The sequence below is a fragment of the Capra hircus genome, chromosome 8, assembly GCF_001704415.2.
Source record: "Capra hircus breed San Clemente chromosome 8, ASM170441v1, whole genome shotgun sequence".
Classification (NCBI taxonomy): Eukaryota; Metazoa; Chordata; class Mammalia; order Artiodactyla; family Bovidae; genus Capra; species Capra hircus.
Window position 1 is genome coordinate 108,293,318 of NC_030815.1, and position 288,358 is coordinate 108,581,675.

Genomic DNA, 288,358 nt, shown 5'->3' on the forward strand with positions numbered 1-288,358 from the left:
AGACGCTAGGCAAGGGGAGGGAAATGGGGTGCCCCAGTGGCACCTCACTCCCCAATGACACCCCACTCCAGCACTCTTGCCTGGAAAATCCCATGGACAGAGGAGCCTGGTGGGCTGCAGTCCATGGGGTCGTGAAGAGTCTGACACGACTGAGCGACTTCACTTTCACTCTTCACTTTCATGCCTTGGAGAAGGAAATGGCAACCCACTCCAGTGTTCTTGCCTGGAGAACCCCAGGGATGGGGAGCCTGACGGGCTGCTGTCTATGGGGTCGCACAGAGTCAGGCACGACTGAAGCGACTTAGCAGCAGCAGCAGCTGCAGGGCTGGAGGAGGGCAGGCGCTTAGCCTGGGGGAGTGGGAGCCTACCCCATTCATTGGAACGTTATTTTGAACAACAGAGTGACCTGGCCAGAAAAACACTTGGAAAGACGACTGAAAGAAAGGATAGAAGGAGGGACCAAATGGAGATCTTGAGACCAATGAGGAGGCTGTTGTAATAATTCTGCTAAAAGTTAACAAGGGAATTAACGTGCTCATAATGGACTTAAAACATCCAGATGTGAGAGAAAGACTCCAACTGTTTTAAGGGGAAAAATACTTAGTCAGTTATTACCATGTGGGGAACACTGTACTCTCTGTGAATCATCAACTCAGTGATTATTCTGATGTTTAAACAAGAAAAGTTTGTCTCATCAAAAGCAAATTTTATTAGCAAGCAAGTTCAAATGTAGGGCCTATGGCCATACCACTGTGGATGTTGAAACACAGGCTAGAAGGTAGGTCTGTCTAGGTCCAAAGTTGATGTGCCTTCCATGCCTCTGTTTGCCCATACTGCCTTCTGAAGGCATGTGCTTGGATGCCTTGCTCTGCTGGGTATGCGTGAAAAGTGTAAAGTTCCTGGAGGAGTGTGATGGGAAATAAAGTTACACAAATATACAAGGATTTGATCACGCAAAGCCTAGTGAGCCAGATGGAGTCAGACACTGTTGAGCAAAGGGGAATGCTCGAAGAATTGTGTGAAATTAAGAAACATGAGCATGGGAAAAAATGGATGCAGGGAGATAAATTGGAGGTTGCTGCATAGAGTCAGGCAAGAAAATATTGGAGCTTGAGTGAAGGTGAGGCCGTGGGGATGGAAGTCTACTTATTGATACGGATGGTATCGGCAATGTATCGTCAAGCAGTAAGAGCAGGTTTCCAAATAATATGAATCTCACTTTGTGTTTAGTAGATAAATAGATGTCTGTATTTTTACACGAGTCTTTTATCTTTCTCTCTCATTTCTCTCTCTCTCTCTCGTATCTCCCTGCACCTCTGTCTTTCCCTCTGAAATGTCTTGATGAGTCATCTCAGAGTGACAGGAGAGCTGGCAGTTTTTTCCACTCTTTTCTGTTACAGCTAATATATTTTTAAGTAATTACTGTGTCAGGAGCTGTGCTAAGAGCTTTATGGTCATTTGCTTATTTAATCCTTACAATAGTTTTATGAGATAGGTATTAATGTAATTATCACTATTACTTCTACTGCTACTATTATTATTATTATCCCCATCCTAATGTGAAATTGAGGCTCATGGAAAAGTAAGCAGGCTGCCTAGAGCATAGTTGCTGTATTGAGTGGATGAATAAATACAGCTCACGCATATTTTAGTAACAGGGCGAGAACCCCAACTAATACCTGCATGCCTGTGTGGATTAATCTTTTAACAACCATGTAATACTTTATATAATATCTTAGAATAGTTAATATCTATTGACTCCTTTTATTAAAGAAAAAATATATTTATTTATAAATTGATTCACATAGGCCATAAAATATTCTTTATAAATAATATGTTCAAATCTCACTTATTCATAGGAAACAATGACCATTTTATCACTTTTAAAACTTTTATTATAAAAGAAATCCATGCATATGGTAAAAACCTTAATAGTTTAAATGGTACAATAATGAAAAACACATCTCCCTGAAAAGTCAACTTCAATTCCACACCCCAAAGAAGACTACCGTGAACTGTTTGTTTGTGTGAATCTTTCCAGAAATGATGAAACCATTGGCAAAAGGGTAGATAAAGATGGTATGTGATTATTTTAATTTGCTTTCCATTAATTAGGAGAAATTTTGGTAATCTTTCTCTCACACATGTTTGCTGGCTATTTGTGTATATACATGAGTACATTTTTCTATAAATAGCTTTTTTATGTCTTTTCCAGAATCATATTGGGCAATGGTTATTTTTTCTTACTTATTGGTAAGAGTTCTTTATACATTTCAGGGATTAGCTGTTTTCCTGTGTGTTGCATATCAAATTCTCATTTTTCAAAATTTTGGTTATCATTATGAAGATTATACAGAAATGTTTAAGTAGGTATAGTTAATAACCGCTATTTTAGTAGTCTGCGGTTTTAGGTCAAATATAGTAAGCCCTTCTGACTTCAATTTTTTTTTTTTTTTTTTTTGCTACTCTCGGTCTTCACTTCTGCAAAGGCTTTCTCTAGCTGTGGTGTGTGGGCCTCTCGTTGTGGTGGCTTCTCTCGTAGCAGAGCACAAGCTCCGAAGCTCCAGCTCAGTGTTGTGGCACACGGGCCTCGTTGCTCTGTGACTTGTGGAATCTTCCTGGGTCAGGGATCAAACCCGTGTCCCCTGCACTGAGAGACAGATTTTTAACCACTGGACCATCAGGAAACTCCGAGATTTTTTTTTTAAATTGTATTTGCGTCCTTATATTTAGAGTTTCACACATCAGCTTAAATCTTTTATCAATCTGGAATTAATTTAAGTGTAAAAACTAAGATTGGAATTTAGTTTTTACCCCTTTGCTCATACCAAATGACTAGTCCATTGTGCAAGAAAACGTATTCAATAAAGCATTTTTCTCCCTCATATTTGAAAATCTATCATAATCCATTTGTTCAATGTACATTTGGTCCTACTGGAAGAATTTTTATGATGATCTATTAATGAGCTAATTTATACTTGCTACAGTAACACATAGTTTGAAATCCTGTATCTTGGTAATATACTTTTATATATGATGCCGCTAGGCCACTTTCTCTTTTCATTCAAAATGGTTCTGGCAGTGTCATTCTGCTTATTTTCCAGAGGAATTTTGAAGTCATATTTTCAATTTCCAAAGTGACACATTGCACTCATGTATTGGTTGGGATGGTTGAGATTACATTTGTTTGACATAAGGTTAAGGAAAGTGAAAAGTGAAAGTGAAAGTCACTCAGTTGTGTCCAACTATTTGCAATCCCATGGACTATATAGTCCATGAAATGCTCTAGGCCAAAACACTGGAGTGAGTAGCCTTTCCCTTCTCCAGGGAATCTTCCCAACCCAGGGATAGAACCCAGGTCTCCTGCATTGCAGGTAGATTCTTTACCAGCTGAGCCACCAGGAAAACCCAAGAACACTGGAGTGGGTAGCCTATCCCTTCTCCAGGGGATCTTCTCGACCCAGGAATCAAACCAGAATCTCCTGCATTGCAGGCAGACTCTTTAAGGAAGAATCCTTTATATCTATTTCATATTTTGTTAAGCATTAAAAGCATCAAGTATAGATAAAAGTTATTGTTCATCTGTTTGAGAATTAAGATAAATGCATCCTACGTTTTTTTCCTTTGATTTAAGATAATAAATAATATTAATTTAATATTTAATCTTGAATAGTCCTTTCCTTCCTAAAAGCAAAAAAAAATCTACTGGGTATAATCTATTAATCCATTAATCATGTAAAGTTGGATTCTATTTGCTAAGACTTTAGAGTTTTTATATCAATAACCAGAGATAGGATGTATCTGCATTTTTCTGTTTTATCCTAATTTTCTCGTTTTGGTATTGATACTGCCTTTTCCCAGTCACCTCCCCAACCTCTACCTCAACACACATGAACACACATACACTTTTTAATATTAGTTAATGTATAATTAATTTTTGATCCTGAAGCAAATGCCTTTCATTTTATTCATTAATTTTATTGTGTTCTGTTTTCAGAATCAATAATTTTGGTTTTTACTTATTAATTCCTTCCTTTTCCTTTCCTTTTATTTAATTTTTCATTTTCTAAACTTTTTAGCTGGATGATTAATTCATTTACATTCTTGCTTTTCTATATAGTAATGTGCAAGCAGCTATGAATTTTTCTGTGAGCATAATTATATCACATAAGGCCCAGTTTATGGCACTTTCATTATTGCTAGTTTCTAGATAGTCAGCAATTTTAGTGATACTTTTCTCTCTTTTTTAGGGGTCATTTAAAGAAGAAGGTAGGGTGGGTACTATTTCTAATTTTGTCTTTCCTCACAATCTTATTATGATTTTTCTGTGATTAGGGCATATGATCTTCCAGTTTCTACAGTGGATCAGCTATTGAAGCTTTAATAGTAAACAAATGCAAGACTGAGATATGTAAATGCTCCACGAACACTTGTAAGTAGTAAGTATCTCACATGAGTAAAAAAAACTTTTTAAGTATTTTACAAAATTTACATATTTACACAATAATAACAACACCCTCTGGCATCCTCTGGTAAAGAATTAATAATACTTGTCTCATAAGTCATGTCATTTAGGTAATATCTATCTTTTTTCTTCTAGTTGATATGACTTCCTTAAGCTGAGAGTTCAATTTAAAAAAAATCTACCAATGTTGTTTAAAATCTGTGTCCATGTGATCTCTATTAATGTATCATTAGAAAGTACCCTTCTTTGTCTTATTTATTTTGCTCTGATTTTAGTTTTATCTTTGTTTACAACTTTCTCCCTGATTTACTTTTGCTTTAACAATATGACTTCATTCAGTATTTTACAATCTTTTGAAGGCACTTACTTTAATTGCTTTTAACTCCATGTTGTCTTCTGAGTCAACATGAGGGACTCTGAATAATCTATAGATTTATGCAATTGCAATTAAATAATGTGTCTGATTTTCATTTTAATTCTATTACTTTACTTAAACTTTGTATTTTTATGTTGTTTTTGTTGCTGTTCAGTTGCTCAGTCGTGTCCAACTCTTTGCGAACCTGTGGACTGCAGCATGCCAGGCCTCCCTGTCCTTCACTATCTCCTGGAGCTCGCTCAAATTCATGTCCATCGAGTAAGTGAGGCCATCCAGCCGTCTTGGCCTCTGTAGTCGCCTTCTCCTTCTGCCTTCTATTTTCGCCAGCATCAGGGTGTTTTTCAATATGTCGGCTCTTTGCATCAGGTGGTCAAAGAATTGGAGCTTCAGTTTCAGCATCAGTCCTTCCAATGAAAATTCAGGACTGATTTCCTTTGGGATTGACTGGTTTGATCTCCTTGAAGTCCAGGGGATTCCCAAGAGTCTTCTCCAACACCACAGTTTGAAAGCATCAGTTCTTCAATGCTCATTCTTTATGATACAACTCTCACATCCATACATGACTACTGGAAAAACCATAGCTTTAACTATACAGACCTTTGTCAACAGAGTAATGTCTCTGCTTTTTAATACCCTATATAGGTCTGTCATAGCTTTTCTTCTAAGAAGCAAGAGTCTTTTAATTTCACGGCTTCAGTCACTGTCTGCAGTGATTTTGGAGGCCAAGAAAATAAAGTCTCTCACTGTTTCCATTGTTTACCTGTCTATACGCCATGAAGTGATGTAACCAGATGCCATGATCTTAGTTTTCTGAATGTTGAGTTTTAAGCCAGCTTTTTCACTCTCCTCTTTCACTTTGATCAAGAGGCTCTTTAGTTTCTCTTTGCTTTCTGTGCTTTAGATTTTATTCTTATGCCCTTTAGATTTTCTTTGTTCTGCTTTTGGACATATTCTTTTTTGATTCATTTTGCGGTTCTGCTTTCCTTCTGATAAGTGAGATGGCTCTTTAACCAAAACAACAACAACAAAACAAACACCTATTTATTGCATTTATAGTTACTAATAGTATGTCTAAATCTGTTTTCCTCAATTTAACACTATAAGTAATACTTATAGAATCTTCCCACTGCAATGAAAAATAAGAAAATATTATCACACTTGCTCATGTGGACACACACTCACTTCCTTCCACCTCCTATGTCCTTACTTTCAGTTTCTGTTAGTTTCATTTTTCATAATTATATATGTTTTTTTCATGGTTTATAGCTGTTACACTTTGCGTAACAATCCAATTATTCTCACCATTCCTTAGCTTTAGTTCTACTTAAAATGAAGTCAGTGTGTAAGAACTTTGCTTTCATAGTTCCTCCTTTTTATGCATTTCATTTTGCTTCATTTCTTGGTTGACTGGATTTTATGATCAGGTTTTTTTTTTTTTTTTCCAAGAAGGGCTTATGGGTGACATTTCGTCTGAGTTCTCCCATGTGTAAAAATGGCTTTCGCTTGCCTTAATGCTTGAACACTGATTTGGCATGGTGGAAGATCCTTGAGTCACACTTCCTTTCCTTGGATCAGTGTAGACATTGCTTGTCCACATTGCTCCACTGTCCGTTAGTGCTGAATGTTGCCTGGACAAGAACAGAAGGCCGTCTGCTCCTCATCCCCTTCCCTGGAGGGGATCATGAGTGTGTTAGGGGTCATTCTTTATCTCTGAAATTAAATAACCTACATGGTTATGTCTCAGAGTTGATATGATTTTGTCTATCTATTATATCAACCTTTCCAAGATTTGTGGTACCTTTTCACTGTGTATAAGGTATTTCTTTAATTCAGCATTTTTTATTACATTACAAGAAATATTTGTTTTTATTGGTCTAATTTGTTCTCTTTTTTTCGAACATTAATCATCCATATTTTTGCTCTCTTTTGTATTTCATAGCTATATTTTTCTTTCCAATCTCTTTTACTCTATTCTTTTGCATGTTATTTTACACTATTCCTCTAAACCTGTCCCCCCAAACTTTATTTTTGATATTCACTGAAGTCTTAACTCTACTTTCCCCCACTACTTCTCATGATGATTTAATTTCTATCATGGTTTGTTTATTTTCCTCTACTTATTTGGTCTGTCCTCTTCCCGGGGGTCATTCCTCTCCTAGTGCTTGAATTATCTGTTTCTGCAAGCATAAGTCTCTTGTGCTTCCCTGGAAACCCTGTATAGTCATGGTTTGCTAGGTAATGATTTAGACATATTTATCTTTATTCAAGTAATTAGACCATATGTAAAAGATCACAGAGATGATCCACCAGCAAACATATGTTCTAGGTTTGCAGGAGAAGGTATGCAGGAGATGAATTGAGAAAAGACGATGCAAAGGGTAGGGTTGCAGTGCCTTAGGGATAAGTCAGGCCAGAGTTTTCACTAGTTGATCTCTCAGATTCTAAAGTGAACTGAAGTGAAGTGAAGTCACTCAGTCGTGTCCGACTCTTTGCGACCCATGGACTGTAGCCCACCAAGCTCCTCCGTCCATGGGATTCTCCAGGCAAGAATACTGGAGTGGGTTGCCATTTCTTTCTCCAGGGGATCTTCCTGACCCAGGGATCGAACCCAGGTTTCCCACATTACAGGCAGACGCTTTAACCTCTGTACCACCAGGGAAGCCCCTAGAGTAAGGATTTTACAGCTTAACTCATCCAGTCATCAGGAGGAAAATCAGTTCCCCTCTTATATCATTTCACCATACCAGCCACCCCCTGTACCCCCTGCATTGAACAAACCATGCCTCTGCCAAGAGGATCTGCTGAGCCATTGCCTGGCTGTTTCCACTGTGATTTTAGAATAGTTGAAGTTTTCAAAGGATGCTTAACCACTACACAGGATTCTCTGCTGGCTCAGGGGTAAAGAACCTGCCTGTCAATGCAGGGGCAAGGGGTACAGTTGGATCCCTGGGTTAGAAAGTTCCCCTGGAAAAGAAAATGACAACCCACTCCAGTATTCTTGCCTGGGGAATCCCATGGACAGAAGAAGCTGGTGGGCTACAGTCCATGGGGTCGCAAGAGAGCTGGACCCGACTTAGCAACTAGACAACATCTGACACATCAGGCTTCCCCAGTGGCTCAGTGCTAAAGAAACTGCCTCCCATTCAGGAGACACAGGTTCGATCCCTGGGTCAGGAATGTCCCCTGGAGAAGGAACTGGCAACCCAATCTGGTTTTGCATGGGAAATCCTGTGGAGTGAGAAGCCTGGGAAGCTACAGTCCATGGGTGGCGAAAGAGTGGGACGTGACTTAGCAACTAAACAACATAACCACTACACAGCAATTAGAGTGGCCAATACACAGTCTGACAATGCCAATGCTGGTCGAAAGTGCAGAGCAACAGGAACTCTTGCTTGTTGCTGCTATGAGAGCAAACAGCAAAGCCACTCTGGAATACAGTTTGGCAGTTTCTTACAAAGCCAGATATAGTCTTACCATGCAATCCATCATTTGTGCCTGTAGGTTTTTCTTCTCAACTGATTCAAAGATTTATGTCCATCTAAAATCTTCGTGTGAGTGTTTATGCAGCCATATTATAATCAACAAAAACTGGGAACATTTCAAATGTTCTTTAATAGGTGAATAGATAAACAAATTATGATAGATCCATAAAATGGAATCATTAAAAGAAATTAGCAAATAAGTCATCAAAGACATGAATTAACTTTAAGCACATACTGCTAGCTAAAAAATCCAGTCTTAGAAGGCTATATACTGCATGATTTCAATTATATGCCTTCAGGAAAAGGTAAAGCTATAGAGACAATAAGATTAGTAAAGTTCCTAGGAGGAGCAAGGACGAGGGTGAAATGAATAGGTGAAGCATAAAGGATTGTTATAAAAAGTGAGTCTATTCCATACTATACTGTACTGGTGAATATATGACATTAGGTATTAGTCAAATCAATGGAACTTTATAGCACAAAGAGCAAAACATAATACATGCAAGTTTAAAAAAATAATTTAGGAGAAAGGAATGTACATGGTGGCTGTGACTTTGTGTATTACAAACGCACGAAACAGCCTCAGTGAAGGTGGTGGTGGGGAGGGAAATGCCAGTGGAGCTTGTAAGACAAACGACAAAGAAACTGCACAGAAACACTGTTCTCTGGTTGATAAAGTTGTTTCCCATGGGTATATGGGTCAACAATTCTGATAATGCCACACAATAAGGATAGAGTCTGGGCATACTGATTTACAAAGGCTCCATTTCAACCCTGCTCTTCGGAAAAGAAGCCACAGTTTTCACAGTTTCCATTTCCTCTTCCTGAGCACACAGTGAGACTTGGAGTAGGCTTGAAACCACATGACCATTCTGGGCCGGTTCGGTTCAGTTCAGTTCACTCTCGCGGTCGTGTCCGACTCTTTGCGACCCCACAGACTGCAGCAAGCCAGGTCTCCCTGCCCAACACCAACTCCCAGAGCCTGCTCAAATTCATGTCCATCAAGTCAGTGATGCCACCCAATCACCTCATCTTCTGTTGTCCCCTTCTCCTCCTGCCTTCAATCTTTCCCAGCATCAGGGTATTTTCTAAGGAGTATGTTCTTTATACCAGGTGGCCAAAATATTGGAGTTTCAGATTTAGCATCAGTCCTTCCAATGAATATTCAGGACTGATTTCTTTTAGGATGGACTGATTTGATCTCCTTGCAGTTCAAGGGACTCCCAAGAGCCTTCTTCAACACCACAGCTCAAAAGCAGCAATTCTTCGGCACTCAGATTTCTTTTTAGTCCACATGTCACACCCACACATGACCACTGGAAAAACCATAGCCTTGACTAGATGGACTTTTGTTAACAAAGTAATGTCTCTGCTTTTCAATGTGCTGTCTAGGTTGGTCATAACTTTTCTTCCAAGGGGCAAATGTCTTGTAATTTCATGGCTATAGTCATCATCTGCAGTGATTTTGGAGCCCCTCAAAATAAAATCTCTCACTGTTTCCATTTTTTCCCATCTATTTTCCCTGAAGCGATGGGACCAGATGTCATGACCTTAGTTTTCTGAATGTTCAGTTTTAAGCTAACTTTTTCACTCTCCTCTTTCACTTTAACCAAGAGGCTCCTTAGTTATTCTTCGCTTTCTGCTATTAGGGTAGTATCATCTGCACATCTGAGATTATTGGTTTTTCTCCTGGCAATCTTGATTCCAGGTTGTGCTTCATACAGCCCCGCATTTTGCATGATGTACTCTGTATATGTTAAATAATCAGTGTAACAATATACAGCCTTGTCTTACTCCTTTCCCAATTTGGAACCAGTGGCCACAGTACTGGAAAAGGTCAGTTTTATTTCCAATCCCAAAGAAAGGCAATCCCAAAGAATGTTCAAACTACCGCACAATTGCACTCATCTCACATGCTAGTAAAGTAATTCTCAAAATTCTCCAAGCCAGGCTTTAGCAATACACGAACCATGAAATTCCAGATGTTCAAGCTGGATTTAGAAAAGGCAGAGGAACCAGAGATCAAACTGCCAACATCCATTGGATCATCAAAAATCACGAGAGTTCCAGAAAAACATCTGCGTTTGCTTTATTGACTATGCCAAAGCCTTTAACTGTGTGGATCACAAAAATCTGTGGGAAATTCTTAAAGAGATGGGAATACCAGACCACCTTATCTGCCTCCTGAGAAACCTGTATGCAGGTCAAGAAGCAACAGTTACAACTAGACATGAAACAACAGCCTAAGTAAGCCATATAACATGGGCTAACAGGATGCATAGCCTATCCAGGCCTGGCTCCTAAAATCTTCAGTAAGAGCCTCCCTCTTTCCTTTCCCAGATAGCCCCAGACATCACAGCATTAAGAAATATTTACAAGGAGAAAGGAGTGTGATTGTCGAGTAACTACATCAAGAACTACCCAATCCAGATTGGATTACGATATGAGATACATAGAATTGTGTGTTATGACACTGAGATTTTGAAACTATTTCAAGTAGGGCAACCTGCCTAAGTGGTTATCCATCAAAGCATTATTCTATCAATATTAAAATATTTGTGCTCAGATTGGAGCTTTAGAAAGTTAGGGCAGGAGAAAGACAAATGCCTGATTTCAGACTGGACTTGAGAAGGGTTATATGTTAAGAAGGGCAATCTTTCTGAAAGACCTCCTGAAACCCATATTGCTGCTGCTGCTGCTGCTAAGTTGCTTCAGTTGTGTCTGACTCTGTGCAACCCCACCAGGCTCCTCTGTCCCTGGGATTCTCCAGGCAAGAACATTGGAGTGGGTTGCCATTTCCTTCTCCAACGCATGAAAGTGAAAAGTGAAAGTGAAGTCGCTCAGCCATGTCTGATTCTTAGCGACCCCATGGACTATAGCCCACCAGGCTCCTCCATCCATGAGATTCTCCATGCAAGAGTACTGGAGTGGGGTGCCATCGCCTTCTCAAACAACATGGGTTTCAACTATGTAGGTCCACTTAATATGTGAATTTTCCCATAAACATAGTGCTATACATAATCAGGCTTCCTTAGTGGCTCAGATGGTAAAGAATCCACCTGCAATGCTGGTTACTTGGGTTTGATCCCTGGGTCAGGAGGATCCCCTGGAGGAGAGCATGGCAACCCACTGTATTATTCTTGCCTGGAGAATCTCCATAAACAGAAGAGCCTGGCAGGCTACAGTCCATGGAGTCACAAAGAGTTGGACACTCAGATTGGTGGTGACTAAGCACAGCTCATATATAACCTAGGGTTGGTTGTATCTAGAGACATGGAACTGTGGATACAGAGGGCCAAAAATGAGACTTGAGCATCTGTTGATTTGGGGATTTTCCCAGCAGGTTCTGTAACCAATCCCCAGGGGATATTGAGGGAGGCTGCTAAAAGCTTTTCAGCACTGCCTAGAACAGAGAATTCTGCATTGTATGTTTAGACATATGATAAATCTCTTCAGTCGTGTCTAGGTCTTTGCTATCTCATGGACTGTAGCTCACCAGGCTCCTCTGTCCATGGGATTCTCCAGGCAAGAATACTGGGATGGGTTGCAATGCTCTCCTCCAGGGGATCTTTCCAACCTAGGGATCAAACCCGTATCTCTTACATGTCCTGCATTAGCAGGCAGGTTCTTTACCACTAGGGCCACCTATGAGGTGCACTTAATCCTAAAGATGAAATGCTATTAAGAAATTATACAACTAAAAAGAAAACTTTCTGAGGCATTGTTAAAAAAAAAAAAAGAAAACTTGACCATTTTACAGAAAACTGAGGTTTACAGAGATTAACCACAGAACTTGAGAGTGTACATTTAATTAATAGCAGAAGCAGGGCTCAAAATTCAAACTGTCTGATCCTCTCAGCTCAGAGATCTTTCTATATGATGTACTTTCTTTGAGTCTAAAAATATGTATCAGCCTCAGAGTTATCTGGTCAATCCACACCTGTGCTTATCTCAGGAATTAAACACTGAAATTCAAGAATAACCAACAAGCACCAAGGCTCTTCCGAGTGCCTGCTGCACTGCCTGGAAAGATATTTGAGATCATCAGAATGCAGTCTGGCTTTTCGGCTTGTGGCAGACAGTACCGCATGGTATTCAGGGCAGGAGATTTGTGTTGGTTGACTGGGCTTGAATATTACCTGTATCACGTATCAGCTGTGGGAACCTGGGCAACTACTTTGATATCCCTGAGCATCCATCTGTGATTATCTGTAGCAAAAAAAAAGTAAATTCTGTCTGGAAAATGCATGGAAAATTACCTGGCACAAATGAAATATTCAATACAGCTGCAATGCTTATAATGTAACCAGAAGTGGTTGGCAGAGTGTTATAGGAGATAGTTAAGCACTTGTTTTGGCTTACAAGGCCGTCTCCTCTGCTGTGTGAGCTGTGTCTGTTTGACTGTGACACCTGTGATCTTCTGGACACACACAATGCCAGCATCCACTCATCCTCACCCTGGTCACAGAGTAATAGATGGTTGCTGATACATAGTCTAAGCTGATTTCAGGACCCAGTTGCCTCCAACAAAGGTGGCAAAAAGTACATTTTGGCCTTGTGGTTAAGTGACCTTCTTGTTCTGCCCACCAAGCCTTTTTATCCATAAATGCAAGATATGACCCCACTTTATTCTAAATAAACCATTTGGGAAAAAAGGGCTGTTAAATATTACAAAATGCTAATGATATTTTTAACATTTTGATGTTGATGGTAAAAATGAGTTCATTACAGAAAATACTTACAAATATAAAGTAGAAAATAAAAATCACCTTTAATCCTACCAACCATAAATATTCCACTTTATTTTAAGATGTTTCTATTGTATTTTTAATGTACACACACATATATTTATGTTTAGGTACAATATGTCTATTATATATTTAGCATTATGGAGGGGAGTGAATCAGGGAATATTTGAAAAGCTGTTTACCTGTATTACTGCCCAACTCCATAGAAGAACCAACTAAAGGAAACATTTGCCAAATAGTAAATTATCCTTTGGAGAATAAGTCTTTAGCTTTAATGAACAAACACAAAAGGAAATTGTTTATATGTTGATGGCCCTTTTGGAATCCCTGAAGAAGTTTGGGAACACTGCCTTTTAAACAAGTGAAACCTTCTACTCCCCCTGCAGGCTTATTCCCACCATTCATTTATTTAGCAAATCTTTTTATGTCTAGATAACACAAAGTTATGTTTCCGTCCAGCCTGAATTAGTGGAGTCTGAATTAATGAGATTTGCCTGTGCTTAATTCAGTTGCTTCAAACATGTGTTCCCCCTGATAAAATCACCTCAGATGCTAGAACAAAACAGTAACAATTCAAATATGCAAGGGCAGAGCGCCAACTCTGAGTGTACCTTAAGAAATCAATGAGACACCATTAAGGCTTTAAATCTTGCCCTGCAGCCAGGAGGTGAATGGGCTGTGTTTCAGCTTGTCTAAGCAATTCCAGGGCACAGGCTTGCCATAGAAAGTACCCCTCAGGCTCAGGGTCTCTGAAGGTACAACTTGGGTTTTATTAGCAAAAGTCTTACAGAAAAAGGCGCTCAAGCAAGCTGCAGGGCAGGCCCCACCCACATCTGGGTGACACTTTGATTTGGTACAGATTGGGCATCAGACGGAGCGTCTTTAGCGGAGCGTCTTGTTCGAACCATCAGAGTTGGTGAGGAATCTAGACACCTACCACGGTGGCCAAATCTGGAGTGGATGTTAGGGATAGTCGGGGAGCCAAGCAGAAGGAAAGCAAATGAAGGTCGGGGAAAAAAAAGAGGAGTGGGTGGGAAGGAACAACCAGAGCAGATGCTTTTGCCTGCAAATAAGAATGAAAGTGTTAATCGTGTTAGGTAGTTAGAATAGGAAAAAGGGGTCCAAAGTAGCAGTGGCTAAAAGACAAAGAAAGGAAAAGAACAAAAATGGAACAAAGGATGTTCTGAGAACCTCGGCTGAAACAAACAGTCCTCCTGGCTAGCCCCGTTTACACAGGGAAGGCTCAAGGGCAAGGGAAAAAACATATAAAAAGAGGAGCCAAAATTGAGCCACCCACCTCTTTTGGGTTGGCCCACCCTCACGCCTCGAGAATGTATTTTCCTCTGCTTACCAAATAAAACTGAGCTGTAACAGAGCTATAACACTGGTCCGCCATTTCAAATTTTTGCTGAGGTGAGACAGAACTGAGGAAATTACACACTCCCCAGACAGTTGCACAGTTGTGTCTGATTCTTTGCAAACCTATGGACTGTAGCCTTTCAGGCACCTCTGTCCGTGGAATTTTCCGGTAAGAATACTGGAGTGCGTTGCCACTCCCTCCTCCAGACTAACCCAGAAATGGACTATTCCCTCATTTATACCTGATTTTAAGCTGCAAATGCTTCTCTTATTCTTAGGATCCATATTTGCATTATTTGTGAACATGCCCCACTTTCTAAAACTGAGAGTAAACCCTTTGAGGCAAATACTTAGTTGTTGTATCTCCAGAAAAATAACACAGCACCTGAGACACAACTAATGGTTAATGAGGTTCATTTAATGAACAACTGAAGGCATGAAACTAAGACACAGACCTGTCATGTCTCAGAACAGTCTTTTTTTTTTTAAGTCCAAAAAAGGCAAGAGAGATGAAATAGGTTTAGAATGTGGGTGACATAGCCAGATCTGAGTATCTGGATGTATCCTGATTTGATAGGGAGCAATTTGATCAGGCTTTGGGAAATAGTCCTGGGTCTGACTGAAGGGAGGGGAGTTGCTTTCTGTAAATAGGTGGTGTTAATTAAGTTCAATGAAGGTTACATAGCACTTTTTGCATTTTAAACTTCTGCAGTACCCTACACCATTGAGACCCTGAGAGCTGGAAGTCAACAGGATACAGGATGCTTGGGGCTGGTGCACTGGGATGACCCAGAGAGATGATATGGGGAGGGTGATGGGAGAGGGGTTCAGGGTTGGGAACTCATGTACACCTGTGGTGGACTCATGTCAATGTATGGCAAAACCAATACAGTATTGTAAAGTAAATAAGTAAAATTAAAAAAAAAAAAAAGAAATAAAAAAAGCATGGTGTTTACAGTGAAGTCAGTGTAGGATGGGGTCAGGAGAATGTATCCTGGGCACCAGGACCACTGGGAATTCCAGCCTTGGCTGCATCACTTACTTGCTGCAATCTTCAAGACAGTTTCTTTCCCCTTCTCACTGATTCCAGACAGACAGACATCCACTAACTAGAAACAAGCTCCAGACCACACTCAACCTCCTCACTTATTGCTCACACGGAAGTAGTGAGGGTTCTAACAGTTGTTTGGAAGAGTGAGTGACCTTTCTTCTTTGGGATCTGCCTGCTCACAAAACATGCACTGCAAAATTTGCCACCCCAAAATGTATCCTTGGTGTAAGCATTGTTTGGAGCTGGCTATTTTTAAGAAGCAGATGCCTTAAGCAATTTTTCTTTTCACCGCCCCCACCCCCTTAACTGCCTAAAAGAATTTAGATAGGGAACCTGTACCAGAAATAGAGCTATTACCAAAGACAACTTCTTGTTACATCAGAAAAGTTTCTCTCCATGTCAGGGCAAACATTTGTTTTCTGGACAGTTTTTCTTTCCATCTCTCTGTGAATAGTCTGTCTCTCATTTGATGCCCCAGACCCCTGTCTCATTTCCCTTAGCTCAGGATGGCATATAAGCCTCAATTGCCTGATTATCTAGGGTTTCATTTTCTTATGGGGTCCTTGAACATACATGAGTAAATTTGTTTTTCTCTCGTTAATCCATCCCATGTTGATTTAATTCTTAGACCAGCAGGAAGAGCCTAGCAGGGCAGAGAGAAACGTTTTTTTTTTTTTTTTTTCCCCCAACACTAACATCCCAAATGCTTGAGATGAAAGTTTTATCTTCAAGGGGAGAGACCTGTGACTGCTGAGTGCTGTATGTGATTGCATGGACATATCTGTAATACAGAGATCTATGTTATCAAGCACACCTAAACCACATCCTCCATCTCTCCATTATCAGTGTGACAGGTATTTTTTAGATTTTTAATGACTTAACCACTCTTAGACTCCTCTGGTTTAGAATGAAGATGACATTGGACCCCTAAAACAATATCCAGGAAAACGCTTGATCTCAGGGAGCCTCATTTCTCATTCACACAGTGGACATGCCAGCACAGGTTCTCTCCCAAGTGTGGTGAGGAATAAAGATGATGATTAGTAGAGAGGTGGATGGTTGGTTCAGGGTTGCCTGAGATGACCCCAAGGCTCAGTGACTCACTAGGAGAACTCATAGTATGCAGAAGTTGTTATACTCACTCACTAATTTATTACAGCAAAAGGTGGTGGATTAAGATCAGCAAAGGCAAGGGTGTGTAGGATGGAGTCCAAGAGAAGCAAATGCAAGCGTCCAGGTATCCGCTTCCTGTGAATTGCGTGGACACTTTAAATTGTCCCAGCAGTGACGTGTAACAGTGTGGGTGAAGTGCTGCCACTCAGGGAAGCTCACCTAAACCCTGGTGTCCAGGATTCTCCTGGGATCCGTTACATAGGTGTACAGTGTCCACGTGACTGACCTCAGCTACTCTGACTCCAGGTCCTCAGAACAAAAACAGACATTCACCCTAAATCACATTCATTAGCAAGAACTATACGGTCAAACTGGCAGCGTCGCTCAAGGCCCCAGGCATGTGAAAACACTGATCAGGCAGAATATTGCAAAGATTTCGAGTTCATCTCTCAGCAGTTAGCAAGAGCCAGTCCTGAGGACAGGTCTTGGAAATCTGCAAGGTTTGAGCAACCCAAGTAGCCAAGTTAATCCTTTCTTGCAGAAAGGTCAGTCATAAAGGACTATACTCATCCATAACATTAGGTTTATTAGTGTAAAGAACTGATAAGAAGGAGGTCTGTGTTTCACCCAGAATATTGCTACCCTAAAGAATACTGTGAAAACGTTCTTATGGGGGAAGGTCCACCCTTCCCTTTTGAGGTGGCTAAGAACAGAACCAAGTACACAGCAGTTGCTCAAGCATGCTGGATGAAAGCCAGAATGAATGATTTCAGTAATACAAACTTGGCTATGAGAGCTGGTGTGAATCCAGCTCTTCCAAAGTCCCAAAGTCAAAGACATCTTCTGAAACTGTTTCCTCTTCTGTCAAATGAGGATGGCTGTGCCTGTCTTTCTTTCAAAGTCTTTTGGAGAATTAGAGATTTGAACCCACAGCTCGATAGCAGGCACATGAGTAATAAAATGATCCTCCCTCCCTGAGATACAGACAGATGTCAACCCATCCTTGGGAGAATCATGGCTTACCCAAGACTTTATATCTTCTATGCAGAATTGGCATCAAAACAAACCAAGGTGGGGTTTAAATGAGATAATCAGCCCAGATCTTGGCTCTGGCAACTGTGAGAAATATGCCTTGATCAAAGCCCAAACATCCTCTAATACAACAGGGTTTCCTTTCCCTACACTCAGCATGAGATTTCCATCCAAGTTCCTTCTTATCAGATGTCTGAAATATACACATTACACCTTCAAAAATTTATTTTTTAATCAGCTTATTAGAGAGTTCCACATACAATAAAGCCATTATATGGCAGAATATCCCAGCTGCTGCGAAGGGTTCCTTGCAACATGACAGATTTAGGTCAGTGTCATTAACAAACATCCAGATTGATGTTGCCAGTTCGATGATCACAGAAGATGGCAAATTCCCTTCACAAGGGGAGAGAGGCAAAGAGGATTTGTCATACTAGACCATTTTGCCCATCCATTGGCCTGGCCAAGGCAGAGTCCTGAACCAGCTGCTTCTGGAGAAAGGATGTTAAATATCTACATGGTCTTTGAGCAGAAAACATCCAATGTTTTCACCTCTGTCCTGTTTAATAGACCAATTGTTTACACACCCCCCACCAACCCTCCAATCTCAATTCTGTCTTAAAACCTCATAACTCTGTGTGATGGTATTGAGAGCTGAGGCTTTGGGAAGGTGACCAAGTTTAGATGAGCTCATGAGATAAAAGCCTCATGGGACTGTGGGTCAGTTGCTCAGTCGTATCTGACTCTTTGCCACCCCATGGACTGCAGCCCACCAGGCTCCTCTGTCCATGGGGTTTTTCAGGCTAGAATACAGGAGTGGGTTGCCATTTCCTCCTCCAGGGGAGCTTCCTGACCCAGGGATTGAACCCATGTCTCCTGTATCTCCTGCATTGCAGGCAGAGCCCCACAGAGCCATCAGGGAAGCCGACAGTATCCTTTACAGGGATACTAGTCCTGTGACTAGTATCCGTGTAAAGAGAGGAGTCCAGCGCTTTCGCTTTCCTTTATGTGAAAAGACCCAACAAGAAGACAGCCACCAGTCAACCAAGAACAAGATTCCCACCAGGCACTGAGTCTCTGGCACCTCGATCTTGAACTTCTCAGCCTCCAGAACTGTGAGAAGTCACTGTGTGCTGTTCAACACGCCCACTTGATGCTGTGCTCTTATAGAAGCCCAAACCAACTAAGACACTTTGTGTCTGCTAATGATGCACTGTGTGACCCTGGCTAGGCACTTGTTTTACTTCTCTGGGCCTCTGTCTGTACCTGTCTGAAATAAAGGAGACAGCACATGGGTAATCTGTTTCTTTTATTCAGCAAATACTGAGCACAAACCTGGTACCAGGTGTTATCCTGTCACTTGGGATATAACAGAGACCAAGATAAATATACCCCTTATGCTAATACAGTGTCTTCTTAGCTGTTCTGCCTACTTATATATAATGGATATTGGGCTTCTCTGGTGGCTCAGTGGTAAAAAAAAAAAAAAAAAAAAAAAAACCTGCCTGCCAAAGCAGGAGACACAGAAGACTCAAGCTCAATCTCTGGGTCGGGAAGATCGCCTGGAGGAGGAAATGGCAACTCACTCCAGTATTCTTGTCTGGGAAGTCCCATGGACAGAGGAGCCTGGCAGGCTACAGTCCATGGGACTGCATAGAGTCAGACATGACTTAGTGACGAAGGAAAAATAACGATATAACTGAGACTAGTTTATTACATAGAGCTGTGAGATGTGTTACCTATTTTTCCTTTTTTCATTATATAATTCTGAGTTACTGTCTACCTGATTAGCAGAATGACCATTGCTCTCATTAATGGAATTTGCTCCAATAGTCTCTTGGATGCTGCTTTAATCCTGCACACATATGGCCCAGGAAAATGAGGCAGAGGCCTGGCCCTTGGACTCTACTGACCACCACCCAGCGTCTTTTATCTGGAGATGTTCAGAGGAATCCTGCATGCCTGGACAGAGTCACACGGAGGTCATTCAGGTACATCTCATGCCTCAGGGTCTTCACAAGGCAGACTGGATGCCCCTACATCCCAGCTGTCCATTCTCCAAGTAGTCTCAGTCAGCCGTCATATCAAAGGTCCTAGTCCCCACGGGGAAGGAAAGTGCAGGAGCATTCTCGGACAGTCCGAGTCACCATGTCATCCCCCCTATTCTCTCTTCTGATCAGGAACCTGTCTCTCTCCTCCTTCCCCAGCCTCATTCTTTGATGGACCCTATATCAGCCTGCTTGGGGTGCCACAACTCAATATACACACTAGGCGGTTTAAACCACGGACATCTATTTTCTCACAGTTCAGAAGGCTGAAAGTCCAAGGTTGAGGAACCAGCAGGTTCAGTTTCTTCTGTGGCCTCTCTCCTTGGCCTGCACAAGGCCACTTCTCCCTGTGTCTCCCACGGTCTTTCTTCTGTGTTCATATATCACTGGTATTTGTTTACGTGTCTACTTGTTTGCTTCTTATAGAGACACCAGTCACATTGGGTAGTCCCACCCTAACAGCCTCATTTTAACTTTATCACTTATTTCCAAATACATTCTCATCCTGAGGTGCTGAGGGTCAGAGCTTCACCATATGAGTTTGGGGAGACATGATTTTGCATAGAACTGCCAGCATCACTGCCAACTATTCCCAAAGACATCATCGGTAGCCTACAATGAGACAGGGCCCCATGCGCTCTGCAGAGTATCCGGTCTACTGACCTCCCCCAATGGCGTCTTCTGCAGGATAATCTCTGAAACCGGAGGAGCTGCTGGTCTTTCCCACGGGGTCAGAACTGTCTGGAAGGTCAAATGTTGCATTCTGTTGGTGCTCTCTGTGAATTTGCAAAAGGATAGTCACGGTTGGCGGTGACTTCTGTTCATTTGTGACAAGCCCGTATTCAAGAAAACAAGACACAGTTAATCTCTTAATCAGGATATTCTACTTCATTAATGATAAATTAATAATAATGGCTAATATTTATCTTGCATTTACTATATACCTGGTGCTTTATATGCATAATCTCCTTTAATCCTCCAATTTAAGGAAGTCATTGTAATGATCAGAAATGGAAATGTAACCGGTAATGCACTTTCAGAGGAAGAATCAGTTCAGTTCAGTTGCTCAGTCGTGCCTGACTCTTTGTGACCCCATGAATTGCAGCACGCCAGGCCTCCCTGTCCATCACCATCTCCCGGAGTTCAATCAGACTCACGTCCATTGAGTCAGTGATGTCATCCAGCCATCTCATCCTCTGTCATCCCTTTCTCCTCCTGCCCCCAATCCCTCCCAGCATCAGAGTCTTTTCCAATGAGTCCACTCTTAGCATGAGGTGGCCAAAGTACTGGAGTTTCAGCTTTAGCATCAGTCCTTCCAAAGAAATCCCAGGGCTGATCTCCTTCAGAATGGACTGGTTGGATCTCCTTGCAGTCCAAGGGACTCTCAAGAGTCTTCTCCAACACCACAGTTCAAAAGCATCAATTCTTCAGTGCTCAGCCTTCTTCACAGTCCAGCTTTCACATCCATACATGACCACTGGAAAAATCATAGCTTTGACTAGATGGACCTTAGTCGTCAAAGTAACGTCTCTGCTTTTGAATATACTATCTAGGTTGGTCATAACTTTTCTTCCAAGGAGTAAGCATCTTTTAATTTCATGGCTGCAGTCACCCTCTGCAGTGATTTTGGAGCCCCCAAAAATAAAGTCTGACACTGTTTCCACTGTTTCCCCATCTATTTCCAATGAAGTGATGGGACCGGATGCCATGATCTTCGTTTTCTGAATGTTGACCTTTAAGCCAACTTTTTCACTCTCCTCTTTCACTTTCATCAAGAGGCTTTTTAGCTCCTCTTCACTTTCTGCCATAAGGGTGGTGTCATCTGCATATCTGAGGTTATTGATGTTTCTCTTGGCAATCTTGATTCCAGTTTGTGTTTCTTACAGTCCAGCATTTCTCATGATATACTCTGCATATAAGTTAAATAAGCAGGGTGACGATATACAGGCTTGACGTACTCCTTTTGCTATTTGGAACCAGTCTGTGATTCCATGTCCAGTTCTAACTGTTGCTTCCTGACCTGCATACAGATTTCTCCAGAGGCAGGTTAGGTGGTCTGGTATTCCCATCTTTTTCAGAATTTTCCACAGTTACTTGTGATCCACACAGTCAAAGGCTTTGGCGTAGTCAAGAAAGCAGAAAAAGACGTTTTTCTGGAACTCTCTTGCTTTTTCCATGATCCAGCGGATGTTGTCAATTTGATCTCTGGTTCCTCTGCCTTTTTTAAAACCAGCTTGAACATCAGGAAGTTCACGGTTCACATATTGTTGAAGCCTGGCTTGAAGAACTTTGAGCCTTACTTTACTAGCATGTGAGATGAGTACAATTGTGCGGTAGTTTGAACATTCTTTGGCATTGCCTTTCTCTGGGATTGGAATGAAAACTGACCTTTTCCAGTCCTGTGGCCACTGCTGAGTTTTCTAAATTTGCTGTGGCTCAGATCATGAACTCCTTATTGCCAAATTCAGACTTCAGTTGAAGAAATTGGGGAAAACCACAAGACCATTCAGGTATGACCTAAATCAAATCCCTTATGATTCTACAGTGGAAGTGAGAAATAGATTTAAGGGCCTAGATCTGACAGATAGAGTGCCTGATGAACTATGGAATGAGGTTTGTGACATTGTACAGGAGACAGGGATCAAGACCATCCCCATGGAAAAGAAATGCATAAAAGCAAATGGCTGTCTGGGGAGGCCTTACAAATAGCTGTGAAAAGAAGAGGAGTGAAAAACAAAGGAGAACAGGAAAGATATACCCATTTGAATGCAGAATTCCAAAGAATAGCAAGGAGAGATAAGAAAGCCTTTCTCAGTGATCAATGCAGAGAAATAGAGGAAACGGTAGAATGGGAAAGACTAGAGATCTCTTCAAGAAAATTAGAGAGATACCAAGGGAACATTTCATGCAAAGATGGGCTCAATAAAGGACAGAAATGGTATGGACCTAACAGAAGCAGAAGATATTAAGAAGAGGTGGCAAGAATACACAGAAGAACTGTACAAAAAGGATCTTCATGACCCAGATAATCATGAAGATGTGATCACTCACTTAGAGCAAGACATCTGGGAATGTGAAGTCAAGTGGGCCTTGGGAAGAATCACTACGAACAAAGCTAATGGAGGTGATGGAATTCCAGTCGAGCTATTTCAAATCCTAAAAGATAATGCTGTGAAAGTGCTGCATTCTATATGCCAGCAAATTTGGAAAACTCATCAGTGGGCACAGGACTGGAAAAGGTCAGTTTTCATTCCAATCCCAAAGAAAGGGAATGCCAAATAATGCTCAAACTACCACACAATTGCACTCATCTCACATGCTAGTAAAGTAATGCTCAAAATTCTCCAAGCCAGACTTCAGCAATATGTGAACCATGAAGTTCCAGATATGTTCAAGCTGGTTTTAGAAAAGGCAGAGGAACCAGAGATCAAATTGTCAACATCTGCTGGATCATTGAAAAAGCAAGAGAGTTCCAGAAGAACATCTATTTCTGCTTTCTTGACTATGCCAAAGCCTTTGACTGTGTGGATCACAATAAACTGTGGAAAATTCTGAAAAAGATGGAAATACCAGACCACCTCACCTGCCTCTTGAGGAACCTATATGCAGGTCAGGAAGCAACAGTTAGTACTGGACATGGAACAACAGACAGGTTCCAAATAGGAAAAGGAGTACGTTAAGGCTATATATTGTCATCCTGCTTATTTACCTTATATGCAGAGTACATCATGAGAAACGCTGGGCTGGAAGAAGCACAAGCTGGAATCAAGATTGCCGGGAGAAATATCAATAACCTCAGATATGCAGATGACACCACCCTTATGGCAGAAAGTGAAGAGGAACTAAAAAGCCTCTCGATGAAAGTGAAAGAGGAGAGTGAAAAGTTGGCTTAATGCTCAACGTTCAGAAAACTAATATCATGGCATCTGGTCCCATCACTTCATGGGAAATAGATGGGGAAACAGTGGAAACAGTGTCAGACTTTATTTTTGGGGGCTCCAAAATCACTGCAGATGGTGATTGCAGCCATGAAATTAAAAGACACTTACTCCTTGGAAGAAAAGTTATGACCAACCTAGATAGCATATTAAAAATCAGAGACATTGCCAACAAAGGTCTGTCTAGTCAAGGCTATGGTTTTCCCAGTGGTCATGTATGGATGTCAGAGTTGGACTATAAAGAAAGCTAAGCGCTAAAAAATTGATGCTTTTGAACTCTAGTGTTAGAGAAACTCTTGGGGGTCCCTTGGACTGCAAGGCGATCCAACCAATCCATCCTAATGGAAATCAGTCCTGGGTGTTCATTGGAGGGATTGATGCTGAAGCTGAGACTACAGTACTTTGGCCACCTAATGCGGAGAGCTGACTCACTTGAAAAGACCGTGATGCTGGGAAAGACTGAGGGCAGGAGGAGAAGGGGACGACAGAGGATGAGATGGTTGAATGGCATCACCGACTCCATGGACATGAGTTCGAGTAAACTCCAGGAGTTGGTGATGGACAGGGAGGCCTGGCGTGCTGTGGCCCATGGGGTCACAAAGAGTTGGAAACAACTGAGCAACTGAACTGAACTGAACCTGGGTATTTTATCTCTATGTGTGTGTGTGCTAAGTCACTTAAGTCGTGCCCAACTCTTTGTGATCCCATGGACTGTAGCCTGCCAGGCTCCTCTGTCCGTGGGATTCTCCAGGCAAGAATACTGGAGTGGGTTGCCATTTCTTCCTCCAGTGGATCTTCCCGACCCAGGGATCGAACCTGCATGTCTTACATCTCCTGCATTGGCAGGAGGGTTCTTTACCAGTAGTACCACCTGAGAAGCCCATTTTATCTCCATAGTCTTTTTAAATCCTCATAATAGCCCTATTGGTGGGTGTGGATACCTTCCTGTAAGGATGATGAAACCAGCCTCGGAATGATGAACTAGCTTTCCACATAGCTAAGGCTTGGTGTGGGCCTGGGTTCACCCTCAAAGGAAGGGGACTCCAGAGTTTGGGCCCTTCCCCATGATTATGAAGAGGCAGGCAGGTCAGATGGATTTCTTTCATCATCAGTAGGCTGACCAGAACTTTTTATGAGGCAAGTTCTTTGAAGTGGGTCCGTTCCTGGGCAAGCACTTGGTTCAGACACAGCTGCTGCAGGCTATGGGGTGATGGTATTGGTAGGATGAAGAAAGCAAAAATGAATGAGAGAGAGCCCAGTCAAACAGCATCAGGTCAGCCATAATGACAGATGAGGAGTGCAGGCCCCGCGGCTGAGAGTCTTAGAACAGGCAAAGTCAGAAGGGGAGGCTGGGAAACAGATGATACATGAATTCAGGTACAAGAGCAAGACTCCATGCGTTTCGGGAAGGGGTGGTGATGTGTCCCCCTGCCTCTCCAGCACTCTCGAAGAATGTAGGCTCTCCTTTCTTCAGGGACAGGGGAAACGAGGCAGAAGAAAGAGACAGGAGCTCAAGACACTAGACCAGGAGCCCACGTACTGGGTTCCAAGCATAAAATGGGATAGCAGAAGGGCTGACTGGATCCAGTGCACTTGACCCCATGTTGTCATACTTGAAATCCTGCAGTGGCCGCCACTTGCTCTTAGGATGAAGTCCAGAATCCTCTTGTGAGTCGCAGGGCCCTTCGTCACATGACTACACATACTCTTATCTTCTGCCACTCCTCCTCCCCATCCCCAGTTCATTCCTCTTTCTCTCTCTCGCCCTCTCCCCTCTTCTCTCTCTCATCTGCAGCTGACCTGAACTATCTGCCTGAACTGTTTCTCCTCATGGAACACATTTCCTTTCCTCATTGTTCAACTATTACTTATCATTCTAGGCTCCCATTAAACATCAGATCTTCCAGTGCTTTCCGTGACTTTCTCCTTTCTCTGTCCAATCTAGGTTTAGGGGTTCATGCTGTTTATTGCCATTGCATCTTATACTTCCCACTCCTTAACGCATATCGCACTTCACAATTAATTGTCTATCTTTCTCTCTAAAGTGTAGACCCAAACTTTGAGATTTATCCATTGACTGAGTGTCAGAGTTCAACTCTGACACTTTGAGTTGAACTCTGACACTTTCCTTCTCTACTAAGAACAATATTCTGACTTTGAGACTGAACTTGTAGGGGGTTGTCAAGCAGCTGCAGCTGTAGGAAGAGGTGGCCCATGCGAGCTGGGAGCCAGACAGGTCCTGCTGGCCTCAGTTGCCATATCCACATTCAATGGAGCGGACTCATGGAGTCCTTGGCTTGGCAAATCCTTCTTAGCACCTAATTTCTACAACATTTGAAAGAAATTTAAAAAAAAGTCTGCCCTGTACTTTTCCACTAATTTAGACTGTTTGCTCCTCTGCCAGCCTTCTGTTCAACTGAACCTAGCAGAAAACTCCCTTCCCAGGTGCTTCCAATTTGCAGGTGTCCCTTGTGCTGTGGGTGGGATTTTAAGCAAAAGTTTGGTCCTTTTCAGGAGGCAGTAGCAGCCCTTAATGTACCAGCACAGAGCTCACTCTGCTGTTCCTGGCTGGGTTGCTAAGCAACATTCCTACTTGCCTGGAAATGGGGTGAGGCTGGACCAGGCTTTGTCAGAGAGGACACTGGGAACAGCCACCACTTCTCTTCATTACTTCTCTTACAAGCTCAGTCTTTCATTGTCTTTTTTTTTTCCTTGATTCCATTTCTGCCATTGAAAAATGATGTCTTCTTCGATTCTACCCTCCCCCTGTGTGTTTTGCCTGTGAACTTTTGGAAGCTAGAGATTTGTCTAACTCTTCCACTGAGCTCCGATGCTATAGGTGACAGCCGAGGAGCACCATGCTTAACATGGGGAAGCCAAGGGGCCTAATGGGGCCATGATTCCAAGCTGCAGTCTTGAGCCATGCCATACCCGAGGGAATCACAAGAGCCAGCTTTTACTGAGTGCTTAGCGTGTACCCAGAGAGTTTGAGACAGGCCCTTACCTGCACTAATTCACAGAAAGGGTGGAAATCTGGCAAAAGAAATGTCCTCATGGCAACTGGATGCGTTATTATTCTCCCCAAGGGACAGATGAAGAAATGCCAGAGAGGCTGAGCAACTTTCCGAGGTCCCAGAGTTTGTAGAACGAACCCAGAACTGAGCCTCTTTAGTCCCCAGACGCCACGCTGTAACTGTTCCATCTCACTGCTTAATTTTGCGCTGCTGCTGCTAAGCTGCTTCAGCCGTGTCCGACGCTGTGCGACCCTATAGACGGCCACCCTCCAGGCCTCCCCCCGCCCCCATCTCTGGGATTCTCCAAGCAAGAATACTGGAGTGGGTCACCATTTCCTTCTCCAACGCATGCAGCCATGCTAAGTTGCTTCAGTCATATCCGACTCTGCGACCCCATGGACAACAGCCCACCAGGCTCCTCTGTCCACAGGATTCTCTAGGCAAGAGTACTGGAATTGGTTGCCAATTCCTCCTCTAATTTTGTGCTAAGAGAGTAAATTATGAATCTAAACTTTAGTTACTTACTTTTTGGTGCCCTGATTTCCTCACCTGTATAATGCAAATAAAAACAGCTCTCCCTTAGGGATTCATGAGGCTTGAATTAGATACGTGTGAAGTACTAGGATATCACAGAGGAGCAGGAAACACCCATGCCTTCTTTCCTGTCCTGCAAATGTGGGCCGAGTTGCATTTCCTAAGACCTTACAAGGTTAGGTGAAAAAGGCATTTATTTATATTCCCCTTTCCATACACATTGCTTGAAAAATCATGCGTAGATGTGACTTTTGGGTAAACATTTAAAATTCTTTAATCACAACATAGTTTATTTATTCTGCTTTTCTGTCTTTGGATCACTGTAAGAGACAGAAAATTGGTTTGCATGTTATGCCCAAGAACGACAATTCTGGGACTTCTAGGATGGGGGGCTACAAATAGTTTGAGAAAGTGGAGTGACAGCAGGAAGCTGAACCAGGAACAAGGAAGATGTCGTTACAGAATCACACCATCTATAGAAGTCATTCTCCATCCTCCTCAATAATCCCAAAGGTCCCCTCCAGCTGGGGGGATGGGCCATGGGTGGATTTCAGGGGTCTTGGATGAGACTGATTCAGACCATGTTGAAATGTAGGAACTGACCCAGCTGGAGATCAAAGGCCTCTTTGTATCCCAGGTTTGGACTATGGTTTCCATCTCCTGCTCCCCCGCCTGCAGATTTCACCCCTCAGCCCTGCTCTTTCCCAGAGAAAAGCAATGCACAAATCTATTGCACTTTGCCCCAAAAGATGGTGGGCCTACCTGGAGCCAAAAGGCTTCCCTGAGGAGTTCATGCAGGAGGATGAGATGCATCTGGGCTCTGTGACAGATCCTGCTCTTTGGGATGGAAAATCTGCCCCAGACACACATTCCTCCTGGGTCCCCGCTAAAGCTCTGTGATTCCAGGAGTCAGTACATTTAAAGCTATCTGGGTGCCCTTGACTCTAGCTCACGGAGGAATTGAATGGTTCTGTAATCAAATAGTGGTGCCAGATGCCTCTTAAGGTCTGGATTATTCTTACAAATAACTTTGCAAGGCCATTTATTTTCACTTATTGGGGGAAACTGTAGCATAGTTAAGAGGCCTGTTTTTTGGAGACTGACACATCATCATTCCAACCCCAGCTTGCCATAGGCAAGTTTTTTCATCTTTCTAAGACTCCGTTTCATCATGTGTAACCTGAAGTGATCATTAGACCCACCTCACTGGGTTGCAATGAAGTTAAGTGAGTAACTTGCATCAAGTTCTTTCTGTAGTGTTTGACCTGTAAAATGAGCCCCATTGATATTACCTACTATTATTAAGAATATTACTTTGCATACATATCTATCTAAAGTATATTTTTATTTATGTTGCTTATTTAACGAACTTATAGGCTTCCTATATGCAGTCACTGTTCTAGGCCCTTAAACATGCATAATTCTTATAACAACCATGCTAGAGAGAACCTATTAAGAACTGCATTTTTGCAGAGGAAGAAACGGAAGCACACAGAGGTTGAATATCTCAGTGAAGCAGCATAGGTAGCTAAGTGCATGAGCTCTAATCATTTTCTCCTGTCTCCAGGCTGTACTCTTAGCTACAGCCCTATGTTGCCAGTGATTTTCTCATGTCAGGAATAATGTTGACTGTAACAGTTAAACCACTCACCTGGAAATTGGGGGATCTGAGTTCTAATCTGAGGTGTCTAATAATTCAGGAAAACCCAGCTCCTGGGTCTAGGTTTTAAGCATGGCATCCTTTTGCACACCAACAAAATGCTAGGTGATATTATTATTAATTTATAATCACATATCCTGCAATTAATACCATATAATTAATGATCCCTTGGCAGGGTTTATAATCACCCTCTAATTTGTAAGAACATGACAGTTCCCTCACTGGTGCAAGCCTGTGGCAGAATCAGACCAATCTTCCATCTCCGGTTAAGGCTGACACAGATCATTTGCCATCGTGGTGACATTAGTGGGAAAATGTAGACCTGCAGCTTGTGGACCCCTGCTTTCCCTTATCAAGCAGCCCTGCAGCTTTTATTTAAAAATTGTATCAAAGCCATTTTCTTCCTGGCACAAGGGGCTCCATGTAGAAGTTTCATTGCGACTATGACATCTTGAATGAGGACAAACTCCTTGTTCATTCCGGGGGGGAGTCAGTGCAGTTTTGGTGAACACCTACCGAACAAGGTTGGGAGCAGAGGTCAGATACTCAAATGAAAGAAAGTGAATTTGTGATTTGTGAAGCTCATGTGTCTATTCCAAGCTATTTGATGGAGACTTTTTTTTTTGTAACTGATTTAATATTTTAAATGTTTGTGTTCTTCCAAAATTAACATGTTGAAATCCTAACCCCCAGGGTGATGGTATTAGGAGGTGGGACGGGGGGGTTAGGTGATGAGGCTGGAGTCCTCATTAATGGGGTTTGTGCCCTCATAAGAGACCCAGACAGCTTTCTTGCCTTTACTGCCTTGTGAAGACAAGTGGGGGGGCCAGTGCTTTATGAACCAGGAAATGGATCCTCACCAGACACTTGAATCTACAGAGGTGTTGATCTTGGAAACCCCAGCCTCCAGAAATGTAAGAAATAAATGCTTGTTGTTTGAGCCACCCCATCCATGGTATTGCTGGAACAGACTGAATCGAGTAGGACAAACACTGTCCTTTCAATTTCATGTGCAACTGTACCAGGTTCAGGGAACTGGACTCTCTCTGCACTGAAGATGTAATACTTACCAGTGCACGCCTTCTCATCCTCTAGCCAAGCTCATGACTTTCTGGTTTAGAGACCTCATTCTTTAGTGCTTACACACAATGTATCTATTGAATAAATTTAGCATTTAGTATGGGCTTCCCTGGGGGCTCCACTGGTAAAGAATCCGCCTGCAATGCGGGAGACCTGGGCTTGATCCCTGGATTGGGAAGATCCTCTGGAGAAGGGGAAACGCTACCCCCTCCAGTATTCTGGCCTGGGGAATTCCATGGTCTATATAGTCCACGGTATATATGTCGGGTTTTATTAACGTGACCATAACTGTCATTTCCATTAAGGTGTTTACCTGTATGTTAGAAACCTCCTTTGCTGAGGGCAGGATTCAGCTGTATGAAGTAACTACATTGGCTTGATACGGGATCGTAGGCCAAACTATGCCTGAGACAGGGAGAAGGGAACTAAACCCGCGCCCAGTGGTCAAGGCTTTCAGGGTGACTTTGGGTACAACTCCTCACCACTGAAAGGTGAAGTTTTGAATTTCATAAAATACAGAGTTTAGACTAGATTAGAGGCACTTACTGAACGTTTGTCGTATTCTAGAATGTTCAAGAAAGATGATTAAGGGATCTGTGAAATATTAAAAAATGTATGTGAAGGTACATTTTTATTTGGAAAGAATCCAGAGCTTTCCCATTTCTCAAAAACATCTGTAATTCCCCTCAGAGTGACCATGATTTTGAGGTGATTTTCTCCCCATGGGATCAAAACGGTCCCATTCCATTCCCTGAATGTGTCTTGATCTTTGTGTTGTTGAAGGGAAAGAGGGTTCCAGACCCAAGTAGTCAGAGAATGTACTGCCTGCCTCGTGCAGAATGCTTACCATTAGATGCAACACTGAAGTGAGGAATGACCTTCCACTTGCCATTTCAGGCTCTGATCATGATTTAAAGAGACAGGGATGTTGAGAAAGGAGAGTTCATTCAGGTAACATCTTCCGTCTCGGTTCTTGGTTTGGTGCAGCTGGAGCCCCTGGTATTATCTTGTTCTCAGGCAGAGAGGGCGCTCTGCTCAGTCTGAACTTATTGTAACCAACCAAAGATTTGCACTGATCTTCAACTGGAAAAATGCTCATTAGAGACGATTTTGGTGATATAGAAGAGAGAGACTATTTGCATATGAAGTTCAGTTCCGATTATTACGGTTGATTCTTTTCAGTATCATGGGGCTGCTTCTTGTCTTGGCTAGGAGGTTGGACTGGATACTTTTTCACCTTGAGACAGTGAAAAGGGAACTATGATCATGATCAGTGTGCAAATTTTGCAGAATAACGCTGAGCATAACTTCATCTCTGAAGGATGAAATTTTACAGACCTTTAATGACCGCTTTACCCCAAAGAGTCCATGGTTCCATGTGTCCGTATGTCTCTGCACTTTCCCTGCTGAGCTGACCATCTTTAATCCTATTGTTTGCCTTTAAGCCTATTTTGAATGCTATTAATGGTGCTACATCAGCTTCCTCTTAGTTAATACCTGTCTAGGACACCTTTATGCATCTTTTTCTTTTCAAACTTCTCTGCCATTACTTTTACATTTGTACCTTGTAGTCTGACTACCTCTTTTTACTGATCAGTTTTGTCCAAGTACATTTATTGTGGTTATTTGTGTAGGATGTTTGGTTATTATGTTTATGTATCTAGCTATTAATATTTTAATGAATCTTTTCTTTCTCTTGTCTGCCTTCTTCTTTTTTTTTTAGTGACTAAACAACAACTAATTCAATACTTTATTCAAATAAAACATACTAAAATTATAGTAGAATGCAATGGGGAAGGAAAAGTTCTTTTTTTTTTTTAATTTGATTTTCACAAAACTTTTCAGGCACTTGTAAAACAAATGAGCAAAAAATGTCTTCTTTTTAATTTAAAAAAAAAGTCTCCCTATTAACTTGAACGTTCTACAGTCTTCATCTATTATTTTAGGGGTTCATCATTTCTCACGCTTTGACTCTATGACAGCTTCCCTCAATCACTTATCACCATCTAGTGGATCCATGTTATTCTTCTCACCTCTTTCCAAAAAGAATGGGGAATAGGAGAAAGTGTTTGTCATGGAGATGATTTTATCAACATAGACAACCCAACAAGTTACGCTACATTTAAAAAAATATTTGTGGCGATGGATAATCCCCAAGCCTCTTTCCTTCTATTATGTCAACTTGTTCTACTTCCTAATCTTTCTTCCACTTATGACATGTAGTCTCTGTGCAATTATGATTTCAATCAATGAAGGGAGCCTTGCTGTTAGTGCGACCTCTTATTGCCCTCCTCTTTGAAGGGGGCAGATATGCCAGGGTCCAGAATTTTCCAATGATTTTATCTGATAGCTAATTAATGGCCTTCTGTGGTTTCCATGGCAATGCCACGCTTTGCTGTCAGGCTTATCCAACGGGGCATTCTGTTCACTCTTTTGCCTTAGCATCAGCATATTAATCAGACACCATAGGTCCTTGGTTGTTGCATCAAACTGGTAAGATGCTAATTGAATTAAAATCTCACTTGAAGGCTTCAGGCTTGTCTTCCCCAATAGCTGGAGGGACCTTGTTAGCTCAAAGAGTTGGACCCAAGCAGAAGATGCCTGGAAATCCCCAGAACTTTGTATCCTTATATAAAAGTATTTTCCTTTCACCTTTGAACAAATATTTTGATGTCTGAATCTCTCTGTCCTTGAAAATTTATCTGATTTCCCTGCCCTTTCCAATCATTAGACATTGTTTATTCTCTTTGTAATATGATATGATGTACTTATTCAGTAATACTGTCAAGGTAAAGAGAAGAAAACTTTCCCACACACACACACACACACACACACACACACACACACACACACTCACGGTTGGTGAAGCCTGGGGAAGAGCCTTCTTGTTATTTGCCCGAGTCCTTTTCATTTTCAACACTCAGGATGAGCATGCCCATCTAAAGCCTGTGCCAGCCGCATGAACCGAGTTCATAACTTCAGGCTCTTCTCTGCGTGTCTGACCCCACAACAGCACTCATCATGGTGTACTGTAATTATTCATTTTTTATTGGTTCATATGTCTTTCTCATCAATGTATGAGGGGCACAAAAAGCATAACCCATTTCCTTACAGATCTCATTTTTCTGGCATGCCCCATTCATCTCCCAAGTGTTGAAGAGGGACTTCCCTGTGGTCCAGCGGTTACAGCTCCGTGTCCAGAGGGTGTGGGCTGTTGAGATGTTTGATGATTTACTGAACTGCTATGAAATCTTTTGCTTGATGAATAGCTGCTATGTGACTTTTGCATGAATAATTTCCAACCTAAATGAATATCGAATCTGCTCAAAATCTGAGGGCCAAACTACTATGATAGTGTGAAGCACACATTGCTAAATTGGTATCAAAATACATGCTAATTCATACTAAAAACTGGAACATTGAATCTGGAATTTCACTATGCGAAAAAATAAAAGGATATAACTTCCCCCCTCCGCACACATACTTAAACTAGATAGGTCTTATGTGTTGTGTGCACTGAAGCCTCCTCCTTTCATCTTAAACTATATAGGCGGGGTGGGGGTAAGTCTTTTCTTTGAGTCAAAGTGTTACAGACTCTGGTGAGCCCTGAGATAGTTTCTGTATTTTATCTATGAAAGCACTGACATGAGAAATGTACATTCTAGAACTGGAACCAGTGAATGGAAGGTACACAGATGCTAGTAAATATGTAGAAGAACCATCTAATAATTAGATCTGTTTAATAACATAAGCTGGCATGAGCACTACTGATCCCCTTCAGTAAAAGAGGACTCCAAGGAATGTGGAAGACAGAACTACATGGGTTTCCTATCCCAGGAATGGGCCAGTTAGCAGACAGGGGTGATGTCCCAAAGACAAGATTTGCACTGGGCTGACACCGAGACCAGAAGAGTCCTACTTTCTCTCCCAACCCTGATGTGTGTGGTCCTATTTCTCTGCCAATTTGGAAATGAAGACTCAGATGCTCAAAGCATCTCTAGCAAGTACTATCGTAGCAAGAAGATAAATGCAGAGTTCCTGAAGGCTAAGACACGCTTTCTGCCCCAATCCTCTACAGATGTGCTTTGAAATGAGTTCTCTTCCTTACAACTCTCCTTTCAATTTAAACCCCAAGTCCCAGACAAGGATTCTCAGTTTTCAGAGATGCCCAAGAAGTGGCAGTGTTAGTGCATTGTGTGTGTGTGTGTGTGTGTGTGTGTGTGTGTGTGTGTGTGTGTATTGAGTTAAAGGATCATGTTTTAGATACCCACTTGGGGAAGTTGGCCTGGCAGACCAATGCAATTTTTAAACCCACCCTACTTTATTTCAGGTATTGACTTTAAATCAAAGTAAAATACTGAGAGCGCTTCTAGGGTATCTGACACCATTTTTTTTTTTTTTTTGGAGACCATAGTTGAAATAAGTTTCTTCGTTAGAAGAAAAAAAGGGCTATCAAAACAACCTGAGACTGAAAGCTACTCCATCCCTTGGCAGCTCAGCTGGGGGAGTAAACACCACCGTGGCCAGCATGATGTTAGAAAGAGCACGGCCAACGGGGTCAGGAGGCAGGGTCACCTCGCTGTTTGGCCAGTAACCATATGTAGCCATGGGCTAGCCATTTCTCTCTGAGGCTAGTTCCCAAACGCAATCAAGGAGATCAACAGGCTGATCTCAAAGGTTTCTTGATGGTTTTAACACCCTGTGATTATGTGAATGCCTCTCCCCCAGGGTCCCAGGGTCCCAGGGTCCCCTATTGTCCAGCTTCAGTGAGTTTCAGTTTATTCAGTGTGAAGGAAGCTATCTGGGTGAGAGTGGAGATTCATGTGCAGCCGAGTCAAAAGAACCACAAGGAATTAAGCAGAAAGAGGGAAGAAATCATAACCGAAGAAATATCTTCTTTATCTATGTCCATTTCCTCCCACAAGGAAAAATGGCAGTGTCGGTTGTACATTACATATAGCTTTCTCTTTCGTGTTTAATCTTAGCACCTGCACAGCAGAGATCTTTACAATTCGTTGCATATGCTCTCTCCCATCCCGCCCCCCCTCAATACAGCACCTGAGGCCTAAGCAGCACCTCCCTCCGAGCTCCTCCCAAGACTGAGACCCTTCTTCACGACAGAGTATAGAAATAACAAACATGCCCCACGGTTTTATACAGTTGCTAGAACGTTTTTTCATTTCCAACAAATGAAGACTTTTCCTCCTTTCCTTTGAATAGTAATTACACTTTACAAATGTGTGTTTGTTTTGCTTTGCTTGGTTCTGTTCTGTTTGTACAACAAAAGGGAACGCCCGTGGCCCAGGTTAACAGAGCTTGGCTGTCATCTGATCCGACTGTTTGAGGATCTCGGTGTTGTAGAGGTCCAGGGCGTGGTTCACCCTGATGATCTCGCTGTTGGTCAGTTTCAGGCGGTGTTTGAGCATACAGGAGAACAAGTCCAGCTGGGGCTTCCCCGGGGCCACAGGGGGGGCCAGGCGATTGATTCGGTCCCGAATGTCCAACAGGAGGAGCATGACAGACGAAGAGGAGTAGAACTGGCCGCCCTGCGTGTAGGACTGGTTGACCTGCTGCACGGCGCTGCGCAGGAGGTCGGCGTTGAACCTCAGGCTGTACCCGAACACCTGCACATCCGAGATCTTGATGTAGAACTGCCTCTTGGAGGGGTCGGACAGGTCCACGGGGCCCTGGCCAGTCTCATTGCGCAGGAGGGTAGGGAGCCGAGTCCGACTGCGTAGGTAGATATGGACCGTCTCGAAAAACGTTTTCCACCGGTTGCCCAGCAGCAGAGTCCAGTTGTAACACTGGCTGTTCTGGAGGCGGATCTTCTCCCAGCGCGGGTAGCCGAACTCGCCAAAGGGCATGTTCCAGCCCTCCGAGTGGCTCCCGCTGAAGGGGTTGACGTAGACGAAGAACATGGGGTCCAGGCTGCTGTTGCGCATCTGGCAGATACGCATGGACATGCCGATCACCATGTGGATGAAGTCCATGCGGTTCTTGTTGCTCTTGAGAGTGAGGGACAGGCGCTTGCGCCACCGGGGGTCGAAGAAGGTGTCGAGGCGGATCTCGTTGCTGATGAAGGTGGTGTGGACGTAGAGGCGCGAGTCCATCTTCTGCAGCAGGTACTTGAGCTCTAGGTCCTGGAAGTCCAGGTCGGTCTCGAAGCTGATGAACTGCTCACTGCGCTCCGAGTCCACGTTCTGCGGTTCGCAGCGGCCTCGGTACAGCTTGTAGCCCTTGTTGCAGGAGCCGCAGAGCGAGATGTTGGCCAGGCTGCACATGGCGCAGCTGTTGTTCCCGCCGATGATGCAGGGGATGGGGCGCTGGCACAGCGTGGTGCTGCCGTGGCACACGCAGCTCCTCTGGCTCTCCAGGAAGGTGCCCCAGAACCCGTTCTCATTGCAGTAGAGAAGCGACTGAACCCTTGCAAGCCACTGCTGAATTGTCCTGGGGGACAGAGGGGAGATGGAGAATGTTAACCATCATGGGTGGGCTTGTGGTTCTCCAGCTGCTCATGCAAAGTGGGGCTGCCCAGAGGATGAAAAGACAGGGTAGGGCAGTTATCATAGGAAGGGCACTGAATGTCATTGCTGGGAACTACAGTGGAGCTCTGGGTGATGCCGCACACCAGCTACATGACCTTGTACTTCCCCTTCTAATGGTCAGTGTCCTCACGTGTAAAAAGGAAAGGGATGGAGTAAAAGTGTTCTTTGAGGTCCTCTCAGCTTTCTAAATCTATTATTCATTCATCTCAAAGGCATTTGATTCAGAACCTTAAAGTGTATAAACTTAAAAACCCTGCTGAATGACAACAGAGTGTAGAAAGTCAGCAGTAAAGACGAATTGAGGGGTTATTTCTTTTACCCTACACCTGATGTTTCAACCCTCTTCACAGATTCTTCCCATAACATCTGAAAACTTCAGCAAAAACGAATTCTATCTTATATTACTCCGGAGATATGGCAGCACTTCCATATTGATGATCTCACGTGATCCTAATATTGCAGTTTCAGAACATATAAGGAAGATGCTATTCTCCTCATTTTTCTCCAAAATTTCAGTTCAGTGAAATTTCCATCACAGTATGAATGTCTAGGTCCCCCTCTCCACAGCCCCTCAACACTTTTATAAACAAACCCGAGCCTGTCCCAGATTCCAGCCTCTGGAACATTCCAATGAAGACAGATACTCAATCAGATAAGAAGCAACAGAAAAATAAGTTTAAAAAAAAAAAAAGATGTAAGACAGTCAGCTTAGCGGCCTCTCATCTTTCCTCATTTCTGTACAAGTCCCCTCTTGGCCGTATTCCACACTAAGAATAATTCCTTACGTGTGTCTAGCACTTTTTACCCTCCCATTTCTCACTTGAGCTTCACAACAACACCCCCAAAATAGCTTGCGACTTGAGGTCAGTCTGAGATAGCTTTGAGTCCTGGCTCCTCCACTCCTGAGCCCGGGGAATGCTGGCGGTTTCCCTCACCTCCCTAATCACTCCTCCCACGCTGGGCTGTGGTAAGGATGGCATGAATTTTTATGTGAAATCTTAGTCCCTAACTCGGTAGGTATTAGGGGCGCCATAAAAGTTAGGCTCTTGTTATTCCTGCCAAGGGACTCTCAGCTCCATTTTCTAGATGTGGCAAGAGAAGCTTGGAGGCAAATAATACAGCAAGTGGGTAGAGAAACCTTCTGGCTCATAGCCAAGGCTTTCTTTTTTTTTTTTTTCAAAGAAGAGTCAAGGAAGCATTTCTTAAGGCTGCCAAGCACCGCAGTACTGTTGGTGGAGAGGATGCCAATGGTGGCAGTGGTTCCTGATCCCCAGCTTTTTATTTTAGGCCATGCTGTGTGGCATGCAGGATCTTAGCTCCCCAACCAGGGATCGACCCCATGCCCCTTGCACTGGGAACCTGGAGTCTTCTCCACTGGGCTGCCAGGGAGCCCCATTTTAGAAAACTGGAGACAGAAGCCCTTCTGCATTGTACTGCATCTCTGGTAGGACGTGGTAGCGATGCCCCTGTTCTCTCATTTCCTCTGCCCAGCCACAATCGCCAAGCCCAAGAACCAGGAGGCAAGCAGTGCAGCCTAATCCTGAAAGGCACGTGCGCTGGCCCAGGCCGAACTTAGTTCGAGGCTCCACTCCATAAGCGGGAACAAGTCACTTCATGTCTCTGAGACGCAGGGTCCATATGCAAAAGGAGAATAATAAACCCTATCTTAGGTGGTGAAGGGGAGGACTGAATGAGATGATGTCTGTAAAGCATTTAGCACAGAGCTGGGCATAGACCAATTATTAAAAAGGTAATAATAAGTATTCTTATCCCAGAGAATAAGCTCTTCCTTTGAAGCTACTGAGAAGCTTTCAGGATTTCCCTATCTCTCTGGGGTGGAGGGAAACCATTTGGTTACTGGGACATTTGGAAATGGATCCTGTTGAAACTTGGCTTCCCAGAATGCTGCTGTGCTTATCAGCTGAGAGAAAATGGAGGCATAATTAGAGCGCTCCTTGAAGGGCTCTGCCTTTAAGTCCGGGGAATGAGCCTGGCTTTGGCAATGAAACCTCCCTCAGGACATTCTGAACGCTGTATTGCAGCCCCTAGTCTTTTGGTCAGTTTCCCCTCCAGTCTCTTAAGGCATGAGAGAGGGGAGCCCTCCATTTCTGAGCATGGAGCCCAGAAATGGTTGCTGAATGAATGAGCGGACGACCACTGAATGAGTGAACAGACCAAAATTAATATTTTTTCTTATTTTTCCTTAAACAACAACAACAAAATCCGCTTCTGTCTCCCAAGCTGCAGTATTAGTTTTCAATCCCTTCCACCCACACAGCTCCAGGCCTCCGCGGTCTCTGCTTCGTGTGGACCAATCCTATTACAGGCTGGAGAACAGCAGAGGGCCCAGCCTTCAGAAAACGGAGCTGGAATGACAATGAGCCGCGCGGCTCCCACCTCCGGAGCCAGAGCATCAGCTGAATATGGGCTCTGAGTCATGGAGAGTGCTGCGAGCCACAGGGGCCCGCCACACGTCTCCGATTGCGTGGTTCCATCTGACCAGAGCGTCATTTCAAAACGCCCCTTTCAAAGGGCCCACACTTAGCCCCGTCACTCCCTCTCCAGGCGACAGGACAGTACCCCATTGAGAGCTCCTCTGCTCCCATCTGCAAGGCATTCTATAAGCCCGGAGAGCGCCCCCTTTCTCGTGTCTCATCATTGGGACCCTTTGTCAGGACTCCCCCCCCCCCCCACCTCCTTGAATCAATGCCTCCTTGTGGCCCGGCTCTCAGAACCCTGGGGGCGGGCGGGAGGGGGCAGATGGAGGCCCCCGGGGAGGCCGCCACCGGAGGAGGGGCGAAGGGCCGATTAGGATTCCAGCCCTGTCGAGCGGGAGGCACCGGGGACAGAGGCCCTCTGAGGCGCAGCCGAGAGCTGCCTGGCACCTGCATAATCGTGAGGTTGTGGGCCGGATCAAAGAAGGCATTAAGGGTCCAGAGGAGGACCGCGAAGGAGGCGGGCGACCGGGAGGGGGCGGGGAGCGCCCGGCGGGAGGAAGAGAGGAGGGAGGAGAGAGGTGGGGCCCGGGAGGCCTGGGTGCTGGAGGAGGTGCGGGAGCAGGGGCCGACCCAGAGTGAAGGAGGAGGGGGCGGGAGGGGGGGCAGAGGTGACGGAGTGAAGGCGGAGTGAACGTGGCAGCGGCTCCCTCGTGTCATGGACTGTAAGTCTGGCAGGCTCCTCTGTCCATGGGATTCTCCAGTCAAGAATACTGGAGTGGGTTGCCATTCCCTTCTCCAGGGGATCTTCCCCACCCAGCGATCGAACCTGGGCCTCCCGCATTGCAGGCAGATTCTTTACCCTCTGAGCCACCAGGGAAGCCCCGTAATTAGAGTGGGTGGAATGCGAATGAAGCAACTCAGCCAAGACTGTAACTCCCAGAATCAGGGAATGTAGACCATCTGCATGCAAACAATCCTTTCCTGAAGGGGGGCAGAGAGAGTGGTCAGACCAGGTAGAAATGTTACTGTTAAGTCCCAATTCCCGATGTCAGTGAACTTTCCTTAGATTCCAGTCCTTCATTTTGAAGAGATGAGCGAAACCAGAAAAAACAAGCCCATCCCAGTTTTTTGCACCCCTGTCCTTTTAGCACAAGCAGCTTCTCATAATGAGGACTCCACCACCATCAGAGCAATCTCCTGCACCTTCACCACCTCTAGCTACTGCTCTGGGGAGCGGTCACTGATCCTCAGAAACCCTGCCAGGCTGGATGGCAGGCACGCTTGAAGCCAGCGTGCTCAACCACCAAGCATTCACTGTGCACCAGGCTCCGTGCCGGAGTTCTCCCAGAGCACTGTGGATAACCATCGGCAGCACAGAGAGCCAAGCCCGGAGAAGCAGGCGGACTTGTCTGACATCACAAGCTTATGCCACATTCCAGACCAAGCTCTCTGATGCCAGCCAGCATGGGTGCACTTTCCGATGAACCACAGTATAAAATTACAGCCGGCCAGAAGAAGCAGGCAGGCCATAAGAAGAGACGTAAATGGAAATAATGGAAAAATACTGAAACTTTGAACGTGTGAAGGACCTATTAGCACATTCCTTGCTTCCCCTGGACCTGCCAGTCATCCCTCTCCTCCATTCACAGATAATTGGAGCTCACTGACAAGTGCTCAGGGACAGGCTGGGGACCAGGGGTAGGAGGGACCGTGATCTATAAATATCATTTCCCAGGCTGGCTGGTGACAGCCCACCTCAACCCTTGCAATGCAGGAGCAGTTTAATAGGCCAGCTCCGGGGGGTGGGGTGGGGGGGTCGGGTCTCACAGAGGGCTGACACAATTCCCACCACAAGGTAGTCCATGTGCGACAGTGAGCACCAAATTTTAAGGTGCTTTTCTCTGTCCCTGGAGATCCAAAGCATCTTCCCTTTTCAGCCAAAGCTGAACTTCAATACGTCCAATTCAGCAACTTTCTGCTGGATAGGACCCCAGCTCATTCTGATGGAGTGGGGGTTGGGGGCAGTGTTGATGAGAGGAAAGGAGGGCGGGCAGGAACTTGCATTTTCATTCCTAAAGCTGGAACCCCCTGGGGCCTGGTAGGCAGGCTCCCACAGAGGCGACACAGGAAGCAGCTTTGACCACAGAGGCAGAGAACCTTCGAGAAGAAGCAGCCCTGGAAATATACAGCCATCTCCCTCATGTTTAGACCTGAGCCTTGAGGTCTGGTGGGGTGGAGGGTTGAGTGCTTTTTCTATCATGGCAGCCAGCCTTTATCCTCACATTAGCCCCAGGAGATAGGACTGCCTCGTGATTTCCATCCCACCGAGAGGGCTCGGAGGACCAAAGCAGACTGCAATGTTCCCACGGTCACACAGCATAGACACAGAAGATCAGAGCTCAGGATGTCTCCATCCAAACCCAGTGTGTCCTCCACTCCCCACTGTACTGTTCCTACCCTCTCAAATCCAGGCCGGAGGAGGAGCTGGACAGTGGTCTACGGAGATGCCCCTGCTGCTCCCCTGCAGGCTCAGTCTTGGCCTCAGCCAGGGTTTGCCGAGGAACTGACAGGCCTCCCGGCGACACAGCTGGAGCTGCTCGGCATTTGGAGGGCAGAGGCTCTGCCACCCGGGGCTTCCCATCCGTGCTTTCAAAGGCGCAGGCCTCCCTCTCAGAGCCACCCAGGTGGGGAGCCCAGGCTGGAATTCCTAATTCTAGCAAACTTCCTGCTGATTTTAATTGGAGGTTTTGCCCAAGACAGGACTGTAGTGCCAGGCCAGTGGCATTTTAGGGACAATCATACAGATCAAGTGCCAAGGAGAAAGGGGAGAGCAGCTCTAGGCTCAAAGAGAAAACCAGAATCCAGAAGTCTCATTTGCCTACGGGAAGTGTTTGTTTAAAAAGGGAGAGGAGTTTTTTTTTAAAAAAAAAAAACCAAAAACAATGAAATTGGAATTCTGAATCATTATTTATGCCCTGTGCTTCTGCCTTGGTATTCCTGCGACGCTGTAATGGGTGTCTGAGTGACTCTGTGAGACTCTACAAACCGTGGACTTTATAGAGCAGAGGCTAGGAAGACAAACAGTTGTTCGGAGGGTTCTGATGAAGCACTGTTTGGGGGGTGTGCTGTGTATGACTGTGTGTGTGTTACAGTAACAGTGCTGAGAAAAGATGAATATGCCCATGCATGGAGCTCTGCTGAACGAAGCCTCGGTTTATGGACCTGCCCGTGAGAACTGGAACTGGCCATCAGAGCCACTCAGTGTCCATTCTCCCCACATTTGTACTTAGTTTTAATCATCCCCCTCTCTGAGCTCCTATCTCTGACTTAATAGTGTCTTCTTCTTCCTCTCAGTTTTTCACATGATGTCAGATCCTCCTGGAACAGTTCACAGCAGTGGGAAAAAGACTCGAAGAGAATCCTGGAGTCTCTCCCCACGATGCAGATGCTTTCTGGTTTGGTGTTGTGCCGTGAAGGCAATAGGCTTTTTTGGGGGGAGGGCAGAAGCTGAGGGCAGAAGGCAGGAGAGGAAGAGCAGCAACAGAAAAATCTGACAGTCTTTAAAATCGGATTGTCAGAAGTTTAGCTGGGGAGGATTACGAAACAGTTTTGGCAGTTACAGTTTTGTGTCTGGAAAGAGGTGACAGGCAACATTTTCAAATTTGGCATTCTGCTTTCGGGCATGGCTGTGCTGGAGGCAAGTGAAGGAAGGATCCAGAAGCCTCCTTAGGGCTGACAGAGAGGCTAGAGTAGCAGGAAGCTCCCAGGTGGAGAGTTGCAAGAGCGACTTACTCTTCCTGGACAGCGGGCAGGCAGAATGGCAGACACAAACCAAGAGGCACGAATGCCAGAAGTGGCCGGTCAGGGCTAACGGGCTGCATCCTGAAGTACGGCGAGCCGGACAGGGCGGGGGACTCAGCCGAGGAAATGCTGCGCCTGCTCTGCCACTCTTTTGCTGTGGATATCTGACCTTGGGATAAATCACTTCACCTCTTTGATTCTCAGTTTCTTTATCTGTCAAACGGGAAAGGTAATACCTACCTTACACTTAATCTTCAGAACGAGAAACAGACACAAAAAATTCCTGGGAGGTTTGCAGTGAAAGGGCACTGTGATTGACCATTAACCATTATTATTACTGAGGGCAAAGAATAACTGTGTTTCATAAATGTTCCAGGTAAAAATACTCCTCTCGGTTACTAGAACAGCCCAGTTGATTACAGCTTAATGTCCTAATCTCACTGGTCACTCACCTTCCACGGTTCTAATGAATGCTGTCCCCATGAAGCTTGAAGAAAGAGCTAGATGTGGCCCTGAAGTCAGAAAAGATGGGGTATGCAATCCCCACTCTGCTGCTTATTACTTAACCTTCAGCTAATCACTTGTCCTTCCTAAGCTTCAGTTTTCTCAACTACAGAATGGAAGAATAATACATTACTTGTGGGCTTGTCTTAAAGATCAGATAAGATAATGGATGCAAAGCTCCTGACATAGAGTAGGCGCACATTGTCTCTCAGGAAAACAAACTGTTGTGTTCCTCTTGAGCTCACAAAGAAAATGGTCCTTTTGAAATAAGTACAGATTTAAAAATCCAGGGAAAGAATTCAATAATTGTTGCTGGATCCATTGAATATTGATATTAAAACAGCAACCTCAAAATCTCTTCTTGACACAATCTCTTCTATACCCCAGTTTCATTAACAGACGGATTACAGGTCTAAATGTGAAAAGTCATACAATAATAGCATCACTAAAGCACCTTTTAGAAGAAAACAGAGAGGGATATCATGATGAGATTGGAGTAGGTAAAGATTTCTTAACACAGCTCACCATAAAGAGGGAAAAAACACATTGATTAATAGGGGTATATTAAGATTTAAACATATCCATCAAACGATACCATTCAAAGAGTGGAAAGACAAGCCTGAGTTAGAAAATATATTTGCATTACCTCTACCCAATCAAAGACAGTATTTATAGTGCATAAATAACTCCTACGCTGGCTGGATGCTGGGCTAGTCAAACGCAGTCCAGACTGCCTCAGTCTGCACTCCTTTCTGAGTCTCTTTAAACCAGAGGTGATGCAATTATCACGATTTACATTTTTCTTCTCAAAGTTCTCACTAAATCTGTTCAATAAATATGATATGTCTCCCCCACCCCAAAAAAATGGCCAAAAGGGGAAGTAGTCAACTGATATGATGCTATGAAAGGGCAGGTCATAAAAGAGGACATTCAAAAGGCAATAAGCACATGAAACTCCGTGTCATTAGTCATCAGGACCACGTCAACTAAAACTGCAACGGGATACTACTGTAGCAGGATGCTACCATCAAAATAGAAAGGACGAGAAACACTAAGTGTATGTTCATATCCACAAGGACGTGGGACAATGGAAAACTCTTCTGCACTATGCTACCTGCAAGAGAGATTACTGGCTCAGCAATGTTGGGAAAATTGGGAAGTACCTACTGAAGCATCTGTAAAGCTGAGGAAGCCCGTCCCTAGTAGACACCCAACACGAATGCACACGGAAGTTCACCCCAGGGCATGTGGAAGACAGCAGCACGTCCTTGGCGGGCCCCATCCTGGAGACTGCAACAGGAGAAAGGACGTCTAGAAACACAGTGGAGCGCCCTTGCGAGTGAGCGTGCCGAAGCCGCACAAAACAGCGCGGAGCCCTTGTGAGTGAAAGTGAGCCCTTGTGAGTGAAAGTGCCACAAAACAGCGCGGAGGAGACACAGCAGAGCGCCCTTGTGAGTGAGGGTGCCGAAACCGCACAAAACAGTGCGGAGGAATCTCACAGAAGAATGCAAGGTAAGAGGAAGCCAGATACCTAGGTGCACACTGTATAAGAGAGGAAAAACTGCGCTAGAGTGGGAGCAGCCATGAGAGGCGTGATTCCCCTGGAGAGAAGCCTGGCAGTACCTGATGGGAGCGAAGAGGATCCAGGGGCTTCTGCCCTGGGGATGACACCCTGCTCCTGGATCTGGGTGTGCTGGTTACATGCAGGAATTCATCTTGTGAAAATTCATCTTACTGCAACTTAACGGGATTTTCACTTGCTATATAACTCTAACACTTCCATAAAACATTTACCCCCCAAAAAAATCATCCTTTAAAACAACCAGAAAAACACTATTAAGGCAGCAATATGTTACATTTTTCTATCACTTTTAAACTTTCCAAAGCTCTTCCAATAGGTTCTCTGGTTTCAATCCGCACACCTTTTCTGTGTCATAGGTTGGGTTGAAAAGGGTATCAGGGATTTTAAAAAATATGAAAAACTGGGCTCAGAGAGGCAAGATGATGTCCTCAAGGTCACCAGTGAGTTGTCGCATTGCTAAGATTACAGCTTGCCCAGGTGTGAGTTTGTTGGACGGTGTGGAGGGCGGAGGTGGGGAGGAACACAGGGAAATGGTGCTGAAGGGGATAAAGAGCTACAGAAATGGTTAGAACTCAGTTCTATTTCTGACTCAATCCTCTGGATTTTATTCTGAACAGGAAGCTACCTCTGAGCCTCAGGGAAGGAAAAAAAAAGAAAAACTAAAACAACAAAAGGGTCTGAAGATGCTTATTTTCTTGCCTTACGTCAACGGAGTGAGTCAATTGCCCTACCTGCTACGAACGCACAAGGACACCCAGGGGCGGGCCTAGAGACATCCCTGGTAGCGCTGGGCTGAGCAAGCCTTGTGTATCTCTCACGCAGGAGTCAGCTGCCGGCACCCATCTCTTCCCCTCACCTCGAGCATGCACCCTTGGGGTGCTGTGGGGTTTGGCCTCACTGCCTTCTTTACCCCCATAAATAGAAAAGAAATGCAAAACATATTCTTAGTTAAAAGCTTCGCTTCCCCCATGGTTGGGAGGGTACTTCTAGGCTTCTGTGACTGACAACAGGCTGCCCTGAGCCAGCTTTGGGTTATCTGTGGGCTTGTACCTTTTCCTCAATAGGACAGTTGAATATACACTCAAAATGGGTCTTTGTCACGAATTTGCTACCCACTCCTAGGGTGCCTGCACCGGTATGGTACACACACCCATTGGCAGGTCAGGGACCATGAAAGAAAGTGAAAGTGAAAAGTGAGCGGGATCTCCTGCATTGCAGGCGGATTCTTCCCCAACTGAGCTATGAGGGAAGCCCCAGGGACCATGACAGTAGCAATTAACTATGGTGGGTGGAGCGGTCTGTGTGTTTAGCACACGGATTTTCAGAATTCCAGAGTGGAATGATGCCTAGACAAGCCTTGGTCCATGGGCACCTGAGAATGACCTACTTGAGGTCACAAGTAGTACCTGGACCCCCCGAAGCAGAGTATTTCCTAGGAGGAAGGAGGCACCCTGCATACAGCTCACCCTCTCCCAAGAGGACGCACAGCCTTCTCCCTAGCTGCCTGTGCACTGGGGGAAAGGAAATATTCACACTTTTCAAGCATTACTGGACACTGGCTTTGAACGGATAATCTTTCTAGGAGACACAGAACGTCACTGTGGCCTACTGATCAGCACAGGTGTTTATGTGGGGGTCAGGTTCTCTCAGAGAGTCTGGCAGTTATTTCCTGTAGCTATTCCCACAGTCTTCTGGAATCCTCCACAGCTGGCAGAACCCCCTTCCTTCCCATTTCTGGTATCCTTTTCAAATAATAAAAATTATACTGTGGAACATCCTCACCGTTTAACCAGCTTCCAAGAACACAAGACAAGAATGACAACATTTACCTAGGCTGAAACACAGTGTAAGGGGCATAAACCACAAGATAAATCCACTAAAACAACCGCTCTCTTGATTGATGGGGATTCTCAAGGGCCGGTTTGTATGAGAAGATATTTCTTCCCAAGGTCCGTGAATAGTGCACTGCCCTCTGTACCAAAATGTATCACAGTGGAAACAAATGAGCAAACGAAAAGCCCACAGTGTGCAGCAGGCAGCCTCGCACCCTCTGACACTCCTGCCACGGACGGGAGATCTCTGGTACCTCCCCTCGAATATGGACAGGTTCCACCACGCCTTTGATCGCTGAAATGGGGCAGAAGCGATTCACTTAGTTTACGGACTCAGCTCTCAAGAGACCAGTAGCTTCTACTTCTTGTCTCTTGGAAAATTCCCCTTGGAGCTCTGAGGCCACTTATAAGCAGTCTGACCACACTGCTGGAGAGAACACATGAACAGACCCTGAAGAGGGGAGCTGCCCAGCTGAGCCTGGCTTTCTGACCCTCTCTGCTAAGGCTCCGGATATGCAAGTAAAGCCTTCTTAGAACCTCCAGCCCAGCCCAGCTGCAAGCGGAATAGCACTGAGTGGTGGCAAGTAACTTCCTGTGCAACAGAAGAGCTGCCCAGCCAATTCTCGTGCAAATTTCCAACTCATAGATCAAGAGCATAATATAATGATTGGTGCTTTAAGGGCCTAAATTTGGGTCACTTTGTTAAACAGCAATAAGTATTCAAACTATTATACACCCTGAGCCCCCAGAGAGAACCCAGGATCTCTCTTCCCTGTTCCACTGCTACCCAAGTTATGTTACTGAATGAGGCAGAACTTTAAAAATGTCTTCTCCCTCCCCACGATCCCAGGCTCTAATCCCAAGATCTGTGGTTAGGGTAAGGTATCATTCCCAAAACCGTGTCCTGATATTTGGCACAGAGATTATCTAGATGACCTAATCTCATTAGAGATGTCCCTTTAGGAGCAGAGAGTTTTCTCTCCTGTTGGCAGAAAGGGAATTTGGAGAGATCTGAAGCATGAGAAGCACTTGACGCACCTTTGTTCCTGTGAAGGTGCAGCGGTCCATGTACCAGGACGGGAGAATAGCCTCTAGGAGCTAAGAGTGACCTCTGGACCAACGGCCAGCAAGGAAAAAGTAACCTCAGTCCTACAACCACAGAGAAGTGAGTTCTGCTAACAACCAGACTGAGCTTGGAAGAGGGTTCTGCTCACAACTTCAGCATCTTGACTTCTGCTTGTAAGACATCAGCTAAAGATCCAGGCACACCAGGCCTAGCCTTCTGACCCATGGGAGCTGCGAGATAATAAATGCCTGTTGCTTTCAGCCTCTAAATGTGTGGTGGTGTGTTACAGAGCAATACACAAGCAATATATTGCGTATATATGCAAGGAAGTCAAACCAGTCAATCCTGAGGGAAATCAATCCTGAATATTCATTAGAAGGACTGATGCTGAAACTGAAGCTTCAATACTTTGGCCACCTGATGAGAAGAGCTGACACATTAGAAAAGACCCTGATGCTGGGAAAGATTGAAGGCGGGAGGAGAAGGGGATGACAGGATGAGATGGTTGGATGGCATCAATGACTCAATGGACATGAGTTTGAACAAGCTCTGTGAAGCTGTGAAGGACAGGGAAGCCTGGCATGCTTCAAGTTCATGGGGTTGCAAAGAGTCGGACATGACCGAGTGACTGAATGACAGCTCTGTTTCATTTTACTCTTTAATAAAATGGCAGGAGTAGGTTAGATGACCTTTTAGGCTCCCTGACAGCCACGGCATAGTATGCTTTTGTAATTTTAGGCCATTTAGCCTTCCTGAGCTTCAGATTCCCAAGGTAAAGCACAGGTGCAGGCCCAGTCCTGCGCGGGTTTTACTTACCTGCTAGACCTCAAGATCTCTGTAAACAGAGCTGTCTTATTCACCCCTGTACCAGGACCCCTTGCACAATGCCTGGCACTTAGCAGATAATCACTAAGTATCTGCTGGATGAAGGAACGCATGGATAAATGCATGAAGATTCGGTGTAATTATTAATGCACATATTCTCCAACAAGAACAAAGGGCTATGCCTATAAAGGAGGGCAACAGAAGAAGGGGAATCATTTCATAACCCTGGCTGGTCGTTAATCGCTGTAAGCCTTAGTGTTCTCACCTGTGCCTGGGGAGTCTAATCCTTGTTCTAGCTCTACCCTCTCAAGTTAATATAAGGATCAGACAAGACCACTGCTGTCCTTTGCAAAACAAAATAATCTATATGTAAGGTATCTGTCTTGTACATAAGGTATTTGTCTTAGTGATAGTTTGCTTTTTAGAGTTAGGAATGCTTCTAAGCCAAATGGGGTAAATTTATTCCCTAATTATGCCAGAGACTGAGTCTCTTCCTGCTGTTATTTCGGCCACTGCTGGTTAGCAGTCCTGCCACCTCTCCGCAGGAGTTGTACCTGCTGGGAGACTGGGCCATTAGCATCTGTTTAAGCAGAAGGTGTTAGAAACTCAGCTCAAAGGAGTCTGGCTGAAGGCTGAGGCTCTCTCTTGTCAGGAACTCACAACCTGTAGTGGCACACCAAGTAATCTGGGTCACTGCCTCTCCACCTGGACTAACTCATCTTCTACAGCTGTGTGCAGAGGAACCCTAACCCTTTAAAACATTCAGAAAGAACGGTTCTGTGACCAGACAAGTTTTAGAAAACATGCACATGATCCCTTCTCTACTGATTTTTTTTTAATTTAACATTTCTTAAACTTATTCAACCAACACATTCCTCCCCTTCCCCCACTCCTTCACCCCTTTCCAATGTCCTATCGATGCCCTTAAGGGAACTAATTTTTGCATGGTTTCCACCAAGTGCACACATCGTGAGATGAGACCATACTTATGGTAGTGAAGAGAGGCTTCTAATCCAAGGTGAGTTTGGTCCCCAGACCGACAATATCAGTATCATCTTGGACCTGGGACCCATCCCCCACCTATGGAATCAGAGACCACTGGGGAAGGGTTCAGCCAGCTGTGTTCAAAAAGCCCTCCTGGTGATGGTGAGGACCACTGCCCTAGCCCACAGATCAGTGGTAAAGCTCATGTCAGCACAGGGAAGAAACCAAATCTTCTTTCATCCGGGAGAGAGATTCCATTGATTCTCTAGAGAACATTTCCTAAGTGCATTCCTGGTATTTTTCCCCAAAGGTTACTCATCATCTAAAAGGTAATATACAAATTCCACAGCTAGGTATTCAATCCCTCCACAATTTCACTTCAAAACACTGATCTAATCTTATTTAATAACAAATAGGGCAACCACACTAAGATCTAGTATTTGTTTACCATTTGCTATATGCTAAGAAAACGAAGATCATGGCATCTGGTCCCATCACTTCATGAGAAATAGATGGGATAACAGTGGAAATAGTGTCAGACTTTATTTTGGGGGGCTCCAAAATCACAGCAGATGGTGACTGCAGCCATGAAATTAAAAGACGCTTACTCCTTGGAAGAAAAGTTATGACCAACCTAGATAGCATATTCAAAAGCAGAGACATTACTTTGCTGACTAAGGTCCATCCAGTCAAGGCTATGGTTTTTCCTGTGGTCATGTATGGATGTGATAGTTGGACTGTGAAGAAAGCTGAGCACCGAAGAATTGATGCTTTTGAACTGTGGTGTTGGAGAAGACTCTTGAGAGTCCCTTGGACTGCAAGGAGATCCAACCAGTCCATTCTGAAGATCAGCCCTGGGATTTCTTTGGAAGGAATGATGCTAAAGCTGAAACTCCAGTACTTTGGCCACCTCATGTGAAATGTTTACTCATTGGAAAAGACTCTGATGCTGTGAGGGACTAGGGGCAGGAGGAGAAGGGGACGACAGAGGATAAGATAGATGGCTAGATGGCATCACTGACTCGATGGACATGAGTCTAAGTGAACTCTGGGAGTTGGTGATGGACAGGGAGGCCTGGTTTGCTGTGATTCATGGGGTTGCAAAGAGTCGGACACAACTGAGCGACTGAACTGAAGAACACTAGATATCCTAGAGATCCTTCAAGAAAATTAAAAATACCAAGGGAACATTTCATGCAAAGATGGGCTCAATAAAGGACAGAAATGGTATGGACCTAACAGAAGCAGAAGATATTAAGAAGAGGTGGCAAGCATACACAGAAAAACTGTCCATAAAAGATCTTCATGATCCAGATAATCACGATGGTGTGATCACTTACCTAGAGCCGGACATCCTGGAATGTGAAGTCAAGTGGGCCTTAGAAAGCATCACTATGAACAAAGATAGTGGAGGTGATGGAATTCCAGTTGAGCTATTTCAAATCCTAAAAGATGATGCTGTGAAAGTGCTGCACTCAATATGCCAGCACATTTGGAAAACTCAGCAGTGGCCACAGGACTGGAAAAGGTCAGTTTTCATTCCAATCCCAGAGAAAGGCAATGCCAAAGAATGCTCAAACTGTCACATAATTGCACTCATCTCACACGCTAGTAAAGTAGTGCTCAAAATTCTCCAAGTCAGGCTTTAACAGTTCATGAACTGTGAAATTCCAGATGTTCAAGCTGGTTTTAGAAAAGCAGACGAACCAGAGGTCAATTTGCCAAAATCTGTTGGATTATTGAAAAAGCAAGAGAGGTCCAGGAAAACATCTATTTCTGCTTTATTGACTATGCCAAAGCCTTTGAATGTGTGGATCACCACAAACTGTGGAAAATTCTCCAAGAGATGGGAATACCAGACCACCTGACCTGCCTCTTGAGAAATCTGTATGCAGGTCTGGAAACAACAGTTAGAACTGGACATGGAACAACAGACTGGTTCCAAATCAGGAAAGGAGTACATCAAGGCTGAATATTGTCACCCTGCTTATTTAACTTCTATGCAGAGTACATCATGAGAAATGCTGGGCTGGATGAAGCACAAGCTGGAATCAAGACTGCTGGGAGAAATATCAATAACCTCAGATATGCAGATGACCCACCCTTAAGGCAAAAAGTGAAGAAGAACTAAAGAGCTTCCTTATGAAAGTGAAAGAAGAGTGTGAAAAAGTTGGCTTAAAGCTCAACGTTCAGAAAACTAAGATCATGGCATCTGGTCTCATCACTTCATGGCAAATAGATGGGGAAACAGTAGAAACAGTGACAGACTTTATTTTTTTGGGCTCCAAAATCACTGCAGATGGTGATTGCAGCCCTGCAATTAAAAGATGCTTGCTCCTTGGAAGAAAGGTTATGACCAACCTAGACAGCATATTAAAAAGTAGAGACATTACTTTGTCAACAAAGGTCCATCTAATCAAAGCTATGGTTTTTCCAGTAGTCATGTATGAATGTGACATTTGGACCATAAAGAAAGTTGAATGCCGAAGAACTGATGCTTTTGAACTGTGTTGTTGCAGAAGACTCTTGAGAGTTCCTTGGACTACAAGGAAATCCAACCAGTCCATCCTAAAGGAAATCAGTCCTGACTATTCATTAGAAGGACTGATGCTGAAGCTGAAATTCCAATACTTTGGTCACCTGATGCAAAAACCTGACTCATTTGAAAAGACCCTGATGCTGGGAAAGATTGAGAGTGGGTGGTGAAGGGGATGACAGAGGACGAGATGGTCAGATGGCATCACCGACTCAATGGGCATGAGTTTGAGTAAACTCCTGGAGCTGGTGTTGGACAGGGAGGCGTGGCGTGCTGCAGTCCATGGAGTCGCAAAGAGTCGGACACGACTAAGTGAACTGAACTGAAGAATAAGGCATGTCTATCTTGGGTGATCCTCACAGTAACTGGGGAGAAAGTACTGTTAGTATCCTCATTTTACTGATGAGGACACTTCGGGCCAGAAGCGCTGAGCTTACAACTCACTGTGATTCTACACCAGACTGGCTGCTTCCAGATCCCATACACTCAATCTGGATTTATGTGCTTTCTCTGATTTCTCATTTCCCATGTCTGGGTGAAATCAGTGTCACATTCAATTCTTCCTAAGTACATGCTGTTTTCTTAAACAACCATCTTTCCACCCCAAGTTCAAAGCATCATCATCCTTCAACTCCCATCTCAAATGGTCCCTCACTTCAGGTCAGCCAATGCTGTGTCATTACCTGCCACCTTACCTGTCACTGGGGGGACACACTGGTGAACAAGAAAAGTGGAATCCCTGCCCTCCTTCCCTGGTGGCGCAGGGGATAAGAACCCACCTGCCACTGCAGGAGACACAGGTTTGATCCCTTGTCTGGGAAGATCCTACGTGCCTTGAGGCAACTAAGCCCGTGCAGGTCAACCACTGATCCTGGGCTCTGCAACTACTGAAGCCCGTGAGCCCTACAGCCTCTGCTCCACAGCAAGAGAGGCCTGGGCACCGCAAAGAAGAGCAGCCCCTGCTCACCGCAACTAGAGAGAAACCCATGCAACGGTGGAGACCCAGGCCAGCCAAAGATAAATACATAAAGAAAAGTAAATTAAAAAAATAAAGAATCCCCGCCCTCGCAGAGGTTGTGCTCAAGCAGGGGAAGTCTGGGATTAAACAGACACCTGCAAATGCGCCAAGTGGTGGGGAAACACTGCACGCAGCACGCAGCAAGGGCACACTGTTGACAGCGCAACTCTGTCCAGAGTGTCAGGACGAGCACCGCTGAGGGCTGGAGGTCTGATCTGACATTTAAAGGAGGAGCAGAATAACCTGGGCTAAGAGAAAAGGGGATTCTTAGAGTCTTCCTGACAGGAACACACCTCTCCCCCTTCTTTCCTTTACTGCTATTCAAATCCTGTGTTTACACAGGGGAAGCATAACAGAATCTGTTTTTATAGGATCTTGTGTGGATTCATGAGTAAATCATGTAAGGCATTTAAAGCTGTGCCTGGTACGTAATAAAGAGTGGTTCCATGTTAAAGATTACTATCATTATTTATTGTTATAGGGACGAGTTAGGAGGGATAAGAGCTCCCCTCTCGGGACAAGCTCCTGTAATTGACCTGCCTGTAACTGACTTGGCGCACGACTGACACTCTCCTTCCGGTCAGCCTAGGGTTGATGTTCCAGGCACACTGAATGCTCATGGCAGGTCAGTTACGCGCCTAGAAAGCCCACATGCTTCTGGTTCCTCCAAGGAACAAGCACTCTCACCGAGAGTTGGTTTTGTTTATTCCCAAGCTTGCTTATGCCAGTTGTGTTTGCTACTATGAGATCATGGAATTAAAAGTCAAATAAATCAATGAAATGTGAGCTGTCTTTTACTGTGGGAATGCATTTGGATTCTGTGGGAAAATTCTATAAAGACCAGTTGATGAGCGAACTGCCGTCAATTTAAATAAAGGAGAAGTACCTGAAAAAGATTGGGAGGGCTCATAAAAATCTACAAACATTGAGATTGTTTCTTAAGAGTCTTAAAACTACTGCTTCACTTTGAATAAACCAAAGTCGGAAATATTATACAAATGCTGGTGTGGTTTATGCAAGAAAGCCAGGAAAACGTCAAATGGAGTATACAAACTCTCTCAGAAAAGATTCTGGCACTATTTCAAAAGACAAGCCAAGAAATATATATATATCTTCAGTTAAAATAATTTATATTTATATATGTGCAGCATTATAGGAGTCCTTATTTTAACCTAACTTTCTATTAACTGAGAAATTATTAGTTTCTAAATTTGTCTGCTAAGGAGGCTTGTGCTTGACTTCTTACTATGTGCAAAAAGTGGCATATATGTTCTTTTATTGATTTTCTGCCGGTAAGTATTATTTTTATCTCTACCATATCAACGGGAAAAATGAAGCTCGGTCACCTTAATGCTGTACCAAAATTCCACCAGCAGTAAGTGGCAGTCCACACTTGGCCTGTCAGATTGCACCAAGTCTTAAGTATCTGAAATTCCACTGCCTCTCTACTACATTATTACATTTTGTTGCGCTCATGGCTTATTTTCTCTAATGGAAAGATCTGTTTCTTAGAAGCAGAAGTGGTGTCTTCATCAAAAATCTAGCATCTACTATGACTGTGCTTTTGATTATATTAACATCGTATCTGTGTATTTCTTTATGAAGAGTTTTCACATATATCATATAAATTGACTGAGACATCAACTCCACAGGGCAGCTTTTCTTATCATCTTGATCATACAGATGAGGAAACATAGGGCTCAGGTAGGTTCAGAGATTTTCTGAAGTCACATAATCTAATAACTGGGAGAGCAGGGACTGTCAGTCTAATAAACTGCCACTGACTTCAGCTCAATAAAAGACAAGAAGTCACATCTCTCTGCCCCCCGGCAGGAGTCTATGAGATTAAATCCAGAGGCAAGTAAGTATAGGTTCAGAGAGAAGAAGCAAAATCAGCGTGGATACTGAGGGTCCTATAACAGAGAGAACGATTATCTCGGTAGCTGGAATCTTTCCATGGACACCAATTAAACACCGCATGGAGGAGGAAGTTCGTTAAAAGCTAACATGGGCTCAGAAGCTATGGCCCCGGGACTGAAGCCTGAGGTGGATGCCCCCAAGAGATGTTCATCTCAACAATGTGTAATTACATTGTGCTTGGCGAGAGCCTGGACTGCTGGGTCAAGGCCACGTGAATCTGAGAAGTAAAAATAAATCAAGGACCAGGAGTCATTGTAAAATGCCAATAATTATATTGCCTGCCCTCAAGTTCAAGTTCGTGAATCTCCTCTGTCTTAGCGTACTGTAACCTCTACAAAAATCAGGACACCCTGTCCTGATCGCACTGCCCTAGTCAGTACTAGAAATTTCTCTCCATCTGACGGAAGTTAACAAACTCTGGGAAGTATTTATTTTTGTCTGCCCCCACCCCCCTTTTTTTTTTCTCTCACTAGGGTGCATTTCCCAAAGTAAGGGAGTTAACAACAGAGACTTGCAGAATTTGGATACAGGTCAATTAAAGACAACCTTCATTTGTAGTTGCCATTTTCCTGCCTGGACTGTCATGGTCTGAGGGCCTGAATTTTCATCATGCTCTGTTCACACATTCCCGGAATGATCTTGGACAAGTCACTTCACTCCCTTTGGCCTTAGTGACTTTCTTATGAATGATGAAGACAATCTAACCACATACAATGTAATGTGTGAAAAATCTGTATTTATATGGCGAGCTTGTGTGCTACATCACTTCAGTCATGCTCAACTCTTTGTGACCCCGTGGACTGTAGCCCGCCAGGCTCCTCTGCCCATGGGATTCTCCAGACGAGAATACTGGAGTGGGTTGCTGTTTCCTTCTCCAGGGAGTCTTCCCCACCCAGGGATCGAACCTGTGTCTCTTGGATTGGCAGGTGGATTCTTTATCATTAGTGCCACCTGGGAAGCCCATTCATATGGCAGTGGGATACACCTGAAAAATACTGTGTCGACATGTTTTTGGGACCCTGTTCCATGTAAAAAGTCGTTTGTGTATTCATTGAGCACAGTTTTTGAATAGCTCCTGTGTGTCAATTACTGTGCTAGGAAGGTATGCTGCTGCTGCTGCTGCTAAGTCGCATCAGTCGTGTCCGACTCTCTGCAACCCCATAGACAGCAGCCCACCAGGCTCCCCCATCCCTGGGATTCTCCAGGCAAGAACACTGGAGTGGGTTGCCATTTCCTTCTCAAAAGTACGCTGCTGAAGTGATTAACAACCTGGGTCCAGATGCATACGTGGAGCTGCTGGCCTTACAGGAGAGACAGGTGTGAATAAAAGGATAAAAAAAGGTATAGTGGTAAAGTGAGTTTGGGGCTTCATTTGGGATATCCGACTGCTAAGGAAGCATCTAAAGTAAGCCCCAACACAGCCTTTCAATGCAAAGAACACAGGCTTTTGAGCTGAGACCTGCAGGGTGCATAGCTACTACTGCAGGTCAGGAAGGAAGAAGGCACCTTCCAGGCAGAGGGAACCGCCTGTGTGAAGCCTCTGAGGTGGGAGAGGGTGCACAGCCAGGGCTTAGCTGAGTGAGCCAAGGAGGAGTGTGAAACACAGAGCAAGAGGCCGGCAGGGCCAGACCACGGCACACTTGCAGGTCATCTTCAGAGTCTGCTCGTAAGAGCAGGGATTGGTCACCACAGGTTCTAAGCAGGGATGTGGCAAGATCAAATTTTCCTAAGTAACAGTTCTGACTTCCTCCTGGAATAAAGACTGGACAGTGATCTGAGTAGATCTGGGGAGGCTCTGCCAAAAGGCTATTGTCATCGGAGGCAAAAGTAGATCTTGGTTTGAACTGTAGGCTTCTCATGAGACATGGCCAGTTAGGATCATCAGAAGGCAGTACGGCTCACAGATTCAATTACTGTTCTTCTATCAATATTTTGGAGTTGAACAGTTACTCTCTCATTCTGTGGGAGTGGTGTTTCTCCTAGGAGTTACGAAGGGCCTCAGAGAGCACCAGCTGCTTTCAAATTGTTTTAGCAAAAATAAAAAATCACCTTATTTTCCCAAATGAGTTTTAATGAGAATTCCCATAAAGAAAATGGATAAAGAGCTGTTCTGGGTAAAGGTGAGGTGTAAAGTGTTCTTTATTCAGGCTATCCCCATCCCTGCAAGGCTGGTTTTTTTTGCACTCAATGTTCTCAGCCTGGAATATATACTGGACTTATAGGCTCACACAGGGCCCGGGCCAGGATACGAACTCAGGTCTTCTGGTTCAAACAAGTGTCTTTTTCAAAAGCACATCCTGAGGCTAGATAATGATGCTAAGAAGACAAGGACCCCGTTGCAATGACCTTTAAGTGCCTCCCCGTGTCTGGCATAAGGCGGGAGATCGGGGAGTCGGTAAATGCTTACGGAGTTGCACAGAAACCAGCAGAATTCATTGCTCAAGTTGAGTTTATGCTTTTCTTTTTTCTCTCCCTTCCTCTTTTTTTTCCTCCCTCCCCCTCTCTTTTCCGTTCTCCCTCCCTCCCTCCTTTCTTCCCTCCTCTGGAATGAGAGGTGTTTTCCACCACACCACAGTTAGCAGTTCAGGCAGGGGATCATCTCCTCTCAGGATCAGACAGAACAGCACAGATGTTATACGAAAGGGCTCTGTCTGGGTTTGGATCCTGCCTCTTGTTATATAAACTTCATAGAGATTATGAAGCAGGTCAGTTAACATCTCTATGTCTTAACATTCTCCATTCATAAAATGGGATGACTCGACACTGCCAGTAGGCTGTCCTGATGATTAAATGAGGTGGAAGCGTGCAGGACAGCGGAAATGCCTGAAAGTGGTCAGAGTGAAAGTCGCTCAGCCGTGTCTGGCTCTTTGCGACGCCATGGACTATACAGTCCACGGAATTCTCCAGGGCAGAAAACTGGAGTGGGTGCCCTTTCCCTTCTCCACGGGATCTTCCCAACCCAGGGATCAAACCCAGGTCTCCCACATAGCAGGTGGATTCGTTACCAGCTGAGCCACAAGGCAAGCCCAGGAATACTGAAGTGGGTAGCCTATCCCTTCTCCAGGGGATCTTCGCGACCCAGGAATTGAATTGGAGTCTCCTGCATTGCAGATGGGTTCGTTACCAAGTGAGCTATCAGGGAAGCCCCCTGAAAGTGTTGCCTTCAGCCTAAACTCAGTCCCATTCTCTTCCTGATGAATTTAATTTCAAGTTCACCCCGCTTGTGGAGCCCCCTCTCACAGAGTACTCAGATTTTACAAAGTGCTGCTAGACACACCATCTCAGGTGAGCCAGATAAAGCCCTCAGAAGCAGCAGGAGGAAATGATTACATCTGTTTTACAGAGGAGAAAACCAAGGTTCAAAAAGTCTAGCTACAGTAGTGACCAAACTCAAAGCCCACTTCCCAGTCTGTTCCCCCTTTTAACTGCACAACATAAGGGTCTCCTGGTAGCGAGACAATCCACAGGGACCTCCGCGTGGGTCCTGCCTTTCTTAGACATGTCCAGCTGCAGTACTGTGGTCTGACTGTAGGCGAGGTCCTGCACAGGCGGAAAGAAATTCCCACACTGTCCCTGGGGCCCACCACATCACCTAATACACACTGGGAACCCTACAGGTATTTGGTGAGGGGCCGAGTTCCTTGGTGGCAGGTGCGGCCTGGAATTAGTCCTGTGGCCCTCAACTGGATTGGCAGTGATCCTGAGAGAGGGGCGTCTTGCTTATCTTAGAGCTCACCCAGGCTGAGTTCTCTGGAAACACTGGCTGCGTTGACCTGCCCTGAACCTGACCTCCTCTCTCTACTTAGAGATGGATCTGCCCTTTCTGCCTGGCCTCCAGAGCTGGTTCAGGGTTCCAGGACTGGGGCCATTTCCTGAATCTCTGTTCCTGGTCTACCACCACCCCCGTGACCTTGATGACCAACCCTGCCTTTAACACCATCATGCATTCACATCAAAGTGCCCCGAGCAGGCAGAGCCGTCTCTCCTGCTTCTGCTCACTGCCTGGAGCCTGCACCAGCCTCCTGACCACCAGCCCCACCCATGGGGTCAGCAAGGCCATTCCAATCCTGCCACTTATCTGCCCTGTGACCTCGGACAAGTCAATTCCATCTTTGCCTCATCAGTTTCCTCATCTATAAAACAAATCCAATTGCATCAGCTTCATAGAGATTGTGTGAGGATTAGATGAAAAACATATATATGCCATCATTATCATCAACACTCAGACTCACTGGCTGCTACTGTGGGCTAAGCAATTTATATGCAAAAATCAGTGCCTGGTAAAAACAGACCACCTGATACAAACAGCCAACTCATTGGAAAAGACCCTGATGCTGGGAAAGATTGAGGGCAGAAGGAAAAGGGGCTGACAGAGGATGAGATGGTTGGATGACATCACTGACTCAAAGGACATGAATTTGAGCAAACTCCGGGAGATAGTGAAGGACAAGGAAGCCTGGTGTGCTGCAGTCCATGGGGTTGCAAAGAGTCAGACAGAACTTAGTGCCTGAACAACATGTATTAAATTTTTTCCATGTGTTAGGCCCTGTTCTAAACATTTTATGTGGGTTCAAGCATTTAATCCTCAAGACAGCCCTAGGTATTGCACTGTTATTCACTTCATTTTGGAGATGAGAAAACTGAAGCTCAAAGGTGGTGCTAACTCCCCCAGGGTTACAAACTGAGAAGGGGATAAAGCTGGGATTCGAACCCAGGCAATCTGACACTAGTTTTTAGTGAGCTGTACTGCTTGTTATAATAGATGTTCAATAGGTGTCTGTTATTGTTTTGTGATTATTATTATTATTATCATTCATCTTATTTGCCCTATATACAGAAGAGCCACCTCTAGCCCCAACTGTACTCCATTTACCCTGCAGTACTTAATCTCCAAAAAGGATTCCCTCTGCACCCCACCCCCACCCCACATCTCCCAATATTCACACCCTTGAATCTCCGCTGGGCTTTTGGCCAAGAGAATATGGTAGAAGGGATATTCTCTGACTTCAAAAGCTAAGCTGTAAGAAGACTTAAAATTTCCTTTTAGTCTCAGGAGACTGCCACATTTCAAGAAGCCCAGGCCGCGTGAAGCAGGCACGGGGGAGGCCAGTATCCCCAGCCACCTCTGGGAGTGAGCCATCATGGACGTCCAGTCCAGTCAAGCCCCCTGGTGACCCCAGCCCCAGCCAATCTGAGGGAGCCCCAGCTGCACCCAGTCAGTCTACAGAATCCTGAGCGTTTATAGCAAGTGTTGCTTTGAACCAAGAAGTCCTGAGTGACTTGTTTGGCAGCAGCTGATAACCAGGATACTCCTGGCAACAATTGATAACCAAAATCCTTCCAGTCCAGTATCAAGGTTCCAACATGCCTTGAAACCAAGCTCCAGTTATCTAGATTTGACTTCCCACTAAGTTTTCAAGGCAAACACCTCTTTGAAGAACAATAAAATAACCTTTATTGCCCTTGGGTGTGTTATTACACTGTGTGTGCCTCGGTTCCCTTATCTGTAGAACAGAAATGGTAAGAGGAGCTAGTTCACAACACTGCAGTGAGGGCAACGGGAGCTAATTCACAGGAGATGCGCAGAACCGCGCCTGGCCGTTAGAATCCATCTACAGGTATCCCCTGCTTTTCGAAAGTTTGCTTTATGTCACTGCACTTTGTATTAATAATAAAGACCTACAAAATACCTAACCAAAAGAAACCCCAAGATTTTAGCTTTCTTGAAAAAAGGTAACTGCGTCCTTGCTTTATGCCATTTGAGCTTATGAAAGGTTTCATGGAAACACTCTACTTTCAGATAGAGGGGGGAACCTGTACTAAGTGACACCTCTCTATTAACTGAGACAGGCTTTTTGAATTTTAAAATTGTAATCCTCATACTTAACCTGAAGGCTAGTGGAACTACCCACTGTTCCAAATGAGCTGCAGGGAGTTGCTTATAGAGCCTCGTGGCTATGAAGGGGGTCAGGGTCTGGGCCCTGTCTATGCTCTTTCCCTCTCCCCACTCCACCCCCGCCTCAACACCATCACCCGCCCTTCCTGACACAAGGGAGAGCATCAGCTTGTGGACTCAGCGCCCCTAGAGCCCAGAACACTGACAACTCACAGCAGAGCAAGTGGCTCATTAGCCAATTCCAGCTTGATCAGCTCAGGTGGCCCAGGGTCCCCCGTGTCAGCACCTCTGCCTGACACAGCTGCATGGCGGGGAGGTGCCCTGCCTGCTCATGAAAGCCCCCGGTTCACATGGCAGGAAGCAAGGAGGCCCAGCTCTCCTAAGAGGGCGTCAGACGAGTCAGCACAGTGCACACGTGTGTGGCCCTGCTCTCCAATCTCCAGAGACCAAAATGCGCCATGTGAACGGAACTGAGCAACTTGCCAACATGGAACCCAGAGGTCCTCTCCAGATGTGTGCAGGAGGGAGGTTCTGGTTCAGGAGGAGAGATGGCAACATGGAGAGTTCTTTCTTTGCAGGTCCAACTGGTGGGAGGACACTTCTAGCTGTCTATGCCTGTGGTCTTGCAGAGAAGAACACGGTATACATATGGACATCCACACTCAGAGCAGAGAAGCCACCTGCTCAAGGTTACAGAGCTTGCTGAGGGTAGGGTGTGCTCTCATCCAGGCCCCCGATTCTGCCCCGCTTCCCTCCCCTCTAAGGCCTGCCCAGTCCTCTCTCCTCTGGACGCTCCCCGCCAACCCGAGCCTTCCCTGGACCCCGGTGCCTGCTGTGCTCTACACTCAGTGCTCTGGACACTCTGCTCGCCTTTGATCATGTGTCTTCCCCACATCTTGGGGCTTTCGGACTTACCACTTCATCCGCTAGACTGAAAACCAGCAAAACTGACACCTCCTACATTTGTTTAAAGTCTGGTAACGTTAAATGTCACTCTTTTGCCCCGAGGTGCAGCCAGTGTGGTCCACCTGGGGACGCACCATTCCATCATTTAGGGACCTGGTCAAAAGCCACGTCTTGCAGGGTCTAGGCTCAGTTATATCACCCCAAATCCATACATTCAAGTCCTCACCCCAGTATCTCTGAATGCGATTCTGGAGATAAGATTGTTAAAGAGGTAATTAAGTTAAAATGAAGTCACTGAGATGAGCCGTAAGCCAACAGGTCCGGTGTCCTGATAAGAAAGGAGGGTTAGGACACAGACACTCAGTGACAGAAAACCCGTGGAGACAGAGGGCGAAGATGCCAGCTACGAGCCAAGAAGAGAAGCCTTGGGAGAAGCCACCCGCACCCATCTCAGGCTTCTAGCCACCAGAACTGGGAGAAAGCACATTTCTGTTGTTTAAACCACTCCGTCCGTGGCACTTTGCTAGGTGTTCCTAGCAAGTTAATACCTGTGGGGAGCACTTCCTGATTGCCAACAGAACCCCTTCCTCACTCCCCCACTAAGAGAGCTCTTTCATGACACTGTTACGTTTCTGAGTCTCCCCAGTGCCTGAGGCAGCTCACAGATGCCGGGTGGGTCTAAACAGAATCCACGCCACACCTTCACTCATGGTGGCAGTTCGGGGCTCCGTGGCAGATAACAAGGGGCCCCTTTCCTAGTCCCTCCTTCTGCAGCATTTCATCAAGTAAGCCACTGCTGGCTGAAATCCCATTTGTTTCACAAAATCAGGATCGCAAGCTAGATGCAGAGCAAAGGGGTCTAAGTCGGGGGCAATGGGGAGGGCAGAGATGAGCCCGGACGGGAGTACAAGGAAACTGGAATCCAAAGAGTCGGCCGCGACTGAGCGTGCACGCACGCACACTGGCATAGAATCTGCTAAGTGAAGGTGACTGAGCCCCAGTCTTTTAAAGGGAGGATCATGGACCAAAGCTGAACGTGGAACCCCCAGATATGAAACAGATGAAAGCATCGTTGCTCTGGCAGGAGCAGGGTGGAGAGACCCCCAAGCCTGCCTTCTTGCTCTCCCGTGATGCCTGCATGAAAACCCTGGAGACACCAATACAGAAAAACCCCTGATGTAGCTCATAAGCGCCCTGGGAGAGCAGAGTCTAAGAGACTTGGATTTGAATTCTGAATTTGAATCCTCCCAAGAGAGTAGTAAACCCTAGGTGCTGGGAGGGCATGAGCCCTGTGAGTCTTGCTCACCCCCATCTTCTCCATCATCCACCAGAATACCTGGTATGTGGAGAGCAGGGCTGGTGAGGTGCTGAGGCCAGCAAGACAGGTGGGCATTTGAGGAGGCACTCCCTCCCACCGAGGACCCTGCCCCTGCATGACTGGCGACGGAGTGCTCCCTTAAAGTTCTCGGGGTAGGCGCCTCCTTTGCTTCACTCTACTCCAGGCCCTGATCACAGGCCTTCAATCAGTAAGTTGTTTGATTCATTCACTAACCTCGTTTCTTCACTACTAAGATGAGGATGCTAAAAACGGCTTTGCCAAGTAATCTTAAAGTTAGATAATACATTTAAGCAACCAGAATAATGTCACATAGCAGTCAGTGCTATTGCTAATTTCCTTCCTCAGTGAGACGGATCAGACAACACATATGCTGAACGTTCAGGGCATTTTCCGGAAAAGGTCAGAAACCCAGGGCCTCCAGAGCCAGTGGGGAGAAGCCTGAGAAACCGCGGTTCTGGACCCTGCAAGGCTGTGTGTTCCAAGAGCATCCTCTGCACTGCGCCCGCCTCTTTTCCAGCTCTGAGCCTGCAGGGGCGGCGGGTGGGCCAGCACTCACCTCTCTCTGGGCAGCTGGTGGCTGGGGTTGTGGCGGCAGCGGACACTGAGGCCGAAGAGCTTGCGGGCGGTGCGCCGGATCTTCTGCCTCTGGGCCTCCGTGGCGCTCTGCAGGAGCTTGTACCGGTTCTGCAGGTCCCAGTCGTTGCCCCAGTGCTGGTGGATGCTCCCGATGGTCAGGAAGTGGTTGCTAGGGAGACGCTTCATGAACGATTTAAACTCATCTAGCAAGAGACAAAGGCCAAGGAGACGGGCTGAGCGTGACATTCCCCATCGGAGGCTGCCTCAAATGCTCAGCCCTACCCACCAGTAAACAGGTCCACACTAAAGCCACTCCTTGGCGCACTCTAAACCTGGCACCAGCCTGCTCTGCTCCTGGCAGGTAGTGAAGAGGCCCCTGCACTTTCAACGATGTGTCTTTTACCAGTACTTCACTGCATCCCGTATCCTTACTTCAGACAAGGCTGCCCAAACTTCTATCATTTGAATGCCAGCTTTAATGGTATTCACATATCACTTATATCTTACTTAATATTTTCTTTGAAGTAATTAAACCACATTTTTACCCAGTTGACAAAGGAAATCACTATAACATGCATTTGGTAGGATGGGAGCTATAGAAATAGGCTGTAAAAATAAATAGGATGCAAACGATATGAACAAATTCCAGCCAAACACTGTGGCCTGCTGGACGACTGAAACCCATGCCTGGTCTCAACCTGAAATTTAGGGAAGTGGCAAGTGATGGTGTGGAAGGATATCAGCAGCCATCGAAACATTCTGTGATGTAATCTGGGACGGGGAACTGACACGGATCACCGCCCCTCTGAGCCCCGCTCTCACTGGAAGCTCTATGTGTGGATGGCCTCTCCTCAAGTCGCAGTTTGGGAAACTCCAGCTTAAGAGATGGGGACACACTCTTGGGTCTCCTGGGCTCCTGCCTCAGTTTGGGATGCTCAGCGTGTCAGCGTGAGCCACAGGTGACACCACCTTAGGAATGATCTGGGTCAGACTTCTTGTTCTACATTTGGAAACACTGAAGCCTCCAGTGGGAAAATGATTTTCTGAAGGCAGAATAGTCCAGGGGTAACAAGAGGAAGGATTAAGACATGAGCTGTTGTTTTCTGATCTAATACTTACCCTCACCCACCCCCACCCACCCCCAGTATTGGGAATCTTAATGAATTAAGGGGTTAAATATTTTGCAGGAAAAAAGCCTAACTAGTCAGAATATCTATCTGTCAATCATATCTATCTATATCTGAACCTTAATACTTTCACTTTATGTTATAAGCCCTACACAAAGGACTTTCCTGGCGGTCTAGTGGTTAGCACTCCATGCTTTAACACAGGGGACATGAGTTTGCTTGCTGGTAGGGTTACTGAGATCCCACCTGCTACATAGTCAAAAAAAGAAAAAAAAACCCAACCTACAAGGAAATTTCAGGTATATTAGGCATTCATTTAAAAAAAAGCCTTCAGAGCTTTCAGTAAGCACCAAGCTCAGTCTTCAACACTTAACACACATGACTGATTTTTATAGCAAACGTATGAGATGGATGCTTTAGTGCCCTTCTTTTACAGAAACTAGGACACAGAGGAGTTAATTAACTTGCCAAGGTCACACAGCCAGTAAATGGTAGAATCAGAACTCTGGATGGCTGCAAATCATGTACTGTTACTCAGCATATTTACTTACTCTCAACACATGAACAGGACCAGAGAATTGGGAGCCAAAACCAGGTCTTTTTAATAAATTTTATATTAAGGTTCTAAAACCAGGAGTCTGTGACTCCTAGAAGACCTCAGCACCTCATTACAGACAGTCAGACATGCAGGAGTTCAAGCTGATTCTTAAATTGATGGCTGCGTAACCATGACTGTTATACAATTGCTATTCAACGCCTCAGTTTTCCCATCTGTCAATAATAGCATCTAATCCAAATCTTCAGAGAGTGACATAGGACAGCATCTGCCTCGTTCTCAAAATCCAGAAAGTGCTGAGTGGACGGTTGTGTAAGACGGGAAGGATGACTGCACCGATAAATGTATTCAGCGAGCCGGCTGGAGACAGGGGACTGGCCCTGATGACTTTGGTGCTTTGACCAGTCCAGCTCTCCCCTCAATGCAGCTTACTTTGTAAAGGGCTCTGTTGACCTTGGGGATAACAGTCCTTTCAACAAACCAGAATCTGGGTCAGATAGGAACATCTAAACAAGCTTCTGGTCACCAGGGAAGAAGAGGCGTGGCAGTAAACTGGGAGACTGGGACTCACATAGCCACACAGCTGTTTATAAAATGGGCAGCTAAGAAGACCCTGCTAAATACAAACGGCACAGAGAGCCCTGCTCAGTCCTCTGTAATGGCCTATATGGGAAAAGAGTCTGAAAAAGAGAGGACATATGTACATGCATAACTGATTCACTTTGTATACCTGAAATTAATGCAACATTGTAAATCAACTATACTTCAATAAAAACATTTTTTTTTTAGTGAAAATGATTTAATTTCTTGACTAAAACTCCCAATAAAGGAGGTCTTGCTATTTAGTCGTTAGGTCGACCCCAGGGATTAGATCCCTCTAGGCTTCTCTGTTCGTGGCATTTTCCAGGCAAGTGTGCTGGAATGGGTAGCCATTTCCTCTTCCAGGCAATTTTCCTGACCCAGGGATCAAACCTGAGTCTCCTGCATGGGCAGGATGATTCTGTACCGCTGAGCCAGCAGGGACGCCCAAAGGAGGCACAGACCCCTGTTTACGTGTGTAAACTAGGTCCTATTTGACCACTAACACTCCAGCCATGAAGGAATCAATGGCTTTGACCTTTGACCAGGTATTAACCCCTCCAAATGACCTGGTCCTGAGTCATTAAGGTTATGGGTTGCAAAGGAAAGGAGGAAAATACACAGGTACAAGCCATATATACATGCAGATGGATGGGTTTGTCTTCATAGGCACAAACATTTCAAAATGGGTAAGTGCAGGATATCTGGGGGGAAATGTGCTTTTGTGGAGACAGACTGTGTCTGCAGCATCTCCGCTTTCTGCATTTCCTCCCCCTGCCTACCCGCCCACCCCCCCTACGTGGCTTCTCTTCCTTGGGAGAAAGGGTCCTATGCTAGGCATCCCTGCTACATGTGCACACAGCCGGCACCCACCTCTGCTGTTTAGCAATCAGTAGAATCTCTTTGCAAAAAGCATTTTATCAAATGCTTCTTTTATTTATTTATTTATTTATTTATTTTTGAGGCCAAATACTCTTCATAACACATTTCCTTCATGAAGCTCTCCTCTTTCAGAGATTCCCGGGATTTTAAATGGACAAATGGGTACATCGCAGCTCCACTGGGTGACCCCGTAAGAACAGATGCTTTCTACGCTCCCAGAGCTGGAGCGGGGCTCAGAGTTCATGGAAACCAGTGGTTTTCAAACCCAGTGCTCTATGGCTCAGCTTTTATCTGTGGTACACAGTGGCTTCAAGGTATGATTTTGTTTGATCAAAGGGTTTCTTGGAAAAAGATTTAAATAAATCCAAATATTAAAACAAAAACATGTCCTCTCATTTATCAGATGAGTGAACTGAGGCCTGGTGGGGTGGTTGGGTGGGAAAAGTAGAATTAATCAGTTACAGAAGCTGCTGTGAGCACTGGATTTGGAATCAGGGGTTCCATCTCCAATGCTGTCACTTACTGACTCTGTGGCCCTGGGGAGACACTGGCGCTTGGCACCCTCCCTCCTCTAGAACATGGTAATATCACTACATACTTCAGCACAGTTTATAACAGATTTAAGGAATATAAAGTTGTGTTAAAAATAGAAATGCTCTATACATATGTCCATTTATTTAACACATCTCTGAGAACATATTAAATGCCAGATATCCACTTGGCATCTCTATTGGAAGTCTCAAGGGTTCCCAAGGTTTTCACATCCAAAGCTCAGTACACAGTCTTCTTTCTAAACCTTCCGGGGTGCTCTAGCTCTGTGAAAGGTGCCCACGTCCATCAGACTGCGTAACGAGAAGCCTGAAAGTCCTTGGCGCTCACCTGAAGACCCTTCCTCCAGCTCTCGGAGCCAGCCTCCCATCGGGCCCTGCCAAGTTTTCCTCCTAAACGTCCTGGCACTGGCGTCTCTGCGCATCTCATTCTCACTTCTGTACCGTCCTCCTGTCCCACATCGCAGCCATGTCGCCCCCGGGTGCCTCCCGCCGGCCGACCTGCACTCCCCCTCTGAGCTCTGCGCACACTCAGATGCTGACCCTCTCCCTGGAAGGGGCCTCTCCTGACTCCCTGACCACACCACCCTCCAACAGCATGTGACCTGCTCACAGGAGCTCCTCAGTCCACATACACGAATGATTAACATGTCACCATTACCTGCATAGTGAGATGATCAATGCCTGGATGCCCCATGAACTAGAAGCTCCACGAGGCAGAAATCCAACTTTGCACCTCACCTACGTTATGGCCTGGGTGACTGTCCTCCCCTGAAATGCATTTCTCTCAACCACAAAGAGCAGGAAATGGCCAAATTACCTGAAAAGTGACTTCCAGCTATGATAGGCTGAATTCTTTGGCTATCTACCTCAACATCTACACATATATGTACCTATATACATACTCATATTTGCACATATGTGTGTGTTCATTTATTTTGAGAGGCATGTACACACACACAGAGAGACACACAGACTCAGGAATCAATACAACTAGCTCTGACTCCTCTCTCCAGAGGCTTCCTCTGTGCTCCGAGGCATTATTCTGTCTGTCGTCTGGGTACCACAGAAGCAATATATCACAGGACCACAAACTTGATTATGTTATTCATTATTCCACTCGGTGGAGATTTATTGAGTGCCTCTCCTTTGACAGCTACTCGAATGGCTCTGGACCCTCCCGAGTGAAAGGCTGGCGGGGAGGGCGGTCGCTGAGCGGGTTCCCCTTGGCCATCCTGATGCCCGTCAGATCCCAGGCACATGGGCCTCCGTGCAACAGTCCCGCGAGGCTCCCTACCTGAGTCCTCCAGGTCCTTGTAGGCGTCGGCCCACGACTTGGCCATGCTGGCCAGCGTGTGCTCCACGATCTGGATGTCGGTGACGGGGCAGTTGCACTGCGGGAACTCCTCGCCACACTGGCATCGGCACTGGCTGTTCTGACACACGTACTCCCCCTCGCCGTTGCACATGATGTAGCTCAGGGCCGACTGGACGAACTTCTCCTGCAGGTGCTGAGGGAAGATGATCTGAAGACCTGGAGGAGAGCAGCGAGAGGCAGGAGACGGAAGGTCACAGAGGAGGCGTTCCATTAAGAGTTTCGCACGCAGGAATCTGAAGCTGCTAGCTTTCCCCTTGTGAGCTGGGATCAGCCTAGCTCTGGGCCTGCCCAGATCTACGCAGGGCGGTGCTGGCGAGGCCTCCTGTTCCCTCACTTCGCCTTAAACTTCTCCGAGTGTGGTCCTGGCCACCTCTGCTCTCTCCATACGCTATTGCGTGATATTGGCACTGAAGCCAGAGCCAGACCCATTAATAGACCTTTTCCATTGTTGGAGAAAGCCCTTATTGAAAGCACAAGCTCACTGTTTATTTTTCCTTGTTTCCTTCATCTCTTTCCTGTTCCTTCCTTCTAATATTTATGAACCTTATTCATGAAGCACAAGTCCTGAGCTAAGAGCTAGGTCTATAAGAGATTTAAAAAAAGACACGATTTTTGCCCTTGGGGAGTTTACAATATAATCAGCAGGCACAGACAACACACCTCATCTCAACACAGCTTTGCGGACCCAGGGTAGAGCTGGCCGTACGAGGCAGCTGGACAGCTGAGGCAGCATTAGCCTTGCTGAAATAGCAGGGAAACCTTTGTAGAGGAAATGATACGTGGGCTGGTTGAAACGTGACTCATTATGTAAAAAGAGCTACGAAGCATATTCTAGAGAGAGGTATAGCAAGAACTAACATTTCATATGTCTGGGAGCTGCTGGGAGGGACAGGAACTCGGATGGGTGGGCAGGCAGTGCTGGAGGAGAGCAGGTTTCAGAAAAGGGCAGACGCCAGAGATCAAAGGTCTTTATCATGTGCTGAGGAGTTTGGACTTTATCCTGTGAATAATGGGATACTTTGGTAGTTTCCCCAGGTAAGAATGACATAAACAGAGTTACATAATTCAACAGTACCACTGTATCATTCACACATACACGCAATGGGATCAGGGGAGACTGGTGTCCGATTCATTTTCTCTCCTTTGCTTACAAATGAAGAAAGCAAAGCTCACTGAGAGGAAATGGGCCATTCATGGTTATAAGAGGAGTTCTCCTGATCACACTGCATGAAGTACCTGACTAAGCAGAGTCTTGATCCCGAGGACCAATGAAGGGAGAAGGGTTTATCTGGGCATGAGCACTACTCTCGTACCCATGAAATGTCAAAAGAGCAGGCCATCGTTTGGTGGCCCCTCAAAAAAGGACAACTCTGGGCTAAATTAAGTCATTCAGGCACTTTCACCTGGGACATTTCTCTCCCCCGCATTTGGAGCTGCTGACAGGTTTTGCCACTGATGCGTATTGGGGCAGTGGTTTTACTACCCACTGTGCTCTTCGGATTGAAATGCTCTCCTCATTCATGCTTCAGGGACACGCCTAACCCTACTCATCAGGGATCTGCCGAATAGACTCGACATTTCTCTCACTCTCGACTTCACTTTCTCTTGCTTATAAATTATTTTAAAAAAGTGAAACCCGTCATTTCAACCTATCATCACACAGCAGCTAAAAAAGGACTATTTTCAGAGGGGCCTTGTGAAAAAGAAGATGGTGTCTCCAGCATGCCTTCTGGCAGAAACCGCAGCACAGTAAAGAGCTGGGCATTGCTAGAGTCAGGCTTCTCCACTGACCGCCTCAGTCCTCTTAGGTTAGCTAGCCAACCTGTCAAAGGCTCCACTTTCTCTTCTCTAAAATGGAGACACTTTCAGTACCTCCACTGAGGGTGACCGAGAGAGCTAAGTGACATAATTCTTGAGAATTGTCTAGAACAGTCTCTGATACATAGCAAACAACAAGTGTGCTTTATTCTCATTCTTGATGATGATGATGCTGTCATTCCTCGGATTAAAGTTTTTTAAAGTGACCACAGAAACCTTAGGAGAGATGAAAGAACACTATAGCTGTATTTAATGAGAAGGAAAGACACCCAGAACGTAGTGTGGAGATATCTGGAGAGCTTCCACAAGAAGTGGGGTTTAGAATTCTGTGCTGTTGAACCAGCACTGATGGGAGGGCTATTTGGAATGGTAGACCCTTTGTCAATACGCACAGAAGGTGTTCTAACAGGCGGGGCTGGGCAGCCGGGGTGACAGTCCACCACAAGGCTAGGGGAGCTCCATCCCATGAGCAAAGGGTCCAAACGAGTTTGAGCCACTGCTCACAAGGGCTCCTGTACGGAGGCGTAAGATGGAAACACGGAAAGGCAGAGCGAACCGAATCAGCAGTAAAGTCCTAGACCAAGTCTTCAGTTCTTTCAGAGTAGGCACTATTGAGTCATTTTATCCGTATCACCATTTTTTGCTTCCAAAGCAAAATTTATTTTTAGCTGATCCCAATCCCCTATAGGCATGTGAGTCTATGGACTGGGGTTAAGTTTCTGTTGCTTAAAGAAACTCTATAGACTATACTCTCAGTCCTATTTTTCTAGCTTGCTCATCATTTTCTTTCTCTCTTTTGCAGGGGATAAAATATTCTATTCTTGGTGCTGGCCCAAAAGGAACTGGGGGAGAGCGTTTTTCGAAAATTGCGTCAAATCATTTTTCTGTCTGGCAAGGATACAAAAGGCAGTCTTACCTACCCCATTTAATGCAACGGAAAACAGATGAAGTTTGGGGCTGGGGGGTTTCTGGGAGCAGCTGAAACACAAAACTGGCTGCTCTTTAAAAATGGAAACCCAGAACCTGCCAAGCTGACTACGAGGCGGAATCTCCTGGGCAAATTTGAAAAGAGAATAATGAAGACATAGCAATTAAAAAGCACTTTTCTGCGAAATGTCATTACTATTTAAAGTTACATAACCATTTCTCCGGCAGCGGAGGTTCACATAGCAGTCACCACCGGAGTCGTCTCCCTGTGACCTATGTCCAACAAAGAGGCCCATTGCTGGGCGCCTCCTGCATGGGCGCCGGAGTCCTGCCTGCTTCAATGGGAGCTGTAAATAACGTGGAGGGGGATTTGGCCTGGGGATCCGCCGTGTGAAAGATATACAGCTGCCGGCTGGGGTGGCACCTCCTGTCCCCTCAATTCCCAAAGACACACACGAACAGGAAAACTGAGAAAACGAGAGAGAAAAAAAGGCCACCCTTAATGCCAAGCGTATAAATCTGGCCTCACAAAACCCAGGAAGGCAAGAGTTGAAAGTTCCATTTGCACACCAACTCACCCACACTAAACATATGGAATCTGTTCCCCCCAATCTCATTATACTTCCAAAAAAAAAAAATCTTGTTATTCTTTAAAATGGAACACTCAGCTGTTGCAGGGAGCGGGCAATGCCGACGTGGGGACCCTCGCGGCACCTGCAGGCCCTTTTCCGATTTCTGCCCCGCGCCCTCAGCCCCGCCTCCCGCCTCACCTTCAGCGCTCTCGCCTCAGCCTATGAACTGTGCGCGCAGGCTTTGTCTTCCCTCCGTCACACCAGACTCCTTGGCCGCCTCCTTCCCCTTCTCTGCTCTGTTTTTCAGGACGCATCGGGCGCCCCGCCCTTTCGCAGCCCCTCCTTGGCGCCGAGCTTGCTCTTTCCACCGTCTCTGCACTTGCCCTTCTCTGTGCCCAGAATATTCCTCTCCCGCATCTTGGCCTGGCTCCTGTGTCCTGCCATCCGATTGTGCCCAGGCCACCCACGCTAAGATGCCTCTTCTATTTTCTGCACAGAATTAGCTGCTGAATGAAATTATGGTATTCTTTTGTCTTCATTCCCTTTCCTTCTCCCCCATAAGACAGTGGGTTTCTGGGGGACAGAGGCCTGTCTGTCCATGACAGTCCCTCTGAGCTTAAGTTAAGGCCAAGCCCCAGGGAGGTTTCAGATATTCATTTGTTGAAGAACTGTCCTCTTTCTCATTTCACTTGGAAAGAGAGTTGCACCTGAGAACTCGGAGGCTGTTAGAGTTGAGGACATGTCCAGAGCTCCACACCATAGAGAAAGACTCAGGACTCTGGGAATTCCGGCTGGGTTCTGAAACACTAGCAGGACCTTCCGTGCCTCCAGTGGGAAGGGATGCAAATGGAGACAAATGCCTGCCTTGGGGTCCCTGGGGTGCACAGAGCAGTCTCTGGGAATGTCTTAGCCTCCATGAAGCTCAGTTTTCTTGCCTGTGAAGTTAAATTCCCAATGAACACCTTCCAGGGCTACTGTGAAGAGTGAATGAGGGGAGGCAAGGCATAAACGGCGCTCCAGCAGCATCTGATTGTCAAGGACTGACTATGTCCTCTGACCCCAGATTTCCTGTGTTGAAACCCTGACACCCGAAGCTAGGATTAGATAAGGTCAGGAAGGTGGGGCTTCCATGATGGGGTTTGTTGTTTTTATTCAGTTGCTAAATCACGTCCAACTCTTTGTGAGCCCATGGACTGCGGGACGCCAGGCTTCCCTGTCCTTCACTATCTCCCCGAGCTTGGTCAAACTCATGTCCATGAGTCGGTGATGCCATCCAACCATCTCATCCTCTGTCGTCCCCTTTTCCTCCCACGCTCAGTCTTTCCCAGCATCGGGGTCTTTTCCACTGAATCAGCTCTTCGCACCAGGTGGCCAAAGTACTGGAGCTTTACCTTCAGCATCAGAACTTCCAGTGAATGTTCAGAACTGATTTCCTTTAGGATGGACTGGTTGGATCTCCATGTGGTACAAGGGACTCTCAAGAGTCTTTGCTCTTATAGGACGAGGTAGAGACAGGAAGTTACTCTCTCTTTCTCTCTCTCTCCCTGCTCTTCCCCTCCTTCTGTCTGTGAGCACATAGTGAGAAAGCAGCTAAGAGCCAAGAATGTTTCTTCACCAGACACTGAATCTGCTGGCACCTTGACCTTAGACTTTCCAGCCTCTAGAATGGCAGGAGATAGTGTCTCTTGTTCAGACCACCCAATCTATGGTATTTTGTTACGGCAGCCTGAGCAGACCCAGACACCGATTGATAGAATCAAGTGCTCAATAAATGTTAGATTCTTCCATTTGCACCCTACTGGAACATAACCCATTATCTGGACCAAACTTGAGCCCTTCTTGGAAAAACCCTTCTTATATAGCCCCATTTGGGCTAGTAGGAAAATGCCAAGTGGGCAGTTTGTCTTAATAGCACTATCGTATTTATTGTAGGTCTTTATTATTACAATTTCGCTGTTTGCACTTCAATGACCCTTCCTTCCTTCCTCCCCTCTCCCTGCCATCTGCCCTTCTCTCCGTTTCTCCTCTCTTCTTTCCACACATATTGCTTAAGCCCTACTGTGTGGTAGGCACTGTGCTGTGGATACCAGCGCAAATAAGGCAAACCTTTCTTGCCCTCAGTGACCTCACATTTTAGGAGGGAGACAGACCTTGTAAACACGCTGCTTGGATGCAATGAGCCCAGGGCTCTACCAGAAGCACAGGGGTGCTTGGAGAATGCACGGGAAGAATACCTAGCCCAGCGTCAAGCAGGGGTAGTCAAAGGCACTCTCCCAGAGAAGTGGCATTTAGGCTGAGACCCAGTGGATTCACAGGGGTCAAGGGATGGGAGATCCACAGGAAGAGTGGTCTAGAAAGTGGGAACACCATGTGCAAAAGGCGTTAGGCAATATCACTCCTTCCAACTGAGAACTGGTTTAGCCATCGCCTTTCTATCTGATTAAGGTTCCTCTTTTCTTCAGTTGTCCGATTTTCCCAAATTCTTTAGAGAAGAAAGCAATGACTCTGATGCCTCAGAAGAGACCAGAACTCGGAAGGGAAGAATGACACGGGGCAGAGATCTGTCAGCTTATTCGAGGAACAGCACTCCATACAACAACAGCAGTCAAGGATCCTTGCCATCACCGGCTGGGAGTCAATCTGAGGTTCAGAAAAAGAAGAGAAGGCCCTCCGCGTTGCTGCATTTCAGCCGCTGTCGGGCCGCTAGAGTAATAGTCTGTTCAGGGTAATCTTCCACTGGATCCCTGGGGATCTTCGGTTGTCAACACTGCTGTGTGACGCCGGCACCTAGATCAGGGGCAGTGCTCAGCGAGCTGGGGAACGTTTCACGTCTGGAATAGCGGACCCTATCAACAAAAACCGAGGTGCTCCTGAGATCTGGAGATTTTCGGCCCACCTTCATCTCTGACTCTCTTTTGTTGACAGTAACTCTGAGCCTCTTGCTCCTTCTTTAACAAGAAGTACCTGAAGAGCTGCTCGAGGAGACTTTCTTCCTTTCTAAAGACACAGAGGGGCTACCTGGATATTCAAAACGAAAGCTCAGAATCCAAGAGACAAACGCTGTAGCTGATGACTCAAACAGAGAGAGCAGCATGATGTCTGGTTAAGCAGTGTTTAATAGATATATTTCAAATATTAAATAAGTCAGGCATCTGTTACAGAGATGAAGGAAAATAAGCCTGGACACAGTAGTTACAGGTGATTTTGTGATGTGGGCAGAGTCCTGAAACACAAGCCTGGTCTTAACAGATAAGGAAGGGCAACCCCAGTGCTCCATGGAGAGGGCACACTTTGAGCAGAGATGGGTCAGTGTGGGCATACCTTGGGTCCATCTAAGTTTTGTTCAAGGCAAGGGCTTTATGTCTTCCTGTTTTTTCCTCAGCTTTGTTGTATTTTATTCTATATTCTAATTGCCTAATATAGTAATATGTTTGATGAATTTGCTCTTTTTTGACCTATTTCATTAAATATTAAATGCATGTTCTCTTACGGGGCTAAGAGAGGGAAAAATACAGGTTCTATTTTGGTTGAGATTAAACATTTTTCTATCTTGTTCTTGCATCAGAATGTGGCCCCCCTGTAGATATCTCAGAGCCCTATAGGAGTCCCAGCTGTTGTCTTGTACCTGCTAAGTTCTGCTTGTCAAATTCTGTCCATTTCTGAAAAGCACGAGGTGAGGAGAACAACAACAAGGACTCTACCTTTTGCAAAAAGTCAGCTTGACCCCCTTCCTGTGAAAGCCCAGGGATTTCAGACTGGCAGATAAAGGACTTTATGGCTTCGGCAGCCATTCTGAACCCCAGTGTAATGAAGGCATGCAGGTCAATTACCCATCTGTTTGTGTTTCTATTGCTGTGAATTACAGTATCCATCGCTGACAGCTCATTGGAGTGGAATGGAAATAAGACGATAATTCACCGGGTGAAACTGTGCAGAAAGGGCGAAAAGGCTATGATCTCATTCAGAAGTTCAGCCTTGTCTCCATGACCGGTCATCTGTGCTCTGGGAAATGAAGAAAGGCAGCTACCTGGGGGGACAGTGGGCGGGTCTGGCTCCCCCTTCTGGATGGAGTGCCCTTTTGTTTTCTCAGGTATCCTTATCTATCCTGCAGGATCTTAAGGAGGAGACTTGGAACCCTTGGAGGAAAAATACAGATAAGCAAAATTTTGCACAATAAAACGAAAACCTTTTTTAACTGTCAGAATTTTTGAGGGATGAAACAGCTTGCCTTAGTAGATAGAGGGCTTCTCGTCACTGGAAATACAGAAGCAGAATCTGAAAGCTGACATTGTAGAGATGCTCCAAAAACCCATTCATGCATTTTCAGAGCCCCTCCCTGGAGTGTCCTCCTTTGGAAAAAATTATACACCCCCACCTCTGAGTGGCTCAGATGGTAAGGAGGCTGCCCACAAAGCAGGAGACCCGGGTTTGATCCTGGGGTTGGGAAGATCCCCTGGAGAAGGGAATGGCAACCCACTCCAGTATTGCCTGGAGAATTCCACGGACAGAGGAGACTGCCTGGCTACAGTTCATGGGGTCCCAAAGAGTCGGACACAACTGAGCGACTTTCACATTCACCCTCTGAACTCAGATAGGTTCCCATGGCATGTTTTAGCTAATGAAATGTATAAGTGATATGTGTGACTTCCAAAATGAAGCTACAAGAACCAACATACGGGCCAGTTTCTCTTGGCCCATCACCACCACAGCAGCCAGGTTCCATCTAGAGGCCACCACTGCTCTCCATACAAGGGCCTTCATTCTGTGAAGCAGAATCACACCTGACTTGTGACTACGATGCAGAATCAGTAAAAAAATGAATACTCACATTTGCCAACCACTGGGATTCAAGGATTGTTTGTTAGCACAACATAACTTAGCATATACTGACAGATACAGGAATTGGCAAACTGGGGCCAGGAGCCTATTTTCACAAATTAACTTTATTGGAACACAACCACACAGACTGAAGTATCATTTACAGCTGCTTTCACATCACAATGGAGGAGCAGGATAAGTTGCATTAGAGACTGTGTGTGACCCACAAAGCCTAGAATATTTGCCACCTGGCTCTTTACAGAAGACGTCTGCCAGCCCCGTACTAGTTGATCATTGTGATTTTTTGAACCTTGATATTCTATGAATCTGTTCTGCTGGTCTTATTTCAATTATTAAGCAAAGATCGACTCAGTTCAGTTCAGTCGCTCAGTCGTGTCCCACTCTTTGTGACCCCATGAATCGCAGCACACCAGGCCTCCCTGTCCATCTCCATCTCCTGGAGTTCACTCAAGCTCACATCCATCAAGTCGGTGATCCCATCCAGCCATCTCATTCTCTGTTGTCCCCTTTTCCTCCTGCCCCCAATCTCTCCCAGCACCAGAGGGGTGACTGCAGCCATGAAATTAAGAGACGCTTACTCCTTGGAAGAAAAGTTATGACCAACCTAGATAGCATATTCAAAAGCAGAGACATTACTTTGCCAACAAAGGTCCATCTAGTCAAGGCTATGGTTTTTCCAGTGGTCATATATGGATGTGAGAGTTGAACTGTGAAGAAAGCTGAGTGCCGAAGAACTGATGCTTTTGAACTGTGGTATGGGAGAAGACTCTTGAGAGTCCCTTGGACTGCAAGGAGATCCAACCAGTCCATCCTAAAGGAGATCAGCCCTGGGTGTTCTTTGGAAGGAATGAAGTTAAAGCTGAAACTCCAGTACTTTGGCCACCTCATGTGAAGAGTTGACTCACTGGAATATCGATTAGGCATATATTATGTGCCAGGCCCTCTTTTAGGTCTTGGAGAAAAGGTTAGAAGCAAAATCTGTGCTCTCTCAGAACTTACTTTTCAGTGGGAGAGGTAATCAGAGGAGAATTTAAACTGACAAAAGTGACTGGGGGCAGGGAGACTTCTAAATGACAATTTTAACTTGGAAAAAGAGAGTATGGTCTAAACTGTGAAATCATCAATGATAAGCAGGCTGACATACCTTTTTTTTTTTTCTCCAACATACTTTTAAAATTCAGTTTCATAAAATTGCACCATGAAGATACCCTTGAAACTGAAGAAGAGGTTGAGTCAATTTAAATCTGAGCTTCTTCACAGAATTCATGATGAAACGCAAACTACACTTCGCAGACTCCATCACCTGATCCCTGGATCAGCTGATGTCTGCAGATTCTCTTATCCCCCGTCTCTCTCTCTCTCTTTTTTGCGACATCCTGCACCACCACAAGCTCTGCTCCCAGAATGCAAGTTCTCTCTGTTCAAATTTTAGCTCTAGCTCTTATTAACTGTGTGACCTTGGGAAGTTAAGATAAAGAGGCTTACCTTCTCCGATTCTCAGTTTTCTCATTAAAGTTCATGTGTAGGGTTGGTGTGAAAGTTAAATGAATAATTTTATACCTTGATTGTGGTGGCATCTTGATTACATGATTGGATATGTTTAATCATATTCATAGAACTGTTCACGTAGTAAATTTTTCTGGATGTAAATTTTATCTCAATGAATTAGAAAACAAAATCCATTGTGTAACCCATGTGAAGCTCACTGCATTAATGTGAGTGAGTGAAAGTCACTCAGTCGTGTCTGACTCTTTGTGACCCCATGGACTGTACAGTCCATGGAATTCTCCAGGCCAGAATACTGGAGTGGGGAGCCTTTCCCTTCTCCAGGGGATCTTCCCAACCCAGGGATGGAGCCCAGGTCTCCCGCACTGCAGATGGATTCTCAACCAGCTGAGCCCCCAGAGCGACCCCATAGCATTAATACACGATAGCTATTCCAAGTGACGTTATTTTCTGTGCTCACCCTGTTTTCCACTGCTTTCCCTGGAAGCCTTTGGTGATCTGAGGGGCCCCTCTGTAGACACCAAAAGCCTTGCATGCATCTCAGACTCTAATAGAGCAGGTACTGCGGCAGGTTTGCACACTTATGTTCATCTTCCTCCTGGTCTGTGAGCGCCTCCTTGAATGCAAGGGACAGTTCGTCATTCATCTCCCACCTCCTTGTCATATGGCACATGAGGGGGGTACCCAGGAACTAGTTTTGAACAAAGGCGAATTTAGAGAAAATGTGCTTGAGAGAAGATTGTGGGTCTCTGTTCTGAGCTTAGTACATCTCACCTCTCTAGAGTTCTTCCTCATGAGCAGGGCCTGTGCTATCTTTCCTGACATCATAGCTTGAGACCTGAAGTTATTTTAACTTCAGCTCAATACTGTTAAGAAACATCTGAGTGAAGAAATGCACAAATCAAAAAAAAAAAAAAAAAAGAGAGAGAGAGAGAACCTTCTAAGATAATGATGCTAAAAGACTTGGCCACTAAACTCAGCACACATTTTGTTTGGGATCCATTGTTACAAATTATGATTCTTGAGAACTATGACTGGCTTCTATGTCTTTGCATTCTTTCCACGATATCAAACACAAAACTAGATCACAGTACGTGTGCAAAAATAAAGCTGCTCAATTCTGCCACGCTTAGAAAAGTCCTTTCATTCACCACTTTATTGAGGAAGACAATGTACTAGATGCTAGAGATATTGAAAATTAATAAGACGGTTTTGACCTCAAAGGGCCCCAGCTGGGTAGGAGAACGAAATTCTTAAATGCAGAATTAAGATAAAATATACACACATTTCAGCAGAAGGAATAAGGAAAAGCCTTCTACATTTGTAAGAGCAGAGGAAAAGTTATTTTGGACAGGATTTAACCCAGATGATATTATATTAATAGTCCAGCGTTTGCCAAGTTGTATGACCCAGAATCATGGACCTGCACATGTAACCAAGATCAAATACATTCAGGAGACTGTGTGTATTCAGTCTGGCTCTTGAGGCCCATAATACACAGTAGCCGGTTAAGGCACTGAGAAGCCATGCCATAAGGAAGTGTGGTTTGCGTTGCTTAAGCCAGCGTTTCAGAACTACTGAGCTTTGGTTACCTTTCTGTTTCATAACAAAGAGTCCCCAGATCCCAGCGGTTTCCAACCACAAAAGGTCTCTTTCTTGCTCATGTTTCATGTTGGCTGGGCTTTGGCTCTGTGTCAGAAGTCTTCTTCGGACCAAAGCTGAAGAAGTGGCCTCTCTCAGGTATATATATTCTCAGAGGGAAAAGGTAAAAGCCAAACCAGGCAGTGCCTCCTAAAATGAAGCATGCATTATATTCCACTGGCCAAAGCAAGTCATATGGCCAAGTCCAATGTCAACTAAGTGAGGTGTATACATCTCCTACAGGATAACCACTGCCTGTCACATGGCAATGCATTCATGTGTATAATAATCCTCTCAGGGGAAGAGAACAATGGACTCAGGCAATCCACCACAAAATAAACTTATTTTTGTATCAAGGCTTATTTCTTAAAAGTTTAATTGCTGTATGATCCAGCAATTCCACTCTTAAGGTATATATTCAAAAGAATTGCACACAGGTATTCAAATAAAAACTTGAACATGTTGTTCACAGCAGCAATATTGATCAAAAGGCAGAGACACCCTAAATTCCATCAACCTATGAATAGATAAGCAAAATGTGGATATGGATATCCACGCAGTAGAATACTAACTCAGTCATAGAATGAAGTGCTCTTACATGCCACAACATGGATGAGCCCTGAAAACATTTCGCTACATAAATGATGCCAGACACACACACACACACACACACACACACACACACACACACATTATATGATTTCAATCATATGAAAGTTCAGAGCAGGCAAATACATAGAGGCAGAAATGCAATCAGTAGTTGCCAGGAACTGGAGGGAGTGAAGAACAGAGAGGCCTGTTTAATGGATACAGAATTTCCACATGAGATGGTTAGAAAGTTCTGGAACCAGTAAGGGATGGTAGTTGCACAGCACTGTGAGTAGGCTTAATGCCACTGAACTGTGCACTTTAAAATGCCTACAACATTAAACTTTGTCATGTATACTTCATCACAATTTAAAAAAATACTAAGATTCAAAGCAAATTGACTTGACAGTTCACATAAATTTAAATCAGTAAATATATATTGGGCATACACTATATAAGTAAGAGCACACATCAAGTAAGTAAAAACTGAATAATGAGCACATTTAAAAGGATATGTATTCTCCTTCCAGGGAGCTTGACTGGAATTTAGTAGCAAATATGAACAATTGTGCACATAACAAAAGGTAGAATGTACCCAGGATACAGTGAAATGCACGGAAAGAGCTATGTTCGCAGTGCCAAAGGAGAGCTTAATTCCGCCTAAGATAAATTCTGACATGTAAGAACAAAAGATAAAAATTAAAAAAAAAATAAAATAAGCAGGTACCTTGTTTAAAGAGAGTCAATATATTAATTTCTATGGGTGATTTAGGTTTTGACCATCCTGATGCCTGATTTCTGTACAATCAATGAGATCAACAAGGAATCGAGTGGGACGTGGTGGTTAAAGTAGATCAAACAGTCTCATTGATCACTGATCAGTCCAGGATTTCTGTGCTGCACACTTGGCCACAAGTTTATTGAAAGGCAGAGCCTCACATGACCACACACCAACAGATGAACCCTCTAACAGGCCTTCCCTCAACACAGCTTGGAGAAGGGAATGACAACCACTCCAGTGTTCTTGCCTGGAGAGTTCCTTGGACAGAGGAGTCTGGCGGCCTACAGTCCACGTGGTTGTAAAGAGTCAGACACGACTGAGCGGCTAACACACACACACACAATACAGCTAATACTCCATCAGCATATCTAGCTCTTTCTATACAGATCTGGGTATTAAGTCACCACTTTATTCCAGGTTTCCCCTGGTCAGAGGCAGCCCTTTTTATCATCATCTACACCTGGAATGTTGCAAGGCTCTCACAATCGTCTGTTCTAAAGGGTATTTTGATCTTTTATGGTTCTGGATTCTTTTGAGAGTATGAGAATAGCTATGGAAATGGCACACCTACGCACATCCACAAGTTGGCAAGTAATTTTAGGAAAATCACAGACTTTCAAAAGTCAACAGCAGAACCTATTGGCGCATAGAAAGGGCTACAGAACTACCGGCTCCAATAAAAACCATGATTACGATATAAATTTCAGGTTGAGACACGATGTAGTACGTACTTAAAGAGCACTGCCACTGAGGGGACACGGGCTCGAATTCCTGCTCTGCTGACTACAAGACAGTTAATTAACTTCTGTGAGCCTCAATTCACAAAACTGCAAAATGGATTGTGTTGAGGTTTCCACGATAGACTGATATAAAAGAATGAACTCTATTCCTGGTATGTGAGAATTATCCAGGAAATCATCTATTACTTTATATCAATCCCCTTGGTTTTAGCGGAGAAGGCAATGGCACCCCACTCCAGTACTCTCGCCTGGAAAATCCCATGGATGGAGGAACCTGGTAGGCTGCAGTCCATGGGGTCACTAAGAGTCGGACACGACTGAGCGACTTCACTTTCACTTTTTACTTTCATGCACTGGAAAAGGAAATGGCAACCCACTCCAGTGTTCTTGCTTGGAGAATCCCAGGGACGGGGGAGCCTGGTGGGCTGCCATCTATGGGGTCGCACAGGGTTGGACACGACTGAAGCAATCCAGCAGCAGCAGCAGCAGAAGCCTTCGTTTTAGGACAGATGCTTTCCATATATGTGTTAAGTGTTAAGTCACTCAGTCATGTCTCAACTGTTTGTGAACCCCATGGACTGCAGCCTGCCAGGCTCCATCCATGGAATTGTCCAGGCGATATTACTGGAGTGGGTTGCCCTTTCCTTCTCCAGGGGATCTTCTCAACCCAGGGATCAAACTCAGGTCTCCCGCATTGCAGGCAGATTTTTTTTTACCATCTGAACTTTCTACATATTTTCCAAATAAACACAGAACCATGGCTCTGAGACGGGGGTATTTTCATTCCCATTTTGTGCAGATTCAGTTCAGTTCAGTCGTGTCCAACTCTTTGCGACCCCATGGACTGCAGCACACCAGGGTTCCCTATCCATCACCAACTCCTGGAGCTTGCTCAAACTCCTGTCCATCAAGTCGGTGATGCCATCCAACCATCTCATCCTCTGTTGTCCCCTTCTTCTCCTGCCTGCAGTCTTTCCCAGCATCAGGATTTTTCCAGTGAATCAGTTCTTCGCGTCAGGTGGCCAAAGTATTGGAGCTTCAGCATCAGTTGGACTAATTTTGCAGATTAGAAGACCAGAAGAAGCTCAGAGACTTGATTAACTAGTTCAAGGACTTATCACTTTCCCATTTGCTCTGGGATCCTCCCATTCTGGGTCTCTCTGCTGGCTCAGTGGTAAAGGATTCATCTGCCGGTGCAGGAGACACAGGATAGATCCCTGGGTCAGGAAGATCCTCTAGAGGAGGAAATGGCAACCCACTCCAGTATTCTTACTGGGGAAATCCCACGGACCCAGGAGCCTGATGGGCTCCAGTCACAAAGAGGTGGACATGACTGAGCAACTGCGCATGCGTGCCTCCCTATTCTACTTATGTTCCGATCCAGTCTTTAATCGGTATCTTCAATCTCCTTACCAAGAGAAACTTCACTTTTTCTCACAAGGCAGAGAACACACTGCTCCTTGGCTCATAAAGGAAAACCAATATTTGGACTCAAGCAGTTGGGTGGAAGTCAGCAATCCCATTTGTCATGAAGACGCTGCTCTTTTGTTCAACGGGCTTTTACAGACAGAGCCGCGGGAAGGCGGAAATTCGGATCCCCATCAGTGCCTCCTAGACCCCGGCTAATCAGCAAGAAGGCCCTTAGTCACGAGCCATTGCCTGCGACCCCGGGCTAATTCTTAATGAGGATTCAGCCCAAAGCTGCTGACTAGAGCCAGCGCTGGGAGCCATCACTCGGCGCTCCCGCTGGGGTCACAAGGCCGCCGGGGGCGATGGGGCTTCATGAAAGAAAGACGGAATCACCTTCCTTCCTCTCTTCCTCTACCACTGCAGCTGCGCAGGGATTTAGTCCTATTCTCTCCACACGGAGAATGTGCTGTGCTGACTCAAAGCTCCCGGAGAAAAGCTATCTTGGCACCCAGGCAGCCAGGAGCCAGAAGCTGGGGGGTGGGGGCCTTGGGAAAGTGACTTTACCTTGGGAGGCCTCAGTTTCTTCATCTGTGTAATGGGGAGCATAATCCCTAGCTCTCAGTTGGTGGGAGAGATTAACCAGCTCATGGGTATAAGCACGATGCCTGAGAAGCTGTAACAGCTCAAAATAATGTTGCTTTTAAACAGCTCCACACGCTCTGCCCTCTCTGTCTCCTACTTGATGCGAGAGGCTTTGAAAATCATCTCTGCTCAGTTTATGATGCGAACGGCCGAGGAAAGGGGCTCGCTCCTTCTCCGGGCGCCTCCTCTCGCCCCCCCTCTCCTCCTCGCCTCACCTCTTCTTCACCCCCCTGCTCCTCTCCCCTTTTCTTCTCTGCCCTTCCCCCACCCTCCTCCACCCTTCACCTCCTCACCCTTCACCTCCACCCTTCACCTGCTCTCGCCTCCCTGCCTCCCTTTCTTCCCACGCCAGTTTCCCTTCCTCCTTCTCTCCTTTCCCCCAGCCTCCTGGTCCTCGGCCTTCTCCAGTCACTGTTACACCGATACTACACCAACTTCCAGTTCAGCAAACAGATATTATATGAGTCCCAGTGGCCACAGCACTATATTTACTATAATGAAACACAAAGTTGGCAAAATCCCTTCCTTAAAGAAGCCTATGATTAAATTTAATAAGAAAGGTAAAACCTAAACAAAATGAACATGTTGCAAGATGAAGTTAAAAAAAAATGCCATACAAGGGGTCTTAAAAGAGGCTTCTGGGAAGAGGTGGCATTTGGGAGAGTACAGGGGCCTGGCTCTCCCCTGAAAGGTAGAACCTCCAAAGCGGCCGAAAAGGCACGTGCCCTCTGAAGAATGCTCTCCATGCAGGAAGGGAGGCTCCTGGCACAGAGGAGGCCTCAGGACATCGTCCTTTCAGGTTGAACTGGATCCGGCATGATGTGGAATGAGAATCATTAGAATTCAGAGCAAATGGAGCTCACTATGGGCTGGGTGATTCATTCATTTAATTATTCAACTATCTATAAATTCATTTAACACATGTCTTCCGTGTATGTATGCCGTTTATGAGCCGGATTCTATATATCATGTTAGAGACAGAGATGGCCCTTGGCAATGAGGAATTTATACTCCAACTAGGCAGTCAGATTAATAATATCACATGACAGAGAGTGAGAAGAAGGTGCGCAGGGTGTCTAACAACCTGAGCAGGTGCAGGAAGAGGAGCTTTCCAGGGAGAAGCGGAAGTCCAGGAACTGGAGAAATGATGTCCAAAGGTGCAAAGTAATAAAAACAACAACAACAAAGATGCCTACAGTAAGCTGTAAGAAAGTCTACAGGCCTGGAGTAAGGATACGGGTATGTACTGGATGGTGGAATATGACAAAGCCAAGAAAACAGGCTCTGATTCTCACCAGCATGGCGCCCAGGTCTATACCTTATACCCAGCTCAGAGACTCGGAAGGGTTTTAAGCAGAGAAGTAACAGTATTTGATTTGGTGCTAGGAAGAACATACTGGCTGCTTAGATGGGGATGGATGAGCAGAAGTAATCAGGATCAAGAAAACTGGTTTGACAATCACTGCAAGGATCCTGGGAAGAGAGAAATGGTGATGGGAGGAGGTGAGCCAAGACAAGGTAAAGAAGGAAGGATTCCCGATGAGAGGATGGACATCTGTGTTGGGCGTGGATAGATGGACTGAACTCAATGAACGAGAGAAGAGCCGTCATTTAGGGCATGAATAGATTCCAAGGGCATCAGTGGTAGGTGATGGAGACTGCTCTGGAAGGAGCTGAGCTTTCAAGAAGAGACAGGGGGAGAAAGAAAGGGAAAGGAGGAGGAAGAAGGAGGGAAGGAAAAAGGAGGAGGCAGAGGAGAAATAATTCAAGATCAGTAAGTGATCTTAAGATCTTAAAGTGATTTCCTAAAGGAAATCAGTCCTGAATATTCATTGGAAGGACTGATGCTGCAGCTGAAACTCCAATACTCTGGCCACTAATGCGAAGAACTGATTCACTGGAAAAGACGTTGAAGTTGGGAAAGACTGAAGGCAGGAGGAGAAGGAGACGACAGAGGATGAGATGGTTGGATGGCATCACTGACTCGATGGACATGAGTTTCAGCAAGCTCCAGGAATTGGTGATGGACAGGGAAGCCTGGCGTGCTGCAGTCCATGGGGTCGCATAGAGTCAGACACGACTGAGCGGCTGAACTGAACCGAAAATCTGAAAAATCTTTTTTAACAGGTCAATGAAAAGTGACCAGGAGTAAAGTTGAAGAAACTGGCCCTGTTACCACAACTGTGAACCGGACCCACATTTGGGTCCATATATTGTTTTCCCCTTTACCCTGTGCGAACTTGCAGGAGGTCTTATCTAAGGCAAGTAATCCCAGTCATATGCGAGATCCTATTCCCTCTTCCCTGCTCAACCATAACCTCAGTGGAGCAAAATCCCTCTTGCTCACAGAATCAAGGTTTCCCTCTCTGAAGATAACTCCCCGACAACATATCAGAGTTTTATTGCTTCTATATTAAAAAAGAAGAAAAACTCAGGGACCCCACGTCACCTTCTGCTACTGTACCATTTACGGTGAGATTCCTCAGGAGTGTTTGCTAAAGCCCTGCCCTCACTTCCTCTCTTCTCATTTTCTCTTGAAGTCAGTCTACTCAGGCTTCCACTCCCATAGCTCTGCTGAGGCTTTGTTCTCAGGGTCACCCATGCCTTCCATGTTGCTGACCCCACTACTCTCTTCTCATATCCATCTTACCCATCCCATCAGCAGCCATTCGCACAATTGACAATGACCTCTCCACCTGATTCCTAGGGTGCCACATTCTCTTGGCTCTCTTCCCATCACTGCCTCCACTCTGCTCCTCAGCCAGTTCTTAGCTTCCTTTTCTTGTTCCTCATTAAGATGCCATTATTCCAACTTATAAATATTAAATTCCCCATGGCTCAATCACTGGGCTCCTTCTTTTCTCTATCTATACCCTCTCTCAAGGTGATCTTACCCAACCTCACATCATTAGATATCATCCCTATGCTAATTTACATTGCTGTCATCTCCCCTGACTTTCCAAATGTCCACTCAACATAGACATAACAGACTTCTCAAACCTGGGTTCAAACCCAATTCCTCACGGCCCATCAAGACAGATCCCTTCCACAGTATTCGCCATAGCAGGAAGGGAACCCAACCACTTCAGCTCAGGCAAAACTCTGGGAACATCCTCTGTTTCTCTCTTTCTCTCATAAGTGTTTCCTCAGTCCACTGACAAAGAATGTCAGCAGTACTTGAATTAAAAGTATATCCATAATTCAGCCACTTCTTACAACCCTCACAGTCACTATCAGTGGCCCAGGCTGTCATTTTTCTCTCACCTTAATAAATATGATGGCCTTCTAGCTGGGTTCCTTGTATGTGATCTTGCCCTCGACAAGCCTCTTCTACAGAACAGTCATAGTAATTCATGTAAAATGGAAGTCAGGTCCAGTTATTCCACTGCCCGAATTTGCAATGGCTTCTCATTTCATTCAGAGTAAAATCTAAAGCCTGTTCCATGGTCTACAAATTTCTAGATGACCTATTCCCTCTCTATCTCTCTGACTGTAAAGAAAATATATTTCTGTGTTTACGTGTTTAATGTCTGCTCACCCAACACCCTCACACTCAATGTAAACTCCAAAATGACTGAGAGTTAGCTCATTCAGGGCTCTATATCCTGTTCTTAAAACAATGTCTGATGTATAGCTGACATTCAATAAATATTACTAAATGAGTAAGGGAATGTGTGAATGAATACATTTCTGAATTATCCCTTGATTTCAGCAAACTATTTTTTCTGCATCCCTTTCCACGTCAGTGAGCTATGGAGGCAGAGGTCTGTTCTCTGTACATCCATCTCACCAGATGGATACTCAATTCAATTACATGACAATGTCGGTGAAACACTCAATGGGCTTCTTGGAGAGAGAAGGATAAAAATGAGAAGTTTTCATTATGCCATTAGCATTATTACAAGTAGCTCGGTGGTTGCTGCTTTGACTACTAATAGCCTCTGTTCATTTCCATGATTCTTTCTCATTTCGAGTCTCCGTCTCCAAACTTCCTTTTTTTTTTTTAATTTTTCTATTTCTCTCCACCTTTGCCTAGTTCTGTGAACCTTTTATGAAACAGCACAAAGTGAAGGTCATTTGAGTGCCATTTGTATAATCCTCCATCTACCCTAATAAACCTGCAGAATCTGCCCCCAACCCTCAGGCAGAGGCATTAGGAGGGACCAGAGGAATATGGAGCTACCCATTTTAAGAGGGAGAAACCCTAAAGTCAGGCTATTGGGGTTAAAATCCCAGCTCAGTGGCTTATTAAGAAACCTCTCTTCAGCCCCAGTCTCCTCACCTACAAACTGGGAATGTTGTTTATCTATGCTTCCCTTATAAATGCTATGAGCATTAAAAATTCAATAAATCCCATTATATAAAACAAATACAAGTTAAATAAAAAGAAACACATAAATGTAAGTGCAGTAAAAATAAATTAACACAGCTCCTGGCACACAAGGACATGCTTAATAAGCAGCGCTTGTTATTTCTGGTTCTTCAACCCGCAAGTCCATGCAGCTTCCCTTTAGGCTGGGCTGGACCACCTGCTGCTCTTTTATGTCTCCATTTTATTCACGTTTTCTTTTTGCAGAGGATGTCAAAATAGAGCACATTATTAAATAAAAAGCGTAATAGCTGCATATTTTATACACAGAAATGTACACATATAAGTCATGCGTGTACAGCTGTATCAATCTTCACAAAGTAAACACATCTTTGTGTGCCATCGTGATCAAAACCTTACCAAGACCTCCAGAAACCTCTCTCATCTCTTTCCCATCACTCCCCTGTTCCTCCTCTGCAAAGGAATCCTGAAACAGTGTGTGTGTCTGACTGTTTCTGACTGGTGGAAAGAGCAGAATCATAACAGCATCTCCTCTTTCCTGTCTGGCTTCTCTAATTCTGTGTTTCTTTTTATAATACTTGTTCTTTCGGGTCTTGCTTGTGGCACCTGGGCTCTTTCCTTGGGGAGCGTGGGCTTCTTTCTAGTTGTGGACTAGGGCTTAGTTGATCTGCGACACGTAGGATTTTAGTTCCCTGACCAGGGATTAAATTGGCGTCGCCTGCAGATTCTTAACCAGTGGACCACCAGGGAAGTCTCTCTTGTATTCAGGGTTACATTCATGAGCTTCTTCCATACTGCTGCATAGAACAGTAGTTTAGGGACCCCTCCGGTGGTGCAGTGCTTAAGAATCTGTCTTTCAACGCGTGGGACATCGGTTCCATCCCTGGTGGGGGAACGAAGGTCTCCAATGTTGCGGGGCAACTAAGCCCATGCGTTACAGCGACTGGGCCCGCATTCCACCACTAGAGAAAGCCCGGACGCTGAGATGAAGACCCAGAGCAGCGAAAATAAAATACGAATGGGGGTTTATTCTTTCTCATTTCTGTACTGTAGCCTGTCATGTGACTGTATGACAAATTATCCATTTTCTTGTTGATGGGGATTTGGGGGCTATTTCCATTTAGGAGACTCTTTTGAACAAAACTCGTGAACACTCATGATTTTTGGTGAACATATGTAATAATTCTCTTGGGCATATTCCTAGGAGTTGTAACTGTTGGGTCATGGGGTCAAGGCATATTGAGTTCTTAGTGGAAGCTGCCAAGAAGAGCTTTCCAAAGTAATTTGGAAAATGTATTCTTCTGGAAGCAATGCGTGTACACACCCACTATTCCACGTCATCACTCCTAGATATCGTCAGTTTTTTCCAACTGAGCCAGACTGACTGCTGTGTTACGACACTGGACTGTTTCAATCTACATTTTCTGAGGACAAGTAAAGTTATTCACTTTTCCAAATATCTGTTTGCCATTTTGATAGTCTTGTTTCTGGAGTGCCTGTTCGTGTCTTTTCATCCCTCTTCCTGTCTCCCTGGACTGTCTGCCTTTTACTTACTGGTTTCAGAGGTTGTTTACAGATTTTGCATGCTTCCTTGGTAGCTCTGCCTACAAGGCAGGAGGCCCAGGTTCGATCCTGGGGTGTCCATATTTTACACATCAGTTCTGGCTCAGATACATTTATCATTGATATTGCCTTCCACTCCATTGAATTTTCATTCTATGAATGGCATCTTCTGATGAACAGAAATTAATTTTAATGTAGTCCAACTTATCAACCTTTTTGTTTCACTCGCTGCTTTCTGTATGCTACTGAATAAATATCAGTTCAGTTCAGTTCAGTCGGGTCTGACTCTTTGCGACCCCATGAATCGCAGCACGCCAGGCCTCCCTGTCCATCACCAACTCCCAGAGTTCACCCAAACTCATGTGCATCAAGTCGGTGATGCCATCCAGCCATCTCATCCTCTGTCATCCCCTTCTCCTCCTGCTCCCAATCCCTCCCAGCATCAGGGTCTTTGGTGGCCAAAGTATTGGAGTTTCAGCTTTAGCATCAGTCCTTCCAATGAACACCCAGAACTGGTCTCCTTTAGGATGGACTGGTTAGATCTCCTTGCAGTCCAAGTATAAATATCAGCCTACCTCTAAATCAAGAGATACTCTTCTGTCTTACAGTAAGACGCTTCTCTGTTCTACTCTCCACCAGGAGAATATTTTTCTCCTTTCTATGACTCCTCTACCTAGACAGATAGAACGAATTACCTTTTTATTTTCCTGAATCTCCATAATACTGTGCATTACTTTTACTATCTCTATTATATTACACACTACCTTGAATCATATGTATTTTCCTGTCCATCAGCTCTATCTTATCTTCTCACTCCAGTCACTCAAATATCTAAATCTTTCATGTTCTTTTCACTAAGTCCTTGTCAGGATGCCTCCTAAGTAACTCCGAAATTGCTCTATTTCACTCCATCTCAACTGCTCCTTCCTAAATTTGTGACATTTCTTCTTGAATACTGCAGCAGTCCCTAACTAACTGGTCACCAACCTCTAATCTACTCTTTTTAATTAACTGACCACACAATAGCCAGATCAATCTTCCACAACATTAATCTCTTCCTGCTATTTTGTTTTTTAAAACCCTTTCATGGTTCCTACTACTCTCAAATTAATGCTCACTTCATTTAAGTGCTTAGTGACTGAGCAACAAATACTGGAACCCATGGCAGAGCTGGGTTTTGGAGGACTGAGGCTCATGCTGCAGGTGCCTACTGAGGAAAGGAATTCAAAATCACATGGGAATGTGAATATTTAGAATGAGAAAAGTTAGGGACTTAGAAGGCCAGAGAGCCCTGGATCTTAAACTTCTGTAGCTTCAAGGTAAATCAGTTTCTAAATATCCCTAAGATCTTAATAACTTGCTAGCACCATCTTGCTCATCCTGTCTAAATTTACTCCAGATATAACTCACAGGTCTCTCTACCTCCTTCGTGCACAGCAGGGTGATCAGACACAGGTCGGAGCCACACTTCCTGGATTCAAACCCTGCTCTCACTCCGCAAGTTCGCTATAGGCACCTTGGGAACTAACGGTGGAAATCTTAGCACCCCCAAGGTTGGTCAGCCTTTCTTACTCGTTTCTTATCAGGCGTGACCAAGCCCATCTGCCCACTCTTTTCTCTAATAAAGTAGGATAGGGTTATTCTTCATGTATTTGAGGTTTTGTTTTCTCGGCTTTTAACACTAGACTGTTCTCTTGACCTGAATTTCCCTGATGGATTTTCATTCACTGCTCCCAAGTGACACTGCCAAGCTTACCCTGTACCGCTTTCCAACCATCTTCTATTAACAGGAGCATGAATCAAAGAGTTGCCAAGGAACCAGAATATAAAAGTCATATTAGGCTCTGCTTAGCTCGATCTGCCAATCTAAACCCAACTTTCCTCCCACTGACATTCAGAATCACCTTTATCATATACCTTTCTAGAAGGTCACATTCTTAGCTTGCTCAAAGTCAAAGTATATGCCATTTTTTTCTGACTATAAAGTTAATACATGATCATTGTGGAAAAGTTAGAAAAGGAATTGGAAGCCTAAAATAAATCACCTCTAACCTAATCATCCAGAAGTAACCTCTTAACATCTCGGCATAATTCCTTGCAATTTTATTTTTCCTTATCCTTTTACATTAAGCTCATACCATTCCTTCAATCAAAATCATCCATTTTTAATTAACGTCATACCAAATCATTTTGTAGTTGAAAATTCTTTACAAATAACATTTTAGCACCTGCCTAATATTATGTGGTATGGATGCTACATAATTCATTTAGTCTCCTCAGGTAGAAAATTGAGATCTTTACATTGTTTCTTTCTTTGCTATTATAAATTATGCTTTTTAAAACAGCACTATCTATACTTAAAAGTCTTATCATTTCCCCCCCTACAACTCCTCTTCATGATGAATTAATCAGGATAAAATGACTGTGTTAAAACATGTTTCCTTCAAGGTCTTGAGTGTATATCGACTTTACATACAATAGATGATAAGCAAATACAAATATATACTTCAACAAACTAATCCTTGGAATTATTGCAATTTTACTAGCAATGCCTAAGAGTGTTTGTCTTGCTATGTTTTAGCCAGCACTGAATGTTCTCATTTGCAAACTCTGCTAAAAGCACACACACCTACACAAACACATATATATGTATGAATGTACTAAAAACCGCAAATGATTAACAAAGAAGGAGAAAGATTACACAGAACCCCAAATTCTATAAAGTGCCCTATAGTTTTTTGAATTCAAATAACATCTGCCAAAATACATTGAGAATCAAACACAATAATATAGGAAATTCAGATGCTATGATATGAAACTTTAATATATATTAGATCTGGAACATCTATAAATAACACTGTTTAGACATTTTCATCAAAATAATCAGATAAAGCTCACATTTCCATACTTTATCTCTGAAAACTAATTAATAACCATGAATTTAATGTCCCATATATGTTAAAATTTTAAAAAAGACATCAAATCATAACTGTCTTGATTTCCATATTTTTAGCTTTCATTGGTTTCTCTCTGCCTTTCATCTTCTTCTCCTTTCTCCCTCCCTTCTGGCCTCCTGATACTCTCCCATCCCTCCTCCTGCAGGCTGCTCCCTCCTCCCCGTCTCAGCTCCCATCACTTCCACTGACATCCTACCTTGAAGGTGCAGTTTGCTCTCGGTGCTCTGCAGAAGGACGGAACTCACAGAGTCCAGATTGTCGTAGCTGTTACAGCCCAGGGGCCCAGTGCGCGTCTCTGTGACCTGAGTGGACAGTGAGGGCGACAGGTGTGAGACAGATGCCCTTGGCTGAGACAGGTCCTGCAGAGTCGGCCCCTAGCAGTGAAGCAGCAGCCGGGAGAGTCTCCCTGCACCTGGGGCCACTCCCCAGGCCCCTTGCCTGTGCCGAGGACCAGGGCTGACTGGCGCCAAGCGGCCAGGGTAGCGGGGCAGAGTCTAGCACAGACAGGAGCCAGAACGGCCAGGTCCTATCCTTGGTTCTCATGTCACCGAGCCACTCTATTATATGAACTAATAACAAGTGGAAACACTACAGTGTATTTTGAAACCATGGGCTCTGGAAATAGGAGGGTCAGTGTTAAATCCTGGCTGGGCCATTGATTTGCTGTGTGACCACAGGCAGGCACTTCTCTAGGCTCCTGGAACCTGAAGCTAATAAATCCTTCCCGTGAAGGTTGTGAGACTAAACCTGATGGGCGGAAGTGCCTGACACGTGGTGTATGTTCGATAATAGACATCTCATTACCAAGAGCCTTATGAATTGCAATGTGCATTATCGATGAGTACGTATGCATTGTCATTAGGCAAGAACAATAAACTCATTCCCATTTTCACATAAAAATTAGCAAAGAGCACAATCAGCTCCACTGCAGAATGAACGCCCCTGTCCTCTGGTGGTGTGTTTCTAAAACACTGTCTGAGAATAACTGAGATGGTGGACAACAGCTCGAACAGCTATTCTAAAAGATAACCTTGAAATATGAATGGGTTAGTATGTAAAGTGGCTTCTTCATCTCTTCGGTCTTTACTTTCCATTATTTCACACAATCGTTGGTGGGCTTGTTTTGGGGTTTGCATCCTGCTGCTAAGACACAGCTCTGACTGCTATAGAGAAGGAGGATTCTAAGAAAGCCAGCTCCGCCTCTGTCCAGCAGTAGAGCTTGGGTCAGTAACTCCCCTGTATAAGCCTCAATTTCCCTATCTCTACAATATCGACCCTAACAGTAAAGGGATCATGTTTTTGAAGTGTTCAGCACTTAGGAAACAGCACATAAATGGAAGGTTATTAGGCTTTGCTTTTAAAAAGTAATTTATTCTTTTTTGTGTATAGAATAATAGCATGGTTATTATTGAAAGACATTCAAAACTACCAATTCATCTTGCTATAGAGATACTCAGGAAGAGGAAACGACTGGAAAAACTTCCCCACCTGGTCGGCTGCTCATCTTAGACAAAGCTGGCAGGGAGGCCCATTCTAACCAGCGGGGTCTTGAAGTAGCCTCAAGAAATGGCTAGAAAAACCTGAGTCCCAGATTGAATGTCGAGGGTGGAGCTGTTGCAAGAATGGTTTCTTGAGCGGCCTCTGTCTAATTTCTCTGAGAAACTCCTCCTAAAGAGGCAGACTGCACCTCCAGGATGCACAAGAGAGGATTATCTCCCGACAGAGCTTCAATATCTCAATTCTGAGTCCCATCCTGGGGGGAGGGAACCTTTTGGTGATAATGAAAACCAGGCCTTTGCTTGGCTACTCTGACTCCGATGGCTTCATAAAGCTCCAGCTCTCCGTGCCGAGTTCCCTAACAACATAATCCCCCCGATACAGGCGATTCTTCTCGGATAAGCCGGCTCTTTGTTTGTCGATCTGATTTATTTCTCTTCCTCCTCAGCAAGGCTCTCCCGCCCACGTTTCTTCTCCTCCCTTGGTCAATTTCTGACTCATCTGCCTGACTCCTACCAACACTCCCCTGCCACCCCCCCAAGCCTTCACACACACACTATCTTGAGAGGTACCTTTTAATGTCTTGATAGAAGACTAACAACAACAGCAACCTAAGTCTGCATTTTATTCAGAAGAAACCAGACTGAAGAATGAGAGGTAAAAAATGCAGTTATAATCTGGTTTAAGAGAACTTGAGATGCTAAAAAATCTTCACTGAAACCCTTCAAAGAACTAATCCTTTTTATCAAAAATGCCCTCCTTCAATTCTCTTTATAAAGGTAATCCTTGAATTTCTTATATTGAAAGTGAAGTATTTAAGTACCTATGCTCTAAGGCAGTGAGCTGAAACTTTACAGCTGCTCTTTCCAATATGGCTATTTAAATTTAAATAAATTTTTTAAAAAACCTTGCAAATAATATAGTTTGTAAGCAGCCACACGTCATGAGCTCCATAACCCCATATGTGTAGTGGCCCCTGTCTTGGACAGCACACATTCAGAGCTTTTCCATCATCTTGGAAGGGTCTATAGCACTGGGTAGATGAGCGTGACAGGCTGGCTGTTTTTATAAATACACTTTTACTGGAACTGGCTACGATCATTTTTTCTATACATTGTCTGTGGCTGATTTTGTTCTACAGCAGCATAGGTGAGTTGTAGCAACAGGGGTCATATGACCTGCAAATCTTGAAATATTTATTACTGGCTCTTGACAAAAAATATTCCTGACCCTGGTCTAGAGAGTAGAGTTCTAATCCCTGTTACTGAACTAGCTAGCTGTGTAACCCTGAACAAAAGTCTTCAACTTTTGGACCTCAGTGTTCACATCTGTAAAATGGGGAGAGGGAGATGAAAAACACAGATGTTAACCAATTACTGGCCTAGGCATAATCTGACTTCTGTGAACTCTATGACCTTGTGAAAATGAATTACCCAGTGCAGCCTCAGTTTCTTCACCTATAAAGGGCGCCTGGAAATAATTTACATAGAACTTGAAGAGTGAAAGAGAGTACTATGGATAATTACGCCTCATGACCACAGCCAGGGCTGCCCCAGGAAATCAGTACATGTGGTCTTAATGACAGTGCTCAGGGTATTATAGGGCATTGGACAACCTCAGTCAGGATGGCTGGCCAAGGGCACTGTCAGCTCCTTAGGAAGTAAGGAAGCTAGGGATTTCATTTGCCCATCGACTCAGACCACTTTAGTGCAATGCTGCTGTCTTAAGAACCTGCCACCCTCAAGCTGTACCTTGATTGCTCCCGTTGATATCTGGATCTCATGGAGCCTCCTCATGGTGCCGTCACGGTCAACAAAGTAGGATGATGCAAGCTGGTGCAGAGCTTCAACACTTTGCGTGGCATTCCCTGATTTTCTGTCCAGGCGAGTTTTGTCCATGTACATGGTCAAGGCCTCCTCCCCTGCAGGGAAAAGTAGAGAAGTCAGGCAGGCCGTTGAACTCCATGAGGGGTAGAGAGGCTTAAGGGCTTCAAAGCAGACAATAGCTTTGGACCTCTAACTTTGCCCAGATTTCCTATTGCTTCTGAAAATCAAGAGCACAATGCAAGCAAGACAGTCCAGAAGTGGTGGTGAGCACAAAACTTCAACAGGAGGGGAATCGTGAAAACAAACTCAGCTGATCCCTTCTCACTCCTTTCTCTGCCTCCTCTTGTTCTTTCTTACCACCCAGTTCCTCTTAGTCCTCCTCTCATTTCTCTCCTCTCCTCCCTCCTTGCTTCCTCCTTTCCGTCCTCTGTTTCTCCTTCTGCTACCCCTTCCCAGACAGACGGATGGACAGACAGAACAAGAGATAGGGGAGAGAGAGATAAGGCGTAGTTTAGACACAAATACAGAGTAACTATGTGTCTGCGGAGAGAGGAAGAGCTAAACTGTCAGTCCTGTGAAAGCAGATATTGTCTGTATTATTGTTGTTGTGGTTTAATTGCTAAGCCATGTCTGACTCTTTTGCAACCTCACAGACTGCAGCCTGCCAGGCTCCTCTGTCCATGGGATTTACCAGGCAAGAATACTGAAGTGGGTTGCCATTTCCTTCTCCAGGGGATCTTCCTGACTCAGGACTCGAAGCTCGGTCTCCTACATTGCAGATGGACTTTTTACCACTAAGCCACTGGGGAAGCCCGCTGTCTGTATTAGTTACTGCTCTAGGAGACTGGGGTCAATCCTTGGGTCGGAAAGATCCCCCAAAGGAGGAAATGGCTACCCACTCCAGTATTCTTGCCTGGAGAATTCCATAGACAGAGGGTTCGCAAAGAGATGGACACAACTGAGGGACTGAGCATGCATGTAACATAATCCTTTGTCCAAAGTCTGGGGCTTGGGATATATTAATAATAAGCAGTTAATCCATCCACTTTTTTCATTTATTCAATAAACATTTCTTAAGCTACATTTTGGAGGAGAGGGGAGATGACAAGAAAGTTAGGCATATCGTAGAAGAGATAGAGAGAGAAAACCTTACCTAATTTACTCCATGAAAGTTTCCTTAGAAATAAATGCATGTGTTACTAACAGTACGAGTTTATGGTGGATTTTATTTTGGATAACAGGATGCTTCATCAGAACTTCAGAAGGGAAGCTCCACCTAAACAGATCTGATTCTTGCCCCTCTGGTTTCACTCTCAACTAACTGCGAACTTGGGGACATTCGTTAACCTCTCTGTTTCTCAGCTTATTCATGAATAAGACTAGAAGAATAGCACCTATTCCATGAATACATGAGTAATTAAGAATAATTACTGTGCAATTAACAGGTCCATGAGTAATTAAGAATAAATTAATTAATACATACAAAGTCCTTACATTAGTATCTGTTTGTTGTAGCAACCAAAATCATTTGGAATAGTAGCAGAACCGTTGATTCTAGAACTAGGCTGCCTGGATTTGAACTAGCTACAGGAGTCAGTTGCCTAATCTCCCGGCACTGCAGGCTCTCCATGTGTGATATTGGAAGCAGTAACTGTGTTTGCCTCCTAGGTTGCCATAGAGTTAAATATGTTAATGACATGAAGTACCTGAGCTCTGCCTGGTCCAGAATGAGTTCTGCCATTGTTCTTATCCTCACTTTCCGTCAACCCAATACAATAGAGTCGTCAGAGAATAAACGTTACCGATAACTCTCTGAGGACAAAAGGCTGATATCTAAGATAACTGAAATTTCTTTAGAATGCTGACGATTTTTTGAGTTAAAGGGAAGGTTAAAACACACACACACACACACACACACACACACACACAACAACAACTACTTTGGGAAGAACAGTGGTTATCCTGGGAGGCAGACACGGTCCTGACACACGTTAATCCCTCCGCCTTGGCCCCGCCATGACTGCGTTTAGAGCGTGGTTTCCTCGTGGTTCGGAGTGCTCCCGGTGGAGCCTACGGTCTGTCTTTCAGCCAAACCATTCATTCTGCCTCCATGCTCTATTCTTGCCCATTTTTCTCCCGGTCTTTCCTCAGACTCCATTTTTATTTCTTTATTTATTTTCTGCTTGGAATGCCGTGATTTCCTCCCTTGGCATGTCTGGCTCCTGAAATCCTGTCCGGCTTTCTGAGCCCTATTCCAGTGTTGCCTCCTCTTACTGCCCTGCGTCCGTGGCCTGGTGTCTCCTGTATAGCTTCAGAACCTGCTCTGTTATCGCCTTCCTGGTGCGGCTTTCCCGGCCACACCCTCTCCTGCAAGACAGCTCTCATCACCTCGCTCTATCGCTCTCCAGGGCGTCCATTCTGTTTAGCTCGCGTATATGCACTGTATTCTGTGTGTTCTGAGCACTCTGCCAGGCAACAGTGAGAAATGAGTAAGACAGCGCCCCCATCCTTAGAGTCACCCAGTGAATGAGCGTGCTGCCCAGTATAGGAGCCACTGGCCAAATGTGGCTGCTGAGCATCTGAAATCTGGTCATTCCAAACTGAGATGCTCTGTGCCTACAAACTACACAGTGGAATCCCAAGAACTGGACAATGTAAAAAAAAAGCAAACTGAAATATCTCATTAACAACAAAGGCTGGAAAGGGTGTGGAGAGCATGGAACCTTCCTGCACTGTCGGCGGGAATGTTAACTGGTGCAGCCATTATGGAAAGTGGTATGGAGGCTCCTTAAAAAACTGAAAATGTGATCCAGCAATCGCAATCCTGGGCACATATCCAGAGAAATCTCTGATTTGGAAAGATCCATGTACCCGCCTTCATAGCAGCACTATTCACAACAGCCAAGGCAAGGAGACAACTCAACACTCATCAACAGATGCTTGTCTTATGAAGACATGTTACATAGGTGCCACGGAATATTACCCAGTCATACAAGAGAATGAAACCGTGCCACTTACTACAACGTGGATGGACCTGGAGATGATTATACTAAGCCAAGTAAGAGAGAGAGACAAGTATCACATGATGCCACTTATATGCATGTTCTAAAAAGTGATACAAATGAGCTTATGTACAAACCAGATTCACAGACACAGAAAACAAACTTATGGTTACCAAAGGGAAGAGGGTAGGATGGATAAATTAGGAGTGTGCAATTAACAGGTCCAAATTACTATACATAAAAGATAAGCAACAAGGATTTACTATATAATGCAGGGAACAATATTCAGTATCTTGTAGTAACTTATAATGGAAAAGAATCTGAAAAAAAAAATACACAGCTGAATCACTCCGCTGTACATCTAAAAGTAACACATTATTGTAAATCGACTATACTTCAATTACAAAATAAAAACAGACTAACAGGAAAATAAAAATATCAATAACCGTTTTTCATTACATGTTGAAATAATATTCTGGATATATTATGTGAGATAAAATATATGGTTAAATTGATTCTCCCCTTTTTCTTTTCACTTTTAAAAATGTGGTGGGAAAGTTGTAAATGGCACATGTGACTCACACTAGCGGCTGATGTCATATTTCGATTGGACGACACTGGTCTAGGGAGACAGACACACGCAGGAATCACTTCAAAACATAGGCCAGATGAAGAGTGAAGGTGCAGCTGCGTGGGGTGGGATGCAGCCTGGAAGAGGGGTGCCTGCATCCCCATCGGTGCTGCAGGACCCAAGCCACTGGTGACCTGATCGCCCCCAGGTGCGTCTGCTGTCACTCCAGCTATGCTCGGTCCTACACAAATGTGTCCTTTTTCCTCTCATGCTTGGGGCTCTGCTTTTCCTCCTGGCTGACTTCTACTCACCGCTCAGGTGGCACCAAACGCAACACCGCCTCTGGGAAGCCTCCCGTGAGTCACCAACTGTTTACCTAGGCTGAAGTAAGAACACTAACCACATGCATTCATGCATGGCCCCCTTTTATTTCTGCAGTTTGTTACCTGCTACACTTCCTGGTGATTGCTTGTTGAACAGCCTGTCTCTTTTACGAGAGAAGAAGCTCTGTGAAGTCAACGAGGATATAAGAGCCTTTCATCACTTCGTTGTCGTTGCCTAGCACAATCATATATTATGTGCTTAAGAAATGATCAGCATTTTATGTGTGGATGAAGGGATAAATACAGAAGTGGCCTGGCTCTACAGTGTTTGTTGAATGACATATCTTCCTTAACTACTAGACTGAAATCTCCCAGTGAGAAGATTTAGGATCATTAAAATTAATCTCTGGGTTCCCCATGCCTAGATTTAAGCTGAGTTCAGGATAAGAAACTCATATCTGCACCTTCCCATGAAGGCTTTGCCAGTTATACAGGAGAACATGACCATCCATCCTTTGGATCTGCAGCAACCTGAACAGACTTGGCTTAATGATGACTTTATACTCAACAATTAGATGTTGAGTTCCAGAGGGTGAGTAGTGGCCTGAGGCAAGAAGGACTCTATCTGATTCTTTTTTGTAATGTTCCCAATGCTTCTCCCAGGTCAAATGAAGAGCCAAAGTTCAGTTACCATTTGATGGGTAGATGGATGTATGGATGGGGAGACAGATGATTAAATGGATAGATGAACAGATGGATGAATGGAGAAGTAAATGATTAAATAAGTCAATATAAGCTAGAAGTTAGAGCCAGGAGGCAGAGGAAATAGATGTTACACGTGTCAGCTCAGGCTCTCTAAGGGGCCTGTGAAAGAGAAGGCGAAATAGCCCAGGTCCCTCAGGACTGAGAACTGGAAGAAGCAAACCTTAGATCAAGAGGGGTTAATGGGCTTCTTGCTGCATTATTAAGACTTAATTTCTTGTTTATTAAGAGAACATTCTGTTTAGAGTTGCTTTCCCATTTGGGCATTCCTGCAAATTGCCTCTTCACCCCTCATAGACCTTTCCTCAGTCTTTCTGCCCTCTGGGGGTTTTGTCTCACTCTCTGCAGCATTTCTTTTGGGGGGAGGACAAAGTGGGACATGCAGAGGATGGGCGATGAGGGGGAAATCCATCATCTAGCCTTTTGAGTCACTAGGGGACACTGTGCCCAGAAAAGGGAAGGGCATGTCTGGACTTCAGGTCTCTGGGGTATCCCTCAGCCTTTCCTTCTGAAAAGCCTTTCCTCAGCCTTTTCCCAGTGACTTAGTTCACAGCCTTCCTCTTAGCCAAGGGGAGCCCTCCCAAAATACAGGGTGGGTAATGAGTATACACACACACACATTTACACAAGCACAAAACCATAGGCTTTCACACATTCAGACATCCCTGCAATAGGCATACATTCACGTACATGTGAAAGCTCACATGTACACATATATGTTCACATTGCAACCATATTCACTGGTTCCAGGCATACGCATGTGCAATGCATATGTACGTGTGTCCATATATAGATGAACTTTCACGAAAGTATTAGCAGGCATCTGTGCAAGCGGGCATGCGCTCCCACGCACGTGTACAAGCTTAGCTATATGTATCACACAGACACCCAGCCTGCAAGGTGTTCCCTTTGGTCTAAAATATAAGCTTCAGAGGAACCAAGGGGAATGACCATCCCTGTATTAACTGTCATTCCAGACCCCAATGTTTTCACTTCATCACTGTCCATAAAAGGCACTCACATCAAGTATTTTATGAGTTCAACAGACGCTGCCCCAAAAGTGAGGATCCCAGAGAAACGTCTTAGATGTCAGCCCTCCCGCCGACTGTGCCTCCTCCTCCTCACTCCCTCTCCTTCCTCATCTCTAAACGCATCTACTTGTCCCGTAAGTGACAGTTTAAGGATCATCTTTTGTTGTTAGAGTATGCCCTCAGGAACTCACCTGACACCTCAAACAGCTCATCAAAGCAGTTCTTCTAAATGAATATGGTGTTCTCCTTAGGAAAAATTATAGTGAATACAATTCTCTGCACTTCCTTATATTTATATGGAAAAATGGAGAGCCAGGCAAGAAAGTGAACTTCTCTGCATCTGCCTTTCACCTAGTGAGTGGGAGGAAGGGGCTGTAGTCCTGAGTCCCCACTGTGTGAGTCTCGCTAAACAGTAACACTCTGCTGTGCTCTGTCTCAGGCCTGATTCTCCGAGACCCCATGGACCGCAGCCCACCAGGCTCCTCTGTCTGTGTGACTCTCCCAGCAAGAAAGCTGGAGTGGGTCGCCATGCCCACCTGGTTGGATCTTTCCAACCCAGGGATGGAACCCACACCTCCTGCGTCTCCTGCGTCGGCAGGTGGGTTCTTAACTGCTGAGTCACCAGGGGAACCCCCCAAAAATAACAATGATTGCAAGAATAACAACGGCCACGATTTGTTAGGTGCCAAACACCGAAATAAGCACTGTTAATGCCTCATTGTCCATAATCCTCAAAGTGTGCACGAATACTAGTATTATTTCTATTTACACAAGAGGAGACCAAGGCTGGGAATATCGAGTAAGCCGTCAAGGTGACACAAAACTGGTGAGAACCAGGCAATCAAACGCCAGAACCCACCCTTCTAGGCCCTACGATCTACAGCTCCATTCTCTGCCATCGCATGAGGACGCTCTTAAGAAAGACTTTTCCATGAATGAATGAATGAAGTGACGATGAGAGAAGGACCTCACGTGGCTGCTGATGCTGTGTCCATCAACAGGAAATCCTCCCGCCTCCCCGCTCCCCGCTCCACCAGCTGAGGATGGAGGAAGCATTTAAGGGCTTGCTGTCCAACACAGGAACTCAATCCAGTGCTCTGCATATTTTAAAATGTTGTGCTGTAAAAACAGGAGAGGAACAAGGCTCTGTGAATAATTCACCACCTCGCCTTGGAGAAATTAAAAATATATTTCACTGCAAAAGAAAAGTCGTTATTTGGGACTTCCGGGGACTTGGACAGAACACAGTTTCTAATGGAAGAACTGCATGTATCTCAGTAACTGTTTTTCTTTTTTTCTTTTTCAAGTGAAATGGGAGGTGGGGGAAGTTTAAAAAAAAGAGTACATGTTAATGCCACACTCAATGTAGAAGTGATTTCATTTTCATTTTATGATAGAGCAGAATTTATATGACATGACTTAACATTCATCAGTTAACCAATACGTGCTGGCTGATTGATTGTTGGATTGGGTCGGTTGGCAGGTCAGTGAGCTGGTTAAAGAGATGACACATGTTGGGTCAAAAAATAGTGCAAGCTTTGTGGACAGAAAGCCCTAAGTTAAAATTTTAATTTTGTCACCAATCTTAGCTATAACTCTTGGAAGTCTCAGCTTCTTTATATACAAAATGGAGATAATATAATCTAACTTGTCATTTTTGCAGGCTAAAGAGGGCCTATAATGCCTACTATAAGCAAATATTCAAAAAGGTGTGGCAAATATGAGTAACTGGGGCTTTCCTGGTCTGCAATGCAGGAGATGCGACTTTGATCCCCTGGGGAAGGAAATGGCAACCCACTCCAGTATTCTTGCCTGGAGAATCCCATGCCCAGGGAAGCCTGGGGGGATACAGTCCCATGGGGTCGCAAGAAATCAGACAGGACTGAAGCAAGTAAGTAACAACAGCAACAAGGCAAATTCCTGAGGAGTGGATTCGAAAGAATGAATTGGCCCAACTAACCTCTCCACCCACATCTTCTACATCATCACATTTCTGAGCTGATCTGCCTGGAAATGCATATTGTGTGCTCAGCCTAGAACGTTTCATCACTCTTCCTCTACACAGACAACTCCTACTGAGTTAAACTGTTACTTCCTGTAGGAAGTTTACAGGAACCACTCCAGCTTGTGCTCACCCTCCTCGGAAAAAGAAGATCAGCTGTGATAACCATGACTTGGGCTACCCCCTTGCCTTTGCCAACACGCCAGTCCTGATTGTTTCACTGCTGCTGCTAAGTCGCTTCAGTCGTGTCCGACTCTGTGCACCCCAGAGACGGCAGCCCACCAGGCTCCCCCATCCCTGGGATTCTCCAGGCAAGAACACTGGAGTGGGTTGCCATTTCTTTCTCCAGTGCATGAAAGTGAAAGGTGAAAGTGAAGTCTCTCAGTCGTGTTCGACTTTTAGCGACCCCATGGACTGCAGCCTATCAGGCTCCTCTGCCCATGGGATTTTCCAGGCAAGAGTACTGGAGTGGGGTGCCACTGCCTTCTTCTGATTGTTTCACTGACATGGGCCGGATCTAAACGCAACTTTGCAGCTCTCTAAGCAGGTGGCATGGTGCTCTACCACCTAAGGGGCTTTCCCGAAATTCACTGGCCCCAGTTGTTGTGGCAGAAAACTGACATCCAAAGGATAGTAGCTAATAATACAAGATGACGCATGTGGGCAAGACCCGCAAGCGGCTAAGTGCAGCAGTCTCTACCATCTCCTGTGTCCTTTGCATTCCCTTTCTCTCATTTATCCTCCCCTCTTATCCTCACTCCCTTCAAGATGAACTGGACACAAAGGGGAGAAATGGATAGAGCTGAGTAGGCAGGAGCAGTTGGTCTGCATTCCTACTGGTCTAGTCCAAACCCATAGAAGATGCAATGAGATCCCCTTTGTAAAATGATAACCTCAAGTTATCAGCCCCTACAGCAGATTTTGATAAACAAAAGGACTTCTTGAAACAATATCTCAAGTTTAATTTTTCCCTCAGATTAGACTGTCCTCCAAAGGAATCAATACAATAAGAAGATTAAACATTCCCAACAGATTGAGCTAATTCCAAGGTGATGCCATTATTCCCACCAAAAGTTAGAAAATGCTCAAGTTAGATTTTCCCAGAGAACAGAATCAGCCAAGGCAATCTGGCTTCTCTGACAACATAGCCTTCTGAGTGATGTACAATGGCAGAGATGTTAAGATGGCTTTGATCCCAGGCCACCCCATGGTCCCCTTCCTCCCAGACCCAAAGTCATGTCAAGGTTATATGGCCCAGTGACTGTCGACCTACCTCCCAAGGTGGCAGAGATGAGGAGGTGGGTGCCGTACTTTTTGATGATGGTATCAATGAACTGCTGAGTGGTGGGTCTCCTGCCGAGCAGGCGGATGCTCCTTTGAAACTCCGGCATGAGGGGCACTGGATGACGGACCAGGTCTCTCCTCTCGATGGCTGTGTTCCTCACCTTCCAACGGGCAAACTCCCTGGGCAGGAGAGATGGGTGAGACTCTCAGCTTACTAGCTCTACCCCCAAGCCAAGTTCACCCAACCAGCCCATCCAGGCATCTATCCTTAGGTGAGAGAGTGCTTGCAACTATTTTCAGTATTTGTTAACTGATACTTAGCTCTGGAACCCTTGCTCTTTTCAGCACCATGGATATTTGCTGCACGCTTTTCTCATCACTAGGGGCTTCCCTGGTAGTTCACACAGTAAAACAGTACGCTACAACTCAGGAGACCTGGGTTCAACTCCTCGAATGGAAAGATCCCCTGGAGGAGGGCACAGCAACCCTCTCCAGTATTCTTGCCTGGAGAATCCCACGGACAGAGGAGCGTGGTGGGCTACAGTCCATAGGGACACAAAGAGTCAGACACAACTGAGCCACTAACACATTCTCATCACTGGGATACCGCAGTGAACCAGAGAGATGCCATCATGCTTTCATGATGCTTACGGAGCATCAGACACAAAAATCACCATCATCTAGTTGCTTATTCATCTCCATCACTAGAGAGTGAGTGAAACCGTAGAGATGGGATCTTCTCAGGTACATGGTACATGTCACATGGTGGAGTCAAAAGCATGCAGGCCGGATGAATCAATAAGCAAAAGAATAAGGAAGGAAGGAAGGCTCGGTACTGATGGACAAGGCGTAAGGCTCAATGCAACTTGAAAGTTGTTCGAAGACAATTCCATGATCCAATAATGAGCCCAGGACTCAGCTTCAATCGAAAATTTCCCATGCATTCATTGAACAACTACTGTTTGAAAGAAACTAAGCTATGCTCTGAATACCAGGTGAGGGAATTTCCACTCTTCCCTTCACTAGTGATGGAGGAAGTCAAGATGGAGAGACACTGGACCTGGGAGTCTACATTCAGGGTCTCACTGTGCCTCCTGTAAATTATGGGGTGTGATCTTGGCCAGAGGACGTCACTTCCCTGGATCTACATTACCTTATGTGTAAAATCCAATCAATATTATCTATTTCCTATTGCTGGTGGCCAGAGCACATGAAGCATAGGGTGTGAAAATACCATTGGGAAATACCAGGAACTAATCCAATGTGAAAGTTTTATAACTTTTATCTCCTCATACATTCACGGATATATAAATCATTAAAGGTTCACAGATGATGGATGAGGAGCACGCAAACCAAATACAAGTAGACACTTAAAGGGCCTTGGTTCAGGTTGTTTTTGCTTTAATAATGACCTCTGTTCCTAGCAAAGATGGAGCTCCCCCTGGAACAACCAGCTCTCTGACCTGTCTGAGTTATAAGCTCCAGGTCCCTTGAGCAAAAGAGATTAGTCAAGAGGACAGTGAGGTCAGCCCAGACAGATGATGGGAGGGGGAGTCTAATGAAAAGGTCCCCTCTCCTGCCACAAGCTGGGGGAGATGAATAAAGGGAGGGGCACGGAGCAAGAAGACGCAGAACAGGGTGGGAAACAGGACGGAATAAGTCTCGGTAATTCAGTGGTGGAGTCTGACCCCCGATGCAGAGAAAGCTGTGTCTGAAGAAAAAGCTTCCACAATGGCATGCATTTCCAAGCCTCAGAGCTTATGGACTGTGTCTGTTTAAGAAACCTCTGTCCATAATTCATAACACAGTTTGAATTCTAAATAAAGTCAGCTCAGTGCTCTGCATGAGGTAGGTGAGTATCAAATCTACCAACTGCACTCAGTGAACCTTGCAAGGCACCTACTCAGTGCCACATATCATGTCCACAGGAGGGAGGGGACACGCCCCAGTCTCATGTCCTTAAGATGCTCATAGTCCGGCAGGACAGTCATGTCCCACTTACTGTAAACCAAAGCCTACAAGGTGCAAAAGAAGGAACACAGACTTCTGAGGTCGGTAGGGGAAGCTTCAGTGAGAAGATCACATCTTAACTACAGTTTTGTGACTTAAACAAACAGAAATGTTTTTTAAAAAAATCCAAATACCCACATAGATGAAAGGGCAGGACCAGAGTGAGTAGGAGGACACAGAACACTTTATGGGGAGAGCTGCACAGGAGGTGAAGCGTGTGAAGGAGAGGGTGTGAAACGGGGCAAAGTGGAGCATGCGGGGTGACCAGGCATTAAAGGGTGGGGGATGTCAGGGCCAGCTGAGGGGGTCTCACAGGGGTGGTCAGCAGCTGGTGGCATGAGTCCCTAAGATTACTGCCTCCTGCTCTGGGTAATCTCCTCCCACAGAGTGCAGGCTGAATAGGACCCAGTGATTTGCTTCTAATGAATAGAATGTGAAGGAGATAGCACGTGCATTTTGTGATCAGGTTACAAAATATGGCAACTTCTTAGCCATAAGAAAGAACGAAATGATGCCATTTGCAGCAACATGGATGGACATAGATATTATCATACTAAGCAAAGTAAGTCGGACAGAGAAAGACAAACATCATGTGACCTGACTTATATGTAGAATCTAAAACATGACTCAAATGAAAATATCTATGAAACAGAAACGGACTCACGGATGTGGAGAACAGACTGGTGGCTGCCAAGGTTGGTGGGAGGGGAGGAGCGGGAGATTGGGCTTAGCGGATGCAAACTGGCGTATGTAGGGTGCATAATAGGATGCATAGACAAGGCCATACTGTATGGCGCAGGGAACTGTATTCAGCATCCTGTGAGAAATCATAATGGAAAAGAATATGAAAACGAATATACATATATATTGCTTCCCAGGTGGCACAGAGGTAAAGAATCCGCCTGCCAATGCAGGAGACACAAGAGACACGGGTTTGATCCCTGGGTTGGGAAGATCCCCTGGAGGAGGAAATGACAACCCACTACAATAATTTTGCCTGGAAAATTCCATAGACTGAGGAGCCTGGCAGGTTACAGTCCATGGGACTGCAAAGAGTTGGACATATATATATATATAAAATCTGAATCACTTTGCTGTATAGCATGAATTAACTTATAATTTACAAGTATAGTTGTAAATCAACTATACTTTAATAAAATTATTTAAAAAAACACCCAAAACATGGCAACTTCCATTCCCCCACCCCTCCATTTCTCTCGCAGTCACCCTCTCTCTCTTTGTCCTCGCCTCACTCTCGCGCTGCCTTGATGTAAGATGTTCTATCGAGAGAGCTGTATGGAGAGGAAGGGAAGTCTCCAGTCAACAGCTTCTGAGGAGCAGAGACCACACGGTGGCTGGGTGCCGACGGCAACCATGTGCATGAGCTGGGAGGCTGACCCTTCCCTGCAAAGCCTTGAAATGATGACAGTGTAGCAGGAGCAAGGGCACCTTGCTGAGCCACAGCCAGACCCCCGCCCCCGGAACCTGTGAGATAGTACATACAGTGGTATTAAGCTACAGCCTGCGTAACTTGTTACTCAGCATCAGGTGACCAAGAAAAGATGGTGTGAATCATCAGATATTTCTGAGGAAAGTGTTTCCTCATCAGCTTATCACTGACATGTATAAAACTATACATATATATATAATAATGGAATTAAATATATATGTATAGGCATAGAAACATATACTTCTTTCAGTATTATAGACAAATAATAGTTTGAAAATATTATGCTATATAACGATGTCATATACAGGGATAATATATATGCATAATTTTTATTTATAACTTACAACCTTGGGTTACTATTTTTTTTCATGGGAATACGTATACATTCCTCAAAATTAACATGAATTTACACACAGAGAGGTTAAGTAACATGTCAAAAGCCACACAGCTCATTAGCAGTAGAGCTGGGAGTAGAGCACTTGTATCCTGATTCTTAAATCATTCTTTTAATGTAGATATTGAGAAGGAGAATATAAAATCCATGATAAAACCAATACTGACACAAAGGAATGGTGCCACACCACCATCAAATTACAATCTCATGATTTAACTTCTTTTTCTTTCTTTCTTTTTTTTTTTCCACCAGCCTCCACATTCTTTCTGTTGTTCACCAGCTATACATCCAGGGTCTGCCATCTGTGTTGCTTCCCTGAAAAAACTAGGGAGGAAGACAGTGCTGCGTTCCTGGCTCCTCCCTCACCGCGTGGGTGTTAGAGGGTGTTCTGTGGTCTGCAGAGCACAGTGTGCACACTTGGGGAAAGTTCAGTGATTGGGGGACGTAATGCAGTTCTGACTGCCAGGCACTGCCTGTTCAGCACCACAGACAGCTCCAGATCATAAGGAACTGATAACATCTTGCTGAAGAAGAGTGGATGTTTAAGAAAGTTATTAAACAATTATGTGCTATTTGCAACAGTCATTTTAGTCCTAGAGGGATCACAAAGAAGGATCTCTAACCCAGTCTGCAGGAGGGGCTGGGGTGGAAATGGGGATGTCAAAACATCCTGTAAAGCTGAATCTTGAAAGGAAAATTGCATGTGGCTAGATGAAGACAGGGGAAGGATATTTTGGGAAGAATGAGCTCCACGTGCAAAAATGCCAGAAAATAAGAGAATAGGACAGTAGCTGGAGAGAAAGGGATACATATGTGTGCAGCACTCATGTGGGTGCCATGAAATGTAAGAGGAAAAGGCTGGTGTGACCACGCAATGAAGGGTCTTCTGTGTTGAACTGTGATATGAGATTTTTATCTATAAACTATATAAACAGAGTTTATAGCTATAAACTCTATTCTTAATGGGCAATAATCAAGACTAAACATGTTCTAAGAATGAGTCTATATGACTCTGTGACAATTAAGGGAGTGCTGGACCTAAGAAGACTGTAACAGTCATAGGATTCCATGATTTTATCCTGTTTACCAAAATACACTTAAGCAAAAGGTCTTCATAGCACCTGGATCAGAAGTAGATGTAAACAACCGAAACAGTTGGTTTTTGCTTTCAAAATTTAAACACTGGTTACTTTTCCAGATCTGAGTTTATAGCAGTAAACAAATTAGATAAAAGTCTTGCTATCAAGGAGCTTACATTCTCATGAGAGTGGACAGCTAATAAAGAGACAAATGTGTCCCGTGTCAGAGGGAGAAAATGTATGAAGAAGATACAGAGCAAAGGGAGGCAGTAGGAACGTCCAGGGGAAGGGAAGATGTAGCTCCATATATGTGGTCAGAAAAGGCTTCCTAATTCGATGACATTTAAGGAGACGAAGGAAACGAGGAACAGTGGAACAGCAATCTAGGAAGAAGGAACAGCAGGTGCAAAGGTCCTGAGGTAGGAATAAGTTTACCAGGTTTGGAAACAAGGCAGCAGGCTGAGATGAGCAGATGAGGAGAAGAGATGTTATGACAGGAAGGGTAATAAATATATATACCATCAAAACATGGGATGGGGTTGGCACCAATCTCAAAAGGCAAGTCTATATTCAGAAAATATTTTTTTATTTTTAAATTCTAACTAATATGGAAAGCCAAAAGAAGATTTTGAGTAATGACACCATCTAATTTGTGTTCTAAAAGAGGAGTAGGTAATCTTTTTCTGTGAAGGGCCAGATAACATTTTAGGCTTTGCAGTCATAAGGTACCTTATTGTTGCAGCCACTCAACTTTGTCCTAGTAGTATAAGGAACCACAGACAATAATGATTGAGCATGGCTGTGTTCCAACAAAACTTTATTTACAAAAGCAGGTTTCAGGCCTGATGTGGCCCACAGTGAGTACGACCCCTGTTCTAAAAGCACCACTGTGATTCCTTTCATAAAAGTCATCAGATCTAACCCACTCAGTTCATGGATGGCAAAATTGAATTTCTAAGACAGTAACTTATTTGCCCAAGATCACACAGCAAATGATTGGCAGGGCTGAACTCAGGGCCTAGGACTCCTGATTTCAAATGCAGTGGCCTTTCCACTGGAACATGCCACCTTAAAAAAAAAGTAAAAGAAAATAAGAGCGAGCAAACGTCTTGCTGGTCACGTTGTCTAACTGCTCTGCTGGCCCAGGAACAATTTCATAAGTTCTCAGCGAATTGAGCACAACATAAAATATATCTATCTTTCTGAGCCCACAGAGCAAGCAAATTCCCCCTGGAGGAGAAGGCAGAGCTCACAATGGCATAGGATACGCTTATGCCCAATTAAGCATCCCAGTAGGGCAGGTGAACCAATTAGATGGAGATTAAAAAAGGATCCTGGATGGAAGGCATGGGGTGGCTGCAGCAAGGCCCATCCCACTAGGGGAGCAGAAGGTGGAGGGTGGATGATGACAGAGGCCAAGATGGGTGGAGACTGGATCCAGGGTCGTAGGATTTAGGATGAGGGTAGAGAGCAAACTGCAAGCCCAAGACCCTCATTTAAGAGCACTGCTTTCATAGTAACCCTCCCTTGTCTTGTCAGCCCTCTGCTTTCATGCACGCACGCACACACACACACACACACACACGCTGAGGATAAGTTGCACTCAAGGAGAAAGGACTGCGAGCAGGCAGAACTGGCTCTGTGCCCTTGGGGAGGTGTGTGTTTACTCTCCTGGGAAATAAGCTGATTGTATTAGATGCTCTTCAGCTCTGTAGCTCTCAGCCCGGGCCTCGGAGATGGCAATCTTGACTCTGCCATCAATTAGCTGTGAAATCACCACGAGTTTGCATACATACTGCAAAAAACATGCAGATGCCATCTAGGGAGAGCATATCTACCTTAAAGGGGTGGGTTTAGAATTATATTAAATCATGGAGCACAGCATCTGGAACATAATAACCCTCAACAAGAAGGCAGTGCTAAGGTTAGTATTAATATTTTCACTGCTGCCATGCCCTGGAAGGAGCACCGGTGGGAAGCTGGAGGACAGAGCATGATGGACAAAGGGTGGGAGATAAGGGGAAACTATCCTGTTCTTTTTAAAGCTCTCAGTAGGTAGAACTTTTGTGGTGGGATTTGATTCCTGTGAACTATGTTACAAGTAGTGAGTCTGTTTTCAAGTAATGGACTGAGTTGATCAACTTCCTCCCACTCTCATGTATGCGATGAAGACTAAAAAAAAAATGCATATTCCAAGTTGTTCGGAGAGATAAATGAAATAATGGTTAGAAAATTCTTTATAAACTGCAGCAAGGTATGGACAATTGTGAGCTGCTGTTGATGTTATTATTATCACTTGCAAAGGCCCAGTAACAATGATGTGGCAGGTCTGTGTGCTAAGGTGCTTCAGTTGTGTCTGGCTCTTTGCGATCCCATGGACTGTAGCCTGCCAGGCTCCTCTGTCCATGGGGATTCTCCAGGCAAGAATGCTGGAGTGAGTTGCCATGCCCTCCTCCACAGACATTCCCAACCCAGGGATCGGACGCAGGTGTCCGCATTGCAGGTGCATTCTTTACCGTCTGAGCCACGTTACCGTCCCTGAAAATGTCCTCTTTTGTTCCCTCGTGTGTAAAGTGGGGGAGAACAATTTCTATTTCTCAGGGTTGTGAGGTGAACATCTCCCACAATTCTGAGTCCTTAGTGAGCATGGGATAAATGTGAGTTTCCTCCACATTTTCCAGATAATCAAAGTTACTAATGACCTCTAACAAAGTGGAGGGTTGCTTTACTCTTCTTTACTAAGCATGTCTTGCAGTTTGTTTGTTTTTTAATTGAACCTGATCACATAGCAAAACCAGGTGAAGCGGTATTCAAAAACACACCTACTATTTAGACTTTAAAATATAGGACACTGGGCGAAAAAGGAGGAGAATAAAATGAATCTTAGATTAAAATTGCCATGCAAAATTCATCATATTAAATCCTGAACACTTGATAGAAAGGGACAACAAATGTCTCTGAGTTTCCCTGCAGCCAAGAGAAAAAGGGAATTCAGACCACAGAGCCACATAGTCAGGAAGAAAACAGATCAGTTGTTCAAAGTTGCTGGAGATACATAGAATCTTGGATGATGTGATAAGATATACAAATGTTTTCCATGATTCTTCATAAAGAGATGGATGTAGTTGAAGCTGGTCAGGTATATCCTCACTAATCCACCAATATTTGATTGGTTCAGTGTAGCCTAATGCATATGAAACAGGCACTAACATTACTGTCTAAACAGGAAGTTATCCAGTGATCTGACTTAATCCAAGGATACATTTTAGAATATGTAATCAATGCAGATGGTGATTGCAGCCATGAAATTAAAAGACACGTACTCCTTGGAAGGAAAGTTATGAACAACCTAGAAAGCATATTAAAAAGCAGAGACATTACTTTGCCAACAAAGGTCCATCTAGTCAAGGCTATGGTTTTTCCAGTTGTCATACATGGATGTGAGAACAGGACTATAAAGAAAGCCAAGAGCCCAAGAATTGATGCTTTTGAACTGTGCTGTTGGAGAAGACTCTTGAAAGTCCCTTGGACTGCAAGGAGATCCAATCAGTCCATCCTAAAGGAAATCAGTCCTGAATATTCATTGGAAGGACTGATGTTGAAGCTGAAACTCCAATACTTTGGCCACCTGATGAGAAGAGCTGACTCATTTGAAAAAACCTTGATGCTGGGAAAGATTAAGGGCAGGAGGAAAAGGGGATGACAGACGATGAGATGGTTGGATGATATCACCAACTCAATGGACATGAGTTTGAATAAACTCCAGGAGTTGGTGATGGACAGGGAGGCCTGGCATGCTACAGTCCATGGAGTCATAAAGAGTCAGACACGACTGAGGGACTGAACTGAACTGAATAGACATGGTAAATCCCAGTTTGATTCCTGGGTTGGGAAGATCCCCTGGAGATGGGATAGGCTACCCATTCCAGTATCCTTGGGTTTCCCTGGTGGCTCAGATGGTAAAGAATCTGCCTACAATGCGGGAGACCGGGGTTCGATTCCTGGGTTGGGAAGATCCCCCGCAGGAGGGCCAGTATTCTTGCCTGGAGAATCCCCATGGACAGAGGAGCCTGGTGGGCTACAGTCCATGGGGTCGCAGAGAGTCGGACACAACTGAGTGACTAACCACAGCACACCAACGTAGACATGGTAACTCCAATAGATGCTCGCTGTAAACATAACTGCTTAAGGTTGCAGGATGTTTGCATTTGTTTATTCCTGGGCGGCTTATTCCACTGACTGCATTTATTTGGGAGTGAAATAAAAATAAGCCTCTGAGTGTCTGGGGCTGGGGGGAGGGGAATCTGGGACCACATCCATTACTATTAGCAGAAAATTAGCCCCAGAGATGAACAGGGGAATCATAGAGGAGGGGAGTGAGGAGATGAAATCATTGAGCTGAGAGAGAGAGAGAATGCATTTCCCTTGCCTGCTGTTCCCAGCCTCTCCCCACATGTTCCCCAGTCAGCTCAGGGAAGGGTGAACCCAAGGGCACATGTGAAGTGGAAATTATCCATCTTAACATCATGGTGTCCTCGACAAATTCCCTGCCTGCCTCCATGCCCCAGAACATAAGCAAGAAGACAGCTGAGGAGTCCCAGCAGGCCAAGTGGGTCTCCAGGGTAACTTAGCTCTAGAAGGGTGAGAAGAGGAAACACAGAAAACAACCAACCAAAAAGAGCTGTCCCTGCAAACGTGATTGTGAATACTGTATTTTAACTAGAAGTAAAGACACTGACTTACCTGTAGACCAAATAATCCTTGCTCACAATTTGTAGGTCAGTCTTTCTATTTTCCAAAGTGTGTTCACTTAAGTACTGGCATTTTTAGTCTTCTGCCAACCCTAGTAGGAGTTCTGAAGGCTGTAATAAAGTTCAGAGAAATGGGAGCAACTAGTCCAGGGGAGCGTCCTGGAGTTGGGCTGCACGTTTCTTACTGAGCGGAAACTTGGAAGGGGTATAAAGGAACACACCAAGCACCTGCAATGGCCCAGCTTTGAGAGAAATGGACCATCTCCAGAAGAGCAAGTGGGAGTCCTCACGGCGCAGTGCTGCTGAGCACAGGGACCACCATGTGGGGGCTATGGGGGTTCATCATGGGGAAAGTGACTTAGAAGGTTTTTGCTTTATTGCACTCAGAGCTGACAGAGCTTCCTGAGACACTCTTAGTCATCTGAGCTACCTTGCAGTCATACAGAATCCAAAATATCAGAATGCGGATGAAAAGGGTTTTGGAATAAGCATCCAAGGACTTTGCTGCCATTTCACCAATGAGGAAACTGAGACTCGGAAGGGGAAATGGACTTGCCCAAGGCCTCAGCACCTTTGATGGCAAGAGGAACCAAACTCTGGGTTCAGGGTCTACCCTGACCCGCCATCCCATTCCATCATGTCGGTTTTGTGGGGTCTGTAGTGCACTTGGTCCTTTACAAAGCTCCGTTGTCTATACGTTTTCCTACTGATAACCTAGAAGGGGGGATATTTCCATCCATCACAAGTGGGGACCCTGAGGTTAAGGGCCGTGAAGGCCACCTGGCAAACCCATGTGAGCAGCGGGACAGAAACTCAGATTCCAGGTACTCCACTGGGGTTCTTCCCTGCTTCTTCCTGGCCCCTCCTCCTTGGGTTCCTCCCTTCTTCTTCCTGGCCCCTCCTCCTTGGGTTCCTCCCTGCTTCTTCCTGGCCCCTCCTCCTTGGGTTCCTCCCTGCTTCTTCCTGGCCCCTCCTCCTTGGGTTCCTCCCTGTTTCTTCCTGTCCCTTCCTCCTTGGCCCCCTCTGGCATCACAAGCCCAGTGGAGGACAGGCATCAACCGTCCTAAACCGCCCTGTCAGGAGCACCTGTGATGCTCGGCAGAGGAACAAAATCCGGGATATCCAGAAAAACCCAATGATCATCCCCAGAGCACCTGAATGAAGGGCACAAAAAAGGTCCTTTCCTGACATGTGGGAGGAGCTCAGAGCTTACAGCCAGAAAGGCCCAGCTTTGAACCTTAGCATAAAGCCACTCATCAGCTGAGCAGTCTATTGCAGATTGCTCACCCTCTTCAAGCTTCTTTATCACTGCAATTCCAATCCTAGTACTCACCTTGCAGGGTTGCTGGAAGGATTAAGCATAATGAATGCAATTAATCTGGCAGTAGTAGCTACTCAATAAATGTGAGCTATTTATCCTTTGGCAAGGCTTTCTAAAAGGGGAGTTTGTCACATAACACATAACTTTTAATGGATATTTTAAATGATCTTAATATGCCCGTGGGCTCCAGGGATTACACAAACTGCATAGAAATAAAATATTTAAAATTCTGTTTACTCGATTTGTCTCTCTGCTTATTTCCAAAGCATCTATTGTGAAAGCATGACTCATAACTAAATATAGATTAATAAAAGTTTGGAGCAGCAATTATTTTCCAATTATCATAAATCCCATTAAACTTTGCAATTAGATGAATTTTCTTTTTCAGATCACAAAATTTGAGAGTTCCAAGGAACCGCAGAGAACGTCTCAGTACTGCCTTCGAACTTTAGATGGAAACTTTGAGGGGGAAGATCATCTTCTCAGGGACACACAAGTGGGAAAGCGTGAACCGTTCAGCCGCGTCCGCTTCTTCGTGACCCCATGGGCTGTAGCCCGCCAGGCTCCTCTGTCCGTGGGATTCTCCATGCAAGAATACTGGAGTGGGTTGCCACTTTCTTCTCCAGAGGGTCTTCCCCACCCAGGGATTGGACCTGGGTGTCCCGTACTGTAGGTAGATCCTCCACAGTCTGGGCCATCAGGGAAGTCCAGTAGCTGGTTTTAAAATCCAAGTCAACTAGACGTCTGCTCATTTCCCTCAGCCACGGCTCATTTTTCTAGGAGAAAATATGAGCAAACTTTCCCCCAGCAAGTATTACTGCACTTAATTGCCAATCCTTTTCTTGTTAAAACATTTTAGGATTGTCAAGCATGCTGCCATCTGAGAGCCTCCTTCAAATCTGCTTCCCCAGTGAGGGCCTTCTTTTGTTTCCTTATATAGAAAGCTTCCCAGGCCCTGCTTTAAACTTGTTAAGAAAGATCTTTTTCTTCAATCCAGTCAACACACATTTACTGAATTTCTGATCTTATACCAGGAATTGGCAATTTAAGGCTGTCCTTTTTACTTAACTCAAATGTTTCAAAGTTCTTAAGAATGACTGAACTCAGGGGTCAACAACCTATGGCCCACAGACCAAGTTTGTGCCTCTGACTGTTATGCAAGTAAACTTTTATTGGAACACAGTCATACTCGTGTGTTTCCGTATTATCTGTGGCTACTTGCGCACTATAATCTCAGAATTTAATAGCTGCAACAGAGACCATAGGGTCCATGGAGTATAAAATACGTACGATCTGGCTCTATAGTGAAAATGTTGGCTGATGTTGGTTTAACTCATTGAGCTGGCCAGTCAAACGATGCATTTTAAGGAAATAATAAAAATGCTAGATTCAAGATTTATAGATTGAGCTACTCAAAGAGATAGATCATTAAATCTGTATTTTTCCTTTTTTTAAAGATTCTTTTGCCCTAAAAATATTTTAAAAACAGTGGACCAAAGAAAATCAGAAAAGAAGGATGTTTCCCAGACAGCCTGCCTCAAGCTCCTTTAAGACTAAATAACAAAGTCATTACTTAAATACACATTAGAAGCCATAGATTAAAAAAAAAAAAAGCCCAGATCACACCTGAAACAAACATGTTTCAAGTGAAATTTGTGATTTGATGATTAAACAAGGTAATTGATTTCACACACACAATGATGATAGCATATTCAAAAGCAGAGACATTACTTTGCCAAAAAAGGTCCGTCTAGTCAAGGCTATGATTTTTCCTGTGGTCATGTATGGATGTGAGAGTTGGACTGTGAAGAAGGCTGAGCGCCGAAGAATTGATGCTTTTGAACTGTGGTGTTGGAGAAGACTCTTGAGAGTCCCTTGGACTGCAAGGAGATCCAACCAGTCCATTCTAGAGGAGATCAGCCCTGGGATTTCTTTGGAAGGAATGATGCTGAGGCTGAAACTCCAGTACTTTGGCCACCTCATGCGAAGAGTCGACTCATTGGAGAAGACTCTGATGCTGGGAGGGATTGGGGGCAGGAGGAGAAGGGGACGACCGAGGATGAGATGGCTGGATGGCATCACTGACTCAATGGACGCGACTCTGAGTGAACTCCGGGAGATGGTGCTGGACAGGGAAGCCTGGCGTGCTGAGATTCATGGGGTCGCAAAGAGTCAGACACGACTGAGCGACTGAACTGAACTGAATGATGAAAAAAATACCATCCAGGGGTCCACGGCATGCTCAGAGGCATGTGATTGCCCAAGAGCTGCACGAAGAAGGATGGTACCACTGATTTTCCTTCTTGGGGGATGAGCTGTAGTGCCATGAAACCCTGGCTCCAATGGATGGAACTGTAATGACCATCAAGAACTGGCAGCAAGGCCAAGTGCCACTCAACAGAGCAAGCTTTTTCTGACTGTCAGAATGAATCAGAAGAGAACAGGCTGCCCTGGGAAGTAGGGAGCCCTTGTCTAAAGATATGGAAGCAGAGTTTGAGTCACTGATTGACAGAGATGCTTATGGAAGGGATTCAGAACCCACGCAATCACTGTAGAGTGTTGCTGTTGCTGTCTTTACTGACCAGGAGACCCTGTGTGTCTCAGAAAAGAACACAAGGAGCTGTCTTCTGACTGCTCAGGTGAACATAACCATTTGACAGCTCTCCTGGTCTCTCAGACACCAGGATTAACAATAGTTATGAGAGAGATGACCTATTTAGTTATTGTTTTTAGTCCTGAGCTAATTGAATGATACCCTGAAACACACTGAGAGATGCCAGCCACCTGCTCTATGCCATGGTTGCCCCCGGACTCGGAATGTCAATTTTATTTTCTCTTCTAAAGCACCTAAATACTGTTCTTCTCTGTCACAGGATCCTTCAGTCTCTCCCTCTCTCTCTCTCTTTTCTGGCATCCTCATAAAAGATGAGCAAGTGTTATTTTTCTTGGGCATAAAGCTATTTTAATGGCCACATCCATCCTACCAAAGTCACTGTCAATCAACCATTCTCCTACAAGTTCACTTGGTACTTTCCAGAAGAATCCAGCTCCCCCTCTCTCCTAAACAGATGCTTATCAACCTAAATTCATAGACTTAGCTGCAAGTAAAACTTCTTCCCCAACACTGGACATGGTTGACTTTTCAGATTGATATGCCTAAAGATAAATATGTAATATTGGGCACCAAATATGGGCCAGGTGTTTTGCATTAAGCACAAGCACCCTGGGCAGTGGTTATAATCATCTCTATTTTATAGATGAGGAAACTCAGATTCAAAAACCCACCCAGGTTTTAACTCTATCACACTATGCACACTAGATGTGACTTATAATGACATGCAACCTAAGATTCTATTTAGCAAGCTAATTGCCGGTTATGAATTTATATGAACTATTCTTAAACTAGCTTGTATTTTTTGCATTTTCAGCAAGGAACTACCAATATTTTGGCCTCCTTAAGGGCTAACATTGGGTCTGAAAGAATGGGCACTGGCTTTGAGCAAAGGCATCATAAATCTACCATCTACTGTACCATAATAAGCTGGGCTACCTTGGAAAAGCCATGATTCCTCTTTGGACTTCACTTTTCCTATCCATAAAGTGGACTACTGGGTTGGGTGACTGGGCATCCAGCAAAAGCTGGATGACTTTTGTTTAGACATGAAACAAGCTGGATTTACAAAAGGCAGAGGAACCAGAGATCAAATTGCCAACATCCCCTGGATCATCAAAAAAGCAAGAGTTCCAGAAAAACATCTACTTCTGCTTTATTGACTATGCCAAAACCTTTGACAGTGTGGATCACAACAAACTGTGGAAAATTCTTCAAGAAATGGGAATACCAGACCACCTGACCTGCCTCCTGAGAAATCTGTATGCAGGTCAAGAAGCAACAGTTAAAACTGGACATAGAAAAACAGACTGGTTCCAAATCGGGAAAGGAGTACACAAAGCCTGTATATTGTCACCCTGATTATTTAACTTACATGCAGAGTTTTATTTTGTTTTGTTTTGTTTAAAAGTTGCTCAGTCGTGTCTTACTCCTTGCAACCCCATGGACTATACAGTCCAAGGAATTCTCCAGGCCAGAATACTGGAGTGGGTAGCCTTTCCCTTCTCCAGGGGATCGTCCCAACCCAGGGATTGAACCTAGGTCTCCCTCATTGCAGGTGGAATCTTTCCCAGCTGAGCCACAAGGGAATACCAAGAATACTGGAGTGGGTAGCTGATCCCTTCTCCTGGGGATCTTCCTGACCCAGGGATCGAACTGGGGTCTCCTGCATTGCAGGTGGATTCTTTACCAACTGAGCTTGCAGTTGGTATATCATGTGAAATGTCGGACTAGACGAGGCACAAGCTGGAATCAAGATTGCTGGGAGAAATATCAATAACCTCAGATATGCAGATGAAACCACGCTTATGGCAGAAAGTGAAGAAGATCTAAAGAGCCTCTTGATGAAAGTGAAAGAGGAGAGTGGAAAAATCTGGCTTAAAAGTCAACATTCAAAAAACTAAGATCACGGCATCCGGTCCCATCACTTCATGGCAAATAGGGAAACAATGGAAACAGTGAGAGACTTTATTTTCTTGAGCTCCAAAATTACTGCAGATGGTGACTGCAGCCATGAAATTAAAAGATGCTTGCTCCTTGGAAAAAAAGCTATGACCAACCTACAGAGCATATTAAAAAGCAGAAACATGACTTTGCCAGCAAAGGTCCGTCTAGACAAAACCATGGTTTTTCCAGTAGTCATGTATAGGTGTGAGAGTTAGACTATAAAGAAAGCTGAGCACCGAAAAATTGATGCTTTTGAACTGTGGTGTTGGAGAAGACTCTTGAGAGTCCTTTGGACTGCAAAGAGATCCAACCAGTCAATCCTAAAGGGAAATCAGTCCTGAATATTCTTTGGAAGGACTGATGCTGAAGCTGAAACACCAGTATATTGGCCACCTGATGTGAAGAACTGACTCATTAGAAAAGATCCTGATGCTGGGAAAGATTAAAGGTGGGAAGAGAAGGGGACGACAGAGGATTAGATGGTTGGATGGCATCACCGTCTCCATGGACATGAGTTTGAGCAGGCTCTGGGGGTTGGTGTCGGACAGCGAAGCCTGGCGTGCTGCAGTCCATGGGTCGCAAAGAGTGGGACACGACTGAGCGACTGAACTGAATTGAAACATTTGATTCATTAAGTCATTATGTCAAGTAAGGTTTTGTTTGTTTTAGAGCATCTACCATGATTCTGTCTCTACTTTAGTTGCTGGGGCTCCAGAACGAACAATACAGAACTTGAATTTTTACAGGGAAAATACACAGGATAATTTTCGAATAAATATTCTGTAAAATCAGTAAGTTTGATATAAAGAGCTTCTCTGGGAATGGGGATGGTCGCAGGATCCTGTCTCTTCCTTCATCACCATACCCCTTTGGGCTAAGGAGCCCAATTTGAAAAGTCAGTCCCAGGCTTCATCTGTGCTTTGTTAAATGGGATCTATAAGCCACCTGCACCAGAATTCGCTGGGAATCCATGTTAAAATACAGAAACGAGAACTCACTCAAACTTAGCAAAGAGTCTCAGCTTCTGCCTTTCTAACAAGCTCCCAGGGGCCCCCTCTACAGAGCAACATTGAGAACCTGAGGATTGAAGGGCTCTGGCGTTTCTCCTCCTTTGGACACTCTTCCCATCATCCCTCCTAGTAAAGCCTTTCCCGACCTCCTGGATCTCAGCTGAACATCACTTCTCCAGGAAACTCCACCATCTTCTCCAGCCAGCTCTGGCCCCCCAGATCGCCAAACACGAGTGGCAATCATGGACACGTGTAACAGGTTATTGCCATCCTCTCCATTAGTATCCTCCACGGGGCTGAGACTATATTTATTTTGTTTTATTACAATCCTGGAACTCAAAAGTGCCCAATAAATAATCCTTAAATAAATCAAGGCAGTACAAGTCTATGAATATTTTTTTCTCTCCTTTCTAGCATTAAGAAACTCATTTTTTAGGCACCTCTGCAATCAGATTATTTCACTTCCAATGCTTAGCCCCTGGAGTCTGGCAAGTTACCTCAGGACTCGGTTTCCAAATTGCCCAAGTCTTCTGTGACTTCCTGTTTCTATTTATTACCACACCCCTGTGCCAGGCGTAGGTGGAGGTGGCAATTTAAACCTCAGAAGTAAGGAATTTTGGAATTAATCCTCAACACCTTAGCGCTTTCATTTTTTCCCTTTTCCAATCAGTAGCACATCTAATAAGTCCAGAGAGCAGCAGGAAAGGATTCTTATGGGATTAAAGAAAATGAGGTTCTTAGCCAAGACACATGGAGGTGCAAACGTTGCCCACCTGACTCGCCTGCTTCAACCTTGACGAGCCTACAGTTCCTGCTCAATATTGCAGCCAGAGTTATCTTCTCAAAGTATGGGCTGGCTCTCGCTGCTGCCTCCACATTGTTGGGAAGCCAACAGTAAGCCCTCACTGTCTACAAAACAAATAGGAAACTATCTGGATTCTGAGACTTCTCATGAGCAGAGTTAAACCTGAAATTCTTAGCTCCTTCCTCTATTACGCTATCTGTACTCCAGTCAAATTGAACTGCTCTGTGGATCCATTCATAACTCATATCAATTTCCTTACATGTTTCTTTCCTTTTAAATTTTTTTTTACTGGAGTACAGTTGATTTACAATGATTCAGGTACACAGCCAGGAGATTCAATTATACATATATATATATATATATATATATATATATATATACACACACACACTCTTTTTCAGCTTCTCTTCCATTATAAGCTATTAACAAATATTGAGTACAGTTCTCTGTGCTATCTAGTAGATCCTTATTTATTTTATATACAGTAGCATATATCTGTTAATCCCACATTCCTAATTTATCCCTCCCTCTTCACTGCAATTTTATGAAAATTCCAGAGGTCAGCCACCACCTAAAACACACTCCAGATCGCCTAACTCTTGAGGGGAATGCCTTCTATGCGACTACTTACTTCACCTCCTTCTTCTTGATCTCTAATCTGCCCTGGCCCTGGCTGGTATGCAGCTTAATTTTGTATTAATATCCCTCAAGCGTGCAAGCCCAGGGGCTTCCGGTGGTCCAGTAGTTAAGAACCCGCTTTCCAAAGCAGAGTGTGTGGATTGGATCCCTGGTTGGGAAACTGAGATCCCACATGCTCTGGGCAGCTGAGCCTGCGCCACAGCTAGGGAAAAGTGCAACACGCCACAGTGAAGACCCTGCGTGCCACAACTAAGGCCCGACACAGCCCAAAACGGGGAAATACATTTTTTTAAAGTGTACAAAACTCACTCTTACCTCCAGGCTTCCCTACCTTCAGGTACTATTTCCTGCTGGAAAAAAAAAAAAAAAGATTCTTCTACTTTACTTGCTTCTTACTCACCAAGAGACAGCATTTGGCACTTCTCCAAGTGTTAATATGTATGATCCTGTACTAGAGTGCCTTTCTGTCACGCAGTAGTCAAGATAACAGTAATACCAGAGATGTACTTTGTAAGTAAAATCTATAGGATTTGCTGATATGGGGGTATGAAAAGAAGAGAAGAACCATGGATGCTTCGGGTTTGGAGTAGAAGCAACTGGGTCAATAGTAATGTCATTGGACAAAAATGGAAACATTGGTTGAGGAGCACAGTTGAAAAGAGAAACCAAGGATTCCGACTTTGACGTGACACATTTAAGGAGGCTACTAAATGGTTGGGTATATGAGTCTGAGTTCAGGGAGAGGTCTAGGCTGGGAACATACACGTGTATCATCGGGATAGATTCTGTGACGCCATGAGAATAGGTAAGAACAGATGAGATCGTCAAAACATGGGCATCAGAAAAGAGGCCCAAGGACTGAGACGCGAGTGTTCCACTATCTGGAGACTGGAAAGAGGACCCAGCAAAGACGCTGAGAAGGTGATCGAAGTGAGTAAGGAGGATCAACGGGAGAGAAGGTGAGCAAACACAGTCATTTAATTAACACACAGGTGAAGTTCTTTACCATCGTTCTTAGGAACTGGCCTCTGCTCACCCCTCCAACTTCATCTTCTCCCATTCTCCTCCCATTAACTGCATCGCCGACCTCAGTGGCCTTTCTCTGTCCTCAGGTGGGCCTGGATGCTTTCACTCCCAGTGCCTTTGCAGCTGGAAAGGGCCACACTCCCCTCACATCTGAAGGGTGATGCCCTGGCCACCAGCTCGGACAGGCAATCTCTGACCACCAAAGCCAAACTAGCCCCCACCTCGTGACCCGATCTCCATTTACTTAGGACAACTGCGCCACTGTCTGCAGTCATTTAATCCATGCATCTATTGGTTTATACTCTATTATCTTCCCCTATACACTCTTCAGGCCCTGGCCCTTCCCCCACTACAACCTCAATTCCAGGAGGAAAAGGATATTGCCTTATCCACTGGATGGTTCACCGCAAGAGCCTGCTGACCCTGCCCAGAACTTACTAGGTGCTCAATAAATACGTGTTAAACACAAAGAATTCACCTGTCCAAATCCCATCCATCAAAACCAGAATGAAATCTTCCCTCATTTCTGGAAACTTCCTTAACACCTCTGCTTCAAAGCAAATGTGAGACAGAGTAACGTGTTGTAGAAAGAGGGCAGGTCTGCGCATCAGGTCAGAACCGGGCTCAAGTCCCACATCTGCTTCTCATCAGCTGGGTGGCCTTGCACTCCTCATGTGAACTCTCTGGGCTTGTCTTCTGCACAATGGAGATGATAGAGGCCCTTCTTGCCCAAGTTTCTTGTTAGACATAATGGACGTAAAGGGCTGGCCATATAGAGTTCCTAAGCGGTGAGGAGTATCTCATAACTGCCATCCTGTCCTCTCCTGCATTACCTGAAACTCTCACGACCCTGGACCACGATTCTTTTGCATGTAGGGTTTGTTAACATCAAACACTGTGACTCTCAATGCCAGCCCCTCTCTGTCTGGGTGCAGGGACTTGCCATTTTCTGGATTCCTTGTCAACGCTTGTGGAGTGGTGCACCCCTCCCCTTCCTCAGGGGGATGCAGGATGTTTAGCCTGAGTTTCTTCCACTTCATACTTACCAGTGTCTTATCCTGTCCAGTACTTGCATTGGGATTGTGGGAGTTTGCCCATATAATCCCCTGCTGGACACTCTTACTGCATGGCTCCCTTCCATTTTTTATCCTCCCTCCCCCGGCCCTCCCTTTAAGCTAACATTTATACAGGGCCTTCCAGTTTACAGAGCACCTTTCAAATATCTGAGTTTAATCCTCAAGGTCGTCCTATGTGTTGAGATTTTTATCTGCTCTGTTTTTTAAATGCTGAACCTCTGGCTCCAAAGGTATGTGATTTTGAACACTCGGCTCTCTCCACTTTGCCTCACTATCCACTCATCCATTCCGTTTTTCACTCATTCATGCGTGCAATACACTCACTCAGCAAATATCAAGCCCCAGACACTGTTCTAAGCATTTGAGATCCATCAAAGGACAGAACACTCACAGATCTCTCCTTTCTAGATTTCTTTCCTAGTAGGAGGAGGATGACAAGAATATTTTTTTAATGGTTTAAGCAAGTAAAATGAAACACGCTACATACTATGGATGAAAGGGCAGGGTGGAACATGTAAGGCAGATGGGGCGTGCTTGCAGAAGTTTCAGAATAGGGTGGTCAGGGTCAATGCTACTGAGAAAAGACCTGCAGGAGATGGGGAGTGAGCTATGCAGGTTTCCAAGCAGAGGAGACCCCGGGAGAGCTGGTGACCGTAGAGGAGTGCGTGACAGGCAGGGAGTACTAGCAGGTGTGGTTAGAGAGAGGGGTCTGACCGTCTAAGGGCTTGGTGACCACTGTGATATGATGATGTTGATTCTCATGCTGAAATAAGTAGGGCGCTATTGCAGGTCACTGAGCTAAATGACTGGCCTGACCTAACTTACATCCCACTCAATGTGGATGAGAATGCGGTGGAGCAAGAGAAGGAGGAGGCTTCCGCCATCATCCAGGAGAGAGAGGACAGCAGCTTGAACCAGGGAGGAACAAGAAAGGGCACAAGCAATGGTCAGGTTCTGGGTTTGTATTTTCAAGGTAGTAAATATAGGGTTTCCTATCAGACAAGATGAGAGAGATGAGCGAACAAGGCGGATCAGGGAAGAGTAAACAGCTTTTGGCTTGGGCAACTGGAAATATGGCTCTTTCATGAGCTGAGATTGGGAAAGCTATGGGTAAGAAAGCTTTGGCTGGTGATAGGGAGAGGCAGTCAGAGGTACAGGTTTGGACCTGACATATCGAGATGTCTACCTAACATCCAGGTGAGATGTTCAGTGTGCAGCTGGGAATACAAATACGGATTTGAGAGTGATGTTTGGGCAGAAATATTATTGATATGTCTCACTCCCTTTCAGAAATCATCTGAGTGAAGACTTTTTCAGCCAATCAATAGGTGCGTGCTATTTAACTAGTTAATGCGCTAGATTGGTGTCCCTATGCCCGAGAGAAAACGGACAAAGTCTCTGCCTTGCAGTGTTTACAGTCAATCAGGAAGAGTCAGCATGATAAATAAATAATACGATAACTACTTATTATCATTAGAATTATTACTTCCCTTCCCATTGGCAGGGGAAGTCCAGTGCATAAGGGGATTACATAGTTGTGGCACTGGCCTAATCTAGGGGTTTTCCTGAAAGTTTCCCAAAGGAAGGGACATATAAGATGATATTGGCAGAAATATTTAGCCAGAAGCACAGGACAGTGAGGAGTATTCCAGGCAGAGGGAACAGTGCAGAGGCGAGTGAGGATGTGACGTCCATGACAGACTGAGAGAAGTTCAGAGGGGATCAGGGAGGTGGAGGGTGGAGGGCTTGGCAGACACGATGAAAGAAGATGCCAGAAACATGGATGCTGGCAGGTCGTGAAAGGATTCATCTAGAGGATAATGAAGAAGAGAATCCCATAGTAAGAGGGCAAATTTAGACAGTTTAGAAAGCGCTTTCATAGACTCCCCATCAGAGGAAAGTTCTCTGAAACGCTATCAAAAGGATTTTGTTTATCACAGTTGGTGGTAGAACCTCTCTTATAGCTACTTAAGACTCCATTTACCTCAAGGAACAGAGGGAGGGAGGGATGAAGAACAAGAGACCCCTCAGGACGGCCAGGGTGTGGAGTTACTGTGGGAATCTCAGGCCCAGTCTCTCTACGCACTAACTGAGGCCAGACCCTAGCCTGACCTCCTCTTGGGTTTCGGCAGAATGTGAGCAGGCAAAGCAGAGGCAGTGGGGCCTGAGAGTACCAATACCATGAGAAGCCACGCGCCTGGCAAGAGCAGAGGCATGTTGGGCCCACCTTGGTATGGACCATGTCACTAAGCATCGGCCAGGGAGAGAAAAGGGCTGCTCGCCACTGAGCGAGATCCCAGGAGAAATCACTAGGTGAGATTCATGGATTTTTCACCCACTCATTCAACCTGTGGACAAAAGCTGCTGAAGGTGACAGGAAGCAGGTCATATTCAAAAAGTATTTGCAAGGGACACGCGGCACTACAAACCCTGCCTTAGACCAGGAACTCTGCCCAGAGACACAGTCCTCGTCAGCAGTAGCGCTTCTCCTCTCAATACAATTGATTTCAGCAGGTCTCCGGTGTTAAAGTTGCTGTTTGAGCCAGATCGAACAACAGCCTTGAACCGAAGCTGATCTGAGGGCCACCTTTCCCCACGCCTCCTCCACAGTGAACCCAATCTTGAGCTTCCCACTCCATTATAAGGACAAGATGTATGGGTCAGGGTGGAATCAAGATTGCCGGGAGAAATATCAATAACCTCAGATATGCAGATGACACCACCCTTATGGCAGAAAGTGAAGAGGAACTAAAAAGCCTCTTGATGAAAGTGAAAGAGGAGAGTGAAAAAGTTGGCTTAAAGCTCAACATTCAGAAAACGAAGATCATGGCATCTGGTCCCATCACTTCATGGGAAATAAATGGGGAAACACTGTCAGACTTTATTTTGGGGGGCTCCAAAATCACTGCAGATGGTGACTGTAGTCATGAAATTAAAAGACGCTTACTCCTTGGGAGAAAAGTTATGACCAACCTAGATAGCATATTCAAAAGCAGAGACATTATCAACAAAGGTCCGTCTAGTCAAGGCTATGGTTTTTCCAGTAGTCATGTATGGATGTGAGAGTTGGACTGTGAAGAAGGCTGAGCACCGAAGAATTGATGCTTTTGAACCGTGGTGTTGGAGAAGACTCTTGAGAGTCCCTTGGACTGCAAGGAGATCCAACCAGTCCATTATGAAGGAGCTTAGCCCTGGGATTTCTTTGGAAGGAATGATGCTAAAGCTGAAACTCCAGTACTTTGGCCACTTCATGCGAAGAGTTGACTCATTGGGAAAGACTTTGATGCTGGGAGGGATTGGGGGCAGGAGGAGAAGGGGACGACAGAGGGTGAGATGGCTGGATGGCATCATGGACTCGATGGACGTGAGTCTTAGTGAACTCTGGGAGTTGGTGATGGACAGGGAGGCCTGGCGTGCTGCGATTCATGGGGTTTGCAAAGAGTCGGACACGACTGAGCGACTGAACTGAACTGAACTGAAAGCAGAAGGGAGCGCAGCAGTCCATTTCCCAGAACAGGCTGATCAATACCTTCCTTCCAAGGCCCCACCCTGGAACACACCATCTAATCAAAGTCCATGACTCTGATCCATCTTGGGAAAGGAATGGGACAGGTGGGAAGTTCTCAGGCTGGTCTAGCTGGTGCCCAACGTAACTCGCCCAGCAAGTTATTTGCTGGGTGCTAGGGACCTAACAGACACACCCTTCCTCTCAAGGAATCTGATCTGGCAGAGAAAACTAAACTCGAGGTTCTGTTACATCAGGGACCATCTGGAGTTCTTGATTTATTGCATTGTCCTGAGAGCTTAGCCTGTCAGACCCTCAGTATAAATATTTATGGAAAATGGCACATACACTGGGGAGAAAGGTGAGTGGGAATTCATATGATGGTGCAGACATGTCCTGCTGGAGGCACTGGCGATGCAGACGGTGCTTTCAGTAGACAAGGATGTGGCACATTGGAGGGAGAGCAAAGGGATGGATGGGTGGTTGGGGTCACAGAGAGGCCCAAAATTATTTTCAATCTGGGAACCCAAGTGCTTTATGCTCTGGGATAAAAATCATTCAGTTCACTCTGAGAGCTACCAGAGGGACACCCGAATGCCTGAGGCATTTGTGTCCAGGTGTCCACACACAGTAGGAGAGCTGACGTCATGAGATGAAATGGAAGAGCTCGGACCATGAGCTCTGACACTCTAAGCATCACCTGTGATGTATTCCAGCCAAACAGACATACCCTCTACCTAAGCAAGAGTCCAGACCTAACCTCCAGTGTACAGGAATTACAGGAGACAGAGGGGCAGGATAATCAACACCACAAAGGAAGACCCTACAAATGGTGCTCTGGATTCTTCAACCCTGAATATTCATTGGAAAGACTGATGCTGAAGCTCCAACTCTTCGGCCACTTGATGTGAAGAGCAAACTCACTGGAAAAGACCCTGATGCTGGGAAAGATTGAGGGCAGGAGGAGAAGGGGACGACAGAGGATGAGATGGTTGGATGGCATCACTGACTCGATGGACACGGGTTTGAGCAAACTCCTGGAAATAGTGAAGAACAGGGAAGCCTGGTGTATTGCAGTTCATGGGTTCACAATGTCAGACATGATTTACCGACTGAACAACAACTTCACAAAATCAGGGTTATTAAAAAATAATAAATAAAGGCTGGGGTGGACAGTTTTATATCACAAGAGATTGGTGAGACTAAAAAAAGAGGCAATGAAGCAATCTATGAATTTTGATTGAATCCTGGAAATGAAGAACAGCAATGAAAAGAATCTTGAAGAATATTGAGGCTATTTGAATAAATATATACTATTTATTAGGTTGTATTACGGGACTATTGTTAGTTTGCTAAGGGGTTTTAATAGTATAATTATTTATTTACTATGAAACATATGTATTTAATATTTATAGGAAGATGTATTAATTATATTAATAAATTTATTTATTATTTATGCACACCCTCATTCCTAGAAGAAGCATGCAGAAATATCCTAGGAAGGGTAGGGGTGTGATGTCTGCATTCCTGTTATTTCTGAGAAGGAGGTAGAGAGGGAAAGAGAAAGCAGAGGCAGCAAGACGTGGACGATTTTCAAACCTAGGTAAAGAGTGTATACGAACAGAAACAGATTCACACACACATAGAAAACAAACTTATGGTTACCAGAGGGGAAGAAGGAGAGGAGTAAATTAGGAGCATGGGCTTAACAGACACACACCACTATACAGACAAAATAAGTAACCACCAAAGGTTTACTGCACAGCACAGGGAACTATGGAGAATATTTTTAAATAACCAATAAAAGAAAAGAGCCTGAAAAAGAATATGTACATGTGTATGTGTGTGTATACATATATATTTATAAACTGAATCATTCTGGTGTACAGCGGACACCAACACAACATTGTAAATCAATTACAGTCCAATAAAATATTCAAAATAAATAATTTGGTGGGGGGTTGGGGGAGAATAGTTACATGTATATGTATGGCTGAGTCCCTTCACTGTTTCCCAGAAATTACCACAACATTGTTAACTGACTATAACCCAGTACCAAATGGTTTTGGTGATAAAAAAAATAATAAATTTTAAAAGAGTATAAAGTTGTTGATTTTCACTTTTACAATTTTTCAAAATTTATTTTCTTAGAAATATTTCAAAAACATTATTTTAAAATTAAAAATTGGGGGGATTTAGTTTTAGGAGGTAATCATATAGAGTATTGTATTTTGCGTGTGTGTTAGTCGCTCAGTTGTGCCTGACTCTTTGAGACCCCATAGACTGTGGCCTGCCAGGCTCCTCTGTCCATGGGATTTCCCAGGCAGGAATAGTGGAGTGGGTTAGCATTTCCTTCTCCAGGGGATCCTCCCAACCCAGGGATCGAAGTCATGTCTCCTGCATTGGCAGTTCTTTACCACTGAGTCACCAGGGAAGCCAGTGTTGCACTTTGCTCTGTATTAAATATATATGTGAGTGTATGTGTACATGTGAGTGTATGTGTACATGTATGTGTACATGTGAGTGTATGTGTATATGTATGTGTACATGTGAGTGTATGTGTACATGTGAGTGTATGTGTACATGTATGTGTACATGTGAGTGTATGTGTATATGCATGTGTACATGTGAGTGTATGTGTATATGTATGTGTACATGTGAGTGTATGTGTATATGTATGTGTACATGTGAGTGTATGTGTACATGTGAGTGTATGTGTACATGTGAGTGTATGTGTATACGTATGTGTACATGTGAGTGTATGTGTATATGTGAGTGTCCATGTGAATGCATGTGTATATGTGTGTATGTGTACATGTGAGTGTATGTGTATATGTATGTGTACATGTGAGTGTATGTGTACATGTGAGTGTGTGTATAGATAGATATTAGGTAGATAGCTCTTAGATAAGAGATTAGATATTAGATAATAGACTGATAGACAGGGAGAGTACTTCAAAGAGGCATTGCGTTGGGGGCACTGGTCCGGGGCATCCACGTTGAACTGAGTGTGTCAATGCTGACTTCTCAGGAGCGGACGAAACCACTCTCTCCCGGAATACTGTGGAACACGCCTCACAGGCCCCCACCTGCAAGTCCCGACAAGCCAGCTCCACGGAGCAGGAGAGCCAGCTACCTAGGCACCACCTGGGTTGCAGAGGGCAGTCCAGAGGAGACACAGGCCCTGTGTGTGCTGAACTGGCTGCTTCCAGGCGTTTTCTTCCCACACCATTCCCTGCTCTAGGGGCAAACATCAAAGACCAGCTTCCAGCTCCGGCTTGGCCAGAGGGGCCTCGGCAGCCACGCTGCGGAAGCCGCCGCTTCTCTCTGACGTTTGTTTCTGTACCAGCGCCCTCGCTCCTTCGCTGAGTACTCGGGGAGTCTGCCTTTACATTGTATTTACTCATGCTTGTAAGTGAGACAGAGAGCAGTCTGGGCTCAGCCTTGTAGTGCGGGCTCGGTCCCTGGAGGCGGTTGTCAGGTCAGAGAATGCGGAGCCAGGAAAGAAGTGCCCACAAAATCCCGCGTCGCCTCGAACACGCGGGGGCTGGAACGGCGCCGGAAGCAGGGGCGCAGGGCGAGGCGGCTTCCCGTCAGCAGCCACTGCCTGGCGAGTAGGGAGGAACAGCCACTCTACATACTGATACCCTGCCCAGGAGATAAAACGCAGAGAACTCTGCAAAACAGAATGGATGCAGGACCCTACTTCTGGCTCTGTCGTCCAAGAGCTCTGCGAACCTGGATAGTGATTTCTCCTCTCTGGGCCTCAGTTTCCCCATCTACAGATAGAAGGTTTGAATATTATTTCCCTGAAGTCCCTGTCAATACATCCTGTGATTCTTTGTAACAATTAAAGGGCAAATGAATGCAAAACTCTGGCTAATTTTTTTTTTTTTAACTGATGTGTTTAAAGTGCTTTCCGATGTTGTATTAGGTTTTTCTGTACAGCAGAAGGACTGAATTTTTTATACATATTCCTTTTCAGATCCTCTCCTATTGCAGTTTATTACAGATACTGAATAGATAGTGCGCTGTACAGCAGGACCTTGTTGGCTATCTATTTTCTCATACACACTACTGTGTATCTGTGAATCCCAAACTCCTAATTTGTCTCTCCTTCCCTTTCCCTTTTGGTAACTTTGCTCTCTATGTCTACTTCTTTTTTTGCTTTGTTTTGTTTTTATAAATAAGTTAATTTGCATCTTTTTAAATATTCTACATGTAAGTGATATCATATGATATCTGTCTTTGTCTGACTTACTTCACTTAGTGTGATACTCTCTAGGTCCATCCAAGTTGCTGCAAATGGCAGTATTTCATTTGTTTTTTAAGTGGCTAAGTGCATCCCACTGTGTATATATGCCATATCTTCTTCATCCATTCATCTGTCAAGGGGCATTTAGGCTGCTTCCGTTTCTTGGCTATTGTAAATAGCACTGCTGTGACCACTGAGATACATGTGTTTTTTAAGATTAGAGTTTTCTCCAGATATATGCCCAGGAGTGGGATTGCTGGATCATATGGCAAGTCTACTTCTGGTTTTTTAAGGAACCAAATCTACTTCTGGTTTTTTAAGGAACCTCCGTACTGTTTTCCATTGAGCCCTTGCTGGTTCTTAATCCAAAATGAGGCCAAAGATGTTGGGCAAATGGAAGGACAGGACTTTGCTGGGTTTAAAGGGTAGTGAGGATTTAAGTGAGGAAATAAAAGGGATAAAAGAACTGCAGGGAGCCCTGTGCGCACGGGAGGAAGACTAGATTGAGAACAGGTTGGGAGGTGGGGGACTGCATGCAAGCATTGGCTCACCCTGCAAGGTCCAGTACAGCCAACACCACTCCTCCAGGAACCTTCCAGATCTCCAATATTTGCCCTGCCTCCTCTCCAGCCTGATTGGTTGGTTCTTTAAAATGATCTCCTTAGTGCTCCTTAGTACCAGTTATTGACCACCTACTCCGATCTATGTGTTTCAGATACTATCTCACTCAACTGTTTCAACCAAAGGCCAAGATGAAGATGCAAAAAATCAGGCTCTGAGAGGTCACGTTACTTGCCCCAAAGCACCCAGCTAGACCAAATCTCTTCACCTTATTTCATTCTATTTTTCCATTGCTTATATACCTACTGGATAAAGAGTTTCCAAGGACAAATCACCTCTCCCTCTGTACTCTCAGGTCCTGACACCGAACTGAAGCTGACTACCAAAATGCAAACTCAAATGCCTGGGCCTACATACCAACTGTAGCAGGCCAGGAAGCTAAAAGCAGAGCGTGAATGCCATTGGCAACCTTACCCTACTGAGTCAATCACATTGTGTTTATCCTGAGTCATCCCCCAGATTGCCCAGCCAAGGAAACCTCTGCCCTCCTCTCTCCTCCCACCCACTGGCTGTGCTCTCTAAATGGCAGGTGTTTCCCAGCTCAGAGGAACAGAGAGCACATTGCAGGAAATGAGGACGAAGGGAGAAGCCAGCTTCCCCCTTCTGGCCTTGACTAATCCAGTTTTCCAAAGCAGGACACAAGGGCGTGAGGGAACAGGAGGGAGCTGCAAGCTCCAGTAGGAAAAATAAAATGAAGGGTAAACACAGTTAAGTGGCTCAGCTATGGCAACAGAGAGATGGGTTTGGTGGAGATTGCAGAGAGCCTGTGAGAGCACATGTGCTTCCGCCAATGGATGGAGCGGGACAGGACTGGGCTCAGTTTACTGGCTCAGACATTACTCGTGTTGACTAAGCACAGACCTGGAGGAACACACATTCTTTCTCTGGGCAACCCAGAGAAAGTCCCTCCAACTTGCTATGAACCAGGATACTTTTCTGCAAAATGGGAGGGGTAGTTCCAGCCCTGCCAACCTCATAAGTCAGCCCCAGAGCCCAAATGAGAAAGTATGCCCAGAATCAACAGCGCACCCATTCTACAAGTTAGGAAGTGGGCCCTCAGAGAGGTACATCTGCTGGAATTGTACGGCATCAAAGGGTGACTCCGAGTCACAAAGAATAAATTCAGCACTTATCTTGGAAGATCTTCTATTAATAACTAAATTCTCTGTGTATATATCACACATATATGTATATATACTGTATAGGCAACATGTATACAAACATGTACATGTATATATAGAATATATATGTAGTATATATGTAGACACAATACACTATGCTAGGTGTGTTACATAATTACATTATTTAATGCTCATAATAACCCTGTGAGTTAAATCGTATCTCCATCTGTATATAAGAAAATGGAGGCTTAAATAGGAACATTAGCTGCCCAAGGTCAGCCATAAGTAAACCCAGAGCTGGATTTGAACTTGGGATTTTGTTCACCTGTGTATCTCAACTATTTCATTACTGAATTCCTGATAATGGGTGACTGAAGGTCATAACACATAACCTAAATTTTCTTTTAATAAGTACTTTAGGCTTTAAAAGTCTCACTTCCAATCAATGGGGCACCTTCCAATCTGTGAGGAAGTATTACAGTTTAACATCAAACCATCTCTTTCTTTCATGCTATTTTGCCTACCTTTGTGTACATATTGATGACTCCCCCCAGACCGTGAGCTCGCCCTTTAGGATTCTCACTGCATTCTGTTCATCTCTGCCCCCTCTTTCTCTGTTCAGCATAGTGCCCGCACATAGTAGTGGCTCATGAAAGATGTGCTGAGTCCAACAGGACCCCCAAGCACACTGTTCTGACTGACAACTATAAATGGCTGTAAGAGTTGGACTGTGAAGAAAGCTGAGCACCAAAGAATTGATGCTTTTGGACTATGGTGTTGGAGAAGACTCTTAGAGTCCCTTGGACTGCAAGGAGATCCAACCAGTCCATTCTAAAGGAGGTCAGTCCTGGGTGTTCACTAGAAGGACTGATGCTAAAGCTGAAACTCCAGTACTTTGGCCACCTGATGCGAAGAGTGGACTCACTGGAAAAGACTCTGATGCTGGGAGGGACTGGGGGCAGGAGGAGAAGTGTACGACAGAGGATGAGATGGCTGGATGGTATCACCGACTCGATGTACATGAGTTTGAGTGAATTCCGGGAGTTGGTGATAGACAGAGAGGCCTGGCGTGCTGTGATTCATGGGGTCGCAAAGAGTCGGACATGACTGAGCCACTGAACTGAACTGAACTGAACTGAAGGTGCTAAGAAGAGGTGGGGAGGTTTCAAGCAGTGTTAATTTGACTGACCCTCCAAGACTAACCCCCAGAATGAACTCCACTGTTGGGCAGGTCTAACGTGGCTTGCGACCAGGTCCCCCCCATACCATGAGATCTTCTACATCCGCATAAGGAGCAAGTACCAGTCACACCTGCAGCGCTATTTTCACTGATTTTTGCTGGATATTAATTCCAAGGCAAGAGTTGTGAATCTCTGGGCACCTGTTACCTTGATGGGGCATACCCTACCGATGGCCCACATTCTACAGGGTACAGGCACTAAGGTTATATCAAAACCAAGCCTGCTACCAGAGAGGGCTGTGACCCCTATCCTCTCCCAGACTTCTGCCCTTTCCTGTTTTCCTCGTCACTAGCCCCGCACCCCACCCTCACTCCCCCGCCCACAATTTCTGCTGCTTTTCACTTTTTCTTTATCACTGATCTCCTTTATTTCCTTATCAGTTATCTTTTCTTCCCTTCTCTCCTTCGTTTTCCCCCTTGTGGCAGCCAGACGAAACATCTTTACTTGAGGACTCATTTTCCTGAAATATCTGGAGCAGTAATCTTAATTGGGTACTTTCCTAAACACATCCAAAACAGGGTCCATAAGCTTCCATCATAATATTTCCTAATGACAGTGCATTTATGTTTAATTATCCAAGCAATACATGAACATAGTGTCTTTTTTTTTTTTTTTTTCAAAAAAAGTTGTAATTAAAGATAATCACCATTATCAGGGCAAAACTTTCCTGATTTTTCTTTTTCATTCACATGTGTATAAATACACTCTTAGAAAATATAAGTATTGCCGTGTGTGTGTATTTAATATATGTGCGGAACACTAGCTGTGCATTTTTCTGTAACTTGCATTTTCGTCCCAGCAAATCCCCTATAGAACATTTTAATGTCAATTAAAGTGGTTGAGCTTTATTCTTTTTAATTGCTTCAGAGCTTTCTATACTATAAAGTGCAACGTATTTATGTATTAACCTCCTAGTGGATATCCAGGCTACTTCTAATATTTTCACTATTAGTTTACAAATCTCTTGGCAATAAACACCTTGGTCCATACCTCCCAGAATAGGGAGGATGTTTATTCTAGGAAAGATGCTAACAGAGGGCATTCCTGGATCATAGGATTTGCATATTTAAAATGATACAGATTCTGCCCAACTGCTTTCCAAAGCAGCTACACACATATATTTTTCCTTCTTAATTTCATTTGCAATTATCTGTGGATGCCTCACAGTTTGTTTATCCATTCATCTGTTGTAGGGCATCTGATATTTTCCCCTTCTTTACATTTTTCTTCTTTTCATATCATTTCCTCTTTTCCTTCCTTCTTCCTTTTCCCAAAACATTAACTTCTGCAACAAACTAGAGGCACTGAAACCTCTGTAAAGGAAACTGAGAATGCAATTCCAGGCACTGATTTGCAAAAGTCAGCTCCTACTGGCTCATGGAAGCTGATTCTCTGGCCCTCCTCCTAACACCATGCTTAGTGGCTTCAAGCTGGTATCTTAATGGGGAGAATACTTCCACCATGGAAACTGACAAATACTAATCAGCAGAGCTTCTCTAGTGAGAGAAGGGTACACACTGTCAATGATTGTTCAACACCAGGAACTGTCGTTAAACATCTACCAGAGTATCGCTGATCCCAAGAGAAAAGCCCACCATGGCAGAACTAGGGAAAAAGCCCAAAGCTACTTAGAAGACCCAAAATGGGTGGTGCAGATTAATACAGACGAATGATGGGTACCCGATGGTCAGAATGAGGTGACTTTCATCTTGAGTTAGGACAAAAAGGTTATAACTTTACAGAAAAAGAGAACTGTTCTGAGAAATGTAAGCCTCCTGGAAATATCTTGGGGCGGGAAGCATGGCATCTATGATAACAGCTTTGAAGGTCATTGTGAGGACAACCCACCTCATCTCCCGTTTTCCCTTACTCTCCAACCCCCTTGTTGAATATATTTGCAGAAGGGGTCACCAGTCTCTGCTTAAAGATCTTTCATAGAAGTAGAGAGTGGAATGGTGGTTCCCTGAGACTGGTTGGACCTTCTTGCAGTCCTAGGGACTCTCAAGAGTCTTCTCCAATACTACAATTCAAAAGCATCAATTTTTCAGCACTCAGCTTTCGTTACAGTCCAACTCTCGTATACAGTGATGTGCTAGGGCTCAAAGCGAACCAACAGAGCCAAGCTTAGCACTGATCTTCCTAGGTACTCGCCAACGTGTTTTTGTAGAGAAGAGAAATAAAGCAACAAATTCAGGCTATTTGGGAAACATTCAGTCTGACTTAATGAAAAGACGACTGAACAATTTAATACTCGAAAACAACCCAACACCATTCAGTGCATATAGTAACTAAAATACCTGTCCTTATTTAAAGAGTCGGGTTGGTAAATGCCCACTCCTTTAAAACCAAACGCAGCTCTGTGATTAAGGGGCTGGAGCTCTGCCCTGGCCCCAGGCTGGGCCAGTGCCCCACTGTGGGGCTGTCACAGTCTCCGGTCCGTATATCCACTGTCTGCCTGCCCCACGGGGCCGCATGAGGCCTGAAGGCCTAGAGGGAAGGGGCTTGGCACTTACACATTGTCCTCAACACCTAGAATGGTATCTAGTAAGCAACAGGTGATTAACACACACGGCTCGGATGAAACCCAGTGGGCGACTCCTCATAGGTAGCCAGTACTGCACTCACATCAGTCGTGCGGAAGAGGGTGGAAATTAGTTCAACAAGTGTTGATCATTGAAACCCTCACTAATGAACTGATGAAAATACATTACAATTAACATATCAATTCTGTATACAAGAGAACGAAGCCTCTAAAAATGCTTAAAATGTTTGCATGAAAGACTGTCAACAGCACTCTGGAAATGGTGTTCGTGCCAATTTATTATTTAGCAATTTTCCTTTCAAAAGAGTGAATAAAGGAAAGCTCACTACCTGCCCAAATCAGCACAAATTCTGAATTACTGGGGTCAAAATTAATGAGGCTTGTAAGACTGTTCATATGCTTTGACCTAATAATCCCTCTCCCGGGAATCTATCCTAAGGAAATAATTCAAAAGAAAAGCGTTATGTGCACAAAGAGGATCCTAACAGCCTTGGATATAATTTTGAAAAGATGGCAATAAGATAAAATGTCCAGCATAAGGAAAATGGTAGATGATCTCGAGAGAGACTTCCCGGGATGAAGGCAAGTGTTCAGAAAATTAATGTTAGAGTTATGGATTTATAGGAAAGTGGAAAGAAAGAGGAGGACGCAGGGTTTTAGATCATTAGAACAAGAGTAAAATATCTTGTCTTTGTGATACAGCTGAATTAAGCCCGATTGAGGTTTAGCAGTAATTATTTAGGAAGCCTAACTAAATCAGGAATCTCACTACTCAATTTATTGCCTAATCATCTTCCAGCCCCAGTCATCCTTTATTTCATTCACTGAATATCTACTTTGTGTGAGGAGGAACTTAGGAGACCACGAATGAGATAGGATTCCTGTCCTCAAGGATAATCTGGTGTGAAGTACTGGCCCCAACTAGGGTAGTCCAATATAATATCCAATAACTCTTCTAATAACAGAGCAAGAGATGGCTGGTTAATTCTGAAAGAGCAGAGGCATGTTAAAGAAGGCTTTTTAGAAGGGAAAGCATTCAGCTAGGTCTTGAAGACTGCTTAGAAGCTTAACTGATGGCAGAAACCTAAGTAAAACCATAAATGTGTTTCAAGGAAATGAGGGCTTCCCTGGTGGTTCATTGATAAAGAACCTGCCTGCCAATGCTGGAGATACGGGTTTGATTCCTGGGTTGGGAAGGTCCCTTGGAGAAGGAAATGGCAACCCATTCCTGCATTCTTGCCTGGGAAATCCCATGGACAGAAGAGCCTGATGGGCTACAGTCCACGGGATCGCAAAGAGTTAGCACAACTGAGCGACAAGAGCAACTAGGGAATGGGACACACTCAGAAGCACCAACACGAAGGTACAGGAGAAGGAGGTGGTGGGGACAGTTGTAGTTTGGGGATGGATGATGGAGGGACCTTGAGTGCCAAGCCAAGGAGCCCAGCCAACTCCGCTTACACTGATTCCCTGAGTGTAGAAATGAGATGGGCTCCCAATAGGTCAGGAATTACACACAGTTCTCATTGCTCACTGCCTTTCATGCCTGGCCTGGCAGAGATACTTCTCCTCATATGGGCTGTTTTATTCTGTTTTTAAGAGCTCTTCATTTGTCACTTGGGACAGGAAGTTGGAGCTGGTTGCAATCGGCAATCCATCAGCCTGCCTTTGCGGAAGAACTACCAGGAAAGGAGTCTTCCTCCGCAGGTCTTTCAGTGTTGATGTAAGCCTTCAAAATTCACTTATGCAACGTGTATGAAGAGAAAAGGAGGAGAGGAAGAGGCAGGGAGAAACAGAGAAAGAGATTAAGGATGAAGGGATTTCCTATGGACCTGTGGGAATAAATCACCATTAACAGGGAATATGAAGACTGGGGGAGGGGTGTTCCTTTTCGAAAAACATTAAAATCACTCATTGTTCTACTAGCTTAGATCTTTGTATGTTTATTTCTTTTACTTATGCGTATATAAATCTAGAATCTGCCTACAGACACATAACACTTCTTTCTTTAAGCAAAAATTGGGTCAAGTGAGTATGTGCAACTTGCTTTATTTTTCACATGACAATATATTATTTTTTTTCCCCAGATCAGTACACAAAGATTGCCTCCATTCCTTTTAGTGGCTTTGTGGTGTTACAGGGATGTCCCTTAATTTACTTGACCAATCCTTATCAATAGATATCAAGTTTGTTTCCATTGCTTTGTTCTTTTTTGGCTAGTACGAACAGTGCAATATAGACAGTGCCCCAGAAAATGCCACTGTAAATGCACCTGTGTATACACTGTATTTCTTGAAATGGATTTTGCTAAAGTAGAATTACAGAGCCATTGGGCACACACACACTGAAATCTCAAAAACTTCCATCAATCAGGTCTGGGAGTGTTGGCTTCTCCACATCCTCTGAGGGTCTGAACAGTTTGGTCAAAGCCTTTCCCTCCCTGGCCTCACTCCGACCCCTTTCCCTTTGAGAATTACCACCTGCAGAGGAGATATGGCTGCTGAGGAGTGCGCTAAATTGGAGGATGGGGCTGAAATGGAAAGTGGCTGAAATTCACTTCGGGGAGGAGGCAACAGGACACTTGGGTCCAGCTTGGCCCTGCAGTTAGCAGTGCCCGTATGCTGGCTGTGGCCCCTCTAATGAGACCCAGTAATGCAGGGCTGAGGCACTCTGGACCTTGGCTTTCAACCTGGGAGACAAGCAAACTGGCCATGATGACTGAGGATCTCTTTTGATATCAGAGATTCTAGGAAAGCAGAAATGGAGGGAAGGCAGGAGAGAGGGAGGGAGAGGAGAACAGAGAAGTAATGAAGAGGAAGAAGAAAAATGGGGAAGAAAAGAAAAAGAGAGAAGCCAGATAAAGGATACAATGAAGACGCTCATCTCCACTCACCGTTACAGAAAAGTCTTTTAAAAAATTCAATAGCTAGCAATGCCAGCAAGAAAGAGGAAGGGATCCCAAAAGGAAAGTGAGGACAAGAATGGTGTTCTTTTATTTTCAAAACCTCTAAATTTCGTTTGGCCCAGAATTTTTTTTTTTTCACGTGGAGTGAAACCAAGTGGAGAATAATAGCTGGTCACGGGAGAGTAAGCGAGGGACAGATCATCTCCTGGGTCGTGTGTTTTCGTGTATATGGCAGATACAAAAGAAACCTCTCTGCCCCTGGGAAGAAAATGGGGTCTTTTCTCTTTGTTGTTGTTGTTTAGTCGCTGCTAAGTCATGTCCTGCTCTTTTGTGACCCCGTGGACTGCAGCCCGCCTGGCCTCTCTGTCCATGTTGTGTTCATCACAACGGCCCGGCACAGCATCCTCACTCACCACCGCAGCTTAGATTCCTCTTAAACTGATGCCCGGACCTGACCCATGATGCAGAGCCGTGGAGAAGGAGAAAACAAACTGCACTGGAGCCAACCCAGAGAAGGCGACGGCAGCCACTCCAGCCCTCTCGCCCGGAAAAGCCCACGGACGGAGGAGCCTGGCGCGCTGCCGTCCATGGGGTCGCTAGCAGTCAGACACGACTGGGTGACTTCACTTCCCCTTTTCACCTTCATGCGTTGGAGAAGGCAACGGCAACCCACTCCAGTGTTCTTGCCTGGAGAATCCCAGGGACGGGGGAGCCTGGTGGGCTGCCGTCTATGGGATCGCACAGAGTCAGACACGACTGAAGCGACTTAGCAGCAGCAGCAGGAGCTAACCGAGACTGGGGTCTAAATCTGCTATCTGTCCAGTTAGGACTGGACATGGAACAATAGACTGGTTCCAAATAGGAAAAGGAGTGCATCAAGGCTGTATACTGTCACCCTGCTTATTTAACTTCTATGCAGAGTACATCATGAGAAACGCTGGACTGGAATCAAGCTGGAATCAAGATTGCTGGGAGAAATGTCAATAACCTCAGATATGCAGATGACACCACCCTTATGGCAGAAAGTGAAGAGGAACTAAAAAGCCTCTTGATGAAAGTGAAAGAGGAGAGTGAAAAAGTTGGCTTAAGGCTCAACATTCAGAAAATGAAGATCATGGCATCTGGTCCCATCACTTCATGGGAAATAGATGGGGAAACAGTGGAAATAGTGTCAGACTTTATTTTTGGGGGCTCCAAAATCACTGCAGATGGTGATTGCAGCCATGAAATTAAAAGACGTTTACTCCTTGGAAGAAAAGTTATGACCAACCTAGATAATATATTCAAAAGCAGAGACATTACTTTGCCGACTAAGGTCCGTCTAGTAAAGGCTATGGTTTTTCCTGTGGTCATGTATGGATGTGAGAGTTGGACTGTGAAGAAGGCTGAGTGCCAAAGAATTGATGCTTTTGAACTGTGGTGTTGGATAAGACTCTTGAGAGTCCCTTGGACTGCAAGGAGATCCAACCAGTCCATTCTGAAGGAGATCAGCCCTGGCCTTTCTTTGGAAGGAATGATGTTAAAGCTGAAACTCCAGTACTTTGGCCACCTCATGCGAAGAGTTGACTCATTGGAAAAGACTGTGATGCTGACAGAGATTGGGGGCAGGAGGAGAAGGGGAAGACAGAGGATGAGAAGGCTGGATGGCATCACGGACTCAATGGACGTGAGTCTGAGTGAACTCTGGGAGTTGGTGATGGACAGGGAGGCTTGGCGTGCTGCGATTCATGGGGTTGCAAAGAGTCGGACACGACTGAGCGACTGAACTGAACTGAAGTGAACTGGACCAGCAGCATCAGTGTCTTCTGGGAACTTGCTAGAAATTCACATCCTGATGTTACCCTCCATACGTCCTGAACCCTATTTTAAAAAAATAGGGTGCTGAGCTGATCTGAACGCGCTTCACATTTTCAAAGTCGGCCTCCAGATCTCTTCGTTTTCTCTCCTGCTCCCCTCCTTCTTGATTCTTCCACTGGCTCGTTTCGGATAAATATTTTTCTTTTAATTACCCTTGGAGACGCCCAGGCTTTCTAGAGCCGCAGCTTAGACCTGGGTTGACCATCAGGTTTAACAAATGGCCCTCCACCCAGACAGACACTTGCAGGATCAAATTCCACACTGAGCCAACAGCTAACGAAGCTGCACTTTTCTCCTCCCGCCGTGGGAGGCAGTGTCTTGAACTCAGCCATCAGCAGGTCAGAGTTCCCGTCGCACTTCTGTTACACCAACTCTGTGCTTGATGAAAATACATTTAACCTTTGGAGCCTCATTTCTAAAATGGAGATGCTCATGTCTTTTTCTTGGGTTGTGTGTGAGGATCAAATGAGATCATGGAGATGAATGTAAAGACCCAGTTCAAACACAAAGGACTGTAATGATGATTACCAAGGCCCCATTTTCCCTCCTCCTCTCCCTAGAGTTTTCCCAAGAGCAGACCTCAAACTCTGGCCCCCTCACCAGATGCTGCTGAAAAACAGGCACCAACTTCCACATCCCGTGTCCCTGGGTTTTTATTAGGAAAGCAAATACTGGATTGCTCCTCCCCCTCCTTCTCAATAAAAGTGTGTATCGCCCTGTAAATTCCAACATATCAGTAGCTTGTTACAGAGAGAAAAGGTCACCGCCAAGAAAGATGCGTCATTCCACAGGAAATTTGGGTTTAATATGTACAAGGGAGCCGGTGCATGGAAATCTCTTTGGAAATGATAAAGTCCTATAATGAAAAATACCACTACAATACTGGGCTCATTTCAGCAGATAAATATTTAATATAGATCAGCCAAGATTAATTGCCTACTGAAACGCGCCCGTCCTCTGGCTGGTGAGGAAAAAGAGCATCTTTATGTTAATTTATGACAGAGTTTTTGAAACAAGCAAAGCTTAGCTTGTTCCGGGTCCATTTTGTCTGCTGTTGAGAAACACTCTGCCCAGTCCCCAAGGCCTCCGCTCTGCGCTGGGCTCCTGCTGCAGTGTGGAGTGGACTGGCCACTTCTTCGCATACTAATCAAGTTCTTGCAGGCATGGAGGGGAAAAAAAAGTTCTAGAGAATCACTGAAATCAGGACATGGAACAAAAACCGGTGAGAAAGGTCGTCTTGGCACTATGGGAACTGAATGGATCTGCATGCTCAGAACAGATCAGGGACCACAAAGGGAACCCAGCAAATGAGGGGGGTGTCGGGAACCGATAGATATGCCTTCAAGCACTTACATGCATTTAACACGAACAGGAAAAGGTAAATCAGAATGTCCCCGATTTATAGACAGGGGAGCACTGGGGCTCCAAGGAGTTTACTGACTTACCCCAGGTCCACACAGCTAGGTGGCAGAGGCACAATTCCAATTTAGAGCTCTCTGACTTCAGAGGCCATCCTCATAAACCTTAATCTAATTACTCATCTGACTGACAAAGTTCTGCACATGGGCATTAATACCACCCGGGAGCTTCAAGTTCAGGCTTTTGGCTCCAAGGCTCTTTAAACCTTGCCGCTCCTAGCTTCTTTCTATTTATCCATGCTCTCTTTACTTCCCCTCCTCCCCTGACTATCCATCGTCTTTCGCCAAAGAGCTGAACAACCTGGAAACAGAGTAATACTTCTCCTCCCCCTCCTCCAATTAGCAGCGCCTTCAAAACCATCATCCCTATATTGCTGTCATCGTTAAAGCATCAGGATTGGAACCAACTGTCATTGGTTGGAATCAATTTGTCACTACCAAACTGTCATCATCAATCTTTGTCATTGCCAACATCACTATTATCAACCGCATTTTTTTACTATAAATAATATACCTTCTGCAGAGTTGAAGGCACCAGGAGTGTCCTCACTATCGTCGTTTTTAAAAAAGAGCAACAAATTTAATGCATGCCTACTAGGCACTGGAAATACAAAGCATAAAGGGTACAGCCTTTTCATATACAAACTTTTGATGTTGCTGAGTAGACAAGATAACTGACAATACAAAGCCCTAATATTAAATGCCAAAAGAATGCCATTTAGTAATCTGAAGGATCAGAGACAGTCAGACATGCTACAAGAGGCCACACACAAGAGGACAAGGGAAGCCCACTGGGCAGGGAATTCTTGCTTTCTTCCATCATTAATACATGCATAATTTTGACAAAGTCTACTATTCATTATGTCAGTTTATGCAATAGAAAATGAGAAGTGAGTGCTACGTAGACTTTTAAAAACAATTTTCTAGGCCTATATAGTCCCTGAACAGTTGAATTGCATATCGTGTGGTTGCCCATATTTTCTTTCCAAATAGTCACATAGTCTGGTTGATTTCACCTTTAGCAAATCAAAGACAGTGAGAAAATCGAGATGGGGGGAAAAAACCTACCTTGCAAATCTCATCTGATTTATCTCTCCTCTCTGAGGACCCAATCTTGGATTATTCTAAATGCTCATTTACAGGGTATGCAGCACTTTAGTTTTAAATAATTCACATGGTGCTTTAAGCTCTCCCTTTCGAAAGTATTCCATCATAAAAGAAACCTGGTTCCAAGGAACGGTTTTTGAATAGCATCCTTAATACATCATCGCGGGATGAAGTTTCCTCATTATCCTTACTCAGAGATGGTTCGCATTTCTTACTTTTATTTCACATATTCTTCTGGGAGTAGACAGCTCTCGATTTGAACCCTAGCTCTTCTCATCACTGTCTGTGTTACCTGGGGCAAGTTCATTAACTTCTCTGAACCACATACATCTCATGGCAGAAATGCGAGGGTCGCATCTTTATGGAAGAGCAGTTATGATTATTTGACTGGTAACATATATCAGAACACTGAGCCTTCTACACTGAAGCTTTTCCCTGAAGATCAGAGAAACAGACCTATCAATAAAGCAATATAAATGACAAAAAGAATCAAATCTTAAAGGCTTCCGGGGTCGTGGAAGTAATGTCTTAGGGATGATGTGTGAACCACATCCGTAGCTGACAGTTCTGTGACACAGTTACAGCCCACTGTTGATCGGCATGAGCATGTGTGTTACGCAGACAAGACTGAGCAACTGAATAACAGCAATTAGGGAACCGGGACCCATTCAGAACCACTAGCACAAAGGCACAGGAGAGGGAGGCGATGGGGATAGCTGCAATTTGCGGATGGATGATGGAGAGACCTCGAGTGCCAAGCCAAGTAACCCAGCCTCTGGTGCCCTCAGTGTAGAAACGAGACAGGCTACCAACAGGTCAGGGATTACACACATCGTATCTGACTCTTTTGTGACCCTGTGGACTATAGCCCGCCAGACTCTTCTGTCCATGGGATTTCCCAGGCAAGAATACTGGAGTAGGTTGCCACCCCTTTCTCCAGGGGATCTTACTGACCTAGGGATTGAATCCAGGTATCTGGTTTTTCCAGTGGTCATGTATGGATGTGAGAGTTGGACTGTGAAGAAAGCTGAGCGCCAAAGAATTGATGCTTTTGAACTGTGGTGTTGGAGAAGACTCTTGACAATCCCTTGGACTGCAAGGAGATCCAACCAGTCCATTCTAAAGAAGATCAGTCCTGGGTGTTCATTGGAAGGACTGATGCTAAAGCTGAAACTCCAATACTTTGGCCACCTCATGCGAAAAGCTGACTCATCGGAAAAGACTCTGATGCTGGGAGGGATTGGGGGCAGGAGGAGAAGTGGATGACAGAGGATGAGATGGCTGGATGGCATCACTGACTCAATGGATACGAGTTTGAGTAAACTCCAGGAGTTGGTGATGGACAGGGAGGCCTGTCATGCTGTGATTCATGGGGTCGCAAAGTGTCAGACACGACTGAGCGACTGAACTGAACTGAACTGATCCTGCATAGAAGGCGGATTCTTTACTGTCTGAGTCACCAGGGAAGCCTGATCTACCCAAATGATCATAAGAATTTACCAGATTTATCCATTTCTCGAGAACAAACAGGTATTTTTGGTTTTTCTCAGGTATCTACTTTATTTGTTTGATAATTTAGTTTTTAGAACAGAGGCCTACCCTTCCTTTTAAAACTCACTACACACCAACTTAAAACATGTCTTGTCTTTGTTTTTCTTAAACCTTTTATTCTAGATTGGACCACAGCCTATTAACAATGCTGTGATAGTTTCAGGCGGATAGCAAAGGGACTCAACCTTACATATACATGTCTTGTCTTTGGACCAAGATTTATAGATCACCTATCTAGACCAGAACAGGTGGCAGGGGGTGGTTGCTAAATGTCTGGTCTATTTACATGCAAGGACTTCTTCCTACCACCATTTTTCTTATCATCTCACTTGAAAAGATTCATTTCAGGAGGGCAAGTAACTTCCACCTCATAGTCACTTTCTGCAAATAATTCACTATGAATGATGCTGTCAGTATTTGACTCTCGGTAGCCAGATATATAAGAAGCAACAGTCACCTCTCAGTACTTTTTTCCCTTTTTTTGAGATAACTTTGCCATACTCAGTATACACTGGTAACCCAATGGATGCAAAATAGAATGCGGAATGCTCTAGAGAAAAGAGTGAATGACTAGAACACGGGTCTTGACTTCATCAACCAAGAGACTCCTTGTGATAAGAAGTGGGAAAGGGTGGCAAAAATACAATATGGAAGGCAAATGGAGGTCTTTCAGCAGCCATTTAATTAAGCAAGATCCAATGAGAGTGTCAAAGATAAAACAAGACCTGGGAGTAATAGGTTTTGGGGGAGGAAATTTCTAAATCTTAACTAGGATTACACCATTTGCTTGTGATATCTTTCGTTAAGAGGTGGGAAAATGTTTCTTACTCGATCTCATAGCCTTAGGATATAGGACAGGGCCTGGCATCTAGTAAATGCTCAAAAAATATATATTTGAATCAATGAAAAGAGGTAAGTGCCCCACAGAGGAGGTGTCACTTAGCCCTATTCTTGAAGTGTGAATACAGTTTCAAAAGGCAGAGGAGGGAAAAGAAAGAAAAAGAGCAAAAAGAACAGGATGGGAAAAGGCACAGAGGCAGGGCAGTGTGAATGAAATGCAGGGAGTGAAAAATGATTGGGCATGTAAAGAAATACACAGTAGTTGCCCTTGTAAAGAAATACATAGCAAGGAAAAAAAAGTGGAAAAAGAAGCTAGAGTATGCGGATTTTAAATCTCCAGTTACCAGAAGCCACTGAAGATGACAGAGAAGAAGAAAAAGGAAGGTGTGATCGATATTTTGAGAAATCAGCTAAGTCTGGCTGTTCTTTGTAAGGGGGACATCTAATTAGAAGGTAACTGCAATTATGGGATTGAGAGATGCTGATAGTATGTATTAGGGAATGAAAACAAGAGTACAAAAAGGATAAGTCAGAAACAGTAGCGTCTGATGGTCCATTTGGTATGTGGAAAGCGAGAAGAGACATGTCTAAGATACTCCCTAAGGATTTCACCTCATGGGTGTTAGTCACTCAGTTGTGTCCAGCTCTTTGCAAAACCCCATGGACTGTAGCCAGCCAGGCTCCTCTGTCCATGGAATTCTCCAGGCACGAGTATGGAGTGGGTAGCCATTCCCTTCCCCAAGGGATCTTCCCAGTCCAGGGATTGAACCTGGGTTTCTTGCATTGCGGGCAGATTCTTTACCAAATTCTTTACCAGATTCTTTACCAGATTCTTAGGGCTCTTTATTCTGAGCCCTAAGAGAAGCCCCCTTTATGGAACCCCAACTGCCATAGATAGTGTCTAAAGAGAGCTGAGGAGCCCAGCATTCTAAGTTCTCATCAATATGGAAACCCATGCATTGGCCAACAACTCACTGACGAAAGTCAGAAGACTATGGCTTTTTCTGTCTTTGACTGACCATGTGGCTTGGCACAATCCACTCATCTTTAACCTCCTGAACTGGACGATTTCTCACAAACTCCGTAACAAGCCATTACTGTCTCTTGCCTAGGGAATTCTGACAGCCTCTTTATCGATCCAAGCTTTGCATTCTAGTGTCCTCTACTGGTCAGTCCTACAGTGATCCTTTAACAAGGGAAACAGGAACTTCTGGAAGTGGCGTCAGGTCAAACAAAACCTCCTACAGGTAACAGTTATAAAATCCAGGTAAGTCTTCAAAACAACAACTATTTAAAGATCACGGAAAGTACCCCCAAGCAGACAAAACTGGAGGAGAGTTTATCCATGAAAAATTACAACCGAAAAATGTTAAGAACTGCTGGCCTGAGTGTTCTTCCTGACCTGCTCCAAGGCAATAAACAGTGGTGTGAATCTACAGCCTCACAGGCCTGGACGTCAGGAATGGAAGGACGGAAGAAAATTATAAAGGAGAGCCTTAGCAGCAGCAGAACTGGAAAAAAGAGGAAAAACTAAATTTTGAATTTAAAATTCTGCCCAAATTACTTGCTGGTGGCTTAACTACATATGGGTAGGAGAAACTACGGGGTATCTGGTGAAAAGAAGAGGCAGAGGACAGAAAAGAATCTATCCATCAGCTATAGAATGGCATAGGAAAAAGGTCTGTATGTTTGCCATTTTAAGAAAACTGAGTGCAAGGAACTCCTTGGTGATGCAGTGGTTAGGATTCTGTGTTTTACTGCCAAGGGTCCAGGTTCAACCCCAGGGCAGGGAACTAAGGTCCACCGAGCTGTATGGCCAAAACAAAATGAAACAGAAACCACCACCACCACCAATAAAAAGCCTGAGTGGATATCCTAAATGTGCACACTGTGGGTGGCAAAGGTTGATCCTTATGGGCTTGAAGTTTTAGAAGACAAACTCAACTTAGGAAGGTTGGGGTAGGAGGAACCCTTAGAAATAAGAAAACCAAAGAGAGAGATGCTCCAATTTGGATTATATTCTCTCCCCAAATGTTTGGCTGACCACAAGACTGCATAGGCATAGAGAAGACCCGTGTGAGCCAAGCTGAAAAAAATAGCAGCTGAAAGTCATGCAAACAAAGAAACGATAGTGCCCGTATCCCATGGCTGAGGCAAATTTAGCAGCAGTAAGTCCAGGCAAGGTAAGTGCATTTTAGGACAACAGCAACAACAAATACTCAAAAATATACAGTGTACTCCAAAGATACCATGTCATATCAGTTACAATGTCCAGTTTTCAAACCAAAATTAATATGAAGTGAAGTGAAGGTCACTCAGTCATGTCTGATTGTACAGTCCATGGAATTCTCCAGGCCAGAATACTAGAGTTGGGTAGCCTTTCCCTTCTCCAGTGGCTCTTCCTGGCCCAGGAATCGAACTGGGCTCTCCTGCATTGCAGACAGATTCTTTACCAGCTGAGCTATGAGGGAAGCCCAGTGCAAAGAAAAAAGGAAATCCATAAAAGGAAAAAAAAAAGGCAGACAAAGGAAGCTGACTTCAAATAAACTCTGATGCTGGATTTACCAGACAAAACTTCAAAACGGCTACAGTATTATAAATATGTTCAAATATTAAATAAATATACACACATCTGCTTAAATGAAATAAGAAAACAATGAATAAACAACACAACAGATGAGCGGAAACTATATATAAAAATCTGAAATTCTGGAGGTGCAAACATAGCATCTAACATTTTAAAGTTCAACAGCATAATTGAGATGACAAAAAGCCCAGGGAATTTGAAGAAATTATACACTCACGTGAATAGCAAAAGAGACTAAAGAAAATGAACTGCACCTTAGACACATGTCTAACAAGAAGTAATCCAACACATATGTAACAGAAGTGAGAAAATGAAAGGGTAGGGAAGAAAAACATCTAATAGAGTAATAGCTGAAAACTCCCCATGCATGCAAGCTAAGTCACTTTAGTCATGTCCAACTCTTTGTGACCCCATGGACTGTAGCCCGCCAGGCTCCTCTGTCCATGGGATTCTCCAGGCAAGGATACTGGAGTGGATTGCCATGCCCTGCTCCAGGGGATCTTCCTGACCCAGGGATCAAACATGGATCTCTGAAGTCCCCTGCATTGGCAGATGGATTCTTATCACTAGCGCCACCTTGGAAGCTCCAAAACCCCCCAAATTTGGTTAAAAACATTAACTTGCGTGAATCAGACAAAGCTCAAGCAGGATAAAAACAAAGGCCTCAACAACAACAACAGCAAAACACCACCGTTCACGTCATATAATAAATATTTTCCTTTCTTTCAATCAGCAACAAGGCAAGGATTCACAGTTTCAATACTTCTACTCAACATTTTCCAGAGGCTCTTGCCACTGCAATAAGGCAAGACAAAGAAATATAAAGGGCACACAGATTGGAAAAGGAAACTGAAAACTGTTCACAGATGGAATGGTAGCATATGTGGGAAAACCTGAGGAGTCTACGAAGCAGCTACCATGCGTAATCAGTCAAGGCCGCAAGCAGAACACAACATGCAAAGTTCAAAAGTTAAATAGAAATTAGATTTTAAGTTGCAGTATCTTTTAAAAACACAAAATGCTAAGAGACATTTAACGAAGTATGCGAAATACTTACACACTGGTAACTGCAATTTATTACTGAATAAAATTAAGTATCTAAATAAATGGGGCAATAAACCACATTCATAAATCAGAAGACCTGATGTTGTTAAGATGCCAGTTCTTTCCAAATTTATATATAGATTCAATAAAATCCCAATCAAAATTTCAACCAGTAATCAGAAGAGAGTAACATTAATGTTCATGGTGGCTCAGCTGGTAATCTGCCTGCAATGCAGGAGACCCGGGTTCGATCCCTGGGTCAGGAAGATACCCTGGAGAACAGAATGGCGACCCACTCCAGTATTCTTGCCTGGAGAATCCCATGCACAGAGGAGTCTGGTGGGCTACACTCCATTGGTGGCAAAGAGTCAGGCATGACTGATTAACACTTTTTCACTTTTTCCCCCCCACAAATAAATGATCAATCAAGCTTAAAGGAAGGTGTCAGTGAAATTTAATGGGAAAAGAAATGCATTTTCAACAAACAGAAATGGAAAAAAAATTTATGTTGAGTAAAAATAAACATTGACCCCATACTTCATACCATTCACAAAATTTAATTTGAAATATACATTCCAGGTACCACAGGTCTACAAGTAAGTATCTGATATTGGAAAAGACAGATTCCAGCGGCTCTTCTTGCCTGGCTGAGAGGGCTGTGCAGCGATGCCTCGGCATCTTTCTGTTTTCTGCTCATTGCAGCCTATTGCAACATATCTATCACGGTCAAGTGGAATTCGTGAATTTTTTATCTAGGATTAACTAAGCCAACCCTCCTAAAATGACCAATTTGCTTTGAAAGATTCCTGCAAAGAAATTACCAGTTGAAGATAAGACAAATAACACAAGCAAAAGAAAATGGCAGAGTTGATATTTCTCCTATTCCTGGAGAAAGTATACCAGCAATCATAGGACAAAGTAAACAATCATCATGAAACAACCATATCTGCCAATTTTCTTCCCCAAATTTAAAATAATTAAAAATAATAGTTGACATTAGAGCTTTCATCTTTCCACAACTGCTAATTATGTACTGGTAAGTAATAAACCAAACTAATTTGTAAAAAATTAACTGTTCTTATTTATTCCTTCATATCTTTTAAATAATTTTTTAAATTGAACTTTTTATTTCATATTGGAGTATAGTTGATTAACAACGCTGTGACAGTTTTAGGTAGACATATCTTTTAAAATGTCTGTGTTTGTGCTTGTGTAATAGAAAACATTGCATATTAGTTCTTGTTGATAATATGTAGAAAACAGGTATACTGTGTATTTATAATATGTAAATGAACACAGGAAATAAGATAGAAAAAAAGGAAGCTAAAATAGGGAAACGTACATGAACTGGAAGACTTACACAAGTTGAGAGAGAAGGAGAATGGTGAGTGATTAGATATGAAAGTCGGATATCAAGGAGATTAAGAACACAGATTCTGGAGTCCTGAATCCGAGCCCCTCCACTTAGCAACTGTCTTGGGCAAGCTACTAATTTCCTTCACTCGTGATATGAGGCAAAAGTCATAGGGTAACAGAAGGATTATGTGGTATTATCCATGTAATGTGGAGTCTGAAATATGGCAAGTGTTCAAATAATTATATGGCAAGCAGTTACTATGAAATTACTACTGTTTCCTTATTTTTACTATTATTATACTGAGTAAGGAAGAAGAATGACTCAAGAATACTGCCCAACCTTCCTCCCCACTTGGCCTCTGATGGATGCTGGTGCCATTATTTGAGACAGGAAGAGAAACAGATGGGTCAAGAAAAGAGAAAGTGAGGATTCTGAGATAGAAAAATCCAGCGGAGATGTCCATTTGGCAGTTGCATAAAAGAATTTTTGAGTTTGGAGGAGAGACGAAATCTGAAACCAGATATTTGGGACTTGCTGGAACGGAGGATAAGGGAAGACAGGGGGGTCAGTGTGATAACCCAGCAGGCGTGGGAGGAAAGGCAGCATTTGATTGACATCTGGGAGAGGAGAGGCCCACAGAGGAGACTAGAGGAAGCATCCTGGACACAGTAGGAGTGTCCCACAGATTGCTGAGCAGACTCTCAGCCCCACCACTCATACAACAGACTCCGTAAGAAAATCAGAGAAAGGTGCTCTCTCCAGACAGACAAACGTCAGGAAAGCGGACCTCGTAGGGGTAATTATTCAACCTTGAGCTGCCAAGGGTATCAACGGTCGTGGAAGCCACTGTCTCGCCTGCTCACATTCTCTTTCAGTCAGATAAGTAGACTCCCTTTGGTGATGGAGAGTGATTGCCTCCTCAATTCTACCAAGGTCCTCCTTCCCATCTTCAAGCAACCCTGACCATTAAAATCCTTTCAACTGGAAGTCTGTCCTCTAGTAACCACTAACAATTCTGCCTCCAGCACTAACCAACTTTTGATCACCAGGGTAGCCTCTCTATGCATAAGTTTACAAGCTTCCCATACATAACAGGTATTTTTCCAGGGTCAGGGACCACTGTCTCTAGTTTTCTTTGAGAGACAGGCTTCCAAATTAGTACCCAGTGAGTGACAAGCAGATGAGCAAGTTGAGAAATCTGAAGATGTCTTTCACCTGGCCTTGTCTCCCAGAAGTAGGTGGGTGGTACTTAGCAAAAGAATAAGATCCAAAAAAAGGAAGTGAATTATAGATAGACTGAAATAGAACAGCATAATAGGTACAGCTATGTGTCTTCTCTCTACCACCCTCCGTCAGCAAGAGACAAAAGAATCTCTACACTCAAGTCTGCTGCTGCTGCTGCTAAGTCGCTTCAGTCGTGTCCGACTCTGTGTGACCCCATAGACGGCAGCCCACCAGGCTCCCCCGTCCCTGGGATTCTCCAGGCAAGAACACGGGAGTGGGTTGCCATTTCCTTCTCCAATGCGTGAAAGTGAAAAGTGAAAGGGAAATCATTCAGTTGTGTCTGACTCTTAGCAACTTCCTGGACTGCAGCCCACCAGGCTCCTCCGTCCATGGGATTTTCCAGGCAAGAGTACTGGAGTGGGGCGCCACTGCCTTCTCCCAAGTGTGGTGCATTGGTTGTTTTTAATGATAACAGCATCAATCTGCTAATTTTAAGAAAATAATCTTTAAAAATGTACTCTGTTCCTAGATGACACTCAGTGAAAGTTAATTTTCTGACATCTTTGAGAAGCCAAGGGGCCCGTGGAACCACACCATGTGAGAACGGCATATGCCCCATTCCTCCTCGCAAGTGTCACCTCTGGAGTCCTTACACGTATCCAAGCGGGAGCACTGCATGTTTGCAATAATCTCCACTCTCTCTTTAAAAGCTGTTGCCAGCAGCAGGGATGATGTTCCCAAATCGAGTCCCAGTGAAAAGAAGAGGCTCATCAAACAAAAAGGCAGCTGTGGGGCAGTTAAAACGAGCACAGAAAGATGTGTCGGGGGACCTCCCTGGTGGTCCAGTGGTTAAGAGTCCGCCTTCCAATGCAGGGGCTCGATCCCTGGTCAGGAAACTAAGGTCCCACATGGCTCAGGACAACCACAGAGCCTGTGCGCTCAGAGCGCTTGTGCTGAAATGAAGACCCGGTGCAGGCGAAAAAAAAAAAAACATATATATATATATATGGCTACCTCCTCATCAAAATGGGACATTACTATCTGCTTGATATGGGAAAGTATCTTACGAACCTTAAAGCATTACATGAGTGAGTGAAGTCGCTCAGTCATGTCCACCTCTTTGCGACCCTGTGGACTGTAGCCCACCAGGCTCCTCTGTCCATGGGATTCTCCAGGCAAGAATACTGGAGTGGGTTGCCATTTCCTTCTCCAGGGGATCTTCCCGACCCAGGGATCGAACCCAGGTCTCCCGCATTGCGGGCAGACACTTTAACCTCTGAGCCACCAGGGAAGCATTACATAGGGAAGGTATATTTCAACAGGAAGAAGAACAGCAGGAAAAAGATGAATGGAAAAGGCAAAGAAAAACAACATGAAGAAGGAAGGGAAGTGAAACGGTGGAGTATTAGAAAAGGAAAATTTGCTGCGGTCACAAGGTGATTCAATGTCAACAGCAGAGTAGGACAAAGGCCCCTTGAGTCCCGAGGCTGCTGGCCCTTCACCAGCCCCCTCCCAGCCACCCAACCCCCCGCCAGCAGCACTCTGGAGAGCCAGTGGATACAAGCACAGAGTCTAACCAGATTGCCTGTGTTTGAATCACTGCTATGTGACTTCCTAACTGCATGACCTTGAGCAAAAATACTTATGTGAGCCTCTATTTCCTCATCTATAAAATGGGATTAAAGGTAGTATTTGTCACATAGGGTTGTTGTGAGGGCCTGTTAGATTATTCAGCTATTAATACACTCTGGATCAGGTCACACTAGTTTATTAGTTCCATTCTGTGTGTGCTTTGCTGTTCAACGTTATTCTATTTTCTGGAATGAACTCCAGCTGGAGAGTTCTGTTTTGGAATTCCTATCATCTTATTCACTTTGCCTCAGCTTGAAACATCAAGGATGGGAGAGTTGCATGGTAAGGAGGCGCCCCTTTAAAACATGCTGTCTTTGGAAGCCCCTGCTCCCTAGTAGCCTCTTTCCCTTGCCCTTATTTTTACTGCTACTGCTACCTATTGCTGCTGCTGCAGCTACAACTACTATATTTAAAAGCAGATTGGAGGATTTCCCTGGCAGCCCAGTGGTTAAGATTCGGCACTTCCACTGCAGGGGGCAGAGGTCTGATCCGAGCCATGTGGTGTGGTCAAAATTAAAAACAAATTAAAACAAATAAAAGCAGGTTGAGCTGAAGCTGGTAGTGAGAACAGGGAACAGCAAAAGGGAAATGCAATCCAGTCTACATTCCCCTTTTGCTGACGAGCATCCCAGGCTTGAATGCCCCAGTGCCTTTTTTTTTTTTTTTGTAAATCAGAAGAATATTGAACTCATTATGTTGAAGCGCAAGTTATCCTTTCATCGGTCAATTTGTCTGGGTCAACTGTTCTCGCGCATTTATTCTGGACATCTAAAAGATAGGACATCTAACAGTCCGTTCACTTTGTTATCCTAAAATGATATTTTGAAATCAGGCTATTCATATGCAGCGATTAGGTACCAAAGCACTATCTTCCATCAGAGCATCGGAAGGAATCCAAGCCAGTCCCTGGGTGCCAGTAACAGGAACAATAGGGCCCATATTTACACAAAGGTGCAGGCTTTGGGCTTCCCCGGTGGCTCAGCAGTAGAAGAATCTGCCGGCAAGGAAGGAGCTGCAAGAGACAAGGGTTCAGTCCCTGGGGCAGGAAGATCCCTTGGAGGAGGGCATGGTAACCCACTCCAGCACCTCTGTCTGGAGAATCCCATTGACAGAGGACTGCCCACAGGGTCGCAAAGTGTCAGACGTGACTAAAGTGACTTAGCACGCGTGCAGCATGCACGCAGGGTTTACCAAGCACATTTACTTCCTCCTCCTCGCCATCTCTGTCGGGGAGGTAAGGATTCTAAGTTCCTCTTTAAGGGAGAGATACTGAGGCTCTGACAGCTGAGATCACTAGTCAAAGGTCTCCCGGAGAAGGGATAAAGACTTGAATACAAACCTTCGTTACCGGTTTCCTCCTCCACCCCATCCTCTTCATTCATTTCTTTGTTGTGTTCAATAACCACATTCCAAGGTAATCTCTCATGTTAACTGAACATGTCAGCATCTAATTTTCAGACAATGTCTTCGCCCCAAGCCCTGTCTTTATCCTTAACATCTAATACTCTCAGCCCCGCAGCCATCTCAGTGATCTCCACCCTTTCCCTCTTCCAGCCTCTTCCTATTTCCTCCCACGGTGACTCCTATATTACATCATCTCCCAAAGTCCCTCTAACTGACACATGAGACTAAAGCCTCCCTGCCCAAGCTCGTCTATCACAACACCTGCTCCCCGCTTCTTCAAGACTGCGTGACCCGTGACCATCTTCTTTCCCTGTACCCACTATCAACTCCCTTTCCTTCCTTTTGGATTGACCGAGACCCAGTGATCCAACCCTTTGTTTATTTCTGACCCACACCTGTAACTCCTTGACCCAGCTGTCCTTCCATCTCGTCCACTTGGCAAACCCCACATTCACTCTCCATGATCTTACCAGACATTTTCAGTTCTTTTGGAGAATAATATCCCAGTTGCACAGATGACACCAGGTATAGCATGAGATCACAAACACGATCAGAGCCCTAGCTGCTTCCTAGCGATCGCTTTGTGTTTCCTTAATTAAAGCTTCCTTCCATTCTTCAGATTAAACACTTAACAGCATTATATTTTGTTTGTCCTTCCCAGTAACCCTTTTCTTAGCAACTGGTTTCACATCCTACTTCATGGAGAGAACAGAAGCCATCAGAAGTCCCTTCAAATCAACATGAGTAAAACCAACTGATCTACACCCACACCTCTCTTTCCCCTCATTCTTTCTATTTCAATTTAAAGGGATCTTTCCTTTTACCTCCATCTGAGCTCTTACCCTTTCCCTCCCTGCCTCCTCAGGAAATCACCTCATCAAAAATAACCCCACTCTGCCCCTCAGCATCAGTCTCTCCCTCTCTTAAAAGTCACTTCCCTCTTGGAAACCAAAGAAAAACAACAAAACCCTCTTTATTTCACATCCCTCCTGCCTTTTGTAACTGTATGTCTTGAAAAATATATGTCTACTCTCTGGCGTCTCCCTTATTTTTAAACCACTGTGATCTGGCTTCTGTTCCCCAAATCCTATATAGATAGTTCTAGTCAAGGTCAAGATTTTATGTATAAAAGACTACTTTCAGTTCTTACCTCATATAATGTGTCAGAAACCATGGCCCCTGATTATCTTCCTTCTTAAACCTTTATTTCCTTTAGCTTCCGTGGTACCAACTGTCCCCGGTTATCCTCTTTTCACTCGCCACTCCTCCTATTCTCAACCCTTTTCCCTGCACGTTAAATGGGCTTTTCCATAAGTGAAGACTCCCAAGGGACGTCTTCAGTGATTTCAGTGATCAGTGGTAACCTGATGACGCTGAATACTGTATATATATATTTTTTATTGAAGCACTCTCTTTTGAGGGTCACAACCATTTATGAAACAACTGTCTGTGGAGCCTGTATTTGGATATTCCAGGTAATTTAAATTCATCATTTCCAAAGCTGCCACATCATCTTCAGGCATAAACCACCCCCAAAGCTCTCCTGGCCTTCCAGAGCTCCCCATCTCAGTGAAAAGTACCACCTCCCACTAGCTGACCAAGTTAAAAATGCCCCCTAATCTTTTTCCTACTTAACTTAGATCCACTGATTGGTCACTTAAAGTAGGATCTTGTCAAGTCCTCCAGATCTTGAGTCTTTCCTCTCTTTCAACTTTCACATTCAAATACTGAAATTTCTGCCTCCTTGAAGTATCTCAAGTTATGCATTCATTTTATGACATTCTTGAAATGATGCGATGACAGAGATGGGAAGCAAAATAGCGGCTGCCAGGGGCTAGGGAGGGTGGGGAAAAAGAGCCACGTGACGCCACAGAGAGCACAAGGGAGGCTTGCGGGTGAGGAAAATGTTCTGCGCCCTGACTGCGGTGCAGTTACCTGACTCTCCGCATATGGTAAAATGGCACAGACTACACACAGTGAACCAACATCCGCGTCGTGGTTTTGATGTGCACTTTAGTTACTTAAGATGTAATCACTGGAGGAAGCTGGGTGAAGCGTACATGGGATCTCTCTAAACTGTCTCTGAAACTTCATGCCAATCGATATTTTAACATTTAAAAATGTTCAAAAGCGTATTTGAATCCCCATCAGCGCTACTTTAAGATGCTTGCCTCTCCCCCGCGGGTCACAGCCTAGCGCTCTGTCTCCCTGCTGTGCTTTTCTGCCCCTTTCCCCACTTTCCCCACCAACACTGTCTCACCATCTTAGCAAGAGTGATCTGAGATGATGACCTGAGCATGCTTTGCCTCTGGGCAAAATCCTCTAAAAAGCTCCCTATCATCCTTAGAACTCAGTTCCTGAATTGCGTGTCGAAACGCTGTGGAGTACCATGGCAAGTCATAGGAGCATAGCAGAGTCTTTTTTATGTTCAAGGGAAATGAGGGATACTTGATATCGGATACTTGATATTTGATACTTGATAACTTGAGATACTTCAAGGAGGCAGAAATTTCAGTATTTGAATGCGAAAGTTGAAAGAGAGGGAAGACCCAAGATTCGGAGGACTTGGCAAGATCATACAAAAACTACTACCCTGAAGTAGTCCACAGTTTCAACATGAAAACACACTTACATTCCTTTCAATAATGGCACATCTTTGTTAAGGTGCAATTCTAAAGCTGCGGAAAAGTTAAGAATGACCAGGAGAGGAAGATGGCTTTATCGAACTACAATGGTTGAACAGTAGTAACCACGGTTATTTAAGGATGAAATAAAGATATTGCTCTTTCCTTAGGTTCACATGCATTATTTTTCAAATGGCCACTAGACTTATGGGGACATAAATACTTCATTAGGCTGTTTGGATCTAATTACTTAATAAACAGAATTATTAGTATTTCTCTGATAGGGATATAAAATTGCTGACACTTTGAGAGCATCTTGAAATGAGAAAGTGTGGGAGCCATCACCTTAGGGTAAATAAAGTTCAAAGTACTTTATATAACAGCCACAGGGCTTCCTGACCTGACCCCCTTCCGATTGCTTTGGCTTGAATGCTCACATTTTATTGAGAGAAAATGCTCTCTCACATGCTAACGTTATCACTCACACTGGAACCTGTAGGTTCCAGGACAAGTCTACTTCTTTCTGGATACTCCCTCAAAACACAGACACAGACACAGACACACACACACACACACACACACACACACACACACACACACACACACACACACACACCCCTATCAATATATATATATTTTTTGCCTAAATCCCACCATCCAGATCTCCTTTTAAAAAAAACTTCCTCTTTAAAGCCTTTTTTAATCTTGCAAGAGCAACTTCAGCACCCTTTCTTTGCACTAATACTTGATTTGATATTTCTTTCCCTTCATACTTCATATGAGGTAGCAATGTGGTTCCTCATTGTCTATCTCTCCCCAGCTATGTTCTGTGCTCCGGAGGGCATGGATCAATGATGCTTTGGTGCCAGCAGAAGCTAAGGCAGTCCCTGCACAGGGCACGGACTTAATGAATCCTTGCTGAATTCATGAACAAGTGAGCATTTCCTTCCCAAATCAGACAATCCCAGACCACTGAGCAATGCAGAGACTTCCATATCATTTATAGTCATCTCCTTTTTTTTATCACACAAACTACACTCCTCTGTCAACATAGTATAAACCAGGCGTCATACCAGAGTCATAGAGAGGCTGTGACAAGTGCTCAGGGATGGAGACTGCTGGCCTTCTGTCAACAACAAGGCTGCAACTTGAGAATAAGCAAAGTTACTGTCACCACTGAGCACACCCCACCCTGAAAGGCTGCCGATTGTCATGAAGGTGCTTGGGTGGGAAGCCATCCCTGGGGCTCAGTGTCTCCTGAGTAATACACATCAAAGACAACCTGGGGGGCACTGAGGAGATGAGTTGTTGCAGGCTGCTCCCATCACCTGGGTTGGTTAATAAATTAGTTGCTTGTAAATCGTATTACATGTACTTTTCTACAGGAACCAATGCACGCTGATCGATTAAGGATGCTTTGCCAGTTTTCAGGCCTCTGGATTCCTGCCACATGTGCCAGGGGACAGCACAATCTTCTTCTCTCTGGTCCTTTTCCTGTGGTTTCCTCCTAACAAGTGTCCTCTTAATATGAGGGTGGAGTATGCTGCCTTCCCAGGGCACCGGGGCTGGAGTGCACGCAGGTCAAGCATCCCTCTTAAGGTTGGAGGTCTCCTGCAAGTTTTCTCAGAGACCTTAAGGATGCTCAGAGTCCAGGTGTGGGTGTACCTGGGGTTCAGTTCAGTTCAGTCGCTCAGTCGTGTCCGACTCTTTGCGACCCCATGAATCGCAGCACGCCAGGCCTCCCTGTCCATCACCAACTCCCAGAGTTCACTCAGACTCACGTCCATCGAGTCAGTGATGCCATCGAGCCATCTCATCCTCAGTCGTCCCCTTCTCCTCCTGCCCCCAATGCCTCCCAGCATCAAAGTCTTTTCCAATGAGTCAACTCTTCGCATGAGATGGACAAAGTACTGGAGCTTCAGCTTTAGCATCATTCCTTCCAAAGGAATCCCAGGGCTGATCTCCTTCAGAATGGACTGGTTGGATCTCCTTGCAGTCCAAGGGACTCTCAAGAGTCTTCTCCAACACCACACTTCCAAAGCATCAATTCTTCGGTGCTAAGCTTTCTTCACAGTCCAACTCTCACATCCATACATGACCACAGGAAAAACCATAGCCTTGACCAGACGGACCTTAGTCGGCAAAGTAATGTCTCTGCTTTTGAATATACTATATAGGTTAGTCATAACTTTTCTTCCAAGGAGTAAGCGTCTTTTAATTTCATGGCTGCAATCACCATCTGCAGTGATTTTGGAGCCCCCAAAAATAAAGTCTGACACTGTTCCCACTGTTTCTCCATCTATTTCCCATTGAGTGATGGGACCAGATGCCATGATCTTCGTTTTCTGAATGTTGAGCTTTATGCCAACTTTGTCACTCTCCTCTTTCACTTTCATCAAGAGGCTCCTTAGCTCCTCTTCACTTTCTGCCATTAGGGTGGTGTCATCTGCATATCTGAGGTTCTTGATATTTCTCCCGGCAATCTTGATTCCAGCTTGTGTTTCTTCCAGTCCAGCATTTCTCATGATGTACTCTGCATAGAAGTTAAATAAGCAGGGTGACAATATACAGCCTTGACGTACTCCTTTTCCTATTTGGTCCATTGTTCCATGTCCAGTTCTAACTGCTGCTTCCTGACCTGCATACAGATTTCTCAAGAGGCAGGTCAGGTGGTCTGGTATACCCATCTCTTGAAGAATTTTCCACAGTGTATTGTGATCCACACAGTCAAAGGCTTTGGCATAGTCAACAAAGCAGAAATAGACGTTTTTCTGGAACTCTCTTGCTTTTTCCATGATCCAGTGGATGTTGGCAATTTGATCTCTGGTTCCTCTGCCTTTTCTAAAACCAGCTTGAACATCACGGAGTTCACGGTTCACGTATTGCTGAAGCCTAGCTTGGAGAATTTTGAGCATTACTTTACTAGCGTGTGAGATGAGGGCAATTGTGTGGTAGTTTGAGCATTCTTTGGCATTACCTTTCTTTGGGATTGGAATGAAGACTGACCTTTTCCAGTCCTGTGGCTACTGCTGAGTTTTCCAAATTTGCCCAAGTTCAAACGGGTAACTTGCCAGACCACCTTACCTGTCTCCTGAGAAACCTGTATGCAGGTCAAGAAGCAACAGCTAGAAGAAGACATGGAACAAAATAACGGTTCAAAACTAGGAAAGGAGTACATCAAGGCTGTATATTGTCACCCTGCTTATAGGCAGAATACATCATGAGAAATGCCAGGCTGGATGAATCACAAGCTGGAAACAAGATTGCCCAGAGAAATATCAATAACCTCAGATATACTACCCTAATGGCAGAAAGTGAAGAGGAACTAAAGAGCCTCTTGATGAAGGTGAATAAGGAGAGTGAAAAAGTTGACTTAAAACTCAACATTCAGAAAACTAAGATCATGGCATCTGGTCCCATCACTACATGGCAAATAGAGGGATAAATGATGGAAACAGTGACAGACTTTATTTTCTTGGGCTCCAAAATCACTGTGGATGGTGACTGCAGCCATGAAATTAAAAGATGCTTGCTTCTTAGAAGAAAAGTTATGACAATCTAGATAGCGTATTAAAGAGCAGAGACATCACTTTGCCAATAGCAGTCCGTATAGCTAAAGCTATGTTTTTTTCCAGTAGTCATGTCCAGATGTGAGAATTGGACCATAAAGAAGGCTGAGCATTTAAGAATTGATGCTTCTGAATTATGGTGCTGGAGAAGACTCTTCAGAGTCCCTTGAAATGCAAGGAGATCAAACCAATCAATCCTCAAGGAAATGAGTCCTGAATATTCATTAGAAGGAGTGATGCTGAAGCTGAAGCTGCAATACGTTGTCCACCTGATGCGAAGAGACAACTTGTTGGAAAAGATCCTGATGCTGGGAAAGATTGAAGGCAGGAGGAGAAATGGGTGGTGACAGAGGACGAGATGGTTGGATGGTATCACCAACTTGATGGACATGAGTTTGAGCAAGCTCTGGGAGAGAGGGAAGGACAGGGAAGCATTGAGTCCTGCAGCCGGTGGGGTCACAAAGCACTGGACACGACCTGGCGACTGAACAACAGCAACAGCTTGTCTTAGTTACCAATATTCAACAACTTGTTCTCTGGTAAACTGGATCACGCATTATTTTCTTAACAACAATATTGGAAAGCACCCCCCACCCCAACAAGTGCAGAAGATGAGGTTCGTAGAGTTTCAGTAACATGTCAAGATCTCACAGGTGGGAAGTGGCAGAGCTAGGATTCGAACCGAGGTCTGCTTGAGCCTAAGTAGACTTGCTCTTCATCACTAGGCTTTAGCAACTGTGCTAGGGCTCACGTCAGCTTAGACCCTGACTTGCAGCTAGAAGTTTCCATCAAGGCTTGCAGAGATAAGTCAGGTGCATATAAAGGGTGGGATGCAAAGCCTTCCTCCAAGCCAGCTTGGGAAACCACTGCTAATGAGACCCAGGAATTCTCATGCCCAGAAGGAAGGCCTTGAGAGATAAAGAAACAGCCTTGAGGCAGAAGCGTGGGCATTCTCGCTCCTTTCATAAAAAACCCACAGATGTACCAGCCGTTGGAGAACTCTACAGAAGAGAATGCTCCCTGCCACAGGGGGCTGAGAAAGGAGCCAGAGTAGGGAAAAGCCTGGATGCAGCCAGGGAGGGCACTGCCTGACAGGAAGGTCCCAAGCAGCTTTGCTGATGGATCTGAGTGGTGCTTGAGAGTTCATGAATTTCACCTTGTTTGCCTTTGTCTTACTTCCACTGCCTTCTTCCTCTCCCTTGCATTTGCTGCCATAGCCCTCTAACCCTTCTCTCTTCCTCCCTGCCCCGCATTCCTCACACTGCAGCCTGAGCAATATTTCTACATGTTGATCAGAGTATGCCAGTCTCCCGCTCCAAACCGTTCACTGCTGTCCTGTCACCCCTCCCAGACAAGGCCCAGGATCTGACCTGCACGCACAGCAACGTCTGCTTCTCAAACATTAGGTACAATTTTCCTCTGAACCAAAATGTAACCCAAACATAGACTCAAAGTCAGTGCTGTTCAAACTGCAAGGCACACCCCATTAGCGGAGGCTGAAATCAGTGTAGCTGGTAGACACAAGTATTTTTAAAAATAAATGAAGCAGAAAGGACTGAGTTATCCTAGAACAGAATAGGAAAGACGACATCAGGATCTATTACATGGAGTAAGGTTAAGCACTTTTTTCATGAGTTTTCATTTCCATTATGTATCTTTTTATCTCTATGTCTGTTGAGTGTCAATGTAAAATTCATTGTTTAGCAGGAGTAAGGTCAAGGAATGTAAAAATGAAACAAACAAAAATACTGCTCTAAAGAAATGTACTAGTACTCTGACAACTGGAGTTTGATGGTTGTCTGAAATCAATTTGCCATCCTAAATTCCTTTCATTGTTGACTCCAAGCTGCTAACCCAGCACTATTTCTTATCATCAATACAGAAGTACCCACCTTATCCATGGACGAAACGTTCCAAGACCTCCAGCAGATGTCTGAAACCATGCTTGGTACTGAACACTATATATACTATATATGTTTTTCCTATACATACATACCTTTGATAAAACTGGGTGCGTAAATCAGGCACAGTAAGGAATTAACAAGAGCACCTAATAATAAATAGAACAATTATAGCAATATACTATGATAAAGTCATGGAAATGTGATCCCTCCCCCTCACCTTCCTTTCTCTACAAACACCTTATGATACAAATGTAATGCCTTTTCCACCTTAATGAAGCTCTTATATGTGATTTTGGCCATAACTTCTCCAGTTTGAGGTGCGGCAGCAAAGCTAGCCTGAATTTTTTTTTCCCTCTTCACAATTTCATGGAAAGAAAAGATTCACTCTTGCCAGAGATCTGAGCAACCTGAGCATACATTTTTTTTTTCTTTCCCTATTAAGTGGAGAACTTTCACCTTTTCGCTTAAAGGAGGCACTTTTCTGTTTCTCTCTGGCATATCTGAATTGCCAGCATCACTACTCTGGCGCTTTGGGGACATTATTAAATAAAGTAAGGGCTACTTGAATACCACCACTGAGACCCCAGGACAGTTGATCTGGAAATCAGTGTGGCTGCTGACTAATGGCAGGAGGAGATACATTGGACAAAGGGATGATTCAGGTCCTGGGAGGGACAGAGCTGGACAGTGTGAGAGTTCATCACACTACTCAGAATGGGGGGCCACGTAAAACGTTCGAACTGTTTATTCCTGGGAATTGTCCATTTACTACTTCTGGACAACGGTGGAGTGTAACTGAAACCACAGAAACCAAAGCCTTGGCTAAGAGCGGGCTACTATACTACTCAAAACACACACACCACACACATACTTCCAGACTTTCTTCTGCCCCCTTTTGCCTTTGCAGGTAATACTCCGCCTATCTGGGTTGCTTTCTCGCCACCACCTTCTCACAAAGGCCTAATCCTCCTCGAAGCCTGAGTTCAATAGGATGACTGCCTAGATGTGTCTCTCCCTGCCCCATCCTTTCCCACATTCATGATCTGTATGCCAAGGGACATTCCCCTCCCACCACAAACACAGTTCCATGCGTACTGATCAGTCGCAGAACTCAGCATCTGGCATTGTGGTTATCTGCCCAACAGTCAGTTCTCCCCAACAGAGTTTTGAGTTCCTGAGGTCAGGGATTCAGTCTTTCCCTATCTCCAGGCAACTGTTGTAGGGACTAGTCAGCAGGAATTTGGAGATTGGTAAACATTTTTTTCAAATGAATGAATGAGTGGCAGGTGCTACAGATCACAGACCCAGTCCCCCTCCGCCTGGCCAAGATTTGGGGCGTAGAGGCTGGGATATAGAGTCTGCAGCCCCAAGGGCTTGCCTTCATACTAGTCATCATAATCTCCGTATCTATGTCAGTTAGAGACTCCATGTCAGTCTGCCCTCTGCAAGGACGTGTGCAAAAGCCAATCCATTTTCAGAGATGGCTCCTGACTGAAGCTGGACAATTGCTCTGCAGAGATTGCAGCAAACGGAGCCTAGCAGCTCACAGAAGTTAGTTCAGTAATGGAAGGGGAGCAAGGAGGTAAAGTGCTGCAAAGGTACCAATTTGGTAGCGATAAAGCTACTGGGCTTGGAAGTGGAAGATCAATTTTAAATAATCAACACAGAAGATTATCTCTGAATTGACACCAAGTGGCCCAGGAGATGTTTGCTGACTATCCCCCACCTCATCCCTCTCTACTGAGGGAGCGCTTGAGCCGAAACTTGGATTGAATGAGGGATAAGGTGGGGGAAAGGGCACAGGGTATTGATTCTCACCAGTGACGCCAACCTCTAAGTGGCTGAAATAGACAACGACAAATGTGGGACACCATCCCAGTCTCATCTTCTTTTGAGCCCACTTGGCATACTCTTAAAAACAACAAAAAAGGGATCTCTGAATGCACTTTTCCAAGTTGTTTTTTTTTATGACTCGGGCCAGGGGTATCTGAGCCTGACAGTGGTGCTTACACATCCTACCTCCTAAGGGATACCATCGTCAGAGGAAAAACTCACTGAATCCCCCAGAACTCCTGGAGGAATGGAGGCTGTCTATTTCTGAAGTAGAAGTTTCCCTTAAATGATGCCTCTCTGCAGCAGGAAGCAAAAATCAATTCACCTTCTTTAATGCATCAATTGCCACCCTGATCTGAGGTCATATCTAAAAATACGGAAAAAATCCCTTACCTGGTGCCTATATTTCAACCATTCCAACCTAAATTCATGTTGACTGAAATCTAAAAACATTCATTCTAAAATCCTTCCCGCCATTACTTTTCCTTTTTTTTTTTCTAAAAATATGTGCTCGAGAGCAAAGGTTCTCAGCGTCTCTGTTACTGGCATTGTGAGCCAGACAACTCTTAGCAGTAGAGGGCTGTCTCTACCTTGGAGGGTGTACAGCAGCATCCCTGATCTCTGGCCTTTACGCACCAGACGCCAGCAGCAACCCCACGCAACCGATGGTGATGACCAGGAATGCCTGCTGACATTTCTGAATGTCCCGTTAGGAAGCCAAATCACCCCTGGGTGGGTGGTTCTCACGTCTGTCCTAGACCAATTATAAATCCAAGTATCTTAAGAGGGAGCTGGGCGTGGGAATTTTTTAAAAGCTTTGCAGATGATTATGATGTGTAGCCACTTCTTTGTGTATTAAACCAAGGCTTCACCCTCCTATGTAATTGTGGCTCTGGCCTCGGCTGAAGTTTTCATATCCCTTCCACAGGGTGGAATGCCAAATGTAGGAATAAGAAATACCAGTGCAGGAATTTAAACAATGAGAAAGAGGAGAAGAAAATTCGATTTACTTGTGACAGGAAAACTGAACCTGTTAATTCTTTTTTTTTTTTTTTTTTTAATTATAAACCAGGAAGTAGATGTAGACCAAAGTACTCAAAGAAAAAGCCCAACATGTAGGGTGGCTTCCTCAGTCAGGTGCCAGCTCCGTGAACTGAAGGGTTGCCATTTAAGACGGCTGTGACACAGGCTGCTATCCAGGGAAACAACCCTCAGCTGCCAAAGCCAGCCAGAGTCAGTGACTCTTTAAGCCTGCTCACTCAAACTTCAATCTCTCTGAGAACAAGAGGCTGGAGGGCCAAAGAGGTTTGGTTAAACTCTGTTGAACAGTCTAGGAAAGATCTTGAAAAGCCCTGTGGTCAGGAAGCCTATATAACTTTGTTTGGTTTTCCAAACAAACATATTTATGTGATCTGGGAGGCTGCATAGCATGGTCAGACACACAGGATCTATAATCTGCTTGCTTCTGATACTCTGCTCTACCATGAAGAAACTCTTTTCTTGGGCAAGTTATGCAAATGTAACTGCCTGAGCATAGGATTGCTACGAGGACCAGTCTGTTGCAATGATTTATACCCTGTGTGTCCACGCTAGACATGGGCACACACGCTTTCAGTGCGGACTGTGTGCTCACTCGTGTCCCACTCTTTGCGACCCCATGGACTGTAGCCCGACAGGCTCCTCTGTCCCTGGGACTTTCCAGGCAAGAACACTGGAGCCCGTTGCCATTTCCTACTCCAGGGGGTCTTTAAGACCCAATGATCGATCTCATATCTCCTGTGTCTCCTGGATTGGCAGGAGACTCTACCACTGTGCCACGTGGGAAGCCCAAAGTTAGCAACTGACTCTTATTGCTGTTTTTATTATTATTTATTTGACTATGGATTATTTTTTCCCCAGAAAATGCCTTTTAAAATCACACTGAACTCCAATTCCATGTGAGAAATGCTGATTTAGACTAATCTGGAGTCACTCTAATAGAAATAGAACACTTGGACCACGTGATACCAAGACTAGATCTAGAGTCCAGAGGTTGGGGGTCTCCTTTCAACTGCAAGCACCCTCAGTGGTGCCACGGTGGACCTCACCCTCACCCTCCCATTTCTCTGAGCTCCTCAAAAAGACAGACCTGTCTGCCTCACATATCATCAACTCCCCAGGGCATGGCATTTGGCAAACCTTGGCAAGCCACTTCAGTATTCTTGCCTTGAGAACCCCATGAACAGTAGGAAAAGGCAAAATGATAAGGATACCGAAAGAAGAACTCCCCAGGTCATTAGGTGCCCAATATGCTACTGGAGATCAATGGAGAAATAACTCCAGAAAGAATGAAGGGATGGAGCCAAAGCAAAAACAATACCCAGCTGTGGATGTGACTGGTGATAGAAGCAAGGTTTGATGCTGTAAAGAGCAATATTGCATAGGAACCTGGATTGTCAAATGGGAAGTGGTCAAACAAGAGATGGCAAGGGTGAACATTGACATTCTAGGAATCAGCGAACTAAAATGGACTGGAATGGGTGACTTTAACTCAGATGACCATTATATCTACTACTGCAGGCAGGAATCCCTCAGAAGAAATGGAGTAGCCATCATGGTTAACAAAAGAGTCTGAAATGCAGTACTTGGATGCAGTCTCAAAAACGACAGAATGATCTCTGTTCGTCTCCAAGGCAAACCATTCAATATCACAGTTATCCAAGTCTATGCCCCAACCAGTAATGCTGAAGAAACTGAAGTTGAACAGTTTTATGAAGACCTACAAGACCTTTTAGAACTAACACACAAAAAAGATGTCCTTTTCATTATAGGGGACTGGAATGCAAAAGTAGGAAGTCAAGAAACACCTGGAGTAACAGGCAAATTTGGCCTTGGAATGTGGAATGAAGCAGGGCAAAGACTAATAGAGTTTTGCCAAGAAAATGCACTGGTCATAGCAAACACCCTCTTCCAACAACACAAGAGAAGACTCTACACATGGAGATCACCAGATGGTCAACACCGAAATCAGACTGATTATATTCTTTGCAGCCAAAGATGGAGAAGCTCTATATAGTCAACAAAAGCAAGACCAGGAGCTGACTGTGGCTCAGATCATGAACTCCTTATTACCAAATTCAGACTCAAATTGAAGAAAGTAGGGAAAACCGTTAGACCATTCAGGTATGACCTAAATCAAATCCCTTATGATTCTACAGTGGAAGTGAGAAATAGATTTAAGGGTCTAGATCTGATAGATAGAGTGCCTGATGAACTATGGAATGAGGTTTGTGACACTGTACAGGAGACAGGGATCAAGACCAACCCCATGGAAAAGAAATGCAAAAAAGCAAAATGGCTGTCTGGGGAGGCCTTACAAATAGCTGTGAAAAGAAGAAAGGTGAAAAGCAAAGGAGAAAAGGAAAGATATAAGCATCTGAATGCAGAGTTCCAAAGAATAACAAGAAGAGATAAGAAAGCCTTCTTCAACGATCAATGCAAAGAAATTGAGGAAAACAACAGAATGGGAAAGACTAGAGATCTCTTTAAGAAAATTAGAGATACCAAGGGAACATTTCATGCAAAGATGGGCTCGATAAAGGACAGAAATGGTATGGACCTAACAGAAGCAGAAGATATTAAGAAGAGGTGGCAAGAATACATGGAAGAACTGTACAAAAAAGATCTTCACGACCCAGATAATCATGATGATGTGATCACTAGTCTAGAGTCAGACATCTTAGAAAGTGAAGTCAAGAGGGCCTTAGAAAGTATCACTACAAACAAAGCTAGTGGAGGTGACGGAATTCCAGTTGAGCTGTTTCAAATTCTGAAAGATGATGCTGTGAAAGTGATGCACTCAATATGACAGCAAATTTGGAAAACTCATCAGTGGGCACAGGACTGGAAAAGGTCAGTTTTCATTCCAATTCCAAAGAAAGGAAATGCCAAAGAATGTTCAAACTACTGCACAATTACACTCATCCCACACGCTAGTAAAGTAATGCTCAAAATTCTCCAAGCTAGGCTTCAGCAATATGTGAACCGTGAACTCCCTGATGTTCAAGCTGGTTTTAGAAAAGGCAGAGGAACCAGAGATCAAATTGCCCACATCCGCTGGATCATGGAAAAAGCAAGAGAGTTTCAGAAAAACATCTATTTCTGCTTTATTGACTATGCTAAAGCATTTGACTGTGTGGATCACAATACACTGTGGAAAATTCTTCAAGAGATGGGAATACCAGACCACCTGACCTGCCTCTTGAGAAATCTGTATGCAGGTCAGGAAGCAACAGTTACAACTGGACATGGAACAACAGACTGGTTCCAAATAGGAAAAGGAGTACATCAAGGCTGTATATTGTCACCCTGCTTATTTTACTTCTATGGAGAGTACATCATGAGAAACGCTGGGCTGGAAGAAGCACAAGCTGGAATCAAGATTGCTGGGAGAAATATCAAGAACCTCAGATATGCAGGTGACACCACCCTTATGGAAGAAAGTGAAGAGGAGCTAAGGAGCCTCTTGATGAAAGTGAAAGAGGAGAGTGACAAAGTTGGCATAAAGCTCAACATTCAGAAAATGAAGATCATGGCATCTGGTCCCATCACTTCATGGGAAATAGATGGGGAAACAGTGGAAACAGTGTCAGACTTTATTTTTTTGGGCTCCAAAATCACTGCAGATGGTGATTGCAGCCATGAAATTAAAAGACGCTTACTCCTTGGAAGAAAAGTTATGACCAACCTAGATAGTATACTTAAAAGCAGAGACATTACTTTGCCGACTAAGGTCCGTCTAGTCAAGGCTATGGTTTTTCCTGTGGTCATGTATGGATGTGAGAGTTGGACTGTGAAGAAGGCTGAGCGCTGAAGAATTGATGCTTTTGAACTGTGGTGTTGGAGAAGACTCTTGAGAGTCCCTTGGACTGCAAGGAGATCCAACCAGTCCATTCTGAAGGAGATCAACCCTGGGATTTCTTTTGAAGGAATGATGCTAAAGCTGAAACTCCAGTACTTTGGCCACCTCATGCGGAGAGTTGACTCATTGGAAAAGACTCTGATGCTGGGAGGGATTGGGGGCAGGAGGAGAAGGGGACGACTGAGGATGAGATGGCGGGATGGCATCACAGACTCGATGGACGTGATTCTGAGTAAACTCCAGGAGATGGTGATGGACAGGGAGACCTGGTGTGCTGCGATTCATGGGGTCGCAAAGAGTCGGACACAGCTGAGCGACTGCACTGAACTGAACTGAACTGGTACCCAATACATACTCTTGAATGATTTCTGGACAATGATCACAGGTCATTCATCTTAGCAGAACCATCCACCCAGCCCCAGCTCCATTCACTGAGGGAAGCAGCTCTTCCAGGAAACCTACTAGAGACATTTTCATGAAATACATGAAGCAACCTTTAAGATGGCGGATTAGAAGGACAATTCATCCAACTCTGACAAATGAGCAAGATGGCTGGGCAGTCATACCTGGTTTACAATGACTTGATTTACATTCAACTTTCAGGTACTTACTTAAGGCTCAAAGGAAGGTACACCATAAGCCACAAACCACTTGCTCTGAAACCTGTAGGGAAAGCCACTCATTATGAAACCACATCTTGTGGCAAAGTGGCCACCACTATCAGTGTCTCCCTCCCCTGCCTTGACCCTCCCAAACCAAAGCTTACAAAGGGTACCACAATTTTCCTTTTAAATCCACCTGTGAAATAACTGCCAAATTTACAGCAACTACTCACAATCTCAATATCAAGAAAAGACAAACAGAAAAACACAATGCAAAGAAGCAGTGGAAAGAGAGGAAACACTCTTCGGACAAAACTGACTTTTAAATTACCAAGAGGGAAGGCGGAAGGGAGGTTCAAGAGGGAGGGGACATACATATACCTATGGCTGATTCATGATGATAGATGGCAGAAACCAACACAATATTGTAAGGCAATCAGACTCCAATTAAAAATTAATTAATTAAAAAAATAACTACCACGAGAAGAAATCATTTCTAGCAATACCATCAGCTGTCTGATGTAGCTCCTGCAACATTCCAAGGTCTTCATGACTGATCCCTAAATTATTTCCAGCCACAACTACATAAAGCATTTAATATTATCTCCATTTTACAGATGAGAAAATTGAGTCTCCAAGAGGTTGCAACTTGTCCATGGTTAAAGGAAGTCTCTGGGTATTTGGTCATATGCTAGGTAACTAAGAACTAAGAGAGGGTTATGACTCCCAACTTGTGGAGTCTCAGAAGCCTATTTTTGATTCCTAGCTTGGCCACTTCCCTGGTGAGTGACATGGGCAATCTCCTTAACCTCCTGATGACTTGGTGTTCTCATCTGTAATATGCTGCTATTTCCCTCACAGAATGAAGGTGAGTATTTAACAACTAATATATGTATGGGCTTCCCAGAAAGTGAAACTGAATGATTGTCTTAGAATGATGATTTCAAACATTAATGAAAAAATTTCCCAGATACAAGAAAATTTAAATTTTACAAAGCATCTCACACCAGGTTCATCTCATTTGACTCCGTAGGTAGGACAGACATCATCATCGCTTTCTACAGAGGAGACTATTGAGCATCGGAGTGGCTACTTCCTCATACCTCTCCATGGAATGGTAATTGCTTGCTTATCCACTCTTTCTTCCTGACAGTCTTCCACCCCAAACTCTGAGCTTGGTGAAGGGGCAAACGGACACTGCAGGCTGTGGTGTGTGTGTGTGTGTGTGTGTGTGTGTGTGTGAGAGAGAGAGTGCTTTGTTGTTGTGGGATGTGTGTGTGTATGAGCGCACAAGCTTTGCTGTTGTGGGATGTGTGTGTGTGTGAGCTTTGCTGTTGTGGGATGTGAGTGAGTGTGTGTGTGAGCTTTGCTGTTGTGAGATATGTGTCTGTGTGTGTGTGAGCACACGAGCTTTGCTGTTGTGGGATGTGTATGTGTGTGAGCTTTGCTGTTGTGGGATGTGTGTGTGTGTGTGTGTGTGTGAGCTTTGCTGTTGTGGGATGTGTGAGTGTGTGTGTGTGTGTGTGAGCTTTGCTGTTGTGGGATGTGTGTGTGTGTGTATGTGTGCAAGCTTTGTTGTTGTGGGATGTGTGTGTGTGTGCGAGCTTTGGTATTGTGGGAGTGTGTGTGTGTGTGTGTGTGAGCTTTGCTGTTGTGGGATGTGAGTGAGTGTGTGTGTGAGCTTTGCTGTTGTGAGATATGTGTCTGTGTGTGTGTGAGCACACGAGCTTTGCTGTTGTGGGATGTGTATGTGTGTGAGCTTTGCTGTTGTGGGATGTGTGTGTGTGTGTGTGTGTGTGAGCTTTGCTGTTGTGGGATGTGTGAGTGTGTGTGTGTGTGTGTGTGAGCTTTGCTGTTGTGGGATGTGTGTGTGTGTGTATGTGTGCAAGCTTTGTTGTTGTGGGATGTGTGTGTGTGTGCGAGCTTTGGTATTGTGGGAGTGTGTGTGTGTGTGTGTGTGCGAGCTTTGCTGTTGTGGGATGTGTGTGTGTGTATGAGTTTTGTTGTAGGATGTGTGTGTGTGTGTGCGTGTGTGTGTGTGAGCTTTTTTGTTGTGGGAATGGTGTGTGTGTGTGTGTGTGTGTGTGTGAGCTTTGCTGTTGTGGGATGTGTGTGTGCGTGTGTGCGTGAGCTTTGCTGTTGCGGGATGTGTGTGCGTGTGCGAGCTTTGTTGTTGTGGGATGTGTGTGTGTGTGTGTGCACGAACTTTGTTGTTGTGGGTGTGTGTGTGTGCGCGTGTGCGCATGCTTTGCTGTTTTCTGTTGGTCATCTCTGTATTACCAAACCACAGCATGGCTTACAGAATACAGTTGATATGAAAGTCTAGAGGGCTAGATGGAAGCATGAGTGAATGAGGCATGAATATATATGCCCAGAATGAAGAAAGTGGGTCCAAAATAAACAAAACTTGAGTCTGCAGGCTCCAAGTTCAGATCTCTCCGATCTTCCATGGTATTTCCAAACGACAACTTTCCTGGAGTCACAGAATTTCAGAGAAGGGAAGGACCCTGGAGATCATCTTAGTGAACACTCCCATTTTACAGAGGAAAAAAGAGAAACTCAGAGAAGTTCCATTTCTTGGCCAAAATCACACCTGGGGAGGTGGGTTGGCTGAGCCAGCACCCAGGTCCTCTGCCTCTAGGATGGAGGATGCTGCTGCTGTGCAATGGCAGATTTAAGAGCAGAAAACTCCCCAGCCTCCGTGTGTCAGCTCAGACTTAAGCGTGACAGAGCAGGAACCTTGTGCACCCAAACAACTGTGTGTGCACAGATTACAGCTCAGCTTGTGAAGCAACAGGAGAGAGGACTTCTGCTGGGATTTAATTTGAAAGGCTCTCATCCTTGCCAGTGGCGCTGACTCCCCACCAGGACGCCAAGGGCTGAAGTCACCCTCTGCATAAGCATGAGGATGCAGATGGCCTTAACCCACTCAACTGAGGAGAGCAGGTTCCTTCTGAAGCTCTTAGATCACCCTGGGTTCTAGCCTGGATTCTAAGGTGGGGTGGACTGGACAAAGCTTGAGGTCTAGGACATTTCAGAGAGGCTGGCTCTGTAGCCTCAGACAAGATGGCACAAGCTGGAAGTAAAGTCTTTCCTTCATGATGCAAACATCAAGTTTCTAACGTGCTGTGTCCACGTTAGCACAAGGGAGACACTCTGGGAATCACCTGCGGACGTAACTTAGTATCTCAACAAAGCAGTGAAGAGAAAGTGCCAACTGGCAACAGCCCCGGTGAGCACATCCGGGCTGGTTTTTGTTCTGATCTAAACCTGGTCTAGGAGGGCACGCGGACCTCTGGGTGCCTACCTGCATGTGTGTCCAGGTGAAGACTGCAACAGGAGCCTCACCCAATCTTTGCATTTAATAGTCTCCCACATCATTGTTCATCATCCCCCAAATATGCCTATCCTGCCCTTTTTCTTTTGCAGCACTTATACTGTGTGTGTGTGTGTGTGTGTGTGTGTGTGTGTGTGTGTTCGTGTGTCTAATTAACGTGCTCTTTTGAGCACAAGGCCCATGTTTGCTTTACTCACCACTGTGTCATTGGCCTTAAACACAGTTTCTGGGCCTCTAGCTGGTGCTTATTAATTAAGTGAGGATTAAATAAAGGAAGAAAGAAATAACTAGATGACCAGGGGCCTGACTTCTGGATTTAAACTCCATCATTTAATTAACCACGTGACCTTGGTTCAATCTTATATACTTAATTTCAGAGCTTTTGGAAAGCATCTTAGAAACCGGCTCATTGGATGACAGCAGATTTTTGTTTGAGCAGTGGAATCCAAACAAAAGCATAGGTGAAATCTGAACACAGGGGCAGATGTAAACTTTCTCTCATTAAGGGCCAACTTTCAAACGCAGATTTGAATATTCAGTACGGAGTCACAGCCATCTGCAGCTGGTAGCAGATTCATGAATCACCCATGACACACGAGGCTCAGAGGAGACGTGCCCACGTTCATGTCAGATGCACAGTGGACACAAGGCCTGAATTCATGGCTTCCCAGCTGCAGGTTAGTATCTTTCCTCCACCATGCGTGCGTCCTCGCTCCCCTGCTTGAAGTGGCCCAGAAGTGTTAGACCCTGACTTTCTTCCTTGATCTTAAAGACTCCAGCTCTAGAGAGTTTTCTGCATTCTTCAATTTATTTTAGTCCACATTTTTTTTGTGTGCTTACGATACAAGGCAGAAAATAAAACCTCACTCGGGATCCAGAAATGAATTATATGTAAGTCCTGGCCTCATGGAGTTTCAAGTTAGGTGAGAAAGAAATACAAGAATACACTCCAACTCCAAATGGTTGACAACTGAAGAGGCGTAAGCATAGAGAGCTGTGGAAATGTCAAAGAGAGACTGATCAAGCGGGATGCGGAGCGTCTATAAGACGGTTTCAAAGAAGAACATTGGGCTGAGTTCTTCGGGAATGAGTAGGATTCCAACAGGCAAAGACCAGTTCAGACTTGCTCAAGAAAGAGTTGTTCACGGAGTATTCCTATTTGTTTCCAAATGTATGAATATGTTTGGGTAAGATATCTGGTATATTACTAGTCTCTGTAAAACACGGCAGCCTACACCTGATGTAACTGACTAAAATTACTGTCTGTGACTGTGGAGACACATAAACAAGGGTTTGAATCCTAGTCCTACCACTCACTGACTGTGTGACTTTGGAAAAGTTATTTCACCTAGTGAAAGCCCAGTTATCCCTTCTATATAAAGTGGAGAAAATAAACAGATGCTATCTCTGATGTTACTGTAAGGTTTAAAGAGGGGATGCAGACAAAGGACTAAGCACTAGGCCCAGCACACTTTAAGTACTCAAAAATATATTACTCTAATTCGTCACCGACAATCCCTTGCACACTGTAATGAAACAGATAAATGAATAAACAGAAAACTAAGTAAATTAATAAATAATGAGCAAGTATTTAGCAGTCTGGGCCCAGATACTCCTCCACACCACAAGGCCCAGGTCAAAGCAGGACCCCCCGAAGCGCTCAATGAATGAAAGGCAAGGGTGAGCTTAGCCCAGCTCTTACCTGTATATTTTATATCTGGTTGTAAATCCTTGACGGTGTCTTTCCACAAAGGATAGGTAGCTCCTGGAGTGGTGGAAAGGCCCCCTGTCTGAAATAAGCCAATCAAATTCCTTGGAGACATGTTGGTCTGTTGCAGCTGGTTCCTGGTGGGAGGGCTGCACTGAGATACGGCCCCATACAAACAGGAAGTAGAGGAGCTCAACAAACCTCCAGTTCATGCTTTTCTGCCGGCCTTTTTCCTCTCATTCTTGCTCCATTCTGTGGAGTCCTGTGAAGAAAGGAATGGAAAAGAGACAGGAAGAAAGAGGAAGAGAGAGAGGGGGAGAGGAAAGGTGGAGAGGGGAAGCAAAAACATACAGAAAAGAGAGAGAGAGACAAAGGAAAAGTTTTTTTAATGCTTTTAACATACTTTCATCATAATACTTCTCATCAGAAGACGGGGTCAGGGTTTACAAAGATCAGTGCAGTTTCTGCTTAAGAGTGTGGCATCTACGGACATCTGGGCTCGCACTCCTGACTTGCTGTTCACATGTGGTATAAACATGTACAAACATGTACATACTGCTTAGCCTCTTAGATATGCAGTTTCCTCATCTGTGAAACGGAGGACAGGCTTCAGCATCTGTACCTTGGCACTCGGCACACTGAAGTTACTCAAGGCGTAAGTTGACAGCAAGAGTGAAATGAATGACGGCAGAAACAGTTTCCTCCAGCCAGGAGGGAACTTCAGTATCTGCCCCGCCTGCTATCTCAACAAACAGCCTGAATCTCGCAGCAGGGACTCGGTAAGCGAGAACCCATTTCTCTCCTCCCCTGCCACAGACATGCACCCGGTGAACACATGCTTTGCTTTCGCATCACCAGTTGACGGACTGCACAAAGTCTTGGGATACATCATGATCACGACTATCCGGGATTGACACCTTACAGATGGAGAGTTTACGGAGCTCATCAGAATCCCTTCTACAGTGCTCAGTGGGATGTCTCCTTCACCCCAAAGAAGCATAGCCAGAGAATCCACTTGGCTCAGTGTCTCCGAGCCTCAAGGTTATCTTGTGTTCAGAAGGGGAACAGAAGGCCAAGGAACTAGTGGGGTCTTGCTGCCCCTTTCTGGGGTAGTAGCACAGCACAGGGGCCCCATGTTGGAGAAATGCTTAAGGGAGGACTTAGCTAGGGGCTCCTTGTAGGGAGAAAGGAAGAGGAACCACTAGACCATGCCTGGACTCGGGCACATTCACAAGTTTTCTTTTTATCGTCACATCATCATTCTGCTTGCTAGCTTGACATTATGTTGTCTGTGTCCTTCACCCCACATATCCTAGAAGAGCTCATCTTACTCTAACTGAAAGGCAGCTTGGAATGCAGGTTCTACCAGTTGTAAACAGTGTATATTCAGGCAAGTGACTTCACTCCTCTGAGCCTCAGTTTCTCGGTCTATAAAATGGAGTCAGCAGTAGCCCTTGTATCCAGGACTAGCATGAAAATGAAATGACGCCATTTATGTCAAGTGCCCCATGCAGCGCCTGACTTTTTTTAGAAAGTGCTCAACAAATGGCATCAGTGATGACGAAGACACGGGTGATGATAAACACTGCTGTTGCTGCCTGGCTATCCCCTGCTGGGGCGTCTTTGCTCCTGTGGCCCCCCCTGCCATGCCAAGTCCTATTTATTCTTTACTAGCCAGCTGAGGCCAGGCCCTCAAGGGTCATTCCTTTTTCCATCCCTCTCAAAAGCTGTTGGCTGTTCCTTGCCTTCAGCTCCTGTTGTTCACTTATATAACTGTATGTTAGTATTTACTATTTTTTATTGTACTAATTTGCCTCTGTGTCCGTCTTGCTCATGGGGTGTGAGTCTTTAACCAACAAGAATCTTTAAAAGACTGTTTCTACACAAGGCTGGCTGTGTGACTCTGGACAGTCATAGCCTCTATCTAGATCTCAGATTTGTATGCCATTTAAAAACCTGGCAAGGACAAAACCATTTTATCAAGTGGAAAACCATGTAAAAACATGAAGAAATATGATCCCTTATTGGTCTTCTCTTCCAGCTGAAAATGGGAAGAAAGTCAAGCTAAGAAAGAGAGAAAAGCAAAAGGAGAAAGATGCGAATTTCCAACCCAATTGGCTACGACCCTCTGTGGTCTGATTGCGCCATTCCATTACGAGTAGCTACAGAAGTCTACTTGGCACCACAGGCCCCAGCTGTCAGGGGCAAAGGAGAGAGGCCTGTGAGCAGATGAGTGGGCTGGCAGAAGCTGTGGCTGCAAGTTTTGTTCAGATCCTAAAACAAAGCCGTCCACATGGAGTGCAGAACTATAACAGCTCCAGCTGCCAAAACTGTCTGCTGGAGCCCACCTGAGTGGCAAGCAGGGGGTGGAGGCGATTGTTCAGAGATCCTGGCGGGGAGCTATAACACACTGAAATCACAGCATGTCACCCATCCAGCCCTTCTGCGTGGCTTCTGTTGTGAATGGGTGCGGGGTGGGTACCTACAAGAATGCCTGCCTGTTAGACTGTTTGCAAGGAAACAGGATTCAGAACACTGCAGCTTTTAAAAGTGAAACAAGGCTAGACAAGGAAATAGCAGCATGTGTACATGCGTGTATGTGTGTGTGCAAGACCTCAGCCCTGAGTCCTGGAATTTACAGAAGTTGGGACGATCAAATCCAATGCTTCCCTTCTGGAAGCCTTTTTGTCCCCTAGGGGACATCTCGATTGTCACAACAGAGGGGACACTACTGGTATCTGGCAGGTAAAAGCCAGGCCCTGCTAAACATCCTGCAGTGCACAAGACAGCCCCTCCCCCACAACGAAGACAACTGCACCGAGAACGTCAGCGGTGCAAATGTTGATAAATCCTGCTCCAGCCCAGCTCCTTCTTACAAGACCACCACTGAGTGGCTGACTGGGCCAGACTCCTGTCTTCCAGCTCCTGGTTTTCATGCTGCCATGTTGTCTGTAGCACATGGTAATTCAGTAGCTGTGTCGGAACCTTCTTTGTAGTTGGGAAATATGGTACAATCTACATCTCCACAAGCACAGGTGAGCGTTTCGTGGAAGTTTGAGTATCTTTCTGTTGACTCAGAAAAATCATGGTAATTCACAGAACTCTAAAGACGATAACGGAAGTTTCTAGAAGGTGCATTTGCATAGAAATGGACGTTTTATTGGCTAAGGACAAAGATTAGTATGTGTGCTACTTAAATATTGTCTTATCATGACAGACACAGTGATTCTTATTCTGTAAATAAGCCCGAATTAGCATCAACTGTATTAGAGACTTGGGTTAATATAAGGGCCCCAAGTTTGATATTTATGGAGCATCTATTGTATACTTGGATCTAAAAAAAAAAAAAAATGTCTGTTATCTTGGCAGTAGCTAAAGCATACAGACTAGAGGATAACAAATGCTTCTTCCTTGAGATGGTGTTGTTCAGTTGGTAAGCTGTGTCCAACTCTGTGACCTCATGGACTGCAGCACGCCAAGCTCCTCTGTTCCTCTTTATCTCCAAAAGATTGCCCAAGTTCATGTCCATTGAGTTGGAGATGCTATCTAACCATCTCATCCTCTGCTACCCCCTTCTCCTTTTGCCTTCAATCTTTCCCAGAATCAGGGTCTTTTCCAATGAGTCAGCTCTTCACATCATGTGGCCAAAGTATTGGAAATGCAGTTTTACCAACAGCCCTTCCAATGAATGTTCAGGGTTGATTTCCTTTAGGACTGACTGATTTGATTTCCTTGCAGTCCAAGTGAGTCTCAAGAGATGGGTACAGCTCTCCCATTAACAAATGAGCTCCTTGAGACTTGGAGACATTAAATAGCTTTAATAAACTCAGAAGTCCTGATTTTCAGGAATCTAACTCATGTATTACTATATCTGATTACAAAGTATGTACAGTTTCCAATATATCCCTACCCTCCCCACACACAGGTAAAATCAGATCCTGCCCTCCAGAGATTCAAAATAGTATGCAAAGTCACAAACAGACCTGAGGAATTCTAATATGAAATATGCTATCATCAATAATATAAGCACAGAAAATGTCCAGTGGAAGAATAGAGGCCAGAGATGTTTTCAAGAGATCAAGAGATCTGGAAAGACCCCTGAAGGGAAGGTGGTATTTGAGCTGGTTTTTAGCTCAGTTGATAAAGAATCCGCCTTCAGTGAAGGAGACCTGGTTTGGATCCCTGGGTTGGGAAGATTCCCTAGAGAAGGAAAAGGCTACCTACTCCAGTATTCTGGCCTGGAGAATTCCATGGACTATAGTCTATGGGGTCACAAAGCAAAGATTCGGACGTGACTGAGCGACTTTCACTCACTCACTCATGTGAGGTTTTGGTAAGAAGAGATGAGGAAAAGAGAATCCTAGCAAAGCAGGCAACACACAAAAAGTCTCAGAGGTGGGAGAGGGCAGAGCGATGGGGTGTGTGCCCAGGGTAGCATGCAGGGTGGCAGAGGCTTCAGTGAAATTTTAGGGCTGATGGAGGGCCTGCAGTCACCTCTATCTCCCTCTGAATTTCTCATCAAGAAAGGACTGCATTTCATTTGCAGGCTACATACTAAGGGCAAAGCATCGTGGATGTTCAATATATTCTTTCATTCATCCATTAACATATTTAGCTGGAAATTAAATAGCAAGAAGGGCTTCTTTAATATTCAGTTGGGAGAAGCAAGCAAACAGGCAATGACTACATGCGGCGGTATGGAGAGCTCTAAAGAAAACGAAGGCAGCTAAGACAGGGTTGGCAGTGAGGCCACTGCTCTCCATACACGGTGTGGAGGAAAAGCTGCTCGATGAAGTCGTTCTGAGCATGACCTGAAGAAAGAGAAGGAGGGAGGGAGGCAGAACCTCAGGGAGAAGACAGTGTCCGTGGAAGGAAAGGAAAGAGAGGAGGCCAGTCACGGTGCGCAAAGACCAGGCTGTCTTTCAGTCTCCTGTAGCGAGCTTAGAATTTAATTGGGATGCAGGTCAGTTTGAGGAGGCAATCACCTGTTCATTAACTGAGCGTTTACTATGTGCCAGAAACACACACTAGTTGCTTTACACATGTGACCTCATTGCAATATGGTGAGAGGCTGTGATTCCCATTTTTAATGGAGGGAGAGGGAACACTGATGTCCAAGAGGAAAAAGTAACTGGCCCAACACCACAAAGCTGGCCAGTGGACAAGCCAACCTGCTGTCCAGGTTGGAAGCCACTGACCATGTGCAGCTATCAAGCCGGTAAAATGTGGCTCTTCCAAATCAGGATGTGCTGTAAGTATAAATACACACCCACCAGGTCTCAAAGACTTAGAGGAGCAGGATGCAGGATGACTCACCAATATTTTATAATGGTTATATGTTGAAAGTGAAAGGGAAATCACTCAGTCGTGTCTGACTCTTTGTGATCCCATGGACTATAGTCCATGGAATTCTCCAGGCCAGAATACTGGAGTGGGTAGCCTTTCCCTTCTCCAGGGAATCTTCCCAACCTAGGGATCAAACCCAGGTCTCCCACATTGCAGGCGGATTTTTTACCAGCTGAGCCACCAGGGGACCCCAGTCATATGTTGAAATAGTAGTATGTTGGATGTATAATAGTAAATACAATATATTATTAAAGCTTATTTCACCTCTTTCTTTGTAATTATTTAATGGGGTTGCAAAAATCTTAAAATTACGCAAAGGGAAGGTGTTTTATTTTTAATGGACAGGGCAGGGCTCAAACAAGCCTTTTTTGACACCACCTAAGAAGGTCACTCTCATCCATCTCCTTGTTTTTTATCTTTTTTCTTTATTTGAAGCATATTTTATTTACAATGTTGTGTTAGTTTCAGGTGTATAACAACTTGATTCAGTTAAACATACACACACACACACACACACACACACACACACACACACACACACATATGTTGTATGGAGATCAAACCAGTCAATCCTAAAGGAAATCAGTCCTGAATATTCATTGCAAAGACTGATGCTGAAGCTGAAGCTCTAATACTTTGGCCACCTGATGCGAAGAACTGACTCACTGGAAAAGACCCTGATGCTAGGAAAGACTGAAGGCAGGAGGAGAAGGGGATGACAGAGGATGAGATGGTTGGATGGCATCACCAACTCGATGGACATGAGTCTGAGCAAGCTGTGGGAGTTGGTGGTAGACTGGGAAGCCTGGCGTGCTGCAGTCCATGGGGTCACCGAGAGTCAGACGCAACTGAGCGACTGAACCAAACTGAACTAATACACATATATTTTCAGGTTGTTTTCCCTTGTTGGTTACTAGAAAATATTGATGATGGTTCCCTGTGCTCTAAGTGGGTCCTTGTTTGTTATCTATTTTATACATAGTAAAGTTATATGCTAATCCCAAATTCCTAATCTATGCCCTCCCCTTCTCCTTTGGGAACCATAAATTTGTTTTCTGTCTATGGGTCTATTTCTGTTTTGTACGTAAGTTCACTTGTGTCATTTCTTAAAGATTCTGTCTCCTTGTTTTATTAACATTTGGAGAACTCAGTTCACTCCGCACATCACTGGTTGAGCACTTGCCCCCTCCCTTCAAAATAAACAGACGGACATTTAGTTTCATTTGAAATAAACCACCCCCCACCCCCTGCTCAGAGCCACGGCTCTCCATCCTCCTGTCCCAGAGACAGCCCCAGGTATCCCGTCACCATGCAGTTCAGTACTGCTATTTCTCCAGCCTTCATAGAAGGAACATCCTGCCACGGGGTCTCAGAGCCTGGGAAAGAGAGGCTGGCTCTGTTTTTGAGCTCTGTCCTTGACCCACCCATGACCTTCTTTGAGTCAGTCTGGCTGCTGCGAGGCACCCGGGTGGGCGCGGAGCTGCTGATGGGGCTGAAGCTCGCAGGGCCCTCGCCTGAGCCCTGCTGTACATAAGCCTGCAGTGTCACTGAGGAACAGCTCAGCCCACACAGAGCGCATCCTCTGATCGTTATTTACCTCTGAGGAACACATGTGCAAGAGGCAGATGGGGGGAGCAGAGCCTTCCAGCAGCACCGTCACCAGCTCCGCCTCTGGAGCTTTCTACAGTGACAGCTGGGCAGGGGCCCACACGCGGGGCCAGAGGATGGAAGGGAAGGCCAGCTCCATCGCCCATCCTGGGGGCCCTGTGGCTAACGACTGGACTGAAGATCACCCACACTGCCTGCCTCCTGAGCCTGGTGTCAACCTGTGGAGCTTTCAGATGAGACATCTCCAGGAGGTACAAACCTTCAAAGCTGGGTGACCTTGAGCGCATGAATGAACCCCGTCACCTCCGGTTTCCTCGCCCGTAAAATCCAGGCAGTAACAGGAGGATGAGTACCTTGCAAGGTTCAGATAAGAATTAAAGGGGACTTCAAATACAATTATTTTAGCCTAGGTTTGAGCCAAGACCAAGATAATAGCTATTGTATTCTATAGAGAGTGCATGACCACTATCCAGGACTTATAAAAAAGGTAGCCAAATGCATTTGTGGAGATTCTTAACTTCTCACCCACAGGATGACACAGACTGAGGTGCTGCGGCCACCAGTGGAGTCGGGGTGAGAGCGGCCCACCCTCTGTGAATCCCCCTGCTCACCCCACACAGCTCCAGGGGAGAACTGGGAGAAGCCCTAGACCTCAGGCTTCAGCAGGACCCCACAAAGAACATGACCAATGTCCCGGGAGCTTGGAGGAATACGGCAGATGAGTGTCTGTCTCACACTGTAGAAATCTAAAGACAGAACTCTGCAGAGGGACATTCAAGAGAGGGCCGAAATCTGGTGGCAGAGTAGAGACTGCACATAAAAGTACGCGCTGAGCTCCTGCATAAAAGGAACGTGTCCCCCATCACTGGGAGAGGGCCACATGCAACAGGAGGCCAGGAGAGGCTGCCCCAGCCCCGTCAGTGGAGGGAAAGGGCATGCCAGTGTGAAGGGAAGATGCAGCCTGCCACTATCGGGAAACAAAGGATGCTCAACCATCAAGCCACTATAGCCTCCCTGCCTCCAACCAATAGTGAGACCTAAGGAAACACTGGGAGCACCAGAGACAAACAGGGTGCCCTCGACCAAGCTCTCAGCCGCTGCGGCCACCCCGGACTGTGTACCCAGAGGGACTCAGTGTGGGAGCGGCACAGAACACTGGCCTAGGTGGCGAAGGCGCATGTCAAAGGGATGAGTTCAACAAGCCCAGGCTCTTGCATCTTCCCACGCACAGAGAAGTGTCAAACTCATTACCTTGCGGTGTCTGGTTTTTTTATTTTTAAATTAACAGGAATCTTTTGAAGTTCCAACCACCTGACCTTTGTTACAAAAACTCCTATATTTCCTGGCTCCTCTCTTATCTCCTTGGAGTGGTCTCTCAGAGCTGAGAGGCTGCAAGGTAGGCTTAAGTCATCATTTTGAACATCAAATAAAATAAAACTCTGGTTTCAAGGTTGTGCATTTTTTTTTCCAGGTGACACCACCAGGAGGAAGCTGGAACTGCCCTGACATTTACCAAGGGTCCAAGGACTGAGTGGTCAGCAAGCGGCCGCAGAGATGTGCATTCTCCTTCATCAAAGGCATCGCCAGCGAGAGAACTCAGGGAAGAAAGACAGCTCCAAATATTCTCCCACAAACGCCGAGAGTTCAAAAAGTTAGCACCGAACACCTGCTAAGCCCCCAGAGAACGGATGCTAAGCTGTCAAAAAAGTACTAGGCAAGGGAGACTCTTGCAACCTCCGTATCTCTCCATCTTTGACCAAAACCCTCACTGCAAAGAAACTAAGATCAAGGCTGACAAGACAGAGGGCAGGAGACAGAATCATAAGTTGGAAGGAGACGGGAGAGACTGGGAGGAAAGTCAAGTTTCCATCTTAAATAAAATTGTAATACACTGAAATGGAAACTTCAGTTACTGAATTGAGACTGTGTATGAGAAGTAGAACTGAGTAGAAAGAACACTGAACATAATTTGGAAAAATCATGGACCTGCCTTAACTCTCATCCAAGTATCAGAGGAAACCTGATAAAAGTAAGTTTAAACAGGATGAGACAAGAATTAAGATTTTTTTTTTTTTTGCTTGTTTGTTTGTTTCTCCTGATTTTACTCTATGAATGCTGTTTGGCCAAAAGTAAAGATTTCATGTATTAAAACACTGAACTCAGTGCTCAGCTCCATGTAAAACTCCAGTGAACTCCAGTTAGAAAAAAAACACCAGAACTTCTAGTGATGTGTTTGTTACTTACTTTCAACATCAGTCCAAATATCAGACAGTCAGAAGTCATCAGTGATACTGGGATGAAGAACGGGGGCCCTACCACATGAAGACGCTGGGCTCCGTCTTTGCTTCACTTTCCGTGGAGTGGGGTGCCCTGACGGTCTTCTGTGCCTCGTGATACGGAGTTTAGAATTATGTTGTCTGGGGGCTTAACTGGTGGCTCAGCGGGAGAGAATCGGCCTGCTAATTCAAGAGACGTGAGTTTGATCTGCGGTCTGAGGAGATCCCACAGGCTGCAGAGCAGCTAGGCCCGTGGGCCACAGGTCTTGAGCATGCGCTCTAGAGCCCGGGCGCCGCAACTAGGGAAGCCCGCGTGCCCAGAGCCGAGCTCTGCAGCGAGGACGCCACCGCCCTGAGAGGCCCCCGCGCAGCCACGAAGGGCAGCCCCCGCTCGCCGCAGCCAGACCGCCCAGCCACGACGACCCACGGCAGCCGCAAATAGACATTTTTTTTTTTTTAACCAGAAACCACTGGAATAAGTGTCATCACTTGCATATTTTATATTATTATTTTCAACCGCATAATCGATATCTCTAGGAAATCCCATAGTCTTTTCAAAGTATCCCAAATAAAACCATCCTCACTCTCTCCCATCTCCGCCTCTCATGATCCACACTGAAGTGAAGCAGTCTCCCAGATCAAGTCTGTGAGAAGCCTGAGACTTTTCCCAAATTCCTCCTCACCTGACTCAACCACCTCCGCCACCGAGCCCACCATCGCTGCCATCTCCAGGTCCAGTCAATTTCCCTTCTTTTCACATCCATCCGCCTCTCTTGACAATCCTTCCGTCTTCTCTGCAGGCCTCAGTGTGACCCTGCTCTTCTCCTCCTTGCATGCTTTTCTTCAGAAACCCCTTCTCTCTTGCTACCTGTCATTTGAACACGGCTCTCTCACGTGGACGGCCCTAGCCGCCTTCCTACTGGACTTCCTGTTTCGTTTATCTGTTGCACCTCCATCCTAACACCACTCTAGTTACCAGCGGGATCTTCCCACATACACATACGACCGTGATGGAGTCAACGGTTCCCTACTGACTGCCTGGCCCCTTGGTCTTGCACTGAATGTCTCCAAGCTGGACCCTCTGTACACTCAGTTTTTCTACTTAACTTTTCCACCTCCCGCCCTCAGAACACCCTGTTCTCCAGATTCTCTCCCTGACTGCACTGGCTGCACACCCTATAAACCATCAGGCTTCACTATCTCTGCCTACTCTTACAATGTCCATGCCCAGTGCCCACTTTGACAATGGTACTCATACTTCACCTTACGTTTAAATGCCTGAGTAAGGGCGAGTGGATGTCTGCCATGCACCTACTATACGCTGCCGACAGATATCACACCAGACTGTTTCATGTTCTCCATGGGATTAAATCCACAAAATTATCCTATGAGATAGATAACATTATTTCTATTGTGCAGATGATAAAATGCTGACTCTTCCTAAAACAAATACGGTTATTTTTGCAATGTCAAATTATTTTAAAATGGCAGAATTTAACTTCAACCTATGGAGTACATCACAGCTGTATATTGTCATCCTGCTTATTTAACTTATATGCAGAGTACATCACACTGAGCTGTATACTCAGAATCCAGTACACATGCTGAGCTGGATGAATCACACGTTGGAATCAAGGTTGCCAAGAGAAATATCAAGAATCTCAGATATGCAGATGATACCACTCTAATGGCAGAAAGTGAAGAGCCTCTTGATAAGAGAGGAAGAAGAGAGTTTAAAAGTTGTTTTAAAACTCAACATTCAAGAAACAAAGATCATGGCATCTGGTCCCATCACTTCATGGCAAATAGACAGTGAAAAAGTGGAAACAGTGACAGATTCTATTTTTCTTGGTCTCCAAAATCACTGCAGACAATGATTGCAGCCATGATATTAAAAGATGCTTGCTCCCTGGAAGGAAAGCTATGACAAACCTAGACAGCATATTAAAATACAGAGACATCACTTTGCTGACTTAAGTTATGGTTTTTCCAGCAGTCTTGTATGGATGTAAGAGTTGGAACGTAAAGAAGGCTGAGCGCCAAGGAATTGATGCTTTTGAAAAATTGTGGTGCTGGAGAGGATTCTCACGAGTCCCTTGGACAGCAAGGAGTTCAAACCAGTCAATTTTAAAGGAAATCAGCCCTGAATATTCATTGGAAGGACTGATGCTGAAGCTGAAGCTCCAATATTCTGGCCACCTGATCCAAAGACCTAACTCACTGGAAAAGACCTTGAGGCTGGGAAAGATTGAGGGCAGGAAGAGAAGGGAATGACAGAAGATCAGGTGGTTGGATAGATTCACCAACTCAAGGGCCATGAGTTAGAGCAAGTCCAGGAGACAGTGAAAGACAGGGAAACCTGGTGCACTGTGGTCATGGGGCTGCAAAGAGTCGGACGTGACTTAGTGACTGAACAACAACAACTTCAACCTAAACCAGATCTAAATTCTTTGACTCAGTGCTTTAATATATTAAGCTAAAGACCCACATCATCCTTGATTGTAGTATTCCTGTTTTGACAATCATAAACAATCACAACACTAGTTACAAATATGTTAATGAATAGAATGGCTGATAAGTCAATGGAGGTGTAAATTTCTGGAAATACTGAATCTAGGAAAGGGCAATGACAACTTGGAAGAAAATAGAAATATGTGGAATTTCTGTTGTTTGGGGGGATCATAAATACCATTTTTTAAATTAACAATGTAAGTTATGTACAGCATTTTTTAAATAAATATTTCATTTGGAGTAATTTTTGGAAATGTGAAGATCTAAATTCAAGGAAGCTGTCTTTTAAGTGTTCCTTCAAAATTGTCAGCAGTCTCTGCAGGAGATCTTTCAAAAAGGAAAGTGAAATTAACATTTTAGAATGTCTTTTCTAAGCCAGTTTGGTAAAATCCAACAAATATTAGTTAAATCCTTACTATTTTAATTAGATCTCACAGTGCAGAAAAGGAAGTGGACACAAAAAAATGGATAATTTAATAATTTAAAAATAATGTAACAGGGCAAAAACAGTGTTCTGTGGAGTATGGAGCCCCAAGCTAAGATCTCTAAGAATGCTTCCTGGAAAGGTCATCCAGGAGAAGATCAAGAAAATAGAGGGGCATTTGTAAGGTGACTAAACGGGGCGGGGAGGGGGCAGTTTATATTTCAGGCCAGAAAAGAAGCATGTAAAACGAATGAAGGATTTTGTTGTGAGTATAAAATCTACAAACATTTTTAAGTCACTGTAGTGGCGATTTCTGAGCAAAAACTGGCAGGAGATGAAGCAAAAGAACTAAAATTAAGATCCCTTAAAAAAAATCATATCTTTATGCACAACCAGTTTCCTGAAGACACAGATTCTTCTCCCCTTGCCTAGGAACTGGAAGCAATCATATGGCAGGCATAAATGAACTGAACAGATCAAAGGCTATGGTTAGCCTTGCGAGATCACAGTGAGCCAATGAAGTCTTTTAAACGGAAGAATTCTATGTTCAGAGTTTCATTTTTGACGGGGTAGTGGACAGATTTAAGAAGAGACAAGAATAAAACTAAGGAAGCTATTTTAATAGTCTGGGTTTCCCAGGTGGCACCAGTGATAAAGAACCTGCCTACCGTGCAGGAGGCATAAGAGACACCAGGTTCAGTCCCTGGGTTGGGAAGATCCCTTGAAGAGGGGCATGACAACCAACTCCAGCGGTCTTCCCTGTAGAATCTCATGGACAGAGGAGCCTGGTGGGCTATGGTCCACACAGAGTCAAACACAATTGAAGTTACTTAGCATGCATGCATGCATTATGGTAGTCCAAGTGAGACGCGGTCTAAACAAAATGTACTTAAGACGCAGAAAGGTGAAAATATTGAAAGGCAAAATTAGTATGATTTGGTAACTATTTGGGCTTCCCTGGTAGCTCAGCTGGTAAAGAATCTACCTGCAATGCAGGAGACCCTGGTTCAATTCCTGGGTATGGAAGATCCTCCAGACAAGGGATAGGATACCCACTCCAGTATTCCTGCCTGGAGAATCCCCATGGACAGAGGAGGCTGGCAGGGCACAGTCCATGGGGTCACAAATGGTTAGACATGATTGAGCAACTAAGCACCCAGCACAGGGGCTCTCTGGGAGCGTGGGGTGAGGAGAGAACAGTATCTCTGATGACTCCTAGGACTGGTTTGATGATTAGCTTGATGAGTGTGTCATTCATGATAATAAGTGGTAGTGAAAAATCAACGGATTCAGAGTGAATAATGACAAGTTTCCTCCTGGACTTGTTGAGTTTGAGCTATCTGTTGAGTATTCAGTAGGCTGTAGAATCATTCAGTACAAATCAGAAGAAAGGCCAGGACTAGGGGTGGAAATTTGTTAATCAATGTGAACTGGGGGTAGTTATTTTAGGGGAAGCACACTGACTGAACCCACCCTCCCTGGCCAGGCACCATAGTAACCATTTATTTAACCAGTTATTTTATGACAGGAGGTCCGGTAAGGAACATGAAACTAGTAAGCCACCACCAACCAGAAGAGTTTGGGAAGAGCTAACATGGCCTACCACTTCCCTTCTCACTGGCATTTATCTTGGCTGAGCAATGCGTGCACCACCAGGAAGGACCTTGAGTTAGAATAATTGGCCAAAAAAAACCCAGAAACGAAACCTATTCCCAGAACACCCGAGACGCAGTCCTCTTGGGTTCCCGGACCCTACCGCCCTCTGTGCAGGGGTCCTTTCCCAACAATGTCTTAGTTTCGTCAGCATGTGTGTCTCCCCAGACAACTCTTTTCCAAGCGTTAGACAAGAGTTAGACAAGAGCTCGTTCTCGGGCCCTGGAAGGGGTCCTCCTTCCCGCAGCAGTTAGGGCTCTCGGACTGGATGAGCGTGCCCATGAACACGTGTGAGTCGACAGTCGTGGGAACAAATGTGCAGTGATGCTCACAGTTACGCAGGCTGACGAGGAAAGGATCCTGTGACGCAGAGTAGGAAGGGATGGTAAGAGGGGAAGGGAGAATCAAGAGACAGCAACACCACCAAGGAGAGGAGCGGAAATACTTCAGAAGACTCTCAAGCTTGGAAAAGCTACAGAGTCGTCTAACATAACAACCCAAAATGTCTATTGGACTTGAGAATACGGAGGAGGCTGAAAGTTTTCACTGCCCTGATGGGAACTGAAGAGTCACTGAGAGAGATAAAGCATGCATGGGACATGGATAAATGGAGGCGTGGAGTGTAGAGTACTTGGGAAAGAAGACGATAAAAGCAGTAGGCGATGCTTCTCCTTTCATTCTACCAAGGAGACAAGCAGTCAATGGAAGGATGAGGATTTCATCAAATTTATTTTATTGAAGCTATAGTTGACTTGCAGTGTTGTTAACTTTTACTGTACAGCAAAGTGATTCAGTCACACACACATTTTTATATATACACACACACACACACACACATGCACACATATAGGTTTTCCCTGGTGGCTCAGACAGTAAAGCATCTGTCTACAATGCGGGAGACCTGGGTTCGATCCCTGGGTCTGATCCCTGGGTCGGAAAGATTCCCTAGAGAAGGAAACGGCAACCCACTCCAGTACTCTTACCTAGAAAATCCCATGAACAGAGGAGCCTGGTGCAGGCTACTGTCCATGGGGTCACAAAGAGTCAAACACGACTGAGTGACTTCACTTTCATATATATATATATATATATATATACACACTTTTTTCATATTCTTTTCCACTATGGTTTATCACAGGATATTGAGCATAGTTCCCTGAGCTGTACAGTAAATAACTCAAACACAGCCAGTTCAAGAAGACTTCTCAGGGGTTCTGAGATTTTTCTTGGCTCTAAAGGTTTAAGATTTTCCAGCTGAAGGGAGAAGAAAAAACAGACTTAATAGAAGAAGGTATTTCAGGTAATGGGACTAGTGTGAGCAAAAGGCACAGGTCATTCAAACTGACCTATTGGATGCAAATCACTGAACTAAATGCCACACGGAATACTGAGATGAGTAAGAAAACGTTGCTTCCCCCACAGAAACACACTGAATATCCTGGAGTCAGAAAGGGATGCCAAAGATGGGAACCAGTGCTATACAGGTGCTCAGAATATAATTGCTCAATAAATAAATAGTGTTCTGCCGAGTTAATGGCCCTGAGTTCTTCCCTGTGGCTAATCTATTCTTATTACTCAGTGGAGCAAATAAATAAAACACTTAAGTTTCCATCTGAACCTAAATTTCAGCATTTACTCATCAAAAGCTCTGACCCTTGGCTTAATGTTTTCAACAGGTCACTAATGAAAGCAGATGAAAGGGTCCTGGCGGATCCATTTGGATAGAAGCTCTAGGGCTCTGCTGGTTCTCGTGCAACGGCTTTATTTCTGCACACGATGCTTTGAAAAGAATGAATTAGAAGGACTGTGACAACTGCTGCTTGTCTCTGACAATCACAGAACCCAAAGAAAAAGGCAAGGGACAGACATCTGAGGGCTTAAGCAGGTGCTGAGGTTAGCAGTTACGGACTTGAAAAAGCATCGTCACTTCGGAGACGATAAGCACCGTCTCTTTTGAGACTCTCCTCATTCCATCCTTGCATTCCAGCAAGATTTCATGACACTTCATCAAGCCCTTGTTTGATCTCAGAGCCACTTGTAACATATAGAGGGCACAGATTTATACCTCCCATTCCAGAAATGAGAAATTAACATCCAAGGCAGAAGGAAACGGCAACCCACTCCAGTATTCTTGCCTGGAGAATCCATCCCATGGACAGAGGAGCCTGGTGGGCTATAGTCCACGTGGTCACAAAGAGTTGGACACGGCTGAGCGACTAAACAAAAATAGCAACAAAGGGAACACCAGTAAGCCATTTTAGTATGACATACGTGATTCACGTAGCTCTCAAAACAAGCCTCTGAAGAAGGCTCGACTATTCCCACTGAATGGGAGACGAAGCAGAGGCCAGAAAGATTCAGGAGTTTCCCATCGTCTCAAAACTAGTGTGTTATTTTGGTTTCCTTTTTTTTATTTTTCTAACTTTAATCCAGCGTGAGTTTGGTCCCCTACTGCTAGTAACACACAAAACCCTACCAGACAACAGTTATTTCTCAAAACAAATTGCATTTTTAATAAATGTTCCAGGTGAATATGATCCACACTGAAGACCTACCATGCTGGTGGGGGGTCGGGGGGATGAGCAGGATCCTCTGAGGTCCTCGTTTACCTCTAGGAAAAAATGCCTCACTACTGTTGGGATGTCTCGTGTTACCATGAGCTAGTATCAGGATCCTTCCCATCGTCCTCCAAATCCCAAAGTGAAAACAATGCGCTGTCTGATTTTTAAGGGCTCAACTAGTCCCACAGTGTGATTTTGAGAAAGCTTCGTTACTTTTCTGAGCATCTGTTTTCCCATCTCTGTTGCTATATTTAGGAATTCTGTATTTAATCGTTCTAGCCACCATTTTTGAGTCCTTCCTATACTGATGATCATGATGGAGATAATTTATAAGCTTTCAGTGTATGATAGGAGCTGTGTCAAGAACATTATAAATTTTACTTCAGTTGACATCCACAGATACCAATGGGATGGGCATGGTATCAATACTACGCCTATCCCGTTGATATTTGCGGATGTCATGGGGTCGCAAAGAGGCGGATATGACTGAGCGACTGAACTGAACTGAACTGATCAGTGACTCCAGATCACCCCTTCCTTTAGTCAGGCACTTCCTCATGGGGTTTTCCATTTCTTCTACTAAAGGGGATAGAGTCTATTCCCCATTTCTTGAATCTGGGCTCATCTTCATAAATCCCTTTGGCCATTAGAATGAGGCAGGATTGATGCTGCGCTAATTCTTCGCCTGTATCTCAAGAGACCCTGTAGGTTTCTGCTTAACTTATTGTGCTGTGGTAACTGCCACAAAACGAACGTGATGGGTATTTCAGTAGGAGGATGAAGTCCAGCTAATGTGCCTCAGCCAAGCCAAGCTTAGAGCAGAGCCTCAGCTGAACTTCAGGAGCAAGAAAAGGCCAGCTTAGATCAGTGAGACTAGGTTAGATCAGTGGGCCCCTAGCTGACCCACATATGCATGAACTTTTCCATTATGGTTTATTACAGGATATTGACTATAGATGCATGAGCTTAATAATAAATGCCAGTTGTTTAAAGGCACTGAATTGGTGATGAGTTGGGGGAGGAGGGTAAAGCCAAGAGTGGCTTACAGACTCACTAGCTATTCCCATTTTGTAGATGAGGAAACTGAAGGTTAGTGAAATTCAGTATCTTGTTCAAAGTCACATCATAGACAGTAGGAGTCAGAGTTGACATGTGATTTGAGGCTCTTAACTTCACTCTGTGCTGTCTGCTACTGGGCTGGGGAATCTGACCCCCAAGGCTGGCATCTTTAAGCTAATGTGGACTGTGAGTCTGAGCAGTGTTTTTAAATGCACTCTCTCTTCCAGTCTTCATCATAAATTCTGAAGATGAAATCCCAGAAGCTATAGTCTTAAAAAAAAAAGATGATGTTAATGTATTTATATGGATGATTGGCCCATATTGGGAGTAAAAGAGGAGGGCTAGTCTTGAAGGAGGGGGCACTAAGTATGCACTGAGGTTCCATCCTTCCCAGAGGCTGTGAATGTGTAGTGTAACTTAATCCATCTATGCATAAGAAAGGAGGCTTGTAGGTTTTAAGCCAGGAAGGAACAAGGTGTTTCATTGGGAACTTGAGGAAAGGAGACAAAAATCGCATCTTTTGGATGAAAGGACCTTTAATCTTCAAAACACAAACCGTTTTTTTCCATACCAAAGCCCCTGCAAACCTAGGAAGTCTGCTGAGGCCGCAAGTCAGGCAAACAGCTTGTGTTTTGCAGATTAAGGAGCCTTTGACCCAAAGGATCCATTTTCGTGAAACTCTAAAGGAAATGCCTGGTCTATTTCTAGCTGGCACACTCCCCTGACAGAGGCAGCTTTAAATGCAGTCCCAGAAGGCCGCTGCTGCCCTGCTGGGCCTGGGGCCTAGCACACAGTAGGCAGAGAGATGAATGGGTGAGCTCCTAAAAGAGATTCTTGGCCCCAAAATACCATACCTGCTTCCTTACCAGGATGCCCCAGATGCTTACTATAGAATAAACACAGCTTTGAACCATTGAAAGTCCCCGTTCAAGGAAGAAAGCTAATAATAGCAAGCAGCAGGAATGGGCGTATGTGTATATATATAAATCACTCTGGGACTGAGGGGCACATTACCTCGTTTGAGCCCCACAACAGCACTGTGTCCTCTGCAGGATGTGGGATTCAATCCTTACCTCAGAGGCAAGGAAACTGAGCCTCAGAGAGCCGAAGCAGTGAGCCTAAGGTAACCCAAACATGGTGCCCCTCTCCCTCCTAGATCCAACCTCAGTCCCAGAATCACCCGTGCAGACAAAGCCTGAGGCAGGACAAATTAGAGAGTGCTATGAAGTTTAACTGACTCTGGACTAGGCTGAGTCAGGATGCTTGAATTCTAACCCCATTCCTAATACCACTGCAGAGGTTATTATCAACATAGGGTAACTAGTATCCCCATGTCTTCGGAATCTGGTCTCTGCATCTCTAGAATCAGGAAGTTTGGTTCAGCTGTTTTTGATTTTTTCCAAATTTAACACTGTCTTGAGCTATGATTCTTCACTACTGAAATGAAGAGGAAACTTGGAGAAAGAGGCAGAAAAAGAAGAAGGAAGAGGAGGAGGGAAGAGGAAAGGAAGGGAGGAAAGAGAGGGAACCATGGTCAGTTCTGGCTTGCCTGGGATGAGGGGAAATTATGGCAGACAAGAGAGATAGAGTCTGAGGAAGTGAATGGATTTGATTTGTCTAAGCCTTAGGAAAGCAAATATTACTGAAATGTTGGCTGACCGCCACTGACTTCCAAACAGAAAATGGCTTCAAGATATACTGTGGGTGCTCAGCAGGGTCTGTTAGAGTGAGTGATGGGGTGGCCGTGCGCTGCTGGAACGCAGGGAGAAAATTATAATGGTCTCTTCACAGAGACCAACAGAAGGAGCCAGCCCAGGAGGAGGAGAGAAAGCTCCAGCTGCACTTCTCCCAGAAGGCTCCGATAATTTACCCAAAACCCAGAGGGGCCTCTGGAAATGGTTACCGTGAGACTGCAGGGGCCAAGTCGCCATGCTGGACGCCATGAGAGGTGGCTGGTGCAGAGGCCCTGGTCAGGGTGCCCGGGCGCCAGGCCCCGCTGGCCTTGACTCCATGTGTGGTCTGGGTCCAATCCCATCCTGACCGTGGACCTCAGTCTGTCCGTGCAGAAAAAAAGGGGAGCTTTTAAGTTGATCCCTAAGGGCCTTTCTGACTCAGGCATGCTATGGCACGCCATGGTCAAACACCAGCGACTTTCCCTCCTTCAAGAGTTCCTAACTGGATACTTTTCGTGTGCTAGATGTCAGGCTAAAGGATGAGGTAACTGCCATCCAGAAACCCGAAACTGGCTTTCTGTGAGATTATCAACACTCTCCTAAGGTGGGGAGGGGCCCCAAGTGTGATATCTGGCCCAGCCTCCTATCTCCAGGGCGCACAGAATCTCAGTATTGCACGGTGTGATGTTAAACTTATTCCTGATGGTCTACAAGGAAGGGAGAGAGCTCTGCTTAAGAAGCACTAAGATTTCACGCAGCCAGGAAGTTCTCCCAGTGAGTCTCACCTGCCCTCCAGGAGGACAGTTCTCTGTAAGGCTGAAACACACGGGTAAAAGTATCCTGGTTGGTGCATCAATATGTCATGAATGAGCTGAAAAGAACAGCCTTCAGAAATGTCCTCTTAATCTTCTGAACTATTCAGGTTGAATGGTCGTTAAAGAGAATCGAGTCCAGGTGCTTCATTTCCTGAAAAAAGGAAACCAAGTTTGCCCAAGATCCCAGAGCCAGTTAATAGCAGAAACCAAGAATTAAGACCAAGTCTTCTTGCCTCCTCCTGCATACAATTTTCACTACTCCAAGCATCCTCTCCTATTCCTACAGGCATTTTTTTTTTTTTTGTAAGATTTTGCTTTGTTTCAGCATAAGAACCATTCCCAGTGATGCCAACTTCCCAAATTCAGCTCCTCCTTACTCTGAGAGCAATCATCCTGGAATGTGAGTGAGGGATGGAGAGACATCTGGGACTTTGGGCAACACACTGGGGATGTGATGGAGAGGCTGGCCTCTGAGGGTGGAAGCGAGACGCAGGAGAGAGCGTGGTGCTGTGCCGTGCTGGGGAGCAGGGAACAAGCCTGCCGCAGTCAAATGCAGAGGTGGAAACAAAGCGGTTGTATTGATTTGAAAAGGCAGTTCTCTGAAGTTGATGCTGCCAGCCTGGCTCTTCCTGGTCTGCCCTCCTCCAGGCAGGTCTGTGAAGGCACACGCCCACCCTCGGAGGTTCAGAACCATCTACTCTGTATGCAGGGGGTGAATCGCAGGGAATCGAGACCAGATGGGATGTGTTCATCTGACAAGATGAGAAAGAGAGAGAGACTATGAGGAGAGAGGAAGGATCTCTTTTCTCAGATGAATGTAATATAAAAGAAGCCAGGTGGAAAAGTCTAAAAGCACGGGGACCTGATCCTACGGAAATGGGATGAGGCAGGCTTCTCTTTAAAGGAGGACTCTGAAGATTGAGGGAGAAGGGTCCCACCTCTTTCACGATGGATGGCTCTATTCCTAAGCAGTTTTAATCTTCTCTCATCTGAACCACTGGACCAGCCTCCTAATTCATCTCCTGAACTCAATTCTTCCCTTCCAGAGCCTTGCAGGAAATATCGATAGATGCTCAATAAATGTTTGATGCGCAAATAAACATCCTCTAAACACTGATCTCATCATATCAATGATGACGAATTTTTCGTGCATCACCACCTCTTCAGGGAATGTAAATTCAAAAGCCCACAGAGTCCAGACCACAAATGTGAGGGAATGAAGCAGTCGGGTTCAGAGTTTAAGAAGGAAGCGTAGTGACAAATGGGAGGCATATCACCCAGTCTAGGACAGCAGACCACTTCTGGGGGGGAATGATATCTCTAGGTTGCCAGGTCACCTGATTTCCCAGAAGTCAGAAGGAAATCTAGATTTTTTGTGTGTGTAAAATCTCTCCATTTTTAAATACTGACAAATGATCTCTCCCTTACCCTTTTTACCTATGCAGGTCAATGCATCCCTGTGCTGACAGGTGCATCTGAGTTTACAGGACCGAGTCCAGATATCTTAATTAATCTCTCCCTTAACAGGATCTAACCTTATTCCCACTCTGTTTTCCTTTCCTATACAACAGTACAGATCCTACAACCACAATGAGTTCATTTTCTGAACAGTTTGGGAAATGTGCTCCTGTATGTATCCCTGCAGAACATTTTCTCTGCCCATTTTGTCCCCCTGAAGCCTTGCCTCTTCCAGAAAGTCCTTCCTAACTGCATCAGCCCCCTCTCAAATCCTAAAGCTTGGGAGGAATACAATTGTTCTTTATTCCTTAAAACGTATGCCACTATTGTGTAGATACTTCACAGAATCCTACAGTGGAAAAACAGTTTGGGAGGCTAGGATACCTGAGTCCAAGTCCTAGCTATCTCCCCACACTGTGTGTGCACGCTTAGTCACTCAGATGTGTCCAACTCTTTGCGACCCCATGGACTGTAGCTTGCCAGGCTCCTCTGTCCATGGGATTTTTTCAGGCAAGAATACAGGAGTGGGTGGCCTTTTCCTGACCCAGGGATCGAACCTGCATTCCTTGGGTTTCCTGCAGGCAGATTCTTTACCACTGAACCACTGGGAAGCCCCATTCAGATTGGGAGCATATGATTGTTGCCTCTGCAGTTAGACTGGGCTTTTCTTGAAATAAGCTAAGCGTCACTGATCATTTATTATGTGCTAAGCACTGTGCACATAATAAATTGCAGGGAGAAATATCAATAACCTCAGATATGCAGATGACACCACCCTTATGGCAGAAAGCGAAGAGGAACTATAGAGCCTCTTGATGAAGGTGAAAGAGGAGAGTGAAAAATTTGACTTAAAACTCAACATTCAGATAACCAAGATCATGGCATCTGGTCCCATCACTTCATGACAAATAGAGGGGGAAACAATAGAAAGAGTAACAGACTTTATTTTCTTGGGCTCCAAAATCACTGCAGATGGTGACTGCAGCCATGAAATTAAAAGACGCTTGCTCCTTGGAAGAAAAGCTATGACCAACTTAGATAGCATATTCAAAACAGAGACATTACTTTGCCGACAAAGGTATGCCTAGTCAAAGCTACGATTTTTCCAGTAGTTACGTATGGATGTGAGAGCTGGACCATAAAGAAAGCTGAGCACTGAAGAACTGATGCTTTTGAATCAATTCTTTTGAATCAGCACCACTTTTGTGGTGTTGGAGAAGACTTGCAAGGAGATCCAACCAGTCCATTGTAAAGGAGATCAGTCCTGAGTGTTCATTGGAAGGACTAATGATGAAGCTGAAGCTCCAATACTTTGGCCACTTGATGCGAAGAACTGACTCATTGGAAAAGATCCTGGTGCTGGGAAAGATTGAAGGCAGGAGGAGAAAGGGACAACAGAGGATGAGAGGGTTGGATGGGATCGCTGACTCGATGGACATGAGTTTGAGCAAGCTCCAGGAGCTGGTGATGGACAGGGAAGCCTGGCGTGCTATCAGGCTTCCATGGAGTCAAAAAGCGTTGGACACAACTGAGTGACTGAACTTACGTAGTTAGGCACTGTGATAAATGCTTTTCCTATATTTTCATATTGCTCATCTCTTCTTAGCCTTTTAATCCTGTTCTGTTACAGAGTGAAACATGCTAGGAGAAGCAGCTGGGAAGTGGTTGCCTCTCCGTGGCCATGCTCTGGCAGTCAATTCCAGTCTCTGGAGTTCAGTGTCCTCTTCATACACAGAAAAGAACTGACTAGCGGGCCTCTTTCATCTCAAAATAAGAGGAGAGGGAAGAAAAAGGTAGACAGGCAGTTAGGAAAGAAGGAAGTGAGGGAGAGAAGGAAAAGGGAAGGAAGAAAAAATAGGGAGGAAAGGAAACATTAAATGAAGGGGGGAGATAAAACTTTAGCTTCTCTTTTTACCTAGACAGTGTCACCTACTCACCTTGTTTTTCTCTGGATCATCAGGAATATAAACTTTTTCTTTAAAGGGCCAGGTAGTAAATATTTTAAGTTTAAGGGCCATATTGCCCATGTGTCAATTACTCAACTCTGTCATTATCGCATGGAAGCAGTCATAGACAATAACATTTTTAAATGAATATCACTGGGTGCCAATAAAACTTTATTGGCAAAAAGCACATCATGGCCCAGATTTGGCCTCTCCCCTAGTGCCCTTGTTCTCCAGAAAGGGCTCACCTCTCCAAGTCATATTCTCAGGAACAACCTCCTCTTCTCCAACCAGAAGAGGACCCAAGAGCCATCCTCCCTCTACTGAGATGATACTAAAGAGATTTTACTGATTTATCTAGAATCCATTCCCCACCTACCCTCAGACCCATGTAAAGTCATATTACAAAGTTAAATAAGATATAAGTCAGGACAATTAAAAATAAAAATGGAACAAAGAATAGTTCAAATGAATGAAGGAAGAGATGCTACCAGGCACCTGGGAAGAGTTAATTGATCTGGATTTAGTTCTGAGGTTCCTGGCAGCTGAACTAAAGTGAAGTTAATTGGCCCCCAAGGGGCTCACATCCATGGGTAGGGTCTCATTAGCATCATCAGTTTATCAGTGAACAAAGAAAGGAGAGGCGTGTGACAGTGTGCCCACCCCGAGTGCAGGGATGGTCCAGGAACTGCCCCCAATCCAAGCACCCAGTCTTCCCCAACCCAGGCACACCTGCCACACCTCACCACCACGGAAAGACTCTACAGGCCTCAGAAGCGGAGGGACTCAACTGAGTTACCAACACGCTCCATATCTCATCTTCAGATGCGTCCAATGAGACACTAACTCTCACTCATTTCACTGAGTTGCTGGAGAAAGTGAAATCGCACTTGCCAAATGCTCAGTCAATGATGGGAACAGACTAAATCCATGGTTCTTGTTAATTGTCCCTGCAGAACTGTTGAAGGCAAGGGAGGGATACATTAGGATTAGGAGACACACACCACTATATATAAAACAGACAACCAACAAAGACCTACTGTAGAGGGCAGGGAACTATACTCAATATTTTATAAGAACTATAAGGGAAAAGAAGCTGAAATATATCTCTATCTATGTATAAACTGAATCACCCTGATGTACACCTGAAACCAACACAGCATATAAGTCAACTCTACTTCAATTCTAAAAGGAGGTTTAGAAGGGCAAATCCTCACTAGACATAGCTCTTTCCACATGGAAATCAGCCCTTTCCATTCTCTGGCAAGCGAGGGAGGGACAAGTAGATGAGACTCATGGGAAGGGCGGTAAAGTAGGGAGCTAATGGGCATCAGGGTGAAATGATGAGAGAGTGAAAAGGTTAGAATGGAGGGACATAGCTCTAGAAACGAATTGCCAGCAATGAGCTTTTTATGGGCTCCAATCCTTGTCTCCCTTTCAGATGTTCCCGGACAGCTAGAGCATAACAACTCTCTTTACTTCCTTCTTCCATAGCTCAGTCTAGACTCACACCCTCAACTTAACCATGCAGTCAAGTCTCTCAAACTGGATCTCTATTGGAGGAGCTTTTGCAGATTCTTAGAATTCAAGAATGCAAGAGCTGGAAAGATGCTACAGATTCCCAGATCCAGCATTTCAAGCTGGCCAGAACAGACAGAACCGTAAGGAGAGATCCACTTTTTCATAAAGTACCTTCAAGTCATATAGTGAAAAAAAAATTCTATTTTCAACTCTCAATCCTGGTTAATTCAAGGAGAAAGGCTCTTTTTGCAGCTACTATGTCTTTAGAGCCTCTCTCTAACATTTTTAGTTTTTTGGTTTTTTATTGTGTTTTTTTAGAAAAAGAAGGCAAGGCTAGAGATTAGAGACTTGGGCGGGCAAGACCATAGCTGAAAGTATGTTAGACTATAAAGTAGAATATCTTTACACCAGTTTTGTTTTCATTGTATTATATGTACAGTTACCATCTATTTAGTGAACATAATGCTTTTTAGAAACAAATTAGTGAGAGTGATAGAGAGCTTCCTTTGCAAATGTATGCATTTATATAAGAAGTGGATTAATTTAAAAGGATAAGTAGCATAAATGGAACAAACACAGAGCAGAAATTGTTAAGGTGGTACCTAAAAGACTGCCAAAGCAGAAACATTGATCCAATTCCTTTGTTTTAGGACAAAGAAGCAGAAACAAAGAGAAGGGAAATGGCTTGCACAATATCTCTCATAAGAACAAGGACTTTGGTACCAGATCAGCCTCAATTTGAGCCCCAAATCTGCCAACTACCACAAATCACTTGGGAATATTACCTCACTGTCTAAGCTCCCACTTCTGTATCCACAAAGTGGGAAGGAATCTTAATTGCATTTTCATCATGGCCTGGCACTAGACTCGGAGTTAACATGCACAGCGCGCGGGAGAGCTCCAGACCAGTGACCAGTAAGCGTCCCCCATGGGTGACAGCTGAGTTGTGAGCAAAATTAGCTCCACAGTATTAGCAAGGGCCTGACGCTACTTTCATTCCTATTTCTAAAATGTAACTCTCCTCGTAAGAACTGCCCCTACGTTTGTGCTAGAAATTCTATCCACAGCAGCAAGCGTACAGTATACTAGAGAGACGGAGCATGTGGTTCTGGAACTGACGCATCGACAGTCTGCGTCTTAGGTTTTCCATTAATGACTTACAAAAGTTTGGCATGTTGCTTTATTGCTCTTTGCCTCAGTTTACATATCTATAAGACAGATTAATATAGCGGCCTGTCACCTGGACGAGACCAGTGAACGCATGTAAAGCAGTCAGCCATGTGCGTGGAACTTAGGAAGTATGCTCCACGTGCTTCCTACTGTTCTCAGGGCTGTGCTCGCTTCAGGCCATTCAGCGCAATGGTACTCTGGCTGCTGTGCTGTGTCCAAGGTGTGTCCCACCACGTGTGATGGGAGAAGGACCCACGGCTGCACAGAGGGCAGATGCAAGCAGATTGCTCCACGTTGCCTCTGGGGAATGAGACATGGAGTCAGCAAAGGGTGAATTTTAGAAGAACATCCGATTAAAAACACATCAGCAAGAGAAAGCTGGCTATATGGGTCACGTTCTTCCAGTCATAAACCCTGAACTTAACAACCGCTCTACTCCCCGCCTGGCGCTAGGCAGCGTTTTTCCTGACTCATTCACTTGCACTTACCACACTCACTCCATTTGCATTGAACTTGACGGATCCGGCTTCTTCAAAACGTTTACTCCACCTACAACACCCTGTTTGAAAGCCGTCTATTCCCCTCAAAGGAGTTCCTAAACCGGGAAGCCCACCTTCTACACTTAAACCCTGCCTCCTCCTTCTTTATCTCTGTAGGGTCTCTTTATCTCCTAATCAGGTCAGTGAATTCTTCCTCTCTCATTCAATCTCTGAGAAGCAAGTGATCCCTGGCAGATAAAGTTGTCCCTTGATATTCTCAGGGATTGGTTCTAGGACACCCCATGGAAACCACAGTCCAAGGATGCTCAAGCCCCTTGTATAAAATGGCACGGGACAGTGGACCGTCTGAATGCACGGGCTCCACATCCATGGATACAGTGGGCTGACTGTACCACAATCTGAGACATGGTTCCCTGCCCATGGCTGTTCTGTGTGGAAGGATGGGGCTGTCCCTCTCCTGCCCTAACTCCTTGGCTGTCCCCAACCCACCTACTTAGAGCTAATTATTCTTTCTCAATTCTTACCTGGTTGCTCAGATGGTAAAGCGTCTGTCTACAATGCCAGAGACCCCGGTTCAAACCCTGGGCTGGGAAAATCTCCTGGAGGAGGAAATGGCAACCCACGCCAGTATTCCTGCCTGGGAAATCCCATGGACGAAGGAGCCTAGTAGGCTGCAGTCCATGGGGTCGCAAAGAGTCGGACAGGACTGAACGACTTCACTCTCACTTTGTTCCTTCTCCAGTCTGTGATGGTTCAGACCACTCTTTTCGGGCACCCTGGGTGGCTCTGCCTGGACGTGTCCTCCTAATGAACTCTAACTGGACCCACAGCTTAAGCGTCTTTTCCTGCCCCCACCCGACCCCTCTAACCAAGAGTGTTAGTCACTCTTTCCTCCAGAGCCCCTATCGTGCGTCAGGGAGGATGGAGCAGAGGGAGAGAGGCCAAGCGGGCTGGCACTGAGGCCTGCAGACTTCGCTTGCTTCCCTCTCTGCTGCTGTTCTTCCATTTCCTTGGGCAACTTGTCTCACATCCCTGAACCTGTTTTCCTGTTGGTAAAATTTGGACAGTAACTGTACTCTACCTGTTCCTGATGGGAGCGGGGAAAATCATTCGAGAAGTACATATAATAAAGTGCTTTAGCACTATGCCTCATACATAGCAAATGAATGCTCAATAAATATGGTGGTGGTTTAGTCGCTCAGTCGTGTCTGACTCTTGTGACCCCTGTAGCCCACCAGGCTCCTCTGTCCGTGGGATTTCCCAGGCAAGAATACTGGAGTGGGTTGCCATTTCCTTCCCCAGGGGATCTTCCTGATCCAGGAATCTAACCTGGGTCTCCTGCATTGCAGGCAGTCTCCTGCACTACAGACAGATTCTTTACTAACTGAGCTTCCAGGGAAGCCCTAAGCTCAATAAATATATATTGTTATTATTATTATTGGCAATATATATATATATATATATATGTTCTAGCACACTCATATCATACTCTCTTTGCTTAACAGTAATCTTTCTCCTAGATTTTAAGCTCTTTAAAAGTAAATTCCACACTGTCTAGTTCACTTTTACATCGTATTTGGCACGTGGTAGGTTTTTCATCAATTGATTAAACTCATTAAGAGCGGAGACATCTCTATCGTTTTAACCACAGCCTCTAGTACAAAGGCGAGCCTTCTTGCACGCGCTGATTGCATGAGCAGATGAGCCTGTGAGTGGACAGGTGGGCTGCTAAGATACTTCAGGTAAAATGTGTACCCAGGGCTGAGGCTAGGCCTTTCCCTGCAATCTCCCAGTTTCTGGCCATGCAGTCAACCTCAGACGCCACGGCTCCCATCCGTTTGTACAGACACCTGGGCTTTACCAAGAGAGACACTCAAATAGATAATCCATTCCCCACCTTCTGCTCAAGCCTGATTTTTTTTTTTCAGCTGTGCTTTGCCAAGGTCCCCCACCAAGCAGTGAAAAGCTGAGCCTCAGACTTCCCACCCCCACCTTACATGACCAATCTCTTCTCCTAATCTTCATGTTCTAGCTTTTTTTTTTCCTCTGCATGAAGATAAACAAAAGGCATTGTTGACAAACTTCTGAAAATTAGCAAGAATCTATGCAACATCTTGGATGCAGGTATTATCCAGATGGCAGCCTAATCTCTGGCAACAACAAAGTCCAGGGAGCCAGAAGCACCCACAACCTCTGCCTCTTGAATATTCACAAACACATCTGATTCCACTCACGTCACACAGAAAACCTTACCAGATTGATCCCATCTTAAGTATACTTGGTAACAATTCCAGTCCCTGAACAACATTCTAACAACCGGAGTGCCCTAATTTCATCTGCAACCCTAAGTTTCATCATCATTTTCATCAACACCTTTATAATAAGCAGGGTCTTTGTCAAGGTAATGAATTTGTGAGGGGGTGGCGAACAGAAGTTCTGTTTCTATGTGTCTCTGTGAAAAAGAATGTCTCAGCTGCAATCATTTCAATGTCTCCACCCTAAGGAAAAAGAATAAACTTACGGATACTTCAAAGAACTTTCCAGAAGGAGGAAACTAGGTGACCCCAGACCTTTTCCATAGGCTACTTCACCTTTCCAGCCACCCATCACACTGCCTTCTGCAGAGCAACAAACTTCACGGAGTCTTTTTCAACTTCTCCATCCTACACTTGTTAGCTTACTAAAGTCTTACTGACTATTCTGAATTTGGATTTACACAAAGAGGTTAAGCAACTCTTCCAAGTTTACTCAACTAATCAACCAGGAGCAGGACCATGTACGCTGGGAATCAAGGTCAACCTTGGCTACCTGTTCTATTGTTCTGATGATCTAAGTCTCAATGATGAGAGTCAACATCTACTGAGGATTTCCTATGTATCAGGTACTGCTCTAAAAATTTACCTGGGTAAACTCTTTATAGCAACTTTAAGAGGCTTTTATCATAACCCACTTTACAGACAGGTAGGTACATCCTTGAGGATCCTGCCTGAGGTTATGCAGCTAGTGAGTGGGCTCACACCCAGGCAGTCCAGAACCTGATCCTTAAGCACTAATCTTAGCCAACTCGAAAGCCTTAACTGTAAGCTCATGGTTAAAATTTGTGGCTGAAATTTATTTATACTACTGTGTACATTTCAACACCAAGCAGTCCTGAATGCAGAAATGATACTCAATACATTTTTGATTACCTGGAGATTCACTTACTTATTGTATATTTAATGATAACCTAGTAGGTGCAAGACATTACCAAGATATTACAGGAGATGACAAACTATACAAAGATATGATAGCAATCTTCTGCAGTCAAATGTGGAAAGAAAAATATACTTATTGTGTGTGACCTATAGCATCAACATTATTCTTTCTGATTCCATGGCCAAGTCAAATTCATAAAACCAATTTGGGGAACCAGTAGGAAGTTATCAACATGTTCTTGTTCTGGGAAAGAACATTTAGCTGAACAGAAATCAAAAGTACTACTACTAGCATTTTATAAAAGAAAGTACATTTTAACCAGCGACAGAAAACAGAATAAAAGACAGAGCTTCGCGTTTAGACAACACATTTTAGATCTGCATTTGAAAGCCATCAATCTCTAATTTTCAACCAAAGAAGAACAGCACAGAAAGAAAGGCCCAACAGGCAGGGACTTCAGCGATAGACGGAAGTCGGGTTGAGGAGTGGGTGCTGGCATTCACAGATGGAGAAAGAGGCTGAAAATCTCAGAGACATTTCAGACCACAGAGTTTGTGATTCTATGGCTCTTCCTTCAAGGAATTTTAAAATGCCATAAAAATGTAATTATAGAAAGAGAAAAAAAAAATAAAGTTTATGGGTTGTTTTATGGCCTTCTCACTTTGGGGTTCTGTGTCTGGTGGATTGCCAAGGAAGACAGCTTCCATGACATTATCCAGAAATGTTAGGTGTTTCCTAAGAGCCTGCTAGAGTTGATGTGAAGGATGTTAATTAACAAACGCCAGAGGCCTCTGCTTCCTCTCCTACTCCTGCCTCACCCCCTCGGTGAGAAGTTGCCTCATAGACTTTCCCCGTTTCTCCAAAGTGCCTCCCTGAAAAAGCGGGGAATGATGCCAGGAATCCCACCACCAGAGTGACTTCTGTTTAGCATTCTACAGGGATTTTTGTTTTGTTTTTTTTTCTTTACCCTCAGGGAGTAACCACAATCTGTTACTTGTTCAGCCTCTTTCTCTTTACCCACTCCTTCCCAAGTGAACTGGGAATCCCTAAAATGCCAATGTGGATAGTGAGTCGGTAAAGAGCAGAGTCTACAGGCAGACAGCTGTGGCTTTGACTCCAGCTGTGGGGCCCCCTCTCTAAATGGTCACATCATGTCAGCTCTGGTCACCTCACTTTCTGTTTCAGCTGAATTGCACCTCGTCTATAGCATTAGTTTTCTGAGCATTCAATAAAATAACACAGTCCAGTAAAAGGCCATTGATTGCTATTGCTGGGTCTCTTGGTCTTCTGAGAACAATGGCCGTGTGACCAGGGTTGGGGGAGTTGTGGTTCCCACAACAACAAGAAGCAATCCTCAGACGCCAGCTGAGTGTCCCCAAATTCAACTCAATTTTGACACTGTCTACCCAGAGACTGTGCGCCTTGGGCTGAAGATGCTGTTCGAAAACCCAGGTTGTTATCTGTGCTTCTTACCAACTGGTTACAGACCAAAGGTTCCAATGACCCCCTATCTAACAGTGTCAGTCACAAGCCTAGGTTATAAATACCTCTACTTCTGATCGATTGGCTAGAGAGCAGAGGTCCCCACAACACCCACCAGGAGTTTAGTTTGCCAAAGTGACTCAGAGAACTCAGGCAACCCATTTACTCACTAGATCGTCAATTTATTTTAAGAAAATACAGCTACAACTACAGGAACAGCCAGATGAGAGAGACGCAAAGGGCAAGGAAGGGCATTACTGTCTCCATACCTCTACGTCTTTACCAACCCCAAGGCTCGCCAAACCCTCTTTTTGGGGGGTTTTATAGAAGTTTCATCACATGAGCCTTCTTGACAAAATCACTGGCCATTGGTGACTGATGCAACCTCTATTCCCCTCTCCCTTCCCCAGAAGTTGGGGGATAAGGTCCAGCCCTCTAATCACCTGGTGGGGCCCACTGGCATCCAGCCCCCATTCTTAAGTGTTTTCCAGAAGGTATCTCATTAACATAAAAAAGCGCTTGTCACTAAGGAAATTCCAAGAGTTTTCAGAGGTCTGTGCCAGAAAGGGGGATGAAGACTTCATTTATATTTCTTATTACAAATCGTAATATCACACTTGAGTTACCTCCTCGATTACACATCAGTGGCTCCCTTCCACCTCCAGGTGTCAACTATCAGCTACTGTCACCGTACCTCATCATTCCCCATGCCTTTCTCTCCGAACCTCTGCCCATAGTCTCTGCCTTTACTTTCTAAGTTCTCTGCGGATAATTTCAGCATGTCCCGATCTGTTTTACCCCTCTTTTCCTTTTTCTGAAACCAATCCCTCCGCCAAGAATGCTCTCTTCACCCTATCCCCAACTTGAACCTAACAAACCCCTTATTCTTTAACGTTCAGTTCAAGGTCATCCACTCTTTGAAGAATCCCCTGACTCCCCAGGAAAAGAGGTCGCAAATGTGCTAACACTTACGTTGCCATACACGTGGGCTTTGCAGCGTGTACCTTTCGTCCTATTCATGTCAGTATCCCCCACACCAAAGCGCAGCATTCATTCAGCAAAGGTCTCATGCATAAATAAAGGAAAGAATGAACCACCGAAATAAGCTGACAAAGCATACTGGGTATGTGTAGTATGAGTGCAGCATTTCACAATCTGCAGAACATCTGGGCTTTAATTAAACCTTTCGATCCTTAGGCCATCCCAGGGCTTTCCCAGGAAATCTAGGCTCAGAGAGTTTGAGTGCTTTGCTGGGTTAAAGCATGGCAAAGAAATGACTTGAACTCAGTCTACCAACGTGTGAGTCCTAAACCCCTTCTACACCAAGCATAGTCCTTATTAGTAAGAATGAATGATAGTTTATTAGAAAAACCCCAGTTTTTAGGATCTAGCTTGAAATATGGTACAGACAAAAATGAGAACAGAATGGATGGTTCCATTGGAAATGTGAGTGCACAGGCCTAACGGTGAGGTGCCCAGCCGCCCCTAGACGCACGCTGGGGACTGTACTGAAACTGGCCACTCATGCAGGAGAGCACTGAGTTTGGGGAAATGATCGTCCAAAAGATACTGGAAACAGATTTTGCCAATTTCCTGATTTCACCGACGGCCAAGTCCATTTCCGGCACCGCAATCCTTGCTACAACCGAAGTTTCAGCCCTTGGAGAGAAGCCGAGAGATTTCTGCAAATGTTTTCTCTCCAACAGATGGAGCAGAACCCGAGGAGCATTACAAGGAAGATGGATGGGTGCGTCACATTTGCAACAATAAAAATACAGCAACGGTTAAAAGCAGTCGCGGTTAAATAGAACTGGGAACCCAGGATTGGCCTAAATCTTGCTTTAATTAAAAGTGAAGAAGAATTTCAAAGTTCTATTTCAGCCCCTCAGAGCATCAGAACAATGAACTTGGGATGTTTATGTGGCTTGGCTTTGTGTCAGACTGCTTGAGATTTATGTGGGTTCAGGTCAGGGTCTGAGAAAAACCTCAGTGTAGGAAATAGGGAAGGGACGTTTGGGGGAGTATTAAGAGTATTAAGCTCTAACACTTATTTCCTGCCAGCATGTGGCAGGAAAACCTGGGTTCGAATCCCAGCTCTGTGCAAATTCAAAAAAAAAAAAAATCACTTAAATCTGACCCTCAGTCACATCATCTGTAAAACAGAGAAACGGGGCCTGCCTCAGAGAGCTCCTGCTGAAATAACATCAGTGGGACACAGAGAAAATAATCCCTGTGGGTTTCTACTCCTCTGCACCTTCCAGAGGGACCACACAAGAACATTCTGATACCCTCCTGCATCCTTCCTCCCCATTCCTTATCTCTTTCCCCTCCTTCAGTGTCCGTATCATGGATGCCCTCGGATATCTGCTTGCTTTGCTTCCCTCTTCTTCTATCTTTAAAGCCTCCCTTAATATTTCACTCACTGTGGTCTTGGGGGTGCCTGAAATGGACACGTCTAATGCTTTTCAAAAGCATCTTGGGTCCAGACCATGAACTTCTGAGGGAGGCTCCAGGACTGTGGAGACTGGATTCCTGCCTGTCAATCAATATCTGCAAAGATGCGGACACACACCAGTCTTTGGGAATCTCTGTTGGAGGAAGGCTGCCAGAGAGCAGAGGTTGTTAGTTAAGGATGCTCTTCAAAATTGCTGAGGGGACTTTACATTCAAATCAGGGCACTACCAAGGAAGATCGGATTTAGTGGGTCTGGATTGGTCCTGAATATACTTATTTTGAAAAAAAAAAAAATCTCTGGGGTTAATAACTCGTAGTGAACAATCCTTGCAAAGCACATGGTCATGTCAGCACTGTGGATAAATCATACTCAGCTTCCGCTCCTGCCTCATGGATGTGCTTCTCCACAGTCTCTTGACCCCCAAATCCAGAGACACAGATTTGCTTTGTTGGATTATTACTGCTTCAGCCAGTGTATACATATTTACTGCACACATACTCATATACATACACACGCAGACGTAAATACAGAGAGAGACATCCACAGGTATTAAGAAACACACGCTAAGAAGGTAAATATAAATGGACCTATATACCCATGAACAAATTTGTAGGTGCACACACACACTCCCCTACCCACATAACAACACACTCAAACACAAAAACATACAAACACGTCTTTCGTATAGAGGCTCCATTCCAAATGCCAGCCCTGATCACTTCAGTCCTAAGAGCCTTAGTTGACATACCTTCAAAATAGAAGCTCTAACGCTTATTTCATAGTTGTAAATGCAATAGACGTGAGTCTACGGAGGCACTTTCTTCAACACCAGACATAGAGGAGATGCTCACCAGACAGATGTCAAGAGCCACGTAATCATTTACACATCTCCCCTACTCAGAGGCACATTCATGTCATACAAGTTTGTCCAGATCAGAATGCACACAGGAATCCAGGAGCACGTTTAGATACAACTGTATATGCTCGTGCAAGCAATCAGACTCACATTTTATGTGAGAAGCACATCCCACACATGGCGCGCGCACGCACGCGCACACACACACACACACACATACAGCTTCCACTGTGTAAAGCAAAGAGCTTATACACTCCTAGGCCTGGTTCTTTCTGTGCCTGTGAGAGGATGTGGAGGAAACAACGACCCCACCCAAAATGGACGCCAGGTTTTGTTTGTTTGTTTGTTTTAAGAAAAGTTTCGGCCATACAAGCCAGCACTTCAGAGGAAACACAAGCAAGGGCAGGGATCGACACTAGCTGACCTTCGGTAAACAAGAGGAAGCTATGAGAGAAAAGATAATAAGGCAGGAGGCCTCAAGGGTCCATCTATGGGGAGCACTTTTCTAGAAGCCTTGTAGAAGTCACATGGAACCATATATCACTCCCACCCTCCCAGAGCTTACAGTCCTAAGAAAGAAGACTGATGCTCAGGAGACTATTTTCTAAAATGACAACGTGAATAATCACAGCAGGGATGGTCAGTGAGCAAAGCTTTCTATTACTCAAGTGCTTGTCTCGGGTAGAGTAAAGTCAACGATGGCCCTCCCTACTCCCCCATTGAGGATGTTCATGATCTTCAGAAATTCCACCTGTCTCCACCGGCAGTGGCCCTTGGCCAATGAATCACCATCAGCGTTATTAGGCACTGTATTTCTTTCATGGATACCTTTAACCTGTACAAAGATTCTCAAGAATGGTTGTAGTTTTAATGCTATGTTAGTATTTTCCAGGAACTAGGAAGGAGGGTGGACCAGATGACCACAAAATGCCATTCTCTTCCACAAGACTCTAATTTCTTGAGTCTATGATTTTTAAGAGTTGGTGGCACTAAGACTTGATTTTTATATTCCATTAATATTACTTTCTACGAGTCCACGAGATTCTGACTCTCAGTTTTTATTATCCTAAGATTCTACAACTATGATTCTAACATGCTGGTATCATTAGAATGAGACACTTAAACCTTAAAAATTCCAAGCTGCCACCACCTTGATGTGAAAGTGACTGTCAGACTATGTCCTCATGTGACACATGGAACCTACGTCAGAGCCACGGTATCTGAACTTGGTTGGGGAAGGCAGAGTGGCTGTGAAGAGAAAGAGGACGGTCCAGCTGAGATACAGGCTCCCAAAACACAACTCGAGGCTTTCCAAACACCTCCCTCCACCCAGCCTGCCTCTCTGACTCCACGCTATGGCCTAGAGGTTGAGAACACTGATTGTCAGAGGTGCCACAGAGGCAAGGTCCAGCTGTTTCTTGCCATTTTAGCCCCCAGCAGTGGAGCAGGGTAGGCTCTGGATAAATCCCGCATGACTGAGTGCCGCCACGGGACTCACTGCAGGGTTCTCCCTCCACCTCCTTTCAACATTGCTTCACCTTTTCTTCCTTTTCCTCTTTCCCCTTCCCCTCCTTCTCCATTATTTCTTAGCAGTATGTTAGAATGTTCAAGTATATTAATTATATAATCCTCAAAGGAATCCGATAATGTAGGGATCAGTATCCTCACTTCACAGAGGAAGAGCCTGAGGCTAAGAAATGAAAGGGCTCACCAAAGTCCACACGGCTGACATGACAGAGAAAGACCAGACCCCAGACCCCAGCTGTCTGACTCCATGTTTTGCTGTTGCTGTTGTTCGGTCACTAAGTTGTGTCCGACTCTTTCGTGACCCCATGGATTGTAGCCCACTATGTCCCTCTGTCCACGGGATTTCCCAGGCAAGAGTACAGGAGTGGGTAGCCCATCCCTTCCCCAGGGGCTTTTCCTGACCCAAGGATCGAACCTGCGCCTCCAGCTTTGCAGGCAGAGTCTTTACTGCTGAGCCACCAAGGAAGCCCCAGTTCCCGTATTTTGTACTCCTTTATTCCACAACTGCCTTATACTGTTCATTTTTTTTAATTGAAGTATAATTGATTTATAATATTGTATTAATTTTAGGCATATGGCATAGTGACTCAGTGTTTTTACAGACTCTATTCCATTATAATGTTCTTCATAATAATAAAAACAACTTCTTGAGAGATTTAAGAAAACCAGTGCCTACAGAGAAGGCCTACAAGTCCCATTCCTGAATTTAACTCCAATGAATGTCCTCAACCAATACCAACTCTCATTCCGAATGTCTAATAATTAAGGGTCTACCACAACCAACTGCTCATTTCATTTTCTAGCTTTTCCTCTTCCTCCAAAGAGTGCTGTACATGGCATGTGTTTATTTTCAATTAAAGCAAATTAAACTTAATTTTGTTTTGAGAACTATTTTTTTTTAGAATTTCACAGCCCACGGTGAGATAATTGAGACCCTGCTGTTTCTGGAAGCACTATTTAGAGAGAGCAGGCCTAGGTCTGGCACAACCTTGGAGGAAGTCATCCTTAACCCCTCCCTTTCCTGTGTCCCACCATCACTGTTTCTCCAATCCATCCACTCCCTTGCCACTTCCCTAAGCCTAGAAGATCTTCCATTGGCCATTGGAACAATTTTGATAACCTACTACCCGGCCACCAGACTCCCCTCTCCCCTTCCCCTACTCCCCTCTCTGCCTTTCTCAACCGCAGATCTGATCAAGCCCACTCTCTTCTCAAGAGTTACCAGCAATGTCACAAACACAGATTACTTGATAGAAGCTCTAAGGTTGTATAGGTTCCATCCCTAGACTCTGTCTCTAGCTTCACCTCTGGGCCCACCCTCCAGGCAGGATGCACTGTTCCACCTCCCATTCTCCACTTGGAAGGCCCTTCCTCCATCCAGCCGCCCTTCATGGCTCACACGGACAGATCTCCTCTCTTCTTCCTAACATGCTGTGATGCTCCAATTTCAGTACCAGCTTCTCTGTATGACCTCACGGTGCACATCTGTCTCATCATCAGACCAGCAGAGCTTCAGATCAGAAAGACGTCCTATCCATTGGAGACTATCCAGACTGTGGAACACAGTAACTCCACAAAGAAAAGAAAGGGGGAAGCCAGAATAAACCGAGAGAGGGATAGACGAGGGGAATAAGGAGGCAAAGACAGACAGTGGGAAAGCAGAATGGCAAAGCAAGAGGAAGGAAGAGAGGGGAACGAAGGTGAAATTTATATCAAATCTGGGAAACTGCCCTTCTTACTCATCTTTGATTATTTTCTTAATATGATAATCATGTCTGAAATAATATGGACCACCAGAATTGCTCATATAAAAATTTTCCATACTCACAATATTCTTATTTTTTATGGGAGACAGATGTGCGTAGTGTAGAGTTTCCCAAAGTAAGCTACATAGAAAATTCAGTGCTAGTCGCTCAGTGCTAATCGCTCAGACTCTTTGCAATCCCATGGACTATAGCCTGCCAGGCTCCTCTGTCCATGGGATTCTCCAGACAGGAATACTGGGAGTGGGCTGCCATTGTCTTCCCCAGGGGAACTTTTTGACCCAGGGATGGAACTTGGATCTCCCGCCTTTCAGACAGGTTCTTTACCATTTGATCCACCAGGGAAGCCCCATATAAAACATTAAGAACTAAATAAAAATAAATTAAAATCTCTATGACAGGAATTTTTCAGAGCCTTGAATGTGCTTACACATAATTTGATTTCCAAGAAGAGGGTAAATCACTGAAGCAATTCCCAAATTTACCTGACCACACAAAGACATTTTCTCAGAGTTCCAGAACAGCATGTGCACCATGGAAAATGGAAATGTTCTGCTGGTGGAATGATTGTGGAGTCGATACTCTGGGAGTCCAGAGCTGAGGGTTTCAGTTTGAACACCCTTACATCTTTATTACAAGATCGAGGCCTTTGCCATGACATTCCCCCTGTCAGAGCCTTCAGTGTTTTATCTCAAAGAAATAAGGAGGGTCAGGTGCGATGGAGCCTGAGGTCCCTTCTAGCTCAGTTCTAACATTCTATGGTTCTCTGATGAAAAACAGACACAAGCTTGGGGCCGTGGTTTTGTGCCAACCACTTCCTCTACGTGGAATGTCCCCTTTCCATTTCCATGAAGTCAGATCCTTCCCTCCAATGCCACTGCCTGCCCCGACCCTGAGGGCAGGAGAAGAAGGGGGCAACAGAGGATGAGATGGTTGGATGGCATCACTGACTCAATGGACAGGAGTTTGAGCAAACTCCAGGAGCTGGTGAAGGACAGGGAAGCTTGGCATGCTGCAGTTCACGGGGTCACAAAAGTCGGACGCGACTAACTGACTAAACAACAGCAACCCTCTCCCGGGCACTTGGGCTGGCCCGCGCTCACTCTCAGGCTTCCTATGGAGTATTTCATTGCCAGAAGAGGCTGCCTTGAATATAGCTCACATATACCTTTGTGAATTCATTCACTCTTTGAGGGCAATTATATCGGGGTCACAAAGGTGGCAAGACACAGTCTCCTATATGCCTCTGCCCCCTTACCCTGTGGGGATACGCCAGAGCCAGGCACGTCCTCCAAAAGGGCTCAAGACGATGGCTTAACTGAGGACAAAATCTGTCATTGTTAAATCCCTTTTAGAGACTATTCAATGTTTAAACCCATGGTTTCAAGTCGTTCTTTTAAAGCCTTGGAACCCTTAACTCAACTCTTAAACTAGAGTAATAAAGCCAAGCAGATACAGTGGATCTCTCTAGGCGGATGGCAAGGTGAGGATGGACTCAGTTTGTTTTCAAGGGTATGATAGCTACTTTAGTGTATGCTGCATTGCATAAGTTACTTACCAAATATTTGGTTTTTATAACTATAATTGCTGAGGCCAAGGTCAAGAAAAAAAAAAAAAGACTGAGTCCATTTAAATTTGATTTAGGACAAATGACTTAGAAATTTAGCAAACTCTGCATTAAAGCACATGTCTCTGCCTTGGGTCTTTTTTCTAGCAAGAACTGTTCACTGGTCCACCACATCCTAGTATTAAAACACTCATTACCCAAGTAACACACATTCATTAAAGAAATATTAGGCGCTACAGGTAAGTATAAAGGAGAGACTGAAATTCACTCATAGTCTATCACCCAAGATAATCACTCAAATATTAGGGATCTTTTTTAAAATAGCACGCTATACACAATATTCTGTACCTTATGCTTTTTTAAATCTTAGGTTACAAAAAAATTTATCCATATCAATAAAAGTCGTCATGAGTGCCATTGATCCAGCACGTAGGGTGTGCCAAGCATGTTGCTAAGTGCTTTATGCACGTGGCCTTCATCCTCACAGCCGGACATCAGGGAGGGGCCGCTGCTGGCCCCGTTTCCCAGGCTCCCTCTTTGCACCCCGCCTTCCAGCGTATCAGTGCTTTTCCGCCAGCATTCTGAATGACTCTAGATGTTCCACGATACGCTTTGTTTTGCTGTTTCTTTTTCTTCCCCAAACACTCCAATAGAGTTCCTATTTTTCACACAAATAATTAATTACTTCTTAGAAAGGGAAATTTCTTAAAATGGAAGGATTTACATCTGCTTTTAAAAACCCAGGGACAAAGACAATGATGGTGGTAGAGAAGGGAAGAGGGATCTGCCCCTGCCCCAAGGCACCCCCCCCTTATTCCCGCCTTCCTCCTGGTCACCTCACCGCAGCCCCAGCTGGTCTCCTTACTGTTCCCCGGACACAGGCTGACCTCAGGGACTTGATTCTTGCTGGAATGCTCTTCCCAGATGTCTGCAGGGCTCTCCCCGGACTTTCTACAGACCTCTGCCCCATCCCAACATCTCACTGAGGACCGCCACTGCCCATCTACCAAGTCAGCCCGCCCTCTCCCGTCACACGACCCTCCACCTCCACCTGCACACTATATGTTTGCTTGTTTATTTACTCCTCTTTTCGCTCACGAGAATGTCAGCTCCAAGCAGGTAGGGGCTGAGTCGATTTTGCTCTCTGCTGCATTTACAGCTCCTAGAACAATGTCTCACACAGAACAAGTGCTCCATAAACAATGCCTGTTTGTTTCTTAAATGAAAGAATGAAAGTCACATTTCATAAAAGGTTGTATTCAATAAAGATTTCTGCCAATGCCCCAGGAGAGTGTCTTTTTCCCTTCATTCTTGCCAAGACTGGATGCTGGTATTAAAAAAACGCATTCTGAGGATGTTGTGTGGCATCGCATTGCTATGTTCATTTATTTGATTACTAGGGAACGTGACTATTTTGTTTTTGTGTAGGTTTATGGACCAGCCTCATCTCATTTGTATCACTGCTTTTTTTCTCTTTTTAATTAATTTTTATTGGAGTATAGCTGCTTTGCAGTGCTGCACTAGTTTCTACTGTACAGCAGAATGAATCAGCTCTGTGCACACAGGTCCCCTCCTTTCTGGATTCCCTTCCAGTTTCGGTTGCCACAGGGCACTAAGGAGGGCCCCTGAGCCACACCGCAGGTCCTCATCAGGCATCTATTCCATACGCAGTGCCAATAGTGTGTAGACGTCAATCCCAGTCTCCCGAGTTGTCCCGCCCCCTCTTTCTCCCCAACCCAGTCTCCCCATCCCATTTGCAGCTGGAAGACCCTTTCCCTGATCACATTTTGGCAACCGATGATCTTATGACCATATCTGGGCTCATGTTTCATTAACAGAGAGAACTCTGCCTTGGGCATTTCCTTCTATGTTTATCACTTTTCTCCTCTCTACCTGCTCTCAACCACGTTCAATACTCCTTTAAACACTCACGTGTATGCGTGTGTGTATGTAAAGAGAGAGATTATACTTAGATGCCAGTCTGTGTACACAGAGAGAATACACACACATACGTATTCTCTCTCTCTCTCTCTCTCTATATATATATATATATATAACATAATATATATTCTATCTAGCTGTTGCTTTTCTCTTGCAACATCTGCCCATCACAATTCATGCCACCTCCAGCCGTCTATTTCCTGAGCTACTTTTAAACCTGCTACTGTTACCAGAAGTGGCTTTGGCAATACTATTCTCAAGAAAAGTAAGACTGTGGTTCTTGGCTGGAGCTCAGAGTGAGAAAGGAGCTTATTCTATGACCACTGGTCCTAGTCTCAACAACACAGGAACTTCAGTAACTGAGGGTCCAAATAAACATGCTGAGCTGAGGCCTCCTGCTGAGGCACTGTGAAGTTAAATTTCTATTTTAGGCGGCTATGGAGTTGGCAGCCAGAAAGCACCGGAAGAGTGGAAGATACTCATGATGCCGACAGATAGAGACAGAGAGAAAGTAAAATGCAGGTTATTAAGGAGATTTAAGAAGCGTCCCTCCAGTAGCACCATTTATAACATCTCCTGGAACACATAAGATAGATGCCATTCTCATTTAGGCATATACAAGACCGGGATTAAGGGCACAGCTGATGTGATGGAATGCTTAAACATTTGCAACAATGTACCTGGACTAAAACAATAGAGAGCAAACAGCAAGAATCCACCTTGATTTGGGGAAGCCATCAAGCTGCTAAGGACTGGACCATGCCTTAGGGCGTGTGTGGGGAGAGGGCAGTTCAGTGGAAGGACGTTACGGTTGGTGCCTGATATGGGTTTGAGATGTCATGCTATCACTAACTGCGTACCTTGGGGCAAATCTTTGCACCTCTGAGCCATGAGGTTCTCATCTGGAAGATGGGGAGAATAATTCCAACTTCAGAAAGTGACTGAAGCCTGAATAAGATGAAACACGGTAAGATATGCAAGCAGTTGGCAAGATACATGATAAAGACAAGACAGAGGAGAGTCATCGTGAGGAGGAGAAGGATAAACAAGGTTCACAGGAGCGCGTGCAGCCTGCTGTCTATCAGCTGCTTGCCCATAGACATCTGCTGAATACCCAGACCTTACTGAAAGCGAAAGAGTAGAGCATCAGACCAAGAGGTACATTGACATAGGCTGCAGGGGACGAGGGCACCACAACCAACTCAGGTACAGTTTGATCCTAAAGAGGAAAAAATGCATACGTAAAAAAATGAGACAGTTGACCCAGACCATATTGGAGATGACTTTTCAGCCCTGAGGCCGAAAAGCCCCGATGATTTTTTGATGATTGTACAGCTATTCACATATCTGGTTTCGGACACACGGTGACAGAAAGAATTAAAAAATCTGCCTCAATCACTTTGAATTTTTGGCCTTTTCCCACTCTCTTAATCGCTCCCCTACCTGCTGGTATCACATTGCCACATTAGGGGACAGGATTGGCAAAGATGACTGAGAAAGCTCGTCTGCAAGGTCGTGCCTCGAACCTAGGGATAATCTCTTTCCTACAGAACGTTTCCAGTTGGGGAACAAAGCTGGGGCATGGGCAGTATCTCGTCTAGTGCAACAGGGTGCAGTAACAATAAAAAAAGAAGACATAATAGTCTACGTTTACATGATGGTGATAATCTGTCAGGCATTGTTCAAAGCACCTATTGCATAAACTCATTAAAACCCCGCAGTGTCTCTATGAAGAGTGGCTACTGCTATCCGCATTTTGCAGATGAGGAGACTGGCACAGAGAGTTAGGGAATCTGGCCAAGGTCACAGGGGGCAGTTGCAGAGGTGGCACACAAAGTCCGGCGACCAAGCTTTCAGCTACTGCACTTTCTAGCAGGGCAGAAATAGTACAGATCCTCAACATGACTGGCTCCGTGTGCGGCCTTGACTGAGCGGTATCACAGCAGTAAGCACTGAATGGGGGTGGGGGGATACTGCTCATGCGCGAGCTTGCTGAGACCATGCAGCAGGATGCCTGCATCGAGGGCCCGTTCCAGCACAAAGAACTGGTGACATGCCTGGCACACACACTCCTCCACTTCAGCGCTGGCTTTCCAATTGTGATATTTCAGCCATCTCTAAACACTGTGGGTGAAGACCCTTCCAGATCTCCTCAAGCTCCATCCTAGGCTCTGCCTAAATGTGTAATTCCCACTGTCAGAAATGAAAGGAGAGGGCAGGTAAGATTGCACCTGATCTAGAAATGTTTTCTTCGGGGATCATTCGTAAGGCTTCACTGGACTCTGAATGATGCTATCCTGGTGATATGCATTCAGAATAAAATTCTTGATGACCCCTCTCAGCGACACCACCCTCCCCACCTAGCCTCATCTATCCCTGGCAATGGCATATGATGAGGCCCACTGCCATCTCAAGGAGTCATGTTTCCAAAATTTGTCCCAGCAGAAAAACCATATTACGCGCCCCTGCTGGGTAATGTACATTTCCATCTTTCTCTGAATTCCCAATACACTGAAGTGCTGATTTTCTTTTCTGTTATTTTTTTAATGATTCCTCTGTTTTGTGTACATGTTTCTATAGTGTCAGCTAAGGCTTCATGTGGGTCCATCCCCTACCATGCGCCTGTAAATTCAGAACCCATGAAATTCTGTGAGAAGTTCAGCTTATCAACCACTGTGTAAACCCAACGTACTTACTTAATGTAGAGTCTCTGTCACAGTGCTCTGACACTCTTCCAAACTCATCTTGGGGTTTCCAGAATCTCTAGGGATCCCATGGCCCATGAGAAATTCACATGTGTAAGAACTGACCACTCAGAGCTCTCTAAACAGCAATTGTATCCTAACTGTCTGCCCTCCCTCCATCTGAATCAGCTTGTAGTCTGTAACTCGGCAGCTCCACAATACCCCCTGGATCCATTATTTCTCAGAGAGGTTCCCACTGGCTCATTCGCAGGACCACTGAAAGGCTAGATAAATTATATCTCAGAAACCCCTCTGGGCCAGCATTGGGTTAACCCTTACAAAGGGTTCTAGCTGTTCAGATGGGCCATTTACTGGGAGCCCCGCTGCTCCGACCTTTGCAGTTTGCACAAACATGATTGCGTCTTGCTTTTGTTAATTGCCTTATGCATCCACCTCCTCACCCTTGGGGGGCATGCAGTCTCTTAGCGGTTCCCAAGATGGCCCTGACATTGTTGTATACAGCTCTGCACCCCGTGAGAAAATCTCCACAAACTGAGAACAAGATTTGTTCAGAATGATGCCTTTTGTGTCCGCCACAGGCCTTCTTTCCTACGGGTGTCTGCCTGTGGGCAGCAGACAGGCCGGGCGGTTTACCACTCTTGACTTTCTCACACCCTGTCTTTTCCAGTATGTTCTCCTTCAGGCCACCTGCAGTCTCCAAAAGATAGTTCCTTTGAGAAATAAAGATCCCTTCACCCTCACATGCAAAAGAGAAATTAATTTCACTTTTCCTCAGCCTCATTATCTTCTTAATTGTCTTCTCTGCCCCCTCAGTAGCAAGGACTGTCTATGGATTTCTAGGCAGCCTTTCTAGGCTACCATGTTCCAAGAGGACAGTGGGTTTCATGCTACCACTTAATCACTCCAATATTAAGCATTATAAGAAAGGCAAAGCTATCCCACTCAGCAACCCTATGTTGAGTCACAATCTGTGCCCTGAGTCATGACTTCATCTTGATTTGCTTTTGAGAAGACATCTGTACCTTATGATGAAGCGTGACTATCACGGATGGGTCTCTCTCTCCGCTTTTGCAAGAATTTTGTCATGCACCATTTCCATAAAGCTGAGCAAATCCCTTCTGTAAAGCAGGCCACTGTATGGTCCTTCTCAGTTTGCAGAAGGCAAGGTCAGAGAAGGGCAGATGCATTCTTAACGTAGTCCAAATACATGGTGGTACGAGCTAGGACTAGAATCAGGTACCCTGAGTCCCTGTGGTCTTACTATATGAGACTCGGAGTTAATGAAGACATAAAACAAAAAGATACTGTCTCTGATCTCCACCACCTTATAGTCACAGCCTCCTTCCTCCCACCATCACCACCTCTGTGTCTTCCTTGAATCTTCCCTTTGCAAAGTCTCCCAGAACTTCTGAAATGACAATGATCAGTCCCCCATGAAAGACAATCATTTATGGATTTGCAGATCTCATCTAATCCTGGCAGATTTCATCACCATACCCCCTAAGCCATTTTGGTCAAGGCCTTTCCCAGACAAGAGATGCAGTAAATATTTGCTGATCCTAAATGATTCCAGCTTTCATCCTTTTTCATCAGACTTCATTTCAATTACCTTCTCCCCAGGTATTCATCCCCCTCCTCCTTTTCTAGCTGTTTTTCCCCTCTTCAGGTCCTCCCCTCCTCCCTTTAGATTTGGATGTTTCCAGAGTTCACAGCACTCAGAGCAAGACTAGGAATTAAGATTAGAAGCATTCACTGAAATGACTGATTAAAAATGGACACAATGAAAACCCAGAGAGAATACGTAACGATGAGCTTCTGTCAATCTCCAAACTCTCCTCAGTGCAGTCCACAGACTACTTACTTCCTAGGCAGGGAGATTGCAAAGTGGAGAGGTCTACATTTCTTACCCCTCACCCTGTATGAGGCCTTTGTGATCTGGCCTCTCCCTACCTTATTCTCATCTTATGACGCTCTCTTTCTCAGGCAAAAGCTTCAGTCCCACCATCCCTTAGATTTCCTGAGGCTGACCCCACCTAGTGACACCATCATTGTTCTCTGTCTTCAATAGAATGTCCCCACGTAATCATGTGGTTGGGTCCTTTCATTTAAATCTCAGTTCTAATATCACCCTCTCCTGAGGGTCTTTTCCTGATGACCCTAAAGTTCTGTGACCTACATTTCTTTCTAGCCTATTGGCCCCAATTTTTATTTGCATGATATTTACTATTATATGAAATTATTCTGCTAGCCCATGTATTTACTCATCTGTTAGCAAGCTCTCCCCACTAGATCATCAGCTTCATGAGAACAGGACCATGTTGACGCTACATTTCTCCCATCTAGATCTGTGCTATCCTCATACAACTGTTTAGATTTTAAACACGAATAAAACTCAAGTAAGATTAAAAACCCATTTATCAGTTACACCACCGATGTTCCAAGTGCTCAGCAGTCCCATGCGGTTACGGGCCACCATACTGACAGCGTGGAAAGCCTATCCAGGGTCACAGAAAGTCCTATGCGGCGGCATGGGTCTACAGCAAGGCTTGAAGAATAGTAGGCAGCCGACAAATACTACTCAAATCAGTACGTGAAAGAACGTTCCTTTTAATCCTCACTCAATTCCACCTCTCCTTTCTGTGGCTGACCCTGTAAGTAAGATAAACTAGACAATGTCTAGGCCAACATCCAGCTTGGTGAGAGGCCTGAAAGGATATTACAGGAGACAGGGCTGTGAAAACAAGCCCATCCAATCTGAAAGGGAATACTTGCAGCTAAAAAGACTGGAAGCGAATTACACTTGTATTGCACGGTCTTAGAGACCCATGGACAGAAGACAGATCTAGTGTCAAGGTGAGGAAACAATTCAACAGAGCTCTCCCTGGACAACACAGGCTGGTTTGTGTGACAAAGAAGTCACTATTGCTAAAAGTACTAGAAATGAGGCTGAGTGGCCACGTGTTATGGTCATTACAAAACGGATTCTTGATTCTTGAATAATGAGAACAATTTGGTTACAGTGAAATATTAAAATACTGAGATTCCTTGATGAATACATCATGAAACATCAATTTCAAAGAGTTAATGATATGCCCGCCAACTCTTCCTGGCATCTACTGAACAACCCAATCCTGTTAGCCATCCACGATGGCTACCATTAACTCAGCGGTACACTGGGACAGGCAGAGATGCTGGAACAAGGAGGTCTTAGGCTCAAAGTCTAGCTCCGCTGGTTATGTGAAGGGGCCTCTCCATCCTTGCACTTCTCTCTTCTGTAAAAAAGGGGCTGTATCTGTCTCACTGGGTGAGAACGAAGGTTAAATAAGAACAAAACTAAAGACCCTGGAACACAGCAGGGAAATTTTCATTTCTAAGAAGGACAGAAGTTTACCGGCCCGTGTATCATTACTGGTGTCCCTACATCGTTGGCAAAGGGGGTGTAATGTTGAAGCCATTATTGCATTGCTTTGAGTGAATATGAAACAATTATCAGAAAGAGAAAGAGAGAGAGAAATTACAGCTGCTGATGAGTCTGGGCTTCAGATGTAACAGCAAACATTTCTAGAGCAACTACCCTGTGTCAGTTTCTGGGGACAAAAGATGCTCCTGAGACCTTTGACCGTACTGAGGGCAAAGCAAGATGCAGGCCCAAAGAGCTAGGAGAAAGGGCAAGGAGAGACGCAAGCTAAAACAGAGTGTCAGACAAAATTATATGCAAGGACAGGGTAGAAAGAGATTAACTGCGAAATAAGCTGTGGGGAAGACTTCCTGGAAAAGTCATTTGAGCTGCATGTTGAAACACAGGTAGGATTTTTTAAAATGTGAGGCTGATGTTGTGAGATGGAGGAAAGACAGAGGTATTCCTTGCAGAAGGGGTTTGAATGAAGAACAATGAGGGGAATTATTTGGAGAATGACATTTGAAGACCTGTCCTCTTCACATGACCCCTGTCTTGTCTACAGTATGAGTAACTGGAGTCTAGTGGACAATTTGTTAATCTTTAGATTTTAGCAGGGGGGAGGCGAGGAGGGAAGAAGAGCAGGTGTGTCTAACCCTGGTGGCCTGCTCAGGCAGCAGGTACTGGTGATCTCATCCAGGGAGCTGGGAGGGGGATAAGCGAGAGGACGCGAATCGGAAACCGCCTCTTCCCACAACCGAAGGCCCCTTAGGCACAGATCTTTCCAGAGAAATAGAGGACTTTCCAGTCAAAAGCATAAACTTTTGTAAGCATTAAGAAGGAGATGTCTTATTTGGAGTGACCAGGGGACAGTGTTTCTAGGGTCCTTGCCTGTACAATTTCAAATATATTCGCTGCAGCCTGAGCTGGGCTGTCTAAACTCAACAGGGGCCCAACAGCTGATTTGGAATCTCTGAGCTGTTTCTTCTTGGTTGAAATGGAGTCACAGCTCCCCCTTCTGGGAGCTAAAGTGCCATCCAGCCCCAGAAAAGCCTGCGTGGAAAGGCTGTACTGCAGATGGGCCCGAAACCCCTGTTTTCTCCCTCCATGCTCACCTGCACCCTGAACCCAAGCACCAAGGAGTCCGGGAGCTCACTTTTGTGTGGGCCTGATCCTGACTTCTTAAGAGCACATCTTTCACAGGACTTTGCACTTCCCCTTCCCTGGGACTATAAGTCCCAGTCTTGGTGGGGGTGATGCTTTCACATAGGGGAATGCAATTTGGTGTGGAGGTTGCAATTCTCCTCTGGGAAATATAGCAAGTAGAAAGGATTTCTGAATCTGCACATGTCCAGGTGACGACATGTATGTGTGTGCTCCTATGACGGCCATACATATGACTGTATAGAGGTAAGTCTCATTAATGTAAAGAAACGAATTTGCCTGAAGTATTTGCATTGCTAGATGGGTGGACACTTGGCTCTCTGGAAAGCAAAGCATTTCTTAATAAAGAGCTCAGGTACAGTCCAGATGCCCTGCTGGCTTCTGTCTACTAGGCATGGTCAGTACCAGTCCCTGAAGCGCCTCTGAAGGCACTGGAGAAGAATGTATGTTCTCTGCATGTGTGTGTGTGTGTGTGTGTGTGTGTGTGTGTGTGTGTGTGTGTGTCTATCTGTCTGTCTGTCTAATGGGGACTGTGATTAAAGCATTGGACCTTTTCTCTCCAGGTCATGTTTCCAGATGGAACAGCCCTGAAATGCATCTCTGAAAGGAGAAGTTTGATGAGGGAAGACAAGTGATTATCTTGGATGGGAGCACGGTGGCAGGGTAGGGGTGGAGAGCGATATGAGAGCAAAAGACATGGATCTGGGTGTCAGGCACCACAGGCTCTAGACCTGGGCATCCCACCAACTCACTAGAGAAGGTTGGGGAGTTCTCACGTCCTCTCTGGCTACAGACTCCTGCTGTCTGCTCCTTAATATTCCTTCTAGCTTTGACTGTCTACGTATTTTTTAAAAAATAAGATGAGAGCAATTCCTAACATGGGGTCTCCTCTTTTGCCTTCACACACCCCAGGCAAAGTGAACCGGGGACCTCTGCTCTGGCCTAAGGTTCCCAAAGCAGATTCCTTGTGGCCGTGTGAAGGCTTCCGCCTGAGACATCAGCCTCTGACCAGAGAAGAGAGTGTCTGCGAGCGCCTGCAGGTAGCACCGCCCCCCACCCGCCAGGGCAGGTTCCTGCAAACACGTTTGCTTTTATCTCTCCCCGGAAGAGAAATAAATACGTCTAAGTATTTAAGACAAGTATATTTCTACGTTCCCCCCTAGAAGGCCTATACAGGGGCCCCTTCCTGCTGAGGCAGACAAGAGGCTGTGGCCCAGTACCTCAGCGCTTGCCCTCTGGAGCCTCACTGCCTAAGAGCTGAATGCTGCCTCTTACCTTGGGAAAGTAACAGCTGCTGGAGTCTGGAAGCCATGCTAACAGCCGTGAAACTCAGCATTTTTTGCTGAGTAGGGCAAGCCTTTAAGAGGCATCCGGGAATCAAATCAATGGCTGGCCCCGGAGTCCAAGCCTAACAGGACCTGGCCAGGGAGGCCAAGGGACTTAGCGGGGCCGCCTCCTAGGAGGCGGAGGAAAGAGGAAAGAGGGACTGTCTTCCTTACTGAGATTCTTCCCACCACCCGTGTGCCCTTGGCAGTTTGTTGGAGCCGAGCAAGAGATGCGAGGTGCACATCAGCAGCAGTTTTAAGTCAATTACCGCCACATTCCACCATGAGTTCCCCACCCACAACCAGTTCCCAAATTGTAGGTCTCCTCAGTACTGAAACACAGACACACACAGATGCGCGCACGCGCGTGCACATACACACACACACACACACACACACTGCCTCTCTGCCTTCTCCCAGTACCCTCCTAAGCCCAGGAGAGCCATGCGGAGGCACAGTATAGGAAAAGATTCTCTTGGGACTGCCCAGGCCTGGAATGGGGAAGGGAATGAGGGATCTGTCTTAGGAAAGTGCCCCATCCATCTCCTACCATGTTTCCCAGAGCCGCCCCCAAATGAGATTTCCTCTGTGATTCTCTGTAGCTATGATGGATGAGCAAGTCCCTGAGGGCCCTTTCTCCTCTCCCTTGAGGGGGATCCATGCAAACTTGCCCAGATCCTCCCCAGAGCACCAGAAGCAGGAGGGGTTGTAATGCTGTTATGATTACAAGCAGAGAGAGGCAGGGTAGACTCTACCCGGACTTGCCAAGCCCCAGATGAGCCCACAGATGACTTCTCGCCTTCCGTCACCCACTACCCAGTGACTCCAAATTCCCACCAGAATCCTGGAATCTGCCCAGTGTGGGATTTAAAGTGACAGCGTCTCATTGCCTCAGTTTGGCCATTTCTCTTTCATATTAAACGGTGAGTCCAAGTGCAGCAGATTCCCATCCTTTGGAGAAATCTTCCTTCAAGGGTGCCAGCACTGGGCTGAATAAGGTACCATCCCGGTTCCCAGAATCCTCGCCAAATCCCAAGCCCAGAGCCCCAGAGGGAGTCCACAGCGGGTTTCCCGATGGCTACGTGATCCTAAAACAAGGATCCGATTCCCTGTGCGCCGGAGAGACCTAATTAAAAAGAGACAAGAGCGCACATACAAACACACACGTACAAACATGCACACACACACATCGGGCCTTAAGTAGGTTATAGGACCTCTTTTCACCCCTCCCCTACACACACACACACACACACACACACACATCACAAACACACACAAACACACATCACAAACACACGCATCGAACGCAAACGACGCCGCACACGCAAACACACACTAGCACCATATCAAGTTCTCACCACGGCACACACGTCGGGAGCGCGCTAGGAACACACACGCCACTTACTGAGACCCGCATTTAACCCTCTGCGCCCCAGAATACGGAGACACCCCTCCCTCCTGGGGACCTGCGAGGACTTGCAGGCGGCGGGGCGGCCGAGGGCAGCGCGGAAGGGTGCAGGGAGGGGGAGGGGCCGGGCGGGCGGGGGCGCCCCGCATGCGGTCCCGGGCGGTCTCCAAGGGCAGCGGGGCTGCCGGCGCGGCGCCCGGCGCTGCCTTACCTGGAGTCAATGTCCGTCTTTGGCGGAGAGCTGCGGGCGGACGCTTTTTATTCGGCTCGGAGGGAACTTGGGAGAGCCCTGCGTCCAGCTCGCATACCGGGAACGGCGCGGGGACTGCAGGCGCGGGGGTACCTGGCTCCTAGCAGCCCGGCTCATACTCAGCCGTCAAGACCCCTTCGCTGGTCCCGAGGACAGGCATGAATCCCGGCTCCGGAAGGCGGTCACTACTGCCTCTGCCTCCCGGCTCCCCGGCGGTGGCTCGCTCGCTCTCTCCCTCTCTCGCCCGTTCGCTCGCCTGCGCTTGCCTCCTCCCTCCCTCCCCGCGCCAGAGCAGTTCGCAGCCGTGGGGCCCGGGAGCGAGGCGGCTAGCGAATGGAGAGGGAAGTCCGAGTGCGCCGCGGTCTCCGGGCGGGGAGCAGCGGAGGCCGGGCTACGCGGGGGGAGGGACTTACCCGGCGACGGGCGAAAATGAATGGGGGAGCGGCTGCCGGGGGGCGGGCGGGGCGGAGCCAGGAGCCGGGGTTTATTCCGAGGAGTGTTTTGTGCATCTTTAGGCGGAGGAGGAGGAGCGGAGAGAGGACGCAGGAAGGGAGGCCTCCTCCTCGGAGGGAGGGGCGGCCTGGGTGGGCTGAAGCCAGGGCCGCCGGGGAGTCGCGTGGGTCCGGGGCGAGGGTGGCGCGTCTCCGAGTCTGAGCACCCGGAGGGACTGCATGTGGCGTGTATGCGCAGACCCCCGCGTCGTGATGCTCTTCAGCGTGTCTGGAGCTGTGCGCGTCGCGAGCATCCGAGTGTTTCTGGGTATGCGGGTGCTTGGGTGTGGGTGCGTAACTACCCGAGTGTGGTTTTGTCTGGGGAGGTGCCCGTGCGGGTCCGTTTGTATCTAGTGCCTCTCTGTGAGTACTTAGGGCTGTTTGTTTTTCTGTATGTGTAGGCACGGGCCCGTGTAACCTCCCAGAATTAAGCGAGTGCTTCTCTACGTGGGCAGGACGTAGGAGTGAGACGCTGAGGAGACGCAAAGTTCTCTCCATAGCACAGAGAGAGGAAAGGGGCGAGGATACGGAGGCGAAGGCATTGGTACACAGAACCAAAGACTCCCCATTTAGTCTGAGATGCCGGCTGGGGCTGCTGACACGGGGGCCTCTTCCTTAAGTAGAAACGAAGGCCAGAACACAATCTGAATTCTCACACAGTGCATATTCTGTGTGCTTGCTTACTTTGCTTCTTTTTTTAAAATTTAAACCAAATCAGCAGTGAGGGCTCCTGAAGTCCCTGGAAGCGGAGGCAAGGGTCGGCATCGATGAAGGTACCAGATGAAGGGGCAGGGAACAATAACGAAAAATTGACGAGAAATTTAAAGGAAACCAGATTCAGTAAAAGTGCTGGCTCTAGACAAGTCAGAATCCTACAGCTATGTGATCTTGGCCAAATCACTAACCTCTTTAGTCTTAATTCCTCAACTGTATAACAGGAAAATATAACTACCTACTAACATGGTTGGTGGAATGCTTAAATGAGTTAATATATCTAAAAAATTTTGGACTACTCCCTGGCACATCCTGAGTGCTCAAAGCATGCTACCTTTAACTACAGTTGCTATTGTTACTAATGTTATTATTATCCAAAGGGTGATAAGAGAGAGATGTGATGATTAGACCTAAAAGATCTAGAGGCTAGTGAATTAATTAGAGGAAGAGGAGTCTTGAAACAAAATGGAAAGTGCATTCTTGAGTGAGGAATTGAGAACTTGAGAAGAAAATATCTAATTGGCGAGGTGGAAAGGGAAAAGAGATGAAAAGAGAGTGAGCATGTGTCTGAGAAGTGCAGGCCTGAGGAGAGAAGGAGGAGATAGAGTGACCAGTAGCCAGTTCAAAGTTCCTCCTTCCTTCTCCTCTCTGCTCCAAAGGACGGGCAGTCAGCACCACGGACAGCTCTCCGGCCACTGACCAAGGGAGGGATTTTCTGCTTCTTCCTGGTAGTATGTCTCTCATTTTCGCTTGGACAATTCTCTCCTCCCCTTAGCTTTTGGCTCAGGTTCAGAGCCTGGGCCATGGTTCCTGAAATAGTCCTGTCTTTGATTCTGACCACAAAGAAATACACTCACAACTGCTTCTCTCGTCCATGTCACTATGCAGCCCCAGGTCACTATCTCCTATTTCTCTTATTGCTTGCTGCTGCTTCCATTCTCTTCTACCTTTCCTCTCCCCCCACCCCCACCCCCGGGGTCTTGCTACCCCCTCTTTCTTTCTTTTTTTTTTTTTTTCCTTCTCTTTCTTTCTGCTTCTCCATGATCTCCCAGCTCAAATATCCCACCTTAAGTCATATTAGGCTACAGCAGCCCTGCTGGGAATGCAGCTCTGAAATCAGTCTGAAACACCTAGTTAGGGAGCTTCAGAGAAGGACCAAGGTACCGACTAATTCCTTTTAATTTTTCTGTCTTAATCAAACTCCCAAGATGGGCTGTGGTCCAGATGACTTAGGAAAAGGGGACTTAACACTATGGAGCATTTTCCTATCATCCTCTCCTGCCCAAGCACAGTCAATATTTCCCTCAGGAAACATAGAGCCCTTTCAGATTCTGTTTACTGTTATAGAGAAAAAGAAAAAGGAGAACGAGAAGTTTTGAACTTTTCCTGTGCATCAGGCATTTCATTTGGGGCATCCCTATATTATCTTTCACAATTTAAAAAAGGTTTTGAGATACGAGATAGGTAACAGTATACCAAGGTAGAGATAGTAGATGATGGAGTCAGGAATTCCACACCCAAATTGACTCTAAAATCTTCACTGTGTCATCTGAGAATAATAGAAAGCTTGAGGGTGATTAAAAGAGCTTAGAATTTAATGGGGTCCCCACATTCAACTCTAAATATCAGCTTAAATGTCTGAGACCATGGCATCCTCTGGGCCAATGGAGTATTTATCAGCTCTTGTACCTGGAAGAGGAGATGAAGGCTTTGCATGGACATATTTAAGACTCACTCAAGCCTCATGGTTTCTGACTTTTGAATAAAGCTTCAACCTTTCTAGGTCTTAGTTCATTTGCATTTGGCTCTATCTAGAGGCTTTGTTTCTATGAAGAAAGGCTAAAGGGGGCGTTTTTAAAAGTCTCCAAAGACTCTTTGGTCATCAGAAAAGTTCTCAGTGCAAAGCATTCTTAATGACTTACGGAGGAAGCAGTCGGAACCATATGGATAACATTTCTGCAGAAATACACACGGGTGGGAAAAGGTTTAGAGGCCAAAAATATATTTCTTTTTTTTTTTCTTCTTTGCCAAAGAAAGAACATTTAAGGCAGCTTGAGATATGTGAGAAATGTCTTGTTCTTTCTTTGGGGTGGGTGTTGGTGAGCAGCTGTTTGCTATTTCCACTGAATTTACCAAGGACTTGTATGATGAGGGAGGTGCCAAAGGATTAGGATAGACTCAAGAAAGAACTTCCTGTCTGTAGATCCTGGGTGATACTAGAACGGGACCTTTCCCCAAGGACATTTAATGAGACGATGGGATGGCACTTTTTTAGTCTTCAAAACATGATAGTTTGATAAGCATTGGATTATATTTTTAGAGTCATGGACCGCTTTGGGAACCTCACAATTTCTATGGATCCTCTCTCTTGTGAAAAATATATATATTTTAAGTGCCTATAAAATTTTGCATGGAATTTTATAGAATCCCTCTCTGCCAGTCTCATTCATGGATGTCTACACCTGGACTCTGGCTTCAAGACATATAGAGTAGATGGCTTTTATGGTCTCCAGCCTGACCTTATTATATTTTATAGATTGTTTCATTTATATATGAACTTAAAATATTGGAAAACAGAAGTCAACAAGAAAAACAAAAAACTGGTCAAACTGTCTCCCCCCACAAATAGACAAGAAATACAGATAAATGTTCAGGGCTAAACTGAAAGTTTTACTTTCTCCTCCTTAAATAAAGATAAGAGTTGGCCCTATTTGTGAAGAAATTAAAGGATGCTTTCCCCTTGGAAGAAAAACTATGACAAACCTAGACAACATGTTAAAAAGGAGAGATATCACTTTGCCAGTGAAAGTTGATATAGTCAAAGCTATGGTTTTTCCAGTAGTCATGTACAGATGTGAGAGTTGGACCATAAAGAAGGCTGAGCACCGAAAAATTGATGCTTTCAAATTATGGTTCTGGAGAGTCCCTTGAATATCTAGGAGATCAAACCAGTCAATCCTGAAGGAAGTCAGCTTGAATATTCATTGGAAGGACTGATGCTGAAGCTCCAATACTTTGGCCACCTGATGCGAAGAGCTGACTTAACTGGAAAAGTCCCTTATGCTGGGAAAGATTGAGGGCAAGAGGAGAAGGGGATAAGAGAGGACTAGATGGCTGAATGGCATCACCAACTCAATGGACACGAGTTTGAGTAAACTCCAGGAGACGGCGAAGGACTGGGAAGCCTGGTGTGCTGCAGTCCATGGGGTCGCAGAGTCAGAAACGACTGAAAAGTGCAGGAATCTGAGCTACCTGCTGCTGCATTGAAAGTCTGAGTTTACTACTCCTATCAAATCTCAGAGGAGTTAAAATTCCTTAATCTGGAATGTTTTGGGTTTAGAATAGACCAAACAAAGGCAGAAAAATGTCCACATTAGTTAAGTGCCTATGGAATGTGAGGTGATGCAAAAGAGTCAGAAGTAAATAGCTTCCCTGGTCTCTATCTTACAGGAGTCTGAAGTCCACAGACAAGCCAAACTTTTCCATAAATGATCACAATGCACCACATAATGTAGCTTTGGCACGTTCAAGGTCTACAGGAGATGCTACCAGAGAAAAGAGGAGGAAAAATTTGCTTCTATAAGATATAACATTTGGCACTTACTGAATTCTTTTTTATGGGTTTCCCTCATAGCTCAGTCAGTAAAGAATCTGCCTGCAATGCAGGAGACCTGGGTTCGATTCCTGGGTCAGGAAGATCCCCTGGGAAAGGAAATGGCAGTTCACTCCAGTATTCTTGCCTGGAAAATCCCATGGACAGAGGAGCCTGGTGGGCTACAGTCCATGGGGTTGTAAGAGTTGGACACAACTTAGCGACTAAACCACTGAATTCTTTTTATTTTGTTTTAAAATAAATTGAATGAGTAAAAACTAATATTTACTGAGTGATTAGCATGTATGAGCAACATTCAAGCCTTCCATGTCTTTCATCAAGATTTTTATGAATATCTCCCTAATTGAATAAAAATTAAAATTCATTTTCTCTCTTTCTTTGCCCTTCCATTTCCATCCTTACCCTGTCCCAAAATTGCTGGGACATTACAGTATGCTTAAAACACAACTTTTAGCCAGCATTCTACTTATCCAGAGCCTGGAGGATGTACAATTATATACCAAAATATAAAAATATCAAAACCAGAACTTTTCTGCCCAGGACTCAGAGCCTTCTAGCACCTGGCCGCTGTGTTCTTTACCATCTTATTCATAGCTAATTATCACCTCTGTACTTTCTCAGTTGGGCTTTCCTGGTGGCCCAGCAGTAAAGAATTCACCAGCCAATGCAGGAAACTCAGCTTTGATCCCTGGGTTGGGAAGATCTCCTGGAGAAGGAAATGGCAACTCACTCCAGTATTCTTGCCTAGGAAATCCTATAGACAGAGTAGCCTGGCAGGCTGCAGTCCATGGGGCTGCAATGAGCCGGACATGACTGAGTGACTGAACAACAGCAACAACCTTCTCTGTTAGCAAAACTGAATGCTCGCTGGCTCCTGGCTCCCAGTGTCCCTCTTTCTGTGCCCCAATGAAGGGATCACAGACTGGTCCCTCCACTGCCAGGTCTTTGTCTTCCAGCAACCATTCACTTCTGTGTAATCAAATCTGTGCTGTGCTTAGTCACTCAGTCCTGTCCAACTCTTTGCAAGCCCATGGACTGCAGCCCACCAGGCTCCTCTGTCCATGGGATTCTCCAGGCAAGAATACTGGAGTGGGTTGCCATGCACTCCTCAGGGAATCTTCCCAATCCAGAGATCAAACCCAGGTCTCCCGCATTGCAGGTGGATTCTTCTCCATCTGATCCAACAGGGAAGCCCAAGAATACTGGAGTGGGTAGCTCATCCCTTCTCCAGGGAATCTTCCCGTCCTAGGAATCAAACCAGACTCTCCTGCATTGCAGGCAGATTCTTTACCAGCTGAGCTACCAGGGAAGCCTGACCAAATCTGACCCCTCCTTAAATATTTAGTTCATATGCCATATCTCTAGGGTTTCCCAGGTGGCGCTATTAGTAAAAAAAAAAAAAAAAAATCCCGCCTGCCAATGCAGGAGACCTAAGAGGTGTGGGTTTGATCCCTGGGTTGGGAAGATCCCCTGAAGGAGGGCACGGCAACCCACTCCAATAATCTTGCCTGGCGAATCCCATGGACAGAGGAGCCTGGAGGGGTACAGTCCGTAGGGTCAGGACATGATTGAAGCAACTCAGCATGCCGTACCTCTGCAACGTCAATCTGGATCTAACACTTAAACATGAAGTGGGCAAGGGTGTACACGATCTTTCTCCCTCATATCTTGTCTCCCCCTCCACTCCAAACCTGCTGACTCCCTTCCAATACCTAGAGTTACAAAGTTCCTTTATTCCCCAAGGTCTTTGGGCTGGCTGTTGCCTCTTGTCAGAAGCCATTTTCCATTACCAGCTAAGTCCTCCTCACTCTGGAGGGACCGGGATAAATGTCACTTCTCTGACTTTCAGACCAAGGTAGGTCTCCTGATACCAACTTTCTCACAACTCTTAACTTCTCTTTCCTAACAGGTGCCATCATGGTACTTAAACAATTATTTGTGATATTAATGCTTAATATATATTTCTTGAGCCACAGCTAAAACTCAGAGTAACAAAAGATACCTTTGTGATCAGACCTTGGTACATACGAGTACAGTGAGCATGGATTAACCCTGCCCTGTGTCCTGGGAACTACCTACTCTGCATGCTTGACAAATACCCTCTCATTTAAATCTTCAAACAGTCCTATGACATCAGTACTATCAGCATGATTAGGAACCCTATTGTACTATGAGGAAAATTAAGGAGGTTAAACAGATTGCCCTGTATCACCTACCAGAACCAGGATTCAAACCCAGTCGCCCTGCTACAAAGGCCCACGTTCACAGCACCACTCTATCTACCCTTTGCATGGGAGGAGTCCAGTATACATTTATTGAATAAACAGAAGTTCTTCCTAAGCCCTTAAATCATTCAGTCTGCTAATACTCTTCTGCCTTTTATGAAGCTTATGTGCATATTGAATCCTAATCTTTGTATCTTCAGCTATGGCTGCATTCTTTCAGCAAACACACTCAAATTCTGGAGCCATGTCATCACCTACAAATACCTCAGCCAGGATCTGTTCCCTTCCTGGTTTACCAACTGCCTCCCCCAGCCACGAGAGTGGATGTCTTTGGACATAAGCACATAAAGATGGGTTCTCATATACATGCCCAGCTTTCTCTCTCTTCTCTGCTTCCTTCAGGCTGCCAAAGTTTCAGTTACCTGAGATCTGAGCTTACCCAAGCCATTACCCCAGTGGGAATGTGACTTCTAAAAGGGGTTTTAGAAAAGGTATTTAAAAGCACACTATCCTGTTGGCTCAGGCTCAAGGGATAACCTTATTGCAAATTTCAGTGTTCTACTTGAATTAATAATTCAGCATCTGTAAGTCTTTTTGAAATCTCAGATAGTCGCTCCTCTGTTTCGCTTTGTTTTCTGAAACCTTATTTTTTGCAGTGACTGAAAGATGAGGTAGGCACAGCAGGCAGCCCCACTTTACAGAAAAGGAAGCAGGCTCAAGGACTTGGTACAACTTGCATAAAGATAATGCCTTGCAATGGTGGACCCACAACTCGAACCCAGGCATTCAGACTCATCAAGACGGTTCCTGATTTCTCTGTTTCAGTGATTTAATGAACAGTCAATCTAGTCTATTCTCTTGTTCTCAGATCACTCTAATAGGCCTTAGTCAGACAGTTCAGTCACTCAGTCACATCCAACTCTTTGTGACCCCATGGACTGCAGCACGCCAGGCCTCCCTGTCCATCACCAACTCTCAGCGCTTACTCAAACTCACGTCCATTGAGTCGGTGATGCCATCCAACCATCTCATCCTCTGTCATCCCCTTCTCCTCCTGCCTTCAATCTTTCCCAGGGTCAGGGTCTTTTCTAATAAGTCAGTTCTTTGCATCAGGTGGCCAAAGTACTGGAGCATCAGCTTCAGCATCAGTCCTTCCAATGAATATTCAGGACTGGTTTCCTTTAGGATTGACTGGTTTGATCTCCTTGCTGTCCAAGGGACTATCGAATCTTCTCCAACACCACAGTTCAAAAACATCAATTCTTCGGCTCTCAGCTTTCTTTATGGTCCAACTCTCACATCCATACATGACTATTGGAAAAACCATAGCTTTGACTAGACATACCTTTGTCAGCAGAGTAATGTCTCTGCTTTTTAATATGCGGTCTAGGTTGGTCACAGTTTTTCTTCCACGGAGCAACCGTCTTTTAATTTCATGGCTGCAGTCACCGTCTGCAGTGATTTTAGAGCCCAAGAAAATAAAAGCCTTTCACTGTTTCTATTGTTTCCCCATCTATTTCCATGAAATGATGGGACCAGATGCCATGATCTTAGTTTTCTGAATGTTGAGTTTTAAACCAAGCTTTTCACTCTCCTCTTTGACTTTCATCAAGAGGTTCTTTAGTTCCTCTTCACTTTCTGCCATAAGGGTGGTGCCATCTAAATATCCAAGGTTATTGGTATTTCTCGTGGCAATCTTGATTCCAGCTTGTGCTTCATCCAGTCTGGCATTTCGCTAATAGGCCTGCCCTACCCTAACTCCCAGGTGGCGCTAGTGGTAAAGAGGCCGCCTGCCAATGCAGGCGACATAAGAGACGTGGGGTCAATCCCTGCGTTGGGAAGATCCCCTGGGGGAGGGCATGGCATCCCATTTCAGTATTCTTGCATGGAAAACCCCATGGACAGAAGAGGCTAGGGGGCTACAGTCCATAGGGCCGCACAGAGTCGGGGTGACTGAAGGGACTTAGCATGCACCCTAGCTCTCACTCCGCCACACTCCACTAGGGGGAGCCCTACATGGGCTGTTGGTAATATTTGACCTTTATTTTCCTTTGGGAAACCAGCCTTCTTAGTTCCACCTGTGGTCCTACAGGTGCTGATTCTAACACATTTCTAGGATGTATAACCAAGGCTGGCCAGCCAGGGTGTTCTATCCCAGTGGTCACTGTGATCGGTTTAGAGATAGGTATTGACACAAATTGGTACAATCAGAGTCAGCTCCAGAATATTTACTGGAACCATTATTAAAAGTACTCCTAAAGCCAAAATAATAATAATGGACATACTGACCTGGCAAAATCCAAGCTGAGAGTTCTGGCGACTACTTTTGCCACCCGAGTGAGGAGGCCTTCCTGAGCCTGAAGGCGACATAGAGGGGCTGCTGCGGCTGCTGCTGCTAAGTCGCCTCAGTCGTGTCCAACTCTGTGCAACCCCATAGAAGGCAGCCTACCAGGCTCCCCCATCCCTGGGATTCTCCAGGCCAGAACACTGGAGTGGGTTGCCATTTTCTTCTCCAGTGCATGAAAGTGAAAATTGAAAGTGAAGTCACTCAGTCGTGTCCAACTCTTAGCGTACTAACCCACAAAACAGATCCGGAAGTTCCTTAGGTCACAGACAGACACTTCACCCTTTGAGCCAATAACCTTCCTTTCTATTTAAGTCGGCTTCATTTGTTTTTTGTTTTTTATTTTTTTTTTCACTTGCTACCAAATGTGTTCTGAATAATACAGCATTATAAATCAGGATGATTGACTTTTAGGTACACAACTTTGAAGCATTTGATTTACAGAGAGCAGAAGTAGAGAGATGAACTTGGAGCCAGGTGAAGGGCCATTAATCCAGTTCTGGCACCAGTAAAGCCCTGTTCCCCAGACAGATCACGTCTATTTGTCCTCTGGACCATGTATTCTCAACATGTCTGGTAGACAGATTTCTACAGTTGACCCCCAGTGACCCTTGCCCTTGTATAATCCCCTCTCCTTTGAGAGTATAACCTGTGAAAATGATGAACCAGCATTCTTGGGATTAAGTTATATTACACAGCAAAGAACAAGGGTGGCCACCAGGAGCTGAAAATAGTCCCTGATTAACAGCTGGCAGGAAAACAGGAACCTCAGTCCTACAGCCACAGGAAAATGGGTTCTGCCTCTGCCCTCTGAGCTCAGAGGGGGACAGTCAGCCCTGCAAGAGAGCCACAGCCCCAGCTGATCCCTTGATTTCAACCTGGTGAGGCTCTAGAGTGAAGATGCAAGTCACCCCATGCCTAGAATTCTGACCTATAGAAACCGTAAGACAATACACGTGTTTTTTTAAGAAACTGAATTTGTGGGAATTTGGTTCACAGTAATGGAAAGTTGATATAATCTATCAATTAGGTGGCTGGACGAAACCATCCCTTCAGCTTTCTCTTTCAGCTCTAACCGTGCATGATTAAGTGTGGATACGTGTTTGTGCTAAATGTCTGAGGATTCTTGTACCACATCTTTTTCCCTGACAGCCAGCTCATGTCCATTCAGAAATACCTCCAAGGCTAGAAAGTGAGAAACCCCTCTTAGCTTGCAAAGCTATTCCATCCAGTGGTTTTTGTTCTGTACAAAGTCCTGCCTGTTGATGTGTGTAATTTTGAAGTTAATTCTATCTACATGAGCATGATTTGGGGGAGTAAGGGGTGTGAAGATGAATTCACATTTGCCCCAATAAGATAGTAAGATAGACAAACCTTCATTTGGGTGACACCGTGTTTTCCTGAGGTATGAATAAACACTAATTATTTTCAATTCAAGTGAGCATAGTGGACATGAGAAACAGATTTTGGAGTCAGACAGATTTGGGCCAGACCTGGCATCAGTGCAGTAAGTCTTACCAGGAATATTACGCACCTAACATTAACATCCTCAGTTAATGCTCATTTCATGTGGCAAGTGAGGATCCAATAATTTATCCAGATAGTATTTAATGGGCACCTTTTCTGAGTCAGCTATTGAGTCTATAGCAGTGAATATACACAACTGCCCATGGGAACATATAGCTTCCTTAGGAAGTAACATCTATCCCAATAAGGTTACTGTAATGATTAAAGGAGATAAGCAGTTAATGTAAAGCCTGACATGCAGTAAGCCTTAGCCATTGGAGACATGCTTAGAAGTGTTGAACCTCTGATAGGAATTATATTATTATTAAAAATTATGCTTATTGAACACCTACTTTGGGCCAGGCATGTCTCCACCTACATCCCATGTTTTAACTTCTGTAATCTTCTCAAAAATCCCAATAGGTAGATGCTATGATTGTCATCATCAATGAGAAAAGAATTAGTAAGTACCAAACTGAAATTAAAATCATACAGCTGAGCTCACAATTCAATGCACTTAACCATGATTTCCTACCACCTTTAATTAGATGTCATTAAAGCAAATGGATGACACAAAGCAGAGAGTTTCTGTTTGCATGTTTATTTTTTGAAAGGTGAAACCTTCCCTACATCCCAACTGTATACGCTGCTTCCACACCCTGAGCATCCCATGTGTGACAGATTCCGACCACATTATCATCACTCATGGGGTTAGACAAAACGATATCACTAGCACTGCTATTTTTTTGCCCTTGTTTCTTGCTTATAGTGTGACAGAAAGTTTGCTAAGAGCTTTACAAATATTATTAACCCTAAAAAATTAATTTTGCAATCTTCCTTGAAAGGCTGTGAGTCACAGGTGATCTCCACCATCATGGATGAAGAAACTGAGGATCTGAGAGGTGGAATGATTTGCATAAGAACACACAGTTAGACAAGGTTGAAACCCAGCCCAGGGCTTGAAACCTAGCCCTGTAATTATGTTCTTCAACTCAGCCAGGTTGGGTCACACTTTTGCAAACCATGACACAATACTGTAAGTCTATGCAATAATATTAAACTGGCTTATGAACACATTTCCTTTCTGGGTTCAGGGCTATTGCTTTTGAGAAGGTGTGGTTAATTATTATTTTATGACAAAAATATCCCTTATCACTGTTAATGACTTCTGCTGCAATTAGCTGGAGTTGAACTGGCTAATCTGTATTTTGTTTCAAACTACCAGATATTCTAGGTGTTCAATAGGTCTCGGTGTCTCCTTAGTATTATCTCTTGTCCACCTCTTGTCCACCTCTTCCCAGTAGTCCAAAACCTGACTCTGCACAGTCCTCTAGGCAATAAATACCAGTTAGATTTGTCCCTGGAGATGCTAAGTGTTAGCCCGGCATGTTCTCTCCCTAAGATGGGTGAGGTTCCTCTGCGGGTGTGTGAGATAAAGCAAGCTTGTCTGATGGCAAGATCAAATAGATTATCTAATTGTGAATTAAGGACCTTTCTGCTCTGAAGGTCAAATGCTGTATAACTTTCTCATCTTCTGTTTTATTACAAATGTCCACATAGATCACTGTGGAGGGAGCCTGGATCCCTGCTGCTGGCTGGTGTGAAAAACAATACTAAACCCAGTTCAGTTTAGTTCAGTTGCTCAGTCATGTCCCACTCTGCGACCCCATGAATTGCAGCATGCCAGGCCTCCCTGTCCATCACCAACTTCTGGAGTTCACTCAGACTCAGGTCCATCGAGTCAGTGATGCCATCCAGCCATCTCATCCTCTGTTGTTCCCCTCTCCTCCTGCCCCCAGTCCCTCCCAGCATCAGAGTCTTTTCCAATGAGTCAACTCTTCACATGAGGTGGCCAAAGTACTGGAGTTTCAGCTTTCGCATCATTCCTTCCAATGAATGCCCAGGACTGATCTTTAGAGTGGACTGGTTGGATCTCCTTGCAGTCCAAGGGACTCTCAAGAGCCTTCTCCAACACCACAGTTCAAAAGCATCAATTCTTCGGCGCTCAGCTTTCTTCACAGTCCAACTCTCACATCCATACATGACCACTGGAAAAACCATAGCCTTGACTAGATGGACCTTGTTGGCAAAGTAATGTCTCTGCTTTTGAATATGCTATCTAGGTTGGTCATAACTTTCCTTTCAAGGAGTAAGCGTCTTTTAATTTCATGGCTGCAATCACCATCTGTAGTGATTTTGGAGCCCCCAAAAATAAAGTCTGACACTGTCTCCACTGTTTGAAGTGATGGGACCAGATGCCATGATCTTAGTTTTTTGAATGTTGAGCAGACATAGCTGTAGATATTCAGCTCTCTGTCATTCATAGGTGGGCACTGCAGGCTTTTCTTGGGACAGGTATCCCAAGAAACACATAAATGTCTGCTTGATTAAACAATGAGACTGTAAACAAAGCCATGATTAATGAATTTAGTCATTGCTCTTCTCTGCTAGGACATTTGCCTGTATTAGATCTTGCTGATAATAACACTGCTAAATAATCAGACCATGATACAACCAAGCCGTACACTTTTCCATGCTAATCATCTTGCAGGATCGCTACACACTCCAGGGGGTTACAACAACTTCAGACAGGCTTTGAACAGGAGTAGTTAATCAAAGTTGCTGTATCAATTAACACTCTCTTGCTTATAAATGACAAGAGACTCGCATGAAACCAGCTGAAGCACACACACAAAAGAGAAATTTGTCGGACAACGTAGCTGATGGAAACAGACGTGTAACTAGCTTCGGGATTGGCTCCGACCCAGTGAGTCCCGGTAGGACTCATCCTGCCTCTTCCAGTTCCTCTCTGGGCTGGCTAAGAGCACACAGACTTTCTCCAGTTGACTCTCCATGAAGAAGAGATAAGCGCTCCAACAAATGTCCACGTCAGCAAGCCGTTTCACCCTAATCATATCCGGCCATCAATCTCTCCTGAGGAAACACACATAAGCCATTTTAAATAATTTTTTAAAAAACCTTTCATCTGCAAGCACTGGGTAACACTCAGGATATTTACTTTCACCGCTAATTGTGTCTCTTGAAATGGCAACCCACTCCAGTATTCTTGCCTGGAGAATCCCAGGGATAGGGGAGCCTGGTGGGCTGCCGTCTATGGGGTCGCACAGAGTCGGACACGACTGACGCGACTTAGCAGCAGCAGCAGCAGCAGCAACAACTTCTTAGAACTTATATCTTCATCTTCAACATGGAGTTAATGTTTTTCCTACACCTTTCTCAGATTTGCTTCAGAATCCCAGAACAGAGAGATGTTGCTGAACCTTACACATTTTATAGTTCAATGGTCACAGTTAATTTTAAAATATTTTCATGATGTTATTAAATATCACCAAAGATAGTAAAACTTGATTTCTCTCTTTAAACTTTCATCTTCTTAAAAAACTTTCTTTTTTTAACCTTTTTAACACAAGCATCCCAAAAAACAAGAGAAAGTACATGTGACTAGAGATGGAAGCTAGAAATATTTTAATGGCCCCCTTTTCCTGGCTCAAGTAGACTACAGAGAATAATTTAGGTGTCTATGTGTTGAAAATATCAATAGAACAATCAGAAATAACCTGAATATGGCATTTTCACACTCTTGGATCTCTATTATTAGCTTATAGCATATTGATTTCTTTAAAGTACATGCATGGATATGTCTAATCAATATATTGAAACATTTACAAAATTAGCATGTAAAAGGAAAGAATCCAAAAAGTAGATCCAGAGGTCCAAGTTCTCCTTGTGGCTTTCCCACCCTTTCAGTGGGGTGACCCTGTGATGGTTAGAGAATCTGATGTGTCATTGTGACTGGGCCACAGGGTGCCCAGATATTTGGTCCAATGCTATTTGGGTTATTTCTGTGAAGGTGTGTTATACTAGTGAACTTAGTAAAGCAGGTTGCCCTCCCTAATGTGTGTGGGTCTCACCCAGTTAGCTGAAGATCTGATCAGAACAAAATGTGAGCAATCCCCACACGCTCTCAGAGAAAATTCTTCTTCCTTGACTGCTTTCCAATAGGGACATTAGCTTTCTTCTGCTGGTATAATATACATATTATATGTTATTGCATATATTATAACTTTTGTAATATATTATAAATATTATTATATAATTTCTAATACAATAACATACTATAACATTATATATTTGCATTCTATTATATAGACAGAGATCATAAATTCTGTTACTCTGGAGAACGCTACTAAAACAGACCCTAACAAAATTGTTTAACCCCTGAGGACCTCAGTTTCGAGAAGACTGAATGACCACCTCTCAAAAGTACCTCTGTCTCTGCCTGCCTGTGAGTCCATGAGCTCTGGTGTGTACTGGGAGCCTAACTGCCATGTGGCAGCTTGCTGCATTACATCCAGGAGTCACAGATTCAGGACCAGGTACAGCACAAACTCTGCTGCCCAGGTCTCAGCCTTATGGCAACAGAAACTTAGCTGATACATTGCTCTGATGAACTGGGCCTAAGGATGACAATGATCCACTTTATATCCTACCAGGTCATCTCCAACCAAAATTCTCAATCTAGTATATGATGAAATCAGATTGTGTGTTATCTCACTGTTAAGGGAATGAAGGTTCAGGAAGTGGCCTAGGCCTTACGATACTTGCAGGATTAAAACCCAGAACCTAGGGTATCATCTAACACAAAACATGCCTTCAGCAAAAGGCTACTGGGTGAACGAACAATCAATACACTTAGTTTTACCAATACCTAATCCAATCTTTCTTTTTCTTTCTTTTTATCATTTTCTGCATACAATAATGGAAAGTTCATTCTGATGAGCAACCATAATGTTTTCTGCTTGGTGCACTTACCTGCATTATGAGCCAGTCAAACAAGGGAAAATATTCCCTTAGTATGTACAATGTTACCATTTTTGCCCTGTATAATGCTGAAGGTAAAGCACATTAAGTGAGAGGAGGCCCCTCCTCACCACCCCATTTTTTTACATTTACTCTATTAAAGAAAAATTACCTATAAACTGAAATGAACCTGGGATCTGGACAAAAGTGCAGCAAGGACTCCAGCTCTGGTTGGTGCCCCAAATCCCTGACAGGTCACCCCCGAAATGGGCCAAGATAGATCCTGCCTGCACTGCAAGTCTCCTCTGAAGGCAGGCAAGAAAGGGGTCCCCTGAGGAAAGAAGGGACCTTTCATTTCGCCTTGATGTTTCACAGAGGAGACTAGCTGCAAACTCCCTTGACTGATGAGCGAGAATCAGACCTGGCTCCTTGTCCCTCCTCCAGCTTTCATAAAATGCAGCCTGTGAGATGGGAAGAAGCATGGAGCCATTTTCAAGCACTTGCAGCATGCATTATTTTCAAGTCAGAAGAGTTAGACCTGTTCATCACGAGCTCGTCTGAGGTGACACGTGCTGCGTTGATATTTCGCTGCTCTCCAGGGCTCTATGGAATGAGAACTGCATTTCTCCCCTGCAAATAAATACCTCTCTAAGTGCTGATCCTATTTGACTGTGCCCAGAATTCATTGCGCAAACATCTGTCTCCTGGGAAGCTGCCATCTACCTAAGAGAAGATCGGTGTGCAGCCACTGCCTACTCAATTATCCTAAGTCTGGACGCTTCCAAGGGGCTTATGCAGAAACAATGCAGAACCCAGACCCTTCTTCAGGCTTCCGTGCTTTTACAAACCCATGGGCACTTTCCCCACATGTTAATAACCATGAAATTTCAAGATGAACACGTTCAGTTAAGACTGTCTGGCTCTAAGAGAACTTTGGTCTAGTCTAGAGCCTTGAGATAAAATTTTACATTGGCGGATGGGAGAATGTCTGTTGTACTTCTGTTTTGATTTCTGTTGTTGTTGATGATATTTTTTTAACAACCATCACCATTCTCAACCAATTTAAGCTGCATAATCCTCCATGCCTTAGTGAGCCTGCCAAATGTAGGCTATGGTAGACTGAGCAAGGGTCTTATACACTTGGGCACTTCTGCATTCAAGCAGCACAAACAGAGCTTTTGGAATCCAATAACACTGCAGCTCTTGAACATCGCTGGATAGTTAAAGGAGAGCAATCGGATTCTAATCTCTCTTCCCAGCTTCGTTTATCTGAACAATGGAGGAGGCTTTTAAAAGTATCAATGAGTCAGTACCCTCAAAGGTCAAGTCCCATTTTCAATCTGATGTTTGAATCTCACCTGTTAGGAAAGATCTTTAAAATGATTAAAACTCAAAAACTAAGTTGGTTTTATGGAGAGTTGCCCCGGGTCACTGGATGGTGGTTGCCACTCAAGAATGGCCTTAGAAAAGCACGCAGTCCATAGCAAGTAGGAAAGTTGTCCTCCCTTGGACTACTTCTTGGGAGTGGCAGTGGCTAACCACAGGTGGCTGCTGAGAAACTGAAATATGGCTAGTCTGAACTGACATGTGCTGTAAGTGTAATGTGTATACTGTATATTGATAGAGTATGAAAAATGAATATAAAATATCTGCTATCTTTTATATTATTGTGTGCTGTAATTCTGGTATTCTTGATTTGTGGAATTTAATGAAATATCATAATAAATTTCATCCATTTCACTTTACTCTTTGTAATGTGGCTACCAATTATTCTGAAGGATCTAGGAAGAGGAAACAGTCACTTTAGATGAAGGTAATGGAATGATCAGATCTTGGGAGGGAAGACTGACTTCAACATGACCCTTGAGAATACATAGATGGTAAATATTAAAAGGTACCTAAGGTCCATCTAGTCAAGGCTATGGTTTTTCCAGTGGTCATGTATGGATGTGAGAGCTGGACTGTGAAGAAAGCTGAGTGCCGAAGAACTGATGCTTTTGAACTGTGGTGTTGGAGAAGACTCTTGAGAGTCCCTTGGACTGCAAGGAGATCCAGCCAGTCCATCCTAAAGGAAATCAGTCCTGGGCATTCATTGGAAGGACTGATGCTAAAGCTGAAACTCCAGTACTTTGGCTACCTCATGCGAAGAGTTGACTCACTGGAAAAGACTCTGATGCTGGGAGGGATTGGGGGCAGGAGGAGAAGGGGACGACCGAGGATGAGATGGCTGGATGGCATCACGGACTCGATGGACATGAGTTTGAGGGAACTCTGGGAGTTGGTGATGGACAGAGAGGCCTGGCGTGCTGCGATTCATGGGATCTCAAAGAGTCGGACGCAACTGAGCGACTGAACTGAACTGAACTGAAGCAGTCTCATATTTATTCTCACATTGATATCCAGTACAATTCTCTAATGACATCAGTAATTGCATTCTCTTTCGAAATGTCAAGTAACTGAGGCCAGAAATGTTGAGGTGGTGTGCTAACAATCTAGCCATGGGAAAAGGTAGAGCTGGGAACATAAACCCAGGTCTCTCCAGTGTCAAGCCCATGCTCTTTCTCTTATACCAAACTAAACCTCTATAAAATGTATTTACTTTACTATAGCCAGTGGGCTGAAGATTTTCAGTTCCGATTCTTCATCTTCTCTTCTTATCTCCTTTTACCCATCACTCACAGAGCTGTGAACAGGATTTAATATTGTTATTTTATTTACTACAACTACTTCTGGTCCCTGCACTCTGCTTGATACTGTACAAAAATAGTTTGCCCTTTGGGGAAGAAGTGCTGGGTCTGTGCACCTCCATGCCCGTATCTGTGTTTATGAACCAGGCAGGGTAGAAGGAGATAGCAAGTTGGCTAAGTATGGCTCCAGGGGGAGTGGATTTCTGGCCGAGCTGATAATGGAAAGTGGAGGATTTCATCTCCAGGTCAGTGACTGAATCTGGTCCAGTCTTTCACTGTCTGCTCTATGTGATTACTTGGTGGACAGAAGCTGGGATTTGGGACTTCCTCCAAAGGGACCTCGATTCTCCAAATATTCTCCTTTCCTCTCTTCCTCCTTCTAGTCTGAGTCCATGACATTCTTCTAGGCCTACTTTTCTCTACAAACCTTCTCTTATTAATTGGAAACGAAAAGTTAATTCATACTGACCTCACTTTTGTATCTGAAATGAAAGAATGAAGGGCAAATGACGTAGAAACACAGGATTAAATGTCATCTATATATTCTAACATGGTTAGAATTTCATTATTAAATAGTGCTAATTTAATAAAATACCTTGTGTGGTTTGTTTTGGAATCTACACTTTTAATCTCATATTATGAAAGATTTTTGAGTTAATGACAGTTATTCAGCTGCTTGATGATGCTGTCTATATATATCAGGTACAATGTATCATTTTTCAAAAGGTGGAATACAGTGGTGCAAAGAAAACTTAATTGGATTCATGATGAAGAAACCTGCATTTAGACTTGACTCCTCTCTGCCTAATATGCAGTCTTAGCTAGTTCGCTAACCTATATAAGCCTCAGTTTCCTTATATATACAAAATACCATGTGAATGCTAAGTTTATGCCTTTTTGAGTTGTCATATGTCATGTCACTAAGTCCACTACCTTGCCTGTCTATCCCATATGTTATACTGTTTTATATTTGAGAGTGTTTAGTCACTCAGGCATGCCCACCCGACTCTTTGTGACCCCATGGACTGTAGCCCTTCAGGCTCCTCTGTCCAAGGAATTCTCCAGGCAAGAATACTGGAGTGAGTAGCTGTTTGCTTCTCCAGGGGATCTTCCCGACCCAGGGATCAAACCCAGGTCTCCTACATTGCAGGAGGATTCTGTACTATCTGAGCCACCAGCTGCTGCTGCTGCTGCTAAGTCACTTCAGTTGTGTCTGACTCTTTGTGACCCCATAGAGGGCAGCCCACTAGGGGACTCCCACGTTTGAGAGTAGCAATCTCTAACATGGGTAAACATACATCTTAGAGATGCAAAGATAATCCTTAATGAGTTCTGAGAAGACGATACTGGAATTCTATTTCTATTTTTTTATTTTTGGGAGTGTATTTTTCTTATGTACGTACTTGATGACAATGCACTCAGTCTATGACAGTGTATGTGTTTAGTCGCTCAGCTATGTCTGACTCTTTGTGACCCCAGGAACTGTGGCCTGCCAGCCTCCTCGTCCATGGGATTTCCCAGACAAGAGTACTGGAGTGGGTGGCCATTTTATCCTCCAGGGAATCTTCCCAACCCAGGCATTTAACCTGCGTCTCCTACAATGAAGGTGGTCTCCTGCATTGCAGGCAGATTCTGTTAGCACTGAGCCACCAGGGAAGCCCCATGGCAATGTATAACATTTATGAATAAGCATATTACATACAAAGAGATATACTTATGATATTTTTACTCCTAAGAGATGCATTATCCAAAGTACCATCAAGACCCCTGCTTTAAAAGGGCCCTTTAGCATTTTTCTAAGTCATGAAGTTGAAGATGAGGAAGGTGAAGATAACTGAACTAAATCAATTATAATGTAAGGTCATGTCCTAGGAGACACATTTAAAACTAGTAATTCACATAGTTTTTGTATATGTCCCTTTTTCTCATAATCTTAAATACTGTTAAAGGTAATTGCCTATTTAAAATGTGCTAGCAGTGTTTCATGGAATTGGTAACATATATAGGAGTAAAAATTTATGAAAACAACAGCATGAAGGCCAGAATAAGGGAAATAGAAGTATGCTGTTTCAAAGCCTTTATATAACATGTAACTTGATGTAGTATTACTTGGAGATAGACAGCAATAAGTTCAAGATGTATATCATAAACCATAGAGCAACTAATTGCTAAAAAAATGAAAATGACGAGTAACTGGTAAACCAATAGTAGAGATGAAATAAAATCATAGAAAATGCTCAGTTGAAGAAAGAAAAGTAAATAAGAGAAAGTGAACAAAGAACAGACGGTACAAATAGAAAGCAAATAGCATAACATTCGCTATAAAGCTATCCACATCAATAATTAAATATAAATAATCAAACTCTAGAAAAAGACATAACAGGCTGTATAGCAAACTGCAAGACTGAACTGCATGATGCCTGCAACCCTTGACTGTAAAGCCAAAGATAAGGTTAAAGTAAAAGAATGGGAAAAAAGTATATCATGGTAACACTAAGCAGAAGAAATTTGAAGTATCTATACTAAAAATCAAATACAGTAAATTTTAAAGGAATGTTAGCACAGGACAGCAACAGAATCCACAATCTTTCAAGCAAAAATGTAGTGCCAGATAACATTCCTTGTGGCTCAGCTGGTAAAGAATCCACCTGCAATGCGGGAGACCTGGGTTCAATCCCTGGGTTCGGAACATCCGCTGGAGAAGGGAAGACTATCCTCTCCAGTATTCTGGCCTGGAGAATTCCATGGACGGTATAGTCCATGTGGCCTCAAACATTCCGGCACGACTGAGTGACTTTCACTTTCATTCTTAACGTTTCAAAGGATAACAATCTAGGCACCCCGAAAATCTAAATAAATGTCTTCCAAAAAATCCTCAAATATTTGAAATTAAACAACACATATCTGAATAATCCATGAGTCCAAGAAGAAATCACAGAGGAGGTTAAAAAAGAACGCTCTGAATTGAGTGAAAATAAACACACACACACACACTCCATGACAAAATTGCGCTATGCAGATAAACCAGGGCTTAGATAGAAATTTGTAGCATCATACACTCAGTTTAGAAAGGTCTCAAGTCAATGCATAATACATAAAAGCTAAAAAATATGTAGAAAACAATACATGAAGATCAGAGAAAGATGATCAAAGAAAATCTAACGTAGGTAGGGAAAAAAAGGAAACACTCAGGTTAAGAAGGAAGATCAAAGAAACAGTAAGCAAGCAAATAATTGAGTAAATTAATAAAACAAAAATCTGATTTTTTGAAAAGAGAAAAATTTGACAGACAGAACTTTAGCAGATTTAACAGAAATAAAGAAGACTAGAAATGATCAATATCAGGAATGATAAAAGGGGCATCATTATAGACCCTATAGACTTTAAATTAATAATAAGAGAATATCACATATCAAATGACTATATGACAAAAATTTTGACACCAAGATTAAATGTATTATGTAATAGAGTGGCTAACCATAGGCTCACTGAAGAAGAAACAGATAACTTGAACACTATCTATTAAAGTTCTTGAATCTATACTTAGAAACTTTGCCACAAAGAGAAGTCCGGGCCCATGTAGCTTTAATGATGAACTCAACCAAATATTTGAGGAAGAAGTAATACCAACCTTACATAAACACTTCAGATGAATATAGAAAGAGATAACACTTCCCAGTGTGTTTTATGAATGTAGCCTTATCTTGACATCAAAACCATTAAGACATTAAGGGAAAAGAAAAATATAGCACAATATCTCTCATGAGTGTAGATGAAAAGTTCCTTAATAAAATATTAACACAATGAATTCAGTGACGTTTTAAAAGGATAAATCTTTAAGACTAGGTGGAATTATTTTTTCAGGAATAAAATATTGGTTCAACATTTGCAAGATTACAACGCCGTTCTGACACTGACTATCCTGAGTTCGCACAGACTTCACAGGTTAAGAACACAGTCCCTAACAAGACTACCATGACTTCAGACACTTGCAATAAATTGCAAAGTCCCCAGGCCACTCATACTTCTGACCAACTGGCTGCAGATTCAAGGGTTTTCACTATCCTCTTGGGTTCAATAGTTCATTAGAATGACTCATAGAACTCAGGAAAGTGCTTTTCTAATAATTGCAGTTTTATTATGAAGGGTACAAATCAGGACCAGCTAAAAGGAAAGACTTATAGGATGAGGTCTGCTGAACATGAAAATTTCATGTTCTCTCTCCATTGAATCTGGGCAAGTCACCATCCTGGCACACTGATGGGTTAATTAACCAGAAGTGCAAATGAACTTTGGTGTCCAGAATTTTCACTGGGATTTCATTAAATAGGCTGATGGATAGAATCCCTGGGCATGTGACTGAACTCAATCTCCAGCCTCTGTGCTCTCCCTAGAAGTCAGGCTGATACCAGCTAGATCAAAACCCCAAGCCTCTTAGCAGCACAGTTCGTCTTCCCATCAAAGCCAGCTTTCACTCTGAAACTATTTAGAAATTCGTCATGAACTGCCTTGTTAGTAAAAGTTCAGACACATTCCCAGGGACCCACCATGAATAATAGGACACTTCCATCAGTCAGGAAATTACAAATGTTCAGAAGTTCCATTCCAGGAACCAGGAACAACAAAGACCAGACAAATTCCTTATTCTGTAACCACACTCCAAAATCTATCACTGTTATCTGTCATATTAGTCTACTAATAAGGAAATCCATATTATCTCAACCAATATAGAACAAGCATCTGAAAAAATCCATTAATTGTTTGTGATTAAAAAGAAACCTTCAGCAAGCTAGGCAAGAAATATAAATTTCTTAATCTGAATAATACCAGATAAATGCCCAAAATGTTTTATTTTTCTAAATACCAGCAATGAATAATTAGAAAGTGAAATTTTTAAAAATGTATATGTACACACATATATGTACACATATAATTTATAATAGCATCAAAAACCATGAATACGTAGAGGTAAATTTAACACAGTATGAAAATTTCTATATATTGAATATTAGAAAATATTGTTAAAAGAAAACTTTTAAAAGACTTGAAAAAAGGGATCTCCCTTTCTTCATGAGCATATGTATCATGCTCATGAATCAGAAGGCAATATTTCTAAGATGTCAGTTCTCACCACACTAATAAATAGACTCACATAAATCCCAATAAGCATTTTTTTGTGGAAATCAAAATAATACAAACAACCTAAAAAAAAAAACAATTTTGAAAAAAAAGAACGTTGAGAGGCAAAGTACTTGTTTGGAAAACTTATAAAGCTGCAGATGTAAGACACAGCTGTTTTGGCATAAAAATAACATTTAAATCGATGGAACAGAAAAGAATATCAGAAATGGATTCAGACATAATTGGTTAATTGATTTTTTACAAAGGAGTCAAAGTAATTCAATGGGGAAAGGTATTAGCCTTTCAAACAAATGTTGCTGGCACAATTGAACCTGTACATATTTAAAAATGAACTTCAATCCTTACTTCATACCAGTCACAAAAATTAACTCAAAATGTATCATAAAACTAAATGTAAGAGCTAAAATACAATTCTAGGAGATAATACAGAAAGAAATCCACGTGACCTTGAGCTAGGGGAAAATTTCGACCATAGCACATCAAAAAGAGAAACCATAAAGAATTCTCAAATAGGGCCTCATCCACATTAAAATTCTTTGCTCTTAAAAAGACACTGTAATGAAAATGCAAAGGCGAGCTCCACACTGGGAAAAATATGTAATAAGCATATCTGATAAAGAGCGTGCAACCAGTATATATAAATAACCCATCCAACTCCATTACAAAAAGATAAACAACTAGATTTTAAAAAAAGAAAGAAAGAGTAATCTGAACAGACACTTCACTAAGAGATAACATAGTCATGGCAAAATAAGCACAGGAAAAGATATTCAACATCCCCAGTCATAAGCTAAACACAAATTAAAACCTCAGTGAGACACTTCTATACGTTCATTTGGAATGACTAAAATTAAGAAAGACAACAGCAAATCTTGCTCTCTCACAAGTTTTTCTGGTGAGGATGCAGAATAATACCACCACTTCGGAAGACGGTAATTTCACATAAAATTAAAATTTAACTCTGCATTTACATCCCCAGGTATTTACCCAACAGAAAGCCAAACATAGGTCCGTATAAAGACTTGTGCAGGAATGTTAAGTGCTTCATAACAATAGGCAAGACTGGAAAAGCTCAATGTCCATTAGCTGGTGAACAGATGAACAAATCATTGTATAACCAAGGAAAGCATCGGGAACAGACTAACGACACGCAACAATACGGATGAATCTCAAAGCCTTTATGCCATATGAAAGAAACAAAATATAAAAGACTGCATACTGCGTTATTTCAGATTAGTGTGAAATCAGATCAGTGGCAGTGAGGGCTCAAGAAAAGGGAAAAAAGACTGACCACAAAAGTACCATGAGATTTATTGGGGATGAAGAAATAATCGTGACCACAGCAGTGCTTGGATGACTGTATACATTTGTCAAAACTCATTGAGCTGTAGTCTAAACTTGATGGCTATTGTTGCATGTAAATTATATTCAACAAGGCTGATTTTTAAGAAACGAATACACACATGTCAGCGAAAAGTCTAGATGGAGGTACAGTCCCTGTTAACAGTGGTTATCTCTGTGGTTCAGGGTTAGGAGTGTCTACTTTTTCCTTCTAGCTGGCATTCATTTACTCATTCATAAATTCGGCATCTATCTATTAATTAGTCCCAGACATTTTACAGATCACTGGAGGTACAACAGTTGGCAAGATGGACATACTTTCTGCTATCAGGGACTACACGTGCAAACCAACTGCTTCTTCTTTCTTCTCCCTTAATCTTTCCATGATGAACATGTTCTATTTTTGTCATAGGAAGGACAAAGCTTCCTCAGAACTTCAAGAATTGTTGTTTTTTGATCCTCTTTTCACACAGTTTGCATCTATGATTCTCTGCTATGTTACCTGCATGTTGACAGCATATAGTCATTATAGAGAATGAGCTGTGTAGGGTAGGTCCACTGCTGTTACTGCGAAAAATAAGAAGAAATGAGAATCTGAGCGCTTCCAAGATACGTGTTAGAGAAAACACATGACACCTTCAAGTTTTACACAAAATGAGTCAGTATTGGCATTTTAAGTAGTCAATGTAGCCAATATTGTTTATACAAGTAAATATCCTATTTAAGGAACCTATATGGGTGAAAAAGAGGAGAAAAACGTACTTGTCTATTAGGATGGAATATGCCATTATTTAAGAATGCATGTTCTAAAAATGAAGTCATTATAAATTTCCTATAAAATCAAAGACACTCTCAGCTGGATAAAACTGTATCAATTATCTACTACAATATTCAAATTTTACAGACTCATGATGACCTTTGTAAAGGAAATGACCTTTTGAAGACTGCACTACTCATTACTGGGGGAGTCAGAAATAGGACCCTGGTGTCTCAATGACTCAAAAGCCAGATCACACAGCTGTCTAGTACTTTGGAACTTGGAATTTTCCAAGGTTTAAAATTGTATGTCGTGTGTTCTGTCTTTTCACCACGACCATGGCCACATCCACGACAAACACGATCCATCATCACCCAGTCTGGATAAACCGTACACGGTACCAGAGTCCTTCCTGAGAGTTCAGTTCTGTCCACAGTTACCACAAAGAGATCAGGTAAACACCTGGGTAGAAACCCATGACACACACACACACACACACACACACCCCTCATGGCACTAATTGCAACCCAAGGGTCTTCCCTATTAAGTCCTTACTTTCCTATTTGCATCCTACACCATTCGACTCCCGCTTCCGCTTGATCCGAACATTAAATGAGATGACGCATGTAGAAGGACTTTGGAAGTTCTGACATTAGACAATGGTGAATTTTCTACTTTCTGACCTCCATTGCCCTCTCTCTCACAAAGTTTACATGGCTGCAGTGTAATACAAGCTCATTTCTTCTCCTGGAAATCCACTTACATGTTAATTTAGGACTAAGGTACAGTGAACGGGACTTATGCTGATTCTTTCTAATTTTAGGGTTCCCTTTCCATTATGTACAATATAAAGTAACTACAAACAGAAGAGCTAAGTAGGAAGTTCTCGGAGAGGATACTCACGGCAAAAAATAATGTCAGGCAGTTGGATGGACAAGTCAGTGATCCAAATCCTCTTGCCATATCCCCTGACCAATCTGATCAATGGAGTAACAGTTCTCTCCAGCCATGAGCTGGAGGAGACAGGGAACCAGTTGCTACTCTCTACATTCCAGCATGGATGATAGATTTAGAAATTACTCTTAGACCCTAATACTTTGGCCACCTGATGCAAAGAGTTGACTCATTTGAAGAGACCCTGATGCTGCGAAAGATTGAGGGCAGGAGGAGAAGGGGACAACAGAGGATGAGATGGCTGGGTGGCGTCACCGACTCAATGGACATGGGTTTGGGTGGACTACTCTGGGAGTTGGTGATGGACAGGGAGGCCTGGCATGCTGCGGTTCATGGGGTCGCAAAGAGCTGGACATGACTGAGCGACTGAACTGAACTGAGCTTAGACCCTAAACACTGGCATTTGCAGTAAAAACCCCTGTGAATGGCTCCAAATCTTCTTTTGCAAGGGTGACGTATTTGAAGAGAACAGTCTCCTGGGGGTTCAGGGCTATGGCTACACTCCAGCTGAGAGCACTAAATACTCAGTAGAGCTGCAAGGCAGACAGTAACGCAGAAAAACAGGACAAAAAAAAGACAGGTTAGCAGAGCAGGTCCAGTAGAGAAGATACTGTGTGAGCCAAGTCCTTCTGAGCAATCAGAAGCCAGCGGAACTGCTGGCAGAAGAACATTCTAAGAAGAATGTTCCTGGAGGCAAGAAGGAGCTTGGTCCAGATGAAAATCCCAATGTGGCTGAAGGCAGACAGCCCAGGTGGCTGAGGGAGCAGGCTGGGCAGTGTGGGTGAGCGATATGCACGGTTTGAGATGAGGCCGGCTATTGCTGAAGCCAGAGTTCACACAAGATGGTAGGTTTCTGGGCTGTATTCTCCTAAATTATTACAGGCAGCCTTTGCACAGTTTATAAAAGAAACACGGACTCTTTTGCTCTGAAGAGAAGGAATAGGAAAAGTGAGCTGTAAAAAAAATAAATAAATAAAGATGCAAACGTTTGGTTTGTCTGCAAAACTGCAGCGAGAATACAAGCTCCTCTTTCAGCGTCGCTGGTATGAACCCAACAGATCTGCGTGGGCTCCCAATAATCACATGGAAATGTAGACACATAAATAAACATCATTCCCTTTCTCTTAACGAGGTCTGTGCTACCTTGAGCAAAAGGCTTGGCTTAGCTCAGAGACGATTAATTGTAGCTGCTCAGAGGACGGAGAGTGTTGTGAGTGAATTAATGTGCTTCAAGGGCCCTGCGTGTCTGACTTTTCATGTTGTCTAAATTTGTAACCTGTAAGACTGCATTTCCATAAGTTTTGAAATGCGATGTCTTCTGTGGCACTCGGAACTCGATCAGGATGAAAAGAGCTTTAGAAAGTAAGATGTTATTATTGTATTTGCCTTCACAAGAGAAAATAGTCAAAGGAAGACAAACAGAGGAGGAGAAAAAGATTCTATATAGATTAGCACTCCCACACACCCTGCAACCTGGGGGGAGAAAAAGAACAGGGAAAGAAAACCAGAAAACCTGACGTAAGAATAAATCTTATCAAAGACTGAACATTACAATCAGGTCTCTGTGTGGGGAAAGTTTTACCTCTTTGAACCCCAGAGAAGAAAATTATACTCACCAGAGCAAGAAAAAGAGTTATTAACAAATCAGTTATCTGATGCTTAAATAATACGCCTGCTAAAATGAGCCTTCTAAGTAAACCTACAGTGGAGCTAATTAGTTCAGCATTTGGCAATAACCTCATCTCCCTTCCCTTTAGCTTAAAAAGAAAAAAAAAATGATGGGCTCAAGCTATTAACACATAACACCAACTATATAGTAAAACAGTTATTTTAAAGGAATAAGCTTGGTAGATTGGTCTTCAAATCAGACTGCTTTACAAATAGTAGGTGAACTTGGAATCTTCATTAAGGATTCTGAGCAAAGCCCTGTTTGAGAAATTGGCAAGCCTGAATTCCAGACTTGGCTTCGCTATTTACTACTTGTGTGGCACTAAACTAGTCATTTAACCTTCCTGAGGGTTAGTTCTGCCATCTCTACAATGGGGATGTCAATGTCTATCTAGCCTGTCTCATTAGTGGCTGTGATGGGAGCAAATAAACCATCACAGGTACAAGTATTTTGAAGATGTTCAAGTTCAGCATGCTTTAAAATATAAAATACAAGGGTGGATTTTGAAACTATCATATAAAAAGGGAAACTATTTCATTAAAAATTTTAAATTGAATACACATCAAAATGAGAATATCTTAGAGATAATGGGTTAAATAAACTTTATTGTTCATTTTAAAATTGTTTCCCTGTTTCTTCTTATTCATTTTTTAAAAATGTGGCTACTATAAAATTTAAAAGGACCTAGGTGGCTTGCTTTAAGTTTCTACTGAAGAGTGCTGGGCTAGTGTGTAGAGCAGAGTTTTTTGTGAGCCAGTTTACAAATGCAGATGTCTCTATGACTCCAAGCTGGGCATCATCCCCATTTCCTGAAAGGTGTAGACTAGGGAAGATGAAGCTATTGGCATGAACTCACGCAACCCCAAATATGCAGCTGGGGTTCGAACCTGTGACTTAAAAGCCTCTGTTTTCTTACCACATCAGAGGAGGCGCTGAGTTCACCACTGGCTGCTGCCACAGCAGAAGAAATAGCTGATAGAGTTTGGGTCTCAGAAGCAGTGAGTCCCAGTGCCAAGCCAGCTCTGCCACCCACTCTCTGTAAGACCTGCCTGGTGACAGACGGAGCCTGCCTCTTCCTGAGCCTCAGTCTTCTCTGTCTGATGAGGCTGCTGCCCTAGAAAACAGTGTTTTAAGAGCGAGACATGTATCACTGTGGAGGCACAGTTGGTTGTAAAAGACGCTAAGAGACTGTGTGGCTCCATGTAAATATTAAATACATTTTGATTATCATCAAATAGCTATACATTTATTTTTCATATGGAGTATATTTGTAATATGTATGCATAGACTTCCAAAGTTATTATTATTTCCCTTCAAAAATAAGTTTATTTAACTTTAGAAAGCAGAAAGCTTTAGAGGAAACATCGCTGTGAACAGGAGATAGGAATAACAAAGATCATGAGGGAATATGCAAATACGTGAAGTTTGGGGATCGGCTTTAGAAGACAAGCAAGCTGCCTTTGAACCCAGACATGTGATAGTTTTGAGTTATGTGATTCTGAGACACGACTTCTCCCTTGGAATGCAGTCTTGCTGGAAACCAGTGAGAGCAGCTGGAAAGAAGGGAACTCGGCTATGTCTCAGCCAGAAGGAAAAGAGAGGCTCCTCCCTGAAGAGGACAGGTCTGGGGAGAGGTCGCTGGGGTTGCCCTTCTCTGGGCCATAAATGATGGGGGGCGGGAATGGAGATCCATAATGATCGAGAGGCCGGGGCTAGCTGAGGCATGCTGAGCCAGCTCTGTCATCTTGAGGCTTGAAGTCCAGGGAGCCCCAGGTACATCCCAAAGCACATGTCTGTTTGAAAGGAACCAGGAAGCAGGCTCCTGTCTTCCATGTAAATGACATCCAGCACCCCAACTGCTGGCCCATTCAGGCCCCGACACAATGAGTTCCAGCTGTGCCCACTGAACACCTATTCACAGAGAGATTTAAACAGTAATCGGTGTCTCGGCATCCACCCCCCACCCCCAGCATATCCTTGATACAATTGTTATACACTCTTCCAGGTCCTGAGCATAAATCAATTTTCATGACAGCAGGGTACAATGGAAAGAGCCCTGGGCGGGAGGCAGGAGCCTCTGCTTTTCTCTGCTCTCTTACCAATTAGCGAGGTGACCTTTCCCTCAACACACATTTACCAGACACCTGTTATATGTCAGGGTTGCGCTGAGCACCCGGGCAGCCACGGTCACGGGTAGGCAGGGCCTGCTTCCTGGCCGGGCGCCGCACTTGCTTTCTAGTCCCGGAGGAAGGCAATTATGGGAACTACTCCGGAGTCAGTCACTGTCTCTCTTGCCTCGTTTCCCCATCTCTGGCACGACTGAACTATACCAGGGGATTGGTGAGACGCACCTTTCTAGTCCATTCATTTATTCCTAAATAGTTTTTGCGTTCCTACTATGTGCCCGGCACTTTTCTAAGCTCTATAGCTGGAATCGTCCAATAGGATAACCACTGATCACGTGTGGCTCTGGGGCACTAAAATGGAGCCACCTTGAAAAGAATCGTGCTGTAATCATAAAAGACACACTGAACTATACAGTATTAAAGTAAACTTTACCTGTTTCTTTTAACTCTCTTTGCACAGTTTTTTTTTTAATTCAAAATTTAGTATGAAAAAAATGTAAAATACCTCATTAGGGTTGTTTTCTAATTGATTGTATACTGAAATGATAACGTTTTGGATATATTCATTCAAATAATATGTATTATTAAAATTATATCTGCTGCTACTGCTGCTAAGTCGCTTCAGTTGTGTCCGACTCTGTGCGACCCCATAGACAGCAGCCCGCTCCCCCGTCCCTGGGATTCTCCAGGCAAGAACACTGGAGTGGGTTGCCATTTCCTTCTCCAGTGCATGAAAGTGGAAAGTGGAAAGTGAAAAGTGAAAGTGAAGTCACTCAGTCGTGTTCAACTCTAAGCCACCCCATTGACTGCAGCCCTCCAGGCTCCTCCGTCCATGGGATTTGCCAGGCAAGAGTACTGGAGTGGGGTGCCATTGCCTTCTCCGAAAATTATATATACCAATTTCTTTTTACTTTTTCAAATGTGACTGCCGCAAAATTTAAAATTACAAACATGGCTAGCATTTCTGGCTCACATTATCTTTCTATTGGACAGAGGTGTTATAGTGAAAGTCACTCAGTCATGTCTGACTCTTTGTGACCACATGGACTGTACCCATGGAATTCTCCAGGCCAGAATACTGGAGTGAGTAGCCTTTCCCTTCTCCAGGGGATCTTCCCAACCCAGGGATCAAACTCAGGTCTCCCACATTGCAGGCAGATTCTTTACCAGCTGAGCCACAGGGGAAGCCCAAGAATACTGAAGCGGGCAGCCTATCCCTTCTCCAGCGGATCTTCCCCACCCAGGAATCAAACCGGGGTCTCCTGCTTTGCAGGCAGATTCTTTACCAACTGAGCTAACAGGGAAGCCCCAAGAGGTATTACAGGGATATAGAAATAAAAAACAAAACTCCCCCAAGGATGAAAGTGCATATCACCAGACGAGAAAGAAAAACGCCGAGAGTCACAGCCCCACTTACCTTGCACATATAGTTGCAATGCTCACATGGAACTGTGCTTATAAATTCATGCTGAATCTAACTAAGGCCAAGGGCAGTGGCTTGCTCGTTCTGGTTCTGCCAGTCAGCGGAGCAACACTGGTGCAGTCCTTGGCGGGGCCTTAGTCAACACCACTGCACTGGTGGCCGTGACAGGGCTGGAAGTCTAGATATCACGCTCTTTCCTTCTCTGCCACTGACTGCCTTTACAGTCTCGACTAAGGCACTGCCGCCTCTATGCCAATATCTGTAAAACTGAACACGGTGACTTCTAAAGCCCTTCCTGGGTCTGAAATTGTATGAAACCAGAGTGACACTGTCCAGGTGCAAGTGGTCCCATTGAAAGTCAGCCTTGAACTCCCTGCTGATTTAGTTCCGACTCATTAGGCAACGTTTCTACAAACCCTTTCTCCTACCCAGAGCGGTGTTTAGGGGAAATTAGAATGAATGAATAATCTTCTAAATATATTATGTCCAACTTTAAAACATGAACCCACAGAGAAGGGGGGAGGTACATTGTTTAAGAGAAGGCCCGAGTTGCTGTGCTGCCCCTGGAGCTGTCTGGAGACTGAAATTCCTTAGGAAACTATAATTAGGGTAATTCCTCAGAGATCAGAGGAGCAAGCAGAGGAGAATCCTTGCACTTCACCTTTGTATGACTATGTGAATCATTTGTATCAATATATGAACTGTAACCAAAACGGGACTTGGGAAAACCAGGCCCAGAGAAGTACAGCCCAGCAGAAATAGAACCCGAGCCACAAGGGTGATCCAAAGTCTCCTAGGACCCGTATTTAGAGAAGGAAAAGAAACAGGTAGAATCAAATTTAGGAATTATTTTATTTAAATTAACCTATCTGTCCCAAAGAGGTTAACGTGTAATCAACATCTGTAACTTACATTTTTCTAGCCACATTCAAAAGGTAAAAGCAAGCAAAATTCATCTTAATGACACTTTATTTAACCCAGTATGTCAAAATTTTATCATTTCAACAGGCAAATAATAAAAACATTACTATGAGGTCATTTTAACTGGTTTTTTTTTTTTTTTTAACTATCAAAGCTTTCCGAATCGGTGCCTGCTTTACGCTCCGGTTACATCTTAGTTTGAACAGACCGTGTTTCGGTTGCTCTATAGCCACATGTACCCAGGGGACGCCAAGTCAGATAGCATCGTCTAGGCTTTCCTCCTCAAGTGCGATCTGTGGACCACACTTGGCGCATCGCCTGGGAGCTTGTGAGAAGGGCAGAGTTTCAGGCTCCATCCCAGATTTCCTTAATCAGAATCTCCATCCCTTGGGGGATTTATTCATGTATTAAAGCTTGAGAAAGTTCCCTCCTTTCCCGTAGCCACCAGCAACTTTCACAACAGCCTCTCAACTCAGTTCCCCAATTCCCTTGAGGTCTATGCTTCGTCTATTTTTCTGGACAATTTACGACCAACTTTCCCTCCCCGTCACAATGGACTGCTCTCAGAGATGGAGCCAGCATGTCCCCTTACGCTTCTGAGCATGTGCACACAATGCTTCTTCCAGGAAACTCTCCATCTTCTCCCCTCCTCATAGCTGAGCCCCACATGAATTTCGGCTTTGAGGTCATTTTCATAGGAAGCCTTCCCTAAGCCATCCTCTTCATATCCCCTCAGTTCTTCTGGCTCCTTGTATTTCTCTGTTCCTTATTTTCAGAAATGCCCCCTGTGCCTCCTGCTAGATGGATGGGAAGCTTCATGATGGCGGGGACCACCTCAGTCCCTCTCTGGGATGCTCCATCCCGAGCATCCAGCCAGGATCAGCACATCGTAGCAGCAGGGGTTCAATACAGTTGTGTTGGGAGGGAGAGAAGAGGGAAGGCAGGAAGGCAGGTTTCCCCCCATGTGAGATGGAAACCATATTCTCTGTTGAGAAAATTCTCAATATAACACGAAAGTCTGAGCCAGAGGATGGGAAGGAAAAAGAGAACTGACATGGACTAAAAGCTGCTGTGGCAGAGACTTCCTTGGTGGTACAGTGAATAGGAAGCTGCCTGCCAAGGCAAGGCGACACAGGTTCAGCCCTGGCCTGGGACGATTTCACGCGCCTTGGAGCAACTCAAGCCCGTGCCCCACAGCTACTGAAGCCCGTGGGCCCTCGCGCTTTTGCTCCGCAGTGAGAGAGGCCACCCCCGAGAGGAGCCCATGAACCACAATGAAGAGGAGCCGCTGCCTGCTGCAACTAGAGGAAGCCCATGAGCAGCAACCAAGACCCAGTACCGCCAACAATAATTAATTAAAACTGAATAAGTAAAAGCTACTGGGGCTCCTACTCTGCCGACCAAAACTGCCTGGAGTTGGACCATGTGGGGTCTAGGCCAGCCGCTTGACCTCCCCAAGTTTCAGCTCCCTGGCTAGGAAGTAGGGCTCAGAACGCCCACACCAGGGGGCAGTGGAGAACATTCAGCGAACAGGTGCCTGCGAGAGGCTCTGCAAACCATAAAGGGCTGCAGGACAAGAAGCCACTGTGGTTCAGTTTTCAGACATTGAAGCCCCTTCCCTGCTCCTCTCCAGGCACCAAGTTTCATTTTCCAGTTGAGTTTAGAAGTCAAATATTTAGCTGCGTTAATGGGGTATTGGATCTTTTCATTATGGCCCCACCACTCTGTGCGTGCAGCTTTGCCGAGATAATAAAAGATGTGAGATCTGGTCTCGCAGCTGCTTAATGCAGAAATGCTATGGGAACACACCTGGGGTGCGACTTCGAACGGAATCAGTGGTGAAGTCAGCCATGTCCCCAGCAGAGATAAAAGCATTAATATCCTATTTCACCCTCAGCCCACACTGGCATGACGCTGATTAAAATTATTTTCTGCAGTTTGACTGTTTTTTAAAAAAAGAAAATTTGTAAAGGTGTGTGTGTGTGTCTGTGTGTGTGTCTGTGTGTGTCTGTGTGTGTTAGAGACAGAGATGGTGAGACAGAGAGACAGAGGATTTAATAGGAGTTGGATTTGCTACCTCTGCTTGAAGTCTGGTTTCAGATCGAGTTTTAATGGCATACATTTCACAGTCCCATGGCTCAGATGGGGCCACAGGGAGGTTTTGTTAAGTGCTCTGGGCCTCCCTCTGCGCCGTGCCCTCCCCCCATCCAGTCTTCTGGTCTGCAGTACCAGTGCGTGCTCCTGCGCGTGTCTGTGCGGGCCTGTTGGTCGGCACCTGTTTTATGTGATCAAGAAGAGAAAGCCTCTGCTGCAGAGCTGATGTGTCTTGGAGATGAAGTGCAGGTGAAGGAAATGTGCCAAGTCTCTGGGCAGGGGTACACACACAGGGATACCTATGTGTACACACAGTAATGCCTACATGGGTGTGGGTGTAGGATCAGTTTGGGGCTAGGTGGAAGTTGGTAAGACAACTTCACTGTTGAGGAGGTGGTGAATTACATATCAGGTGGAATGAGGCACGTACATATACGGTGTAGCTTGACTTGGAATCACAACCTGAGGGTGTGGGGCCTGTTTAAGGAAGAACAGAAGTGGCCACTGGGAGGGAGGCACGCATGAGCATGAGTTTGCTCACGAGACAGATCTGTGTGTGTGTGTGTGTGTGTGTGTGTGTGTGTGTAACAGTCCACAGAAATTGGTTAAGCATCCACTGGTGAGGGACATGGAGGCCTGGCATGCTGCTGTCCATGCAGTCATGAAGAATTGGACACGACTGGGCAACTGGACAACAGCAGGCCAGTCCATGTGCTTATGGCCCAGTGCAGGACATAAGGTTATGAACATGGTCTCTCCACATCAAGCCCGCAGTCTATGGCATGTCTGAAATTTTGAGCCAGATTCCTAGTTGGGAGTGGGCTGTCCTGTGCATCACGGGGAATGGAGCAGTACCCCTGAGATAGCACCGCGCAGTTGTGAACCCAGAATGCCTCCAGATGTTGCCAAATGTCCCTTGGGAACAAAACCGCCATATGTTGACAGCCACTGGTCTACAGGGAAAGACCGATAGTTAACAGAAAGCTACAAAACTGATTCCGTAAGCAACTCCACGTGGTGCGGGAGAAGGGTAGGGAGATAGGAGGGTTCACCCCTGGGGTAAGCTGGGTAGACGGCCGGGGTCAGCGAAGGGTGAGGGAAGGCCACTGGGAGGAAGGGACGGATGTGGGGGGCATGAAGCGGGAGTGTGACACAGCTGGGTGAAGTGAGCAGGGACAGATGTTCCAGAGAACGAGAGAACAGTAGGGAAGCGAGGTCCCAATGGAAGAAGGACAGAGTCCATCACTCAAGATCAAACCAAACAAGAAAATGTGGAGTGAGTTGGAGAGGGCAGAGATCAAGAGATGAGGCGAGGAGAGCGCCAGCAGGAAGGGCAGGGACGCGGGCCTCGGCCAGTACCGTAAGCGTTGTCCAGTTCAGAGAGGCTTTATATCTTTGAAAGAATTTTCTGATCACAAGGTTGAAGATGCGGATGAAAGCTCCGTATCCTGCTTCCACCTGAGGCTTCTGCTCCAAGGACCAAACTTGGGGCAGTGTGAGTCAGCCCAGCTCCTCTCCAAACACTTGTCTGCCCATCTCTGCAGACCCCTCTCTGCTCTCCTGAGAAGAGCCATTTCTCCTGTGCCTTGAAGTCTTCGCATATGCTGTTCCCATCACACCTACCCTCTCTCCTCAGGCCACGTTAAGTGATTCACTGCCTGCCCGATACCTGGTGTTTCCCCCACCAAGCCCAGGGCTCCTGAGAGCATAAATATCCATTTACAATGCACTTCTCTCACAAGTCTGGGGAGTCCTGAGGGCAGTGGTTTTTATCTTTGTATCCTTGGCCCACCATAGATGGTCAAGAGACAGTTTATTAATCTATTCCTATATGACTCTCCTGAAGTGACTTTATTACTTTGGAAGAGGGAATACCCAATAAAATCCTCTTGGTTAGTCACTCTCATCAGAATCATTCATTCCCACTCAACAGAGAGAGGGGCTTCCCAGGTGGAGCTAGTGGTAAAGAACCCGACTGCCAGCGCAGGAGACGTAAGAACAGGTTCCATCCCTGGGTCAGGAAGCTTCCCTGGAGGAGGGCATGGCAATCTACTCCAGTACCATTGCCTGGAGAATCCCATGGACAGAGGAGTCTGGGAGGCTGCGGTCCGTGGGGCTGCCAAGAGTCAAAAATGGCTGAAGTGACTTAGCACAACACAGAGAATGGCATGGGGTGAGGGCTGGGGCAGAGGGAGAAGGAAGATGTGTGTGTGTGTGTGTGTGCGTGTGTGTGTGTAGATGGAGGATAGTCAGCAGTAAGTGGCCAACAGGAGCTTCTCCAGGAAGAGCCTGTGGACATTTGCTTCCTTTGGTTTGTCTCCACCCACTAGGACTGGAGCTTCCCTGGTGGCTCAGCTGGTGAAGGATCTGCCAACAATGCAGGAGACCTGGGTTCAGTCCCTGGGTCAGGAAGATCCCCTGGAGAAGGAAACGGGAACTCACTCCAGTATTCTTGCCTGGAAAATCCCATGGGCTACAGTCCATGGGGCTACAAAGAGTCGGACACCACTGAGTGACTAACACTAACACACACTAGAACGGGAAGGGGTATGATCCAACCCACCAATCCTGGCTTCCAGGGAGAGTGAACCACAGGAGCTAATTCAAGTCGTCAGGGACCCCCTCCAGGAAGTCCAGGCACCGGCGACTATCCCAGCTCCAAGATGGCAGACCGCGCGGTCATTCAGCCAACTCAGCTTTGTAAATCCTTACTAAGTGCCCCACTACCGATTGAACTGGCCTGTTTCTCTGCCTGTTTACAACTAACCTAATCCCCCTGTCCTTCCTGTCTGACTTTTCTGAGAAGAAATCTGATGGATTCAGCTCACCCTCTATCTCATGCTTCACTCTCAGCTAACACGTAAGTCGTCTCAGGCTAGGCAACTGTTCCTGACCTGATTAGTATCTGTCCCCAAACAGTAGGGTTCTGTAAGGGGGGCATATTTGTCTAGTAGGAGAGGTTGGGTCTGGCAGGCACACCCACATGGTACCAGCAGTTGATTAACTGCATCAAGATAAGGCAGGTTCAGTGGGCTGGAGCCTGGAACAGGCCCAACCACTGCAGTAGAGCAGATACAGAGGACAAGACCCACACCTGAAAGGGCATTCCTTCTAAGGGACAAAAGAAAGTAGCCAGGGGCCGGGAGGATATGCAATGGGCTCAACGCGGTGGGCTTTGGATTTATACTGAGAGGAAGTTGGTGCTGAACAAGCATGTGATGACTCATGCGTTAATTATAAAACTTACCACTGTCTGATACTCTCTGAGCATCCTGAAAGCCTGCATCACAGCCTCCTCATTTCTCTTAAGCCCTAGACTGGACACAGTACCCAACACAGAATCAATGGTAAAGCAGTTTATGAAACTGAGCTGAAGTCCTTAATGTCTATTTGGATCCACCTGCTCCCTCACCAAGCTTGTAAGCTTCTTGAACGCAGGACTGAGCCGTCCATTCATTCTTGGATCTCTCTGTGAACCTGGCAGAAAACCTGACCCAGCAGTAGATACTCAGTAAACACCTGGCACATATGTTTTTTAGAAACCACACTGCATGTGCTTGCCGCTCAGTTACTCCTAATACCCACAGACCCTTTTTATATACACGGAGGACAGGAGTTCTGAAGTCACTTGCCCAGCTACAAATCCAAGTTCACCATTTACTGCCCATAAGGCCTTGGGCAAATTACTCACCTACCATGAGTCTCCCTTTCACAATGAGAGCAGCAGTACCTGCTTTAAATGGTTGTGTGTGTTAAATGAGTTGACACGTGTACAGGGTTGAGATCAGGAACTGACACATACTCAACACACACTGAATTATATTGTGACTATTTTCCTTCACATACAAACAGACGCTAAAAATAGTTCCAAATATATGTGCACTCGTCCAATAATTATTTTGACCTCCTGTTTTGTTTATCTGTAATGGTTTCAAAGCTTTTCTTTGTTCAAAAACTCACAATTGATAGCTTCCTAAACAGAAGCAAAATGGCCCGTGATGTTGTTCTCACAAGCTGACACAAACCTTCTTGCCTACAAGTATCCATCTAGCTAAAGGACTTTGTGTTTTCTTACGTTTTCACAGCTTCTCCTGGATATTGGCTTTCTGTGGCTACTACGCACAGTCTTTCAGAGCTTCCTGCCACCGTACGCCTCTGTGTGTGTGGTCTGGGCCCTAAACCCAGCCCCATGGCTACCTCTGCATCTAGCAAGCCCTTCCCCCGGCCTGACCCTGATGAACTCCCAAATGTTGGCTACCCTGGAAACAGTGATAATGAAGAGGAGAAGGACGAGGGAAAAGAGCATATACTGAGTCCTTACTCTGTTCCAGGTCCTGTGCTAATAACGATGATGATGATGGCTTGACAGGGGCGAGTAAGACCTGGAGCCTCCTGTGTGGCAGTCACAACGTGATGGTAGCAGGATGCGGGCAGAGAGCTGTGTCATAGAAGGGGATCTTTCATTCCGCTGATAAAGACAGAGAAGACTTCCTGGGAGAGCTGGCACTTGATCCAGCCCTTGCAGGGTAATCCGTGCACGTAATCATGTATTCATTCTCTCTTTCACTAGTTTGGCCAACACGAATCAAGTATCTACTTTGTACTGGGCATTTGGCTAAGCCCTGGGTGTATAAAGATGGCCAAATCTGATCCATGCACCTAAACACACAGTGTAACGGGGGTGGGGGTGGGGACATAAAAGTGACTATTAAGTACAATATTCAACATAATGTTTGCAGTAATTGATGCGCATTCAAGATGCAATTGGATCATTTACGGAGCAGTGGAACCAGCACTTTGATTCTGCGTGTGGAAATGAAAGACGCTTTCACAGAGGCAGTAATATTGGAGCTACATTCATAATAAAAACAAGCCACTTACCAACTACTTTCCATGTGCCGGGCATTGTGCTCTACGCTATACGTTAACCAACTGAATCGCCATAACAACCGGGGACCACAGGATGACGTGATGGAAGCCAGTAAAGTTAAGATGTCTGAAAACAGTGAAAGTGTGAGTCACTCAGTTGTGCCCAGCTCTTGGCGACCCCATGGACTGTAGCCTTCCAGGCTCCTCTGTCCATGGAATTCTCCAGGCAAGAATACTGGAATGGGTAGCCATTCCCTTCTCCAGGGGACTGTCCAGACACAAGGATCAAACTCGGGTCTCCTGCATTGCAGGCCGGTTCTTTACCAAAAGCCACGAGGGAAACCCAATATCACGTCTACTTTATGCCAGAGTCTTGACCCTCAGTTGCTGTCTGTACAGACTGAGTTTTCCTGAAACCCAGGAAAGAGCTAAGGTAGAAGAAATCCCAGGGAGACAGAACCTATGCAGATACAGGTGTGGAGATGAGGGTCAGAGAGAGCCGGCAGGCTTGGGAACCCATCAGTCGGCACTGCTGGTGGAGTCAGCTCTGGGTGGCGAGGGGAGCAGGAGGGGGCGTGAGGCAGGACTTGAGCGCAGGGGCAGCTGTGCTATGATCTGGAGTCTGAGTCTTCTGCGGCTGTCTACAAGGCAGCGAGAAAGAGCGAAATGTGATCCGATCTGCCCGCGGAAAGATGGATGAGGACTGAGGCGAGGCACTTGGAATGCCATCCTGAGGAGTGTTTGCAGTTATGTGAAAATGTATTGGCAAGAGTTAAAAGAAACCCTCTTTTCGCCTTTCTCTCTCTGCCTGTCAGTCTCACCCATTGAGATGGAAGCTTGTAAGTTTATTTGATTTCAGGAAATGATATATTCTTGATGCTTTTTTTTTTCCCCTCACTATCTCTATTTTCCCCCTGGACTGCATATCATTGCATGCAGTGGCCTGCAGGTTCTCAGTTTTCGCCAAGAAATATACTTTTGGGGTTTCTGGGCCTGTAAAACATGAAATTAACCAGTGTCATATCTTTCACACCCTCCTCCCTGCTCACCCAGGAGCCCAAATTAAATTTCACACTGAACAATCCAAGCAGCTAACACACTCCGCAGATACCCAGCACACAGCTCTGATGGCCACAGGTGAATGTCTTTGTCACTAGGCTCTACGTCAACTCTGCCACCTTCATTTGGATGGCAAAATTTAGCTGATTCGGGACTCGGTCTCAAGTGCTGTAAATTCCCTCAGGACCGACAGGGTCTGTCCCTGAGTACATGACTGTTTGCACAGAGGTTTACGGCTTACAAAGCAGCATCCATGCAAGCCTGCAGAGCAGGGAAGACTACCCATACCACGCAGGTTGGGAAACCAAGGCTCTGGGAGGTAACCAAGGCCAGGTAGTGAGCTCAGCGCATTCTCCACCATGACAGCAGGCTTTGGGCCACGTGGCAACTCCCCACTACATTTGCCGATAAGAGGTTTTTACAGGTAGCAAGGATAAAACCTAATAAGAACCTGTCCCTTGGTAATTTATTGAAACTGGAAACTGCCACTTTTTCTTCCAACTTCCTCCTTTGCTTTTAGACCCCATCTTCTCTTTCAGTTCCCTAAGAATCATCTCATCTCTCCTGCAGCCCTTGCAATGCCTTTCACTTAAACTGTCTCCAGATTCAGTACATTCCTTCCACCCTGTTGACCTGTACAGACCATCCATCATGCGTTTCCCCAGAACACCTGTCTGTCCAAGTCTCTGTTTGTTCCATCTTGGCTAAAATTGCCCGTCCACTAAAAAGTGCTTGCTTGTTTGTCCTCACTATGATTCATTTGCCCCTCTGCCGTGGTCTCACTCAATCAGAATTTTCACAGTATATCTGTCATAAGCTACTGTGTCTACATTTTATCCCTGTTGAACTGATGAGGAAACTGAGTCTCAGAGAAGTCACAGACTAGTAAGTGAGGAATCCAGCTTTAGGTGTTAGGCAGCCCAACCCAAAACCATGCTCTTACCATTCCACTCAACTACCTCTCAGCCAGAAAGAAGCTGCTTCCAGGACCGCGCCCCAGCCCCACCCCCCACCCCACCCCGCTGCCTCCAACCCCAGCTAATTCTGCACTCACTGGTATCCTGGGGCAGTTTTAAAAGCATTCCAAGTCTTAACCCCTGCAAGGAATTCTCAGCTAACCTTTCCAGAGTGAGCTGCAGCAGCAAATCCTTTCCCAGGTTAGTAGAAAGCCTCAGGTTTCAGAAGAGCAGGTGCTCGGCTAACCCAAGTGTACCATATTGTCTAGGCCAGGGGCCACACCTAGTTTTCATTGGGTCTTTATGCAAAGCAACCTTTTGGATACAAGTCCAGTTTCATCTGCCAGATCAGAAAATGCTCCTGTGCTTTATCTCTCAGTGCCTTGCTGGGTGAGAGTATCTAAACTGGTTTAAGAGATTACCCTGGTGATACACTGTTAATCGCATGAATAAACTAGAGAGTATATCTGATGGGTGCCAATGAGTAATATTTCTTCCAGGATTTGTTTACATTTTATGTCGCCCAGCACAGTCTGTCGACAAGCTTCGGAAGCAGGGGAGGGTCCAGGAAGAGAGAAGGAAAGAAGGCAAGTCTTACTAGCAGTGAAGAATGATCACACTAACAGGCAGTTCTGAGTACTGGAGCGTGTGAAGTTGCTTTAGTTGTGTCCAACTCTTTGTAATCCCACGGACTGGAGCCCACCAGGCTCGTCTGTCCATGGGATTCTCCAGGCAAGAATATTGGAGTGGATTGCCATGCCCTCCTCCAAGGGATCCTCCCAACCCAGGGTCTGAACCCACGTCTCTTAGAAAGTTTCCTGCATTGGGAGGCGGGTTCTTTACCAATAGCGCCACCTGGGGAGTCTTTTGGGACTGCGTGTGCATGCTAAATCCCTTTAGTCGTGTCTGACTCTGCGGACTGTAATCCTCCAGGCTCCTCTGTCCGAGGGACTGTCCAGGCAAGAATACTGGAGTGGGTTGCTGTTTCCTTCTCCAGGAGATTGAGCACCAAACGTAATGCTTACTGTCCTGTTCTCCTCCCAAATAAATGCTGCTTCATCCGTTGTCTGAACTCCTCTGCAGGGGGGGAGGCTATTATCTTCCCAGGCCCTCTCTTTTTGGGTGGAACTTCACTGTGAGACAAGCTTCCTTCAAGCTGAAATCTGCGTTTCTCCTTTCAGGCAATGGCCCTGGCTCTGCCCTCTGGAACTCCCTAGAACAAAGCTAGGTGTTTCATGGCAGACACTCTGAAATATCTAAAATCAACTTTCGTGCCTTACTCAATTTTTTCAAATTGAAGTATAATTGATATTTAATATTGCATTGTTTCAGGTGTATAGCAAAGTGATTCAGTTATAAAATATATTTTTAGATTATTTTCCATTACTAGGTTATTATAAGATACTGAATCTAATTCCCCGTGTTATACAGCAAACTCTTTTCACTTATCTATTTTATGTATAGTGGTTTGGCAAATGTTATATCGCTTATATGTGGAATCTAAGAAAAACAATGCAAATGAATCTATACACAAAAGAGAAACAGAGTCACAGACACGGAAAGCAAACTTCAGGGTACCAAAGGGGAAAGGGTGGGGAGGGACACATTAGGAGTATGAGGTTGACAAACATAAACCACCATGACTTCCCCCGTTTGCATTTTCTTCACATCCATTTTGCAGAAGTGAGCCCTGAGTTTCAGAGAAGAAAAAGGATCTTCCCAAGATAACAGAAAGTTAGAGCCATAACCACTATCCTCGTGAATTTTCCATTATCACATGAAGAGCACAATGGTTAATTCTGTTTGCCAACTTGGCTAGACCAAGTTATGCATAAAACTGGGCAACTGGCTAGTACCTAGTTAAGCAATGAAACACTAGGTGTCTCTAGGGAGGTATTTTGTAGATGTGGTTAGTATCAATAATTAGTTGATTTCAAGGGAGAGTATCCTCTACCATTTGGATGCACCTCATCCAAGCCAACAGTTGAAAGGTTGTGAGAGCAAGACTGAGGTTTTCCTGAGGCAGAAGGAACCCCACGAATGAACCGTAGCTCCTGCCCTAGAATTTCCAGCCTTCTGGGCTGCTCTGCAGATTGTTGCTGTTGTTCAGTCACCAAGTCGTGTCGGACACTTCGCGACCCCATGGACTATAGCACATCAGACCTTCCTACCCCTCACCATTTCCCAGAGTTTGCCCAAGTTCATGTCTACTGACTCAGTGATGCCATCCACCCATCTCATCCTCTGTCATCCCCTTCTCCTCACGCCTTAGATCTTTCCCAGCATCAGGGTGTTCTCCAGTGAGTCAGCTCTTTGCAACAGAAGGGCAGAGTATGGAAGCTTCAGCTTCAGCATCAGTCTTTCTGGTGATTATATACCTGTGTGTGTGTATATTACATATGTGTGCATGGATGTATGTGTGTGCATGTCCTGCTGGCACGGTTTCTGTTAAGCTGCTGCTTTTCCTTCTCTGCTTAAACCCTGACTGATATAAGGAGTTTTACCCAACTGTGGAGGAGGATTTTGGACCTCAAGACAAGACTGGAAGCAGAGGTGTTTATGGAAAGGGAGCCTCTGAACTCCCTCTGAAACAGATGCCGTGGAAGCCAAGTGCAGGCCCCAGCTACACTTCCGGGCCTGTGATCATAGCAGGGCCTCGTCCACGAACAGAGGAGTGTGGCAGGGGGGCCCTGCGGCTCCTGTGCTTTCGGAAGACACGCTGACTCCGGCTCCCCCACAAACAGGCCACTGGCTCTCCCTTTAGCTGCACCAGGGCTGCATCTGGGAGAAGGAGCAAACCAAACTGTTTCTCCCTGAGGCTAATGAGATACATCAGACGTAGGTGACACTTGGGTTAGCCAAGCACCTGCTCTTCTGAAGCCTGAGGCTTTCTGCTAACCTGGGAAAGAATCTGCTGCTGCAGCTCACCCTGGAAAGGTTAGCTGAGAATTCCTTGCAGTGGTTAAGACTTGGAATGTTTTTTAAACTGCCCCAGGATACCACTGAGTGTAGAATTAGCTGGGGATGGGGGTGCAAAAGGGCAGGAGATGTTTCAAATCCTGGAAGCAGCTTCTTTATGGCTGAGAGACAGTTGAGTGGAATGATAAGAACATGCTTTTGGGTTGGGCTGCCTGACTCCTAAAGTTGGATTTCTCACTTACTAGTCTGTGACTTCTCTGAGACTGTTCCCTCATCAGTTCAACAGGGATAAAAAGTCCTTCCTGATAGGCTTTCTAGAATATGATAACACATACAAACTCCTAGGCATAAAAGTGTTCAATAAATGTTTGCTATTGTTACTGCTATGCGTTGCTTCCTTAAAATATCTGACTGATGTTTAATTTGTTTTCAATCATGATTGGAAGCTATTGCTCTTAGCAGACTGGATGGTGATGAAGCCCACAAGCTTCATCGTCATGCAAATCAAGGTCTCTCCCTCTTTCTCTGTGTCTTGGAGCAAGTGATGTAACTGCTGTCTTAGTTAACAGCGCGAATGAATACGGGCATAATAATAACTAGAATATTGATATAATGGGTATGTGTCAGAGTCAGACTGCCAGGGTTTGAATCCCACCTCTGTCACTTTACAGCAGTGTGGCCTTAGACAAGTTATTTAATCTCTCTTTGCTACAGTTTACTCATTTATAAACTGAAGACAACAATAGTACCCATCTCCCAGGGCTCTTATGGGGATTAAATGCATTAATATGTATAAAGGCTTGGAACAGTGCCTAGCACTTAGTAAGAACCTGATAAATGACTACCGTCCTCACTGTGCTCTGAGTACGAATTAAATGAGATGCTTTTAAAATATGTGGTGCCTAGCAGACGCACAGTGAAATCACAGTGATTGTGGTCATTGTTTCCAACTTTTTGGGTCATTGTTATTGCTTACAGTATTAATAATAACAACTAGAATAACATTATCATTGTCTGATTTCTGGAGAGCTAATATGCTTTCTATTAGGTAACATTTGTCTTCAGGCTTCCACTGTCCATGGAATTCTCCAGGCAAGAATACCGGAGTTCATTGCCATTCCCTTCTCCAGGAGATCTTCCTGACCCAGGGACTGAACCAGGGTCTCCTGCATTGCACGCAGACTCTTTACCCTCTGAACCACCAGGGAAGCCCTTCTCTGTTTTAATCCCTTTTAATTTTCTACAAGATTAATTTGGCAGAACCCCAGCTTCATGCAACTTCTTTGCCAAACTACTAGCTTCAGTAAATTTCACTTGCAGAATAAAATCCAACCTCTGGACTTCTTTAACCTCCATAATCTCTCCCTTAATGAGCTCTCCAGCTTTGTGTTCAGTTCAGTGCAGTTCAGTCGCTTAGTCGTATCAGACTCTTTGTGACCCCATGGACTGTAGCACACCAGGCCTCCCTGTCCATCACCAACTCACAGAGTTTACCCAAACTCATGTCCACTGAGTTGGTGATGCCATCCAACCATCTCATCCTCTGTCATCCCCTTCTCCTCCTTCCCTCAATCTTTCCCAGCATCAGGGTCTTTTTAAATGAGTCAGTTCTTTACATAAAGGGGCCAAAGTATTGGAGTTTCAGCTTCAACATCAGTTCTCCCAGTGAATATTCACAACTGATTTCCTTTAGGATGGACTAGTTGGATCTCCTTGCAGTCCAAGGGACTCTCAAGTCTCTCCAACACCACTGTTCAAAAGCATCAATTCTTCGGCGCTCAGCTTTCTTTATAGTCCAACTCTCACATTCGTACATGACTACTGGAAAAACCATAGCTTTGACTAGACTGATCTTTGTTGACAAAGTAATGTCGCTGCTTTTTAACAAGCTGTCTACGATGGTCATCACTTTTTACTCAAGGAGTAACTGTTTTTTAATTTCATGGCTGCAATCACCATCGGCAGTGATGTTGGAGCCAAAAAATAAAGTCTGTCGTGGTTTCCACTGTTTCCCCATCTATTTGCCATGAAGTGATGGGAGAATGTTGAGCTTTAAGCCAACTTTTTCACTCTCCTCTTGCACTTTCATCAAGAGGCTCTTTAGTTCTTCACTTTCTGCCATAACGGTGATATCATCTACACATATGAGGCTATTGATGTTCCTCCTAGAAATCTTGATTCCAGCTTGTGCTACATTCAGCCCGGTGCTTCTCATGATGTACTCTCAGTTCAGTTCAGTTCAGCTGCTCAATTGTGTCAGACTCTTTGTGACCCCATGAATCATAGCACGCCAGGCCTCCCTGTCCATTACCATCTCCTGGAGTTCACTCAGACTCATGTCCATTGAATCCGTGATGCCACCCAGCCATCTCATCTACTGTCGTCCCCTTCTCCTCCTGGCCCTGAACCCTCCCAGCATCAGAGTCTTTTCCAGTGAGTCAACTCTTCACATGAGGTGGCCAAAGTACTGGAGTTTCAGCTTCAGCATCAGTCCTTCCAAAGAACACCCAGGGCTGATCTCCTTTAGTATGGACTGGTTGGATCTCCTTACAGTCCAAGGGACTCTCAAGACTCTTCTCCAACACCACAGTTCAAAAGCATCAATTCTTCGGCACTCAGCTTTCATCAAAATCCAACTCTCACATCCATACATGACCACTGGAAAAACCATAGCCTTGACTAGACGGACCTTAGTCGGCAAAGTAATATCTCTGGTTTTCAATATACTATCTAGGTTGGTCATAAATTCCCTTCCAAGCAGTAAGTGTCTTTTAATTTCATGGCTGCAATCACCATCTGCAGTGCTTTTGGGGACCAAAAATATAAAGTCTGACACTGTTTCCACTGTTTCCCCATCTATTTCCCATGGAGTGATTGGACCAGATGCCATGATCTTCGTTTTCTGAATGTTGAGCTTTAAGCCAACATTTTCACTCTCCTCTTTCACTTTCATCAAGAGGCCTTTTTAGTTCCTCTTCACTTTCTACCATAAGGGTGGTGTCATCTGCATATCTGAGGTTATTGATATTTCTCCTGGCAATCTTGATTCCAGCTTGTGTTTCTTCCCGTTCCGCATTTCTCATGATGTACTCTGCATAGAAGTTAAATAAGCAGGGTGACAATATACAGCCTTGACGCACTCCTTTTCCTATTTGGAACCAGTCTGTTGTTCCATGTCCAGTTCTAACTGTTGCTTCCTGACCTGCATACAGATTTCTCAAGAGGCAGGTCAGGTGGTCTGGTATGCCCATCTCTTTCAGAATTTTCCACAGTTTATTGTGATCCACACAGTCAAAGGCTTTGGCATAGTCAATAAAGCAGAAATAGATGTTTTTCTGGAACTCTCTTGCTTTTTCCATGATCCAATAGATATCGGCAATTTGATCTCCTGTTCCTCTGCCTTTTCTAAATCCAGCTTGAACATCTGGAAGTTCATGGTGCACGTACTGTTGAAGCCTGGCTTGGAAAATTTGAGCATTACTTTACTAGTGTGTGAGATGAGTGGAATTGTGCAGTAGTTTGAGCATTCTTTGGCATTACCTTTCTTTGGGATTGGAATGAAAATTGGTCTTTTCCAGTCCTGTAGCCACTGCTGAGTTTTCCAAATTTGCTGGCATATTGAGTGCAGCACTTTCACAGCATCATCTTTCAGGATTTGAAATAATTCAACTGGAATTCCATCACCTCCACTAGCTTTGTTCGTAGTGATGCTGCTTAAGGTCCACTTGACCACATTCTGCGATGTCTGCCTCTAGGTGAGTGATCACACCATCGTGATTATCTGGGTCATCAAGATCTTTTTTTTATATATAGTTCTGTGTATTCTTGCCACCTCTTAATATCTTCTGCTTCTATTAGTTCCAAATCATTTCTGTCCTTTATTGAGCCCATCTTAATATGAAATATTCCCTTGGTGTCTCTAATTTTCTTGAAAAAATCTCTAATCTTTCCCATTCTATTGTTTTCCTCTATTTCTTTGCCTTGATTGCTTAGGAAAGCTTTCTTATCTCTCCTTGCCCTTCTTTTAAACTCTGCATTCAAACGGGTATATCCTTCCTTTTCTCCTTTGCCTTTTGCTTCTCTTCTTTCATAGGTGTTTGTAAGGCCTCGTCAGACAACCGTTTTGCCTTTTTGCATTTCTTTTCCTTGGGGATGGTCTTGCTCCCTGTCTCCTGTACAGTGTCACGAACTGTCCATAGTTCTTCAGTCACTGTGTCTATCAGATCGAATCCCTTGGATCTATTTGTCACTCCCACTGTATAGTCCTAGGGGGTTTGATTTGTACTAGCTTTGTACTTCAGCTCAGTTCAATTCAGTTGCTCAGTCGTGTCCGACTCTTTGCGACCCCATGAATTGCAGCACGCCAGGCCTCCCTGTCCATCACCATCTCCTGGAGTTCACCCAGACTCACGTCCATCGAGTCAGTGATGCCATCCAGCCATCTCATCCTCGGTCGTCCCCTTCTCCTCCTGCCCCCAATCCCTCCCAGCATCAAAGTCTTCTCCAATGAGTCAACTCTTCGCATGAGGTGGCCAAAGTATTGGAGTTTCAGCTTTAGCATCATTCCTTCCAAGGAAATCCCAGGGTTGATCTCCTTCAGAATGGACTGGTTGGATCTCCTTGCAGTCTAAGGGACTCTCAGGAGTCTTCTCCAACACCACAGTTCAAAAGCATCAGTTCTTTGGCGCTCAGCCTTCTTCACAGTCCAACTCTCACATCCATACATGACCACTGGAAAAACCATAGCCTTGACTAGATGGACATTAGTCGGCAATGTAATGTCTCTGCTTTTGAATATACTATCTAGGTTGGTCATAACTTTCCTTCCAAGGAGTAAGCGTCTTTTAATTTCATGGCTGCAGTCATCATCTGCAGTGATTTTGGAGCCCCCCAAAATAAAGTCTGACAGTGTTTCCACTGTTTCCCCTTCTATTTGCCATGAAGTGATGGGACCAGATGCCATGATCTTCATTTTCACTTTGAAAGTTGAGCTTTAAGCCAACTTTTTCACTCTCCTCTTTCACTTTCATCAAGAGGCTTTTTAGTTCCTCTTCACTTTCTGCCATAAGGGTGTTGTCATCTGCATATCTGAGGTTATTGCTATTTCTCCCGGCAATCTTGATTCTAGCTTGTGTTTCTTCCAGTCCAGCGTTTCTCATGATGTACTCTGCATAGAAGTTAAATAAGCAGGGTGACAATATACAGCCTTGACGTACTCCTTTTCCTATTTGGAACCAGTCTGTTGTTCCATGTCCAGTTCTAACTGTTGCTTCCTGACCTGCATACAGATTTCTCAAGAAGCAGGTCAGGTGGTCTGGTATTCCCATCTCTTTCAGAATTTTCCACAGTTTATTGTGATCCACACAGTCAAAATAGCACCCCCTTATTCATGGCGACAGGTTTTGAGATTCCCCAGTGAGTCCTGGAATCACAATAGTATAGAACCCTGTATATGCTATGTTTGTTCCTAAACTCACAGGCGTGTAGCATATACTGTTTGGAGATATCACATGCTGGAACAGTTTATATCCTGGGAGGAACAGGACTGTGCAAGATCTCATCACATGACTCAAAGTGGCATATAATTTAAAATACGTGGATTTTAGTTTTTTTTTAATTTTCCATTTAATATTTTGGGATCAAGGGTGACTGAGCCTGAGGGAAGGCGAAACCACAGATGCTACTCTATCTCCTTGTCTCACAATTTCCTGTCTCCTTCCTGTGTTTAGTGCACAACCTGGGTCCCCCCACAGTGCACAGTGAGTGCATGTCTCTTGCTGGACCCCAGAGGATGGTTAACATTGACATTACCATTCAGTGTGAAATGGTATCAGCCTGGACGATGTAAGGACCACACAACCATAAAGGCAACCAGACACCAGATGTCTGCTGTGTGCCGGGCGCTGTGCTAAGTACTTACATGCTATCTTCCCTTTCAACTGAACATTCACAAGGGCCTTGTGAGGCAGGAATCATTAATCCTCTTTCAGAAAAGGGACATCTGAGGCTCAGTCTGGTGACATGACTTGCCGAGGTGCTCCAGTTAGTTCATGACTGAGCTGCTCGTGAGCTTCACTGTCTTAGGTCCCTGGCTCCATATTCATTTTTTAAAGCTTTTTATGTTGATATGACATGCATAGAAAAGTAGAAATATCGTAAATTCATGGTTTGATGTTTTTTTATGAATGGGATACCTCAATGAACTAAAAAAAAAAAAAAAAAAAAGACATAAACAGCATCCCCAAAGCCCCTCTGAGGCTCCCTCCTAGTACTACTTGTCTGAGAATAACCACTACTGTGATTCAATGTGTTCAATGATACATGAATCATGCATTCAATGACATGAGGTATTCTGCCATTTTTGTACTTCACGAAAACGGAATCATTTGCGCCGACTCTTTAGCTCAGGAGTGAGATGCATCCGTACTGTTGACTACACTTGTAGATCCTCCATTCCCATTGCTGTATTTCAGATCGAATTACTTGCAAATTTAGCGTTGGATGGGGTTGGCCACGTACAAAGCTTCAACAGAGAGAAGGCTATGAATCTGGATGAACATCACAGCACTTCACTAGAAAGGCAAGATCACTCCTATGCAAGTAAGCAGGCTGCATGTGTAGAGTCAAGCAAAATGAGGATGAGATGTCTTTTCAAGTTCAATACCAGAAATTCATGTATTATGTTAAAGACTGTGTCTAATTCAGAGCACACAAACTTTACACATACGATTAAGAATTTGGAAACAGTTTAGAGTTTCTTTAGAAAGACTGAAAGCCCAGATGGAGAACGGAGTGAACTGTTTCTGCTCCAGGGTCAAACATCCCGAACCCAGTTCTCTCAGCTCTGACCTCCGTGTCTGGACACTGCCTGCTTCCCTCCAGCAGAGCTGACCGCCCTGGACAGGGCCCCACGGCTTCCCTAAATTTGTAGCCTCTGCCAAGGGCAACCTGATAAGGGACTCTACACCTGGCTTATCCATTTAACTGTTTTGGGTACTCATGTGGTTTCCAGTTTTCCAGATCGTGCTGCTGTGCATGCTCTAGTCGCCAGGACTGTGTTTCTGGTCTGATACAGCTCTTCACCTCTTTATTAAATTAGACCTGTATGCCGGGGCTCTTCGGTAGCCCAGCTGCATGCACATTTCCTTTCTAACAAGCAGAAAAATGGGCACCCATATCCACGCGGATATTATTGCTTCATTATGTCTGACAAGGAACAGTCTTTGGAAGAGGTTGAATCTGTGACTAGTTACTGTCACAAGGATCTTCTCAGTGTCAATTACACTAAGCAGAAAGAGCTCTTGGCAGGCATTCTACAACATCTTACAGGGAGTCATGAATTCTCCCCTTCAACAGGTTAATTTAGATGGCTATTTTAGGTGATCTTTTAGGCCAGCTCACTCTGCAGGGCTACCAGGATGGAGTCACCTTCAGTAACAGTGACACCTCACATCTACACAGAATTTCACAATTTAGCAAGCACTTTTTCATGTGTTTCTAAACATCATGTGCCCACCCACATATATTTTTATTGACACCCCACCTGCTGTATTTTGTAGATAAGGGAACAAGCCCAGGGGGTGCAGATGTTACTTAAGGTTGCAGGGGTGAACCAGGACCCCCATGGGCTCAGTTGACCTTTAAAGACATCCTCCCTTTTTGCCTAAGACATTTGGGTGGCTACAGCATTCTTCTATAGATAAGGAGATTATTTGGTGATTCAAACCTCAAGGAAAAATAAATGGGGCTCACGTAGTCTCTCCCATGCTACCCAGAAATGGCCCTCCATCAGCTTCTCAGTTCTCGGCAGCTGTTTGCACAGCAGGTTGGTCTTAGGAAGCCCTTTAACAGTGAGTTGAAGGCCAACTCCAAACCTACAAACTGCAGTCCATCAGTGTCAGGCTGGACTTCCTGACCCTCCATCCCTGACTCCCCAGGCTTACTACTTCTGGTTTTCAGTTCCAGAAACCACACTGCTCAGCTTACGCTATTGTCCTCTTTTGAATTTCAGTATTTGATCCAACTTCACTCTTGGTTGTGTTCATATCTCCTTTGGGCTTTGCCCCTTGCCTGGCAGGCATTCAAGTCTGAGTCTTGCTATGCTTTACCCTCTGCCTGCCCAAAGGCTGGGGAAGATTTGAGATTCTTTTATGTGACAATGTACTGGTTCTGCTTACAGAGACCCCTTCTGTCCACACCGTTGGTAAAGAGGGTTGCCCTTCCATTTGGATGAGAGTAAAAATCCTAAAGAAAATCAGTCCTGAATATTCCTTGGAAGGATGCTGAAGCTAAAACTCCAATACTTTGGCACCTGATGTGAAGAACTGACTCGTTTGAAAAGACCCTGATGCTGGGAAAGATTGAAGGTGGAAAGAGAAGGGGACAGCAGAGGATGAGATGGTTGGATGGCATCACCGACTAGATGGACGTGAGGCTGAGTAAGCTCTGGGAGTTGGTGACGGACAGTGAAGTCTGGCATGCTGCAGTCTGTGGAGGCGCAAAGGGTCAGACATGACTGAGCAACTGAACTGAACTGAACTGAAAAGTCTGATGCTTAAAGTTTGAGTGATCTCCTTCCCATATGATATCTAAAACACAGGATATTCTTCTTAACCAATAGATGGTTTATTTATATGAAGGATCTGCAATTTATTATTTTTTTTTTGTAAAGGGCTAGCTAGATAGTGAATATTTTCAGCATCGAGGCCAGTGGTGTTTGTGGAAGTCATTCAAACCAGTCAGTTCAGTTCAGTTCAGTTCAATTCAGTCACTCAGTCATGACTGATCCTTTGAAACCCCATGAACCACAGCATGACAGGCCTCCCTGTCCATCACCATCTCCCGGAGTCCACCTAAACCTATGTCCATTGAGTCGGTGATGCCATCCAGCCATTTCATCCTCTGTCGTTCCCTTCTCCTCCTGCCCTCAATGTTTCCCAGCATCAGGGTCTTTTCAAATGAGTCAGTTCTTCACTGATGGCCAAATTATTGGATTTTCAGCTTCAACATCAGTCCTTCCAATGAACACCCAGGACTGATCTGCTTTTGGATGGACTGGTTGGGTCTACTTGTGGTCCAAGGGACTCTCAACAGTCTTCTCCAACATCACAATTCAAAAGCATCAATTTTTCAGTGCTAAGCTTTGTTTATGGTCCAACTCTCACACCCATACCTGACTACTGGAAACCATAGCCTTGACTAGACAGACCTTCATTGATAATGTCTCTGCTTTTTAATACACTGTGTACGTTGGTCATAACTTTCCTTCCAAGGAGTAAGTGTCTTTTAATTTCATGGCTACAGTCACCATCTGCAGTGATTTTGGAGACCAAAACAATAAAGTCAGGCACTGTTTCCACTGTTTCCCCATCTATTTCCCATGAAGTGATGGGACCGGATGCCATGATCTTCGTTTTCTGAATGTTGAGCTTTAAGCCAACTTTTTCACTCTCCTCTTTCACTTTCATCAAGAGGCTTTTTAGTTCCTCTTCACTTTCTGCCATAAGGGTGGTATCATCTGCATAGCTGTGGGTATTGATATTTCTCTCAGCAATCTTGATTCCATCTTATGCTTCCTCCAGCCCAGTGTTTCTCATGATGTACTCTGCATCGAAGTTAAATAAGCAGGGTGTCAATATACAGCCTTAAGGTACTCCTTTTCCTGTTTGGAACCAGTCTGTTGTTCCATGTCCAGTTCTAACTGTTGCTTCCTGACCTGCATATAGGTTTCTCAAGAGGCAGGTCAAGTGATGTGGTATTCCCATCTTGAAGAATTTTCCACAGTTTGTTGTGATCCACACAGTCAAAGGCTTTGGCATAGTCAATAAAGCAGAAATAGATGTTTTTCTGGAACTCTCTTGCTTTTCTGATGATCCAATGGATGTTGTCAATTTGGTCTCTGGTTCCTCTGCCTTTTCTAAATCCAGCTTGAACATCTGGAAGTTCACGGCTCACATATGGCTGAAGCCTGGGTTGGAGAATTTTGAGCATTACTTTACGTTACATATGAGAAGAGTGCAATTGTGTGGTTGTTTGAGCATTCTTTGGCATTGCCTTTCTTTGGGATTGGAATGAAAACTGACCTTTTCCAGTCCTGTGGCCACTGCTGAGTTTTCCAAATTTGCCGACATATTGAGTGCAGCATTTTCACAGCATCATCTTTTAGGATTTGAAATAGCTCATCTGGAATGCCATCACCTCTACTATCTTTGTTCATAGTGATGATTTCTAAGGCCCACTTGACTTCACATTCCAGGATGTCTGGCTCTAGGTGAGTGATCACACCATCGTGATTATCTGAGTCGTAAAGATCTTTTTTGTACAGTTCTTCTATGTATTTTTGCCACCTCTTCTTAATGTTTTCTGCTTCTGTTAGGTTCTTATTTCTGTCCTTTATTGAGCCCATCTTTGCATGAAATGTTCCCTTGGTGTCTCTAATTTTCTTAAAGAGATCTCTAGTCTTTCCTATTCTATTGTTTCCCTCTATTTCTTTGCATTGATCACTGAGGAAAGCTTTCTTATCTCTCCTTGCTATTCTTTGAAACTCTGCATTCAGATGCTTATATCTTTCCTTTTCTCCTTTGATTTTCACTTCCCTTCTTTTCACAGCTATTTGTAAGGCCTCCTTAGACAGCCATATTAACCATTTTGCTTTCTTGCATTTATTTTTCTTGGGGATGGTCAAACCAGTCACTGTAGCATAAAAGCAACCGTATACCATATGTAAATAAACGAGTGTGGCTGTATTCCAATAGAGCTTAATTTACAAAATAGGCAGTGGGCCTGACTTGACCTGTGGGCCACAGCTTTCCGACCCCTGACCTACAGAAACAATTCTGGCTGGGCTCTACAACCTGCCAAAGATTAGTTATGGCATCAGATATGTGACAACTCAGTTAAACGGCCATGCTAACTTCTCTTCATCTAACTCCTCCACTGGAGAGATCGCATGCTGGGTTGATAAAGTCTCAAAAGGGCTATTCTGCATAGATTTTGGAGGGAAGAAATGCTACAGGTCAAGACTGTAAAAAGAAACTTAAGATGTTTGTGGTTGCAAAGAAGAATCTAATGATGACTTAACAATGGACGAACAATAGCTTAACCCAAAGTTAAGCTTCATGCAGTGAGATTCATATACTGATTCACACAGTCAGACCAGAGTCAGTCTAAGCTTGTCTTCAAGGACGTATTTTTATTTCTTTCTTTTTTTAAATAAAAATTTATTTATTTTAATTGGAGGCTAATTACTTTACAGTATTGTATTGGTTTTGCCATACATCAACATGAATCCGCCACAGGCATACACGTGTTCCCCATCCTGAACCCCCCTCCCACCTCCCTCCCCATCCCATCCCTCTGGGTCATCCCAGTGCACCAGCCCCAAGCATCCTGTATCCTGCATTGAACCTGGACTTGGCAAAGACGTATTTTTCTATCCTGCCATCCTCACTATGCTGGCTTCTCATTCTTGTGTTGGTCAGCTCATAGCGGCAAGATAAAGAGGGTATTTTTAAACATCATGTCCTGACAGGTCTGTGGCCAAAGCAGCAAGGAGACTGAGTAAAGGAACTTCTCCTTATGTATATTTCTTTTTAAGAAATGAGCGTGGTTCCCAGGAACACCCCCAACCCCACCCCCACCCTTGCCTCACATTAGAATCAGCTCACATTCTCATCCACAGCCAGTCACTAGCAAAGAGGAATGGGGCTGACCATCAGTGAATCATGATTCATTCTCTAGGCCCAGATACATTCCCCTCAACGAAATTCAGTATTATGCACAAGAAAGCAAGTGTTGGGGGGAAGGAAGGGTGTCGGGAGGGTTGGTGGGGAGACAACCAAGCGTTCAGATGACAAATGCTGAGGAAGACGCTAACCCCTCTGTGAAGGCAGCATCATAAGGGACTGCTGGGCTAAGGCGAGGGCGATGCACTGTCTTGAATTCATGCTCCGGTTGAACCACAATGTTCAGCCACAAGTAGTTCTCAAACATTAGTGTTTCTGAAAATCAGCAGGGGCCCTTGTTAAAATGCAGTGTCCTAGGTCCCTGCACGAGGGGTTGTAATTAAAAAGTGCTGGAAGGGGATGGGGAATATATTTTTGAGCAAGCTCCTGGAGAGATTTTGATGTAGGAAGTCTGCTGTGTTCATCACGACAATCAATCACTATATGATTTTAAAGCCTTGATGAGAAAGACGTACATAGAAGGTAGAAACCGCTGATATTTGACACTTCTGGTTGGTCTTAAAAGCAAAGATGCAGATATGTAAATACTGGAGGCACAGAGCTTTCCTTTGTTCTGAGAAAGAAAGAGAATTGAGACTTTTAAATTAAATGAGTATCAAGCCAAGATGCCTGTATCCAATGTCTCTCATACAACACACATAGAGAGCTGGAAGGCTAAACATAAAATCAAGGGAATTTGCATAAGCGAGTTCCCCAGTATTTTACAGAGACAGCATGGAACAAGAACTCTGTGTATAGAGAAACCTAGGTTTGATCTCTAGTATTATAAACATGAACAAGCCTAAACTTTTTAGCCTCACCATCCACTTATACAAAATGAAGAAAAGATTTTCCCTATATCAAATGATAAGGCGATTTAAAAAAAGAATTAAGAAAGAAATCATCTGTGTAAAGCGTTTATCATGGTTGCTCTGATTGCTCAGTAAACATCTGCATTTATCACTCTCTTTGTCCTCATCATATCTGTAGGAGTGGCCATAGTTTTATCTACATTTACCTCTGTTTACAGTGGTCTTACTAATTCTCTCTTTTAGGTATGAAGATGAGTTCAGCTATGTTAAACAGCTTGCCAAGTTCACCAAATTAGTTGGCCGAGCTGGGTCTTGAGCTCAACTTGATTCTTGATTTTCTAATCAAATTCTCCAGTAATTCATATCCTAATTCAAAATGAACACATGTGACCTAGTCTCCTGGCACAAGTGAAGAAAGCACCCCACTTTGTTGTGTTTCAACGCCCTCTTCTCCGTCTCTGCCTTTCTCCCTGTCTCTTTCTCTCCAGGTTTTCCCTTGGCTGATATGCAGAAAGCTTACTGGAGTAATTAAAAGGGGAGCCAAGAAACTCATGGGATCAGGAGACAAGCCGATGTGCCTCAGTCTGCTGGAATTGACTGCCATCAATTTCTCTGAAGGCCTGTCCAAGGCTGCAGCTGTAAAGCCCTCAGCGAGCTGATCAGTGGTGGCCTTGGGTGTGGCCCAGGGAGGGACGAAGTGGTGGCGGCAGCTGCGTGGCAGCCTGCAGCCAGCAGGCCAGCCCACGTCCAAGGTCAGCTGCTGGACCCTCTGCCCCCTTGCCCCTCTCCACATAGCTCCCTGGCAGAAGTGTCAGAACAAGATGCAATAGCTGGAAACACAGGAGAAACATTCCTGGAAGCTCCGAGGAAAGAAAGGAAACTCATTTGCTAAAGAGAATAAAAATAATAATAACCTCGTGTTCATCATCATAGCCATAATGGCAGCGGTGGTGGTAATGACAGGGAACCTGATTTTATCTCCTGCTCTCCGAATGCGAGATATGTCTCTATATCCAAAGGAAAGTCATTTATGGGCCGCTGTTTTGTGGCAAATGGAATTCATCACATTTAAAGCAATGTTAACTGTTGCGGAGGGAGGAAGTCTGGTCTTTCTGGTTTCACACATTTATTCCTTCATTAGAGAAACTGTCTGGCGATATGGCAGTTCAGCACCTAGCATGTGTTCTGTCTTGCTCCTAGTAGGTGCTAACTTCATTTTTTTTCATGTGCTGTATGTTGTGAATAAACATATAATGAATGAAATATTCCTCCTGCTTTGAAGGAGGGCACATTCTAAAAGCAGCATGTAAACAGGCTGTGTTAGTTCATTTACGCTGCTGCAATACACCAGAGATGGCGGGTTACAAACAGCAGAAATGTACGCATTTCTCATAGTTCTGGAGACTGGAAGTCTGAGATCAGAGTGGCAGCAAGGTCAGGTGAGGCCCTCCTTTCAGATCTCAGACTTCTTGTATTCTCACC

At 44.6% G+C, this 288,358-nt stretch overlaps 1 protein-coding gene across 1 annotated transcript; it reads right to left on the reverse strand.

Annotated features, from left to right (window-relative positions):
* BRINP1 (BMP/retinoic acid inducible neural specific 1) lies at positions 34,288–230,078 on the reverse strand. Its single transcript, XM_018052690.1, has 8 exons — positions 229,672–230,078; positions 178,152–178,419; positions 105,340–105,530; positions 96,301–96,470; positions 93,249–93,354; positions 68,658–68,894; positions 63,649–63,871; positions 34,288–36,347 (listed from the first exon to the last, which is right to left on the reverse strand). Exons 2-8 carry the CDS (start codon positions 178,367–178,369, stop codon positions 35,207–35,209), a joined length of 2,286 nt encoding a protein of 761 aa, XP_017908179.1. The 5' UTR covers positions 178,370–178,419; positions 229,672–230,078; the 3' UTR covers positions 34,288–35,206.

Bases quoted from the DNA above. Each gene is read 5' to 3' on its own strand.
- BRINP1 (XM_018052690.1), bottom strand. From the start codon at position 178,369: ATGAACTGGAGGTTTGTTGAGCTCCTCTACTTCCTGTTTGTATGGGGC. The intron at 105,531-178,151 runs GTAAGAGCTGGG...TCTCCTGCCCAG, and splicing joins ACCAGATATAAAATATACAG to GGAGTTTGCCCGTTGGAAGG. The intron at 63,872-68,657 runs GTAGGGAGCCTC...GTCTCTTGCTAG, and splicing joins CAAGGACCTGGAGGACTCAG to ATGAGTTTAAATCGTTCATG.